Here is a 288,358-nt window from a genome sequence, read left to right as displayed (position 1 = left end):
GTAAACAATTTGTCAGTAGCCTGACTAGACCCCATAAAATATCTTAATTGTCAACATACTGTAAAGCCTAAATGGTTTTTGTGCAAAGGCCTCAGGTGTTGAAAGCCCTACACCAGATCAACGCAAGATGGCAGTCTCTTGGTCATGACATGACTAGCAAGGGTCGATATTAGTTACCACAGCCACAAAGTCTACAATTTATCTTCTTAAAATGAGATTTTAAACCTAACCCTAACCACACTGTTAACCTTATGCTTAACCCTGACCTTAAATGAAGACCAAAAAGCGAATTTTTGTTTTCCTGAATTTTTAAGATATCTTGACTTTGTGGCTGTGGTAACTAATGGAAACCCCTAGCAAGCTAACGTTAGCTAACTAGGCAGGCAAGTTGTCTCACTTTCATGTAATGTTAAGCGACTTATTTGTCAAAATATCAGTTTATTATATGACCATATTAATGACAGCCTGTTAATTCGTATTCTATTTCAAACTGGCGTGTAAAAAGATAACTCATGTAAGTAAAGTAATTTTTTGCCTACCTGTTTCGGTGGGGGCACTATAGCTAACTAGTCTCGAGCCTAGACGCCGATGATACCCGCTCTTCGCTCGAGGGAGATAGCAAATATTTGTATAAACCAAGATAGACCACAGCCTGTCGTTTCCAATGGGAACAAATGAGTCATAGTGGGCAGAACAAGAAAGGAGGTGGGCAGAGTCAGGTACGAGCTTGCGAGATCCTATTGGCGCGTTCTAGCGTTATTTCCGTTAGGGACGCCTCCTCTGGGAAGTGCGCGTGTGCAGTAATTCAATTCGCCTTTGCACTCCTTCTAAACAATACGATTTGTAAAAACTTTTGCAAAAGGTAAAGTCTACAAAACTTAGTCCACCCTGTTCATAACATATTCCAGTTTTGGAAACAGAAAACTGTATTGAGATCAAATGTTTCATCGATGAGAAAATGTGCAGAATGTCTGTCAAAATCCATCTTGTTCCAGCTTCTCCCACTGCCATATTTGGTATTGAGTGGAAACGCCAAGCGGATGATTCACATTTATACATCCGGTTAAATATCTGTCTCATTGTTCTATCTATGGAGATAGGTTAGCCAACTCAAAATGTTATTTTAATTTTTTCGTTTTAACACAAAAAATGTGATTATAATTAATGTATTGTAGGAATCAAGCTGCTCGATAGACCGTTCGTTTATGTATTTGACAACTAGCTAGATAGATAGATATCTAAACTATAGGCCAGCTGATTGATTGGTGTGCCGCGCGTTGTGGCTGCCTCTTGACACCAAAACGACTGGCAGGTTTCAAAACAACATGCATTGAGTGTTGGCAAACAAAGGTACATTAAGATTTTATGCGGTGTTTGAATATCCTATAAGACGATGAGAGGGGGGCGGGGTTTAGAATTAGTGGAAAAAATATTACAATGTTTTACAGGTAAGAGCTCACAACCGTAGCCTAGCTGACACGTTACTACACAGCGAGCATAAAGAGACTGGTGTTAGCAAGACAACTCCGAGCGCGACTCAGACACAACTGACTGTAACATTAAAGCCACATTCTGGGATTCGAAAAACAAAAAAAATGAGTCCGCCACTTGTCTTGGTAAACATACGAGGGATGTGGCTAGAGAAACGTAATCATTGTCAAATTCATAGACTGAGCTATGGATGCAAGGACCTTCCATTATCAAAATTATAATTGTAACAGTCCCACTGGGCACAAATCAATTCAACATCTATCCACGATTTCCAATTACTTGGAAATAACGTTGATTCAACCGGAGTGTGCCAAGTGGGATGTTTTGTATACATTATTTGTAAAACAAGCTTTTATTTTGGATTCTGGTGGGGTAAGACAGTTCAATCATGTCAAAAAATGGCTGTACCAATCGCAGACTGTAGCTTTAGTTACTTGAATGGCAAATATGACAGTCTGCTTGTTCCTCTTAAACATTGTAATCTTATGACTGTTGATGAGTAGCTATACATGTATCCCCAAGGTGTTCCCAAACCCAAATGTGATCCAGACAGAGCAAAATAGAAATATGAATCCATATATACATCGAATACCATCTAACATGTACATTTATTAGATGTTATTAAAATAACCATTTCAAACCGGCTGTCAGTAACATTACCGATATTAAACTTGGTAGATGATCATCAACTCGGGATTTTTCGTGCCGCCTATCTGGGACAAACCACTTTCACTTGCGGGGGAAGCTTATCACGATGAAAAAAAGTTGATGAAAGATCACGGAAGTATAATAAAATAATTACTTACATTGTGAATGTTATATTATATTCCTAGTTCTACACTGGAAAAATGTTGTGCAATTAAAAAGTGTATTCATTAATGCAGGTGTGTCGTTCTTGTATTCCCTCTCAAAAAAATGGTTTAACCTGCGTAGGCCAGGGAAAATGGCGACTGTGGAATGGATGGAAGACGAAAGTGAGCAATAATTCAATGCAACGATTAAAGTGCATATCGTTTGCATTTACACCGTTAAAAGGTAACGTTTCAAGTCTTCTCTAACAATATTGTCACCTCTCGGTATTGCTCAAACATGTCCGGCGTTTTTTGTGGAGGTTTTGCTATGGAACATTGTGGACTGGGTAGGCTATTACAAGCGTCCAACAACAGGAATATTTAAAGAGAAGTAAAGCTCCTTTGGATCTTCATGGGGCTCGAGGAAGACCACGATTAGCTTGCTATGTTTGTGCTCTTTAGAGTAAAGGTTGCGCTTTGTTTTGGCATATGTGGGCTACAGTTCTGCAACGCATAGCTAGAAAGTTTTTACTATAGAATACAGAACTATCTACTGCTCATCAACAACGTTACCCATCGGTCTTGAGTAAGGGGTGATCGATTAGCATTTTATTATAAGGTATATGTTGTATGTGACATGCATGCATTTATGGCTTGCTTGACAGTTGGGGTGGGGGGGGGGATGATATGGTGGATGGTTACCAGGGGTGTATAGAGCCTCACAGTGGAGGTGTCATAATACCCATAAAACCTAGCGGTCAAACAGGGAAATGGTTCTAATTGTTTTTCCACCATAAATGTTTCCCCATAGGGGATTTTAGGAACACTTAAAATAAGGGCTGTGTTTTGTGTAGGCTTACCCTGGCGTGACATTTTGATAACCATCTAAATCTCTCTCAGACATGGTGACTGTTATCAATATAGTCGGCTCTATTTACTCTCATATTCAAAATGCTAATTAGCAACAAAGTAGACATCTTACAAGACTACAAATCCCTGCAAGCTCCTTCACGCCATCTCTAGCTGAAACCTTTGCTAAACAGGTAGTGTCAATTTAAAACTTGCACAAGACAGTTCACAGAATCGTCCAAATTGTCCATTTAAAGGGATGTCAACCCCCCAAACCGAGGACCACCAAGGACACCGGAACACCACACCAACCAAAAAAGTAGAAATGTAAATATTCAAAAAAATTACATATAAACTCCAACAAAATACTGCCGTGGTTAACGCTACCCCACCTGCCCCAACCAACCTCGTCCTCAGCAACCTTTGCGCACAGGGAGCAACCTTTAAGAGGAAATAAAAAAAATGAGGACAGGAGGGAACAGATGACAGGAGCAACAGGACAACACAAACACAAAATAAACAGTAGCTGGTCACAAAAATAAACAGTAGCTGGTCACTCTCGCGCATGAGAAAACGTGTGTCCACCAATCAATAGGACCAGACGCATTCAGGAACAGGGCGCACGAGAGAGAGCGTCAGCAACAACATTATCAGAACCCCTGACGTGCCACACATCGAGATGGAATGCCTGTAAAAAACAAACACCATCTCATTACCCTCTGGTTAGGACGCATCATAGACCTCAAGCTGAGAGGGTTATGATCGGTGTAGACCACGATAGGTAATACACCTATTTTTCCACCACGGTGTAGTTCAACTGATAACGATTAAACGTATTGGAAAAGAAACTAACGGGCCTCTCAACACCGGACACATCTGCTTGCAGCATGACTGCATCTGCCCTCACGTGAGGTGCAGGCAGCACCGGAGTTGAGGTAAGCAGCCTCTTCGCATCATCAAAAGCCTGCTGACAGAGAGGAGACCAGACATAAACCGCCTTAGCTTTCAGAAGATCTGTCAGGGGAGCGACTACGGTAGATAGTACCTACAGAAACTACGATAATAACCAATCATTCCCATGTTATTTTTTAGTGGTTGGCGGTGAAAAAGCATCAATAGCTACCACTTCAGCCCGAACAGGACGCACCTCACCCTGCCCAACCACCTTACCAAGGTACATAACGGTCGCCTGAGCAAACTCACACTTTGCCAGGTTGATAGTGAGGCGACCCGCAGCCAGGCGGTCGAACAAGGCTTCAATACGGGACAGATGTGCCTCTCAAGTATCTGGATAAACCACTACATTGTCCAGACAAACAGCGCACCCAACCAGACCGGAGACAACCCTATTCAAAAGGCGCTGAAAAGTGGCAGGTGCGTTCCGCAGGCTGAAACCCATAACCAAATAAGAGTACAGACCGGAGGGGGTAATAAAGGCAGAGATTTCGCGTGCCCTACGGGTCAGTGCCACTTGCCAATAGCCCTTAAACAGGTCAAACTTGCTCACAAACTTCGCTGCTCCAACCTGATCAACGCAGTCCTCCATCCAAGGAAGAGGGAATGAATCTGGCTTAGTGTCACTGTTTACCTTACGGTAGTCCGTACAAAATCTGTTTGTCCCATCCGGTTTACTGACCAAGATACAGGGAGAAGCCTAGCTGGAGAAAGAAGGCTCTGCAATATCACTCTACTGCATGTACCTGATCTCAGCATCCAGACAACGCCGTTTCTCTGAAGAAACTCTATAGAACCGCTGATGGATGGGGTCAGCATCCCCAACGTCAATAACGTGATCTATCAAGTTTGTACGTGTAGGCGTATCAGAAAACAAAACTGGAAAACTCAGAATCAGACCGACAAACTCGTCTCGCCTATCAGCTGGTAGATGAGCGAGAAGGCTATCCAAAACATCCAGTGACTCTCTGAATTTTTCAATCTACCCTGCAGTACGCAATCGTCGGGACCAAGGATATCCTCCTCACCATGCACGGACATAGCATGACAAAAAGAAGAACCCAGCAATGTAACAGTACCGGCCAAAATAACAGGTTTAACGTCCTCTGCGACTCCCACTGTACGGCCCCAGAGGAACGTGCAAAATAGGGTTTTAGCAGATTTCCATGGCACAGTTGGTGCGCCTTCCTCCGTTCCGGAGTGGCAACTAGACAGTTTTGCTCAGTGCACTGGCGCACAACCATATATGGACCTTGAAACTTGGCTTGAAAAGGATAATCAACAATTGGCAGCAGAGCAAGAACCTGGTCACCTGGAATAAAGTGACGAGGCTCAGCTCGCCGATTTAAATATTCCTTTCATCCTCCCCTGTGAAGATGACAGCTTCTCTTTAGCCATCTCACCAGCGGTGTACAGGCGTCACCGGAAATCACACACATAATATAACAGGGATTGAGGTGGCTTGGGAGACTTCCAGTCATCTTGGAGAACTCCTAGAAGCCCACGCACACTATGTCAGAATACTAGATCATTTGGACTGAAACCTATGCTCTCCTGGGAAACCTCCCTGGCGGCTAGCAGTAACCATGGCAGCCCCTCCTCTCAATCCTTATCCATCTCCGTACAATAACCTCTCAAAGACCTACGGTTATTCAGAGTGACCAAGGTTCTAATTTCACCTCTAATCTGTTTGGTCAGATTCTCCAACAGCTCCATATTAAACACAATTTGGCTAGAGCCTCTCACGCGCAGAGTCAAGAAGCGCTGGAACATTTCCATCAAACACTTACAGTGGGGGAAAAAAGTATTTAGTCAGCCACCAATTGTGCAAGTTCTCCCACTTAAAAAGATGAGAGGCCTGTAATTTTCATCATAGGTACACGTCAACTATGACAGACAAAACGAGGGGAAAAAATCCAGAAAATCACATTGTAGGATTTTTAATGAATTTATTTGCAAATTATGGTGGAAAATAAGTATTTGGTCAATAACAAAAGTTTCTCAATACTTTGTTATATACCCTTTGTTGGCAATGACACAGGTCAAACGTTTTCTTCACAAGGTTTTCACACACTGTTGCTGGTATTTTGGCCCATACCTCCATGCAGATCTCCTCTAGAGCAGTGATGTTTTGGGGCTGTCGCTGGGCAACATAGACTTTCAACTCCCTCCAAAGATTTTCTATGGGGTTGAGATCTGGAGACTGGCTAGGCCACTCCAGGACCTTGAAATGCTTCTTACGACGCCACTCCTTCGTTGCCCGGGCGGTGTGTTTGGGATCATTGTCATGCTGAAAGACCCAGCCACGTTTCATCTTCAATGCCCTTGCTGATGGAAGGAGGTTTTCACTCAAAATCTCACGATACATGGCCCCATTCATTCTTTCCTTTACACGGATCAGTCGTCCTGGTCCCTTTGCAGAAATCCAGCCCCAAAGCATGATGTTTCCACCCCCATGCTTCACAGTAGGTATGGTGTTCTTTGGATGCAACTCAGCATTCTTTGTCCTCCAAACACGACGAGTTGAGTGTTTACCAAAAAGTTATATTTTGGTTTCATCTGACATTCTCCCAATTCTCTTCTGGATCATCCAAATGCACTCTAGCAAACTTCAGACGGGCCTGGACATGTACTGGCTTAAGCAGGGGGACACGTCTGGCACTGCAGGATTTGAGTCCCTGGCGGCGTAGTGTGTTACTGATGGTAGGCTTTGTTACTTTGGTCCCAGCTCTCTGCAGGTCATTCATTAGGTCCCCCCGTGTGGTTCTGGGATTTTTGCTCACCGTTCTTGTGATCATTTTGACCCCACGGGGTGAGATCTTGCGTGGAGCCCCAGATCGAGGGAGATTATCAGTGGTCTTGTATGTCTTCCATTTCCTAATAATTGCTCCCACAGTTGATTTCTTCAAACCAAGCTGCTTACCTATTGCAGATTCAGTCTTCCCAGCCTGGTGCAGGTCTACCATTTTGTTTCTGGTGTCCTTTGACAGCTCTTTGGTCTTGGCCATAGTGGAGTTTGGAGTGTGACTGTTTGAGGTTGTGGACAGGGGTCTTTTATACTGATAACAAGTTCAAACAGGTGCCATTAATACAGGTAACGAGTGGAGGACAGAGGAGCCTCTTAAAGAAGTTACAGGTCTGTGAGAGCCAGAAATCTTGCTTGTTTGTAGGTGACCAAATACTTATTTTCCACCATAATTTGCAAATAAATTCATTAAAAATCCTACAATGTGATTTTCTGGATTTTGTTTTCTCAATTTGTCTGTCATAGTTGACGTGTACCTATGATGAAAATTACAGGCCTCTCTCATCTTTTTAAGTGGGAGAACTTGCACAATTGGTGGCTGACTAAATACTTTTTTCCCCCACTGTAAGTGTTTGATGGAAATGTTCCAGCGCTCCTTGACTCGTGCGTGAGAGGCTCTAGCCAAATTGTGTTTAATACGGAGCTGTTGGAGAATCTGACCAAACAGATTAGAGGTGAAATTAGAACCTTGGTCACTCTGAATAACCTTAGGGATTCCAAACAGCAAGATAAACTGAGTCATTCCTTTAGCACGGACTTAGTCGTGATAGACCGGAGAGGATAGGCAGCAGGAAACCTAGTGGTCTGACACATCACAGTGAACAGGTAACTACTACCATTCTTAGAGCGAGGCAGAGAGCCAACACAGTCAACAATCAGATACTCAAAAGGCTGACTGACTACGGGAATAGGAAACAGCGGTACAGGCTTAATAGTTTGATTAGGTTTACCCGTTAATTGACAGGTCTGACAGGTTTTGATGAACGCAGAATCATCCCTCTTTAACCTAGGCCAAAATAAATGTCTCAGTATGCGATTGTAGGTTTTCCTCACGCACAGATGTCCAGCAACAACTTCGTGGGAAGTTTTCAACACCAACTCACAAAACTTAACTGGTACAACAACCTGACTAATAGCCTCCCCAACAAAACAACTACTATGAGGCACCCATTTTCTCATCAGGACATCATCCTGGAGAAAATAGCCCTGGGCAACATCTCCCAACTGTTCCACAGGCACAATTTGGTCACGCAACTCTTCTAATGTGGGGTAAACCCACTGCTCCTTGGTTAAATCGGAGCGGGGCACAGATAACGGGATAACAGGGAAAGTAGTGACAGATTTCTTCGTAACATTATCGTTAGCCGGCACAGTGACCAGGTCGCCATTGCTCATGGAACGAGTCACCGCGCACGCAGAGAACACCTCTGGGGAAACTCCACACACTCCAATCGGGAATCCCTACAAACGACAGCTTAGCGGAAACCACTAGAGATGGAGACACAACAATTATGAAAAACATAATTCCACTTTAACATCATGGGGTATTGTGTGTAGGCCAGTGACAAAAGTGCAATTAAATCCATTTAAAATTCAGGCTGTAACAACAAAATTTGGAAAAAGTGAAGGTTGTGAATACTTTCTGAAGGCACTGTAAATGAAATGTAATCCAACAAAATATAAACGCAACATGCAACAATTTCTAAGATTTTACTGAGATACAGTTCATATAAGGAAATCAGTCAATTTAAATAAATTCATTAGGCCCTAATCTATGGATTTCACATGACTGGGAATACAGATATGCATCTGTTGGTCAAAGATACCTTTTTTAAAAAGGTAGTGTCGTGGATCAGAAAACCAGTCAGTATCTGGCGTGACCACCATTTGCTTGTGCAGCGCGACACATCTCCTTCGCATAGAGTTGTTCAGGCTGTTGATTGTGGCCTGTGGAATGTTGTCCAACTCCTCTTCAATGGCTGTGCAAAGTTGCTGGATATTGGCGGGAGCTGGAACACGCTGTTGTACACGTCGATCCAAACATGCTCAATGGGTGACATGTCTGGTGAGTATATAGGCCATGGAAGAACTGGGACATTTTCAGCTTCCAGGAATTGTGTACAGATCCTTGCGACATGGGTTCATGCATTATCATGCTGAAACATGAGGCGGATGAATGGCACGACAATGGGCCTCAGGATCTTGCCATGATATCTCTGTGCATTCAAATTGCCATCGATAAAATGCAATTGTGTTCGTTGTCCTTAGCTTATGCCTGCCCACACCATAACCCCACCGCCACCATGGGGCACTCTCTTCACAACGTTGACATCAGCAAACAGCTCGCCTACACGACGCCATACACATGGTCTGCGGTTGTGAGGCCGGTTGTACGTACTGCCAAATTCTCTAAAACGACATTGGAGAGGCGGCTTATGGTAGAGAAATTAACATTCAATTCTCTGGCAACAGCTCTGGTGGACATTCCTGCAGTCAACATGCCAATTCCACGCTCCCTCAAAACTTGAGACATCTGTGGCATTGTGTTGTGTGACAAAACTGCACATTTTACAGTTACCTTTTATTGTCCCCAGCACAAGATGCACCTGTGTAATGATCATGCTGTTTAATCAGCTTCTTGATATGCCACACTTGTCAGGTGGATGGATTATCTTGGCAAAGGAGAATTGCTCACTAACAGGGATGTAAACAAATTTGTGCACAACATTTTAGAGAAAGAAGCTTTTTATGTGTATGGAAAATTTCTGGGATCTTTTATTTCAGCTTATGAAACATGGGACCAACACTTTAAATGTTACATTTATATTTTGGTTCAGTATACATAAATACAATTGAGATCATATTTTGCAGCAGCTCTCAGAAGTAATGTTGGACTGTGTTTTTTTGTTGCTGTGCACCAATAGCAGGCACCACTGGTGGTGGTAGAAAGTTCTTAAAGGAGAGGTACCGTATTTGGAAAGTGTAGCCAGCTAGATTATTGATGGGCAAAGTAAACAACTTTCTGATCAGTTTGTTTTCTTTCCTAGAGTTCAGCTGCAGAAATGTCTGATCTGACCGGTATTGATGAAGAGGAGAAAGATGCAGATCCTGTGATCGACCCCTTAGATCTCCTTCAAGATCTAATGAGAAATCAGATGCCCTTGTTTATAGAAACATTGGACAGACCTCAGACATCTCCTCTGAGAGAAAATAGCAGTGTCCTTGATGTTCTCTCAAACACAAATGTGTTGTCTGTGAATGGACCTTCTTCACACCAAGCCTTCGAATCAGATGAACTCAACAGCTTGTCAACAGAAAAGGGGGAGGAAAAGAGTATTACTCAGTTGAAGACTGTGCAGGACATTGACACTACAGGGATATGGGGTTTCGATGTGGAATCTTCAGAGAACTCAATGGATAATTATGAGGGTCCCCTGAGCTGGGACCCTCAGAGAGAATTCATGCAGTTTCTGTGGGACAACCACGATGATTCTCCCGTGGAGGAGCTACCAAAGGCAGATCCTCCCTCAAACAGCCAAAGGAGGAGGAAACGCAAAATGGACATGGTGGTCATGGTAGATCCCTCAGAGGATCTTTACTCTGATTTGAGCCTCAAGTCAACAAAGGATGTGTTTGATGAAGAGGATCAAGAAGACCCTCTTCCCATCAACAAGGTCCAATCCTTGAGAAAACGCAACAAACCTCAATCACCGACAACGAAAAAAGCACAGTATCCCAATGGAACTGTAGAGGCCATCAAGCAACTTATTTTCAATGCGCCTGCAAGAAATCCACATGAAAAAAGCGTGGCTCACAGGCTTAGACCGCTGAAAGGGAAACCTCTGACTGACTCTTGTTCAGAGGAGGAGCCATTGTTTTTTCCTTGCACAAAGTGCAACATCAATTTCAAGGAGAAGAACCATCTGCACCGGCACATGAGGACTCACACAGATCCGCCCAGTCTGATCAACATTCCAAAGCCTTTTATATGCAGAGAGTGTGGCCAGTCGTTCCGCTTTCGCAATTCCCTCCTTCGACATATGACCATTCACCAGGAGAGAAGAGAGAGACTCATGGAGGAGATCAAGGGCATGAATGAATTGAAGGATGAGGGCACAGATGCAAGGCTACAGTGCCCCCAGTGCACTTTTGGAACAAATTGTCCAAATACATTTGTTCAACATGCCAAGACTCATGAGAAGGACAAGCGGTACTACGACTGTAAGACTTGTAACTATATGGCTGTGACTGTGTTGGAACTTGAGAGACACGAGAACAAAGAACACAGTCTCTGTAAAAACCAGGACGAGCCAGATAAACCCAGAGTGTTTAGGTCAAAGGAAGATGATAAAACACCTCATTCCTACTCCTGTAACCATTGTTCTTATGGCACCTCAAGCAAAAACATCTTTAAAAATCATCTTGAGATTCGTCATAATCAGACATACAAGGAATATGAAGTTTTCCAGAGTAGAGAAAGAAATGAGTATGCACAACCACCTTCTGAGAAACACCTCCCCATTAGAAAACCCACAGTAGTAAATTCATTTTCTTCAGAGCTGACATCAAAATTATCTGTGAAAAAACTGGCTATCAGAAAAAGAACAGATTTTCCTTGTGATTCAAATGACATTTCTGATCTTTTCAAAAAGGATAAGATAGTTCACAGAGCGCAAAGGGGCTTCAAGTCTCAACCCACAGAGTCAAAACTTGACAAGTCAATAAATAATCTGTTGTCTCGACAAAGACGTGACAATCAGAGGAATAAAGACTTTGATGTCACCACAGGGTTTTCTTTTGTCGAGGACACAAATGGTGACATTGATCATGATTTTGGACGAATTTCAGAAAATCCCAATTCTTCTTCAAATGGCCACAAACGTTTATTGGCATCTAAGTTGGAGAATAATATCTTAAATTCTGGATGTGATTCCGGTTTAAGTGAAGGTATTAGTGCAGACCTCAACAGCAAGCATGTCTCTAAACTTGTCATAAAAATGCCAGTTATGAAAAAATTACCTTCCAAAAGAAAAATGTCCACCCCTTATCACAATACCGTTGACCAGGACTCTTGCTTAATTTTACCAAAACATTTGCAAAGTCCGGTGGAGGAGATGGAAGAGGAAGACAGTGATAATAAGGATATCTTCCAGTATAGTGATGACGCCACAGATGCCAACAACAAAATTCTCGATAAAAGTGAAATCAAGCAAGAGAAACCGTACATTGGTAATTCCTTTAGCAGAAGAATGTCTATGAAGGGAGTCCTTGGAACCTCTGAAGACCTGTTTGAGAAAGGTCAAGACAGGCATTCTCAGCAGAAGCCTGTTATCAAGGAAGAGTGCATAGAAACACAGGTTTTTGGAGAGAACCTTGCGCCCAACTCGGTGCCACTAAGTGAATCCTTTTTAGATGCTGATTCGGAAGGTGGTGGGGAACGGAAGACCTGTCCTTACTGTCCTGCAGAGTTCGAGTCAGGTGTGGGATTATCCAATCACGTGAGAGGACATCTGCATAGAGTTGGACTGAATTACAATGCACGCCATGTGGTATCACGAGAGCAGGTGGCTTCTCAAGACAGGAAACCTCGCATCCGTCGAAGGATGGGTGCAATACGACTGAAAAAAGGTACTATTTTCCTTTATCTTTCCATCTAATATTATTATATTATATTTTGTTGCATGCATGGTTATGTTCCTTCAATATAATGTTTAACAGTGCTGGTCACCATGTTGCTATACAGATGAACAAAAGCGGGCAACCATTCGGCTTCACAGAAACATCCTCTAAATAGAGATGCATATGGTTATGTTATTGTTAGCTCAATAAAGGAAACAAAATATTGTATTGTAAAGAAAAATGACACAGCTCATTTGATTGGAGAATTTTACATTATTCAACAGAGGCAAATGTATCAATAATTTGGTAATCATTTGTAGATTGTCAATGTCATTACAATGCATTGATGTCACAGTCATGCGTGAAATACCACACCTCAAAGTTATTACTGTAGCACCAGCATCACCATGGTGGGATTAAGTAAACTGCTAAATACTCAGTGTTTTCGATTAGCGCCGGCCATCGGCTAATCTGCTGGTTACAGACTAATTTTCAGCCGGCCACTTTTTCCACTTCATATTAATTATGCTACTTCTCATTTAAACGTTTTAATTCGCTAGTCCGTCGAGCCCTCTCCCGGTAGAATGAACGATATGCACCTTCTAGCGATCTATTGATAGGATAGGCTCCTGTCAGTCACAAAGCGTGCGATGACAGGGAAACGCAGTCTGCTGTCTGTCCCGCCTCCCGGTACAATTTGTGTGCGCTGTGGTTAGTTGCAGTCGATTTCCTTTACACGGAGGAGGGAGAGCATGATGCTCGTTAATTTTCACATCCCATGTAATATAAGTGGTAATGATGAGTCGAAATACACTTAGCCTAATTATTGATTTCTGGCCGTCATTGTAAATAAGAATTTGTTCTTAACTGACTTGCCTAGTTAAACAAAGGTAAAATAAAAATTAAAAATTAAATACCAGAGAAACTCATCATAACAATGTAAAAAAAAGGTTTGTTAGAAAATAGTCCTGATCATATAGGCCTAGACAATATAAAAACAACTAACAATACATAGGGTGTCCACCCACTCGAAAACTTGCTTTGGTGATGACATCACTTCCTTATGTTATAAAATACATTTTACCAAACAAATATGAATCATGTTCTGAATTGTTCAGTGGGGTCTTTCTCTAACATATCATTAACATTATATCCCAAAAGTTGGATTTCGTAACCTAATACATCCGATAATAAGCACCGAGCTCTGTCAAGCTGCTGTATCCCTGAAACTTTTGAGGATTTTACATTTTGTGGTCGTGTCTTCTAAGTTGTTTCCGCGGGTCGCAAATAGCAAAATTAGCATGACACGAGCTGAATTAAATGTAAAAGGCTTTGAAAATAAAAAGCTTGGGGTACACTCAGTGCGTTGTTGACATTTCACAGAGATACGCTTTTTTTTGTGAGAAGTCTTTGAAAAATAACAGGAACATCGCATTAATATGAACAGCGTATACTAAAATATGAAAATACTACGTCTTGTTTCAAAATCATCAATCTATCTTACCTTTATATATTGTTTTATGTCCTCCGGATTTGAGAAAAAAGATGACGAGTTAAATGGTAAGCCTGTCCAGTAGCCTTAATTCTCGCACAGCATCGAGTCTAGCTGACAAGATTTATGACCACTTTTTTTCTCTGGCCTCCATTGATTTAAGCACCCTAATTTTGACCATTCTATAAGGGTAAAAACTCCAATAACTTTTTAACGGATTATGATAAGAGACATGAGGTTTAGACCATTGGTTTTCTTAGAGGATTATCTACACAATTAACATGTTATTTTACCCATTGGTCAAAAGATGCGTTTTTGATTGGACACCCTACAAAACACTGAATTCATACATTTTCAGTAATTACATTTGGAAAGTCTCGTCTTTCTACACATTACCACAACACATTTTTCCAATATGAGAGGTAAACTCGATAAACTATTCAATAATTTCGCTGTGTATTTCAGATGGAATCAGGGCATGAGAATGTACCAGAGGCCACCAAAAATAGAGCTCCTTCGGCAAAAAATTTAACCCTGGGGGACAAGCCCCCCCGGACCCTCCCCGGCCCAGGGAACCTGGCTGGTTACTTATTCCATTTGGCTAGCTACTCTATGTACTTGTGGAAAACACTGCTCAATAATGAGTTTTTTTAGTCTTTAATTTTGAATGGGGATGGGAACTCATTTCCTTGGCCTACAAAGAATGTTTTGACCAATTATTTCTGCTGTGTTGCTATGTTTTCAGCACCCAAGTTTGGGTCTGAGGGCACTCCTGTCCAAGGGCACTCCTGTCCATTATGTGGGGACTCTTTTGATAATAAGACTGGGCTATCTAACCATGTTCGGGGCCATCTGAAACGGCTCGGGAAAACCATTGCCACTAAGTCCAAGTCCCCAATGTTGTTGCTCCGGGAGCTGATGCGTGACAAGAGAGAGTTCCAGAGAGCTCTGCAGATTCTGGGCAAGAAACGGATCCCCTCCCATTCCAGAATCCCCTCAAAGCAGGCCACCTCTAATCACCTGACATCCCCTAAACGGAATCTCATTCAGAACCTCTACAACAATGCCAAACCACTGGTGCCCATGTATTCTCTATCAGGGGAAACATTGGATAAGAAACAGGCAGAGACTAAGTTGGAGGTAAAGGGTTCACTCTCGAGTGCCTTGATAGGAATTCTGAAGAAGAGGAAGTGTCAGGAGGACTCAAAGTTGAGAACTTCATCTCAAACGGCAAGAAACGCCCTGTCAGTTTCCCCCACCAGCGAGCACAGTAGAGGAGCACAAGTCAACTCAACACTCTCAAACTCTACATCGGGTAAGACCAAGGGTAAATGTAAAGTTTGGGATAAAGGGATGTTAACCAAAGACAAAATGTTAGCATGAAAGATATGAATGCCAAATGGATTATATTTGCGTGCAAAACGATGGCTGATGTGGTCAAAAGTGTGACTGATTTTCATTCAATATTGTTTCACAGAGAAAGGTGAATTCAACAGGAAGGTGTGTGTCCATTGCAATGCAACCTTCCACAGCGGTGTTAGTCTGTCCAATCACTTGCGGGCATACGCAAAGCGAAAGAGGACTGCCTTGCTGGAGGGAACAAGTAAGTGCCTTCGCATCATCAGTGTTCACAAAGTAACATCACTACTGCACATTGCTTACAGCCTTGCTACTGTACAGTGAACACAATGATTTCCTTAAAATCACTGCCTCACACAGACCCCCTGCCTAAGTGCACACATGGTCACCAGTCAAGACTAAACTTACCTGAGCCTATTGCTCTTACCCGGTTCTTAATGTTTCAGCGTATGACTGTAAACAAAGGAGGCAGAGATCAAGGCCTGGTTCCAAGAAGAAGACGTCCCCCACTATGCCACACGCACCAGAGGAGATGTATAGACTAACCTGCAGGTACTCTATACCTCATCTTCTATACCTCATCTTATATGGTACTCTATACCTCATCTTATATGCCACAAAGTTTGACCACATACCATACTGTCTATGCCGTTGGTGTAAATTATTGTATTATTCATTGACATTTTTACTACTCAAGATTTTAAGTTGGGGTGAAGCTCTATTCAATGCATTATTTGTAGTAATGCTTTAAAAGTAATGTTGTTAAGTTGACCAAGAGTTGGTTGTAGCTTCTACTGTCTTTGAGGCCCACGTCTGAATGGGGGGTCTTACTGTGTTTGGATCCTCTGCAGATTCTGTGACCTAGTCTTCCAGGGTCCCTTGTCGGTCCAGGAGGACTGGATAAAGCATCTACAAAGGCACATTATGAACGCCAGTGTCCCCCACACAGGAGCAGGCATGAGGGAGGTCACCTCACTGCCCAGGGACCCCTCCTCCCCCACCTCTGACAGACAGACCCCATCACTGGCAACTCACACTGCCTCCTAAGCCAAGGTTTAAAAAATGATATATTTTGGTTCAGCTGAGTGTGTGTTTGTACATTGGATGTTCCTTCAGTTTTATACAGTCATAATTGCCACTCTTACAACACACAATTTCAGGAGTTTGACTACCTGATCTCTTAAAACACATTTTTATTTGTGGTATATTGTTACATTTTATCAGCATTTTAAATGTCCCATGTTAGGAATATGATTCCATGTGGGCTGACTGTTTTCTTGTGTTTATGCAGTAATGTAGTGTGGAACCCATTTAAAATAGAGACAACTCTTACCTCAGATTACTCAATTCTCTGTCCATTTGGTCCAGTTTGGGAGTACCCTTTCTCTGTATATTAATATATTTACATTTATGCTACACATGAAAACATAAAAATAGGACAAATACAATTATCTTCTGTATTTTAACATGTATTCAAATCATGATCATATTGCTACCATTTGTTTATGTGGGGAGGGGGTTCTGGTAAAAAAAAAAATATCACAGAAAATAAGGTTCAAAACATGGATGGCAGTTTTGGGGGGGGGAGTGTCACATACTGCAGTTATCTGCATATTAATTAAAACTCCTAAATGAATAGGGTTTATCAGCCACAGTTTGTGTTCAGTGATGCAGTCAAAGCGTGGATTGTTGCTGCCTTTCATAACTGTCACCTATATTTCATGTTTTTAAATAAAATTTGTTTAAATGTATATCATACCGATATGATCCTGAAACAATTTTTTGATGTTCTAAATAAAAACTATGGTTTAGTCATCTGGATTGACCTGTTGGTGTTTTCTTTAACAGTGGCCCACTATTGTACTGAACAAAAATATAAACGCAACATGCAAAGTGTTGGTCCCATGTTTCATGAGCGGAAATAAAAGATCTCAGAAATGTTCCATAAGCACAAAAGGCTTTTTTCTCTCCAATTATGCACACATTTGTTACATCCCTGTTAGTGAGCATTTTATCCTTTGTCAAGATAATCCATCCACCTGATAGGTGTGGCATATCAAGAAGCTATTTAAACATGATCATTACACAGGTGCACCTTGTGCTGGGGACAATAAAAGGCCACTGTGCAGTTTTGTAACAACACAATGCCACAGATGCCTCAGGTTTTGAGGGAGCATGCAATTGGCATGCTGACTGCAGGAATGTCCACCAGAGCTGTTGCCAGATAATTTAATGTTAATTTCTCTACCATAAGCCACCTCCAATGTCGTTTTAGAGGATTTGGCACTACGTCCAACCGGCCTCACAACCGAAGACCACGTGTAACCACGCCAGCCCAGGACCTCCACATCTGGCTTATTCACCTGCTGGATCGTCTGAGGGGGCAGGGGGTGCTGAGGACTATTTCTGTCTATAATAAAGCCCTTTGTTGGGGAAAAACTCATTCTGATTGGGTGGGCCTATGCCCTCCCAGGCTCACCCATGGCTGCGCCCCTGCCGTCATGTGAAATCCATAGATTAGGGCCTAATGAATTTATTTAAATTGACTGATTTCCTTATATGAACTGTAACTCAGCAAAATCTTTGAAATTGTTGCGTTTATATTTTGTTCGGTATAGTTTGTCAATGGCTGTGTTAAAGGTAGACTTGGCAATATGACAGATGCAGAAAGTAAACAGCATAGTGGCTCGATTTCTGCAACAGCTAAGAGCATTGAGGCTCAACTCTCAGCTGTTTTGGTCCCATGCACAGAAGTCTTGCATCTCGCTCATCTCAATATCTGCGATGCTACTCGTGGCAATGTCATTTCGCTGTCTACATTTAACACAGGCAGCCCTATTCTGATATTTTGCCCAATTATTGGCTATCTGATTGGTCAAAATAACAATTTGTGCAGCGTTTCCCAAAATTCAGTCCTCATGACCCCAAGGTGTGCATGTTTTGGTGTTAGCCCTAACACTACACAGCTGATTGAAATGATCAAAGTTTGATGATTATTTTAATCAGCTGTGTAGTGTTAGGGCAAAAACCAAAATGTGCTCCGGTTGGAGTCCCAAGGACCACGTTTGGGAAACCCTGAATTAGTGGCAAAAGGATAAGAATAAGGCTGCCTGTGTAAATCAGCGGGGAAAGAAGACCCTGTTGAGCTTGACTTTCCCCGCTGATTTACACAGGCAGCCTGCGCTACTCCGCATTGGCGGAGACTGCATTCACGGTAAATGCTGCATGTCGGCTAAATTGGAAATCACCTTTAAATGTAAATCGCTTTACAGCACTACTGATTGAATCGAGCTCCTAATTGTTAATAACGGGATATGAGAAGGGAGAGTCGGCCAATGATCGATTCAGACTAGGTGGTAAATTGTATGACAAGCGGCAGTTTATTCAGAGTAAAAATGTCTGGTACAAAACGTGCACGGTCTCGTTCTTTCAGCTCATAGGGAACCTCCAGAAAAAGCGCCAAAAAACAGTACACTGGTGTTTTATACTATTTGTAAAGTGGGTTGAGTCTAGCAGATCTGGTCTTCTGGTTGGTCCATGCTGCTCGGGCGTCGTCCTCTGTGATTGGGTCTAGGAGATCTACACACTGTAGCTCAGGGCCTTTGTTCCGAATGTTTCAGCAAAGTAGGAGATTTGGTGTGTGCGTTTAGTCATCTCTTATCTTGAGTGAGTCTGTGTGTGTGAGTGCATTTGTGGCAAGAGTGTGTGTGTGGTCAACACTTGTCTTGGAAAAAAGGAATTAGTTATAGCAATGTAATAGCAATAAGCTATTTATAAAAATAGCATTTCTTACAAATCCCCCCTCTACACGTCTCTAAAGACGTGTCATATAGGGAAAGGCGTGACATAAACTAAGTAAAAAACAAACAAAGGGAAACTTTCTCAGAGAGAAAGTTTTGAGTCCCCCTCTTCACGTCTCCCAGACGTGATCCATTATTTATGGTACATGAAGCATAGTTGAATCAGTCTTAAAAGAAAAACAATAATGTAGAAAAGAAAAACAACACATGATAACGCATAATGCAATTTGTAAATTTTTTTAACCATTCCCCCTCTAGCATACTATTTATATGGCCAGTTAATTAAACAATGTTAGTCCCCCTCTAGTGAGTGAACACAACAATCAGAGTTGGTCTTCGAAATTGCTAACCTCCAATTGTCGTTGTTCAGGTTTGTAATCATGACAGGCCCATCCACCTTTAATATTATATAAGGGAGGATAGTTACTTTCAAAATCGTCCAGTTCCAAATCATTAGTTCCCAAAAGCGGATACAAGGCAACATCCACAAAGAACAAGTATACCCATAGAAGCCATAACTTCACCCAGAATTGTCACAACAATAGTTTTCCATTTACCAAATATGTTATCAAACCAACCGTTTATGGAGCTATCAATACCAGAGTTCTTAACCAGTTCGTTCGCCAGCGTGGTGATGGTCACTCAAGCGCTTTTGTCACGGGCCCGTCCGGTGCTATATTGTTGGAGATGAAAATACAGCACATATATCCAAACAGAACACAAACCCCGTCCTGCTCAGCCAAAAGCATATCTAAAACTATTCTATTCTGCCATGCCATTAAGCTAGTTGCCGCTGTCTGCTCAGCTAATCCCTTTATTGGATCACGAGTGTGGGTTATAAATATTTTGCTGGTTATATTAAATACAATTTATCCAATCTAAATTTTTATTAATTGTTGACCACCAGAAAATACTTGATTCAAACCCAGCTGCGATCTGATTCCTAGCTTTGAATTGTTCTGGAACCTCTCGAGGTATTCCTACCCCATCAAAGGATCCTTTCATCAAAGGATCCCGGGAGGAGGTCCTACTTTCTACGTGACAACTCACCAGTCTCTGACACACTTGATTGTTTACATATGTAGTTGAGTTCACAATCAGTTATCACCACACAACCATCAGATGTCAGCACGGGCCTGGTTTTGGGTCCTACAATCCTCTGTCTGCAACAAAGAGGAGAGATTAGTCATGTTCTCTTTCAGTTGTGATATTCTCTGTGTAGGAGCAGAGCTAAGATGCCCTACTCTGTATCCTATCTTACTAGTCCTAGAAAAACGATTAGAATCCCCTGAGACTTCAAACGTAGGCAACCTAGGTCGGAATGAGTTTGTTATCGGGGATACTGATAGTTCAAGTTACTACAAGACTCTTTCACCAGTCTTTCAACAGTCCTCTTTAGACATAGTTCTTGCCGTATACTAAATCCATTCCAACCACCGGTCAAGATTCCTATACCCTGTCTCCACCTGTCCCCAAACTGTGTATGGAGATTTACATATCCCCCACGCTCTCGATATGAGCAACTACATAGTCCCAGGATGTACACGGCGACACACATATAGTGATGTCCTCCCCTAAAGTCCCTAATCTTCCCCTTTCCCTACGTCTAGCTGTCTCCTATGCCTTCATAGACTGTGCTCAGGTATTATTTTATCAACTTGTTTTAGGTTAACTACTACTTTTGGCTGAAACAGGAGGGTCCGTGTGTGTTAGGACTATGGCCCCCACAATCAGACAGCTACCTACCGTCGGGAGACCTGTGAATCCCCACCCTTGCCCTGAGAACATGTCAGATGCCAGAGGCCAACCCATTGCTTTACCTTCTATCGAACTCACACAGGGATGATCAGACAGGGTAAGGGAATCTTCGTTAAGGAGACAACCCCCGAACCCTAGTGGTGATCGGATCTTTCTCCTAACTCTGTGCTTGTTCGTCAGGTGTAGCTGGTTTTGCCTTTTTACAGTGTGTGACATGCACCCAGATGGATCTCTCAGCTATTCTGCTGGCAAAGGCAGTACTTGGTAGGGCCCTTCCCGCCAGGCCTGGTTCAGTCTCCTGGTTAGATAGAGTGGGTCACCTTCTCCTTTAATTCACCTGTGGGGCACAAAACCTCTGACATACAGGTGTGGTTAATAAACTATCATACATGTTTTTCTGTTTTGTTTTTTTAAAAGTATTTTGTCCTCTCCTTCGTATATTTAATATTTAATCCATCCATCCCCCTTTTTGACACATGATTTGGCCATGTGTCAATATTACCACCTACCTAAACAATCACTTTGGTAATATTGGTAATTCATTATCCAATTGCCATTCCTCCACTCTCTCTTCTGTTATTTTATGGTTCAAATCAAATATACTATTACCAAACTATAATCTTCTTCACAATTTGCACAGTATTACAAATTACCCTCAACTTAGTAAAATAAACTATCTTAAAGTCCCGTCTCATGCCTTTAGAATTTACTAGTGTGGATGATTAATTAACACCAGAATGTTAAAACAGAGTTCAGAGGCAATTGAAATCATTTAACGAACTGTTTAATCCCATAGTATACTAAACCTTACCATTATTCTAAATATTTCATAAATGTTAGTTATCCCAAGTGTTCATTAAGTCCTCATGACAGTCATTCTCATAAGAAATCATATATACCCTAAACTCAGCCAAAAGCTAAAAAACTCCATAAAATTCACTGTGTGCTCCTCTAAGACCTATCACCCTTGACCTGCTGAAAACCCTCCAAAATTGAAACAACAACCCTTTATAAACATCATACTAGGTGTGTTGTTCTTTATTTGAAAACCCCAATTAAAACCAACAACCAAACAGCCAGGTGATGATGACTCCTGATTTCTCTCTTCCCCTTCTGCCTACAGTTTCTTAACTGGTGCCCTTTCCTTGCACAGTAACTACACGGTTCCTCACATTCTCTAGCAAAATGTCCCGTTTTGTCACAATTGTAACACTTCCACTCACTCCTGTCTCCACTATTACTATTTCCTTCTTGTCTGTCTTTGCTACCGTAACCTCTCTTCTCTCCTAGGTATTGACTAATAGTCTCACTGTCTCTAATTCAACATAAAACCCCATCATCCAATCAATTTTCATACCCATTACTGTCAATGCCAAATTAAGTTTCTCTGTTCCTGTTGAAGTGCTAAATCAATAGTAGCCAATTCAAACACCTCACAATTTGGATCAAAGGGTTCCTTAGTCTTCCCCCCACTAGAGTCTACTATTTCTCCCTCAAGGACTTGCCACGCCTTATCTTCCTCTCTCTCACACTCAAAGCTGGGGGATGGACTTCTCTCTCTCTCTCCTCTCTCCTTTACACACCTTATGTATCTGTTTTAAGCATGGATTCGAGTTTATCTGCGTCCAGACGTCCCTCAAAACCATACCTCTCCCTCCACCTGGTTATATAATGGAGATTTCTTCTATCCCTGGATTCCATTTTAATTACATCAAGCATTTCTTGTCCCCAGTAAATTCTGGGACCTCTTGTGAGGATTTTCCCCCCCCATGGTTGGTACTGTTAAAAATCCCTTAGCCACCTCTTCTATATTACAAGTCAATTTAACAAGTAATTCAAAATAGCTTCACACAACAACACCTCATAAGAAGTGCCCAGCAGGAGTCCAATTCCTATCAGAAAACATACATACAAACATTCAGACACTCCCAATCTCTCCCAGGGGGAAAAAGTTATCCTTCTCCCTGAGTGAGATTGTTGTTCCCATAAGGGTTTCTTCATTTCGTTGTCAGGATTGGTTCTCGCTGCTCAAATCAGCTCTTACTTCAGACAATGGTCTGGAAGGAGTGGGGGCTGGTGTGCAGTGTGTTAGATGGTGCCAGGGTGCTCCTGATTTACCTCTGACCTGGACTGAGTGTGAAGTAACCTCCTTCACTTCGTACGGTCCAGTCCACCTGGGTTCCAGCCACTTTCTTTTGTGGACTTTCACCCTCACCCAGTCTCCCATTTTTACCTTCAGTGGTGGCGTGTTACCCGTCAGCTCCCCCTCTTGGGCCTTCTACACCTGAGAAGAGAGTGCTGCAGAAAATTCCGTCAATTTCATCACATAATCAGTCATTTCTATCTGTTGTACATCAAGGGCGGGCATATGACCTCCCTCCCTTGGTGGACCTTGCATTTCTCTCCCTTACATTATCTCATGAGGAGAGAGATGGGTCCCTGCCCCTGGTGATGCTCTCATAGCCATCAAAACCAGTGGCAGGGCTTCAACCCATGTCAATTTTGTCCCTGCACAAACCTTATTCAGTTTCATAAGTCTCACTATAACTTCCCATCCTCCATCACACGTTTAAGATATAACACAGACTCGTTAAAATATAAACACAGCAAAACAAAACTGCCAATCAGAATTCAATATCTTAAAAAATTTAGGTTACCAGAGCGTACTAAAACATAGTCTCAGTTCAACAGAAACAACTGGATCCCTTAGAGACTTTTGTCTTCAAGTTAACTGCACCTTTCACACAACCATTTAAATGGAACGTTTTAAATGTGAAATTACAGAGATAGCTGGCATCCCCGGGAATTCAGGAATTCCGTACCTCTGGTCAATTTCGGTGATTCTCCCCCCACCTAATGATGGGTCAAATCTCATCCACTCACACAGTTCCCCCCCGGTCTGACTCTCTGGATCCTTCTCTCGTGAATCCACTCTCCCAGCCGGCTTAAACTTAATACATATTATCACACATTCCCCGATCTGACTCTCTTGGTCCGTCTCTGTGAACCAACTCTCCCAGACGGTTTAATACATTTTATCACAAAGTCCCTCCCGGTCTAACTCTCTTGGTCCGTCTATAGTGGACCAACTCTCTTAGCCGACTCTCGACTTATTAATTAGTCACAGACATGTTTACTACACTGCCTTTCAGTTTGTCATCTATGCATAAATTTTATCAACAATTCATACTCACACTCGGTAATACTGATCAAAATTTGGATAGACTATTCGACAATATGCAAAGTTTGATTTAACAGGTTTTGCTTACCTTTTTTTTTTTTATAGTCGACTTTAGGATCAGTTTCCCGAGCTGAGTTGAATTGTTGTCCTCCCTCCGAATAATTACACCAGTCTTTCCGTGAATCGTCCCTTTACCAACTCGCCCCCTCACATCCACATTAACCACTCTGGACCGTGTATCTAGACAACCATCGACTGCTACCAAGTTTCTGTTAATAACGGGATATGAGAAGGGAGAGTCGGCCAATGATCGATTCAGACTAGGTGGTAAATTGTATGACAAGCGGCAGTTTATTCAGAGTAAAAATGTCTGGTACAAAACGTGCACGGTCTCGTTCTTTCAGCTCATAGGGAACCTCCAGAAAAAGCGCCAAAAAACAGTACACTGGTGTTTTATACTATTTGTAAAGTGGGTTGAGTCTAGCAGATCTGGTCTTCTGGTTGGTCCATGCTGCTCGGGCGTCGTCCTCTGTGATTGGGTCTAGGAGATCTACACACTGTAGCTCAGGGCCTTTGTTCCGAATGTTTCAGCAAAGTAGGAGATTTGGTGTGTGCGTTTAGTCATCTCTTATCTTGAGTGAGTCTGTGTGTGTGAGTGCATTTGTGGCAAGAGTGTGTGTGTGGTCAACACTTGTCTTGGAAAAAGGAATTAGTTATAGCAATGTAATAGCAATAAGCTATTTATAAAAATAGCATTTCTTACATAATCAAGGGCAAGATTCTACCAGATCTGCGCTAGCCAACATCCGCATAGCGGTTGTTTTGGCAGTGTCGTTGGTGGAACTGTTAGAGCTGTGCAAATCCACAAGCGGCTCTTTGCGTTACCTTTTCTTGGTCACTGCCAAACAACACAACCTGCCAATTCGGCTAACTTCAAATAGCATCCCAGCTAACATTACATGACTTCCCAAACAATATCAGTGACCATTGCTTTTTAATGCTACATCATGTGTTCCATTATTCACTGATGATCAGAGGGGTGATATCTGCTATAGCAGCAGAATGGCTACCTTACCATTTTGTTCCTCCAGTGGTCCTTGGATCTCAGGTAATCCTGCATTGACGATGGATGTACGGCGACGTAGACAATAGTCTACACTTTTTAATCACAGTTTTGAACTTCTAACGCGGTAGGGATAAGGAAGGGAGTGGTTGGTGACACACAAGAGTAGCCGGTCACTGATTTGTCCACTCATACCGCAGTTACACCCCCAACACAATCAAAACACAGCCAACGCAGGTTAACGCTCGAACTGATTGAATCGAGGCCCAAATCAAACCTGAAACCTTTAACTCGTTCAGTTGTTTTGTCATCTGGTGAAAACCTCTATCAACAGTGGGATACTGCAATAGTGCAAATGTGTGGGAGTCTAACAAATAACACCTTACTATATGATGAACTCTCAGCTAGTTATTCTGGACCACAGAGATTCTTCCATAAAGTTTCAACTGTCAATAATAGAGGAAACAGTATTTACAGGATATCAAAGGACTGTTATTCTATATAACCACAAAATATTTCCTTTCCAAAACTGCACAATTGAACCTTAAACGATAGTTGGCATCTAAAATGACTGGATGCATATAATTTAATGGCATCTATGTTGGCAGTACCAGATTTCACAACGGTGACAATGATATGAAACAGAGTCGACCATCTCTGCTGCTGTTTATAAAACGTTGTTTTATAACTCCTCTGAATATCAGTGTCAACCCAACAATTAATGGGTATTTTTTTCAAATAACTGTTTAAAAAATATTATTAATAATAACAATAATAATAATAATAATAATAATAATAATAATAATAATAGGGGAAAGCCTGTAAAGACCTTATTTCTCCAGGAAACAAAACATTACAGTATTTCAATCCTTAAATCTCAAAATGAATCAAAGCAGGTGTTCTATGGGCAAAAGATAATTGTGGAAGAAAAATATAAAAAAAGTGTGGAAAAGCATTGCAAGTGTCCTTCAATAATATCTATTGAAATTGAAACCATTTCCAACTGAAAAATAAAAAAGGTCCACAGTTAAAGATGGGTGTTCGTACATGAAATATTCCACAAAAAAACAAAATGACCACAAGTCCCCAACTACTTGATATCTAATGGATCTTTCACACTCAAGTAAAACATGTATTCTGTATTAGTTTAGTGTCAATTCCTGCACTAATCCTGGTGTCACAGATGTACGTAAGACTGCACACCAACACTCAGGTTACAGAGTTTGCCCATTTGGTCTTTGTCTAGAGTTGGTTTTGATGGGTGGTTGTTGGCTGTCCATAGTTAGCCTTAGTCGGTAGCTAGCAGTTGGTATCTACTGTTTGTATATTCTTCATGGGCCTCATGATGACTGTTCAAAAGGATACTTGCCCTGAAATACAACCAATTATTTGTCATTTCCATTTAAATTAAATATGTTTTTGTCTACAGTTGATAGAATTAACAGACTTGAAAAATAAATACAAAACTTTGGTATTCTACAGATTTTGGTAGAATTCCTCACATAGTATTAGTGTAATGTATAGCAAATGCCTGTTCAGATTGTTTACCTCACGGAAGCTTGCATACTCATTCTTCATTCGTTTCATGGTGGCCTTCGCGAAGTTCACACTTTCCTTCAACTGTTTCGTTCTCAATTCCTTCAGTGATAAACACAGTAAACTCATAAAACATGAAACAGTAAGTACACCCACATGTCTGTTGCACAGTGAAAATAACAACAGATTTCAAGAAGAATAATGCATCATGTATCGCTTTGATTTTTGCTTCTTTTAAGAATTGATAGACAAAATTCTAAATCAAAAAACAACCTGCCAATTTGGCTAACTTCAAGTAGCATCCCAGCTAACATTACGTGACCTCCAAAACAACATCAGTGACCATTGCTTTTTAACGCTACATCATGTGTTCCATTATTCACTGATGATCAGAGGTGTGATATCTGCTGTAGCAGGAGAATGGCTGCCTTACCATTTTGTTCCTCAGGTGGTCCTTGGAGCTCAGGTGATCCTGCAATGACGATGGATGTACAGAGACGTAGACTTGGCACGAAGCACAGTGGAAAATCTCAATTCTTGTCATGTAATCCTTGTCCAGCAATGCTGCGAATGACAGGGGTGAGATAGAGGTCAAATCACAAATCAAATCTTATTTGTCACATGCGCCGAATACAACTGGTGTAGACTTTACCGTGAAATGCTTGATTACGAGCCCTTCCCAACAATGCAGAGTTTAAAGATAAAAATGAAAGTCACACAAGAGTAATAAAATACACAAGAATGGAGCTATAAACAGGGACTACCAGTACCAGATCAATGTGCAGCGGTACGAGGTATTTGAGGTAGATACAGAGCATTCGTAAATTATTCAGCCCCATTTACTTTTTCCACATTTTGTTACGTTACAGCCTTATTCTAAAATTGATTTAAAAAAAATAATAATCCTCATCAATCTATACACAATACCCCATAATGACAAAGCAAAAACAGGTTTCTAGAAATTTTGCTAATTTATAAAAAATTGAAATATCACATTTACATTAACTATTCAGAACCTTTACTCAGTACTTTTGTACCGTTGGCAGCGATTACAGCCGAGTCTTCTTGGGTATGACGTTACAAGCTTGGCACACCTGTATTGGGGGAGTTTCTCCCATTCTTCTCTGCAGATCCTCTCAAACTCTGTCAGGTTGGATGGGGAGCGTTGCTGCACAGCTATTTTCAGGTCTCTCCAGAGATGTTCGATTGGGTTCAAGTCCGGGCTCTGGCTGGGCCACTCAAGGACATTCAGAGACTTGTCCTGAAGCCACTCCTGCGTTGTCTTGGCTGTGTGCTTAGGGTCGTTGTCCTGTTGGAAGGTGTACCTTCGCCCCAGTCTGAGGTCCTGAGCGCTCTGGAGCAGGTTTTCATCAAGGATCTCACTGTACTTTGCTCAGTTCATCTTTCCCTCGATCCTGACTAGTCTCCCAGTCCCTGCCGCTGAAAAACATCCCCACAGCATGATGCTGCCACCACCATGCTTCACCGTACGGATGGTGCCAGGTTTCCTCCAGACGTGACGCTTGGCATTCAGGCCAAAGAGTTCAATCTTGGTTTCATCAGACCAGAGAATCGTGTTTCTCATGGTCTTAGAGTCCTTTAGGTGCCTTTTGGCAAACTCCAAGCGGGCTGTCATGTGCCTTTTACTGAGGAGTGGCTTCCGTCTGACCACTCTACCATAAAGGCCTGATTGGTGGAGTGCTGCAGAGATGGTTGTCCTTCTGGAAGGTTCTCCCATCTCCACATAGGAACTCTAGAGCTCTGTTAAGAGTGAACTTCGGGTTCTTGGTCACCTCCCTGACCAAGGCCCTTCTCCCCTGATTGCTCAGTTTGGAAGAGTATAGGAAGAGTGTTGGTGGTTCCAAACTTCTTCCATTTAAGAATGATGGAGGCCACTGTGGTCTTGTGGACCTTCAATGCTGCAGAATGTTTTTGGTACCCTTCCCCAGATCTGTGCCTCGACACAATCCTATCTCGTCCTCATGGCTTGGTTTTTGCTCTGACATGCACTGTCAACTGTGGGACCTTATATAGACAGGTTTGTGCCTTTCCAAATCATGTCCAATCAATTGAATTTACCACAGGTGGACTCCAATCAAGTTGTAGAAACAGCTCAAGGATGATCAATGGAAACAGGATGCACCTGAGCTCAATTTCGAGTCTCATAGCAAATGGTCTGAATATTTATGTAAATAAGGTATTTCTGTTTTTTTTTTATGCATTTGCTCAAATGTCTAAAAACCTGTTTTTGCTTTGTCATTATGGGGTATTGTGTGAAGATTGATGAGGAAAAAAATAATTTAATCAATTTTAGAATAAGGCTGTAATGTAACTAAATGTGGAAAATGGTACGGGGTCTGAATACTTTCCGAATGTGCTGTATGTACATGAAGGCATGGTAAAGTGACTAGGCATCAGGATAGATAATAATAAGAGTAAAATAAAGAACAGAGTAGCAGCAGCAAATTAGTGTAAAAGTGTGTGTCTGCGTGTATGTGTTGTGTTGGTCTGCGTGTGTGTGCGTATGTAGTGTATGTGAATGTGTGTGGGTTTTGTGTGGGAGTGTCAATGTAGTGTGTGTGTGAGTGTGTATCAGTGGAGGCTCCTCAGAGGAGGAAGGGGAGGACCATCGTCAGTGAATTTCATAAAAATGTAAATAGTGAAACAAAAAAGTTAAACTAAATATATTCACGTCACCAAATAATTGATTAAAACACACTGTTTTGCAATGAAGGTCTACAGTAGCCTCCATAGCACCATGGTGTAACCGGAGGACAGCTAGTTTCCATCCTCCTCTGGGTACATTGACTTCAATCCAAAACCTAGGAGGCTAGTGGTTCTCACACCCTTCCATAGACTTCAGAGCACTTGCAGCATGAACTGACATGCTGTCCACCCAATCAAAGGATCAGAGAATGAATCTAGTACTGAAAGCATAAGATACAGCTAGCTAGCACTGCAGTCCATAAAATGTGGTGAGTATGTGACTCAAGAGAGAAAAACAATAGTTCAACAGTTTTGAACAAATTAATTCCTTAAAAGATGAAGGAGATGCAAGAGAGAGCTAGCTATTGTGTATTTTTTTTCACTTTCACTTACTAGCTAGCTAGTTAGCTACTTTAGCATACTCAAACACACAGCTCAAACAGAGAGGGATGCTATGTTAGCTAGCTGGCTATGGCCATCCAACACTGGAACTCTTCCATGTCAAGGTAAGCTTTTGGTTTTCTTAATGTATTGTCACCGGGGCCTGCCGGTATAACTGCTAAACTGCTTGCTAACTGTACACTCTATTGCTGATTGTGGCGGGTTTACTAAGGCGTTAGTTCTAGTAGCTATGTTGACAACGATGTAGGCTGCGGTTAGCAGTTATGATATGAGGGTTTGGCTTGGTAAGGTGTTTTCGCCTGATCACAGACAGCTGATGGTCATGCACTGAAGTCCACAAGCGAAGGGAAACGGTGAGACGAGAGCGAGTAGATGTGAGAAGTAATTATCCAACGATCAAAGGGATCATGCCGTTTATATGTGGCTGCTATAAAACTGTTTGCGTGTGATTAGGGGTGTATTTTTTTTATCCAGCTGATTCTGTTGAAAAACGTTTCTTAAAACGGAAGCAAACGGAACGGGGATAAACATACCTGAATTTGTCAAATAGAAAGTCTCGTTTGCAACTGTTGGACTAATGACTACACCCTAGATCAGCTAGATGCAGGCAAGAGTATGCAAGGTGGTATTGAATGTGTCAATGTCTGTCACATTGATTACTCAAATTACTCTCGACCTGTGCACCTACATTGTAAACTTTCATTCATAGGCTAGGTTGTTGCAACATCATGTATAGGGAAAATTTGAGTATCATGTAGTAGCCTAAACCTATCGATGTTACATTGAGCTGGGTGAATGGAATATGAATGACAGTCATCCAATATGCTGTAATAGAAATAAGGCCATGCTCATCCAAAAAATATATTGTCCTCCCTCATCTTAAACGGCACCAACCGTCACTGGTGTGTATATGGTTTGTATTTATAGTCTAGTGAGTGTGCATAGGGTCAGTACAAGATAGAGTCAGTGCAGGTAGTTTGGGTACCATTAAATTACCATTTAGCTGTCTGGCTATTTGGCAGTCCCAGTCTGGCTATTCAATAGTCAAGTGTAGGCTTAATGACACCAGAAAGCTAGCAGACACTAGGCAGTGATACGTTCATCAACTCATACAAGTGCATTTAGAATCGATAGGTTCAGTTCAGAGAAAAAAAACAACAACTAAATATTGGTGAGATATTACATTTTGCCACCTAAGAATATATATATATACCGTAATTTTCGGACTATAAGCCGCGCCTTTTTTCCAATTTTTCGACCCTGCGGCTTATATAACGGTGCGGCTAATCTATGGATTTTTACAGCTAACGGCCACTAGAAGACCTCCTAAATCTATGGATTTTACAGGTTACAGTCCACCAACTTGAACTCTATGGGCTCTATGACCGGTCCGCGCCCCCCACCTTTAAGCGGCGGGCTCCAGCAGGAAAAGCTGGAGGCCGGAAAAGAGTGAGACAGGTAGCGCGCAAAAGTAAAAGTGGAACCGAGAGTGGTACGAGAGACAGAACGAGAGCAAGACAGTTTGTCTCTTTCCCGACAATCCCCTCTGTGCACGAACCCTTACATATGGTAATTAAACATTAAAACACCTGCGGCTTATAGTCCAGTGCGGCTTATATATGTACACATCATTCAATATCATTCAATTTAGCTGCTGCGGCTTATACTCCGGTGCGCCTTATAGTGCGGAAAATACGGTATATACACACACACACACATACAGTGAGGGAAAAAAGTATTTGATCCCCTGCTGATTTTGTACGTTTGCCCACTGACAAAGAAATGATCAGTCTATCATTTTAATGGTAGGTTTATTTGAACAGTGAGAGACAGAATAACAACAAAAAAATCCAGAAAAACGCATTTCCAAAATGTTATAAATTGATTTGCATTTTAAATTAGGGAAATAAGTATTTGACCCCCTCTCAATCAGAAAGATTTCTGGCTCCCAGGTGTCTTTTATACAGGTAACGAGCTGAGATTATGAGCACACTCTTAAAGGGAGTGCTCCTAATCTCAGCTTGTTACCTGTATAAAAGACACCTGTCCACAGAAGCAATCAATCAATCAGATTCCAAACTCTCCACCATGGCCAAGACCAAAGAGCTCTCCAAGGATGTCAGGGACAAGATTGTAGACCTACACAAGGCTGGAATGGGCTACAAGACCATCGCCAAGCAGCTTGGTGAGAAGGTGACAACAGTTGGTGCGATTATTCGCAAATGGAAGAAACACAAAATAACTGTCAATCTCCCTCGGCCTGGGGCTCCATGCAAGATCTCACCTCGTGGAGTTGCAATGATCATGAGAACAGAGAGGAATCAGCCCAGAACTACACGGGAGAATCTTGTCAATGATCTCAAGGCAGCTGGGACCATAGTCACGAAGAAAACAATTGGTAACACACTATGCCGTGAAGGACTGAAATCCTGCAGCGCTCGCAAGGTCCCCCTGCTCAAGAAAGCACATATACAGGGCCGTCTGAAGTTTGCCAATGAACATCTGAATTATTCAGAGGAGAACTGGGTGAAAGTGTTGTTGTCAGATGAGACCAAAATGGAGCTCTTTGGCATCAACTCAACTCGGCGTGTTTGGAGGAGGAGGAATGCTGCCTATGACCCCAAGAACACCATCCACACCGCCAAACATGGAGGTGGAAACATTATGCTTTGGGGGTGTTTTTCTGCTAAGGGGACAGGACAACTTCACCGCATCAAAGGGACGATGGACGGGGCCATGTACCGTCAAATCTTGGGTGAGAACCTCCTTCCCTCAGCCAGGGCATTGAAAATGGGTCGTGGATGGGTATTCCAGCATGACAATGACCCAAAACACACGGCCAAGTCAACACAGGAATGGCTCAAGAAGAAGCACATTAAGGTCCTGGAGTGGCCTAGCCAGTCTCCAGACCTTAATCCCATAGAAAATCTGTGGAGGGAGCTGAAGGTTCGAGTTGCCAAACGTCAGCCTCGAAACCTTAATGACTTGGAGAAGATCTGCAAAGAGGAGTGGAACAAAATCCCTCCTGAGATGTGTGCAAACCTGGTGGCCAACTACAAGAAACATCTGACCTCTGTGATTGCCAACAAGGGTTTTGCCACCAAGTACTAAATCATGTTTTGCAGAGGGGTCAAATACTTATTTCCCTCATTAAAATGCAAATCAATTAATAACATTTTTGACATGCGTTTTTCTGGATTTTCTTGTTGTTATTCTGTCTCTCACTGTTCAAATAAACCTACCATCCAAATTATAGACTGATCATGTCTTTGTCAGTGGGCAAACGTACAAAATCAGCAGGGGATCAAATACTTTTTCCCTCACTGTATATACACACACACACACACACACACACACACACACACACACACACACACACACACACACACACAGTGCCTTCGGAAAGTATTCAGACCCCTTCCTTTTCCCCCACATTTTGTTACGTTAGTCTTATTCTAAAATGGATTAAATAAAAATGTCCTCAGCCATCTACAAACAATATCCCATAATGACAAAGTGAAAACAGGTTTTTAGGAATGTTTGCAAATGTACATAAGTATTCAGACCATTTGCTATGAGACTCGAAATTGAGCTCAGGTGCATCCTGTTTCCATTGATCATTCTTGAGATGTTTCTACAACTTGATTGGAGTCCACCTGTGGTAAATTCAATTGATTGGACATGATTTGGAAAGGCACACACCTGTCTATATAAGGCCCCACAGTTGACAGTGCATATCAGAGCAAAAACCAAGCCATGAAGTGAAAGGAATTTTCCGTAGAGCTATGAGACAGGATTGTGTCGAGGCACAGATCTGGGGAAGGGTACCAAAAAAAGGCTGCAGCATTGAAGGTCCACAAGAACACAGTGGCCTCCATCATTCTTAAATGGAAGAAGTTTGGAACCACCAACACTCTTCCTAGAGCTGGCCGCATGGCCAAACTGAGCAATCGGGGGAGAAGGGCATTGGTCAGGGAGGTGACCAAGAACCCAATGGTCACTCTGACAGAGCTCCAGAGTTCCTCTGTGGCGATGGGAGAACCTTCCAGAAGGACAACCATCTCTGCAGCACTCCACCAATCAGGTCTTTATGGTAGAGTGGCCAGACGGAAGCCACTCCTCTGTAAAAGGCACATGACAGCCCACTTGGAATTTGCCAAAAGGCACCTAAAGACTCTCAGACCATGAGAAACAAGATTCTTTGTTCTGATGAAACCAAGATTGAACTCTTTGTCACGTCTGGAGGAAACCTGGCACCATCCCTATGGTGAAGCATGGTAGTGGCAGCATCATGCTGTGGGGATGTTTTTCAGTGGCAGGGACTGGGAGACTAGTCAGGATCGAGGGAACGATGAACGGAGCAAAGTACAGAAAGATCCTTGATGAAAACCTGCTCCAGAGCGCTCAGGACCTCAGACTTGGGCAAAGGTTCACCTTCCAACAGGACAACGACCCTAAGCACACAGCCAAGACAGCACAGGAGTGGCTTCGGGACAAGTCTCTGAATGTCCTTGATTTGCCCAGCCAGAGCCCGGACTTGAACCCGATCTAACATCTCTGGAGAGACCTGAAAATAGCTGTGCAGCAACACTCCCCATCCAACCTGACAGAGCTTGAGAGGATCTACAGAGAAGAATGGAAGGAACTGCTCAAATACAGGTGTGCCAAGCTTGTAGCATCATACCCAAGAAGACTTGATGCTGTAATCGCTGCCAAAAGTGCTTCAACAAAGTACTGAGAAAAGGGTCTAAATACTTACGTAAATGTGATATTTCCAGTTTTTTTTTATTATAAATTAGCAGAAATTTCTAAAAACCTGTTTTTGCTTTGTCATTATGGAGTATTATGTGTAGATTGATGAGGGGAAAAAAACGATTTAATCAATTTTAGAATAAGGCTGTAACGTAACAAAATGTGGAAAAAGTCAAGGGGTCTGAATACTTTCCGAAGGCACTGTATATATAAAGAAATCACTTTATTTTCACAGAAACAGAGGGAGAGACAGGCAAATGGGAGAATAGTAGGAGGTTGGACGCTGGGATTGAACCCCGGTCTCTGGTCGGGAACAGTATATGTGACTAGTCAGTAGCGTTAACACAGGCGTTTGCAAATGTAGCTACCTCTAAGGCTTTGTCTGTTCATCTGTGGTCTATCACCTTGCTGGACTTTGATTAACATTGCCTCCTGAAATGTAAAGAAAAAGACATTCCCCTAAATCAATAAGAGCTTTTCATACAGATTGATAATCTGACATTTAATTCCATCTGAGAGAGAATGCATTTGCTTGACGTACATGTAAAAAGGCGATTGCCGTGTCGTTGTAGTTGTTTTGATTCTGGATGTGCTCCAGGGTCTCCCAGTGACTATTGCACTTCAGATGCATCCCAAGCATGCCCGCTTTTTGGAAATTCAAGTTGCACATTTCACAGGTGTAAAAATCCCTGAAAAGACAATAGAATGGGACTGTCAGATCTGTGTCAATATTATTGTGCATTGCAGTAAGGATGTCCTTGCAAAAAACATGATAAGTCAAATGATGGTTCCTCCAATCATGTTTGTTCTTTACCTGGATAAGTCCTCATTTGGGCTTCTACTTCTCTTCTTTGTTACCTCTGGGGGAGACTTGATTTGGTCCCCTACTAAAAGGGACATCTAACAATCACACACACACTCTATCCCTTCACAACTCGCTCAGACCATTATCAAAATAACAGTTGCTTGGCAATCCTACCTCTTCCACTAGAATCTGATTGGCGATGATTGGGGTTGGTAATCCAGTTGGACTGGGTAAACCCAGGTGGACTTCTTGTCTGCTGAGGACAGAAACATCAAAATGCTGCACAGACGCAAGCCTCAGCAACATCTTTTGACCCTTTTCCCCAAATAATAACCTGACTGCAGGGAACATCTGAACCTCTTACCTCTTTATCAGGTACTGTGGTTGTGGACAATTCTCTCCCATTTCCCCTCCGCCCCCCATATGCATTGCGGGGGAATAGTGGCGTTTCTGTCGTGGGCAACGGCCGGGCTGAGTGGTCATGGCTTGACTGGTCATGTCTGGAGCCATGGCTCGACTGCTCATGTCTGGTACCAGAACGAGAGTATGACAAGTCCCAGTTGAGGCCGTCATGATGCCCAGCTACTGAAGCGTAGCCTTGATATCCAGTACTCAGGCCGTAGCTCTGTCCAATGACTCTGTGTCTGTGATGGTCTTCCCTGCCTTTGGAAGGCTCCACTTCGGAGTCTGATGATGAGCCAGGATCATACGGGTCGTAGAGCACAGCCCTGGAGAAAACATCAAGAGTATTTCTGGATTTTCAGGTCTCCACATTTCTACAGTATATGGTACCACTTTTAAGGAGGCCTTACACTAGGACTAGGCCATGTCTTCAATAGCCATATAACATACCAAGCGATGTTCCAAACAAGTCTAAATCAAATTTTTGCAGGAAATCCTCTGCTTGATACATTTAGAATGGATACATCAAAAGCAAAACTGAATATCTTACTTTTCTGAGTTGATTGTTTGCTGAGAGTTGTAAGATGCTGGTCTTACAGTCGAGTGTCTTGTGTGGTGGGTATAACCATGGGTTGTTTCTGTGTGGAATAAAATATGCTTTGTTCATTGAAATTATAAACAAGAACAGAATGTAGCTAATCATTAAGCAATCGGGTTTCCTATCCATATCAGACAGGTATTGCCAATATTGGACCATAGCTAAGTAGACCTACCTCCACTTCTCTGGGTTGGTGTGATGCTGTAATAGAATAAATACATTATATTAGTCAAGTGAATACTCTAAAACACAACACATTATAGTTTACGTTAGCTAGCTGGCCATTCATAATAATAACTCGCTAGCTAGCTAAGCAGCTAACAGTTAACGTTATTGCATGAATTATTATTGCTGGCATATTTGCTTTTTCAACGGGAAAAAATAGAAAACTATCTGCATCTTTATCATCATCTAACGTTACATCGCTTTTAAATATTATTTGATTAACTAGCTAACGTTAACAACATATGTACCCAATATCCCTTCAACATCCTAGTTGCGGTCCGAAGCCAGTAAACAATGAGATTAGCAATGAATGACAATGTAGCTAGTTAGTTGGCCTACCTTCCATGACCAGCAGTGCATATATTCGGTGGTCCATTATCATAAAACGAGTCATTATTTCGTCGACTCATTCTCGTCCTCTGGTAATGCACTATTAATGCTTACGGACATTCATATTTCTATTCTATTACTGTCTCGTTTACGTGGCTGCAGCTGGCTAAAAGTCTACCAATCTTTCGTCATGCTACAAATAAACTACAGTACACAACACCACTTTCAATATCTCCCTGTAGGAGCACGGAGGCGGCAGTGTAGAGATAATTTTTCTTCTTCTGTGGATTTATTAAATGGCGGTTGGCAACCAACTTTAAGGTGCATTACCGCCACCAACTGGACTGGAGTGTGGACCTGAGTCAGGGAAGGTCTAAGCAGCATAGAGATAGATAGAGAATACAATTTTGAATCTGTGCCATTTATAACGTCTGTGAAAGGACTGGCAGCGCCATTCGCTTTATGCAGCTAGCGGCCATATTGAATGACGTCGACAACAAAAAACGAGGCTAGGGTGGGAAAATAAGGAAGCTTCTCATTCAAAACAATGGCTGGCAAATGGACAAGCAACCTGCAGATACTACCACCAATTACAGTCACATCGATCTACAAATGGGCTGATGAATACCTCAGAATTCTGAAACTGGTCCAGACTAAAGGATACAGCAATTGGATCGAGGATATATCCACAATGTTGAAGGTAATTATGCGATTGTGCAATGCTTGCCTAAAGTTAGAGGCATCCAGCACAGTCGGTCTGGTGGCATCAGCAATGTTGCTGGCTAATATGTTAGGTGTTATGAATGTAAGTGTTACTTATCCATCATTCAAACATTCTATCTTTAAATTGCAGCTCACATAATGGGTTGTTTAGCTTGAACTGTGCCCTTGTTTTGGTTGTTCTGTAACATTAACTAGCTATTGTAGGTATCACTAACAAGGTTAGATTACTCGCTAGCTAAGCTTGTCAAACGATTATTGATTCATGTCCATGTTGTCATGCTTTTTTGTAACGTAGCTAAGCTTGTCCAATGAATAACAATGCTTTATCATTCACAATTTAGTCTGGAGGATAGACACGGAAAGGTGTAGTGTGAGAGAATGAGACTCCTTGCGTGGTTCAGGTAGCCAGCTGATAATAGTGTAGGAATACTTAAGTGTTGCTCACATTCTTCTGAGCTTGTTCAGGGTTCAGGCTATTCTGGAAGACTACCATTCCATAACATAATGTTTATAAATGGTTTATACAGTGCCTTGCAAAGGTATTCATCCCCCTTGGCGTTTTTCCTATTTTGTTGCATTACAACCTAATTTAAATGTATTTTTGGATTTGATTTTTTAATGGACATACACAATAGTCCAAATTGGTGAAGTTAAAAAAATAACTTGTTTCAAACAATTCTAAAAAATAAATAACTGAAGTGGTGTGTGCATATGTATTCACCCCCTTTGCTATGAGGCCCCTAAATAAGATATGGTGCAACCAATTACCTTCAGAAGTAACATAATTAGTTAAATAAAGTCCACCTGTGTGCAATCTAAGTGTCACATGATTTGTCACATGATCTCAGTATATACACCTGTTCTGAAAGGCCCCAGAGTCTGCAACACCACTAAGCAAAATATCAGAAACGTTGAACATAACATTTAACATTTTAGTCATTTAGCAGACGCTCTTATCCAGAGCGACTTACAGTTAGTGAGAGCATACATTTTCATACTGGCCCCCCGTGGGAACATCCCACGGAGCACCATTAAATCCATTATTTAAAAAATTGAAAGAACATGGCACCACAACAAACCTGCCAAGAGAGGGCCGCCCACCAACTCACAGACCAGGCAAGGAGGGCTTTAATCAGAGAGGCAAAAAAGAGACCAAAGATAACCCTGAAGGACCTGCAAAGCTCCACAGCGGAGATTGGAGTATCTGTCCATAGGACCACTCCACAGTGTAAGGGTTGGTGTGAGGTGTGACCCAGGTACGGTTCAGGATAGACAGTAGGCAAGGATGGTGAAACAAGGATCTTTACTAGTGGTCCAAAAGCCAGGATACAAAACAACAGACTATACACAAAAACAAATGAGGAGCACATAGGTCTCCAAAAAACAGGCTGACAACAAAAAATACGAAATACTAACTCTGACTGGAAAAACACAATGACACAGGGAGAACACTTCTCGAGTACCTGTAACTCCGTCACGTGATCCAACACTGATACGTACTGCTTGACATCAAGGAACTAGCAGAGACAACTGAGCAAGGGAACACAGGGAAGTGAGGGCATAAATACACAGGTGAATCAGATAGCCACAGGTGACACCAATAGGCAGATAATTAGTCCCGACTGTGAGTGAAGAGGTGCCTATGGTTGTCTGAGGATGACACCTAGCGGGTCGCTCCGGAACTGCGACCCACTCCTGTAACACCCCAGAGCTGGGCTTTACGGAAGAGTGGCCAGAAAAAAGCCATTGCTTAAAGAAAAAAATAAGCAAACACGTTTGGTGTTCGCCAAAAGGCATGTGGGAGACTCCCCAAACATATGGAAGAAGGTACTCTGATCAGATGAGGCTAAAATTGAGCTTTTTGGCCATCAAGGAAAACGCTATGTCTGGCACAAACCCAACACCTCTCATCACTCCGAGAACACCATCCCCACAGTGAAGCATGGTGGTGGCAGCATCATGCTGTGGTGATGTTTTTCATCGGCAGGGACTGGGAAACTGGTCAGAATTGAATATAGGGACATTCTTGAGGGAAACCTGTTTCAGTCTCCAGAGGTTTGAGACTGGGACAGAGGTTCACCTTCCAGCAGGACAATGACCCTAAGCATATTGCTAAAGCAACACTCGAGTGGTTTAAGGGGAAACATTTAAATGTCTTGGAATGGCCTAGTCAAAGCCCAGACCTCAATCCAATTGAGAATCTGTGGTATGACTTAAAGATTGCTGTACACCAGCGGAACCCATCCAACTTGAAGGAGCTGGAGCAGTTTTGCCTTGAAGAATGGGCAAAAATCCCAGTGGCTAGATGTGCCAAGCTTATAGAGACATACCCCAAGAGACTTGCAGCTGTAATTGCTGCAAAAGGTGGCTCTACAAAGTATTGACTTTGGGGGGGTGAATAGTTATGCACGCTCAAGTTCTGTTTTTTTTTCTTATTTCTTGTTTGTTTCACCCCCAAAAATATTTTGCATCTTCAAAGTGGTAGGCATGTTGTGTAAATCAAATGATATAACCCCCCAAAAAATCCATTTTAATTCCAGGTTGTAAGGCAACAAAATAGGAAAAATGCCAAGGGGGGTGAATACTTTCGCAAGCCACTGTAAGTAGGTGTTTCAATCATTGCATACCATAAGGTGTTTTATTAACCCCACCAGGCTTTGTAAAGGTTTTCCTGAGATATATATGATTAGCAGCCTATGATGAGTCTATATTCAGGATGTCACTGTTCAATGGAATGGTTGTGCTCCAGCAATTAGAAAAACAACCCCTTATTCAGTTATTTCCTTTCATTTTCTTTCCTCTGCTCATGTTCAATTTTACATCCCCCCTTCCACTGCTGAGAAACAAAAAACCTCAAACAATGTGTCAAAAATGATTATCAATAGTGTTAAGTTGCGTCATTCGAATCTGGTATCAGAACAGAATTTAACACTAAGTCACTGAATATATTCTCAGCTTTTTTATTAATATAATTAGTCAAGCGAATAAATGGTAAATGCAATCTTCGTATATACGGGTTCACTGTAACACCTCACAGGGCTAACAGAGAACTAACTGTCCCAACCCAAAGTTATTCTTTTAATACTCTGACAGAGATAGTTCCCGTTCAAAGCGGGCCTGTCAGAGTAGAGGCTGAGCGTAGTTTAAACTTACTCAGCCTGTCGTTGGCGCACAGGCTGGTCCCAGCCCCTTGGCGCGTCACTGTTGCCGGGCATTAGTTGTTTTTGCAACCTGTCTTGAGAGTCAGCAACCTCAGACATAGTTTCCTCTTCTTCATTGTTGCAGTACACATGTCCTTGAGCGGTTTAACAAAGAGGCAGTGTGTGTGTGTGTGTGTGTGTGTGTGTGTGTGTGTGTGTGTGTGTGTGTGTGTGTGTGTGTGTGTGTGTGTGTGTGTGTGTGTGTGTGTGTGTGTGTGTGTGTGTGTCACAAGTCTATCTCAGCCTCCCCCCTAACGGTTCCTCACATTAGTCACAGCTTGTTATGTTAAACAATCTATATCAGTACAGCACAAACCTATTATGTTTCATCATTAATGTATTCTTTTTAAGCTAGGCATCACATCTAATTATAAGAAAATAGATCCCAACAATAGTACATTTTCCAATAGTGAGCTCCCATTTTAGATTGTGGGGATTGTTTTTTTTCGCACAGCAAGTTAGTTATGCTAGACACTATTACAGTGGATTTTCAAGCAGAGACTACAATAGCCTATATTTGGTCAATACTTATAAAAGTAGTGTGTGGAGATACACATCTACCCCAAATACATTTTTACATTGGTGTTTTATTACTGTCATCATTAACTCTCTTGAAAAATCCATAATATCTTTCAATTCCAACTGCGAAAATGTTGTTCTATGTCTACTTTGGCTCACCTGATGTGAGTATTACTTTTGTTGTTTGAAATGCCTTTTTGTTGCTATGCTTTCAGGTGGACCTTTCACCTGAGTCTCTTCATTGAAAAGTCAGTGCAACTGCAATGCTGGACAAGGACAGTATAATCACCTTATTGGTTTGCTGTACACTTCAGCACACTACATCAACATGGGATGCAAGACTGTCCCTCCCACAGAGAGCAAAACCTCTTTACCCCAGACCTGGCACGTCCCATCACGCGCCTTGGGTTTGAGATATAAACCCATCAATACTGTGGAGATCTCAAAGATACCCAGAAAGGACATGCCCCCTGTAAAGAAGGTGCGCTCAGGTGAGGGGATAGTAAGCAACCTCTACTGACCAGTACCACTCCCCCTGCACAAAGCCTTAAGAACAACCTCTCTGACATTGGAAACACGTCAACTCCTCACACTCATGAACTCCCCAGCACATCAGCCAAAGAGTGTACCCTCACAATATGGGGATCTGCCCTTTGGGTCTGTCTTGACTTATCAAAATCTCAATGTGCCAGAGCCCACCCCCACTGATGATAAACCCACCTTTCCACTGCCTCCACAGGCCAGTAGCTTTACACCTGTTCTGAATCAAGATGAGATGGACCTTTACGGTGGTATGGAGATAACAGTCTGACGCAGAACACCTTGAGAGGGAAACTAGAGAGCAAAGTAACAAAGTCTGGCATTGTGTGCGCTCTCAGTGCATTACCTCATCTAATTTCAAAAGGGTGTGCTCAAGGCAAGCAGGCATGGACAGCCTTGCTACAAATCTACAGAGGAGTAAAATAAATGGGCAGACCAAGGCAATGAAAAGGGGGCTTGAGCTAGAATCAGTGGCTGCAGCAATATACACAGAAATCTCTGGCAGAGACGTCTTACCACGTGGCTTTGTGATTAACCCCCATTGTCCCGATTTAGGTGCATCCCCAGACAGAGAGGTGGTTGACCAATCTGAGACTCCTCCTCATGGCCTCTTAGAAATGAAATGCCCAGATCAGAACAGCTACGAGGGTTGTCCATATCTCACTTCAAATGCAGATGGTACTTTCTTTTTAAAACAGAATCACTAGTACCACTATCAAATGATGGGACAAATGGGTATCACAGGAACCAAATGGTATGACTTCTTTGTGATGTGCAACGACAACTATCACTTGGAGAGAATATATACATTGAGAAGCCCAAAACTGGGTTGACGCAAGACAAACAATTTAATAATCAAAAATAAATATTTCCTGAATAACTGTAGTAGATAAGCTTTACACAAGGGGATGCTACCGTTGGCAGGCAAGCAGAGGCTTCTGAACGTAATCATGGTCAGGGTGTGGTACGCTTGCCTCCACCTCTTCGCCAGAACTGCAAGGTGAAAAGGAAGGCAAGAAAATTGTTTTTAACAAGCCCAACTACATGCTCTTAAAATGAATACTATCAGCTCTACATCTTCTATTCCAAATACAGGCCATGCAAATGAATACATCTTCCTTTTCTGTTAGTAGAACGCTTACAGAAAAATAACTCAAAATTAACTTGCATGGCCTATATGTAGAGTAGACTGGCAGAAACTAATGTATTCATTGTGAAAGATTGTAAATGGGAGCTAGTGACCGAGGTTAAACCAAATATTGTAAACTCACAAAAACACTAAAGTGACTGAAGTTCAGATAGCAAGTCTATACCTGACTATGATTTGGCAAGCCAGGTTCTCAGCTTGAGGGTCCTGATCCAGTGAGTCACTGCAGATACAAGGTTATGTTACATAAACCTGCTATGAACAATTGAAAATTACAGAAAAGATACACATGTAATAATAAACAACTACCTTAGCTCATCTGGCTCCTCAGCAGGTGCATCCTTTCCATGACGGGCAGCCTCACTGTAACACTGAAAAGTACAATACAGTTGATTAATGATTCTACCTGACAAGTTGTATAATAAACTAGTAGTTACCTAGTTTAGGGGTAAGCTAAGCTAGATAGGCCTACCTTGCAGCTTTTCTGATGATGGTCCTCCTGCCAGGCTTTGGGGTGGACATCCAGGTGAACACAGTCGGCACAACCTACTCCTTTAGCATCCATTTCCCACTTATGGTCTTTAAAAAGGAATCCACAACAAAGTGTTTTGAACACAATTTGGTGTTATCAGTTAACTGTGTAGGGAAATATTGATCCAGTTTAGTTATCAAGCATCATAACTTGCTATATTGGTTAGAGATGCAAAGATAGCTACTAAGTTAACCAATGTTAGCAGTTCTCAGCTAACTGGTGGCTGTGTTGTTAGCCTGGCTGGCCAGTGGTTAGCTAGCTAACTAGCAACATTAAATTCAACAATCTTAACTTACCTTAAAATGTGGCCTGACAACTCTCTTTATTTTCACCACTCATTGTCATCGGAGTGCGGGGTCTTTGGGGAAACAGTGAAAAATGTATTCTTTGCATGACTCCCTCCTTTTGTAGGAGTTACATCCAGGGACGCAGAAGTATGAAGTTTGACTATGTTGCCCTGGTTTCCGGTCTCTGTTTCCCACCCAGGGCCTCGTTTTCGTTCAGCCGGAAGTGACGTATCGCGTCGTGTGAATTAAGCGAATTGAGGCGATCTCCATTTTAAATTAGTCCATTTTCTTCTTCACGATTGGCTGATCCCTCCTGACATGATTCCAACAGGGTCTGACATGATTCCAACAGGGTCACCAGGAGGGATCAGCCAATGAAGTTGGAAGTCCCACCCAGCTGACTACATTAAAATGGTGGAAGCCCTCAATGGTGCTGCACATGCTAAAACTGCCTGATGACCACTAGAGGCCTCTATCATTCTCTATGGGTGAATGGGCGCAGCATTTTCCTACTCTGTGACAGAAGCTAGTCAACTAAGATACTGCAAAGAAGCTGCTTCTAGGCTCTAAACTATGAATGATTATTGCCACCTATCATGCTGGAGTATTTAGACTACTCTATTCCCCTTCCAAATTTCCAAACAACAGTTTTTTATTGATGATTCAACTTGTTAGTTGCAATGGCCCTGGGAAAAGGTATACTATGAATTATAGCTATAGTAAGGCTTAAAATGACAAGAGATCTCCATATGCCAAGCTATCTGTGGCTTGCTTGTAATGTCATTATTAGCTACAATAAAGTGTAACCAGGCGCAGCAGCAAGCAAATGTCCAACAAAGTGTTGGAATTTCTGCCATCATCCTTGAAGGGAGATAAAGAAAGTCACACACATAACTCAACTTGACTATATAATATTGAATTACCAAAGTACTGGCAAGATAGTGTTCTCTGCAAAGCCTGAATTGATCTCATCTGGCCTGATGTCAGAGTTACAGGCATTAACTTCCAGATTGTATTTCAAAAGTTGCAAATTATTATTATTTTATTGCCCTATTCAAATGTCCCTATTGTTTTGGCATTACATCCTCCCTAAAGATGTTGTGTATGTTGTACCTTTGCTTGATCAAGGAAATTCAGTTAATGTCATGCACATGTGATAACAAACCCTCAACAAATAATTTTGTACAGCTGCTAACCAATTATCTATTTCTTTATACAGATATAACTGCATTATGATAAGATGCCACAGGAGCACCTTTGTACATACTGTACATAATATATTTAAGGTTTATTTAGAATTTTACACATTTGTAGCTAAAAGCTGATTTACAGAATACGTAATTAAGTACAGTACCAGTCAAAAGTTTGGACACACCTACTCATTCACAGGTTTTCTACATTGTAGAAACTATGAAATAACACATATGGAATCATGAAGTAACCAAAAAAGTGTTAAACAAATCAAAATATATTGTATATTTTAGATTCTTCAAAGTAGCCACCACCCTTTACCTTGATGACAGCTTTGCACACTCTTGGCATTCTCTCAACCAGCTTAATGAGGAATGCTTTTCCAACAGTCTTGAAGGAGTTCTCACATATGCTGAGCACTTATTGGCTGCTTTTCCTTCACTCTGTGGTCCAACTCATCCCAAACCATCTCAAATGGGTTGAGGTCGGGTGATTGTGGAAGCCAGGTCATCTGATGCAGCACTCCATCACTCTCCTTCTTGGTCAAATAGCTCTTACACAGCCTGGAGGTGTGTTAGGTCATTGTCCTGTTGAAAAACAAATGATAGTCCAACTAAGCGCAAATCAGATGGGATGGCGTATCGCTGCAGAATGCTGTGGTAGCCTGTGGTGGATAAATCAGAATTAGCTAGGTAACATTGATAATTAAGATGTCTTATCTGCAGAATATGCTTATATGATTGAATTGTTGAACTCTTGTTATTAGAATGTCTCCTTTCGGACTCTGGTGGGGGCAGCTGCACTTCCTCCCTTATATGGGCCTCAGTCACCTGGGGCCCAGAGAAGGGAGAAGTTGGGCTTGTCTATCAAATGTCCTTGGTGCTATGCAGAATATCAGAAAGAGAATAGGGCAAAGGAGGTATGAAGGAAACATTGTTTCCATATGTGAATATGTGTCTTTACCCATTGCAAACCATTTGAAGGGATGGCATGAAGAATGGGAACAAATCACTTGTCTCCACAATGTCTGTGTGTCAGTCACCCCCTTCTTTGGCCTTGGGAGATAGTTCTCTCCCCTGGTTCCCTTTCTAGCAAGGTGAAAACTAAGTAACAACAAATGTCCTTCTAAATTCTTAGTACTGAACAAAACAATGAGTTATTTGTATTTGGGGCTAGGGTCTGGCACAGGATGTGTGGGGTTAATGTCTGGAACCATTGTATGTTATCTCTGAGGTTGCATCTATCCTGACCTATCCTGAGATAGTATATAACCCAGAGGCTCACTCCACTCAGTGGGCTCTCACTCTATTCACTTTGGTGTGGGTATTGTGACCAGCTCCCTTTTCGATACGTTTTTAATCAAGTTAATATTCTGATTGGTGATTGACCTTGTCTCTCCTCATTATTGATGAAAATATCCACCACAAGCCATGCTGGTTAAGTGTGCCTTGAATTCTAAATAAATCACAGACAGTGTCACCAGCAAAACACCATCACACCTCCTCCTCCATGCTTCACGGTGGGAACCACACATGCAGAGATAATCCATTCACCTACTCTGCGTCTCACAAAGACATGGCGGATGGAACCAAAAATCTCAAATTTGGACTCATCAGACCAAAGGACAGATTTCCACCGGTCTAATATCCATTGCTCGTGTTACTTGGCCCAAGCAAGTCTCTTCTTCTTATTGGTGTTCTTTAGTAGTGGTTTCTTTGCAGCAATTCAACCATGAAGGCCTGATTCACACAGTAAGATATAAAGAAAAACCCTGGACTGAGTAGGTGTGTCCAAACTTTTGACTGGTACTGTACATAAAATAATATACAGTTGAAGTCAGAAGTTTACATACACCTTAGCCAAATATATTTAAACTCAGTTTTTCACAATTCCTGACATTTAATCCTAGTAACAATTCCCTGTCTTAGGTCAGTTAGGATCACTACTTTATTTTTAGAATGTGAAATGTCAGAATATTAGTAGAGATAATTATTTATTTTAGCTTTTATTTCTTTCATCACATTCCCAGTGGGTCAGAAGTTTACATACACTCAATTAGTATTTGGTAGCATTGCCTTCAAATTGTTTAACTTGGGTCAAACGTTTCGGGTAGCCTTCCACAAGCTTCCCACAATAAGTTGGGTGAATTTTGGCCCATTCCTCCTGACAGAGCTGGTGTAACTGAATCAGGTTTGTAGGCCTCCTTGCTCGCACACGCTTTTTCAGTTCTGCCCACAAATGTTCTATAGGATTGAGGTCAGGGCTTTGTGATGGCCACTCCAATACCTTGACTTTGTTGTCCTTAAGCCATTTTGCCACAACTTTGGAAGTATGCTTGGGGTCATTGTCCATTTGGAAGACCCATTTGCGACCATGCTTTAACTTCCTGACTGATGTCTTGAGATGTTGCTTCAATATATCCACATAATTTTCCTTCCTCATGATGCCATCTATTTTGTGAAGTGCACCAGTCCCTCCTGCAGCAAAGTACCCCCAGAGCATGATGCTGCCACCCCCGTGCTTCACGGTTGGGATGGTGTTCTTCGACTTGCAAGCCCCCCTTTTTCCTCCAAACATAATGATCGTCATTATGGCCAAACAGTTATATTTTTGTTTCATCAGACCAGAGGACATTTCTCCAAAAAGTACGATATTTGTCCCCATGTGCAGTTGCAAACCGTAGTCTGGCTTTTTTATGGCGGTTTTGGAGCAGTGGCTTCTTCCTTGCTGAGCGGCCTTTCAGGTTATTCGATATAGAACTCTTTTTACTGTGGATATAGATACTTTTGTACCTGTTTCCTCCAGCATCTTCACAAGGTCCTTTGCTGTTGTTCTGGGATTGATTTGCACTTTTCGCACCAAAGTACGTTCATCTCTAGGAGACAGAACGCGTCTCCTTCCTGAGCGGTATGACGGCTGCGTGGTCCCATGGTGTTTATACTTGCGTACTATTGTTTGTACAGATGAACGTGGTACCTTCAGGCATTTGGAAATTGCTCCCAATGATGAACCAGATTTGTGGAGGTCTACAATTTTCTTTCTGAGGTCTTGGCTGATTTTCTTTTGATTTTCCCATGATGTCAAGCAAAGAGGCACTGCATTTGAAGGTAGGCCTTGAAATACATCCACAGGTACACCTCCAATTGACTCAAATGATATCAATGAGCCTATCAGAAGCTTCTAAAGCCATTACATCATTTTCTGGAATTTTCCAAGCTGTTTAAAGGCACAGTCAACTTAGTGTAGGTAAACTTCTGACCCACTGGAATTGGGATACAGTGAATTATAAGTAAAATAATCTGTCTGTAAACAATTGTTGGAAAGATTACTTGTGTCATGCACAAAGTAGATGTCCCAACCGACTTGCCAAAACTATAGTTTGTTAACAAGAAATTTGTGGAGTGGTTGAAAAACTAGTTTTAATGACTCCAACCTAAGTGTATGTAAAACTTCAACTGAACAACTCACCACTATAACTGTGCCTCTTGCCTCCCTGTTGTGCAGTCTGTCTCTGTATCTTCTCTGCTGTCACTCTGTCTGTCTTTGCATCTCCTTGTTCTCATATGTTGTCTGTCTGTCTGTCACGCCAAAGTGTTATTTGCTATTACATATAGAGTATGAAAAAATTAAAAATTAAAAAGGAAAATTTCAAAAAAGGAAAAAGAAAATATGTATGCACTCACTAACTGTAAGTCGCTCTGGATAAGAGCATCTGCTAAATGACTAAAATGTAAATATATAGCCAACATATTAAGGAACTGGCAGTACATATGTGCCTCTCTGTTTACTGAATAAATGCCTAATAAATTACAATTGGCTTAGAAATTTGTGGAGTGGTTGAAAAACAAGTTTTAATGACTCCAACCTAAGTGTATGTAAACTTTCGACTTCAACTATATATACACTACCGGTCAAAAGTTTTAGAACAGCTACTCGTGGGTTTTTATTAATTTTTACTATTTTCTACATTGTAGAATAATAGTGAAGACATCAAAACTATTAAATAACACATATGGAATCATGTAGTAGCCAAAAAGTGTTAAACAAATCAAAATATATTTTATATTTGAGATTCTTCAAAGTAGCCACCCTTTGCCTTGATGACAGCTTTGCACACTCTTGGCATTCTCTCAACCAGCTTCATGAGGTAGTCACCTGGAATGCATTTCAATTAACAGGTGTGCCTTCTTAAAAGTTAATTTGTGGAATTTCTTTCCTTCTTAATGCGTTTGAGCCAATCAGTTGTATTGTGACAAGGTAGGGGGGTGGTATACAGAAGATAGCCCTATTTGGTAAAAGTCCAAGTCCATATTATGGCAAGAACAGCTCAAATAAGCAAAGAGAAACGACAGTCCATCATTACTTTAAGACATGAAGGTCAGTCAATACGGACATTTTCATGAACTTTGCAAAGCTGTCATCAAGTGCAGTCGCAAAAACCATCAAGCGCTATGATGAAACTGCTTCTCATGAGGACCGCCACAGGAATGGAAGACCCAGAGTTACCTCTGCTGCAGAGGATAAGTTCATTAGAGTTACCAGCCTCAGAAATTGCAGCCCTAAGAAACCACTACTAAAGGACACCAATAAGAAGAAGAGACTTGCTTGGGCCAAGTAACACGAGCAATGGACATTAGACTGATGGAAATCTGTCCTTTGGTCTGGAGTCCAAATGGGAGATTTTTGGTTCCAACCGCCGTGTCTTTGTGAGATGCGGTGTGGGTGAGCAGATGATCTCCGCATGTGTATTTCCCACCGTAAAGCATGGAGGAGGAGGTGTTATGGTGGGGGTGCTTTGTTGGTGACACTGTCTGTGATTTATTTAGAATTCAAGCCACACTTAACCAGCATGGCTACCACAGCATTCTGCAGTGATACACCATCCCATCTGGTTTGGGCTTAGTGGGACTATCATTTGTTTTTCAACAGGACAATGATCCAACACACCTCCAGGCTGTGTAAGGGCTATTTTACCAAGAAGGAGAATGATGGAGTGCTGCATCAGATGACCTGGCCACCACAATCCACCGACCTCAACCAAATTGAGATGGTTTGGGATGAGTCTGACCGCAGAGTGAAAGAAAAGCAGCCAACAGGTGCTCAGCATATGTGGGAACTCCTTCAAGACTGTTGGAAAAGCATTCCAGGTGAAGCTGGTTGAGAGAATGCCAAGAATGTGCAAAGCTGTCATCAAGGCAAAGGGTGGCTATTTGAAGAATCTCAAATGTAAAATATATTTTGATTTGTTTAACACTTTTTTTGGTTGCTACATGATTCAATATGTGTTATTTCATAGTTTTGATGTCTTCACTATTATTCTACAATGTAGAAAATAGTCAAAATAAAGAAAAACCCTTCAATGAGTAGGTGTTCTAAAACGTTTGACTGGTAGTGTATATACAGTGGGGGAAAAAAGTATTTAGTCAGCCACCAATTGTGCAAATTCTCCCACTTAAAAAGATGAGAGAGGCCTGTAATTTTCATCATAGGTACACGTCAACTATGACAGACAAATTGAGAAGAAAAAAAAATCCAGAAAATCACATTGTAGGATTTTTAATGAATTTATTTGCAAATTATGGTGGAAAATAAGTATTTGGTCACCTACAAACAAGCTAGATTTCTGGCTCTCACAGACCTGTAACTTCTTATTTAAGAGGCTCCTCTGTCCTCCACTCGTTACCTGTATTAATGGCACCTGTTTGAACTTGTTATCAGTATAAAAGACACCTGTCCACAACCTCAAACAGTCACACTCCAAGCTCCACTATGGCCAAGACCAAAGAGCTGTCAAAGGACACCAGAAACAAAATTGTAGACCTGCACCAGGCTGGGAAGACTGAATCTGCAATAGGTAAGCAGCTTGGTTTGAAGAAATCAAATGTGGGAGCAATTATTAGGAAATGGAAGACATACAAGACCACTGATAATCTCCCTCGATCTGGGGCTCCACGCAAGATCTCACCCCGTGGGGTCAAAATGATCACAAGAACGGTGAGCAAAAATCCCAGAACCACACGGGGGGACCTAGTGAATGACCTGCAGAGAGCTGGGACCATAGTAACAAAGCCTACCATCGGTAACACACTACGCCGCCAGGGACTCAAATCCTGCAGTGCCAGACGTGTCCCCCTGCTTAAGCCAGTACATGTCCAGGCCCGTCTGAAGTTTGCTAGAGTGAATTTGGATGATCCAGAAGAGGATTGGGAGAATGTCATATGGTCAGATGAAACCAAAATATAACTTTTTGGTAAAAACTCAACTCGTCGTGTAAAGGAAAGAATGAATGGGGCCATGTATCGTGAGATTTTGAGTGAAAACCTCCTTCCATCAGCAAGGGCATTGAAGATGAAACGTGGCTGGGTCTTTCAGCATGACAATGATCCCAAACACACCGCCCGGGCAACGAAGGAGTGGCTTCGTAAGAAGCATTTCAAGGTCCTGGAGTGGCCTAGCCAGTCTCCAGATCTCAGCCCCATAGAAAATCTTTGAAGGGAGTTGAAAGTCCGTGTTGCCCAGCGACAGCCCCAAAACATCACTGCTCTAGAGATCTGCATGGAGGAATGGGCCAAAATACCAGCAACAGTGTGTGAAAACCTTTTGAAGACTTACAGAAAACGTTTGACCTGTGTCATTGCCAACAAAGGGTATATAACAAAGTATTGAGAAACTTTTGTTATTGACCAAATACTTATTTTCCACCATCATTTGCAAATAAATTCATTAAAAATCCTACAATGTGATTTTCTGGATTTTTTTCCTCATTTTGTCTGTCATAGTTGACGTCTACCTATGATGAAAATTACAGGCCTCTCTCATCTTTTTAAGTGGGAGAACTTGCACAATTGGTGGCTGACTAAATACCTTTTTCCCCCACTGTATATTAGATGTAGTGTACAATATTACAGTGAAGCAGCATTAAGCAGTCTCACAAAGTAAGGCATAGCGCTGTTGTAGTATCTGTCAGTCCGAGATGGGGGAAGGTTTAGTTTGTTACTGGATCGGGTAGATTTGCCACTGACATGGGATTTTGCAAGCTTCTGGGCAAAGGATCTGCAGAGGTGGGTGTGGCGGGACTCCAAGGACTGCAAGGCCAGGTTGCACATCGTTGGATCTTCTCAAGGTGGTTGTGTTGGTGGGCTGTGAGACCTGGGTGCCATAAATAATGTCCAATTACCATTGAGAAATGCATTGAACCAGAGAGTGACAAGAATTGGAAAAGTTTATCTAAAAATCTAGTTTTATTGTGCCATAAATTAATGGACTTTGAGCGTATTATCAATAATTTGGTATGGTGGCATTTGTGAACAGTTCATGTACAGTACAGAAATACATTGGAAAAAAGCAATAACAATCTTTGTCCCATTGTTGTCTCCCTTTTGTCAACCCTCATCCCTTTTCAATCACGCATCTTTAAAAAATAAATTAGGTTTATTATGGTCTGTGATAGGGGAGTGTAATCCAGAGAAAAATATTCAACAATCTATAAGCAAAGCAAACATTGATTGTGCAAAGTACTCCCAATTTCAAGCGTAATCCCCAAGAGGGGGTAAAAGTTCAGACCGTATCTTCTATTCCCCCAGTGAACTTAGTCTGATCATACAGGCCAGACTGTGACAAAGCAGATTTTTAAAAAGTTTTTTTTGTTTTTTTGTCATTTAGCAGATGCTCTTATCCAGAGTGACTTACAGGAGCAATTAGGGTTAATTGCCTTGCTCAAGGGCACAACGACAGATTTTTCACCTAGTCGGCTCGGGGATTAGAACCAGCGACCTTTCGGTTACTGGCACTATGCTCTTACCCACTAAGCTACCTGCCGCCCTAAACAGTTCCCAGTTGACTGAGGATCCCCTCTTATCAACACACAACAACTGTCACTCTGCTGACAGACCATGTCTTGGCTGCAGGATGTCATTGAAGAAAATTAAGGAAATGTTATTTAAATAAAAGTGAATTACTACTGAAAAGAGAGCATTTGTTCTTTCATTGAATGGTGATGTGAATAACGACAGTGAGTGTTTTGACAAACATGAGAGCTCTTCTGTTTTGGCCTTTCTTATGAAAGCCCTCACTGAGAAATAGCAATTAAGGCGAAAAGCTATTCCCCATGGTTAACATCATACCTGAGTAGCTAATACAATTTTTGTTAATAAGTCTAAAATTCTATTCCCATTAACAATATTATGCAATAATACCCTATGAAGCAACTGAAAGCGTTTTTTATCCTGAACATTCTTAAATATTTGAAAGAATACTACTTTGAAACGATAAATGCAATAAATCATGACTTGATTATAGTGCTACGCAGTCTGCGTTGAGGAGAAGCATTCTCTCTCACTTTATTAAGTTAAACGTGTCAAGGAACAAACCTTATAGTGCAATTTATAATCAATAAAACGTGGTTCAATACCCTGTGAAAGTAACCGCCCTTTCCGCTTTACTTCCGGGTCATGTCCCCATGTCTTTACAATGGGGTTGAAGTTATATAATCAAATTCGTGAAAACGGAGTCATTTAAGATATATATAAAATCATATTCATGTTGTGGATGAATTTACTTCTGCCAGATGCCTTTTATTAAGTATTTGGCTTGAAGACCATTGTGCCATGTTTTTGCCCATTGAAGACGATTCCAAAAGGCAAAAATAATTATACAACTACAAGGCTACTTCCTGGTGAATAACATCTCACTTTCATGGCGTATTGCTTCAGTGAGTAATAATATACATTTCAGTTAATCACTGTACCAATAGGGTTTAGGATATCAGAGATTTTAAGCTATAAGCCACTCGCAAAGGACACATTGGTCTCCCGACTGAGGCTTTCCTTTACATCTATGGGCAAAGTGTCAAAAAGGTGGTCCTCGACAATGAGGCAGTTTTTACGTAGAAGGCGGCAGTTCCCCAGTAGCGAGGGAAGGCGGTCCAGACAGTTTCCCCTCAGCTCCAGCTGAGCGAGCTGCACCAACTGACCCACCATCTCAGGCAGGGTGGTGAGGCCATTGTTGCTCAGACACAGGACCTTCAGCTTGGTGCACCTGAACAGCTGCTTGGGCAGCACCTCCACCTTGTTTGCATTAATGGCGAAGTGCTGGAGGTTCTGCAGGAGACCCACATCCGGCGGGATCACTGTGATGGAGTTGTGACTGACATCCAGGTGCCTCAGCTTGGGGAGGTGGAACAGCGCTGGCGGGAGCGTCTCCAGTTTGTTGTGCAAAAGGTGAAGTGACTCCAAACACTTGACCTGGCCTATGGAGGCTGGAATGGTGATGATTTTGTTGTGCCACAGTTTGAGGCAGGTCAACCTCTTGAGGTGCTGAAAGCTGATGATCTCCTCAATGGTGCGAATGTTGTTGGATTTGAGGTCTAGCTCTTGAAGGTTGGTTAAGCTGAAAATAGCATGGGGGATCCTCTCCAGCTCACAGTTGTGCAGCTCCAGATCGGCAAGGTTTGTCATCTTCTTGAGGCTGTTCAGTAGCAGTAGTTTAGTACCATCATTGTGCACCACCAGTTTGATCAGGTGTGGGGACAGCTCTGTGAGGCTTGAAGGCATCTTGGTGAGGTTGCTCTTCAGATACAATGTCTTTAGATGTTTCAAATCTCGCATGGACTCTAGTCCTATCATTTTGTTGTTTTCTGAGCTTAAATTGCCTACCAAGTTAAGCTCCCTCAAACTTCTCAACAAATAAACCCATGTGGGGATCTCAGCGACATCTGTGAACTTGACGTGAAGGCAGCGGAGGTGGTCACGGAGAAAGACAAAGGCTGTCTGCTCAACTTTGGCGGGGCAGTGGCAGAGGTGCAGCTCATGCAGACTGGTCATTTGGGAAACCTTTGCCGAAAACCTGACCTCAGGAATTAGTTCTAGTTTAAGTATTTCCAGGTCGGTGAGGTCAAACACTGCATTCGGGAGACCAGAGAGCATGAAGAGGTGGAGCTCCTGCTGGTCTTGGGCATTTCGGGTCACAAGCTGTCTGAGCTTCTCAAATGTCCACTCGTGGTTCAGACTGATCTCCCTCAGCTTGTTCTCGCTGACCTCTGAGAGGAAGACACCAAACCGTTTGGAATACAGCTGGTCGTACTGATCGACCATGTGCAGAAGGAACGCAAAGTCGTTCTTCACGTCAGGAATGTCACTGAAGCTACTCTCCTCTCTGACTTTCTCAAATGAGTACTCTTTAAGGGGGCGCCTGAAAAGCCAGTGGAGGGAATACAAGCACACCATCCCATAGATCAATATGAGGGCCATGTAGCTGAGGAGGAGCTTTCTCAGCATGAAAGCCATGTTGTGGGTACAAAAGAACTGCTTATATCCAGTTAAGTGTTTGATATCGGGCTCACATTTGTGGCGAAAGTCGATGGCAGCCATAAAAGTTGACGTATATGACAGAATCAAAATGAACTTGACCGTTTTGACCACGGTCTGAGCTACGTAGAGCTTGTAGATGAAATCGCTGTCCTCCACATGGGCACGGAATTTTCTCACCTTCTCAAAAAGAGCCTTGGCCTGCTCTCCATCTTTCTTGTCCAGGATAGTCATACTTGGGGCCTCAGCAACGGGCTTATCTGCTGAGAACTTGACTCCTGTATTGCCAAGCATAGGAGTAGATGTGTTGGCAGAATTTTCGTCTTTATTTTCCTGTGATACCTGTTTCGGTGCTGAAGTGGTGCCAGTCAGTCTCTGTTTGTTCTCCTCAGAATCCTCACAGGCTGTCTCGGACAAAGCCTTTGTAGTCCACGGAGACTCAAAGCATCGTCCGAGAATGGACACAAAGTGTTCAATCTTTGAGCTTGTCTTGGGGTATTTGAACCAGAAGTTACTACTGACCATAAGCACAAGGGTGTGAATGAGAGTAAGGTACGGGAAGTACTTTGAGTACCAGGGCAAGGCAACATGGTAACACATTTGGTTGACAAAGATGTACTGCTGATAATCTAAGTTGGTTCGGATCCCTGTGGGCTCGGGTTGCTGCATTTTGCTCTCTTGCTTCACAACAATGGGTTGGGTGTTATGGATATTGTGTACTGCACTGTCTGGTAGATATTTAGTGGCCATTGGTGTAGCATGCGCTGTCGTCATACTAACTGCTGATGAGGTGGTTTCTTGCTGACTTTGAGTTGTGCAAGAGTTTGGCCCTGCTGCCGCCTCCTCCGCTTCCTCCAGGCAGGGAAGGCACGCCACCTGGTCCTTTGTGATCTGCATCGTCATGGCAAAGATGGACAACATGAGCATGACCACCCCCAGGTAGTCCATGAAGACGTCCCACCATGGTTTTAGGATGCGGTAGGTCGGCTGGATGTCATTCAGCGATGCTAACTCAGTGATGGTAAACATTCCTGCAATGGAAGAGGACCGGGCATTTAGCTAGTATGGAAAGCACTTATTTCTCAAACAAGCTAATTAGAAATAAAAAAACAAGCATTTCAAATGTGTGTTTTTGTTTGGTAACAAATCGATTTTTGTTGGTAAATGTTTGTACTTGGTATGGTTATAAAGGTTAAAAAGGTAATAAAGGTTAATACCATTATTTGTTATAACTAAATTGAATGGCTCTCCATGTCAAAGTGGCCCATAAAAGATAAAACAGCATTAGTAATGACATCGGCTTATTACTCTCTTTCATGCATCTCTATAAAGAATTTAAAAACATCTGATGACAAAGCCAAGAGTCTACATCTGGTCTAGACTAGTTATGACATGTGGATACTGGAATGGCAAAGGTTACTTTGATGTTAGTCTACCAACTATTGTAAGTCATTGAGAAGTTTATCATCTTGGTGTGCCATTTTAAGAAGCAATGGTAATTGTGCCCAGCTTCAGCATGTGGGAGCACTTCCTGTATTTACCAGTGTTGTAACTCTCTCTGATCCTTTTCTCCCAGGGTAAAAATAATATGTTTAAAATTGTTTTATGACAGTGATGATACATTGCCCAAACTAGGTAGCCTACATAATGATAACTACTGTTAATAGTTAATAGGATTATTACTGTTTCTACACTATTAAGAGTGATTTTATGCCATACACTTTTCCTTACCAGTATTCTAACACAAATATTGTCACTTGATTTATCACTTGATGATCATTAACTTGATGATATTTAGTTTCATTCATAATTTCCTTTAATAGTTGAACTAAAGATTTACAGTAATATCAATACATATTTTGATATTATAGGCTATTAGCCTATAGGCTATATTTATAGCTATAGTATAATATTAATCTAAAATGATTTAAGGTGACATCCCAGTAAGCCATCATCAAAGACGTTTTGCATATAATCAAAGCGGAGGATCTGTAGAAGGTGAGACAGCGTGTAGACCGCAGACAGCACTGGTCTAAAAAAGAGACCGGGAGCAGAGAGGCCAGTTGTGGAATAAACCTAGGCTACTGATCGAAAATATTTACAGAATTTAACTTAGGAAATATAAACTATTAGACAAATGTTAAACTCTTGAGATTATTCTAGAGATCTTGCGCATTCATTTTTCTGTTGTTGTCTGACTCTGAGGTCAGGTGACTTGCTGTAACGTAGGGTAAACTTAAACTAACTCAACTACAGCATGTGCATAGAGTTAAACATTTACAGTGCGTTCGTTAACAATTTAAATTATCTTGCCACTTGCTATAGCCTAAATAAACTACCCTGGGATAACCGCACATTATGACAATCAACATCAAACAAATATAAATTATGTATTTACAGTTTTTAAAGCGTGGTAAATTCGAGAAAAAACTACCATACTTACTATCTTGGTGACGTTAATTCCACTTTTACGGTCCAGACAGTTCCTTCCGAAGATTCAGCTCAAATAATTAAACCATCATCTATGGAATAAAGATTAAGACCAAGAACATTATGTTCGTGACAGTGCAATTGTCAGGACCATTCTCAATACCAGCCGTTCTGCATAGGCTACCTGAGAAACACTAGCTACGTGAAGAATATGCGCAGAACGTCTTACTCCGTACGCATGTAATTCAAAGAAAAGGATGGTCGAACTAGAACATTAAACCGCTATTACCGGCTTTTCTTAATGGTGGATGCGACAGATCAACGTCCTAAAGACACAACGTGCTTATCTCAGATGCCACCAAATTCGAGAAAGGCCTAATTATGAAAACTAGTGCACCACCGCATACTTGATCGAATGTTTCTCCCGCGTGAACATTATGTTACAATATAACTCATTCGTAAGCTTTGAACTGTAACCATTTGTTCAGTAACTATCTAGCAATTACTACTTTTCAGTCTGTAAATGAATACATTGTATCCGGCACATCATAACTGCTGCACCTGTAGGCTACACAATGTAACAGTCCTTGCTAGCTCTCTCCCTCTCGTCCTGTCTGTCTGTAGCTAGGCTAGATAGCCAGCCTAATTGTGAAATATGAAGACGTTAGGAATCTAGAACCGTTGGTGAAACTCGCTATCGACTGAAGTCATGCTGGATTTCCAGCTATGTCTGGATTTGGTTGTTTGCTGCACCGGTGCATTGCACACTGTTGAGGAAGTGTCTCTTGAGTATGATACAGGTTCGAACCGGTCCAGGCTAGATCATGTAATAAGAGTGGGCTACCCTCCTCTCAACCCTTGTACTCACAGAGGAAGTGAATAAAAACAAGTCAATGGAGTGCCAGGCAGGGGCTGACTGGGACAACAATTCAGCCCTGGCATTTTTGCCACATCAGCCCACATCACAGCTCAACTTTTACTTTACCAGTCACTGGTGAAACATAGTCCTCCTCCTTTTTTAACCAGCTCATGTTTAAGACAAATACAACATGGAAAAACACCACTGGAGATACAGTTGAAGTCGGAGGTTTACATACACCTTAGCCAAATACATTTAAACTCAGTTTTTCACAATTCCTGACATTTAATCCTAGTAAAAATGCCCTGTCTTAGGTTAGTTAGGATCACCACTTTATTTTAAGAATGTGAAATGTCAGAATAATAGTAGAGAGAATGATATATTTCAGCTTTTATTTCTTTCATCACATTCCCAGTGGGTCAGAAGTTTACATACACTCAATTAGTATTTGGTAGCATTGCCTTTAAATTGTTTAACTTGGGTCAAACGCTTCGGGTAGCCTTCCACAAGCTTCCCACAATAAGTTGGGTGAATTTTGACCCATTCCTCCTGACAGAGCTGGTGTAACTGAGTCAGGTTTGTAGGCCTCCTTGTTCGCACACGCTTTTTCAGTTCTGCCCACAAATGTTCTATAGGATTGAGGTCAGGGCTTTGTGATGGCCACTCCAATACCTTGACTTTGTTGTCCTTAAGCCATTTTGCCACAACTTTGGAAGTATGCTTGGGGTCATTGTCCATTTGGAAGACCCATTTGCGACCAAGCTATAACTTCCTGACTGATGTCTTGAGATGTTGCTTCAATATATCCACATCATTTTCCTTCCTCATGAATTTATAAATGCCTTATAAATGGTTTATTATGGACCCTTAAACTACATTGTTACCCATCCGGTACTATTAGACGAGGAAGAAAATCACTGAATAAATGCCTACCCCATTGTCTTATATAACCTAACTACATATTTCAAATCCCCCCCTGCCCACTTCGCTAAGTGTTTAAATATTAAGCTACATATAATTCATTAGAAGAAAACTGAGAAAGAGAAGGAGAGAGCGAGACGGCCAGTTCCTTAATGTTTTGGATGTATAACACAGTCAATGGCTACATTAAGGAACTGTCTCTCTCTCGCTCTCTCCCCCTCTTTCTGTTTTCATCTATTGAATTCAATATAAAACCTTCTGTGTTTGTCATAGAACGATGCCGGGACTAGTTTATGTGGATGAGGCTAGATTTCCAGCATTGTGCTTCGTTTGACAATGTCCTAAAGTATGTGTATTTTGCTGCAGAGAAGTGACGGGCCTTTCAGCAAATGAAATAAGCGGGAAATAGGCAGGACTTTCCAGCCTCCAGTGGCGTTGGCTATGTTATGTAATCCGACACCAGGGTCAATCCTTACTACAGCTCATAAGACCCACTCGCTGGCTGAAGAGACTGAGATTCAGAAGCGAATAAACATTGATAAAACATTTAAAATACACAGACAGTCCCTGAATTGACCTTTAACAGAGATTATTTAGCAATTACTATGCATTAATTCAGTGTTTCATTGTAATACATAATGACTTGTATTTAATAAAAAGCAGTAGTACTGTATTTCATGTCTAATAGATGGCTATTGGCTTATGTGTTATAAAATCCAATCTAACAACTTTTTAGGCTATTTAGTGCCTGTCATATATATTTCCCTGAATCCCCCCTTCCCTAATTGGGCCTAAGTGTTAATTAGCCTACTATTTCATACGATATACAGCCACAATATTAACTGGCAGCAGTAGGCTAAATCTGTTTCAGTGTGTGTCTCTTTCTCTGTTTTCTCCCTACCTCGACTGCACTGTCTTCTGCAGCAGCAGCTGGTCTGTTGGTGCTAAACCTAGCATCATTTCTCAGCACAGACAAGGTCACAGCACTCGGACCAGCAGAACCAGAACAACAACAAAAAAAAGAGCAGCCATTGCCCAATGATCAGACATACTGAAATATATTATTATGACAGAGAAATTGCAAAAAAATAATTACAGAAAATTGTGGCCATTTTTTAAACTTGTATTTTTGACATTTTTTGTATTTTATTTGTTTATTGTTGTAGTTTACAGGGGCGCAACTTTGGTTTTAGAAGTGGGGGGGGGCATAATTTTTTTATTTATACTTTTTTTGTCGGATAAACACTCCAAACAGCCTACCCGAACGCTCGGAGGCGTCTGCATGGTCCTAAAGCACATCGTTGCCCCTTTTTGTATCACATTCCAATGATGAAACTTGGGGGGACAAAAATGCAATTTCAGAATGTGGGGTCATTCTGGGCAAGCTGCAGCGACAAGGGCAGTATCCTTCCTGTATGACTAGCAGGGTATTCAGGGCTGTGGGTGCAGGCACTCAACTTGCATGCCAACGAGACCCATTTACTAACTGGAATGTTATCTCAGCCTGAATTATGCAGGGGATACTCCAGTAGTGGAATGGTTGTGAAGGCGAGAGTGTGAAAGGGCTGTCACAAACAGACCTGCCCTTAGATCTTTCCAACACCTAATGGACCCGTGGTTGGAGTTTTTTATGTTACATACAGGCCCAGCAGGAGATAAGGAGAGTGACGTTTGACCATCCTAAGGGGCCTTTTGCTTGTCAATGACTGTCAGGTTGTGTTTGTTTATTGTAGTGAACACCTGCCTCATGCGCTTATATTCATGTGTAGTTGCATCCAGCCCATAGTAATGTCACTAAGTCAACAACTCCTGGACAGACAGCCAGGATTGTGTAAATGATTTGTAATTTTTTTTTCATGTGCCAGCTCAACCCAAACACAACAAGAGTGCACCGGAACACTGCAATGCGCATTACAAATGCAGTGAGCCAGCGGAAGGTCATGTTGAATTCAGGCAGCCGTATTGGACAAGCAATGAATCAAAGCTTAATTCTAAATAATGAGGTTACTTAAGAGCCAAATCCTGAAGGCACAAGTTATACCACAGTTTGTATACTGCAAGTTGCAGTACTAGGTAGAGTGTGTCCAGAGTTCTCTTTCCTTGATCCTCAAAGGCTCGTGACTTGGAATACTTGGTGTTACATTTACATTTACGTCATTTAGCAGACGCTCTTATCCAGAGCGACTTACAGGAGCAATTAGGGTTAAGTGCCTTGCTTAAGGGCACATCGACAGATTTTTCACCTAGGAGGCTCGGGGATTAGAACCAGCGACCTTTCGGTTACTGGCACAACGCGCTTACCCACTAAGCTACCTGCCGCCCCTTGTTGCCATGCCAAGCAGTCTGCTGCCTTTTCTACAGTATATCTACGGGGGGCCAGTATGAAAAAAAAAATATATATATATATATATATACACAGTGGGGAAAAAAAGTATTTAGTCAGCCACCAATTGTGCAAGTTCTCCCACTTAAAAATATGAGAGAGGCCTGTAATTTTCATCATAGGTACACGTCAACTATGACAGACAAATTGAGGGGAAAAAAATCCAGAAAATCACATTGTAGGATTTTTAATGAATTTATTTGCAAATTATGGTGGAAAATAAGTATTTGGTCACCTACAAACAAGCAAGATTTCTGGCTCTCACAGACCTGTAACTTCTTCTTTAAGAGGCTCCTCTGTCCTCCACTCGTTACCTGTATTTATGGCACCTGTTTGAACTTGTTATCAGTATAAAAGACACCTGTCCACAACCTCAAACAGTCACACTCCAAACTTCACTATGGCCAAGACCAAAGAGCTGTCAAAGGACACCAGAAAGAAAGTTGTAGACCTGCACCAGGCTGGGAAGACTGAATCTGCAATAGGTAAGCAGCTTGGTTTGAAGAAATCAACTGTGGGAGCAATTATTAGGAAATGGAAGACATACAAGACCACTGATCATCTCCCTCGATTTGGGGCTCCACGCAAGATCTCACCCCGTGGGGTCAAAATGATCACAAGAACGGTGAGCAAAAATCCCAGAACCACACGGGGGGACCTAGTGAATGACCTGCAGAGAGCTGGGACCAAAGTAACAAAGCCTACCATCAGTAACACACTACGCCGCCAGGGACTCAAATCCTGCAGTGCCAGACGTGTCCCCCTGCTTAAGCCAGTACATGTCCAGGCCCGTCTGAAGTTTGCTAGAGTGCATTTTGATGATCCAGAAGAGGATTGGGAGAATGTCATATGGTCAGATGAAACCAAAATATAACTTTTTGGTAAAAACTCAACTCGTCGTGTTTGGAGGACAAAGAATGCTGAGTTGCATCCAAAGAACACCATACCTACTGTGAAGCATGGGGGTGGAAACATCATGCTTTGGGGCTGTTTTTCTGCAAAGGGACCAGGACGACTGATCCGTGTAAAGGAAAGAATGAATGGGGCCATGTATCGTGATATTTTGAATGAAAACCTCCTTCCATCAGCAAGAGCATTGAAGATGAAACGTGGCTGGGTCTTTCAGCATGACAATGATCCCAAACACACCGCCCGGGCAACGAAGGAGTGGCTTCGTAAGAAGCATTTCAAGGTCCTGGAGAGGCCTAGCCAGTCTCCAGATCTCAACCCCATAGAAAATCTTTGGAGGGAGTTGAAAGTCCGTGTTGCCCAGCGACAGCCCCAAAACATCACTGCTCTAGAGGAGATCTGCATGGAGGAATGGGCCAAAATACCAGCAACAGTGTGTGAAAACCTTGTGAAGACTTACAGAAAACATTTGACCTGTGTCATTGCCAACAAAGGGTATATAACAAAGTATTGAGAAACTTTTGTTATTGACCAAATACTTATTTTCCACCATAATTTGCAAATATATTCATTAAAAATCCTACAATGTGATTTTCTGGAGAAAAAAAATCTCATTTTTGTCTGTCATAGTTGACGTGTACCTATGATGAAAATTACAGGCCTCTCTCATCTTTTTAAGTGGGAGAACTTGCACAATTGGTGGCTGACTAAATACTTTTTTCCCCCACTGTATATATATATATATATATATATATATATATATATATATATAATGTATGCACTCACTAACTGTAAGTCACTCTGGATAAGAGCGTCTGCTAAATGACTAAAATGTAAATATCTAGACAATGGTGTTTAAGTGTAATTATGGCAGGCCTATTGGATTCCTGACATAGATGAATTACACAAAAATAGTAAATCTAAAAGATGTTTCATTTAAATATACAGGTGATTAAACCATAATTTAATGTTATTATGGCAACTATATTGGATATGGCAATATCCAATTGGGGGGGGTAATGTAATTGCAAGAGGCTGAACATATACATTGAGGGAAAAAAGTATTTGATTCCCTGCTGATTTTGTACGTTTGCCCACTGACAAATAAATGATCTGTCTATCATTTTAATGGTAGGTTTATTTGAACAGTGAGAGACAGAATAACAACAACAAAAATCCAGAAAAACGCATGTCAAAAATGTAATAAATTGATTTGCATTTTAATGAGGGAAATAAGTATTGGACCCCTCTGCAAAACATGACTTAGTACTTGGTGGCAAAACCCTTGTTGGCAATCACAGAGGTCAGACGTTTCTTGTAGTTGGCCACCAGGTTTGCACACATCTCAGGAGGGATTTTGTCCCACTCCTCTTTGCAGATCTTCTCCAAGTCATTAAGGTTTCGAGGCTGACGTTTGGCAACTTGAACCTTCAGCTCCCTCCACAGATTTTCTATGGGATTAAGGTCTGGAGACTGGCTAGGCCACTCCAGGACCTTTAATGTGCTTCTTCTTGAGCCACGCCTTTGTTGCCTTGGCCGTGTGTTTTGGGTCATTGTCATGCTGGAATACCCACCCACGACCCATTTTCAATGCCCTGGCTGAGGGAAGGAGGTTCTCACCCAAGATTTGACGGTACATGGCCCCGTCCATCGTCCCTTTGATGCGGTGAAGTTGTCCTGTCCCCTTAACAGAAAAACACCCCCAAAGCATAATGTTTCGACCTCCATGTTTGACGGTGTGGATGGTGTTCTTGGGGTCATAGGCAGCATTCCTCCTCCTCCAAACACGGCGAGTTGAGTTGATGCCAAAGAGCTCCATTTTGGTCTCATCTGACCACAACACTTTCACCCAGTTCTCCTCTGAATCATTCAGATGTTCATTGGCAAACTTCAGACGGGCATGTATATGTGCTTTCTTGAGCAGGGGGACCTTGCGGGCGCTGCAGGATTTCAGTCCTTCACGGCGTAGTGTGTTACCAATTGTTTTCTTGGTGACTATGGTCCCAGCTGCCTTGAGATCATTGACAAGATCCTCCCGTGTAGTTCTGGGCTGATTCCTCACCGGTCTCATGATCATTGCAACTCCACGAGGTGAGATCTTGCATGGAGCCCCAGGCCGAGGGAGATTGACAGGTCTTTTGTGTTTCTTCCATTTGCGAATAATCGCACCAACTGTTGTCACCTTCTCACCAAGCTGCTTGGCGATGGTCTTGTAGCCCATTCCAGCCTTGTGTAGGTCTACAATCTTGTCCCTGACATCCTTGGAGAGCTCTTTGGTCTTGGCCATGGTGGAGAGTTTGGAATCTGATTGATTGATTGCTTCTGTGGACAGGTGTCTTTTGTACAGGTAACAAGCTGAGATTAGGAGCACTCCCTTTAAGAGTGTGCTCCTAATCTCAGCTCATTACCTGTATAAAAGACACCTGAGAGCCAGAAATCTTTCTGATTGAGAGGGGGTCAAATACTTTTTTCCCTCATTAAAATGCAAATCAATTTATAACATTTTTGACATGCGTTTTTCTGGATTTTTTTGTTGTTATTCTGTCTCTCACTGTTCAAATAAACCTACCATTAAAATGATAGACTGATAATTTCTTTGTCAGTGGGCAAACGTACAAAATCAGCAGGGGATCAAATACTTTTTCCCCTCACTGTAACACCTTTGACTGAAAAGACATGACAGCTTTGACTGTCTCAGCCCACTTGTGTAACTGTATTTGTCAGGCACAACCACACAACACTGAATGAGAGCTAATTTAGATTTTTAAAGGCTGTCTATTAATCAGATATCAAAAAGTAAACTTACATTCATCATAAATATTCATAGTTTATATTTCTGCCTATTGTATCTCTGTGTTTACAGGTCTATATTTCCAAGACGCGTTAAGATATCCTAATGCTGCTTACAGTATGTGTGTATTTAGTGCAGACAACTGACTACTTGTATTCCACATTTTAGCAATATTAGAACTTGCAATATGGGGTTACATGAGCTTATGTGGCCCTGAGTTTATGCAGCCCACCCCCCTCCAGCCAGGCATTATTCTGCATTTATTGAGTTTAGGGGGTGTTTTCTTTAGAGCCAATTACAATAGCTACAACAACATAAAAAACATGTGTAACTGTATGTATTTTTGTCAGGCAGGACCATACTGTCACATTGTATAATGATTAGAAGACAGGCGACGGAATACGTATTAGGGTTTTTTATTACTCCACCCAACACAAGGTACGTCATGAAAAAACGACGGGGACGAAGCCCAAAACAAACACGTATATATATATATATATATATATAACACTGGGATGTAACCCAAACAAAAGAGCGAGGAGTAACCCTAACCCGCACAATACACGGTACTCACGACACCAACGGACATGGGCCAATAATCGACAGTGGGGAACAGAGGGCACATATATACACATACTAATCAGGGGGAATGGGAACCAGGTGTGCGTAATGAGACAAGACATTCGGGGGTTGATGGTAATGAATCAGGTCAGTGACGCCTAGAAGGCCGGTGTGGTAGACCTCCGGAGCTGGTGAATGGAATGAGCAGCAGTACCGGGGGATCCGTGACACATACACCACTGAATGAGAGCACATTTGACTTGGAAAGTTGTCTATTAATCAGCTACCAAAAAGTAAAGCTTACATTCATCATATACAGTATATTCATAGTTTATATTTTCGCCTGTTGTATCTTTGTGTTTACAGGTCTATATTTCCAAGATGCATTAAGATATCCTAATTCTGTTTGTTTGTGTATGTAGGGCAGATAACTGACTACTTGTATTGCAATTTTTCTGCAGTATCAGAGCATGTAATATTGGGTTACATGAGCTTATGTGGCCCACCCCCCTCCAACCATGCATTATTCTGCACGTTTTGAGTTTAGGGGGTGTGTCACAATATCTATCAATTTAACCATATTTGCAGTAAAATATGTATTCACGATCATCCATTACAGAAATGGGAGACATTAGAGATGTGAAAAACATGGTTGTGTTTTGTTCTACCTAGGGTAGGGGTATCTCAAAAACGAAAGCCCTTTTTGAGGATTGGCCACTAGCCGAGAAGGGTGCAATTGCGGACCGCAATTCGGGGCGTTCCTGCATGTGGGCATTCCTGCATCTCCAGGAACCCCTCTTTATACTTCTATTGGTACATTTTCAAGCTAGGACTCCGGTACATATGGTAGGTGGCGGTAATGCACCATAACGTTGGATGCCAACCGCCGATAAAGAAGAGGCAGGGGCGATAACCGTATATATCTAGCTGGGACAACGGTAGGCAGTGTCCTTCGCCCCCGCCTGTCGGGCACCGTTTTCCCGCAGTTCGGTTAAAGATGGCAAGAGCAGCAGGTGTTCGGCAGGGGTTTAGCGAAGGACACTGTATGCTAGCTAGCTAGGACTCCAGTACACAGCAGGTAGCTAGCTAGGACCAACTCAGTGGCCTTGTGGTTAGAGTGTCCGCCCTGAGATTGGAAGGTTGTGAGTTCAGTCTCTGGCCGAGTCATACCAAAGACTGTAAAAATGGGAACTGATGCATCTCTGCTTGCTAATCAACATGAAGGAGATAGATTGGGGGTAAGGCCCTGTAATAGACTAGTGTCCTGTCCAGGGGGTGTACTTGTACTTTTACATCAAGCTGCCTCGCGCTACAGAAACAGGAGATAGGCTCCTGCCCTATGAGCCGTACCGGCTCGCACAAGCCAAGGCTCGTGCAAGGCTACTTACTAGCTAGCTAGGTCGCCTGTAGACATTGTCCTTCGGCACTGCTTTCCTGTAGTTCTGTTAACGAGGGCAGGTGTTTGGCAGGCGGGAGTGAAGGACACTGTGTGCTAGCTAGCTAGGAGGTACACAGCAGACGGGCGGGGGCAACACCGGTAGCTAGCTAGCTAGGACACTGGTAGACAGTGATAATACTTTTATTTCCCTTTTGACCCACATAGACAATCAGGGGAAATCCAGAATATCAAAAGTGTCACACAAGCATGAAGATGGCGCGCTCGAGGGGGGGCATTCATGCAGGAACCAATGGGATGCTCGAGGGGGAGCGTTCATGCAGGGTGCGAAATTTCATTTCGTAGGATAGCCGGAGGCAAAGTCATTATTTTCCATCGGGTGATTGGTTGAGCCTTCTTGGGTGCATGATATTCCTTCGAGCCCTTACCAAAACACAGAAAAAAACTGTAGTAACCACCAACTTCAATGACAGTTATCTTGAAATTAAAAGACATATACAGTATAATATTCCCGCACCCTAATAACATTGTCGCCGAGGAGGGCTTGTTAGCTAGCTACAGGGTTTGAGTCACCTCAGCTGTTAAATAATAATAACTAATAACAATAAGTGGACTCATTTTATGAATGATCGGACAGTGAAACAAAAATAAATTGGTAGCTAGCTGGTGAGGCTTTCATTTATTTCCCGATTGATTAAGCTGATGCTGGGTTTCCCAAATTGTTCAGTGCTCACTGCTCATGCCGGTGAGCAAGCTAAAGGTTGCGTTCCCCTGCTCAGATATTGCATGCATTAGCCAATGATTGCGTGCCACATCATTGACTCTGTCATCCACTGACAGATTGCTATAACATATGATGTGGTTTGCTAATACGTAAAATACCTATCCAGGCATTGTAAAATCTGGCATACGTCAGCAACACATGGGCAGAGGAACGCACCCAATCAGATGGCTCTGCAGTGCTTCTGTGTGACCGCAAACACCCAAGAAGGCTCAACCCATCACCCAACGTAACTCATGAATATTCATGACTTTGCCTCTGGCTATCCTACAAAAGGAAATTTTGCATACAGGGTTGTGGTCATGGTCACAGCAATGGGGACTGGGTGGAGCCGTCGTGTAATAAGGACCGGCCCCCAGGGGTGGCAACAGATGAACAGACGTACCCACCACATGTCCTTAGCAACCAGGTCATTGTGTTGACAAAGGGCTGAATACACAGTCAATTACTCAAAAGCTAGAGATCCCTCCTTCCCTTAACAAAGAAAATCCCATACAACAACACCCTACACCCATCATCCTTTCAGGAACACCTGAGGCAATCATAACAGTTCATGATTTTGATGTGCTGTCTAGTTAGTAGCCTAGTCCCTCCTGAATTTGCATGAACTTCCCAGATGCAAACACAATCTCAGACACACCTCTTTCCATGACAATGAATGACTAGTAAGCACAACATGTCCCCAATCCCAGTATAACATGTCTCTAATCCCAGTATACCAGATTGTAATATGATTAGTAATAACACTAAGTGACTACAGCTACAGCCCTGTATTCACGGTGACTGATATGTCTGTGCATATTCATGTTGTTCGAATGAGGCTGCCTCAGACAGTCTGAATCAGTAATCAAGGCTGATAAAGAATGTCAACAGCCTGGGGGGTGCTCAGGTGAGGAACAGTCAGTTGATGTAGGCTGATGTAAGAACCAGTGGAGGCTGCTGAGGGGAGGACGGCTCATAATAATGGCTGCAATGCAATATAATGGCTGGAATGGAGTGAGTGGAATTCTATCAAACACATGATGTGTTTGATATCATTCCATTTACTCCATTCTGGACATTATTATGAGTCGTCCTCCCCTCAGCAGCCTCCACTGGTTAGAACATGTACTGTCTACCTGTCACGATCGTCTAGTAGCGAAGTAGACCAAGGCGCAGCGTGTGAAAGAAACATGACTTTATTATATTAAAGTACTAACAAACCAAACAAAACACGACTCGTGAAGTCCAACGGTTAACACTGACCGTAAAGGAACAAAAACCCACAACACCCAAAGGAAAACATACAGATTAAATATGGCTCCCAATCAGAGACAACCAGCCGACAGCTGACACTCGTTGCCTCTGATTGGGAGTCATACAGGCAAACATAGAAACAGAACAACTAGAATACCCAACATAGAAAACGAACACATAGAATGCACACACCCTGGCTCAACATATAGAGTCCCCGAGCCAGGGTGTGACAGTACCCCCTAAAGGCGCGGACTGCGACCGCGTCTAAACACCCCAAACAGGGGAGGGCTGGGTGGGCATTCCTCCTCGGAGGCGGCTCCGGCTCCGGCTTTGACCACCACCCCTCCATACTACCCCCGTAGCGCCCCTGGTCCGGTCTGACCCCGCTGGCTGGATCTGGACTGGACATTGACGGAGCGGATTGCTTACGCTCCGTTGTGGAGCAGCTGACCGGTCTTACCAGGCTGACGACTCGCACCCCGGGCTTGGTGCGAGTAGCAGGAACGGGCTGAACCAGGCTGACGACTCGCACCCCTGGCTTGGTGCGAGTGGCAGGAACAGGCTGGACCAGGCTGGCGACTCGCACCCCTGGCTTGGTGCAGTGGCAGGAACAGACCGGGCCGGGCTGGCGACTCGCACCCCCTGGCTTGGTGCGAGTGACAGGAACAGGCCGGGCCGGGCTGGCGACGCGCACCGTAGGTTTGGTGCGAGTGGCAGGAACAGGCCGGGCCGGGCTGGCGACGCACACCGTAGGTTTGGTGCGTGGAGCAGGGACAGGCCGGGCTGGGCTGGCGACGCACCCCGTAGGCTTGGTGCGTGGAGCAGGGACAGGCCGGGCTGGGCTGGCGACGCACACCGTAGGTTTGGTGCGTGGAGCAGGGACAGGCCGGGCTGGGCTGGCGACGCACACCGTAGGTTTGGTGCGTGGAGCAGGAACAGGCCGGGCAGGGCTGGCGACGCACACCGTAGGTTGGGTGAGTGGAGCAGGAACAGGCCGGGCTGGGCTGGCGACGCACACCGTAGGTTTGGTGCGTGGAGCAGGAACAGGCCGGGCAGGGCTGGCGACGCACACCGTAGGTTTGGTGCGTGGAGCAGGGACAGGCCGGGCTGGGCTGACGACGCACCCCGTAGGCTTGGTGCGTGGAGCAGGGACAGGCCGGGCTGGGCTGTCGACGCACACCGTAGGCTTGGTGCGTGGAGCAGGGACAGGCCGGGCTGGGCTGTCGACGCACACCGTAGGCTTGGTACGTGGAGCAGGGACAGGCCGGACTGGGCTGGCGACGCACACCGTAAGCTTGGTGCGTGGAGCAGGGACAGGCCGGACTGGGCTGGCGACGCACACCGTAGGTTTGGTGCGTGGAGCAGGGACAGGCCGGGCTGGGCTGACGACGCACCCCGTAGGCTTGGTGCGTGGAGCAGGAACAGGCCGGACTGGGCTATGGAGACGGATAGGAGACCTGGAGTGAAGAGCTGCCACAACCCGTCCTGGCTGAATGCCTACCTTCACACACTCTGTGTGAGGCATCAGCACAGGACGTACAGGGCTGTGTACCCGTACTGGCATAACAGCACGTGACACTGGCGCAGGATATCCGAGACCGAGGAGAGGCACTGGAGGCCGCGAGCGCTGAGCCGGCACACTCCGTCCTGGCTGCATGCCCACCTTCGCACAACACGTGCGGGGTGCTCGCACAGGACGTACCGGACTATGCCGGACCACTCGCGGCACAGTGCGCATCTCCGCATACCGCGGAACCTGCCCAGTCTCATGCTGCCATGCCTGAGTACGGGGAGTTGGCTCTGCTCTCCATCCAGGCTCCGCCAACCTGCCTTCTGGCCCCCAAAAGCCGGTGGCCTCCTCTCTTAATCTCCCGATTCGCCCTGTGGCAGCCTCCTGCTGCCCAGTCGCCCATGCCGTGTGCCCCCCCCTAAAAAATTCTTGGGGGTGCCTCTCGCCTTTCCGACCACGGCCCGGTTGACGCCGCTTCTCCACTCCTGCCTGGGTCTCCCCCTTCATCGCCTTCCGGTACCGGACGGCCTCCTCCTCGGTAATCTGCCCCCAACCGAGGAGGACATCCACCAGCGTCACCTCCTGCGTGTGTTCCTGGACACGCTGCTTGGTCTTTGTATGGTGGGTTTTTGTTCCTTGTCAGTCATTGTCACTGTGGACTTCACAAATCGTTATTTGTTTTGTTGTTTCGTGTTTCGCTTTAATTAAATAAAGCATCATGTTCGTGCAACACGCTGCGCTTTGGTCTACTCCTTTCCAAGACGATCGTGACACTACCTGTAAACTACACATTGTTTTTATGGTGTTCTGTGTGACTCATTGAGATTGTTGTTTGTGTTTATCAGTGTAGATGAGATCATAACCGTTGTGCTGCTGTGGCTATGGGCAGAGGATCAAACAGAGGTCCCTCAGATGGGACTCAGGGACTCACACCACACAGTGCTGGCAGCATTAGCAACAGTTGGATGAGATTGCTCACCAGCATGACGCATCGTCACTAGTGTGACATCTTCACTAGTGTGTCACTAATGTGTACTAGTGTGTTGCATGCATCAACCAATGGTTGCGTGCCACGTCATTGACTGTGTCATCGACTGACAGATTGCTATAACAAATGCCGCGTTCACGTGCTAGTCGGAACTAGGAAACTCTGACATTTCCAACTTGTTCACTGGTTGATCGCGGCACTAGTTCCGACTAGCACATAAACAATAAGATGTGCTTAGCTGATATGTAAAATGCATAACCAGGAGTCCTGGCGTTGTAAGATCTGGCAGGTGTCAGCAACGCCTTTCCTTTGAGAATCTCAGAGGAATTAATCTTTACATAATTGATATAAATTAATGTTGTATGTTAATTCATCATGAGACTTTAGTACAATAATAATGTGATTTAGTATTTAGCATTTGAAAGCCTGAAAGAGCTTTTAGATAATGGCCGTATCTGACATTTTTGGATTTAGCTCCACCTGCTGTTGTCTTACAGGTAAAAGGAGAATAATTATATTCACTTCCTACTAGTCTTCAACGTCATTGGGCAATGTGCAATTGAATAAAATATCTGCTGCTGACAAGGCTTGTTTATTTATGGTAATGTGATCCATTAATCAATGTAATCCAAATAGCTCAAGGTGCATGCCACAGTCAATGTGATACAGTCATAAATGATTTGTGAAACATTTAATTTCTCTTTCAATTCTCTGTCAATGGATGTCTGGCCAATGACTCATTGTGTGGTGGTTGTCCAACCAGAGATTTTGAGGTCAATAGTACAGGGGGTGTGTTGGTGAGGGAGAATCAAGGCAATACAGTCACAGACTGGCACACAGAGACAATGCCATCTCTGACAGCTTCACAAACAGGCCTGTCTGCTACGGCTCTAACAAGTGAGCCTGCAGTATTGGCTGCTTAGAGTTGAGTCAGTTTGTTGAATGGGGTTAAGTAGGGTTATGCCACTACCATTGCTGCTTGAACATGTTTTCCAATTATGTTTTCCCATGTAGGCTACACGGTACACATAACCCACCATGTAAGTGCTTTTTTTCTTTAGTGGCTGGCAAGTGGAAATATTACCCTCTGATGGGAGCAGGGCTGGGGGATTTGTTCCAGCTGCCCAGCTTGCAGAGGTGTTGGCTAGTATTTATTGCAAAAATAAGCAAGCATGTAATAATAAGATTACTTTTTCTTTATAAAGTTTGAGAGACACAAACACACAAAAATCCACACGTTTGTTTAAATAGTTTTGCCTTTTGGTTACACTTGATTCTCTTTATTCACTTCAAGGATACGCTCAGTGACTAAAGGTGACACGGTTAGGACGTCATAGGATTTCATTTGATAATGATAATCATTTTCTCAATTTTGAAATGTCAAAAGCATTGTTCCGTAACAGTACAATACGCCTTTTTAGTAGCCTACATCCAGTCCTCATATTTGAATCGCTTTTTGAAGTTTGAGCCTTTTACCCTTCCGTCGTCATGTAAACACGTGAGCCGAAAAGGACATATATAGAGGTAGAATAAGCTATTGTTCGAAACATAAAGAAGTAGTTTGCAACATGGCGTCGACGAGCCGGTGTGTACAATATGTATTCCAAGCTATGTTTTCTGTGTTATTATGCTTTCATGTGGGAAAGTGAAAGTTATTGAACAATGAGTGGTGATTGCGATCAACACGGAGAGACCCTTGTTTCTAAGTGTTTTCCGTCATAGCCGCCGGAATGTCCATTACTGACTGTTAGCTAACCTTCGCTAGCCTAACAGAAAACACTATCAAATCACAGTTGGACACATTGTCTCGGTCGTATATCATGTCAATGATCATATTGTTTGTATGCATCCGATATAGGTAGCGCAACATTATATCTAACGTACAAATCATGACGCAGATGCGAGTGTCAATAAGCAATTTCATGTTTTGAAAGGAATGTGTGATGTCGCAAGGTGATGTCGTCGGGCCAGCTCAGCTGGCTAAATCCAATTAGGTAGCTACATTAATTAGTTTTTACAGTAGCCGAGTCTCAACGCACACCGTGACAGTGACTTAATCATGACAAATTATTCAGCCATTGTATTGATAATTGTCACAAGGACACGGCAAGTTGATTTGGTTGTTTTACCAGCAATTTATTCCACTGGCTAGCACAAAATAACTTGTTTACACTTGTCCAAACGAAGAGAAATTGACTGTTGACGCAGCACCAAGTCCGTTAGCTAACTAGTTAGCTAAATGGGTTATGTTTTGGTATTGTAGAATCGAATTGGTGTCGAGGATAACTTTGTGAAACGCTGGAAGCCCATTTTATGGGTCCCATTGTCGAAAGCTTTTTGGCCACAATGCCACTGAATCATAATCATCTACATTAAGTTGACACAGTCTTTGCAGTGGCTTTTCTGTACTAGGTTTGAAGTAGGCCTACTTCCCAGTCCATTTACCTTGGAATGCATATACATATTCGATCAATAAACAAGTAACATTGACTATGGTGTTGATGCTTGAGAGCAGTTACTGTTGTAAAACAAGCAACCAGAATTGCTTTTGCAACATGTAATTTTCAGAAGTGCCCTTTGTTTTTATATTATTAAAGGTAAATATATTTCTCAGATTTAGGGAAAGACAGTCTGACATGCTTAACAATTTATGTACAATTTTAATAAAGGCTATAAGATTTCCCTATTATCATAATTTGCCAATTCACTAAACAACATACTTGCTCACCTTGAGCAGTGTCAATCGGCTATAAGTGTATAGCGTTAAGTAAACCAATACCATATTCTTGGCTGTAAACCAGCTTTATGGAAATAAGTACAATCACACCCAGTGCTGGGTTAACTCTCACTAGGCAGGGTCAAAGGTAAGAGGTCACTGTTGGCTGACCTCTGGGATGTATTCTTTACTTGCAGTGGAGACGCCCTGGCCCTTCCCAAGGTGCAGTGCCCCAACCACCCAGACGCCATGCTGGTGGAAGACTACAGAGCAGGGGACATGATCTGCCCTGAGTGTGGCCTTGTAGTGGGTGAGTGATAGGCTGAAACACGCACACACACAGCATATGTTTTTGTGGGGTCCTAAAATGTATTTCCATTCAAAATCCTATGTTCCCTAAACCTAACTTTAACCCCTAAAACTAACCTTTATTGTAAGCCTAACCCCTAAGCTTAAAATAGCCTTGGTCGCTGTGGGAAACACACATTACGTTTGATTGGTCACATACACATATTTAGCAGATGTTATTGCAGGTGTAGCAAAATACTTGCAACAGACTGACACAAAGCCTTATCTGTAGGGAGGAGAAGTCTTTGCAGTAGGTATATAGCGTAACGTAACATACAGAGGCCTGATGTACAAGATGGCCCCATACTGGATGGCAGCCGTTCTGCAAGCTCCGACCCAACTTTGCTATTTTGTGGTTCTTTTGGTGTTTATTTTTACTTTATTTTCTCGAATCCGCTATCATTTCTTATAACCGACAATAACTTTTGAACATCTGATCAGCAGTTACATCTGCCCTGGGCTCGTTCTGTAAATCCGACCCAATTTTCGGGGTACCCAAGAAAAACCGCCAGAGGCTGGCTGCCTTGTCGCTGGAGATTTTAATTCTGCGTCATTAAGACGTGATGCCCAACTTCCATCAACATGTCTCCTTTGCCACTAGAGGCGATAGTCCTAGACCACTGTTACTCTACCCACAAGCAAGCATACAAGGCCCTCACTTGTTTGCCATTCGGCAAATCAGATCATGACTCCTGCTTCCTGTTTACAAGCAGAAGCTCAAACAGTACCCGTGACTCACTCCATTGAGAAATGGTAATCAGAATCAGAGATTATGCTACAGGATTGCTTTGCTAGCTCTGATTGGAATATGTTCAGATACTTTGCCTATAACATCGATGAGCTAACCACCTCTGTCACCGGCTTCATAAGGAAATGCTTCGTCGACGTTGTTCCCACAGTGAAGGTTTGCTGCTTCCCCAATCAAAATACCTTAATTAACACCGAGGTTGGCGCTAAACTAAAGGACAGGACTACCGCACACAGAGCTATCGCAGAGAACCCTGAGACTACGGCTGAGGACAGGAACAAGTACAAGAAGTCCCCTAGAACCTCCTTAGTCATCAAACGAGCAAAAGGACAATATAGGAATAAAGTGGAATCCGATTACAGAGGCTCCGCTGCATGTGGCAGGGGCTACAGTCCATTACGGATTACAAAGGAAGACCCAGCCGTGATCTGCCCAATGATGCCTCTCTACCAGACGAACTCAACGCATTTTATGCATGCTTCGACAATAACAACATCATGCCTGGTGTGAGGGCCACCACCGACCCAGAGGAATGGGTGACCTCGCTCTCCGAGGCCGAAGTAAGGTCTTTAATCAGGTCAACACTCGCAAGGCCGCGGGGCCGGACAGTATTCCAGGGCGCATTCTCAGAGCATGTGCAGATCAGCTGGCAGACATATTCACAGTCATTTTCAACCTCTTTGTCCCAGTCTGTAATCCCCACATGTTTTAAGATGACCACCACCATTCCTGTTCCCAAGAACTCTAAGGCTTCATGCTACAATGACTAACGCCCTGTAGCACTCACATCTGTAATCATGAATTGCTTTGAAAGGCTGGTTATGGCACACAATAACTCAATCATCCCAGACACCCTAGACCCTCTCCATTTTGCATACTGCCCCAACATATCCATTGACGACACAATCTCAATTGCACGCCACACTGCCCTCACCCACCTAGATAAGAGGAATACCTATGTGAGAATGCTGTTAATTGACTACAGCTCAGTGTTCAACACTATTGTCCCCTCCAAGCTCATCACCAAGCTTAGGACCCTGGGACTGAACACCTCCCTCTGCAACTGGATCCTGGACTTCCTGACGGGCCGACCTCAGATAGTGAGGGTAGGCAACATCACCTCCGCCACGCTGACCCTCAACACCCCCTGTTCACCCACGATTGCGTGGCCACGCACGGCTCCAATACCATCAAGTTTGCTGACGACACGACGGTGGTGGTAGGCCTGATCAGGAGGTCAGTGACCTGGCAGTGTGGTGCCGGGACAACAACCTCTCCCTCAAAGTCACCAAGGAGCTGATCGTGAACTACAGGAAACCGGGGGGCGAGCACGCCCCCATCCACATCGACAGGGCTGCAATGGAGCGGGTCGAAAGCTTCAAGTTCCTCTGCGTCCAAATCACTGAGGACTTAAAATGGTTCAAGCGCACAGTCGTGAAGACGGCGCGACAGTGGCTCTTCCCCCTCAGGAAGTTTGGCATGGGCCCTCAAATCCTTAAAGTTCTACAGCTGCACCATCGAGAGCATCTTGACTGGCTGCATCACTGCTTGGTATGGCAACAGCAAGTGTTACCGGTGCATCAGTGCAACACCAACAGGCTCCTGAACAGCTTCATTGCCAAGCCCTAAGACGGCTAAATAGCTAACCCTTGAGTTGACCCTTGTATGCATTTTTATTTCTTCAATTACGCTGCTGCTACTCTGTTTATCATACATCCTGATGCCTAGTCACCTTACCCCTATACAGATCTACCTCTTTTACTCCAGTATTCCTGCACATTGTAAATATGGTATTGGGATTGACCCTGTATAGAGTCTTACTTTCTCGTGTTCTTATTATATATATTTTTTTTTATTGTGTTTTCTTTTATGTAATTTTTTGTACTACATTGATATTGATCACTGCATTGTTGGGTTTAGAGCTCGCAAGGAAGGCATTTCACTGTACTTGTGCACGTGACATTAAAACTTGAAACTGCTGGGCCTACACTTCTATAGACACAGTCCTAACCTCTAGTTCAGGGGGAGTGATGTGTTTGTGCTGGTATTATGACATGGGACTTGAGCAGCAAGGCTCTTACAGATGTCCTCCAGCGATTTTTGCACTTCCTGTTGAAAAGGTTTATCCCAAGTATAAATACGGTAAAGTACACACACTAACGGGTTCAAAAATATATGTTTTGAGCAAAATAGTTTTTTTTTTTTTTTGACTACTGCAAACTTCGAGTAGGGCATTCAAGGAGTTGGTCTGATGGGGACTTTGTGATGTCATCAGCCTCCCACCTTGCTTGAGGAACAATAGAGAACAAAAGAGGGAAGGTCCCCCTCTTATGTCATGTCATGAGGATACCTGGACCACTTATTGAGATGTGCCTTTTGTTAAGTAATCAGGTGAAAAGGAGACTGGAGGAGGACTTTACACTAAAGACATGTCAGACCTGTCACATAGCTAGAGTGCATAATACCAGGAAATCATAGAATATAACATCCGCTCAAAGATACAATAGAATCAAATCTGTCCACGCCTTCCTTAGATGGCCTTGGAAAGCCACCCTAGTTAGAGCAACAGATAGCATTACAGGGCTCTATCTGAACGTAACATAGCAGGTCTCCCATTATGAGACCCATAGGAAACACGTGGCTAATTATATGGGGACATAGTGGGTAAGACGGACGATTCAGTAATGATGTAAAGCTAGATTGTATCCCATCGCTTTGCTGTGCTATAAGGAGATGAACGTCAATTTAGTGCTGGATATTAGCATGATTTATGTATGGAAAGGGCTCATTGGATTAAGGCAAAAAATCGAATCCCTGACCCTGCTAGTTTCCAGGGCCTAATTTATAAACGTTACGTACGCACAAAATAGGCCCCAAAACATGCAGGCGCTAGTTTTCATGCAAAAATTGGCATTTATAAAAACAGAACTTGCCCTGAGAATGTGCTTATCCTCCTGCAAACTTTAGATCATGCGTATGCGTAGTTTCTAGTGGTTGAATTATTGCATTTCAACAAGGCAAAAGTAGCCTTGTGCAGGAATATTTGATGACACTCTTATTCATAACAAAAAAAGGGTAGATAAATATAATAACAAGATGCAATCATTTGCCGTTAGTGAAAAGAGCGAAAATCCATCTAAAATCAGAAAGAATTTGCATTTTATTTACAGTGCATTCGGAAAGTATTCAGACCCCTTGAATATTTCCACGTTTTGTTACGTTACAGCCTTATTCTAAGATTGATTATATTGTTAATTTTCCGCATCAATCTACACACAATACCCCATAATGACAAAGCAAAGACAGGTTTTTAGAATTTTTTGCAAATGTATTAAAAATTTAAAACGTAAATATGACATTTACATAAGTATTCAGACACTTTACTCAGTACTTTGTTGAAGCACCTTTGGCAGCGATTACAGCCCTGAGTCTTCTTGGGTATGACACTACAAGCTTGGCGCATACCTGTATTTGGGGAGTTTCTCCCATTCTTCTCTGCAGATTCTCTCAAGCTTTGTCAAATAGCTGCACAGCTATTTTCAGGTCTCTCCAGAGATGTTAGACCGGGTTCAAGTCCGGGCTTTGGCTGGGCCACTCAATGACATTCAGAGACTTGTCCCGAATCCACTCCTGCGTTGTCTTTGCTGTGTGCTTAGGGTAATTGTCCTGTTGGAAGGTGTACCTTCGCCCCAGTGAGGTCCTGAGTGCTCTGGAGCAGGTTTTCATCAAGGATCTCTCTGTACTTTCCCGCTTTCATCTTTCCCTCGATCCTGACTAGTTTCCCAGTCCCTGCCGCTGAAAAACATCCCCCCAGCATTATGCTGCCACCACCATGCTTCACCATAGGGATGGTGCCAGGTTTCCTCCAGACGTGACACTTGGCATTCAGTCCAAATAGTTCAATATTGGTTTCATCAGAACAAAGAATCTTGTTTCTCATGGTCTGAGTCCTTTAGATGCATTTTGGCAAACTCCAAGTGGGCTGTCATGTGCCTTTTACTGAAGAGTGGCTTCTGTCTGGCCACTCTACCTAAATGCCTGATTGGTGGAGTGCTGCAGAGATGGTTGTCCTTCTGGAAGTTCTCCCATCTCCACAGAGGAACTCTGGAGCTCTGTCAGAGTGACCAATGGGTTCTTGGTCACCTCCCTGACCAAGGCCCTTGTCCCCCGATTGCTCAGTTTTGCCTGGCGGCCAGCTCTAGGAAGAGTGTTGGTGGTTCTAAACTTCTTCCATTTAAGAATGATGGAGGTCACTGTGTTTTTGGGCACCTTCAATGCTGCAGACATTTTTTGGTACCCTTTGCAAGATCTGTACCTCGACACAATCCTATCTCGGAGCTCTACGGACAATTCCTTCGACCTCATGGCTTGGTTTTTGCTCTGACATGCACGGTCAACTGTGGGACCTTTATATAAACGGGTGTGTGCCTTTCCAAATCATGTCCAATCAATTGAATTTACCACAGGTGGACTCCAATCAAGTTGTAGAAACATCTCAAGGATGATCATTGGAAACAGGATGCACCTGAGCTCAATTTCGAGTCTCATAGCAAACGGTCTGAATTCTTATTTCTGTTTACATTTTTTATAAATTAGCAAACATTTAGAAAAACCTGTTTTTGCATTGTCATTATGGGGTATTGTGTGTAGATGAGGACATTTTGATTTATTGAATCCATTTTAGAATAAGGCTGTAATGTAACAAAATGTGGAGAAGGGGTCTGAATACTTTCTTAATGCACTGTAGGTTCGGGATAAAGTAAATGCAAAACATTACTGAATTCAATCGATCTGTTTACACATCCGCAACAATTTGCAATTGTTTTTGTCTTTCAGAAACGGTCAGATAGGCTACAGAAAATGTTACTTCAAAAGAAAACATTCTGCCAACACCTCCAAAGACATTTGATCAAGTTCGCCATTGCTATTTCCTTTAGATGTTATCTCGTCCTAATTCCAAAGTATACAGCAAATAATGGCGTTATTGTCACCGTTTTTCGGGCAGAGTTATAACGCTCGTTCACGTGCGCACAGTTTTACGTCACTTTAATAATGTTTACATACTGTTTTACCCACTTCATATGTATATACTGTGTTCTAGTCGATCATCCTACTACTGTACACAACTTTTCTATTCATATACTGTCCATCATGTCTATACACACAATCATATACATATCTATTTATATTATGGACTCTGACATTGCTCGTTGTAATATTTCAATATTTCTTAAAGGGAAATTTCAACTTCATATTCATAATCTCCAGCACCACCCCAACATCGTGTTAAAATGGCACGTTTCTAAGATAGAGGAAGATAAGTGTTTCCAATGATATCTTTAACCATTTAGTAGACAATTAGTAGGTAATGCCTACTCATAATTGGTTCAAATCACACGATGCAAACCGATGTCATTGGAAACACTTATCTTATCTTTTTTACTATAAAACGTAGAAATTTGCAATTTTCACATATGTTGGGGTGGTGCTGGAGATTATGAAGTAGACATTTTTTGGAATATCCCTTTAATTCCTTTTTATTTTTTGGATTATGGTGTATTGTTAGGTATTACTGCACTGTTGGAGCTAGGAAAATAACCATTTCGCTACACCCGTCATAACATCTGCAAAATATGTGTACACGTCCAGTACAAATTGAATTGACAGGTTTGGTTTATAACGGGAAACGTGCGCCAAGTTTACAAATCTCAATATTTTTGTACATGCGTCATCTTTTCAGAAATGGCGCACGCAGATATTTAGTGTAAAATCTACGTAATGGTTATAAATGAGGCCCCAGAAAGAGGCGATAAACCAGAGTAAATATAAGGAAAGTGTCTATTTCTTGAGTGAGAATTAGACCATCTTGTGGGCTGGTCTGGGAAGTGCAGGGTGTATACAAATCTGTGACAGGAACAAAGGGAAGACGTTAGTGTAGATAAGCCACAACTGGCACATTTGGTCATTTTGTGTCGTGGTTGTATCATTACAATTAGTTACTATTCTTATTTACATAAACATTTATGAAGTGTTGGCCCTGGTCCCAGTGACACTGAATACTGCTTCCCTTTCTAATATTGAATTTCCTAATCTCTTCTTGTCACAAAAGGAAGGACTTACTTGGTGAAAGCATTATTCTATAATGGTGAAATCAATACAGTGGGTGCTTGATGTTTATCGCTTTTACCTCTATCTATTCATGTCAGTGCTCACTGTTCAAGGAGATAAAATAGGGTAAATGGGGAAAGAAAGCTGTTTGAACATATTTGAGCTTAGCCCCATGTAGTAATGTGTGTGGTTCCCCAGGTGACAGGGTGATTGACGTGGGCTCAGAGTGGAGGACCTTCACCAATGAGAAAGCCACCAAAGACCCGTCCAGAGTGGGCGACGCCCAGAACCCACTCCTCAATGGGGGAGACTTGACCACCATGATCAGCAAGGTAAGTACACACGTTGGCCATCTTACCTGACACCACAACTGGCACAGAGGCCCTGCCACCTGGCTAAAGTCACCACTTACAGGGAAATATGCTTAAACCTATGTTTATGTTTGTGGTCTGTGGGGCGCCAGACCACAAAATAATAAAATGTCTGCTCCCCTTTGTGTGTGACATGGTCTTCATCAGGTTCCACAGGTCTCTGATTTCCATAAGAGACGTCATTGTCATAAGATTGACCAGGTAGTAAGTCTATATCACTAATGGTTCCAACAATTCTGTTGTCACCATAGGGAACAGGCGCGGCTAGTTTTGACGAGTTCGGCAACTCCAAGTACCAGAACCGGCGGACCATGAGCAGTTCAGACCGCGCAATGCTAAACGCCTTCAAAGAGATTACCACCATGGCCGACCGGATCAACCTACCAAGGAACATCATAGCGAGTCCCATTCTCTCTTCTACTTCTATTTGTTTAGCTTTGTGGAACCTAGTAGCTAGCTAGCTAACTGATTAATCTATTTCCAAAACTCAAGTTATTTAGCAGGTTACTCTAAATATGAGGTTTTCTCTTAACAAAACTATATGAATGTTCACAGCAAACTGAGAGTTTGCGCTGAAGTAAATGTTGTATTTGACCCGCAGGACCGAACAAATAACTTATTTAAGCAAGTGTACGAGCAGAAGAGCCTGAAGGGGCGGGCCAACGACGCCATCGCATCAGCCTGCCTTTACATCGCCTGTAGACAAGAGGGCGTGCCTCGGACGTTTAAAGGTGAGCTCCTCTAACGAGGATGTTTAGAGCATGGAATTACATATCGAATCATCTGTATCATCTATGGTTTTAAGATCATATTAGCATGTTCCAAGCAACGTCTTAGTCAGTGCTGGTTGTCAAGACTTCACGGTTATGAAAGTTTCCTGGATCATGTTCATTAGGCACCAAAACGGAAGAAAACTGACTGAAACAGGGATTTTTATTTTCGTTTTTTTAAACGTTCTCCCTTGCATGTCTTATTAAAACGACCCTGAAGATGTGTCACTAATGACTCCCTTGTCATCCATCCCCCGCAGAGATCTGCGCCGTGTCCCGCATCTCCAAGAAGGAGATCGGCCGCTGCTTCAAGCTGATCCTCAAGGCCCTGGAGACCAGCGTGGACCTCATCACCACCGGAGACTTCATGTCCCGCTTCTGCTCCAACCTGGGCCTGCCCAAGCAGGTGCAGATGGCGGCCACCTACATCGCCCGGAAGGCCGTGGAGCTGGACCTGGTGCCCGGCAGGAGTCCCATCTCTGTGGCCGCCGCCGCCATCTACATGGCCTCCCAGGCCTCCGCTGAGAAAAAGACCCAGAAAGGTGAGGTTGTGGGTGGGAGGATGGTGGGGATAGTTGGTGGTAGGTTGTCTTTGTGTGGTGGTCTTCTTTATGGGCTGAATCTGAACTATTTGTGTTTGTCTATAAACTTTAAAACCTGATTCAGTAAATTTCAGGTACAAATAACAGTGTGACGTTTGTGGTCCACACTTGACTTGAGAGCTCAGCAAACCGTTTCTGAATGTTCAGGAACTCATATTTCTGATAGTTCTGAGAACACAAGTATATCACCAATGGTCTGAAGACTTAAGGCACCAGTAGTCATTTCTGCAAATCTCTCCCCTTGGACAGAGATTGGAGACATCGCCGGTGTGGCAGATGTCACAATCAGACAGTCGTACCGACTCATCTACCCCCGCGCCGCCGACCTCTTCCCCCCGGACTTCAAATTCGACACCCCTGTGGACAAACTACCCCAGCTGTAAAGACCCACTTGCCCGACGACACTTTAAGGGTTCTCTTTTTAGTTTTTATTCAATTTGCGATCTTTTCCCCTCTTTTTCCCTTGTTAATTAACTTAAGACTTTGGGCCATTGTGAAGGTACTTTTTGCAGGAATACAGACAAGTACAGGACACGCATTCCAATGCTTAAAAAATAAGATTGCAAACTGTACTTACAGTATTTAATTTGAGTGTGTATATATACTGTATATATGTCCCAAGTGAGAAAATTGCAATATTATGCTGGTTTCATACTATATACACTTTTTGTAGGAAATGCAGGTTCTATTTTATTAGCTTGTCTGCTTTGTATTGTCAAATAAATGCTTTGCTGAAAAGCATGTTGAACACCTCATGCATTGGTTAACATTAAACTTTGTTTACGGAATGAGTTTTCTGTGCGTTGACGCTAATACTGCTTATGTACCATTTGGAGTGTGAAGAAACTTTTCTGTATTATTAAGGTGAAGTTCCATTGAGTACATTGATCACTACCTCTCTGGCCTTTGAGGACAGCCATACACGTTTATCTAGTTTCAGCTAGTCTCATTCCCACTGCCTGGTGTACAGTTGTGGGCCTAGCATAGCAATTAAAGCAAGCGTTCAACACACCATTGCATCTTTAAAAAAAGTTAATTCTAAGGGAGTCAAAGGTCATCTGGCTTTCATTACATCACGTATTTGCAAAGTTGAACATAACTGAACGTTACACTGTAGCTTAATAAGGGGAACTAGCTTTCAATGCTTCTCCTAGATTAATGAAGGTAAATGAGTGCCAACTACTCTTCTGCCAGAGGTGTAGATCCTTATAAGACAGATCACATTTTAGTTATCCACTTACACTGAACAAAAATATAAACACATGTAAAGTCTTGGTCCCATGTTTCATGAGCTGAAATAAAAAAAATCCCAGAAATGTTCAAATATTTTTCTCAAATGTTGTGCACATTTGTTTATATCCCTGTTAGTGAGCATTTCTCCTTTTGCCAAGATAATCCATCCACTTGACAGGGGTGGTATATCAAGAAGCTGATTAAACAGCATTATCATTACACAGATGCACCTTGTGCTGGGGACAAAAGGCCACTTTAAAATGTGCAGTTTTCTCACAACACAATGCCACAGATGTCTCAAGTTTTGAGGGAGCATGCAATTGTCATGCTGGCTGCATGAATGTCCACCAGAGGTGTTGCCAGAGAATTGAATGTTCATTTCTCTTCCATAAGCTACCTCCAATGTCGTTTTAGAGAATTTGGCAGTACATCCAACCGGCCTCACAACCGCAGACCACATGTAACCACACCAACCCAGGACCTCCACATCCGGCTTCTTCACCTGCGGGATTGTCTGAGGGGGAGGGGGGCTGCTGAGGAGTATTTCTATCTAATAAAGCCCCTTTGTGGGAAAAAATTAATTCTGATTGGCTGGTCCTGGCTGCCAAGTGGGTGGGCCTATGCCCTCCCAGGCCCACCCATGGCTGCACCCCTGCCCAGCCGTGTGAAATCCATAGATTAGGGCCTAATTTATTTATTTAAATTGACTGATTTCCTTATATGAACTGTAAGTCAGTAAAATCCTTGAAATGTTTGATATTTTTTGTTCAGTATAATTCCATGCTATTTCTCAAAAGCCAGCTCCAGCTTGGTCTGAGTCGTAAGCCTCGTTTATACCTGGCATTAACATGCATCCTTTGTCCTGATTTTGTCCACATTCTGATTGTGCCCATATATTCAGAAATATGTCAACACATGGTGGGAGCCTATTAAAATGTGCCTCATATTCGTCCTCTGACGATTTCCTGGTTCATCCCTGTATGCAAATTATTTAACAGTTATTCTTTCAAAATATTTATTTTAAGCGATATTGACGCCATAAGTGTTGCCACCTGTCAATGATTTTAAAAGACAGAATAATGATGTAAAAGGTTTCACTGTCCAGAACAGTCTACACTTGTAAGATATCAAGGCACAATGCGTGCCTGACTACCTCCTGGGGTGGTCAGGAAGAGCACAATCTGATCAAAATGCGTCTTTTAATCACCTACACCTGTCTAAAAATGTGGGCACAATCAGAATGAGGACAAGATCAGGACAAAGGATGCATGTTAGAACCAGGTATAAAGGGGGCTATAGAGAATGAGAGGCCTCTAGTGGCCAAAAGGCTGTTTTAGCATGGGCAGCGCCATTTTAACGTAGTCACCTGCGTGGAGATTCCTATGGGTTGTAGCCTGAATGGCGCTGCCGTCTGCTGTCACAGACGCTATAATGGCACAGATATAAAGATGAGTCTCTCTATGGTCTGAATTCAGTAAGATATATATACTCTGGGTCATGGATGGACAGTGGACTGCCATAGTATGTTGATGGCCAGTTCTATTGGGGAGATTCTCAAAGCAAAGACAGCAATTTTGTAAGTGATGTGCTGACACCAATAGAATACAATATGCAAAGGAAGTAGCACCACTCTAACAATGTTTAATTTGTGCATTCATGATAGGCGACATACGACGACTGCAAAATGCTTCTTTACACCAGGTTCAACAGTCTTGTGTAACTTCAATGTCGTGTACCATAAAGAAAGCTTGTCTGTCTTTGTAACATGCTCAAACAGCCCCCCCAAAACTGTACAATCTATTTTCATAATTACGCTAAACATAGATCATTAAAAAATATATTGATAAAATTAGTGCTTTCAGTTTAATTGTGTGTACATATATATAATATACCCTGCCCTCCCCTGTAGTGATTAATTTACATATTGTCTGCACAAACTGGCACTGAGTTTAGTTTACGCTCCAGAGTAGTTTCCCCTAGGATTAGGTTACCCTTCCCCAATCCTAACTTTAACCTAGAGGCAACTTCTCCCTACACATAGGTTCACTCTGTCATTATGGTTTCCATAGTCCCACTGTCAGGACTGGAGGGATGGGTTTTGGTAATCAGCTGTACTGTATCAGTCACTTCAGATCCATCATTTGACCAAGTCTAATCTTTGCAGGCTGTGAAATCTTCTGGCTCTTGTATCTTCTTCAGTTAAGAGAATGATTGCAGTATCAAAGTTGGGATCAATTCCATTTCAACTCAGTCAATTTAGGGAGTGAATGGAAATTCAACAGAAATACTAAATTCATTTTCTGATTCGATTGGAACTGACCAACTCTTTTAGAAATGCTAGAGGAATTGATTCTACACACAAGAGTAAAACATTGCTAGCTGAATGAATTGTTATCCCTCAAGAATGAGATCTGGGGCCGTATATATATCAAGGGTCTCAGAGTAAGAGTACTGATCTAGGATCAGGTCCCCTTGTCCATGTAAAAATATGTATTTTGATCCAAAAGGCAAAACGGATCCTAAATCGTCACTTTACTCCGAGACGCTTGATACATATGGCCACTGCTTTTTGGTGCTAGGAATCCACCAGAAGGAGCCATGTCAGATAGGTCTCCGTAGTGTGTGCTCCTTCCAAATGACCACGTTTAAAACAGTGCAGTCTCCTTTGACGTGTGGTATGCTGTGTAGTCTAGAAATGTTCTACCGCTTCAATTATACTGTATTTCAACAACCATACAGCACTACAAAAAGAAACATTACCCTTAAACAATACAGTTAAAGCTCATATAAAACTGACATGGTCACAGTACATGAGGGATTTAGTTTCTGTAATACCATGAGGACTAACACTGGACGCACTGCTTTTGTGTAATGATCATATGTTCAAAAAGAAAGCTTTTCTGGGCTCTATTCGTAGACATAGCTCTAAGCTTTGGTAGCAGAAACAGGAAGATTTTAAGGCATCTTTTAAAAAAGTGTGGGGAGAAACTAAAAAGGAGACCTTCCTTGGGTTTCAAGTGAAGAGGCAGTAGTAGTCAAGATGTTTGTTGTCTTTTACCTTAAGTGACGGTTCAGTGATAAAATGCTCAAAGCACTCATCATTCGTAACACAACATGGCAGACATGTTAACCCTTACAGAGAGATAAGTCATTTAGTTATGGCAGAGGGCTTGCGAAATGACTTGTTAAAAATACAGAGGAATAATATTCTGTACATGATCAAAAAAACGAACCGTGACATTGATTGTTATGTTGCCGGCATTTCCTTTGACAGAGTTCACTTGACAACATTCTCAGTGGTCAGACAATCGACACGACATGCGCTGGAGGCCTCCTTCCTCCTCTTTTTCCCAAAGTTTCTAAAGAGAAGCAAAATGTTCCTAATTTAGTTAAAAAATAAACCAGGGGGGTTCAGTTGTGGAGTTGGGTGGTGGTCTTTAAATGGCAGAGTGCCGTTTGTGCCCCTGTCTTGCGACGTTGGTTTGGAAAAGAGGCGTTAAAAAAATTGTAGACAGCGCTGACTGACTGTAGCTCACAATTGTGTGTTTGTTCAACGCGTTTTTGAGGAGGGAGAAGGGGGGGGCTAACACCAGTCTGCGATGTAGTCAAAGTCAGAGAACATGTCCTGCTCGTCCCCGCTGAGCGCCCTAGGTTCTCTGGGCGGGGTCAGGATGGGCGCTTCTGAGGTAAATTCGTCATCGAAGTTGCTGACATCGTTGGAGTCCTGGATGATCGGGACGAACGGAGGCTTAACCTTCTTGGCCAGTAGTCCGTTCCAATCCATATTCTGGTGGGGAGAGAGAAAATGGGTGAGGAAATAGTGAATTTATGTCAACTCTCAGGACAGACTTGTCCTGTATCATCTACCTCATGAGAAAAACCGTTTGCGTCAATAACCGAGATTAGGCAAGTCTAATGAACAGGAGCCTACATACAGTGGGGAAAAAAAGTATTTAGTCAGCCACCAATTGTGCAAGTTCTCCCACTTAAAAAGATGAGAGAGGCCTGTAATTTTCATCATAGGTACACGTCAACTATGCCAGACAAATTGAGGAAAAAAAATCCAGAAAATCACATTGTAGGATTTTTAATGAATTTATTTGCAAATTATGGGGGAAAATAAGTATTTGGTCACCTACAAACAAGCAAGATTTTTGGTTCTCACAGACCTGTAACTTATTCTTTAAGAGCCTCCTCTGTCCTCCACTCGTTACCTGTATTAATGGCACCTGTTTGAACTTGTTATCAGTATAAAAGACACCTGTCCACAACCTCAAACAGTCACACTCCAAACTCCACTATGGCCAAGACCAAAGAGCTGTCAAAGGACACCAGAAACAAAATTGTAGACCTGCACCAGGCTGGGAAGACTGAATCTGCAATAGGTAAGCAGCTTGGTTTGAAGAAATCAACTGTGGGAGCAATTATTAGGAAATGGAAGACATACAAGACCACTGATAATCTCCCTCGATCTGGGGCTCCACGCAAGATCTCACCCCGTGGGGTCAAATGATGTCAAGAACGGTGAGCAAAAATCCCAGAACCACACGGGGGGACCTAGTGAATGACCTGCAGAGAGCTGGGATCAAAGTAACAAAACCTACCATCAGTAACACACTACGCCGCCAGGGACTCAAATCCTGCAGTGCAAGACGTGTCCACCTGCTTAAGCCAGTACATGTCCAGGCCCGTCTGAATTTTGCTAGAGTGCATTTGGATGAACCAGAAGAGGATTGGGAGAATGTCATATGGTCAGATGAAACCAAAATATAACTTTTTGGTAAAACCTCAACTCGTCGTGTTTGGAGGACAAAGAATGCTGAGTTGCATCCAAAGAACACCATACATACTGTGAAGCATGGGGGTGGAAACATCATGCTTTGGGGCTGTTTTTCTGCAAAGGGACCAGGACGACTGATCCGTGTAAAGGAAAGAATGAATGGGGCCATGTATCGTGAGATTTTGTGTGAAAACCTCCTTCCATCAGCAAGGGCATTGAAGATGAAACGTGGCTGGGTCTTTCAGCATGACAATGATCCCAAACACACCGCCCGGGCAACGAAGAAGTGGCTTCGTAAGAAGCATTTCAAGGTCCTGGAGTGGCCTAGCCAGTCTCCAGATCTCAAACCCATAGAAAATCTTTGGAGGGAGTTGAAAGTCTGTGTTGCCCAGCAACAGCCCCAAAACATCACTGCTCTAGAGGAGATCTGCATGGAGGAATGGGCCAAAATACCAGCAACAGTGTGTGAAAACCTTGTGAAGACTTACAGAAAACGTTTGACCCGTGTCATTGCCAACAGAGGGTATATAACAAAGTATTGAAAAACTTTTGTTATTGACCAAATACTTATTTTCCACCATAATTTGCAAATAAATTCATTAAAAATCCTACAATGTGATTTTCTGGATTTTTTTTCCTCATTTTGTCTGTCCTAGTTGACGTGTACCTATGATGAAAATGACAGGCCTCTCTCATCTTTTTAAGTGGGAGAACTTGCACAATTGGTGGCTGACTAAATACTTTTTTTCCCCACTGTATGTAATTTTGTGGTATCCACATTGCCTAAAATTGTGGCTGTGTTGTTTTTATTTTTTATTTTTATTTAACCTTTATTTAACCAGGTTCATTTATAAATGCGACCTGGCCAAGATAAAGCAAAGCAGTGCGATAAAAACAACAACAACACAGAGTTACACATGGGATAAACAAAACGTACAGTCAATAACACAATAGAAAATCTATATACAGTGTGTGTGTAAGTTATGGAGGTAAGGCAATAAATAGGCCATAGTGCAAAATAATTACAATTTAGTTTTAACACTGGAGTGATAGATGTGCAGAAGAAGATGTGCAAATAGAGATACTGGGGTGCAAATTAGCAAAATAAATAACAATATGGGGATGAGGTAGTTGGGTGGGCTAATTACAGATGGGCTGTGTACAGGTGCAGTGATCGGTAAGCTGCTCTGACAACTGATGCTTAAAGTTAGTGAGGGAGATAAGAGTCTCCAGCTTCAGAGATTTTTGCAGTTCGTTCCAGTCATTAGCAGCAGAGAACTGGAAGGAATGGTGGCCAAAGGAGGTGTTGGCTTTGGGGATGACCAGTGAGATATACCTGCTGGAGCGCATACTACAGGTGGGTGTTGCTATGGTGACCAATGAGCTAAGATAAGGCAGGGATTTGCCTAGCAGTGATTTATAGATGACCTGGAGCCAGTGGGTTTGGCGACGAATATGTAGTGAGGGCCAGCCAACGAGAGCGTACAGGTCACAATGGTGGGTAGTATATGGGGCTTTGGTGACAAAACGGATGGCACTGTGATAAACTACATCCAATTTCCTGAGTAGAGTGTTGGAGGCTATTTTGAAAATGACATCGCCGAAGTCAAGGATCGGTAGGATAGTCAGTTTTACGAGGGCATGTTTGGCAGCATGAGTGAAGGAGGCTTTGTTGCGAAATAGGAAGCCGATTCTAGATTTAACTTTGGATTGGAGATGCTTAATGTGAGTCTGGAAGGAGAGTTTACGGTCTAACCAGACACCTAGGTATTAAATATGAGAAAGTAGAACATTCTTTCCTTACTCTGAAGAACAGATGTTTTTTTACTTCTTCTGCGTCTCGCTCTCCTGCCCCCAGACGTCTTTCTGGACTCCTCCTCAAAAGCTACAAACAAAAAGAGCATAACAAAGCAGAATAAACATCCAAGCTGTAATTCAATGACGCAATTTGAGGTTAGTTTATTAAGGGATCCAGAACCCACCCTTCTCATGATGGAGATAGCCTCCGTTGAGAGGAACCTTGGGTAGCGGACTTCATCGTTGACGATGCTGTCAAACACCTCCTCTTCATCATCCCCAGGGAAGGGAGACTGTGGGGCGGGCCAAAAAGATTTTTTCACATACAATCAATGATATATAATAGTTTTTTACATGGAATGTACTGACCAGACCGTCTATGTATATAATGTTAGAAAGGTCATGACAAATATTATAATCTTGTCATTTCAATGCCAATATTCTAAAATATTCTGTTCTCAGAGCTGACAAAGTACTGACCAGTCATAACACTGAGTAGGTATCCATATGACAGGTGAGAAGTTGAGACCAACTAACCTCTCCAACAAGCATCTCAAAGATGAGGACCCCCAGACCCCACCAGTCCACGGCACGCGTGTACGACGTCTCCGTCAGAACCTCGGGGGCCAGGAACTCTGGCGTGCCACAGAACGTACTGGTGCGGTCCCTGAACCCCATTCCTGCCAGAATACACATAACCATATTTAGTACAGAAACTTTACACCCAGACATGTACATTATTATTATAATATATATTTTGGGGTACTTTTCTACCCCTTTTTCGTGATATCCAATTGGTAGTTACAGTCTTGTCCCATTGCTGTAACTCTCATACGGACTCAGGAGAGGCGAAGGTCGAGAGCCATGCATCCTCCGAAACACGACCCCGCCAAGCCGCACTGCTTCTTGCCACACTGCTCCCTTAACCCGGGAAGCCAGCCGCACCAATGTGTCAGAGGAAACACCATACAGCTGGCGACCGAAGTCAGCGTGCATGCGCTTGGCCGCCACAAGGAGTCGCTAGAGCGAGATGGGACAAGGACATCCCAGCCGGCCAAACCCTCCCCTAACCCGGACGACGCTGGGCCAATTGTGCGCCGCCTCATGGGTCTCCTGGTCGCGGCCTTTGACCGCTGTGCCACTCGGGAGGCACCAGGTATGTACATTTGACACCCACATAAGTTTCAGATCAGCAGAGACCTTAGATAGAGTTAAGGTTTTGACTGAGTCAGATTTAGGTTATTATACATTTATTTTACATTCAATGGTGTTGGAAAAGTGACATTAAGTTGAGGTTGTTTTGTCCCACTTACCCTCTTTGCAAAGGCCAAAGTCAGCGATTTTTACATAGCCCTCAGTGTCCAAGAGCAGATTGTCAAGCTTCAGATCTCTGAAAGTAAAACAAAATCAATCAATCAAATTGTATTTATAAAGCCCTTTTTACATCAGCAGATGTCACAAAGTACTATACAGAAACCCAGCCTAAAACCCCAAACAGCAAGTAATGCAGATGTAGAAGCACGAGTATCACCATCAATTTATGTTATATCTGAGCATATATTCATCCAGTGAATGGAATTATGCTTACCTGTACACAATCTTATGTTCATGTAAAAACTGTAATCCCAATACGACACAAGCGGCATAAAATCTACGAAAGAGAATAAAAAAAACAATAGCTGGATTAGTTGGAGGAGAGAATCCACTTTCTAATATGATGTAGGTTACAAGTGAATACAAGACACTGGATATGGAGGTGAGCACTTAAGACACTCAAAGCCAATTGCACCAGTATTATTGGTGAGGGGGCTCCTGAAAATAATCTATGCAGTAGCAAAAGCGTCAGTGCTCACAAAGCAAGTGAGCCTTTATACCACAAAAAAATAAAAGACTGCATTTTGTATTATTTTTTACAAATGCAAGTCATGATTTTATGGCTTGCTTTGCATAAAATGTGTATATTGAGTAGGGCATACAGTAGCAAAAACCTTTGCAAAAGGAAAACGAAAATCAGTGTTCTTATTGAACAAATCCAGGTAGTTCCTCCCTGTTTCGCACTGCATCAAAACGTTTTCTGCCTAATGAACAGGGCGGCAGGTAGCCAAGCGGTTAAGAGCGTCGGGCCAGTAACCAAAAGATTAAAGACCAACTAGGTGAAACATCTGACAATGTGCCCTTGAGCAAGGCACTGAACCCTAATTGCTCCTGTAAGTCGCTCTGAAAAAGAGCATCTGCTAAATTACTAAAATGTAAATGAAAAGGACCCTGGTGTCACTCACATGGCCCTGGGCTCGGAGAAGACGTCAGCGTGGATGTGCATCATCAGATCTCCTCCGGCTGCGTACTCCATGACGAAGCACACGTGCTCCTGCGTCTGGAAGCAGGCGAAGAGGTTGACCAGGAACGGATGGCGCACGCTGTTCACCGTCTCAAAGATACGTTTCTCACACATCAGACTAGTGGGGGAAGACAGAGAAACAAAGATGTAAGCCCCTGATACCCGAGCAAGGCTCTTCTTAGATTACAAAAGGAATTCAATGCTACTCAAATCCCACGTGTAAATCAATTCCTGAAATGAAAATATATAATACGCTTTTATCCAAAGCGACCTACAGTCATGTGTGCATACATTTGTTACGTTTAGGTGCACCCAGGAATCGAACCCACTATCCTGGCGTTGAAAGAGCCATGCTCTACCAACTGAGCTACAGAGGACCAGAAAAGAAATCAGCCCAAACTCGTAGTTAGAAAGCTAAGCTAATATCCCCAGGTGGAAAACAACAAACTGTTATAGGAGCAATATGTAGAAATCACTCTGCGACTACATGGTTGCTAAAATTCTAATATATTTGTGAGGACGCATTGAATTTCTGACATTCTTTGAAGGCTGTTAAAAAATACCTTAGGGTCCTGTATGTAGTAACACAAGGAAACATACTGTACATCCGACTATCCATAAAAAAAATCACGCAATGCCTTTATGAGCCTTCAACTTTACATTTATACCTACTCTTCGTGGACAGACAAAACTGTACTTTAACCCTATTGATTACTACTGATCATTATTGTAATGATGTCATGTCATAGTATTGTGAGGACAGAGGTAGAGTTACGAGATAAGTGGTTTGGGGTCATGAAGTCTACATTCCATTATGTCAAGGTAGATTAGTGATGTTTAGGATAGCATGAGTGATGGGCAGGATAGTGACTTGGGGTAAAGAGTGATGAACATCAAAGACAGGGAGTGCCCATGGAAACTTACCAGATGTATGCCAGGAAGAGGGGAATAGAAGGTATATAAGGTAGAGTGTTTCCTTTGTTCAAGTTAGTTCAACTGACGAAGGGCAAAGCCATGTCTGTTTGTTAGATGAACCCACGAGCTCGTGATCCAATAAATACTTGGTATAAAAACTCCACAGAATGTCTAAGTAAATTCTTGCATCTTGAACTTCTCAATACCAGAAACTCATCATAACAGATTGGCGTCTTCACGAACAGGATACAGTCTACAGCTCAACTAACAGGTAAGCAGACTTTCATTTTTTTGATTATGTCAAAATCTGCTTATCTGTGGTAAAGCTGAACTGTAATGAACGTTTAAAATTCAATATTTTTAAAGGGGGACGATGAGTTGTATTGAGTTATGTAATGAGATGTAAGGAGTTAATTAAATTTGACGATAATAGGGTGCTATTATTCTAAACAGAGTTTGGTCTGAGTAAAGGACCAAACACAAAACAGAAGTAGTAGAATGGGTTTTAACAACATTGGGTGTAGGCTCTTTTATTATGATAAGTTAGATTTGTGTCCTAAAGTAAGATAGATGGGTTATGTCAGTCCCGTGACGACAGGATAGACATCTTTAAGATGCGAGGTTCGAGTCCTCAGCGATAAACGTCTTTGGTAGACGAACGTAGAAAGATGCGAGGTTCGAGTCCTCAGAGAGATAAACGTCCTTGGTAGACGAACGTAGAAAGGTCAGAGGTTCAAGTCCTCAACATGACGAGATTATGCAGTGTACGACATTATAAAATAGAATCCTTGGTATAGGTTCGAGGCCTTTGATGTGAAAGAATCATCATAAAGTTCATAAAATAGGTTTAAGGCCTTTGATGTGAAAGAATCATCATAAAGTTTATAAAATACTTTGGTGCGAAAGAATCATCATACAGTGTTAGTCGGGAAGAGGTTCAAGGCCTCAACCGTGTTATACAAGCCCTGTGACAATAAGTCCTGTGGATGAATTACTCAAAATGGCCAGGAGATGGAGCCAATGTAATGTAACATATTGAATACTAGCACCAAAATGGCAGAAATAAGCAAATGACATTTTAATACAGATGGGGATTTTATGTAAAGTATTTAATTACTAATATTGCATGCAAGGTGTGGCATGGAGATTGACGTTATTTTAGAGAGCAATTTAGGCTATATTTTCTGGACAGGCAGAGCAGTGTCCGGGAAATTACAGTCTATTTTATTTTTATTTTTTGGTTCCGCTGGGGAAATGTTTGTAGAGATTTGGGTCGATTAAGAATGGTTAAAAACACTACGAAGGGCTTATTTGAGGTCAGTATCTAGAAGTTTCTAATGTTCTATAAGGAGTTATGACGATTTGGAAATGGTAATGACAAAATCATAATTAGAGTGCCATGTCTGTATTAAACTTGCTCACCCAAACGTAGACGTACGTAATGGGTGGGAAAGTCATTCATATGGGTTTTCTAAGTTTATACCGTTGTTGGATCATGTGATAGTGGAATAAACTGACAATAAGTAATGTTGTTTTAGACGTAATGTATAATATAGTACAAAGCCAATATAGGGTTCAATTGAACTAATTATCATGGTAGAGCTAACGTAGTAAAGTGATGGAACTTCATTTTGTATCAGAGGGTAAGATGAGAAATCATTGTAATGGCGCTATTTGTGGAATTTATTTATCATTTCAATGGCATGGAGTAACAATCTGCATTTCTGAGTGTAAATTTCACTGCTGATGTGTTGTTGATTGAATGGGTACGACAGAGTATTTGGTTTGGTGATGTTGAATGTATGATTTGAAGCGTGTGTGGTTTAAATAGCAGGACACTTGTAGCTCGGTTAGTGGAGAATGGTGCTTGCAACGCCAGGGTTGTGTGTTAGATTCCCAAGGGGGGCTAGTGTAAGTATAAAAAATGTATGAGCTCACTAATTGTGGGTCGCTCGGGATAGGAGTGTCTGCTAAATGACTAAAATGTAAAAATGTTAACGGGTATGGAGAGAAGAGTGCGTGGTAGTAATTTTTTGGGGCATTGAATAAGGTTTTGCTAGATTAAACGAGTGAGAATGGTGGAATATGTCTATAAATAAATTGGATCGTGATAAATAGATCATTTCAATATATGATGGTAAACTACAGCAGGTGTTTGGTGTTACTTGTAGCCTACTTAGAAAGGATAGTTGACTAGATCTCATTCATTCTGATAAAGGCGGAGTGATGGTTTCAGTGTGTGGCTATGATCTTAGTTGATTACAGGGAAATTTGAATGTAGTTTAGGACGCACAGAAAAGCGAATGTCTTATATTCATGGGAAGTGAAGCAAGGGAACTAAGACAATTATAGAAATATTTTTTTTTAAACTAGGGATAATGGAGCTTTGTTAGAAGTATTATGGACATACAGTGGGGGAAAAAAGTATTTAGTCAGCCACCAATTGTGCAAGTTCTCCCACTTAAAAAGATGAGAGAGGCCTGTAATTTTCATCATAGGTACACGTCAACTATGACAGACAAATTGGAAAATAAGTATTTGGTCACCTACAAACAAGCAAGATTTCTGGCTCTCACAGACCTGTAACAACTTATTTAAGAGGCTCCTCTGTCCTCCACTCGTTACCTGTATTAATGGCACCTGTTTGAACTTGTTATCAGTATAAAAGACACCTGTCCACAACCTCAAACAGTCACACTCCAAACTCCACTATGGCCAAGACCAAAGAGCTGTCAAAGGACACCAGAAAGAAAATTGTAGACCTGCACCAGGCTGGGAAGACTGAATCTGCAATAGGTAAGCAGCTTGGTTTGAAGAAATCAACTGTGGGAGCAATTATTAGGAAATGGAAGACATACAAGACCACAGATAATCTCCCTCGATCTGGGGCTCCACGCAAGATATCACCCCGTGGGGTCAAAATGATCACAAGAACGGTGAGCAAAAATCCCAGAACCACACAGGGGGACCTAGTGAATGACCTGCAGAGAGCTGGGACCAAAGTAACAAAGCCTACCATCAGTAACACACTACGCCGCCAGGGGACTCAAATCCTGCAGTGCCAGACGTGTCCCCCTGCTTAAGCCAGTACATGTCCAGGCCCGTCTGAAGTTTGCTAGAGCGCATTTGGATGATCCAGAAGAGGATTGGGAGAATGTCATATGGTCAGATGAAACCAAAATATAACTTTTTGGTAAAAACTCAACTCGTCGTGTTTGGAGGACAAAGAATGCTGAGTTGCATCCAAAGAACACCATACCTACTGTGAAGCATGGGGGTGGAAACATCATGCTTTGGGGCTGTTTTTCTGCAAAGGGACCAGGACGACTGATCCGTGTAAAGGAAAGAATGAATGGGGCCATGTATCGTGAGATTTTGAGTGAAAACCTCCTTCCATCAGCAAGGGCATTGAAGATGAAACGTGGCTGGGTCTTTCAGCATGACAATGATCCCAAACACACCGCCCGGGCAACGAAGGAGTGGCTTCGTAAGAAGCATTTTAAGGTCCTGGAGTGGCCTAGCCAGTCTCCAGATCTCAACCCCATAGAACATCTTTGGAGGGAGTTGAAAGTCTGTGTTGTCCAGCGACAGCCCCAAAACATCACTGCTCTAGAGGAGATCTGCATGGAGGAATGGGCCAAAATACCAGCAACAGTGTGTGAAAACCTTGTGAAGACTTACAGAAAACATTTGACCTGTGTCATTGCCAACAAAGGGTATATAGCAAAGTATTGAGATTTTTTGTTATTGACCAAATACTTATTTTCCACCATAATTTGCAAATAAATTCATTAAAAATCCTACAATGTGATTTTCTGGATTTTTTTTCCTCAATTTGTCTGTCATAGTTGACGTGTACCTATGATGAAAATTACAGGCCTCTCTCAACTTTTTAAGTGGGAGAACTTGCACAATTGGTGGCTGACTAAATACTTTTTTTCCCCACTGTACTATCGTAATAAATAAACTGAACATACATGACGTTACTAGAGCAATTTAGGATGGTTAATGTTGTTACGTTAGTTTTTAAACCCCATGAAAGAGGTTAATGTAGAACGCTGTTTGAGAGTGTGTTAATTTGTCTACTAGTAAAACATGGAAGAATGTCCATGTTTTTGTCTGCGGGTGTTAACCATTGGGGCTTGCTGAAACGTGAGAGCGCTGTAAGAGACATTATGGGTTACGTTAGGTGTACAAGGTCAATGGTTGCTGTGGAGAAGGAAATCATAGGGGGTTGAATGTTATCGGTGTGAAATGGCTAGCTAGTTAGCGGTGAGAGCTAGTGCGGTTTTCATTAGGTGACGTCACTTGCTCTATGAACTGGAAGTAGTTGCTTTGCAAGGATTTGTATGGTGTGTCGATGGTGAATGTTGTGGATATGTGTAGAGGGTACCTGGTTCAAACCCAGAGAGGGATAGAAAGCAAAACTTTTACATTGTGGATATTGACATAGATTAATAGGTGACTTGATAAACATTTTGTGAAAGGGATTGTCTTACCAACAAATAGTATAACATAGTAATTAAAGTTGCATAGCTTTGAATTGGATGTTTTATTTGTTTTGACTATAACTTCACAGTAATTTGTCATCTGTTGAGGTACCGTTATAAGGAAAATTAGCGGTAGAGTATGATAGATATTGTAGAGGGTTTAAAAAGTAAGTAAGTTAATTGGGTGATGAGACAGGTTGACTTGGTGTTGAATGGGATTGTTTAATAGAAGTAATTATTTATATTTAGGTGAATGAGAATATGTTATTAGGTAGTATTGCTTTGTGGAGACAGTTGAATAAGGAACAATATTTGATAATTGATCATTTTATTATGACATTATATAGTTTGTTTAAACAGCGGTGAGTTATGACGAAGGTTCATTACTTCTGATAACGATAATCTGTTTATAGTACGTTGAACGATGGGAGATAGTTGTTGCTGTTGGCCTGATGGATTAAGTGGACATCTTTTTGTGGGTTTTGGATTATGAAACAATAGGTTTATATTTAAAACATCAATGCAACAGTTAGCGATGATACAATTACTAGAAAGGGGTTATAGGTTTATAGTAGAAGGTGTAGTTAACTTAATAAACGTGGTATTATCCAGTGTTTTGTGAAGGGGCGTTTTTTATTTATTCCAGGATTGATGGAAGTCTCCTATAGTATTATGTTAAGGGTAAAGTAGGAGACAACGTATCAAACAATTTTTAAATCGATTCAGGGGATAAGATATATAGTCTTACTTAGGAGGAGTACGTGGTTGTATTGGATAATGTATGACATTTGACATTTAGAGGGAAGTTAGGAATAATAAAAGGGGAAACTGATATTTCCTAGGTTGCTGATAAAGTAAACGATAATGGATTAGTTGATATGGAATCAAAAGGAGCAGATGTAGGGGTTCAATAATCATGGTGAGATTTAAAGAGGATATGATCTGAAGGGTAATCAATTCAACATAATCATTGTAAACTCAGAGGAATTTTGAGTGGTAAATTTTTTTGTTGTTGAGGTTTTATATAATATTTTTATGGAGTAGTTATGAGGAGTTAGATTGATACAAATGATTATTGATGATAGAGGACTGTGGATATATGTAGCAGGTTTTGTGTGTAATTACTATCTTTGGATTGTTGATTATATGTTAACGACATGTATACTTTCTATTCCAGGAGAAAGGGGATTTATTTATCTCATTGGAATATTGCCCAGGGCTAGGGTGGACTAGTTAGTAAAATTAAGTACTCTTATTTTTAGGTTGTAATAGGGAGCTAACAAATTAAATAAGGCCTGGCCATGTTTGTTTTTTTTGTTTTCCAAATGGGTTTTTCAAATAAAAACAAAACACACCTAGTATGATGTTTATAAAGGGTTGTTATTTTGAGTGTTAGGAGTTTCAACAGGTCAAAGGTGATATGTCTTAAAGGAGCACACACAGTGAATTTTATGAAGTTTTTTAATTTTTTGACTGAGTTTTGGGTATACATGATTTCTTATGAGAATAAATGTCATGAGGATTTAATGTACACTTGGGGTACATAACATTTATGAAAGGTTTTGAATGTTGGTAATGTTTAGTATACTTATTGGATGGAACAATTCATTGAATGATTTCAATGACCTCTGCAATCTGTCCTGGCTTTATAGTGTGACTTGATCACCCGCACTGTAAATCCTTGAGGCATGCTGAATTGGGGGTTAGTTATGATAAGGATAATTGTGAAGAAGTTTATAATTTGGTAATAATATATATGAATCCTACCATAAAATAACTAAAAAGAGAGGGAGCTATCCTGAATGAGGGATATTTGTTGCTAGTTAAGTGTACTAATCTTGGATTACTTTACGGGATAGAAGTAAGTTGAGGTATTATCCAATGTTGTCATTTTAATTTAATTTTTATTAGGGTTTAATAAACAATGTTGGTGTTTTGTTTTTGAAAGCATGAATCACGTTGTGACTCATGTGTTCAAAAAAGGGGGTAGTACTGATGGTATGAGGATTTATTGGTATATTTGCATATTGTATTAAGAATACATGGTATTTTGAATGCTGTTGAAGTCTTTTCAATGTTTTTTTTTTAGTGGTAATTCAATAGGAACATAGATGGCAAGCATTCTAGGTCCTCTAGTGGCCATAGTAATTATTGTAGCAATAGTTATGGGGTGTTGTTTTCAAATTTTTCGGGGATGGATTTTAAGATCTGTACAAACGATTACTAACATGCATGTGATTACAGTTAGAGATGTATCAGTTAATGTTAATACAAGGAGGGAGAGGACTAATTCTTCTTCTTTGTCATCTTGTTCCAGTTTAGATTCCATTGATAATGTTGATTGAGGACAAGGAATGTTAAGGTGGAAATGTATAACATGGAATTTAAGGTTTACAGGATAGTAGATGTGGACAGATGAATATCTCAGTGGATCAGATAGAGCCCCTTGTGACCAGGGAAAAACTTGGGGTTCCTCTGACGGCGCAGAAATTATGAAGACGGACGATTTTTGTTATTTTTATATTCATGTGTATAGATTATAATATTCATGTGACTTAGTAATGGTTATGTATAATTGTTGATGTCATTATGTTAACAATTTATTTATATGTATGTTTTCTTGGTTGCATGGCTCAGAAAAAGGGGTCATTTTAAAAGGGGGGATGTCTATGTGGGATTTTTCCTTATATATAAACAATAAGGTTTTGACTACATAGATTATTAGCATGAATATATAGTAGTTAATTATGTGTTTATCTTTTACTCAGACTGAGTTTATAGAGGTTTGAGAGGTTTGATATCACATAAGATAGATGACTGAGAATTTATACATTTGTTGATTAAATAAATGGAGAATCAAGTTGGATTCAGGTATGAAAGGTTGAAGGGATCAATTCTCAGTTATCTAGCATAGTTTAGGATCTAGTCAGAGATATACGTACTACTGATTGGAGAATATTGTATTTTATATAAAGTTATATGTGAATTGTTGGGGTTAAGTCATGTCACTTACAACAAAATTAATAAAAGATGGATTGTAATGATGTCATGTCATAGTATTGTGAGGACAGAGGTAGAGTTACGAGATAAGTGGTTTGGGGTCATGAAGTCTACATTCCATTATGTCAAGGTAGATTAGTGATGTTTAGGATAGCATGAGTGATGGGCAGGATAGTGACTTGGGGTAAAGAGTGATGAACATCAAAGACAGGGAGTGCCCATGGAAACTTACCAGATGTATGCCAGGAAGAGGGGAATAGAAGGTATATAAGGTAGAGTGTTTCCTTTGTTCAAGTTAGTTCAACTGACAAAGGGCAAAGCCATGTCTGTTTGTTAGATGAACCCACGAGCTCGTGATCCAATAAATACTTGGTATAAAAACTCCACAGAATGTCTAAGTAAATTCTTGCATCTTGAACTTCTCAATACCAGAAACTCATCATAACAATTATATTACTACTAATCACACTATCTGTCTGAGAGCATGTAATGTCATATTTTCGGCTGTTTGAAGGTGATGTACAAAACCGAAAGCCGTAGTCAACTCTGAACTGAATAACACGCTCAGCAAACAAACAGTTAAAAAGACATCAGCATCAGGCCTAATTGGTTTAAGTGCACATGTTGAGCCCCTTACCTGTCCACCTCGTCACGAGCCACAATGTCTCCTTTCTTCAGGGCTTTGATGGCAAACATCTCTCCCGTGCTTTTATACTCGGCTAACAATACCTGTGTGGAGTGAGGGAAGAGAGGAGACATTTTAGGAAGGCTGGGTTGTGTTTTCCAGAAACAGCTAATTTCTCTAGAAGGGTTGTAAAAAGGATTGAGAAATGGGTTGGGTGTGTACTATGTACCTTTCCGAAATGACCACGACCAAGGACTGCAACACATTTGAAGTCTTTGAGACTAAACAGAAATTGTTCTTCTTCCCTGGAAATGGAGGTAGATATCATATTACATGGAAAAATACAAAGACAAGCTATTGCTTTCAATAAGCAAAAAAACAAACACGCACTTTCTCATGCAAGCTGGGCAAAATACACTGCCCCCAATACATTAATTGTAACCAATCAAACAAAAACAAAAATTGGTTAAAAGCAAGTCATGCATGCATCCGAGTTTCTCCACAAAATCTCCCCAAACAGTATTGGAGTCGCAGATATTCAGCCTATTTGAGAGGACCAGTTTAAGGGGCACAGAATCGCTGATCTTGATCACATACTGAGTAGTTATTTGGGATGCAAGGTGATTTGTAGATTAGTGATTCTGCGAAGTCCAACTGCAATGTAGTCAATCTCTCAAACATGCACTTTGTTAGTGAGCCCTACCTTATCTCTGTGTCATTCTGTATGGCTGTGAGCTCCAGGTCTGGAGGCTGGATCTCCTGCTCTACTACATTGTCTAGTCTATCTAGCTCAGACGACTTCACCGCTATGCTGTTCCTCTTGTTCAGGAAGTCAAACGATGCCAGTGCATCCTGCGAAGGGAGAACACTTCTTAGGAGGATGCTGCAGTGGGGTTGTGTTCAGTATGGCAAACTGTAGCAAAATGTTATGCAACGGAAAATATTCAGGTTCAGTACATCCTCATTTAAAAAATGGTATTTTATTTTACTGAACATGACTCAGGTTTCCATTGACAGTTGTTTAATGTTTTAATTCACTTGAACTGGGTTGACCATTACCATTATCATATATGACTATATGTCACTACTTCCTCTAATCGAGCATCTCCATGGTAACCCCATGTCTGTACCTGTACTTCCTCCTTGTCGGGCAGTTTGTTGTCCTGTGCCAGTGGTTCTCTGATGCCAGCGGGTACAGGGTAGTGCTTGGGTCCTGAGGTGGGCTCTTTGTCAAAGTCTAGCTTGGTCACCAATGGGTCACTAATGTCACTGGAAGGGAAGGTGCCACATCTTAATGACAGAGTAATACAGTGCCTTGCAAAAGTATTCAGACCCCTTGGATTTCTTCACATAGTGGGATTAAAATGTATTTGTCCTTTTTTATCAACAATCAACACAAAATGCTCTAAGGTTAAATTGGAAGAACATTTCAATTTTTTAGAAAAGATAAATAGAAATGTAATAACTCAAATATAGCCATTGCATAAGTTTTCAGCTCCCTGAGTCAATACATGTTAGAAACACCTTTGGCATCGATTACAGCTGTGAGTCTTCTTGGGTAAGTCAAGTCTATAAGAGCTTTGCACACCTGGATTGTGCAATATTTGCCCATTATTCTTATCAAAATAGATTTTCAAGCAGATGTAAATCAAAAACTGTAACTTGTCCACTCAGGAACATTCACGGTCTTCTTGGTAAGCAACTTCAGTGTAGATTTGGCCTTGTGTTGTAGGTTATTGTCCTGCTGAAAGGTGAATTCCTCCCCCAGTCTCTGGTATAAAGCAAACTGAATCTGGCTTTCCTCTAGGATTTTGCCTGTGCTTAGCTCCATCCTGTTTCTTTTAATCCTGAAAAAGTCCCCAGTATTTGCCGATGTCAAGCATACCCATACCATGATGCAGCCACCACTATGGTTGAAAATAGCAGTTACTCAGTGTTGTGTTGTATTTGCATTTAGACCAAAAAGTGTATTCCTTTGCAGTGTTTTATTTTTCAGTATTACTTTAGTGGCTTGTTGCATACAAGATGGATGTTTTGGAATATTTGTATTATTATTTTCACTCTGTCATTTAGGTCATTATTGTGGCGTCACTACAATGTTGTTGATCCAACATTTTCTTCCGTCACAGCCATTGAACTCTGTATCTGTTTTAAAATCACCAATGGCCTCATGGTAACATCCCTGAGCAGTGTCATTCCTGTCCTGCGGCTCAGTTCAGAAGGACGACTGTATCTTTGATGTTTCTGGGTGCTTTAATACATAATCCATAGCATAATTATTAACTTGACCATGCTTATAGAGATATTCAATGTCAGATTTGTTATTGTTACCCATCTACCAATTACTGCCCTTATTTATGAGGCTTTCGAAAAGCTCCCTGGTCTTTGTAGTTTAATCTTTGCTTGAAATTCAATACTTTTTACATTTTAGTCATTTAGCAGACGCGCTTATCCAGAGCGGCTTACAGTAGTGAGTTAATACATTTTCATACTGGTCCCCCGTGGGAATCGAACCCACAACCCTGGCGTTGCAAGTGCCATGCTCTACCAACTGAGCCACACGGGTCAACCCCTATTATTTCACACAGATATTATTTCACACAGAGTGAGTCCATGTATCTTACTATGTGAGTTGTTAAGCCAAATCTTACTCCTGAGCCAATTTAGGCCCCCTAAACAAAGGGGCTGAATACTTATGCAACAACTATATTTGAGTTATTAATTTTTTATTGATCTTAAATAAATATATTTTCCACTTTGACAGAATATTTTATGTAGCTTGTTGACAAAAAAGGACAATTAAATCAATTTTAATCCCACTTTGTAACATAATAAAATGTGAAGAAATCTAAGGGGTGTGAATACTTTTGCAAGGCACTGTATATGTATGTATTCCACACTGTGTGCATATGTGATAAAGACTTTAAGAAGGCATGTGACAGTGTGACCCAGGTTGTCAGGCCCAGTCTCATGGACCTGTGTGTGTGTGTGTGCGTTTATGCCTGTTCTATATATACCTGGTGGGTGTTGGAGATCCCGGAAGACTGCTGGGCCCGATCTCAGGCACCTGTGGGCTGTAGGAGTTAGTGCTGACTGTAGGTATGGCCCTCCTGACCAGGCGGCCCCAGGTGGCGATGTTGATGTTCATCTGTGGAGCACGCAGGAACGTCTTCCCTGAGGATGGACACAGGATAGGTAAGTGACACACTAACCTCAACACCGGTCACAAAGCCGGACGAGGAACACTAATCCTACAGGGCATGACCTTATGACCGGGGGTGACCATGGAGATCATCACCTCACCACTATTTGATTACCTATTTTTAGTGTAGAAGACCAAATTAAACCGTCCAAAGTGGACAACGAAAACTGAAGACAACTGTATGATGTCAGAATAACGTGAAATTAATGTATATTTTCCATAAGAACATGTAACGTTTCTCTCTGTGTGGGCCAAGATTATTATACTAAACTAAAACTAATCATGAAAAAAACTATTTAGTAAACTAATATAAAATAATTAACAAACCTGATTGAAAAACTAAAACTATACTGAAACTATTAGCTTTGACTCCAAAACGAACAAAAATAAAAACCATCATGAATTATGTTCAATTGTAGTTTTTTCCCCCCTCGGCTTTGGCAAGAAATCTAAAAGGGTTTTTTAAATGGGGGTTTCAAGCTCATGAATCTGGCAGGTAAATGCTGCCAGGAGATGGTGATGTTTCACTATCACTAACTAAAGTTAAAAGCCATTGGATTGGTGTAAACCCCTATACCTCATGGGCGAGAGAGAGCTTCCTTCCACCATATTTTTTGCACCAGTTTCTGTGTTATTCCTTTTAAATCCAAGTCACATTGAGATTGAATTTATAATTTAAACCTCACCTCACCTATGACCTGACCTTGGCTACGTTCAGATGCCAAACATTCTCGAACATTGCAGATTGAAATGCCATGAATAAATCTGATGTGATTCCTTATTCTACATGTCAGAGAGGCATGTTTGTTCTACATAGGCTATTTCTAATCGGAACGTTCCAAAACGTTGTGTCCTTATGTGTGACGTCATTTACCAGGAAGTAGCCTTGTAGTTTTAAAACTTTTGTAGGCTTTTTGAATGGTTTTCAAAAGGGCAAAAATGTAGCGGAATGGTCTTCAGCGCAAAAACTTAAAGGTCCAATGTAGCCATTTTAATCTCAATATCAAATCATTTCTGGGTAATTACCTTACATTGTTTTCTATTAAAATGGTCAAAAAGAAGAAAAAATATCATGTAAATCATGTTTTTGACTGCACTGGGCCGTTAATAAAAGGCATCTGGCAGAAGTAAAATAATCCACAAACATGAAAATAATTTGACATAAACAGTGCATTCGGAAAGTATTCAGACCCCTTGACTTTTTCCACTATGTTACGTTACAGCCTTATTCTAAAATTGATTAAATCGTTTTTTCCCCTCATCAATCTACACACAATACCCCATAATGACAAAGCAAAAACTGGTTATTAGAAATGTTTGCACATTTAAAAATGGAAATATCAAATTTACATAAGTATTCAGACCCTTTACTAAGTACTTTGTTGAAGCACCTTTGGCAGCGATTACAGCCTTGAGTCTTCTTGGGTATGACGCTACAAGCTTGGCACACCTGTATTTGGAGAGTTTCTCCTATTCTTCTCTGCAGATCTTCTCAAGCTCTGTCAGGTTGGATGGGGAGCGTTGCTGCACAGCTATTTTCAGGTCTCTCCAGAGATGTTCGATCGGGTTCAAGTCCGGGCTCTGGCTGGGCGACTCAAGGACATTCAGAGACTTGTCCTGAAGCCACTCCTGCGTTGTCTTGTCTGTGTGCTTAGGGTCGTTGTCCTGTTGGAAGGTGAACCTTCGCCCCAGTCTGAGGTCCTGAGTGCTCTAGAGCAGGTTTTCATCAAGGATATCTCTGTACTTTGCGCCGTTCATTTTTGACTCGATCCTGACTAGTCTCCGGTGAAAAACATCCCCACATCATGATGCTGCCACCATCATGTTTCACCGTAGGGATGGTGCCAGGTTTCCTCCAGACGTGACGCTTGGCATTCAGGCCAAAGAGCTCAATCTTGGTTTCATCAGACCAGAGAATCTTGTTTCTCATGGTCTGAGAGTCCTTTAGGTGCCTTTGGCAAACTCAAAGCGGGCTGTCATGTGCCTTTTACTGAAGAGTGGCTTCCGTCTGGCCACATTACCATAAAGGCCTGATTGGTTGAGTGCTGCAGAGATGGTTGTTCTTCTGGAAGGTTCTCCCATCTCCACATAGGAACTCTAGAGCTCTGTTAGAATGACCTTCGGGTTCTTGGTCACCTCCCTGACCAAGGCCCTTCTCCCCCGATTGCTCAGTTTGGCCGGGCAGCCAGCTCTAGGAAGAGTCTTGGTGGTTCCAAACTTCTTCCATTTAAGAATGATGGAGGCCACTGTGTTCTTGGGGACCTTCAATGTTGCAGAAATTTTTTGGTACCATTCCCCAGATCTGTGCCTCGACACAATCCAGTCTTGGAGCTCTACGGACAATTCCTTCGACCGCATGGCTTGGTTTTTGCTCTGACATGCACTGTCAACAGTGGGACCTTATATAGACATGTATGTGCCCTTCCAAATCATGTCCAATCAATTGAATTTACCACAGGTGGACTCCAATCAAGTTGTAGAACCACCTCAAGGATGCTCAAAGGAAACAGGATGCACCGGAGCTACATTTTGAGTCTCATTTCTCCCCAATTTCGTGATATCTAATTGGTAGTTGCGGTCTTGTCCCATCGCTGAAACTCCCGTACGGACTCGGGACAGGCGAAGGTCGAGAGCCATGCGTCCTCCAAATCACGACCCTGCCTAGCCGCACTGCTTCATGACACACTGCTTGCTTAATCCGGAAGCCAGCCGCACCAATGTGTCGGAGGAAACACCATACAACTGTCGACCGAAGTCAGCGTGCATGCGCCCGGCCCGCCACAAGGAGTCGCTAGAGCGCGATGGGACAAGGACATCCTGGCCGGCCAAACTCTCCCCTAACCCGGACGACGCTCGGCCAATTGTGCGCCGCCTCATGGGTTTCCGGTCACGGCCGGCTGCGACACAGCCTGGGATCTGGTGACGCCCCTAGCACTGCAATGCAGTGCCTTAGACCGCTGCGCCACTCGGGAAGCGAAAGGGTCTGAATACTTATGTAAATAAGGTATCTGTTTTTTATTTTGTATGAATTTGCAAACATTTCTAAAAACGTGTTTTCGCGTTGTCATTATGGGTATTGTGTGTAGATTGCTGAGGAAATTGTTTTATTTAATCCATTTTAGAATAAAGCTGTAACGTAACAAAATGTTGAAAAAGTCAAGGGGTCTGAATACTTTCCAAAGGCACTGTATATATTAAAATGACCACGTTTTCACGAATGATGATATAATCGTCAAGCTCATTCAAAAGATTAGGGGACAGGACCCGGAAGTATTGCACATTGTATTACTGCCCCTTAGTTGCAAGAAGTGACATCCCAAAAAACAAAACCACTTGACAACACAAATGGCTCCTAGCCTCCCAGGCTTTCTGTCCCTAAAACTAGCAAATCAGGTCTGAAAACTAACTGAATTTAAACAGAATTTAAAATAAAAAGATACAAAACGAATAGAAATAAAAACGAATATAAAAACAAAACTATAATAACCTTGGTGTGGACTTCCTGCTGAATATGAAACAAAATGTATTCTACATTGGGCCCTATTTAATTTTTTTCCCCTTCAGAAAACGATGAGTTACCTTGCTGCTTTGAGAATATTTTTTTTTGTCTCTGCAGTTTGGGCCGCCTCTCAATGACAGGGTTGAAAAATGTGACCTGAACAAAAAGCAGTAGTTAGGAATACCAAGCAAACAGCCTTCATCATAGGACATTTTAAACCGCTAGCACTGAAAACAAAGTTGAACATTTCTTATTGTACAGGTCCAGGTAGTCCCTCCCTGTTTCAGTCTGCTCATGAACACATCCCTGGTGTAGTGTCAAAGTGGGCTACCTCTGCAAACAGGGTTCCCTGGGGCTCCAGGTAGAGACACATGCCGTGACGCTGGTTGTCCAGGAAGTCCTCCAGTCGCAGGAACTTGACGGCACAAAGCGAGCGCCAGTCTCTCCAGTACACAGAGATCTCCAGCTCACGAGACTGCAGGTCAAACAATGCACACAAGGTTAAGCACACACAAATGCAAGCAAAGTTAAAACACAGGCAAAGTATACCTAGGGCGACATTTTCATGGTGCAAATAGATCTGTGCAGAAAAATACCATCAACCTCAATGACAGTGTGATTGAATTTAAAACTTTCTTCAACAATGTGCATTACTAGGAGGCGATTAGTTAACTAGTCTGGTGAACTGAGCAATGCATAAATAGTAGTCTCTGTAAAACACATCGTTGTAGAACATATCAACATTAAATCGTGCTGCCAGATGAGGTTTTGCGATATTTGTTGCACAGATCTATGGTCTTTTGCACCAAGACAATTTGCCCTTAGTAATTAGCAAGCACAATAAGTGAAAAAAACGCACAGTAGGGTATTTAAAAAAGGCAAAAGTATACCATCCTTCACTAATCAAAGAACAGAGAAAGTCTGTCTGTCTGTGTGTCATACTCTGTCTAGCTCCAGTGTAAACTTCTGATCCCAGGACTGGTTACTGACAGGTCTCCAGCTGGTCTGTCCCACCACTGTGTTGTCCAACTTCAGCACAGCACTGATCTCATCTGGAGAGGGACACAAAGATGAAATACCATTTCCTGTCAAAAATAGACATATTACAGTATTGTTTATACATACATTGTTCAAATGACATTACATTTTAATGAACATGGTGTTCTTTCTTTAGGATATACTACATAGAGTGCTGTGGTTTCTGTATATTTATAGTTTTGCTACAACCCATACTCTTAAGCTGAGGGGATGATGGCAGGGGAAATCAGTCACTGGACAGGTTTCAGGTATCTCTAATGTGTTCTTTGTCAAGTATGCATATGGCTGTGTCGGAAATGGGCCCTGGTCAGAAACAGTGCACTATATATGGAATAGGTTACCATTTCAGACGCAACTACACTGAACAAAAATATAAACGCAACATGCAACAATTTCAAATATTCTACTGAGTTACAGTTTATATAAGGAAGTCAGTCAATTCAAAAAAATTAATTAGGTCCTAATCTATGTATTTCACGACTGGGAATACAGATATGCAGCTGTTGGTCACAGATACCTTAAAAAAAAAAAAGTAGGGGTGTGGATCAGAAAACCAGTCAGTATCTGGTGTGACCACCATTTGCATCATGCAGCGCGACACATCTCCTTCGCATAGAGTTGATCAGGCTGTTGATTGTGGCCTGTGGAATGTTGTCCCACTCCTCTTCAATGGCTGTGCGAAGTTGCTGGATATTAGCGGGAACTGGAACACACTGTCGTACACGTCGATCCAGAGCGTCCCAAACATGCTCAATGGGTGACATGTCTGGTGAGTATGCAGGCCATGGAAGAACTGGGACATTTTCAGCTTCCAGGAATTGTGTATGCTGAAACATGAGATGAACGGCAAGACAACGGGCCTCAGGATCTCGTCACGGTATTTCTGTGCATTCAAATTGCCATAGATAAAATGCAATTGTGTTCATTGTGCGTAGCTTATGCCTGCCCATACCATAACCCCACCGCCACCATGGGGCACTCTGTTCACAACGTCGACATCAGTAAACTGCTCATCCACACGACGTCTGCCATCTGCCCGGTACAGTTAAAACCAGGATTCATCCATGAAGAGCACACTTCTCCAGGTGCCAGTGGCCATCGAAGGTGAGCATTTGCCCACTAAAGTAGGTTACGATGCCGAACTGCAGTCAGGTCAAGACCCTGGTGAGAACGACGAGCAAGCAAATGAGCTTCCCTGAGACGGTTTCGGATAGTTTGTGCAGAAATTCTTTGGTTGTGCCCAAACCCACTGTTTCATCAGTTGTCCCAGTGGCTGGTCTCAGACGATCCCACAGGTGAAGAAGCCAGATGTGGAGGTCCTGGGCTGGCATGGTTACACGTGGTCTGCGGCTATGAGGCCGGTTGGACATACTGCCAAATTCTCTAAAATGGCATTTGAGGCGGCTTATGGCAGAGAAATGAACATTCAATTATCTGGCAACAGCTCTGGTGGACATTCCTGCAGTCAGCATACCTAATGCACGCTCCCTCAACTTGAGGCATCTGTGGCATTGTGCTGTGACAAAACCGCACCTTTTAGAGAGTGGCCTTTTATTTTCCCCAGGACAATGTACACCTGTGTAATGATCATGCTGTTTACTCAGCTTCTTGATATGCCACACCCGTCAGGTGGATCGATTATCTTGGCAAAGGAGAAATGCTCACTAACAGGGATGTAAATAAATTTATGCACAACATTTTAGAGAAATACGCTTTTTGTGCGTATGGAACATTTCGGGGGGCTTTTATTTCAGCTCCTGAAACATGGGACCAACACTTGGCATTTTTGTTCAGTGTATGTATAAATATTGTACATTGTAAATCCCTGGATTTCTGATGGTGACAAAAAATATATCAATGGATTCACTTATTGGTCGAGGGCTGATAGTAGGAGAGACTGCTGGTGTCAGGAGACTCACTTGAGAGATCTTCACTCTTCGAGAGGTTCCGTGCACTGGCGCCTCGGTTGCGGTTCCCCCGGCTCATGAAGGAGGAGCGGGTCTCGCTGGGGCTCCAGCCAGGCAATGGCACGGAACCAGCTTTTGAACGACCTGGAACGTTCTCAAGCAGGTCCTGGCAGCCCATGAGCCTGACATCTAATGTGCCTGGGGAAGACAATATATTTTGAGAGGATGGGCAAAGCAGAGTACTACAGAATACTGTCTGAGACCTACCAACTTAGAATCATTTTTATGAGTACCACTTCAGCGCGGCAGCGGCACCCCCGGCCCCCATGATGGCGTGCGTGCGAAACCCACACTGCTCAAATCTTTTTTGGCCTAATAATGATGTTAGCAGAAGACTGCTTCAGTAAGAATGGTAGGCAATAGACTTATGGGTACTTGGTCATTGGCTGCTCTTCAGTAGCTACCTAGAAATACGTTTAAATGTACAATCAGGGCTCTGACTAGGATTTTCTAACAAGGTGGTGCTGATGTAGGGCTAAGGTTGGGTAGGGGAGAGGTCTGGAGGGGGTTAGTCAACGAAGTTGGCGCATTTAGCATTTCTGAAAAACCTGTAACTGCCATTTCTTGAAACCTAGAGTCTTAAATTATATCAAACAATTTAGCCAACACAGAAGTATTGTGTTTGAGCCTAAATTAAATTGAGGTGGTCTCAATGACACTTTCACATTTGTTTGGGTTACATTTCGGGGTAATGATTATTCTAATTAATAGGTGTCTTTATGTGGATAGTCTAGTGAAAATGTAAACTGGCTTCTTAATTGTTTGGGGAGAAAATTCTAAATATGTCAATTACTGGATGCAATGTAGTAGTCTATCTTACTGTAGGCTATTTGGAATATGAAACATTTACATTTAAGTCATTTAGCAGATGCTCTTATCCAGAGCGACTTACAGGAGCAATTAGGGTTAAGTGCCTTGCTCAAGGGCACATCGACAGATTTTTCACCTAGTCGGCTCGGGGATTAAAACCAGCGACCTTTCGGTTACTGGCACAACGCTCTTAACCACTAAACTACCCGCCTATCCAGAGCGACTTACAGTGAGGGAAAAAAGTATTTGATCCCCTGCTGATTTTGTACATTCGCCCACTGACAAAGAAATGATCAGTATATCATTTTAATGGTAGGTTTATTTGAACAGTGAGAGACAGAATAACAACAACAAAAATCCAGAAAAACGCATGTCAAAAATTTTATAAATTGATTTGCATTTTAATGAGGGAAATAAGTATTTGACCCCCTCTCAATCAGAACGATTTCTGGCTCCCAGGTGTCTTTTATACAGGTAACGAGCTGAGATTAGGAGCACACTCTTAAAGGGAGTGCTCCTAATCTCAGCTTGTTACCTGTATAAAAGACACCTGTCCACAGAAGCAATCAATCAATCAGATTCCAAACTCTCCACCATGGCCATGACCAAAGAGCTCTCCAAGGATGTCCGGGACAAGATTGTAGACCTACACAAGGCTGGAATGGGCAACAAGACCATCGCCAAGCAGCTTGGTGAGAAGGTGACAACAGTTGGTGCGATTATTCACAAATGGAAGAAACACAAAAGAACTGTCAATCTCCCTTGGCCTGGGGCTCCATGCAAGATCTCACCTCGTGGAGTTGCAATGATCATGAGAACGGTGAGGAATCAGCCCAGAACTACACAGGAGGATCTTGTTAATGATGTCAAGGCAGCTGGGACCATAGTCACCAAGAAAACAATTGGTAACACACTACGCCGTGAAGGACTGAAATCCTGCAGCGCCCGCAAGGTCCCCCTGCTCAAGCAAGCACCAGAGGTGGGACAAAGTAGGTCTTAAAGGGCCAAAGAAAGAAAGTATTTAAGTCCTCTTAGAAGCTTTGAAGTAAGTCCTGTAGAAGTCTGGAGTAGTGAGGCCTCTGCAAGCACATATACATGCCCGTCTGATGTTTGCCAATGAACATCTGAATGATTCAGAGGAGAACTGGGTGAAAGTGTTGTGGTCAGATGAGACCAAAATGGAGCTCTTTGGCATCAACTCAACTCGCCGTGTTTGGAGGAGGAGGAATGCTGCCTATGACCCCAAGAACACCATCCCCACCGTCAAACATGGAGGTGGAAACATTATGCTTTGGGGGTGTTTTTTCTGCTAAGGGGACAGGACAACTTCACTGCATCAAAGGGACGATGGACGGGGCCATGTACCGTCAAATCTTGGGTGAGAACCTCCTTCCCTCAGCCAGGGCATTGAAAATGGGTCGTGGATGGGTATTCTAGCATGACAATGACCCAAAACACACGGCCAAGGCAACAAAGGAGTGGCTCAAGAAGAAGCACATTAAGGTCCTGGAGTGGCCTAGCCAGTCTCCAGACCTTAATCCCATAGAAAATCTGTGGAGGGAGCTGAAGGTTCGAGTTGCCAAACGTCAGCCTCGAAACCTGAATGACTTGGAGAAGATCTGCAAAGAGGAGTGGGACAAAATCCCTCCTGAGATGTGTGCAAACCTGGTGGCCAACTACAAGAAACGTCTGACCTCTGTGATTGCCAACAAGGGTTTTGCCACCAAGTACTAAGTAATGTTTTGCAGAGGGGTCAAATACTTATTTCCCTCATTAAAATGCAAATCAATGAATAACGTTTTTGACATGCGTTTTTCTGTTTTTTGTTGTTGTTATTCTGTCTCTCACTGTTCAAATAAACTTACCATTAAATTATAGACTGATCATGTCTTTGTCAGTGGGCAAACGTACAAAATCAGCAGGGGATCAAATACTTTTTTCCCTGACTGTACAAATTGGTGCATTCAACTTAGGATGGCCAGTGGGACAACCACTCCTTTTTTTTAAATGGGGGGGTGGGGGGTAGAAGGATTACTGTTATACTATTCCAGGTATTCCTTAAAGAGGTAGGGTTTCAAGTGTCTCCGGAAGGTGGTCAGTGACTCTGCTGTCCTGGCGTCGTGGGGGAGCTTGTTCCACCATTGGGGTGCCAGAGCAGCGAAACAACTGAACTAGGCCTATATGAGCTTGTTTCAGATCTCCATCCTTGACGTAGTCCATCAAGTTAGGTCTGACTACTAGGCTACCATTCATTCAACATGCCTTGTCGTCATTGGTGAACTGACTATTATCACATCATTAGCAGCCTACTGTTGACATACAGCTATATCAAGAGGACGGATTAATTAACATAGGCCTACTAATTTTTTAAAGTCTAATATAACTTTCTGTGAAGGATGGTATTAGCGAAACAGCGCTCTCTGCCATGTCGGTTTCATCCATGCAGCGATGCGCACTGAACTACCGCATCACTGTGTGTTTCCTTACTCGTCAAGGCGCTTGCGCCTACTACTGTTGCGGAGATCAAAGCATGTGCGGGCAAGAAAGTGTTCTCGCTTAGTTGACTAAACAACGCTGTAGCTAACTATGAAATAATAGTGGTTATGTGCTTGACTAACGCATACAACTTTGGAAAGTGTATTTGGCAAACAGTTTGTTCTCCATTTTCCCTTTTCTTTTTCCTCACACATCAGTGGTATCAACGGATGAAATGGAGAGCTGCCATCCAGCTCAAGGGAGGAAAATAGTTCCAGAGACGGAAGAGGAAGCGAGACACCCAACTCGCTGTTTTTTCTGGTTCAATTGAAGTCATTGAACTAAGTAGACCAGACCCTGCTGCTACTGAATTAATGTCTATGGGAGAGCCACCCCCTTAAGTAAACAGGAACATAAATTTTTTCCAACAGTAAACGGCTTGAGTGAACTATCTTCATTTATCCACCATCTTTGATAGGACTACAACTACGGGGGGCAGTCCGGAGCGGAGAGCTAGAGATTTTTTCTCCTCACCCAAGTCAAGTCCTCTGATTGGCTCAGCTCCAACTTCAGACGGTTGAGTCAAAAATCACAATGTGCCAACTAGAAGCCTATTTTTGCAGATTTTAGGGTAGGTTTTCGTACCAGCGTGCTTTGACCACAAATTGCATGCATGGTACACAAAATGCGTGCAGGTTGGCAGGTCTGCTGTCTTGATATATTGGTAACTGCATACTTTTTTTAGACTGAAATCCAGATGCCAGTATGTAAAAAGCTAGAACTTGAGCTCTGTGTGAGCAACTCCAGTTTTTGCACAAATTTTCCATTGACATTATAATAATAATAATATAATATGCCATTTAGCAGACGCTTTTATCCAAAGCGACTTACAGTCATGCGTGCATACATTTTTTTTGTGAATGGGTGGTCCCGGGGATCGAACCCACTACCTTGGCGTTACAAGCGCCGTGCTCTACCAGCTGAGCTACAGAGGACCACACATTAATGCATGATTAACACTATTGTCAAATTAAGCATGCATATCTCAAGTTAACATTCAGCCCTAAATTCAGAGGTTTACAGCATGCAAATGGTGACCACTGCTGTGGGATATCGTCCCGTTACCTGTGAGCGCAGCGGGCTTGGCCACGGTACTGTACTGGTTCTGGGTGGAGATGATGCTGGAGCGCGGGCTGAGGGCGGGCGAGGCCATGAGGGACAGCTCCTCCACGATGCTGCTGCTGCGAGGGTGGTTTATGGGCAGCTCGCTCAGCCTCTCCTCCAGGGAGTACTTGAGCAGGTCCAACTTCTGACTGGACTCGTTGAAGCGGGCCTGGGCCTGGGGAGAACAGCAAGGTCAATTGTCAAAACAGGGACATCTTCAGTAGGCACGAAATGGGTGAAAGCTCTGAAACTGAGCAGGTACTCATTTTTGTTTTTGACAGCACATGGTCCAGGAAAAACACGTTTACAAACAGAAAAGGTATTTCTAATACTTAAGTTCGTCCCAGACGTTTTGAAAGCATTTGCTCCCATTTTGGGTATACGTTTGTTGAGCAGTGAGTTGTCTAACAGTTTAGCAATAGCTTTCAAATACTTTTTTTGGTCTAATTGTTCTTGAGGCCAGGGTAGGAGTGTTGACCTAGGATCAGTTTAGCCTTTAAGATCATAATTATATAGACGGGGGGGGCGGGATCTGATCCTAGATCAGCACTCCTACTCAAGTATGGCTTTGGTATGTACCTCTGAGTGTGCCCTCTTCTCCGTGACCTTGCCAGAGCCCAGAAGCTTCATGACGTTCTTGGCACCCTCGGCCACGGCTGACTCTATCCTGGCGTGGTGACACAGCTCCTCCACCCGTAGGTCCAACGGGCTGATGATGGGCTTGGCTGGAGAAAGAGGACCTTGTTAGAGACTATCAGCATGTTTAAGGTGATCAGTTTCAGCAGAATCGCTAATCTTGATCACATAATGAGTAGTTACTTAGGATGGAAGGTAATTTGTAGATCAGTAATTCTGCGTAGTTCGACTGCAATGTAGTCGTTCTCAAATACACAGTGTGTGTGTGTGTGTGTGTGCGTGTCCATATGCGTCAAAGGGGATAACACAGGAAAGGAGAGGCCACGGACACAATGAGTCACAGGCAGGTGTGTGTGTGTGTGTCTCACCCATGACGTCGTTGTTGTCGAAGCTCAACTCGCTGGCCTGGCTGCCTTTGAGGATCTGCATCCTGATGAACTCGATCTTCGTTTTGCTGTCCTGGAGCATCTGTTGAGCGGTCGCTAACAATTTCCGGTCCTGTTAGAAAAATAAAAACAAAACACACACTATCACTAATAGGTATACATATCTAGCATATAGGGTAACTGTACAGTGTGATGTTCATTACTGATCCAAACAGCTTCATGGGAATTCATGAATAAAAGAACAACACACCTGACCCAAATTCCACATCTACAAAAGTAGCCCATTTCTCTTCAAATCACAACCTTAAATTGGAGCAAAAGTTTTCAATGTTCGCATGGAAAAAGTTATTCACTGCAGAAAAATGTATGCACTCACTAACTGTAAGTCGCTCTGGATAAGAGCGTCTGCTAAATGACTAAAATTTAAATGTAAATGTAAGATTCAAGTAGAATGTCATTGTGTTGTTGTGTAATCAGTCACCCTCAAAGCATGCACACACTGGCCCGTGGAGTAAACTAGTCGACTCCACCCAGAATTCCTCTGGTGGTGGCGCGTGCTATGCTATGGCGGTGTAGCGGGCAGGAAAGGCTTGCGTCTGACAGGCATTTCCTGGCTGACATCAGGCACTAATATTTCCCACAGGATGGTGCCAATCTCTACAAGCGCTCCGGCAGGGGAGCACTGACCGGGGTCGCCAACATTCCACACCTTAATATTATACAGCGGTTAGCTCACACAGGGTCAGCTATGGCTGATTCTAGCACTGGGGTCGCCAAAATTCCAAACTTTAGCTTAGGGATGGCCAACTTTGATGGGGGTGAGGGCCACAAAAACAATTATACTCATCGTGAGGGGCCGCAGTGGCTCGCGGGTCTGCGTACCCACATAAACAGTCAGAGCCGGCCCTAGCCTTTTGGGGGCCCTAATTGAAAATGAAGTTTTAAAGCAAGTTTGCTGCAATTCTACACATCTTTCCATGTGGCGGAGAGAGTATTTTGCAATTGTATAACTAATTTCCTGCAATTATACACATTTTGCCATGGGGTGGAGAGAAATGTTAGCAGTTTAAAAAATAATATCGGAGTGACAAAAAAATACAAATAATCCCCGGTCTATAATTCGACCATGATTACTACAAGTTTAGATAGCTGGCTAGACTAACTTACCGATAAGTAAAAAACTGAGGTCCTAATAAAAAATACAAAATAAACTACATTTTTTTGGGGGAGGAAATGTATCCGCGGGCCTACAAATGGGGGGTGGACCCAGTGGCATCATTAGACCTGGGCTTCCGGGGCTTTATCCCTGGATGTTTTTGATCCAGCCCTGAACCTTTTCAGTCTGATATGAGTTTCCATAACCACACATCACTTGTGCTATGCAGTATATACAGTGGGGAGAACAAGTATTTGATACACTGCCGATTTTGCAGGTTTTCCTACTTACAAAGCATGTAGAGGTCTGTAATTTTTATCATAGGTACACTTCAACTGTGAGAGACGGAATCTAAAACAAAAATCCAGAAAATCACATTGTATGATTTTAAAGTAATTAAATAGCATTTTATTGCATGACGTAAGTATTTGATACATCAGAAAAGCAGAACTTAATATTTGGTACAGAAACCTTTGTTTGCAATTACAGAGATCATACGTTTCCTGTAGATGTTGACCAGGTTTGCACACACTGCAGCAGGGATTTTGGCCCACTCCTCCATACAGACCTTCTCCAGATCCTTCAGGTTTCGGGGCTGTCGCTTGGGCAATACGGACTTTCAGCTACCTCCAAAGATTTTCTATTGGGTTCAGGTCTGGAGACTGGCTAGGCCACTCCAGGACCTTGAGATGCGTCTTACGGAGCCACTCCTTAGTTGCCCTGGCTGTGTGTTTCGGGTCGTTGTCATGCTGGAAGACCCAGCCACGACCCATCTTCAATGCTCTTACTGAGGGAAGGAGGTTGTTGGCCAAGATCTCGCGATACATGGCCCCATCCATCCTCCCCTCAATACGGTGCAGTCATCCTGTCCCCTTTGCAGAAAAGCATCCCCAAAGAATGATGTTTCCACCTCCATGTTTCACGGTTGGGATGGTGTTCTTGGGGTTGTACTCATCCTTCTTCTTCCTCCAAACACGGCGAGTGGAGTTTAGACCAAAAAGCTATATTTTTGTCTCATCAGACCACCTTCTCCCATTCCTCCTCTGGATCATCCAGATGGTCATTGGCAAACTTCAGACGGGCCTGGACATGCGCTGGCTTGAGCAGGGGGACCTTGCGTGCGCTGCAGGACTTTAAATCATGATGGCGTAGTGTGTTACTAATGGTTTTCTTTGAGACTGTGGTCCCAGCTCTCTTCAGGTCATTGACCAGGTCCTGCCGTGTAGTTCTGGGCTGATCCCTCACCTTCCTCATGATCATTGATGCCCCACGAGGTGAGATCTTGCATGGAGCCCCAGACCGAGGGTGATTGACCGTCATCTTGAACTTCTTCCATTTTCTAATAATTGCGCCAACAGTTGTTGCCTTCTCACCAAGCTGCTTGCCTATTGTCCTGTAGCCCATCCCAGCCTTGCGCAGGTCTACAATTTTATCCCTGATGTCCTTACACAGCTCTCTGGTCTTGGCCATTGTGGAGAGGTTGGAGTCTGTTTCATTGAGTGTGTGGACAGGTGTCTTTTATACAGGTAACGAGTTCAAACAGGTGCAGTTAATACAGGTAATGAGTGGAGAACAGGAGGGCTTCTTAAAGAAAAACTAACAGGTCTGTGAGAGCCGGAATTCTTACTGGTTGGTAGGTGATCAAATACTTATGTCATGCAATAAAATGCAAATGAATTACTTAAAAATCATACAATGTAATTTTCAGGATTTTTGTTTTAGATTCAGTCTCTCACAGTTGAAGTGTACCTATGATACAAATTACAGACCTCTACATGCTTTGTAAGTAGGAAAACCTGCAAAATCGGCAGTGTATCAAATACTTGTTCTCCCCACTGTACATATTTTTTAAAAATACAATATACTGCGCTAAGCAGTAGGCACTGCAAGAAGCCCCTGGAGTGACGCAGTGTGTGCTGTGATTGGTTGAGATTTCCCAACACAGTGGACAGCTCACGTCCCTTGATCCCTCTCCCACCCCTACAGCACCGGTTAGATGTCAATGTCATCACTCAGCAAAACGCTTGTCACTCAGTCAGTCTGGATATTCTGAACTTCTTCCGACAGGGTGGCAAAAAAAGGTTGAGGCAGCAGTGAATGAGGTAGAGCGGGCAGAAAAACCAGAAAGTAAAAGTACAGCAGTAGAGTTAGCCACAGGTTTGTGCAAGGTTGGTGGTAACTAACTAGGTAGTCTCCCTCAGCATAAGGCCCATGGGGCGGCGCACAATTGGCCCAGCGTCGTCCAGGGTAGGGGAGGGAATGGCCTGCAGAGATGTAGCTCAGTTGGTAGAGCATGGCGTTTGCAACGCCATGGTTGTGGGTTCGATTCCCACGGGGGGCCAGTATGAAAAATAAAACAATTATGTATGCACTCATGTAAGTCGCTCTGGATAACAGCGTCTGCTAAATGACTAAAATGTAAAAAAAAAAGTAAAATAAGGGTTGGCTAAATAAATAAATATATGTGAGTGCGAGAGAGAATATAAAGCGTTATGTTTGGGGCAAATCCAACAACACATCACTGAGTACCACTCTTTATATTTTTAAGAATGTTGGTGGCTGCATCATGTTATGGGTATGCTTATCATCGGCAAGGACTAGATATTTTTTTTAGGTTAAAAAGAAACCGAATAGAGCTAAGCACAGTCAGTCTGCTTTCCAACAAACACTGGGAGACGAATTGCTTACCAAGACGACATTCCTGAGTGGCCTAGTTACAGTTTTGACTCAAATCGGCTTGGAAATATATGGCAAGATTTGAAAAAGGATGTCTAGCAATGACCAACAACCAACTTGACAGAGCTTTTTATTTTTAAAGAATAAATGGGCAAATATTGTACAATCAAGGTGTGCAAAGCTCTGAGAGTCTTTCCCAGGAAGACTCGCAGCTGTATTCGCTGCCAAAGGTGATTCTAATATATATCTAATCAAGATAGTGTTATATTTTCCATTAATCCAATAAATATATAATTTTTCTCCCACTTTGACAGAGTATTTTGTGTAGATCGTTGACAACAATTAAATCCCACTTTGTAACACAACAAAATGTGGAAAAAGTCAAGGGGTGTGAATACTTTCTGAAGGCACTGTATCTGGCATTACACTCTGAACTATGTTTGATATTCTATTTGTAGGACGCGTAGGGATGCATTCTGTGCCCAGTCATTAATTTCAAGAGAGGAAGTAGTGATCACACAGGCAAATCTGTTTGTGCCCTTTTTATAGCTCAATGGGTGATACACTCTTCGTCAGACCTCCCCACCCCAAAGTTTTTATTTACGGATCTACACAATGGCCTATTTTGAGATCAAAACGGCGAATATCGCAGAAAAGTGACGAGTTTGCTTCCTGCATATTTATAATGGTGGCAACTGAGCTCAACATTTTGAATAATGGCTTTTGTGGTCTCTTAAGCTTTGGAAAAACCCTACCTGATTATTTACAAGAAGGGTCAAGTGAACAAGAGACTGCAGGGAGGGACTACCTGGACTTCACCAATAAGACACACTAATTAAATGTTTCCTTTGCGTTGAGAGCCCTAATGAACATGTCCCCTGAGGTCACTACTGAAAATGGCTGTTTGTGAAAGTCAAAGGTTAAAAGGTCAGTGGGCGTACCTTGGAGGAGCCATTGGAGTACATCTGGATCATGTTCTCCGCCCCCTGCTTGACCTTTAGCTCAATGTCGTTCTGCTTCTTCAGGGCGGCCAGGCGGCTGCTGCTGGTGCACATCCTTACCTCGCTGGCCGGGGTGTCCGGGGTCAAAGGGCACTCTAAAAACAAGGTAGAAGATCGGAAGGGGAGATATGAAGCTGGGATATTAAAACATTAAAAAGAGTACTTTTGTATACTTGCTTGCCAGTAATTCTGAAAGTAGCGCGAAAGTAGCACTCACGAGCCAAAAGTGGTCCCCGGAAATGGCTTACAACGTCACATACTGTATGTGCAGAAACTATATGTGCACCACGTCATTGCTCTCTCTCGCTCTGCTGTGTGTGAAACTTGCTAGCTGTCACTCAAATGGCGAGGGGGTGAAGCTCATTGGCTGGAACTCGAATTGCTAGGGGGCTGGGCCCACGTGGGGAAAATGTAGGGAAAATAGCACCGCACAGCTTCCAGAACACAGTCGCTTTCAAACTAGGGATTTCGTGGCTAATTGAGGTAAGACAGTAATTCTGCATGTATGAACTACACTGACACATCCAGCCCAAAGCGGGAGGTAAAAAAATAAACGTACTAGTCGCCAAAGTTCCAGGGCATGTCTTTAAAGCTCTTACAATACAACAACCAAATTTGCATGTTAATTAGCTACAACATTTAAAGACTTGTATGGAAGGAGGGAGGTCTTTGAGTTGGCCACAATGTATTTCTCATCTTGTTCAATGCTGCCATATTCATCAGGTTCTTGTTTACTATCTACAAAAAAGCAATTTGTTTAAAAACAGAAGGCCTGTTGGTATGAAAACTATTGGAGGTGAATTCTTGTTTTTACACTTTCAGGGGAAGGGCCTGATTGGTGTCACTTTTGCCCCAGCTAACACACCTGACTCCAATAATCAACTAATCATGAATGCTATTTGTTTAATCAGCTGCGTTTGCTAAGGATGGGGGAAAAGTGTGACACCACTCCGGCCCCCAAGGACCGGAGTTGCCCATCCCTAATATGAGGACGCGACAAAATGCCCTAAAGCATTAGGATTTGTTTCAAACTGTACAGAAGTTAGGGGAACCCGCCGTGGCAGTCTCCGGAGTAAAACAAGCGTGAACTTGCTAAAAACGACATGTGACGGTACTCTACATGCAAATACGACATGCGTGTTTATGGTATGACTGACAGCCCTTGTTGCTCAATGCCCCCGATATTACCATGTCTCTCAGGGTGTTTCGCAACAGTTGTGAGAGCAGTTAAAGTCGGGGTCTTGTTCATTAGGCACAAAACAGAAGAAAATTGCTACGGAAAATGAAGCATTTAAACTTCAGGTAGTCCCTCCGTGTTTTTGTCAAAGTGTTTTGCTACGGTGAACCCAAATGAACACCACCCAGGAGCTCCATGCTCTCCTCCTGCCCAAGGGGCTGTTGGGTCTCCTGCTGTGTGTGCACCCAACTCACTCAAAAACAAAAGTGTATCATTTCAGTCAAGCTGCGGTGCTGAGGGATGAGCTCACTACTTTTCGTGCCTGGGCTCGAATGGCTGCTGAGCTGAACCCCTCCTCCCCATTACACCCCGAGAAGAGTGCCGAGTGAACGCTCGCTTCATCACACACAAGTGGGACCAAAACCTGCCTGACTGGCTTTTCCTGGCTCTTACTGTTTGCTCGGTGACAGTTTGAGGGCAAAATTTCATTTTCCTGTTAAATTAGATCAAATCAAAAGCTTAGAAAGTGGAATTGAATTGACTCCACAGCATCACATACCCACTGCAACGCTACATTGAAATGGCACCACAGCTAACCAACATAGTCTGCTGCTAACAAGCTCTAGGCCTATACCCAGTCAACAGCGCTAACCAGTTAGCATTCAATTATCTTCTCCACACACCACCTAAATGAGAAGCGTATCCTGTTAAACATAGGGGTCTTTAGTCCCCTGTAGCTCAGTTGGTAGAGCATGGCGCTTGCAACGCCAGGGTTGTGGGTTTGTTTCCCACGGGGGGCCAGTATGAAAAATGTATGCACTCACTAACTGTAAGTCGCTCTGGATAAGAGCATCTTCTAAAATGACTAAAATGTAAAAATGGGTCTCTGGAGACTCTTTAAAATGCCTCGGGGGTCGCAGATTCATTCAAACAAAGTCTAATGATTCATTTAATCATCCATTAACCTGGCAGAGAATCTCTGTGGTTGCTCTAAATAGGGGAGATGAAAGAGAGTACGTCAGGTTGCTCTAGGCAACACCAGTCATAAAGTCTGCCGCTAATGAGAATGATTACGGGTCCGCAAGGTTCCTCATACAATATGACTGAACTGTGTTCAAGATCAGATAGACAGAATGTCAGCAGATGCAAATATAGATGGTGGATACTCAGCCATGTTCTGTGTGTGTGTGTATAATGTATTGCAGTCACCATTGCAGTCCCAACTGACATTTGATCATCTGTGTGTGTATTGCAGACACTAAAGCAGTCCTAACTGACATTTGATCATCTGTGTGTGTATTGCAGACACTAAAGCAGTCCTAACTGACATTTGATCATCTGTGTGTGTATTGCAGACACTAAAGCAGTCCCAACTGACATTTGATCATCTGTGTGTGTATTGCAGACACTAAAGCAGTCCTAACTGACATTTGATCATCTGTGTGTGTATTGCAGACACTAAAGCAGTCCCAACTGACATTTGATCATCTGTGTGTGTATTGCAGACACTAAAGCAGTCCCAACTGACATTTGATCATCTGTGTGTGTATTGCAGACACTAAAGCAGTCCCAACTGACATTTGATCATCTGTGTGTGTATTGCAGACACTAAAGCAGTCCTAACTGACATTTGATCATCTGTGTGTGTATTGCAGACACTAAAGCAGTCCTAACTGACATTTGATCATCTGTGTGTGTATTGCAGACACTAAAGCAGTCCCAACTGACATTTGATCATCTGTGTGTGTATTGCAGACACTAAAGCAGTCCTAACTGACATTTGATCATCTGTGTGTGTATTGCAGACACTAAAGCAGTCCCAACTGACATTTGATCATCTGTGTGTGTATTGCAGACACTAAAGCAGTCCCAACTGACATTTGATCATCTGTGTGTGTATTGCAGACACTAAAGCAGTCCTAACTGACATTTGATCATCTGTGTGTGTATTGCAGACACTAAAGCAGTCCCAACTGACATTTGATCATCTGTGTGTGTATTGCAGACACTAAAGCAGTCCTAACTGACATTTGATCATCTGTGTGTGTATTGCAGACACTAAAGCAGTCCCAACTGACATTTGATCATCTGTTTGAGGAGAGGGGTTTGGTCGAGGGTCAGGACCAGTCAACCGCCTCCTCCTCTCCACTGCCCACGCTGGGCCAGCCGAAAAGTGCTGAGCCACGGAATAGCAAGCAGGGTGATGTCACTCCTGGAGCGCTGACTAGGGAACACTCCCCAAGCCGAACGCCTGATCCCAGGTCAGCCGCACATAGGGGAGCCCTCGACATACACTATATATACAAAAGTATGTGGACACCCCTTCAGATTAGTGGATTCGGCCATTTCAGCCACACCGGTTCAGCCACACCGGTTGCTGACAGGTGTGTAAAAATTGTCTGTCCTCGGTTACAACACTCACTACCAAGTTCCAAACACCCTCCGGAAGCAACGTCAGCACAAGAACTGTTAGTCGGGAGCTTCATGAAATGGGTTTCCATGGCAGAGCATAGCAAGCCTAAGATCACCATGCGCAATGCCAAGCGTCGGCTGGAGTGGTGTAAAGCTCGCCTCCATTGGACTCTGGAGCAGTGGAAACGCGTTCTCTGGAGTAATGAATCACGCTTCACCATCTGGCAGTCAGACGGACAAATCTGGGTTTGGCGGATTCCAGGAGAACGCTACCTGCCCCAATGCATAGTGCCAACTGTAAAGTTTGGTGGACGAGGAATAATGGTCTGGGGCTGTTTTTCTTGGTTCGGGCTAGGCCCCTTAGTTCATTCTAGATGATTCTGTGCTTCCAACTTTGTGGCAACAGCTTTGGGAAGGCCCTTTCCTGTTTCAGCATGACAATGCCCCCGTGCACAAAGCGAGGTCCATACAGAAATGGTTTGTCGAGATTGGTGTGGAAGAACTTGACTGACCTGCACAGAGCCCTGACCTCAACCTGATCGAACACCTTTGGGATGAATTGGAACGCTGACTGCGAGCCAGGCCTAATCACCCAACATCAGTGCCTGACCTCACTAATGCTCTTGTGGCTGAATGGAAGCAAGTCCCCGCAGCAATGTTCCAACATCTAGTGGAAAGCCTTCCCAGAAGAGTGGAGGCTGTTATAGAAGCAAAGGGGGGGACCAACTCCATATTAATGCCCATGATTTTGGAATGAGATGTTCGACGAGCAGGTGTCCACATACTTTTGGTAATGTAGTGTATACAGTGACATCTTACCATTTAACAACTGACCCAAGACCTGTTTAGTCATTCTGCTGGTGATGTTGGGAGTGAAGAAAGGGGGAGTTGATCTGACATCAGTTCTCAAGGGCAGAGGTTAACCAGAACCCCCCGTTGCTCTAGAACTTGGCTGCTGAGGAGATGACCTGAGGTCAGTTCCCAGTTCCAAGACGCCCTGTGACATTCCACTGGCCATGAGTCAGTTAACAAAAGCCCTTTCTCATCAGATAAGGGTTCAATGAGTCAGGCAAAATTTGTTCCCACTTAAGACTAATATTACATAGAGAAAGGTCCCCCACCATTTCCAATGTCTAGTAGAATATGCAATAGCAGCAGACAAACCCATTCCTTCTCTCCTTCTTACCCATTATCAATTTGATAAACTATTTCCTGCCCATGCACTGTAGCAACGCAATATTGAATTTCCCCAGTTCCAGTAACACGGTAAAAAACCCATTGTCGCGCACAAATTCACGGCAGCAGGTTCCAACAGCCTCGAAAATAACTAATGGAGGCTATTGTAACACAATAAGGAATGTGGAATGTATCAGTGTCAGCTCCTAGAAGATGAGTCACCAAAATAGAGTGCATTCATTGTGTGTAGGTCCTATTTGTGTATTCTGTGCATTTGTCAAGCATTGTGTGGACTTGTGTTGCTGCTGTCAAATGAGTAATTATGTGCTGTATCATATATTGTGTGTGCTTGTACCAAGAAATAACACAGCTGAAGTAGGGCTGGGCGATTTGACAAAATATCATATCACTATTTTTTTATTTGACGGTATGCCTGTATTTTATGTATTGCTAAATTTGCTTTATAAGTAGTGCATGGCCCTAGGGTGGCAACACATATACAGTGGGGAAAAAAAGTATTTAGTCAGCCACCAATTGTGCAAGTTCTCCCACTTAAAAAGATGAGAGAGGCCTGTAATTTTCATCATAGGTACACGTCAACTATGACAGACAAAATGAGAAAAGAAATTCCAGAAAATCACATTGTAGGATTTTTAATGAATTTATTTGCAAATTATGGTGGAAAATAAGTATTTGGTCAATAACAAAAGTTTCTCAATACTTTGTTATATACCCTTTGTTGGCAATGACACAGGTCAAACGTTTTCTGTAAGTCTTCACAAGGTTTTCACACACTGTTGCTGGTATTTTGGCCCATTCCTCCATGCAGATCTACTCTAGAGCAGTGATGTTTTGGGGCTGTCGCTGGGCAACACGGACTTTCAACTCCCTCCAAAGATTTTCTATGGGGTTGAGATCTGGAGACTGGCTAGGCCTATCCAGGACCTTGAAATGCTTCTTACGAAGCCACTCCTTCGTTGCCCGGGCGGTGTGTTTGGGATCATTGTCATGCTGAAAGACCCAGCCACGTTTCATCTTCAATGCCCTTGCTGATGGAAGGAGGTTTTCACTCAAAATCTCACGATACATGGCCCCATTCATTCTTTCCTGTACACGGATCAGTCGTCCTGGTCCCTTTGCAGAAAAACAGCCCCAAAGCATGATGTTTCCACCCCCATGTTTCACAGTAGGTATGGTGCTCTTTGCATGCAACTCAGCATTCTTTGTCCTCCAAACACGACGAGTTGAGTTTTTACCAAAAAGTTATATTTTGGTTTCATCTGACCATATGACATTCTCCCAATCCTCTTCTGGATCATCCAAATGCACTTCAGACGGGCCTGGACATGTACTGACTTAAGCAGGGGGACACGTCTCGCACTGCAGGATTTGAGTCCCTGGCGGCGTAGTGTGTTACTGATGGTAGGCTTTGTTACTTTGGTCCCAGCTTTCTGCAGGTCATTCACTAGGTCCCCCCGTGTGGTTCTGGGATTTTTGCTCACCGTTCTTGTGATCATTTTGACCCCACGGGGTGAGATCTTGCGTGGAGCCCCAGATCGAGGGAGATTATCAGTGGTCTTGTATGTCTTCCATTTCCTAATAATTGCTCCCACAGTTGATTTCTTCAAACCAAGCTGCTTACCTATTGCAGATTCAGTCTTCCCAACCTGGTGCAGGTCTACAATTTTGTTTCTGGTGTCCTTTGACAGCTCTTTGGTCTTGGCCATAGTGGAGTTTGGAGTGTGACTGTTTGAGGTTGTGGACAGGTGTCTTTTATACTGATAACAAGTTCAAACAGGTGCCATTAATACAGGTAACGAGTGGAGAACAGAGGAGCCTCTTAAAGAAAAAGTTACAGGTCTGTGAGAGCCAGAAATCTTGCTTGTTTGTAGGTGACCAAATACTTATTTTCCACCATAATTTGCAAATAAATTCATAAAAAATCCTACAATGTGATTTTCTGGAATTTCTTTTCTCATTTTGTCTGTCATAGTTGACGTGTACCTATGATGAAAATTACAGGCCTCTCTCATCTTTTTAAGTGGGAGAACTTGCACAATTGGTGGCTGACTAAATACTTTTTTTCCCCACTGTAGTACATTCTAAGTGTTTTCAAACGGGGCTTTCTCCATTCGGATTGTTTCCAATTTCTGCATTTCCTGCACTCATTTGAGATAATTTCCACACTGCCAGGTAGGGCTGCACGATACGGGCAAAAAAATTAAGGCCTTATTTTTAACCAAATATTGCAATTGCAATTTGACTTGCGATTTAAATCAAAACACTTGGGTGAACTGTTGGAATCATGGAAATAGAAATATTATAATTCTATAGTTAGAATATAGTAGTGGCCACTTTGAATACAGTGTTGTTTGACATGACAACAAATGAAAAAACCAGGGAGGAGTTATTTTGACCTTGTAAGAACCAGTGTTGGTCAGCGTTTCCTAGGGACCCTATAATCTTTGGCTACATGCAATGTTCTCTTAGCTACTTCATGTAGCTAACATATTCATGCTTCACCTATTCTTCTTTGATTTACAATATACTGTCACACAAACAGCATGCTGATCTAGGCCTACACCATCACTGGTATCAGGCTGTATTAACTAGCAGTGTTTCTCTGACTCAGTAAATGTATTAGCTAGCTAGCTAGCCCACTAACAAGAGATTAGCATTAGCGGCTAAAATGATTTATTTAACTTTTTTTTTATAGGGGGTAGATCAGCTTTAATATTGCATAGATTGTAGTTTCCCTCAATGTAACTGTCTGCATCATTTCCATATTGTTGCATGTGCTGCATTGACCATGCAGACTAGACTGAACAAGTGGTCTCCTGGTCGAGCAACAATAACTGAGCTCCTTGATTGATGGGGGCGGGGCTTGGTCTGTGTGGAAAGCCTCACGGAGAGAGAGCGAGAGGATATAAACGACTCAAGTAGCGGAGTAAACTATAAAAATGGACGCTACACACGGTGGAGTAGCGGATCACATTTAACAAACCAAACACTGAAATACCTCAATGCTGGTATATACTGTAGCAAAATACCCTGAGTTGAAGTGAATTTGGTACTGTTTTCCACTCAATTTCACCATACAGTCCTTAGCAGTTTGTTAGGGTCATTAACCACAATGTGAACTGAAATTGGAATGAGGAGATAAGAGGGGGGCATTGAGTTCAGTGCATACACCTCATATCAAAATAACAAGTTTCACATACATCCCCCAAAGTTCCCAGGTTTTTCTGAAATCTCTGTTGAAGGATTCCCGGAATCCAGAGGGAATAAGCAGGGAGGAAATCCTTTAACTAGGAATACTCTAACCGGGATTTCTAAAAAACCTGGGAAAGTTTCCAGGGTTTTGCAACCTTAATTCCTTCCATGCCCAGTGAACAAGAACCATACCTAGCAGTTCATCAGGGTCCTTGACCACGATGTGGGCATTGAGCTCCTGGAGCTCCTGGTGGAGCTCCTCCACCTTCTTATTGGACTTCTTCAGCATGTTGTCCACGTAGGCCAGGCTCTTCTTGTCCGTGGTGACCTTGCGCAGGTTCTCTGCGCCCTCCTTGATTTTCAGCTCCTTGCGAATCTCGCGGCGGATCTGCTCCTTGATCTCGTCCAGCTTCTGCTGCACCATGGTGTCCGACAGATCCAGATTGTGGCCCAGGCCCAGCCGCTCCGACACCAGCTGGCCCCTGGCATCACCCTAGGGGACAACGAAGAAGAGAGGTGGGGGGTTAGGATGGATGCTCTGGAAGGAGAATAGTATCATAGATGGAGTCAAGACCGGAGCCCTGGACTGAGACTGCATTTATGTAGTCTCTCAACTGGTCTCAAGATCAAGAGATCAAGACTACATTTCTGGTTAGTACCACCTGAAGCTGAACTTCATCTTGAAGTAGTGGTTAGGTTGTAAGCCCCTAACTACTGATAAGGGTCAGATATTTTTTCATCCCCCCTGGCCTTTTGGTAGGGTAAAGTGACACTAGATCTGTGGTTAGGGGCAATCTCACTCCCACCAAACAGATTTATTTTTGGTCAGCTGGGTCAATGGCTAGGATCTATCCTATTTTAACAATAACCAAAAGATGGAACACAGGTCAATGGGCCACTTTTGCCACTTAACCACATGTGGAGATATGAAAGGCCTGGATAGGATGATTACATTGCAATATTGTCATAGCTCTGTGACTTCTGACAGGCTAGGTGAAATGTTCACCATTGCTGGCCAGGAGTTTTTCTTGACCAAGTGATCCAACTATGGAAATGAGGCTATTGTGAGCCCAAATTAAAGGCTGTGGAAAAACTTCTGGCCCCATACCTATCCAATCCTTTCAGATCTACATAAGTGACTAGGGGATAGTAGCTTGGAGTTGCTTTGGAATTGGGCATTAGTACAGGCCTTGACCGGCATCTTTACTGCCAGTCTTAACTGGGGAAGTATTAGAGCTCTATGAGTCTTCTTGAATGGGTTTACATAGAAAGGTCAACCTACAGTGCATTTATAAAGTATTTAGACCCCTTTACTTTTTCCACATTTTGTTACGTTACAGCCTTATTCTAAAATGGATTAAATCATTTTTTTTCCTCATCAATCTACACAAAATACCCCATACTGAAAAAGCAAAAACAGGTTTTTAGAAATTGTGTGCAAATGTGTATATATATTTAAAAAATATATATATATCAAATTTACATAAGTATTCAGACTCTTTACTCAGTACTTTGTTGAAGCACCTTTGGCAGCGATTACAGCTTCGAGTCTTCTTGGGTATGACACTACAAGTTTGGCACACCTGTATTTGGGGACTTTCTCCCATTCTTCTCTGCAGATCCTCTCAAGCTCTGTCAGGTTTGATGGGGAGCGTCGCTGCACAGTTATTTTCAGGTCTCTCCAGAGATGTTCGATCGGGTTCAAGTCCGGTGGCTGGGCCACTCAAGGACATTCAGAGACTAGTCCCAAAGCCACTCCTGCGTTGTCTTGGCTTTGTGCTTAGGGTCGTTGTCCTGTTGGAAGGTGAACCTTTGCCCCAGTCTGAGGTCCTGAGCAGGTTTTCATCAAGGATCTCTTTGTACTTTGCTCTGTTCTTCTTTCCCTCGATCCTAACTAGTCTCCCAGTCCCTGCTGCCACCACCATACTTCACCGTAGGGATGGTGCCAGGTTTCCTCCATATGTGACACTTAGCATTCAGGACAAAGAGTTCAATCTTGGTTTCATCAGACCAGAGAATCTTGTTTCTCATGGTCAGAGTCCTTTAGGTGCCTTTTGGCAAATTCCAAGCGGGCTGTCAAGTGCCTTTTACTGAGGAGTGGCTTCCGTCTGGCCACTCTACCATAAAGGCCTGATTGGTGGAGTGCTGCAGAGATGGTTGTCCTTCTGGAAGGTTCTCCCATCTCCACAGAGGAACTCTGGAGCTCTGTCAGAGTGACCATCGGGTTCTTGGTCATCACCCTGACCATGGCCCCTCTCCCCCGATTGCTCAGTTTGGCTGGGCAGCCAGCTCTAGGAAGAGTCTTGGTGGTTCCAAACTTCTTCCATTTAAGAAGATGGAGGCCACTGTGTTTTTGGGGACCTTCAATGCTGCAGAATTGTTTTGGTACCCTTCCCCAGATCTGTGCCTCGACACAATCCTGTCTCGGAGCTCTACGGACAATTCCTTCCACCTCATGGCTTGGTTTTTGCTCTGACATGCACTGTCAACTGTGGGACCTTATATAGACAGGTGTGTGCCTTTCCAAATCATGTCCAATCAATTGAATTTACCACAGGTGGACACCAATCAAGTTCTAGAAACATCTCAAGGATGATCAATGGAAACAGGATGCACCTGAGCTCAATTTCGAGTCTCATAGCAAAGGGTCTGAATACTTATGTAAATAAGTTATTTCTGTTTTTTTATTTGTAATACATTTGCAAAGATGTCATAAAACCTGTTTTCGCTTTGTCATTATGGGGTATTGTGTGTAGACTGATGAGGAAAACACTTAATTTAATCAATTTTACATGTTGCGTTTATATTTTGGCCTATATGAATCATACCTTTTGAAGCACATCTCATGAGTGCCAATCAAATTAGCCTAAACCTACTGTCAAGTTACCAGGTTGTTAGCTAGCTAGGTAACATGACTGAACAACGTTGTTTGTTATCAAACTAATAATTAGCGACCCAGGATTACTTAAAAAACGGCCTGCGACTTTGTTTGTTAAATTATATAAAATGCGCGCGAATCCCGATTTTAAAAAATGGCATCTCCGGTAATATGGGTCATATTTTTTTCACCGTTTAGGCTAGAGACAAGACATTCTTTGCTGTAAAGCTGCAAGCATGCCTGTCACAAAGTGGTGCTCCATTTTCCCTCTCCGACACTGAGAGGCTGCATGACCATGGACTTGCAAAGTCTACTCAGACTGGTCTGTGCTCTTGGTTATAACAGGTGATGAAATTATACAATGTATCAACATTGCTCGCTTTGTGCACTGCTCCAATGTAACAAATGTCCAAATCTACTGAAGACTGTTCAGGGTCTGAGTCTGCATCCTCGTTCGCCATCACGGCTAAATTATATATTTTTTTAACTGACGGAGGAATAGACGCGCGTGAAAAGTGGACGGAGAGAAGCAGGTAAGGGCTGGTAGGGTATGCGGCTGGCTGATTACAGCTGCCACAAGTGATATGCGCATGAAAGTGAAGTTGATATTATTGGACCTGCGCATTCAAGAGAATAGTGGCTGTTGGTTAAATTCAACATAATCTATAAACAAAACTGACTTTATAAACATTTTATAACAAAAGCCAGCAGGTTCTTTAGGATTGGTAGGGCTGAAAAAGTTGGTAGTATCATATGAAACGGTACTACGGTATTCTAAAATGTTGGTATTATAAGTATCATGACGTTTTGTTACCATGATATTCCCGTGGTACTGGTATACCGTGCAACACTAGCAAAATGGAATTAAAATGACGGAATTAAGTTTGCTAAATCATATGAATGGAGTTTTAGCATTGCTACTTTAGCTAGCTAGTCGCAACAAAATGGTATATAACGTTGCAGTTCGGAATGACACAATTTCATGTGTACAATATCTAAAGACCTGCATCATTTTACTGAGTGCTTTACCGTTTCCAGAAGGATGTATTAGGGTGTTTTTGGAGCCTTTGATCATATTTTTTTCAGGGCCCCCGTACTACACAACGAGGATGAGGAAGTTGTTTGCCTTTTGGGGTAAGTTTCTCTAAAACGTGAAATCACAAAAAAGGTGTCTGGACCCTTCTATAACATGCCATTTACATTTTAAAAAATAAGATTTGGTTGTAAAAAAATATGTATTTCAACTATCCGGATATCCAAATAAATATGATATTATTCGAATACTGAAAACATTTCAAATGCCCATCCCCATATTTTACTATCCCTACACAAATCTAAGTTCCTCACCATCACATCATCAATTTCCATCAGCCTTGTCTCCATCACATCTGCTACAGAAGCCCGTCCATGCATGTTTTGAAGTTCTGCTTTGTTCTTTCTCTCATCACAATAACATAAGTAAAGTTCTCCCTTTTCTAAAACAGTTCTCCCTCTACAACAGCACCATGTCTGGGTGACTCAAAAGCAATAGTCAGTCAGACACATACTCTCTCTGTGCAACCCTTCCCACTCTCACAGACACACACACCCACTCTCACAGACACACACACCCACTCTCACAGACACACACACACAGCAGATAAACCGTCTGAGGAGGGACAGCAAAATCCTGCTTAGCCTCTCGCTCTGTGAGGTCACAGGAGACGAGAATGGGACCTAATCTCACTCTGGTGAGAGAGTTGAGTCTTAAAATAAACGTTGGTTAAAAAAACAAAAATGCCAGCGGTCCAATGGCCTCCCCCGTTGAGCGACGTGTGTGGGAGTAGGAGGTGGTTTAGCAGTTGTGTACAGCTACATGTAAATGGCTTCTTGTAAGGTTAAGATTGGGAGTTTGTAACATCATTTTTTGTTTTTTTGCCTAGTTCGTTTCCCAACGCCGTGTACAGCTTTTAAGTACTGTTAAATCTTCAGTATATGGATAATGAAAGAATCTAATCCACTACTTCAGTGATGCAAGCAAGCACCATGTTTCAACCAACAGCCAATGGAATAACATTACATTTTTACATTTTAGTCATTTAGCAGACACTCTTATCCAGAGCGACTAGGGTTAAGTGCCTTGCTCAAAGGCACATAGACAGATTTTTCACCTAGTCGGCCTCATGATTAGAACCAGCGACCTGTCGGTTACTGGCACAACGCTCTTAACCACTAAGCTACCTGCCGCCCCACATAGCTCTTGTATTTGTGTCAAAGTAGCCTACATTTATTTTGCCTAATTGATATGCTCTTATTGACCCAGTCAAAGTAAAACAACCAGGCTTAGTGTGTGTTTGAGATTAGAGTGCACAGTAGTTCCCTGTTTTGGCTGGCTAGTGGCTAAACCTTCTCTATCTTAAACTCCACCCTCTCCTCCTATAAAGGTGCTTTACAGAGGAAATATGCAAAACTAAAGCAGGAAGCACCAGTGACTCGGTCAATAAAGAAGTAGTCAGATGACACAGATGCTAAGCTACAGGACTGTTTTGCTAGCACAAACTGGAATATGTTTTCCGGGATTCTTCTGATGGTATTGAGGAGTACACCACATCAGTCTCTGGCTTCATCAATAACTGCATCGATGACGTCGTCCCCACAGTGACCGTACGTGCATACCCCAACCAGAAGCCATGGATTACAGGCAACATCCGCACTGAGCTAAAGGGTAGAGCTGCCGCTTTCAAGGAGCGGGACTCTAACCCGGACGCTTATAAGAAATCCCGCTATGCCCTCCGATGAACTATCAAACAGGCTAAGCATCAATACAGGACTAAGATTGAATCGTACTACACCGGCTCCGACGCTCGTCGGATGTGGCAGGGCTTGCAAACTATTATAGACTACAAAGGGAAGCACAGCCGTGAGTTGCCCAGTGACACGAGCGTACCAGATGAGCTAAATTACTTCTATGCTCGCTTTGAGGCAAGCAACACTAAAGCATGCATGAGAGCATCAGCTGTTCCGGACGACTGTGTGATCACGCTCTCTGTAGACGATGTGAGTAAGACCTTTAAACAGGTCAACATTCACAGACGGATTACCAGGACATGTACTCCGAGCATGCACTGACCAACTGGCAAGTGTCTTCACTGACATTTTCAACCTGTCCCTGACTGAGTCTGTAATACCAACATGTTTCAAGCAGACCACCATAGTCACTGTGCCCAAGAACACTAAGGTAACCTGCCTAAATGATTACCGACCCGTAGCACTCACGTCTGTAGCCATGAAGTGCTTTGAAAGGCTGGTCATGGCTCACATCAACACCATTATCCCAGAAACCCTAGACCCACTCCAATTTGCATACTGCCTCAACAGAGCCACAGATGATGTAATCTCTATTGCACTCCACACTGCCCTTTCCCACCTGGACAAAAGGAACACCTACGTGAGAATGCTATTCATTGACTACAGCTCAGCGTTCAACACCATAGTGCCCTCAAAGCTCATCACTAAGCTAAGGACCCTGAGACTAAACACCTCCCTCTGCAACTGTATCCTGGACTTCCTGACTGGCTGCCCCTAGGTGGTAAGGGTAGGTAACAACACATCTGCCACGCTGATCCTCAACATGGGGGCCCCTCAGGGGTGCATGCTCAGTCCCCTCCTGTACGCCCTGTTCACCCATGACTGCATGGCCAGGAACGACTACAACACCATCATTAAGTTTGCCAACAACACAACAGTGGTAGGCCTGATCACCGACAACGATGAGACAGCCTATATGGAGGAGGTCAGAGACCTGACCGTGTGGTGCCAGGATAACAACCTCTCCCTCAACGTGATCAAGACAAAGGAGATGATTGTGGACTACAGGAAAAAGAAGAGGACTGAGCACGCCCTCATTCTCATTGATGGGGCTGTAGTGGAGCAGGTTGAGAGATTCAAGTTCCTTGGTGTCCACATCACCAACAAACTATCATGGTCTAAACACACCAAGACAGTCGTGAAGAGGGCACGACAAAGCCTATTCCCCCTCAGGAGACTGAAAAGATTTGGCATGGGTCCTCAGATCCTCAAAATGTTCTACAGCTGCAACATCGAGAGCATCCTGACTAGTTGCATCACTGCCTGGTATGGCATCTGCTCGGCCTCCGACCGCAAGGCACTACAGAGGGTAGTGCGTACGGCCCAGTACATCACTGGGGCCAAGCTTCCTGCCATCCAGGACCTCTATACCAGGCGGTGTCAGAGGAAGGCCCTAAAAATGGTCAAAGACTCCTGCCACCCTAGTCATAGACTGTTCTCTCTGCTACCGCACGGCAAGCGGTACCGGAGCGCCAAGTCTACGTCTAAAAGGCTTCTTAACAGCTTCTACCCCCAAGCAATAAGACTCCTGAACAGCTAATCAAATGGCTACCCAAACTATTTGCATTGTGTCGTCGTCCCCCCCGCCGCTGCTACTCTCTGTTTATTATCTATGCATAGTCACTTTAACTCTACCTACATGTACATATTACCTCAATTACCTCGACTAACCTGTGCCCCCGCACATTGACTCTGTACCGGTATCCCCTGTATATAGCCTTGCTACTGTTATTTTACTGCTGCTCTTTAATTATTAGTTATTTTTAACGTATCTATTTTTTTTTTAACACTTATTTTTCTTAAAACTGCATTGTTGGTTAAGCTGTTAAGTAAACATTTCACTGTAAGGTCTACACCTGTTGTATTCGGCGCATGTGATAAATACATTTGATTTGATAAAAGCTTGTATCCTTAGTTTAGCCTATTTCTCATGCACCTACAATAATCTGTCACCTTAAAACTACATGGAAACCAAAGCAAACATTAGGGATTCACTTTCACTATAAGCAGGCTAAATAGTCTTAAGCTCAAACTCAAACAAAAGCTAAATTCAATTTGAGGGACAATGGAAAAGTCGAAACCAAGACTATTTAGGATCATGGTACCAGCTTTTTTTTTTTTAAGCCTGACTTTCACCTTAAACACCAATTCAACCTTTACACAACCTAAACACAAATTATTACCCTAAACCGTCTTCAATACATTTGGTTTGGTAGCTGCATTTATACCAGAAATGGCACATAGGCTACATCAGGTCAACAACCTTACCTCCAGGCCAGACTAAAGCATTTAAAAGACTGCAGTGCTTGTAAATTATGGTTCATCACAAATACATAGATGACAGGTGTAATTACAACCCTGGTCAGTTTAGAGAGATTTGTATATTACTTTTTAGCCAGCAGTTCTGAAAGTAGCCAAAAGTGGTCCCCGAAAATTGTGTATGTTGTCACATGTACAGTGGGGAGAACAAGTATTTGATACACTGCCGATTTTGCAGGCTTTCCTACTTACAAAGCATGTAGAGGTCTGTCATTTTTATCATAGGTACACTTTTGTTTTTGTTTTAGACGAAATCTAAAACAAAAATCCAGAAAATCACATTGTATGATTTTTAAGTAATTAATTTGCATTTTATTGCATGACATAAGTATTTGATCACCTACCAACCAGTAAGAATTCCGGCTCTCACAGACCTGTTAGTTTTTCTTTAAGAAGCCCTCCTGTTCTCCACTCATTACCTGTATTAACTGCACCTGTTTGAACTTGTTACATGTATATAAGACACCTGTCCACACACTCAATCAAACAGACTCCAACCTCTCCACAATGGCCAAGACCAGAGAGCTGTGTAAGGACATCAGGGATAAAATTGTTTGCTTGGTGAGAAGGCAACAACTGTTGGTGCAATTATTAGAAAATGGAAGAAGTTCAAGATGACGGTCAATCACCCTCGGTCTGGGGCTCCATGCAAGATCTCACCTCGTGGGGCATCAATGATCATGAGGAAGGTGAGGGATCAGCCCAGAACTACACGGCAGGACCTGGTCAATGACCTGAAGAGAGCTGGGACCACAGTCTCAAAGAAAACCATTAGTAACACATTACGCCGTCATGGATTAAAATCCTGCAGCGCACGCAAGGTCCCCCTGCTCAAGCCAGCGCATGTCCAGGCCCGTCTGAAGTTTGCCAATGACCATCTGGATGATCCAGAGGAGGAATGGGAGTAGGTCATGTGGTCTGATGAGACAAAAATAGAGCTTTTTGGTCTAAACTCCACTCGCTGTGTTTGGAGGAAGAAGAAGGATGAGTACAACCCCAAGAACACCATCCCAACCGTGAAGGTGGAAACATCATTCTTTGGGGATGCTATTCTGCAAAGGGGACAGGACGACTGCACCGTATTGAGGGGAGGATGGATGGGGCCATGTATCGCGAGATCTTGGCCAACAACCTCCTTCCCTCAGTAAGAGCATTGAAGATGGGTCGTGGCTGGGTCTTCCATTTTCATAAGTATTCAGACCCTTTACTCAATACTTTGTTGAAGAACCTTTGGCAGTGATTACAGTCTCGAATCTTCTTGGGTATGATGCTACAAGCTTGGCACACCTGTGTTTGGGGAGTTTCTCCCATACTTCTTGGCTGTGTGCTTAGGGTCGTTGTCCTGTTGGAAGGTGAACCTTCGCCCTAGTCTGAGGTCCTGAGCGCTCTGGAGCAGGTTTTCATCAAGGATCTCTCTGTACTTTGCTCCGTTCATCTTTCCCTCAAGCCTGACTAGCCTCCCAGTCCCTGCCGCTGAAAAACGTCCCCACAGCACGATGCTGCCACCACCATGCTTCACCGTAGGGATGGTGCCAGGTTTTCTCCAGATGTGACGCTTGGCATTCAGGCCAGAGAGCTCAATCTTGGTTTCATCAGACCAGAGAATCTTGTTTAGCATGGTCTGAGAGTCCTTTAGGTGCTTTTTGGCAAACTCCAAGTGGGCTCCCATGTGCCTTTTACTGAGGAGTGCCGTCCGTCTGGCTACTCTACCATAAAGGCCTGATTGGTGGAGTGCTGCAGAGATGGTTGTCCTTCTGAAGGTTCTCTCATCTCCACAGAGGAACTATGGAGCTCTGTCAGAGTGACCATTGGGTTCTTGGTCACCTACCTGACCAAGGCCATTCTCCCCTGATTGCTCAGTTTGGTTGTAGAAAGAGTATTGGTGGTTCCAAATTTCTTCCATTTAAGAATGATGGAGATCACTGTGTTCTTGGGGACCTTCAATGCAGCAGAATTGTTTTGGTACCCTTCCCCAGATATGTTCCTCAACACAATCTTGTCTCGGAGCTCTACAGACAATTCCGTCGACCTCATGGCTTGGTTTTTGCTCTGACATGCACTGTCAACTGTGGGACCTTATATAAACAAGTGTGTGCCTTTCCAAATCATGTCCAATCAATTGAATTTACCACAGGTTGACTCCAATTAGGTTGTAGAAACATCTCAAGGGTGATCACTGAGCTCAATTTCGAGTCGCATAGCAAAGCGTCTGAATATTTATGTAAATAAGTTATTTCTGTTTTTATTTTATTTTTTATAAATGTGCAAAAATGTCTAACAAACTGTTTTTGCTTTGTCATTATGGGGTATTTTGTGTAGATTGATGCGATTTTTATTTATTTTTAAAATCTATTTTAGAATAAGGCTGTAACGTAACAAAATGAATACTTTCCGAATGCACTGTATTTTGTTTATTGGCCGATAGCAGCATAATTAACTTGACAAATACAAGATAGCCTTCCACTCACTGTCCAAACAATGTCAGCCGTCACCTATCTAAGAATCACTGACAAACTGAAATGGTCCACCCACACCGACAGTGTGGCGAAGAAGCGCAACAGCGCCTCTTCAACCTCAGGAGGCTGACGAAATTTGTCTTGCCACCTAAAACCCTCACAAACTTTTACAGATGCACAATTGAGAGCATCCTGTCGGGCTGTATCACCGGCTGGTACAGCAACTGCACCGCCCGCAATCGCAGGGCTCTCCAGAGGGTGGTGCGGTCTGCCCAACGCATCACCGGGGGCAAACTACCTGCCCTCCAGGACACCTACAGCACCCGATGTTACAGGAAGGCCAAAAAGATCATCAACAACAACAACCACCCGAGCCACTGCCTGTTCACCCCGCTATCATCCAGAAGGCAAGGTCAGTACAGGTGCATCAAAGCTGGGACCGAGAGACTAAAAAACTGCTTCTATCTCAAGGCCATCAGACTGTTAAATAGCATTCACTAGCACATTAGAAATCACTGGCCACTTTAATAATGTTTACATATATTGCATTACTCATCTCATGTGTATATACTGTATATACTATTCTACTGTATCTTAGTCTATGCCGCTCTGACATTGCTCGTCCATATATTTATTTATATATTCTTAATTCTGTTGCTTTACTTAGATTTGTGTGTATATTTTGTGAAATGTTTAGATATACTGCACTGTCGGAGCTAGAAACACAAGCATTTCGCTACACCAGCAATAACATCTGCTAAACACGTGTATGTGACCAATAAAATCTGATTTGAATACGAGAACCTTGTGAAATCATGTCTGCCAACAAACTAGTCTGCATTCATGGGTGCTGCTGGGTGGGTAAAAATAAGGTTCCAAACAGTGTACTACCTTCAATCTAATTATGGAAACTGCAAACAAAGGCAATATTTTCACAGGTTAATGTCCTCAAATTCAAAAGTTTGAGAGAGAGTGTGGTTATGTTTGGTAGCATACTAAGTTACTAAATTGCATGGTCAGCTGTGTAGCGGTGAAGCATCATTATGCTTCAAGGCTACATTGTTGTTTGATGGACATGTTTTATTTATTTCGATACAAAGTGGCAGACTTGACAGCTGACGTCATCCCAGTGACAGCAGTGGTGACCACAACCTTTCTTCTGAGTCATTTATTACAGTTCAGAGGTGAAAAATAGATGGAAACATGCACATTTCTAACTTGTTTTCAGACAGCCACCTATGAAGTTTCTAAATGTTGCATTGTATGATTAGCTACAAATTCAAGCATGTTTAAGGGAATGCTTATACTTGGAACAACTACTTTAAGTCTTGGCTCCAACCAAGTAAAACATGTTTATTTTAATAGACACCTTTGGGCTTTACCACGCGCCCACTTGACTCAAGTGTATCACTGTTTACAAAGGAGTTTAAAATGGACATTACTTTGACCGTCTCGGTTTAAAATGGATTATGAAATGGAAAATGTTCTTCCAATTAATTCTAAACCATTTTGTTTACCAAAACTTTCAAAAACATATGTTACCATCATAGTCTATTTTACATTTATTTTAGGACATTTAAATAATATACAGCAGATTAATTTAGTAGTTCAGATGCTGCGTTCTCAAGTGCACAATAACGCAAAACTGGATATTTTTTGATAATTGTTTTCCAGGCCTCAATCCATAATTCCCAGTCCTTCGGGAAAGGGTGAAGAAATCCCTCAGAAATGTATAAAACTCAAGATTTGAACCCACTGCGAATGTTCGATAGAATAGTTATTTAGTCTACTAAATTGGAAAGCGCGCATTACAACTTTACGCACTTATTATAACAGTTGTCAACTTTTCCTACCTGCACGGAATCGGCGGCCATCTTGGCTTTCGACTTTTGAATCAAACTCTACGGAGGGAGGGGAGGTGGAACTCCAAAAACAGCCTTGTTTTGAGTTTCCCTCTCGTGCGACAAAAATAACTTATTCGGTGACCAAACCATCGGTCATCTTGGAAATACTTGACTTTCCATTGCTTTCTTTGAGTCCTTGTGTCTTTTTTCGCTTAGGCCAAGGCACGAAAAGTTGTTCTATAGTCCACATAAGTAAAGCAGCACCATAAATCCGTCCCCCTGCTTTGGGAGAGAGCGGCGCTGGTTAGTGTGGAAGCGCATCAGCGTCCGCCCATAGGAGCTATGCACTCACTCAACCCATAGCCCACTCTCGCCGCCAGATTATAGTCATACTCTCTCACGTGATCATACATTTCTCACACGCACGAGCCTCGCACACCCCTGTAAGAAATCATGTTTATGCAATAGTTTGACAATTCTAGGACTAGATTAAAACGATGAAGTTTATGAGCAGGAGGTTATCCTATGATATAGTATCTAAAAATAGTGCAGGAAACTTAAATGACATCATCATAATTTATTACAGGATGCCTAATATAAAAAGTGCCAGTAGCATAGTGCTAGCCTAATACAGGGGTTCCCAAACTTTTTCACTCAGGGCCCCCATATTTCAATGGGGACAAGCACTGTTCGTGACACAAACTGTTCACACCCCTCTTGTTATTTCCTGCAATTCTACACATTTAGTCATGGGGTGCAAAGAAAATTGAGCAGTTTTAAATCTAATTTTCTATGGGCTACAAAACCTAAATAAAAAAGTGTTAGCTGACATGGGCTAGTTGATCTGAACAATTCTGACAAGTTATAAATAGCTCTCTAAGGTATGCAATGACTAACATAACAAGAGGAACTGATGATGCTCTACCCAATTTCGAAATTGCACCTTGTGCATTCTACTATTACAACTTTGACGAGTAAGTTTAAAGCCGGACTGGAGTTCCTTTAAAAAAAGAGAGATCCCCTCCCAAAAAAATGTGGAGGGGGACCCGCGCACCCCACAGTTTGGGAACCACTGGCCTAATACACTGCAGTAGTACAGTAGTAGTAGTTGCAGAGAATAACTATCACGATTGTAACCAAATCTATCCAGTTGCTGACGCCAGTCTAAAATAGCTGTCAACTGACTGCACTTGATACCAATGGCACCACCCTGTCCATGTGCAGGCAGGCCTTCTACAGAAATGGCCCCAACAAGATAAAGAATCAAGTCATGTCCATTATACAATAGATGTGTATGTGTAAAGTTCTGGACATGTGCGCCCTGTTCAATAATATCCGCCATAATCTGTGTGAGACATTGGGATGTTGGTCTGGCCCCAGTGCATTATGTAAGGCTGTGCTGAACTCTACCTCATGTCATGCATAGACCTCTAAGGAAAGTGGGAGAGTGTTAGATAGTGTGTGTCCATTACCCAATATAAACTTTTCTGAATACAGCCCTAAGCTTCTGATAACCTGAAATGATGTGATCTTTTCAAACCAACAATACTACACTAGTTCATGGGTTTGATGTGGTAATATGTTGGTTTCCAGTGTTGGGTAGTAGTGAACTACATATATTTTGAGTAATTTAACTACATGTAGCGGTGTAGCTAACTACTGGAACTACCTATTAGGCCATTTATTTTGCAAAAGGAAAATAAAATATGGGTAAAGTAGGCAATAATTATAAAAAAAATTCAGCATCAGACCTCCGTAATTCTCACTTGAAACATTGTTTTGTGTTTAATAGGCTAAATTACACAGTTAACATTTGACCCCATAGTGATCTGTCTTGCAATTTGTAGTCTGTGACATTTCAGATTTAGATATCATTTTTCACAAAGTAGTTTGGATGTAGTGAACTATTTTTTCAAAGTAACTTTAGTTAAGTAAACTATATATTTCTTAAGGGTAGCAATTAGTGTAGCTTAACTTCTTCCAGTGTGACGTAATTGGTAGCTTGGTAAACTATATTTTAAGAGTAGCTTCCCCAACACTGTTGGTTTCCTGCTTCTGTGTCATCACCAGTACATAAGAAAGTTGTTACACATCAGACCTTGCTTATAGATTACACTATAGAGCCTTCATTACAGGTCCTGGATCAGTTTGGTCATTTTACAGATGAAGAGAGCACACACTATCCAATCTCATGAAGCAGGTCTCAGATCGGTCCAGGAGGGAGCACAAACTGCCTAATAGTGGCTTAGACAGAGGGCAGGGAAACCCTTTTTATTGGGTCACAGTGACACGTCCAGGAAGCTGTTGTAGGCTGGCTATCTAATGATGGGATTAATAGGAGATTGGTTCAGTAACAGATGACTAGCATGAGATTACCTGGGCCTGGCTTAGTGGGACACCAATTCAACAGTGTGCACCAGGCAGCCCTGGGACTGAGACTTACCCTTTCCTTCTATCAGAGAAGTTGATGTATACTTGTTGCCATTCTTTTCCCCAGTTTGGAAACCCCCATGTCATTTGGTCTCAATCTGCTTTTTCGGGAAGAGGTATCACCTAGCCTGATCCATGTATTTTCACTTACAGTAGCCAAGTGTTAATTTGCTGTTTCCATCACACACACCACATCACCATGGGCTGGATAATGTCCCGTGTGGCTCATTTGGTAGAACATGGCACTAGCAACACCAGGGTTGTGGGTTCGATTCCCATGGGGGACCAGTACGAACAAATATGAACATGTATGCACTCACTACTGTAAGTCGCTCTGGATAAGAGCGTCTGCTAAATGACTGAAATGTAATGTCTCCACTGCAGGCAGGGTGAAGACAAAAATTAGCCAATGAGCTCCCTCTATAGTACACAGAGAGAACAGCAGCCAACATTTTCAGTGTCTATCAATGTACTAACAAAGAATTACATAAAAAGCATGCAGTAATGGGCATTTCATTTTTTTATATGGCAATAAAAACATGGGAATGACAAAATTATAACAAAAACATGGTGAGGTTGACATTCCAGCAGATACTACTGCAACACAGAAAGAGAGAGAGCGCGCAAGCTTTTCTTTGCAGTGATTTTGGTTGGTTAGGGAGGAAGGTACAATATGCTGAGTAACCAAAACCACAGGAGTAGCCTCTCTTTATAACATAGACCTTAAAGGGGCACTTCACCAATTTAACCTCACATTCATTATACAGTATATATGCCATTTGGCAGATGCTTTTATCCAGAGTTCTCCATCACCATACCAGTGTCTGTGAAATCAGCATGTTTCTACAAAAAGATGACTAAGAAAATTACTCCTGATGATGTCACATGGTGAAGAGCCCCTTTAATAACATGAGAACACAAGCAATGTTTAGTTACTGCCTGCCTACCATCCCTTCCCAACATCACAATTTATCTCAGAGATTCAATCTCTCTTTTATAATCCACTGTGGGAGAAAATACATTCGCTTTGCTTTTTCGTACTTCTGCTGTCTCAAAGTCTGGGCTAGGGCTTGATAAATTGGGAATGTCACTGCTTCACAACACTTTTGTAGGCTGTTCTAGTGCTCCGGCTGAGTTACAGAGATGATCTGATCAGTGTCTGTATTAGTAGGCCTTCAATAGAAGAACAGGACTGGCATTAGCAGCACCAGCAGTTAGCGGTGCACGCATGGGTTAGGTTAGGTTAGGTTAGTCTTACATGATAACCATAGAAAAATAAATGAAAATGGATTGCAATTTATGATCCTAAGGGGAATATAAAGAAATGGAAATAATCAGGGATAAAAAAATCTGTCATAAATAACAACGGTCAACTTCACCCTTTGTTTGGAGAAATGCAACAAGTTCATGAGTTTACAGCAGCAAAACAATGGATTTGTGGGCACTTTGGGTTCAATAGTGGCCCAATGATAGCAAACATATGACAGATTGAAAATAAAAGCACTAAAATGAAATGGTCTCTCGCCAATCTAGAGAAAATAACAAAAGCTGAGAGAAAAATGTACAAATGGCTCATTAACTAAATGTGTTATACCAAAGCTGAAATCAAAGCAAGTCCTCTTGAAATAAAATAACCGTTTGATCCAGATGTATTGAAATTAGTAATATGTACAGCAGCTGAATTGTCTTCTTCCATAGTTTAATTACATCATGTGTAAACACTTCACATTCCACCTAGCAATAATCCAACTGGGTCAAATAGTCTGAAAACAACTAAATAAGTACAGTATAAAACACACAATAGTAGTACCACAGTTGTGAAAAGAGTGTATCTGTTTACCCAAGTTTATGGAGGCCACAGGATTTAGATTTTGTAAAAAAAACGTCTTCAGTTCATATAGGTAAACTCCAAGATAACATTGTAGTCAGCTTTTAAGTTTAGACGGTTACATAATTTGAACACATAAAAAGTGGGACGACAATGTTTCCCATAGACGATGATAGTAAAGTAGAATGAAAATACAAATAAAATGCAACCAAAAAGAACACTGCCAATAAAAACCTTCCCTCTGGACGGAAAATACAAATCATGTGACCAGAAGTAAAAGGACATGGCCAGATGCCAAGTAGACTCGTCTCCTGCCATGTGTCCGTCGAGCAAACCACTCCTGTGAACTTTCACCTGGAAAGAGAAAGGGAGTCCTGGAACTTGGATGCTGGTGGGAACTTGACCTATTGGCACTCTTGCATCAGGAAGAGGCAGCTTCCTGGTTCTGTCGGCTACTATGGAGACGGAGGAGTCGGAGTCAGTGAAGCAGGCGACATTCAGAAACTGCTGACTTACAACGTCCAACAGACACAGTTCCACAGATGATCTTAGTTTTCCTCCTCCTCTCCTCTGTCCTCTCCCCAGTGTGTGTGACTATGGCATGAAGCCTAGATGAATGGTCCATCTTTCATGTGTGCTAGTTAGTTTTGGGGTAGATCTTCTCATAGAAGAAGTTCTGAGCCAGCAGGTAGAGTTCCCCGTCCTTCTCCCGGACTGCGTGAGCCCGGACAAACTGGAACTGCTCCAGGGCAAACTCGTAGAACTCGTTCTCCATCTTCCAGATGGCCGACTGCTGCAGCTTGGCGCTGGATTCCTTGGTAGGCGGCTTCTTTTCGCTTGTCTTCCTCAGGTGGGATTTCTTCCCTGTTGGGAAAGGGGCATAGCACATCAGTACCAATCTAAGTCGCACTTGTATTAAGTCGCACTTGTATTTTTGTTTTTAGTTAAAGATGGTATGTAGAAATTGTCAAATATAATGAAGAGGTACGTGCACGTTGTTAGAGCTGTGAAAAAAGTGAGAATTGGTCTCTCAAAGAACAGTAACGTGAACATCTCCTGTGATAACGGTACATCTACTGTACATGCTTCAACACATTCAAAAATAGGTACATCATCATTCTACATACGATTGACTGAAAATACATTTTTTATCTATTTTGAGGCATGTGAGTAGGCTGACACTAAAATAAAAAAAAAGCTTTAAAAAGACAAATCAGTTTCACCTTGGAAGTAATAATCTAAAACGTAATCGCAGTAGGCATGGTAGCGTACCTGTTTTGTAGAGCTCAGTGGCGCCCCTGAAAAAGCGCGGAAGTGCCGCCTCCAGCATCATTACAAAGTCCTCCAGCTCCTCAGTCAACCCTACCAGCAGGTACTCATTGACCAGGTTATACTTGGCCTGCTCCAGGGCCCAGTGGCTGCCCACATTCCTATGGGGGAGAGATAAACATTCAATCAATCAAATGTATTTATAAAACCCTTTTTACATCAGCTGTACATCAGATGTTTAGATTTACAGTACCAGTCAAAAGTTTGGACACACCTACTCATTCAAGGGTTTTTCTTTATTTTTACTATTTTCTACATTGTAGAATAATAGTGAAGACATCAAAACTATGAAATAACACATATGGAATCATGTAAATTAGTAACCAAAAAAGTGTTAAACAAATCAAAATATATTTTCTATTTGAGATTCTTCAAATAGCCACCCTTTGCCTTGATGACAGCTTTGCACACTCTTGGCATTCTCTCAACCAGCTTCACCTGGAATGCTTTTCCAACAGTCTTGAAGGAGTTCCCACATATGCTGAGCACTTGTTGGCTGCTTTTCCTTCACTCTGCCATCCGACTCATCCCAAACCATCTCTATTGGGTTGAGGTCGGGGGATTGTGGAGGCCAGGTCATCTGATGCAGCACTCCATCACTCTCCTTCTTGGTCAAATAGCCCTTACACAGCCTGGAGGTGTGTTGGGTCATTGTCCTGTTGAAAAACAAATGATAGTCCCACTAATCCCAAACCAGATGGGATGGCGTATCGCTGCAGAATGCTGTGGTAGCCATGCTGGTTAAGTATGCCTTCATTTCTAAATAAATCACAGACAGTATCACCAGCAAAGCACCCCCACACCATAACACCTCCTCCTACATGCTTTACGGTGGGAAATCCACATGCGGAGATCATCCGTTCACCCACACCGCGTCTCACAAGGACTCCAGACCAAAAGGACACATTTCCACCGGTCTAATGTCCATTGCTCGTGTTTCTTGGCCCAAGCAGGTCTCTTCTTCTTATTGGTGTCCTTTAGAAGTGGTTTCTTTGCAGCAATTTGACCATGAAGGCCTGATTCACACAGTCCCCTCTGAACAGTTGATGTTGAGATGTGTCTGTGACTTGAACTCTGTGAAGCAATTATTTGGGCTGCAATTTCTGAGGCTGGTAACTCTAATGAACTTATCCTCTGCAGCAGAGGTAACTCTGGGTCTTCCATTCCTCTGGTGGTCCTCATGAGAGCCAGTTTCATCATAGCGCTTGATGGTTTTTGTGACTGCACTTGAAGAAACTTTAAAAGTTATTGACATTTTCCATATTGACTGACCTTCATGTCTTAAAGTAATGATGTACCGTCGTTTCTCTTTGCTTATTTGAGCTGTTCTTGTCATAATATGGACTTGGTCTTTTACCAAACAGGGCTATCTTCTGTATACCCCCCCCCTACCTTGTCACAACACAACCAATTGGCTCAAACACATTAAGAAGGAAATAAATTCCACAAATTAACTTTTAACAAGGCACACCTGTTAATTGAAATGCATTCCAGGTGACTACCTCATGAAGCTGGTTGAGAGAATGCCAAGAGTGTGCAAAGCTGTCATCAAGGCAAAGGGTGGCTATTTGAAGAATGTCAAAGATAAAATATATTTTGATTTGTTTAACACTTTTTTGGTTACTACATGATTCCATATGTGTTATTTCATAGTTTTGATGTCTTCACTATTATTCTACAATGTAAAAAATAGTAAAAATAAAGAAAAACCCTTGAATGAGTAGGTGTGTGCAAACCTTTGACTGGTAGTATATGTATAGAATGATTTCACGTTGGATACATTGGCAGCTCCGAGCTGAATTGCAGTATACAGTATAAGTACGGTAAACAATATACACATAAATAAACTGTGTTACAATCAAGCAAATAGGCTAGTCTCACATTCTCGTCAGTTGAGATAGGAGCAGAAAGAGAGGGTGGGGGGGATGATACAGATCACAAGAGAGAAAAAGCAAATCACGGCCTCTAGAAAAGAAAGGCATGCAATAGTATGTGTAATGGAGGTAAGTTAAATGGATGTTAAAGGGGTTCACGTTTTGTGTTCAACTGTCCATATACCAGCCCATTAAGAAATGTGTAATGGGGTTATAGGTTAAGAATTCAGGGTATTGATGTCACGTAAGGAGGGGTACATACCAGCATTCGGAGTAGTGACCACAGAAAAAGGGGATCTGCAGCCACAGCTTTTCTGGGGCGCAGTCTGAGCCTCCCGCCGACACACACTCATCAAAGGTCTGAAACACATCCACAAAAAATCTAAGATAGCATTACCTATGGAAGCATGTTTTACTGTTCAAATACATTGTATATATTACTGCTAATAAATAAAATATAATAATTCTGTCCTAAGTGGAACCTTAAAGATGGAATCTGCATTAGAGGAAACAGTGCCACTGTCCGCCCCAGCACCTTTGTTATTGTTTTTGTTTTGTGGACGAAACGGAAGTGAGGTGTATTGAGCAGTAAGTTTTAAAAAATGGCAGTACATATTCTGCTGTTCTATCGCGCATGCAATGATGTCCAAGGGGGAAAAACAGTCTTCGTTGTTTGCAGTAACTTCTTTGTTGTTGTAATATCCCAAACAGACATGGAAGTTTCACCATTAAGGATTCCAGATATAAAGTTACAATCTAGGATCTGGGAATCTGCATTAGTTTGCTGGGGGAAAAAAGAATCCCAGATTGTAGCTTTAGTGTAGGCAGCAATGCCCTTTTTATTTACAAATCAACAATATTTCATAGTGTTAGCTAATCACTAATACACTAGTTGGTACAAAACAATGCAGAGGATTGTGGGACTGACCTTCTTATCCCCCTGTTTCCGGCGTCGCAGTCCGGGCCGGTAGTCATCCCCAAAACGCAGGAAGTAGTAGTAGGACACCAGGCGCTCGATGGGATCTCGGATAACATTGATATAGATGGGCTTCTTCTTTACTCCAAACCTGGGTCAAAACAGAGAGATAGTGTTAGAATAAATTGTATAATGGATGTCCTACCCGACCCGTATATTACACAGATATTATCTAAGATGACCTAGAAATACACAATACGTTAAATCAGAGGCATGTTCAATAGGAGAGAGATAGTGTTAGAATGTATTGTATAAGGACTTACATATATCATAGAGATGCTATAATGACAATATCTAAGATGACCTATGAATACACATCACAAGTTGTAAATCTAGGCCCTGTTCAATAGGACAGTGTTGCTTCAACTTGCCATGATGACACCCCTTTTCCCATGATTTAAAGTCATATCCCTTCTATAGAATTGCAATCGATCTGTGACGTTCTGAATTTGTATTGGTGTAGTATTCTATAAGACCACAAGGGGGAGACAGCAACAAAAGTCTATCTGGTAGGATGTGTGCAGTAGTGAGGGGTTCTCACTTTGTAAAGTCCAGGAAGGAGACGTGTCCGTGGTAGAACGCCGGCTTCATCTCCCTCCACTCTGTCACATTCTTCACAAACCGCACCTGAGCAGGTAGACAATGACAATTAATACATGACATGTGCCTCTGCAATCCACTCTTCAATCTCACCCTCCCACTTGCCATCTCCAATTCCCTCGCTTCCACCGATTTAAAGTGACACCAACTGCCACTCATCGCCCACTGTTTACATGCTGCCAGAATTTTAATTTAGCAATGTTTTTACCTTTGTGGAAGAGGGAGAGAGACAGAGTGACTCTCTCTATATGTCTCTCGCCCTCTTCCACAGAGGTCAAAACATTGCTAAATTATAATTCTGGCAGAATAGAATGAATCATGGAAGAAACCATGTGTGCGGTGCCTTTATATTCATTCCATTCCAGCCATTACAAAGAGCTAATCCTCTGATCTCTCCCTCCATCAGCATCCACTGTGTGCAATATTTTCTATAATCAGCTAAATATGGAGGGACGTTAACCCTTGACCTCTGGCCTCACTCTCTCACCTGGTCCTGCATGGACATGACTGGGTTGTTCTTGGTGGTGTTGATGTGCAGCACGTGGTAGTGGTTCTTGCCACACAGGTCGTAGGCGATGTTGGTGAAGGAGGTGCTGGCTGTCTTGGGCACCCGGTTGTAGATGACCACCACGTCCTCACTGTCGGCCGCCGAGGGGGCCTCCCGCTCCCGCAGGCCGTCCTGCGTGTGCCTCTCCTCGATCTCATGCACCTCGTGCCTGGCGATGGCCCGCTCTGCCCAGAAGAAGAGGAAGAGTTAAAAGAGTTAGTTCACCATATTATAGCATATATTTTGTTAGCAAGAATACGATTTTTCCCTTAAAATGTATGCCAAACAAAAACCATTGATTTCAAAGTTTTACTGGAAGAACTGTGCAGATGCACATTTTGGTAACAGAATTTTGGTAAAATCTCCCTCAGTTTATGTGACCACGTTTGGGTATTATTATACACACTGGCTATTTTAATGAGCTCCGCCACCAAACAAGACCAAATTTGGTTGGTCCGAATTGGACCAAATCTGAACCAATTTTTTTAATTAATTTTTTTGTCATTTAGTAGACGCTCTTATCCAGAGCGACTTACAGGAGCAATTAGAGTTAAGTGCCTTGCTGAAGGGCACATCAACCGAGCCTTGTCGGCTCTGGGATTGAAACCAGCAACCTTTCAGTTACTGGCCCAACGCTCTAACCGCTAGGCTAACTGCCGCCCAATCATAGACGTCTATGTTTCACAAGTTTGGACATCAAAGTAGAGCACAGTAGAGTACAGTATAGCACAGAACTGTAGAGTTCAGTACAGTATAGTCAAGTAGAGTATAGTTAGTACATTATACTGTACTCAACTCTAGTGTGCTCTGTGTACTGTACTCTACTTTTTTTTTGTCTACTGTACTGTGCTGTCCAAATCTGAACCAATCATGGACGTCTATGTTTAGGTCAAATGAAGGCCGGTCCAGACATCTGTGGACGTTGAAATCAAAGCCAGGGCGGAATGACAAAATGTCAACGTCCATGGACGTCTTGTGCTCAGTGAGTGAGGAGACCACCAGATGACAGAAAGAGACAGAAAACAGTTATGAGGTGAACATAACAGTCTGCCAGCGGAAGGGAAGACAGTAGCAGGTGACCCAACTGTGGTTTGTGACTATAATTTCCCCTTGTAGCCAATTGAATTACAGAAATTCCGTTACCAATTTTTCTGAAATTCTGTTACCGATTTGGTAACAGAAGTTGGAGTTGTAATCACTTAATAATTCATAAACAAAATTAATATTAGTAAAAACACTAACTAATTGGTAGGTCTACCTTTACTTGTTACTTCTGTGAACTTTCATTATCCTCCCTCATGAGGGAGAGAAATTAGAAAATATCTAAAAGATGTGGGTTTTAAGTGTTGATATTAGTTGGCAGGGGTCTTCATCTCAACATTATTGTGTTTTGACGTATTTCTAAAACCTTTTAAGACTTTTTCTGGTAGATGTTTTCTAATCTTTTTATTTTATTTATTTTTTTTATAATATGAATATTGACTCTTAAATTTCATTTGACACCCAATTTGACATAGTCCTATTAACTTCACGTTGATGCTCATGGGTCCTTTTACATGGAAATGACAGACAGCTACAAAATAAAAATACTTATCTTAGGTCGCTTACTCTACGGGTCATTAGGACATTTTCTATTCATAAAATGGGTTACATTTGTAACTACTCTCCCGAGTGGCGCAGTGGTCTAAGGCACTGTGCCACTAGAGATCCTGGTTCGAATCCAGGCTCTGTCATAGCCAGCCGCGACCGGGAGACCCATGGGGCGGCGCACAATTGGCCCAGGGTAGGGGAGGGAATGGCCAGCAGGGATATAGCTCAGTTGGTAGAGCATGGCGTTTGCAATGCCAGGGTTGTGGGTTCGATTCCCATGGGGGGCCAGTATGAAAAAAAAAAAAAAAAATGTATGCACTCACTAAATGTAAGTCGCTCTGGATAAGAGTGTCTGCTAAATGACTAAAATGTAATTTAGGTAAACTATCGCTTTAAAGGGCCTTCAGTGCCTACTATAAAAAATTGTGTGACTAAAACAAATAGGCTTCTGTGTCAAATCAGTCTCAGATTGACTGGTGGTGACAATGGCTCAGATCTGTGCTGGAACACAACAACACTCCAGCACCTAATACTTGTGGGACCACAGAGCCAAGTCAGCCCAGGCCATACCTATATCCATGTAGGCACCCTGGTAGCTGGTAGAGGGGAAATTAAGATGTAATCTGTGATCACTCTGCCATTCCCACATACACACCCCCTCCCTTACGCCCTCACAAGCATCTGCTATTGTCCCACTGATCAAAGCTAGCGCTAACCAACCGTGCTAACAACTGGTGCTAGCTGTGACAGGTGGCCGTCTGTCGTCATGACCATAGATAAATATGGTCATGAGTAACACCCAGAATAGCTAAGTGAAACATCCATCCATCCACACACAAAACCTAAAGCACATAGCCATAAAAGAGCTGTTATCGGACCATTACAATTTCATAATCAGGGCCGGTATCCACAGTAGGAGCACTGATCTAAGATCAGTTTAGCCTTTTAGATCAAAATTAATGTGATTATATGGACAGGGGGGACCTGATCCTAGATCAGCACTCTCACTCTGAGATGCTATGTACAGTTGAAGTCGGAAGTTTACATACACTTAGGTTGGAGTCATTAAAACTCGTTTTTCAACCACTCCACAAATGTATTGTTAACAAACTATAGTTTTGGCAAGTCGGTTAGGACATCTACTTTGTGCATGACACAAGTAATTTTTCCAACAATTGTTTACAGACAGATTATTTCACTTATAATTCACTGTATCACAATTCCAGTGGGTCAGAAGTTTACATACACTAAGTTGACTGTGCCTTTAAACAGCTTGGAATATTCCAGAAAATTATGTAATGGCTTTAGAAGCTTCTGATAGGCTAATTTACATAATTTGAGTCAATTGGAGGTGTACCTGTGGATGTATTTCAAGGCCTACCTTCAAATTCAGTGCCTCTTTGCTTGACATCATGGGAAAATCAAAATAAATCAGCCAAGTCTGGTTCATCCTTGGGAGCAATTTCCAAACGCCTGAAGGTACCACATTCATCTGTACAAACAATAGTACGCAAGTATAAACACCATGGGACCATGCAGCCGTCATACCGCTCAGGAAGGAGACGCGTTCTGTCTCCTAGAGATGAGCGTACTTTGGTGCGAAAAGTGCAAATCAATCCCAGAACAACAGCAAAGGACCTTGTGAAGATGCTGGAGGAAACAGGTACAAAAGTATCTATATCCACAATAAAACGAGTCCTATATCGACATAACCTGAAAGGCCGCTCAGCAAGGAAGAAGCCACTGCTCCAAAACCGCCATAAAAAAGCCAGACTACGGTTTGCAACTGCACATGGGGACAAAGATGGTACTTTGTGGAGAAATGTCCTCTGGTCTGATGAAACAAAAATAGAACTGTTTGGCCATAATGACCATCGTTATGTTTGGAGGAAAAAGGGGGTGGCTTGCAAGCCGAAGAACACCATCCCAACCGTGAAGCATGGGGGTGGCAGCATCATGCTGTGGGGGTACTTGGCTGCAGGAGGGATTGGTGCACTTCACAAAATAGATGGCATCATGAGGAAGGAAAATTATGTGGATATATTGAAGCAATATCTCAAGACATCAGTCTGGAAGTTAAAGCTTGGTCGCAAATGGGTCTTCCAAATGGACAATGACCCCAAGCATACTTCCAAAGTTGTGGCAAAATGGCAAAAGTCAAGGTATTGGAGTGGCCATCACAAAGCCCTGACCTCAATCCTATAGAACATTTGTGGGCAGAACTGAAAAAGCGTGTGCGAGCAAGGAGGCCTACAAACCTGACTCAGTTACACCAGCTCTGTCAGGAGGAATGGGCCAAAATTCACTCAACTTATTGTGGGAAGCTTGTGGAAGGCTACCCGAACCGTTTGACCCAAGTTAAATTGTTTAAAGGCAACGCTACCAAATACTAATTGAGTGTATGTAAACTTCTGACCCACTGGGAATGTGATGAAAGAAATAAAAGCTTAAATAAATCACTATAATTTATTCTGACATTTCACATTCTTAAAATAAAGTTGTGATCCTAACTGACCTAAGACAGGGAATTTTTACTAGGATTAAATGTCAGGAATTGTGAAAAACTGAGTTTAAATGTATTTGGCTAAGGTGTATGTAAACTTCCTACTTCAACTGTATGTGGATTCGAGCCCAGATCTCTAGGCCTAGACCAGGGGTCGACAACAGGCGGCCCGTGGGCCAAAACAGTCTTGAGAGTAAATTTATTTGGCCCTCCAAAGTTTAGTCTATTTATTTATTTGATAATTTTTGGGGGTAAAATACTAATATCATCAGGAATTCAGCCAAAAATGAGTTTAATTTAGGAAATCTGTTCCCAAGTATTCCCACACACAAAAAAGAGACATACAGTGACTTCAGAAAGTATTCATACCCCTTGACTTATTCCACATTGTGCTACAGCCTAAATTCAGAATTGATTTTATTTTCTAACCCACCTACACACAATACCCCATAATGACAAAGTGCAAACATGTTTTTTGACATTTTTGCAATTTTATTGAAAAAGCAGAAATATATAATTTCCATAAGTATTCAAACCCCTGAGTCAATACATGTTAGAATCATCCTTGGCAGTGATTACAGCTGTGAGTCTTTCTGGGTAACTCTAGGAGCTTTGCACACGTGGATTGTACAATATTTGCACATTATTATTATTTTAAATTCTTTAAGCTCTGTCAAGTTGGTTGTTGATCATGCTAGACAGCCATTTTCAAGCCTTGTCATAGATTTTCAAGCAGATTTAAGTCAAAACTGTAACTAGGTCACTCAGGAACATTCAACGTCGTCTTGGTAAGCAACTACAGTTCATATTTGGCCTTGTGTTTTAGGACATTAATCTCCCAGTGTCTGGTGGAAAGCAGACAACCAGGTTTTTCTCTAGAATTTTGCCTGTGCTTAGCTCTATTCCGTTTCTTTTTATCCTAAAAAGTCCCTAGTCCTTGCCAATGACAAGCATACCCATAACATGATGCAGCCACCACCGTGCTTGAAAATATGAAGTGCGGTACTCAGTGATGTGTTGAATTTGCCCCAAACAATTTTAGCATTATTACTTTAGTGCCTTATTGTAAACAGGATGCATGTTTTGGAATATTTTATTCTGTACAGGCTTCCTTCTTTTTGCTCTGTCAACTATGTTTGTTTTGTGGAGTAAGTACAATGTTGTTGATCTAACTGTTTTAAAGTCACCATTGGCCTCATGGTGAAATCCCTGAGCGGTTTGCTTCCTATCTGGCAATGGAGTTAAGAAGGACGCCTGTATCTTTGTAGTGACTGGGTGTATTGATACACCATCCAAAGTGTAATTAATAACTTCACCATGCTCAAAGGGATATTCAATGTCAGATTTTTTAAAAACCCATCTACCAATAGGTGCCCTTCTTTGTGAGGCATTGGAAAAACTCCCTGGTCTTTGTGGTTGAATCTGTTTGAAATTCACTGCTCGACTGAGGGACCTTACAGGTAATTGTATGTGTGGGGTACAGAGATGAGGTTGTCGTTCAAAAATCATGTTAAACACTATTATTGTCCATACAACTTGTGACTTGTTAAGCTAATTTTTTATTTAGGCATGCCGTAACAAAGGGGTTGAATACTTATTGACTCAAGACATTTCATAAATGCAACAATTTCAATGATTTTACTGAGTTACAGTTCACAAAGGAAATCAATCAATTGAAATAAATAAATTAGGCCCTAATCTATGGATTTCACATGACTGGGCAAGGGCGCAGCCATTGGTGGGCCTGGGAGAGCATAGGCCCACCCATTGGGGAGCCAGGCCCAGCCAATCAGAATGAGTTTTTCCAAACAAAAGGGATTTATTACAGACAGAAATACTCCTCAGTTTCATCAGCTGTCTGGGGGGCTGGTCTCAGATGATCCCGCAGGTGAAGAAGCCGGATGTGAAGGTCCTGGGCTGGCGTGGTTACACGTGGTCTGCAGTTGTGAGGCCAGTTGGACGTACTGCCAAATGTTCTAAAACGACGGAGGCAGTTTATTGTAGAGGAATTAACATTAAATATTCTGGCAACAACTCTGGTGGACATCCCATGCCAATTGCACGCTCCATCAAAATGTGAGACATCTGTGGCATTGTGTTGTGTGACAAAACTGCACACTTTAGAGTGGCCTTTTGTTGTCCTCAGCACAAGGTGCACCTGTGTAATGACCATGCTGTTTTATCAGCTTATTGATATGCCACACCTGTCAGGTGGATGGATTATCTTGGCAAAGGAGAAATGCTCACTAACAGGGATATAAACAAATTTGTGCACAACATTTGAGAGAAATAAGCTTTTTGTGCGTATGGTACATTTCTGGGATCTTTAATTTCAGCTCATGAAACATGGGACCAACACTTTACATGTTGCGTTGATATTTATGTTCAGTATAATTTTTATTTATTTTTAAATCTAAAAACATAATTCCACTTTGACATTATGGGGTATTGTGCGTAAGCCAGTGCAACAAAATCTCTATTTAATCATGCTGTAACACAACAAAAAGTTAAAAAAAAAGCCAAGGGGTGTGAATACTTTCTGAAGGCACTGTATGTGATCGTGTCTCAATGTAATCAAGGCATGAAATTAATGTTATTTTCAAATACAATTTCTTTTTGGGCTTAGTTGTGGTCAATTTGCAGTGCACAAATTATTCTAATTATGTTCAGCCCCCTGACCATCCGCTCCAAATAAAAAATGGTCCACGGCTGAATCTAGTCGCCTACAGTGGCTTGCAAAAGTATTCACCCTCCTATTTTGTTGCCTTACAAACTGGAATTAAAATTGATTTTTGGTGGGTTTGTATCATTTCATTTACACAACATGCCTACCACTTTGAAGATGCAAAATATTTTTTATTGTGAAACAAACAAGAAATAAGACAAAATAACAGAAAACTTGAGTGTGCATAACTATTCACCCCCACAAAGTCAATACTTTGTAGAGCCACCTTTTGAAGCAATTACAGCTGCAAGTCTCTCGGGGTATGTCGCTATAAGCTTGGCACATCTGGCCACTTGGATTTTTTCCCATTCTTCAAGGCAAAACTGCTCCAGCTCCTTCAAGTTGGATGGGTTCCGCTGGTGTACAGCAATCTTTAAGTCATACCACAGATTCTCAATTGGATTGAGGTCTGGGCTTTGACTAGGCCATTCAAAGACATTTAAATGTTTCCCCTTAAACCACTCGAGTGTTGCTTTAGCAGTATGCTTAGGGTCATTGTCCTGCTGGAAGGGGAACCTCCGTCCCAGTCTCAAATCTCTGGAAGACTGAAACAGGTTTCCCTCAAGAATTTCCCTGTATTTAGCGCCATCCCATCATTCCTTCAATTCTGACCAGTTTCCCAGTCCCTGCCAATGAAAAACATCCCCACAGCATGATGCTGCCACCACCATGCTTCACTGTGGGGATGGTGTACTCGGGGTGATGTGAGGTGTTGGGTTTGCGCCAGACATAGCGTTGTCCTTGATGGCCAAAAAGCTCAATTTTAGTCTCATCTGATCAGAGTACCTTCTTCCATATGTTTGGGGAGTCTCCCACATGCCTTTTGCCGAACACCAAATGTGTTTGCTTATTTCTTTCTTTAAGCAATGGCTTTTTTCTGGCCACTCTTCCGTAAAGCCCAGCTCTGGCTTAAAGTGGTCCTATGGACAGATACTCCAATCTCCGCTGTGGAGCTTTGCAGCTCCTTCAGGGTTATCTTTGGTCTCTTTGTTGCCTCTCTGATTAATGCCCTCCTTGCCTGGTCCGTGAGTTTTGGTGGGCGGCCCGCTCTTGGCAGGTTTGTTGTGGTGCCATATTATTTTTTAAATAATGGATTTACTGGTGCTCCGTGGGATGTTCAAAGTTTTGGATATTTTTTATATAACCCAACCCTGATCTGTACTTCTCCACAACTTTGTCCCTGACCTGTTTGGAGAGCTCCTTCGTCTTAATGGTGCCGCTTGCTTGGTCGTGGCCCTTGCTTAGTGGTGTTGCAGACTCTGGGGCCTTTCAGAACAGGTGTATATATACTGAGATCATGTGACACTTAAATAAAGTCCACCTGTGTGCAATCTAACTAATTATGTGACTTCTGAAGGTAATTGGTTGCACCAGATCTTATTTAGGGGCTTCATAGCAAAGGGGGTGAATACATATGCACGCACCACACAAGTTTTTTTTCTTCATTTCACTTCACCAATTTGGACTATTTTGTGTATGCCCATTACATGAAATCCAAATAAAAATCCATTTAAGTTACAAGTTGTAATGCAACAAAATAGGAAAAACGCTAAGGGGGATGAATACTTTTGCAAGGCACTGTACCCCTGGCCTTAGCCTACTCCCATGGCATATCCTAATATTGGAGACTAGTCAGTCTGTGTCTGTAACAACTGAATCAGGATCAGATCTCCCTAGCCCTAAAGCATAATGTGCTGAACTTATTATTATTATTTTTTTTTTTTTGGGGGGGATGGATCAGCTTAATATTGCAGATAGATTGTATCTTCTATCAATGTAATTGTCTGCATCACTTCCAATCCCCCATGTTTTTTTAAATTTTTTATATATATATTCCCCTTTATTACTTTTCAACCCCACCATCCTTTCCCTACTTGGAGTAAATTAGTGAACAACAACGCCCAGGCCTCTACTTCCGGTCTATACTTACTATCTACACCTTATGGACAGAGTTAATTTTACAATAATTCTATATATATATTTATTTATTTTTTTGCTCCTGAACTTCTTCTACTCTCAACCTCTCCGATCATTTTCATGATGTCCATCCAGTTTGCTTCTAAATGCCATATCTTTCTATCTGTGCTCTTTCCCAAAAGCTCCCAACATACAACCTATATACTTATTATGGACACAGTATGCTTACATTATTAGCTATCTTTGTTATTATTTGTTGTTATTTGTTATTAGTCCCATCCTTCAACTCTATTCAATACCTCCCATCTATCTCTTAACACCATCCATATAGGATTTCTATTTGCCATATATATTTCAACCGTACTGTGATGTTTTACAAAAGTTCTGAACCTTTCTATTCTCATTGCTTCTACAGATTGTGAATTAAAAATAAACATTTTTGCTAAAAGTATTATTATATTATTGATTGACTGACTATGACTTTTCAGATCACCCAGTAATGCTATCTGCAAGGTTAGTTCCAGGTAAATATTGCAATCCTTTAGCCATTCCTGGACCTGTGTCCAAAAACAAGCTACAAATGGACAGAACCAAAACAAATGATCTAATGATTCTATCTCTTCACAGCAAAATCTGCAGAGCTGGGAAGATTGTATCCCCCATATAAATAACATTCTATTGGTAGCAAGAATTTTATATAATAATTTAAATTGAAAGATTCTAATTTTTGAATCCGGTGTCGTTTTGCGTGTCAGTTCATAAACACTATGCCATGGGATCGATGCGTCAAAGATCTCTTCCCAACTATTTTGCAATCTATATGGGACGGCTGTCAATCCTTTGGTCCTTAAGTGAAACTGATATACTTTTTTATTTATCACAGTTTTCCTTAACCAATTATGTTCTTTAATGCAAGGCCGACAGACAAGTTCCTTACTTTCTCCCCCTTCAACTTTCCTCTTCCACTTTTGCGGTAAGGCTGCAATTATTTGGTTGTAATTTTGGGTAGAGCAGACATTTCCATATGTTTTTGTTAGCTGCATGTGCGACATAACTCCACCAGTCCTACCGATGATATCATTTACGAAGATTATACCTTTTTTAAACATTCTGTCAAAAAATAAAGGTTTTTTGTCAATTAGTATATTTGAATTTAACCACAATATTTGTTGCATTATTTGTTCTGTCGTTTCTGGAGGATTAAATTGAAATTGCAACCAACTTTCTATGGCTTGTTTTAGAAATAGTGACATTTGGGAGATTATTTCCTTTTCAAATAACTGAAAGTGAGAGGTTGTAATCTGAATAAAGGGAAAAAGGCCTTTCTTGAACAGTGGGTGAGACAATCTTACTAATTTGCTTGAGAACCAGTTCGGATTTAAGTATAACTTTTGGATGACTGAAGATTTTAGTGATAGGTCTAATGCTTTAATATTTAATAATTTCTGTCCTCCGAATTCATATTCATTATATAAATATGCTCTTTTAATTTTGTCTGGCTTGCCGTTCCAAATAAAATTGAATATTTTTTTCTCATATAATTTAAAAAACTGTTTGCTAGGCGTAGGCAAGACCATAAGCAAATAGGTAAACTGGGATAATACTAAAGAGTTAATCAGGGTGATTTTTCCACAAATGTGCTGAACTTAATCAGACCCCAAACCACAAGGGCATGGTGTTCAGTACCAACAACAAAGCATGAGGTACAGCTTTGTTGTAGTCCATGGTGTTGAACAAGCTTAGTTAGAAACCCACTGTATCCGAGCAGAGGGTGCCAGACACTTTAGCTAATGGTCGACTCTGAGGTAATTTAATTACTGGACAAAAGGCCCGCTCTTGAATGATGAATCACTCTGGCCACACAGTGTGCTTCCATTCAGTCCCCATTTCCGTTGGTTCCCCCTTGCCTCCATGTATTTCCAGCTAATTATGACCTATGGCGGCAACACAGTCTTTAACACTATAACAACTAAGCCGATGCCTATTATTCTGAACATTCTAAAACACCGGCCGAGATAGGCTATTGCTATTTACTATAATTTCACGCTTGATTCGAATGTCCATTTCCAATCATATTCAGATGAAAATCTTATGAATATGACAGTTTGTCGTATATTATGGCCACCTCATAAAATCTGATGGAATAATAAAAACAGCGGAGATTATCCTCTCTCCAGGCAGCTCATACATCCATCATACTCTGCAGCTATTCATCCCTGTTAGGCCCCCGAGCCCAAGCCTAAGCTAAGGGGTAATAGAGATTGGCTATCGCCAGCCTGAGACGTAGATGCCTTGTATGGTTCTGCTTCGATAGCGCTGGATTGCAAAATCAATGGCGTATGACAGGGAGGAGATCTAGGTTGCTGCTGTTGTTTTTCCTTTTTTAAGGGCTGTTTCTTCCCCTCCATAAGCTTCGATGTGGCCTGCGCTGTGCCCTGTGGTGTGTTTCCTGGTGGATAATTAGGAGTGTGACAATTCTCTCTCACGGCGCACCTGCATTATTTGTTTACCGTAGTGCATATACAGCCAGGAGTGAATAGAAGTGTGTGATTAGTTGAGGAGAAAGATGAGATGCTCCGTTTCTATTGGAGACCTGCATAGCCATTATTCATGAAATTTCAAGCATATTGTATGAGGGACCCATGGGCTAGCAATGACTGTACAGAACTACTGTTTCAAACAAATGCATGACAAACAGACAGACAAAACGTAAGAATCTTGCAGCGTTTGTGAAGAAATGACAGAGGTGCATGAGTTACAACTTAATTCCTTTAAGTGCTCTTTTTAGGCTTGGAGACACAACTGCAGCTTTGATGGCCCATGAAAGCTCTCATTCACGTCTAGCCTGGCAGCTGAGGTCTAGACAGCTGAGAGAGACAAGGCAGTAAATGAGAAACGACAAATCGGCTGGCTTGTACAGCCTAGCCCGAGCAAGTGCAGATATTTCTCTGGCATCAACAGAGTTGCAGTGGCAACCGTGTAACCAAGCGCTCAGATGCCCCATTTCCACATGCCAATACAAATCTGGTATGTGGAAGTAGCCTATTTCTTGGTGGCAAGGTATCTTGTTAAGTGAACTATTTTCCTCATGGGAGTTTACAGAAGCCTCTATTGTCAGTGAAGCGAGACAAAACAAAAAATCTGTTGTCAGCAGACAAAACATGCCCTTTTCAGTTAGAGAAGGGCAGATGGCAACCCCTTTGCAGTTAGTTTTGAGGGAGGTTGTTGTTTGGGGAAAAGGTCTTATGATGGTCTGATTCTACACTTTTAACTAGTGACGGGGTAAAAAAGATTAGTTACAGTTACATATCGGGATATTATTTGACAATATATTGCAATATTATTTTTGGGCGAGTCGACTGTACCTGCGCCAAAACTCCAGTATTTTTCCTTCTATAGTTTGCTCTCCATCTTCTTTTTAAAATGATGAGACAATCTGTTTTCAGCACTTACTTCGATGAATGCTCATTTTTTCATGGCTCTCTCCTGTCCCTCTGCTGCAGACATATAGTGAGCAATATGTATATAACATCGAATCGCAATAACATCACAGTATCAACATGCCTTCATATAAAATCGTGATACCTATAGAATCGCAATACATATTGTATCGCCACCTAAGTATCGTGATAATATCGTATTGTGAGGTCCCTGGCAATTCCCAGCCTACTTATTACAGTATCATTATGAGTTTTCACAATGGAGAGCATTCAACCTAGCTGGCCTTGAAAATCTGTTAGAAAGGATGGAGACCATGGGCTCTTAAGATGAGTATCACTAGCCTGGTGGTCCAGTATGTACTTTAGCCAACTCCTCTTTGTGTTAGAAGACTTAGGCCTATCTAGTTCAGTGTTTCTCAACCTCCGGTCCATGGGATGCTGCTGACCAGATCCCTGAGATGGTTCTGCTAATTTAGTCAGCTCTAGTCTACATACAGTAAGCGGCCCACCAAGGAGGAAAAACCATAGCTTGCCGCCGGCACTTGACTCAAGAGGGACCATAGCTTGCCAGTCCCTAGTACAAAAAAGGTTGAGAATGAGAAACAAGTTCATTGTGCTTCTTAACCACTGGTCAGCCCTTGGACCAAAACGGGTCTCTAGGATACTAGTCCTTCAGATGGTTAGCTTAGCTGACAAGGATTTAGTCAGTCCTTAAGTGCTAGTTTTAATTTAAGCGGTCCTCCAAAGAGGAAGTACCATAGCATGCCAGTATGTCTAGTGTCTACAGTACATAAAGTAAGGTACCAGGCTATTGTATCACTGCAAGCTTAACACAGACACTTATACGCCAATGCTAACGTAAGGTACAAATCATAGTTAACGTAACCCTGCCATTTCTCTCAGCAATCAAAGCTCATAACTGACAAGGTGAGCTCATACTGTCTAGAAAAAGACCGCTTCCGTCACGTCCATCCGAAACTGTCAGTTACACAAGAATATAGAGCAATTTACACAGATGGCAGGCCATAGAGACTAATAATTCTATGCCTTGTTAATGGCTGCTCTGTGGGGTGGCAATTGATTTGACCGGATCTCTTGGCAGGACTTGTCATTGACTAAGCAGGGGAATTACTGCTGGAAATAGGGGGGAAAAATATAATCTTCTCAATAACAGCAGAGATTTTCTCATGTCCACCACCGCTTAAGAAATGCTAAGGCAAACTGATCATGTGGGAAACCACATTATTGTCCGCTATTCAAATGCAACCCCCCCCCAGAAACAAACCGTTTATATAACAATGATGTACAGTGCTGTGGAAAAACATTTTTTTCTATTTTTGCATATTTATTTACACTGAATGTTATCAGATCTTAAACCAAAACTTAACATTAGATAAATGGAACCTGAGTGAACATAACATAAAATGTTGATACTTATTTCATTTATTTAATAAATGAAGTCATGCAACACCCAATACCCCTGTGCTATAAGTAATTGCCCCTTACACTCAATAACTGGTTGTAATAATATAATAATAATAATTATAATAATAATTTATAATATGCCATTTAGCAGACGCTTTTATCCAAAGCGACTTACAGTCATGCGTACATACATGTTTGTGTATGGGTGGTCCCGGGTATCGAACCCACTACCTTGGCGTTACAAGCGCCGTGCTCTACCAGCTGAGCTACAGAGGACCACAGTTGTGACACCTTTAGCTGCAATGTCTGCAACCAAACACTTCCTGTAGTTGTTGATGAGACAGTCTACAGGGAGGTCAGTGACCTGGCAGTGTGGTGCCGGGACAACAACTTCTCCCTTATCATCAGTAAGACCAAGGAGCTGATCGTGTACTACAGGAAAGGGGGGGAGCACGCCCCCATCCACATCGATGGGGCTGCAGTGGAGCTGGTCGAGTTGTGTGTCATTAAGGACTTAAAATGGTCCACTCACACGCTCACAGTCGTGAAGAAGGCGCGACAGCACCTCTTCCACCTCAGGAAGTTGAAAAGGTTTGGCATGGGCCCTCAAATCCATAAAAAGTTATACAGTTCCACCATTGAGAGCATCTTGAATGGCTGCTTGGTATGGTAACAGTACTGTCCTCAATCGCATGGCGCTACAGAGGGTGGTGCGGCGAGCCCAGTACATCACTGGGGCCAAGCTCCCTGCCATCCAGGACCTCCGGTTGTGAAAGGAAGGCCCAGAAAAGCCATAGACTGTTCTCTCGGCTTCCGTACGGCAAGCGGTACCAGGCTCCTGAACAGCTTCTATCCCTAAGCCATTTTACCACATTCTTGCCGGGATAAGCCTTTTAGATCTCCCGTGCTCATGGCGGCAAGTTTAGGAGTGGCAGTACGTGGAGCGATGTGGGTGGACGTCTATTTTAACAAATCCATTGAATATACACCATCACAATGAAATCCATTATTACATTTGTTTTAGGCAGGTCCTAAGAAAGATAAGACTAATAAAATGTAATTTCAAAAGAATAGAATGGCATATTGAGATTAATTATGTTACTGGTCTGTGCAGCCTATAGGGTACATGGCTGTGACATGCACATGAAATCAATAGTTATTTTGTTCATTAAAACAGACAAGACACATTTAGGCTACCATGATCACATTCAACACACACTGTATATTTTCTAGTAGGCTATATAATGAAATAACAGAATAAAATACAAAGAAGAATTCCCACACAACTTGCGTCAAGGCAACGTGTGGAACCTCTGTCATATAAATGTGATATTTTTTAAACAGAGCCCAAGGCAAGCCCATTCTTTTTTGATCCACGTTTCATGTTTGTCTTAGCCTCACTCCGCCTTGTTAGGGAGCATGTGTAGGGTCTTACATTGAGAGTATCTTCATAATCTTCATTCATACTGATAGAAAAAAATAGCAATCAATATTTTCAAAAGAATGCAAGTCCCGTGTTCATATTACACAACCTCTGCAGGTTTTTGGCGTTTCCAATATGCCACACGTGTCAAACACATTCCAAGGAGGGCTGAGTGTCTGCAGGTTCACACTCCTCCCTCGTACTTACATTTGACATTTTAGTCATTTAGCAGACGCTCTTATCCAGAGCGACTTACAGGAGCAATTAGGGTTAAGTGCCTTGCTTAAGGGCACATCAACAGATTTTTCACCTAGTCGGCTCGGGGATTAGAACCAGCGACCTTTCGGTTACTGGCACAATGCTCTTACTCACTAAGCTACCTGCCGCCCATAAGCCATTTAGCAGACGCTTTTATCCAAAGCGACATACAGTCATGTGCGCATACATTTTTACGTCCCGGGGATCGAACCCACTACCCTGGCGTTACAAGCGCCATGCTCTACCAATTGAGCTACAGAGGACCACAACTTGATGAATTAAAGTCACTAATTAGTAAGGAACTCCCCACACCTGGTTGTCTAGGGCTTAACTGAAAGGAAAAACCAAACACCTGCAGACACTAGGCCCTCCATGGAATTAATTTGACACCCCTGCTATACACGATCGAGCAAAATAATAGGCCTACTTGATTTAGGCTACATTATAGCATGCTAAATATTTATAATCAGTGATAGATGAGCAAACAAATATGACATATACAACCTCCACTTATTTGCCCAGACAGAGAATTAACCAGATATACAGACAGAGATTCAGTGAAACACAATCACATTGATTGATTAAGACAAGTCACAGGCTTTTGGTCGGGAGTAGTGGATTATTTTGCTCTTTACTTGCAGTCGTTTAGTAGGCCCAGCCTAGACCTACTATCAGAACATTTTGCCAGCATGTTATGTAGTTTAACAATTTTATGCTACATAACATGCTGACAAAATGTTCTGATTATTGCTAACAAATGAGCCAACTAGACAAGATGATCATGAGCAGCACTCACCTCAACTTAGCGAACATTTCCACAGCCTAATTGTAGCCTAACCAGTATCCAAACGGAGATTCAGTGAAAAGAAAAATCTGACATTGATTTATCTAGACGAATTGCCAGGGACCTAACCTTGGACAGTAGTAACGAGCGCTGCCTAGCAACCATCAAGAGTTTAAGAGCGTAGTGCGCATTGATATAGAGCAATGTTCTATATCTATGGTAGTGCGTGCCAATGCCACCTCAGCATTACGGCTACATTTCATACTAAGCCGTAGACAGAACTTTACCGCAATCATGACTAGGTCGGTTGCCCGAAATAAAAGTAGAGGCTTTGTTGCCGGCAATAAATGTCATATATAAAAGAAAAGTCTGCAAAAAGTTGGCGGAAAAACTTATTGGTTTGAAAGGTGTACGTTTATCATATTCCTGATGCCTAGTCAACCTTACGCCGATACATACAGTGCATTCGGAAAGTATTCAGACCCCTTTACTTTTTCCACATTTTTGTTACAGCCTTATTCTAAAATGGATTTAAAAATATATACAAAATCCTCAATCTACACACAATACCCCATATTGACAAAGCAAAAATAGGTTTTTAGAAATGTTTGCACGTTGTGTAAAGGTTGAATTGGTGTTTAAGGTGAAAGTCAGGCTTAAAAAAAAAAAAGCTGCTACCATAATCCTAAATAGGCTTGGCGTTTGAGTTTAAGACTATTTAGCCTGCTTATAGTGAAAGTGAATCCATAATGTTTGCTTTGGTTTCCATGCAGTTTTAAGGTGACAGATTATTGTAGGTGCACGAGAAATAGGCTAAACTAAGGACACAAGCTTTTATCAAATCAAATGTATTTATCACATGTGCCGAATACAACAGGTGTAGACCTTACAGTGAAATGCTTACTTACAAGCCCTTAACACTGCATTGTTGGTTAAGTTATTAATCAAAATAACAAATAATTAAAGAGCAGCAGTAAAATAACAGTAGCGAGGCTATATACAGGGGGTACCAGTACAGAGTCAATGTGCGGGGGCACAGGTTAGTCAAGGTAACTGAGGTAGTATGTACATGTAGCTAGAGTTAAAAAAGTGACTATGCATAGATAAACAGAGAGTAGCAGCAGTGTAAAAGAGGGGGGGACGACACAATGCAAATAGTCCAGGTAGCCATTTGATTAGCTTCAGGAGTCTTATGGCTTGGGGGACCTATACTTGGCGCTTCGGTACCGCTTGTTGTGCGGTAGCAGAGAGAACAGTCTATGACTAGGGTGGCTGGAGTCTTTGACCATTTTAGGGCCTTCCTCTGACACTGCCTGGTGTAGAGGTCCTGGATGGCAGGAAGCTTGGCCCCAGTGATGTACTGGGCCGTATGCACTACCCTCTGTGGTGCCTTGCAATTGGAGGCCGAGCAGTTGCCATACCAGGCAGGGATGCAACCAGTCAGGATGCTCTCGATGGTGTAGCTGTAGAACTTTTTGAGGATCTGAGGACCTATGCCAAATCTTTTCAGTCTCCTGAGGGGGAATAGGCTTTGTCATGCAGTCTTCATGACTGTCTTGGTGTGTTTGGACCATGATAGTTTGTTGGTGATGTGGACACCAAGGAACTTGAATCTCTCAAGCTGTTCCACTACAGCCCCGTCGATAAAAATGGGGGCATGCTCGGTCCTCCTTTTCCTGGAGGGGAAAGAGCATGCACCCCTGAGGGGCCCCCGTGTTGAGGATCAGCGTGGCAGATGTGTTGTTACCTACCCGTACCACCTGGGTGCGGCCCATCAGGAAGTCCAGGATCCAGTTGCAGAGGGAGGTGTTTAGTCCCAGGGTCCTTAGCTTAGTGATGAGTTTTGAGGGCACTATGGATTTGAACGCTGAGCTGTAGTCAATGAATAGCATTCTCACGTAGGTGTTCCTTTTGTCCAGGTGGGAAAGGGCAATGTGGAGTGCAATAGAGATTGCATCATCTGTGGATCTGTTGGGGCGGTATACAAATTGGATTGGGTCTAGGGTTTCTGGGATAATGGTGTTGATGTGAGCCATGACCAGCCTTTCAAAGCACTTCATGGCTACAGATGTGAGTGTTACGGGTTGGTAGTCATTTAGGCAGGTTACCTTAATGTTCTTGGGCACAGGGAATTTGGTGGTCTGCTTGAAACATGTTGGTATTACAGACTCAGTCAGGGACAGGTTGAAAATGTCAGTGAAGGCACTTGCCAGTTGGTCAGCGCATGCTTGGAGTACACGTCCTGGTAATCCATCTGGCACTGCGGCCTTGTGAATGTTGAGCTGTTTAAAAGGTCTTACTCACATCGGCTACGGAGAGCGTGATCACACAGTCGTCCGGAACAGCTGATGCTCTCATGCATTCTTCAGTGTTACTTGCCTCAAAGCGAGCATAGAAGTAATTTAGCTTGTCTGGTATGCTCGTGTCACTGGGCAGCTTGCGGCTGTGCTTCCCTTTGTAGTCTAATAGTTTGCAAGCCCTGCCACATCCGACGAGCGTCTGAGCCGGTGTAATACGATTCAATCTTAGTCCTGTATTGATGCTTTGCCTGTTTGATGATTCGTTGGAGGGCGTAGCGGGATTTCTTATAAGCATCCGGGTTAGAGTCCCGCTCCTTGAAAGTGGCAGCTCTACCCTTTAGCTCAGTGCGGATGTTGCCTGTAATCCATGGCTTCTGGTTGGGGTATGTACGGTCACTGTGGGGACGACGTCATCAATGCACTTATTGATGAAGCCAGTGACTGATGTGGTGTACTCCTCAATGCCATCGGAAGAATCCCGGAACATATTCCAGTCTGTGCTAGCAAAACAGTCCTGTAGCTTAGCATCTGCGTCATCTGACCACTTCTTTATTGACTGAGTTACTGGTGCTTTCTGCTTTCGTTTTTGCTTGTAAGCAGGAATCAGGAGGATAGAGTTATGGTCAGATTTGCCAAATGGAGGGCGAGGGAGAGCTTTGTTTGCGTCTCTGTGTGTGGAGTAAAGGTGGTCTAGAGTTTTTTTCCCTCTGGTTGCACATTTAACATGCTGGTAGAAATTAGGTTAAATGGATTTAAGTTTCCCTGCATTAAAGTCCCCGGCCACTAGGAGCTCCGCCTCTGGATGAGTGTTTTCATGTTTGCTTATGACCTTATACAGCTCATTTAGTGCGGCCTTAGTGCCAGCATCGGTTTGTGGTGGTAAATAGACAGCCCACGAAAGATATCGATGAAAACTCTTGGTAGATAGTGTGGTCTACAGCTTATCATGAGATGCTCTACCTCAGGCGAGCAAAACCTCAAGACTTCCTTAATATTAGATTCCGTGCACCAGCTGTTGTTTACAAATATATCTTGCAGATGCAGCGTATATCCCGCCAGCTGTATGTTATTCATGTCGTCGTTCTGCCACGAAATCTAATATTGAAACATAAGATAATACAGTTTATGTTCCGTTGGTAGGATATCCGTGATCATAGTTAGTCTATTTTGTTATCCAATGATTGTATGTTGGCTAATAGGACTGACGGTAGAGGCAGATTACCCACTCGCCGTCGGATCCTTACAAGGCACCCAGACCTATATCCCCGATATCTCTAATGCGAATGAAGGGGATTTGGGCCTTGTCGGGTGTCTGAAGAAAATCCTTCGCGTCCGACTCGTTAAAGTAAAAATCTTTGTCCAGTACGAGGTGAGTAATCGCTGTCCTGATATCCAGAATCTCTTTTCGGTCATAAGAGACGGTGGCAGAAACATTATGTACAAAATAAGTTACAAATAACTAAAAAGAACACACACACACACAATAGGTTAGGAGTCCGTAAAACGGCAGCCATCTCCTCATGCGCCATTCTTGCTTTCCCGTAGGGATGGTGCCAGGTTTCCTCCAGATGTGACGCTTGGCATTCAGGCCAAAGAGTTCAATCTTGGTTTCATCAGACCAGAGAATCTTGTTTCTCATGGTTTGAGAGTCCTTTAGGTGCCTTTTGGCAAACTCCAAGCGGGCTGTCATGTGCCTTTTACTGAGGAGTAGCTTCCGTCTGGCCACACTACCATAAAGACCTGATTGTTGGAGTGCTGCAGAGATGGTTGTCCTTCTGGAAGGTTCTCCCATCTCCACAGAGGAACTCTGGAGCTCTGTCAGAGTGACCATCGGGTTCTTTGTCTCCTCCCTGACCAAAGCCCTTCTCCCCCGATTGCTCAGTTTGGCCGGGCGGCCAGCTCTAGGAAGAGACTTGGTGGTTCCATACTTCTTCCATTTAAGAATGATGGAGGCAACTGTGTTCTTGGAGACCTTCAATGCTGCAGAATTGTTTTGGTACCCTTCCCCAGATCTGTGCATTGACACAATCCTGTCTCGGAGCTCTACGGACAGTTCCTTCAGCCCACTGTGCCATGCAGAAATGCTTTAACTCATCGACATCTGGATTTTCAAGCATGAACTGCTTGTTTCAGGTCTTGCCACAGCATCTCCAATCGGGTTTAGGTCTGGACTTTGACTAGGCCATTCCAAAGCTTAAAATGGGTTGCTTTTCTGATTCTGATGTAAATTTGCTTGTGTGTTTTGGATCATTGTCTTGCTGCATGACTCAGCTGAGCTTCAGCTTCAGCTCATGGACAGATGACCTGACATTCATTAGAATGATCTGATACAGAGCAGAATTCAGGGTTCCTTCAATGATGGCAAGTCATCCAGATCCTGAGGCAGCAAAGTATCCTAAAACCATCACACTACCACCTAGGGATGGTCATGAGTAAATAGAGTACTTAAGTACTCGAACGGACGTCAAAACTTGATAATTAAGTTGCTTAATCATCAGTTGCTACATAAATGTTTTGTCTTATAAATTAAAGATATGTACCCATAGATTCTTGAAGAACATAACTTTAAATGCCTCATGAGCTTAGTTCAACTGTCGTACCCCAACAGAACCCAAAATATAAGCTTGGTTTTACTCCAATGTTTGCAAACAAAGAAAATGTAAACAAACACTTAATAGCCTCAAAACATGGTTAAAATGATTATTTTTATATAATGGATGGTCAGTCAGGTGGTTTGCACAACCGAAGAATTTCTGCACAAACTGTCAGAAACCGTCTCAGGGAAGCTCATCTGTGTGCTCGTCGTCCTCACCAGGGTCTTGACCTGACTGCAGTTCGGCGTCGTAACCGACTTCAGTGGGCAAATGTTCACCTTCGATCGCCACTGGCACGCTGGAGAAGTGTGCTCTTCACGGATGAATCCCAGTTTCAACTGTACCGGGCAGATGGCAGACGGCGAGCTGTTTGCTGATGTCAATGTTGTGTACAGAGTGCCCCATGGTGGCGGGGGGGTTATGGTATGGGCAGGCATAAGCTACGGACAACGAACGCAATTGCATTTTATCGATGGCAATTTGAATGCACAGAGATACCGTGACGAGATCCTGAGGCCCATTGTCGTGCCATTCAACCGCCGCCATCACCTCACGTTTCAACATGATAATTCAAGGCCCCACGTAGCAAGGATCTGTACACAATTCCTGGAAGCTGAAAATGTCCCAGTTCTTCCATGGCCTGCTCACCAGACATGTCACCAGACATGTCACCCATTGAGCATGTTTGGGATGCTCTGGATCAACGTATACGCCAGCGTGTTCCAGTTCCCGCCAATATCCAGCAACTTCGCACAGCCATTGAAGAGGAGTGGAACAACATTCCATAGGCCACTATCAATAGCCTGATCAACTCTATACGAAGGAGATGTGTCGTGCTGCATGAGGCAAATGGTGGTCATAGCAGATACTGACTGGTTTTCTGATCCATGCCCCTACTTTTTTTAAGGTATCAGTGACCAACAGATGCATATCTGTATTCCCAGTCATGTGAAATCCATAGATTAGGGCATTAGGAATTTATTAAAATTGTCTGATTTCCTTATATGAACTGTAACTCAGTAAAGTCTTTGAAATTGTTGCATGTTGCGTTTATATAGTTTTGTTCAGTGTAGATAAATGCACAAATGTTTTCCAGTGCAGGCCTCGTGTTCTAAAAATATATATTTTTTACTCCCAATCGAGCACTCGCAAAAAGATCATGCGAGTACTTGAACAGTCAAAAAATGTCAAATGCCCACCCTTATTACTGCCACAATGCTTAACCGTCGTTCTTACTGTGGAATGCAGTGTTTGGTTTTTCACCAGACATAACGGGATCCATGTTGTCCAAAAAGTCGACTCGAGTTTGCCAAAAATTGCCTAAAGGCACCTTGAATATCGTAAAAAGACTCCTGGAAGAATGTTCTATGGCCAGATCAGTCAAAGATGGAACTTTTGGATGACATGGGTCTCGTTATGTCTGGCAAAAAAACAAACACTGCATTCCACAGTAAGAACCTCATACCAACGGTCAAGCATGGTGGTGGTTTTTATTTTTATTTGATTTATTAGGATCCCCATTAGCGACAGCTAGTTTTACTGGGGTCCGACACAACGAAAGACATTACAGACAAACATTTAAAAATATTAACATGTAGTGTGTGTGTGTGTGTGTGTGTGTCTGTGCATCTATCAGTTACACATACATGTCCGTACATCCACACAACCAGTAGGTCACATGGGGAGAGGCTTTGTGCTGTGAGGTGTTGCTTTATTTGTTTTTTGAAACCAGGTTTGCTGTTCACTTGGACTATATAAGATGGAAGGGAGTTCCATGCACTCAAGGCTCTGTATAATACTGTACGTTTGCTTGAATTTGTTCTGGACCTGGGGACTGTGAAAAGACCCCTGGTGGCATATCTGGTGGGGTAAGTGTGTGTCTCAGTGCTGTGTGTAAGTTGACCATGCAAAGAAATTGGAATTTCCTATGTTTCTTCTAAAAACAAGAAGTGACGCAGTCAGTCTGTCCTTAACGCTCAGCCAAGAGAGACTGGCATGCACAGTATTAACATTAGCCCTCTGATTACAATGAAGAGCAAGACTTGCCGCTCTGTTCTGGGCCAGCTGCAGCTTAACTAGGTCTTTCTTTGCAGCACTTGACCATATGACTGGACAATATTTGAGATAAGATACAACTAGAGCCTGCAGGACTTGCTTTGTGGAGTCTGGTGTCAAAAAAGCAGAGCATCTCTTTATTACGGGCAGACCTCTCCCCATCTTTACAACCATTTAAATCTAAACTCAGCAAATAAAGAAACATCCGCTCACTGTCAACTGCGTTTATTTTCAGCAATCTTAACATGTGTAAATATTTGTATGAACATAACAAGATTCAACAACTGAGACATAAACTGAACAAGTTCCACAGACATGTGACTAACAGAAATGGTATAATGTGTCCCTGAACAAAGGGGGGTCAAAATCAAAAGTAACAGTCAGTATCTGGTGTGGCCACCAGCTGCATTAAGTACTGCAGTGCATCTCCTCCTCATGGACTGCACCAGATTTGCCAGTTCTTGCTGTGAGATGTTACCCCACTCATCCACCAAGGCACCTGCAAGTTCCTAGACATTTCTGGGGGGAATGGCCCTAGCCCTCACCCTCCGATCCAACAGGTCCCAGACGTGCTCAATGGGATTGAGATCCGGGCTCTTTGCTGGCCATGGCAGAACACTGACATTCCTGTCTTGCAGGAAATCATGCACAGAACGAGCAGTATGGCTGGTGGCATTGTCACGCTGGAGGGTCATGTCAGGATGAGCCTGCAGGAAGGGTACCACATGAGGGAGGAGGATGTCTTCCCTGTAACGCACAGCGTTGAGATTGCCTGCAATGATAACAAGCTCAGTCCGATGATGCTGTGACACACTGCCCCAGATCATGACGGACCCTCCACCTCCAAATCGATCCCGCTCCAGAGTACAGGCCTCGGTATAACGCTCATTCCTTTTACAATAAACTTAAATCCGACAATCACCCCTGGTGAGACAAAACTGCGATTCGTCAGTGAAGAGCACTTTTTGCCAGTCCTGTCTGGTCCAGCCCAGCGACGGTGGGTTTATGCCCATAGGCGATGTTGTTGCCGGTGATGTCTCTCAGCCTATTGCAGACAGTCTGAGCACTGATGGAGGGATTGTGCGTTCCTGGTTTAACTCGGGCAGTTGTTGTTGCCATCCTGTAGCTGTCCCGCAGGTGTGATGTTCAGATGTACCAATCCTGTGCAGGTGTTGTTATACGTGGTCTGCCACCACGAGGACGATCAGCTGTCCGTCCTGTCTCCCTGTAGCGCTGTCTTAGGCGTCTCACAGTACGGGCATTGCAATTTATTGCCCTGGCCACATCTGCAGTCCTCATGCCTCCTTGCAGCATGCCTAAGGCACGTTCACGCAGATGAGCAGGGACCCTGGGCATCTTTCTTTTGGTGTTTTTCTTTGTCAGTAGAAAGGCCTCTTTAGTGTCCTACGTTTCCATAACTGTGACCTTAAATTGCCTTCCACAGCTGCATGTTCATTAATTGTTTATGGTTCATTGAATAAACATGGGAAACAGTTTTTAAACCCTTTACAATTAAGGGTATTTTTACGAATTATATTTGAATGACAGGGTCCTGATTTGGTTAAATCAGACTGAACACTATTGTGAAGTGAAACAATGAAAAGCGATCCATTCAGTCTGGTTTAACCAGGCTACATGAACTACGGCAGCAGCTAATGAATTGATTAAGATCATTAATGAACAAGAACATCTTGAGTGTTCCAACTGGCCTTTCTATGACACAACACTTCTGTGGTAAGAGGCTGTCCCTAGGCAGTCTCGGCACACAGTGTACCAGACTGCCAGCACTCACAGTGCACTGCAATGCTGAGGAGAAAGTCTGCCAGAGCAGCAGAGAAACTCAGTTCCCCCTAGAGCTGATAGTAGGATTCAGTTGCTGTATAGAAGGTGGAAGTTAAATGCAAGGCAGGAGGAGAGAAGTGGAACAGTTCTGCCAGACTGCCTTATCCCTCTATTCCGTGATGAAATTGGTTGTAAAACGCTGCAGGCATGTCTCTCTCCCCTCCTTTTGTTGAGGCTTATGATGGGAGCTACCAGGGGTTTTAAAAAATGTTGTGTTGAAAATGTAATACACCCCCTCCCAATTTCAGACTTCTATCTAAAGGCTGTTTGGCCACAGGGGATTATCATCTTGCACTGCAGTAGCATCCCAGACTCCAGATAAAAGAGGCTGTTTATGGTTTTTGCCTAGCAAAGGAAGGACTCCGCTGAAAAGTAATACGATTATCCGTTATGATGACAGTGCCAGTCTATAGAAGCTCTGTTTCAGCTGTGTCTCTCATAGGGATGTTGACCAGTGTTATAAAGTGATAGTTACCCGCCTCAAATAAACGACACCTGCTTTCACGCATGCTTAACCACACCGACCGCATCATTCGTCAAACCCCTTGGAAACCGACAAGGGAAAAACGTGTGCTCGAGGAGAGCGGTCTCAATTACACTCCGGGTTGCGAAACAGTTCATAACACCGTGATTAGCCTGTCAGTCATCTGGTCGCAACTGTGCACAAAAATATAGCACAGAACTTCACGGGAACACATTCTTTAAAGTGCAAGCCAATGGCCATAAATACACCAAATCAGGGCCCTAACTGCTCGAAATTAGGGCCATTAGCACTCTGCCCACACCAAATCCATTCCTGACACCTGCGTTTCCACAGTGGGATCCAAACCATTAGGCACTCAAATATGCATGTTGCAGATACTTAGAGATGTACGTACAGTAGCCACTCTGTAGTGAATGCCAGCCAACAGACATGACTCAGGCTTTTTTATAACCCCGGGAGGCTAAAAATATCTCCATGGTGTCAAAAGGAGTTCAAAGGGAATCTGAGTGCTCCGGATATTGGCCGATAAAGAGAGAGCTAGCGAAAAAAAGAGAGTTAGATCAGAGGGAGTCAAGTTGGCCACTCCTCAATAACCTACTAACGAGGCTAAATGAATGATACAACCAGGCCTCGACCAGAGCCTACATTTATATACACAGCTCTGGCCTAGACTACACAAAAAGGCTGTATTTTCTGACTCTTGATACCTGTGTGTAATTGACTGTTGACACCAATGAAAGAGTTGGTGTTAGAGTAACAATTTGTGTTATGCAACCTCACTTCAGTTAGGATGTTTCACTCAGGTACAATGTGAGAAAAACTATTAAATCAAGCTCTGGCCAACCAATCACACTCATTGGCTATAACATTACTTGGTGACTAACTTAGCTCATTGCTCCTCAGGGAACATATGGGGACCATAGTGGAGACTGGTGTGGGGGTTAAACTTAGATACATAGCCTAGTTAGATACATGGGCCATGAGGTGACAGGTTTATAAACAGTGCTTCTATTTACGAGGCTGTTAGCAAGCGTAGCATGACTCCCCCTCTAGAGTTACGGCCAATGGGGAAAGCACCCAGTCAGCCCCCCCCCACGTGCTAATGCTATAGCATCTTACATTTCTACAAAATATCTGTGCCATCCTTACCTGGCATAAGAGGACACTAAGAATGTGTCACCAGATAACAGATCATGCTAGCTACAGGATACACAGATCTTTAAAGTCATGGGATGATTGCAATCTAGGCAGAGTTACCAAACCACTAACAATTTGCCTGGAAGCAAATCACAACGGCTTCTCTGCGGAGACTTCTAATAGGAAAAGTGATTCAACCTCTGAGTAAAGTAACAAGATATGAATGACACAGGGAGCAAAAAGCAGATAAGAAAATAAGTTGTGAATGGGCAATATTGGAGTGTGCAATAAAATGGGCCATATAAATATACAACTTGCTTTCTCAATGTAGATGGGAGAAATGCATCAGAACCTGGTTAGACAGCCAGGGGTGTCCACCATGTTGCCCTGCCTTATACCTCAGAACTGTTTGACTATGCAGCACATAATTCACGGCTCCAGTGTATAGAGACCTTTGTTCCGTCCATGGATCAATCAGACGTATTGCCAAGTTATTGGAGTACGCTGTAAGGGGACAGCTCCCTTTAAGTCTTGTTTCAGCATCTTGTGTTTTTGCACACCAGATGTTGATATCCATTTTCTGTGTTGTTTCAGCTATTTATTTAGCTGTCCACCCAGAACATTCAGATATCCTCCCAATATTTGTTATGGGACCACCATGATCCTTCATTACAATCACAGTTCGTTGAAATTAGTGGGTTGTTTAGAAGACATTCTTTTTTAACTTATGTTTTATATGCAAAAACAGGTTTCTGTGGCACGACACACACAGCAAGGCCATTTCTTTAAATGATTCTTCCATTTTTATTCCACCATGCAAATGGAGGTTGCCAATAATAGGCTAATGCCTACACATGAGAATGCACATTGAATGGGCTGATAGCGATTTGTTCTAATCCCAATGGTCCCACACAGTGCATGCCAACACTTGAAATGAAATGGCCATCATTCAAATCTTTAGTCTTTCTCCATACTTGTATTACATCGTGCTCTGTAAAAAGGTCTGGATGTTTATGAAATACAGTGCATTCGGAAAGCATTCAAACCCCTTCACTTTTTCCACATTTTGTTACGCTATAGCCTTATTCGAAAATTGATTAAATAGTTTTTTTCCCTCATCAATCTACACACAATACCCCATAATGAAAAAGCAAAAACTGTTTCCTTTTTTTGTTGTTGAAAGTTTTGAAATTTTAAGATTAATAATATATATCACATTTACATAAGTATTCAGACCCTTTACTCAGTACTTGGTTGAAGCACCTTTGGCAGCGATTACAGCCTTGAGTGTTCTTGGGTATGAAGCTACAAGCTTGGCACACCTGTATTTGGGGAGTGTCTCCCATTCTTCTCTGCAGATCCTCTCAAGCTCTGTCAGGTTGGATGGGGAGCGTCGCTGCACAGCTTATTTCAGGTCTCTCCAGATATGTTTGATCGGGTTCAAGTCCGGGCTCTGGCTGGGCAAATCAAGGACATTCGGAGACTTGTCCCGAAGCCACTCCTGCGTTGTCTTGGCTGTGTGCTTAGGGTCGTTGTCCTGTTGGAAGGTGAACCTTCGCCCCAGTTTGAGGTCGATCCTGACTAGTCCTCCAGTACCTGCCGCTAAAAAACATCACCACAGCATGATGCTGCCACCACCATGCATCACCCTAGGGATGGTGCCAGGTTTCCTCCAGACGTGAAGCTTGGTATTCAGGCCAAAGAGTTCAATCTTGGTTTCATCAGACCAGAGAATCTTGTTTCTCATGGTCAGAGAGTCCTTTAGATTCCTTTTGGCAAACTCCAAGCGGGCTGTCATATGCCCTTTTACTGAGGAGTGGCTTCCGTCTGGCCACTCTACCATAAAGTCCTGATTGGTGGCGTGCTGCAGAGATGGTTGTAATAATAATAATAATAATAATATGCCATTTAGCAGACGCTTTTATCCAAAGCGACTTACAGTCATGCGTGCATACATTTTTTGTGTATGGGTGGTCCCGGGGATCGAACCCACTACCTTGGCGTTACAAGCGCCGTGCTCTACCAAGTTGAGCTACAGAGGACCACCGTCCTTCTGGAAGGTTCTCCCATCTCCACAGAGGAACTCGGGAGCTCTGTCAGAGTGACCATTGGGTTCTTGGTCACCTCCCTGACCAAGGCCCTTCTCCCCCGATTGCTAAGGTTGGCCGGGCAGCCAGCTCTAGGAAGAGTCTTGGTGGTTCCAAACTTCTTCCATTTCAGAACGATGGAAACCACTGTTCCTGGGGACCTTCAATGCTGCAGACATTTTTTGGTACCCTTCCCCAGATCTGTTCCTCAACACAATCCTGTCTCGGAGCTCTACGGATAATTCCTTCGACCTCATAGCTTGGTTTTTGCTCTGACATGCACTGTCAACTGTGGGACCTTATTTAGACAGGTGTGTGCCTTTCCAAATCATGTACAATCAATTGAATTTACAACAGGTGGACTCCAATCAAGTTGTAGAAACATCTCAAGGATGATCAACGGAAACAGGATGCACCTGAGCTCAATTTCGAGTCTCATAGCAAAGGGTCTGAATACTTATTTACATAAGGTATCTTTTTTTTAAATAAATTAGCAAACATTTCTAAAAACCTGTTTTCGCTTTGTCATTATGGGGTAGTGTGTAGATTGAGTATTTTTTATTTATTTAATCAATTTTAGAATAAGGCTGTAATGTAACAAAATGTGGAAAAAGTCAAGGGGTCTGAATACTTTTCGAATGCACTGTGACAACATTGTGACATTTTAGTTTATTTTGGACTTCGGCAAGGGTTTATTCGGCTGTTTGGGTACACACCATTTTTTCTCGAGGTAAGCCCAAGTCGGTAGCCGAAGTCTATGCCCCCTCGTCGGCGATTGGTCAACAGTAGGGTTTAATCAATGAAGTGCCTGTTGTCATTCAACGAGAGACGACTCGTCCTCGTGCTAATTCTTTCACTTGAGAAATACTGCACCAAACATCCTAGTCAGATGCAAAATTGCGCGACTAAGATCTCCTCGGCACAAATGTCAAAATAAATTACAGATTTCCTGAGTTATCCTAAATTAATTCTGACTATTTTGAGGAAGTGTATACTGACTACGGCGTCTCAAAATGGACAAACAGTACTATTGCCACTTTTTTTCCTCGTTTTTTCAAGCGACGGTATTTTAAGAGAGTATGCGAGCACAATCGTTCGGTTAGCCGAGCTCGGCTAGGCGCCAGCCGAACTGAAGCATGCCGACTCCTTTACACACGTTTGGAGCACGCTAGATAGCTAATTAATAATAATTTGGTGGGTGCTTATATTTGTCCCATTTCACACAGGTGGCCTATGTCTTCCGTAAAAAAACTATGTAACGTGGAGATATGGCCATGTGGGAACACTAACCCTTACCTTATAAAAGTTGTGTAGTAATTCAACTATGAATTATTCATTTTTTTTAATGATTTTGTACTGATATGAAATATGTTCCTTATCAGTTTCCAAAACCGCTTAAAATATTCAGAACGAGCGTCGGGGATGTTAACAAACTTTTTGTTAAATTTATCAACAAAAATAAGAATAGCCACAATACATTTGTTGCCCATAGCTCAGATTTGATCAGATGGAATGTTATTTTGCTACACTCGATTTATACCCACTCCTTTGCTGCGACATTCTAACTAGCTTGAACAGCATGACGTGGCTTATCAAACTCGCACTGGTTTACGACAAAGTTTGTCAAGTTGATTCGTTAACCAGCTAACTACAAATGGTAAAACGGATATTCCATTGCAAGAAATCTCAAACGTACATATTGCACTTTAACGCAAACATTTATGCAACTGCGTGCGCTCTACCTGATTAACGAGAGTCCTGATTGATGATAAAGACCGAAGTGACAGGTGACAAAGCAAAAAGCCAATCATGGCAAGACATGGAAAAAAATAGAAATGCACTTACAAATAAGTGACAACCAATCCAATGTCTCTCCATTATCTCCTGCTCAGCATATGGAGCTGACCTGTCCTCAGAGTTATGCAGGGAGCTGGGGTTTTCCAGCAACCTCCTGTGCAGCTCCTGTGACCTGCTGGGGGAGTTCAGCCTGAGCTCGATCCAGCCGGTCTGCAGACAGTGCTGCCATGATTTTGATGCGATATTAAAAGTAAAGGGTTTTATGTTTCTAGAACCGTACAGCAATTGAGAATTGATTCACGTTTAGATGGAGTATTTGGCTGTTTTGGCTTCCAGAGCCAATTCGCCCTTTAAACAGACTATGTAAGGTCCTTGGACTAAGGAGCAACCTTAGGCACCTTTAGTCCAATTTTGGGCTATATGTAACCATGACTGCGTTCCGACCTCAGTGCAGCTTAGTGTAAACAAGCAAAAACACAACTTGACTGTAAATTGGGTCAGTATATATATGCTCCTGGGTTTGCCCTGAAAATGCCAGTTTGTCACTTCACACGGAGACAGAATGTTGTTGTCTCAAGATAACCCCAAATTGGCAACCATGCTGACAAGATGCTTAGCAATGATTCAACCCCTATTGGATGAAAGACTCATTTTCCTTGTTTTATTACCTGCTGCGAGCAGCATGATGAATATGGACAGTTAGAATGCAGTCTTACCTAGCTTCCCCCGAGACTCCTCCAGCTTCTGGATTTGGTTCTCCAAGAAGAACATGGCCACTGCGAATGCCAATAGCGCCAGAAGCTGAAACTTGGGCGGCATCATGGTCCTTAGTAGCCCCATCAAACAATCCAGTGAGAACAGGTCATTCCTTGTTTAGAAAATACAACATAGAAGGCAGTGGAACGTTGTCAATTATAGAGCGAATTTGTGTGCATTTGAATTGTTATTGTCCAGTGTTTACATACCTGATTGTTCAGTAGGGAACACACTCAGCTCCAAATTATTTGTTTCATAGGATAATGTACTCTCATAAAAGAGAACTGCATGAAACCACAATGCCGTCTTGACGTTGAGATATTCCCCCCTCACAAGGGTGTCAACAGAAGCGGCCTTACGTTCCTCGGTGCCTGCGATTCTTCCTCTCTAGAACTGTGTCGCGTTCAGTTTACTCCGCACGCCTATCTTCGTCGGATGACTTAATTAGTTACAAAACCCCTATTGGTGGGACCAACAGTCCACTAAACTGAATAGGCTTTTCATTCGTCAACAGTCAAATCTGTTGAAACGGGATTGGACACATTTTAAACAGTTCTTGAATTTGGCAACAGGGGGCGGTGTCCACGTGCGAATGGAATATAACTGTGACCGATCAAAGAAGAACAGAAGGTGCCTTTCTCTTAGCCATGTGAAAAGAGGAAGAAAAATGACCAATTACAACTTTTAGACGAATAAGGATAAACAATCAGAGATTATTCTTGCAAATATATAATTATAGTGTGTTGAATATAAAGAGAAACCAAAAAACGTGTATATTGCAATTTACAGGACATCAGGCAGTTGGCAATACTACTTCCTACTTTTAAGGGGTCCTCAATATATTTTTCCTAACAAAGCAATCTCCAAAAATGTCTGGGGAGGTGTATCTCCTGTGGCTTCTTTCTCTCATACAAACGGTAGGTTTATCAACAAAAATAAGAATAGCCACAAGTATACATTTTTGTCGCCGATAGCTCAGCGTTCATCGGATGGCAGGTTTTCTTTTGCTACACTCGATTTATACCCACTCCTTTGCTGCGACAGTCTAGCTAGCTTGAAACGAATGACGTGGCTTTTCAAAATCGCACCGGTTTACGACAGTTGATTCGTTAACCAGCTAGCTACAAATGGTCAAACTAATATTCCATTGCAAGACATATCAAACGTTAACACATACATACTGCACTTTAACGCAAACAAACTGTGCAACTGCTCAGTGACCCGATTTAACGCGAGTTCTGATAGATGAAAGACTGAAGTGACAAAGGAAAGAGCCAATCACGGCGAAACAGCAGCTGAGATTCTGCAAACATTCTAGCTAGCTAACCTGATTGTTGTATTTCGACGTAAGTGTGTGAAGATGAACGCGAGTATTAAAACGGGTTACATGCCCACGACCCAATGATGTGTATATAAATTAATGTTTATATAAATAATTTCTACCACCCCACTTTAATGTGAGATTCTTCCACATTACTGATTGGAATGCTATCCTATACTCAACCTGTGAAACGGTTGTGGCTAAATCAAATCAAATTGTATTTGCCACATGCGCCGAATACAACAGGTGTAGACATTACAGTGAAATGCTTACTTACAAGCCCTTAACCAACAATGCAGTTTTTTAAAGAAAAATGTAAAATAAAATTAAGTGTTAATTAAATATAAATATAAAATAAAAGCAAATAACTAAAGAGTAGCAGTAAAATAAAATAACAGTAGGGAGGCTATATACAGGAGGGTACCGGCTAGTCGAGGTAATTGAGGTCATATGTACATGTGGGTACAGTTAGTGACTATGCATAAATAATAAACAGAGTAGCAGCAGCATAAAAGAGGGGGATGGGGTGGGGTGGGGTGGGGTCCGGGTAACCTCCCGAGTGGCACAGTGGTCTAAGGCACTGCATCGCAGTGCTAGCTGTGCCACTAGAGATACTGGTTCGAATCCAGGCTCTGTCGTAGCCGGCCGCGACCGGGAGACCCATGGGGCGGCGCACAATTGGCCCAGCGTCGTCCAAGGTAGGGGAGGGAATGGCCGGCAGGGAAGTAGCTCAGTTGGTAGAGCATGGCATTTGCAACGCCAGGGTTGTGGGTTCGATTCCCAAGGGGGGCCAGTATGAAAAGTAAAAAAATAATGTATGCACTCACTAAATGTAAGTCGCTCTGGATAAGAGTGTCTGCTAAATGACTTAAATGTAATGTAAATGTAGCCATGATTAGCTGTTCAGAAGTCTTATGGCTTGGGGGTAGAAGCTGTTGAGAATCCTTTTGGACCTAGACTTGGCGCTCCGGTACCGCTTGCTGTGCGGTACAAGAGAGAACAGTCTATGACAATTTTTAGGGCCTTCCTCTGACACCGCCTGGTATAGAGGTCCTGGATGGCAGGAAGCTTGGCCCCAGTGACGTACTGGGCCGTACGCACTACCCTCTGTAGTGCCTTGCGGTCGGAGGCCTAGCAGTTGCCATACCAGGCGGTGATGCAACCAGTCAGGATGCTCTCGATGGTGCAGCTGTATAACGTTTTGAGGATCTTGAGGACCCATGCCAAATCTTTTCAGTCTCCTGAGGGGGAATAGGTTTTGTCATGCCCTCTTCACGACTGTCTTGGTGTGTTTGGACCATGATAGTTTGTTGGTGATGTGGACACCAAGGAACTTGAATCTCTCAACCTGTTCCACTACAGCCCCGTCGAAGAGAATGGGGGCGTGCTCAGTCCTCTTTTTTTTCCTGTAGTCCACAATCATCTCCTTTGTCTTGATCACCTTGAGGGAGAGGTTGTTATCCTGGCACCACACGGCCAGGTCTCTGACCTCCCTATAGGCTGTCTCAGAACCACTGTTGTGTCGTCGGCAAACTTAATGATGGTGTTGGAGTCGTGCCTGGCCATGCAGTCATGGGTGAACAGGGAGTACAGGAGGGGACTGAGCACGCACCCCTGAGGGGCCCCCGTGTTGAGGATCAGCGTGGCAGACGTGTTGTTACCTACCCTTAACACCTGGGGGCGGCCCGTCAGGAAGTCCAGGATCCAGTTGCAGAGGGAGGTGTTTAGTCCCAGGATCCTTAGCTTAGTGATGAGCTTTGAGGGCACTATGGTGTTGAACGCTGAGCTGTAGTCAATTAATAGCATTCTCACGTAGGTGTTCCTCTTGTCCAGGTGGGAAAGGACAGTGTGGAGTGCAATAGAGATTGCATCATCTGTGGCTCTGTTGGGGCGGTATGCAAATTGGAGTGCGTCTAGGGTTTCTGGGATAATGGTGTTGATGTGAGCCTGGGCAGTTCGTGGCTGTGCTTCCCTTTGTAGTCTGTAATAGTTTTCAAGCCCTGCCACATCCGACGAGTGTCAGAGCCGGTGTAGTACGAATCAATCTTAGTCCTGTATTGACTGTTTGATGGTTCGTCGGAGGGCATAGCGGGATTTCTTATAAGCTTCCGGGTTAGAGTCCCGCTCCTTGAAAGTGGCAGCTCTACCCTTTAGCTCAGTGCGGATGTTGCCTGTAATCCATTGCTTCTGGTTGGGGTATGTATGTACGATCACTGTGGGGATTACATCATCAATGCACTTATTGATGAAGCCAGTAACAAATGTGGTGTACTCCTCAATGCTATCTGAAGAATCCCGGAACATATTCCGGTCTGTGCTAGCAAAACAGTCCTGTAGCTTAGCATCTCATCTGACCACTTTTTTTAATTAACCGAGTCACTGGTGCTTCCTGCTTTAGTTTTAGCTTATAAGCAGGAATCAGGAGGATAGAGTTATGGTCAGATTTGCCAAATGGAGGGCGAAGGAGAGCTTTGTATGTGTCTCTGTGTGTGGAGTAAAGGTGGTCTAGAGTTTTTTTTTTCCTCTGGTTGCACATTTAACATGCTGGTAGAAATTAGGTAAAACGGATTTAAGTTTCCCTGCATTAAAGTCCCTGGCCACTAGGAGCGCTGCCTCTGGATGAGCATTCTCCTGTTTACTTATGGCCTTATACAGCTCATTGAGTGCAATCTTAGTTCCAGCATCTGTTTGTGGTGGTAGATAGACAGCTACGAAAAATATAGATAAACTCTCTTGGAAAATAGTGTGGTCTACAACTTATCATGAGTTACTCTACCTCCAGCGAGCAAAACCTTGAGACTTCCTTAGTGTTAGATTTTATGCACCAGCTGTTGTTTACAAATATACACAGACCGCCACCCCTTGTCTTACCGGAGTCAGCCGTTCTATCCTGCCGATGTAGCGTATATCACGCCAGCTGTATGTTATCAATGTCATCGTTCAGCCACGACTCGGTGAAACATAAGATATTACAGGAAATGGAAATGCACATAAGAATAAGTGACAACCAATCCAATGTCTCTCCAATTCTCCTGCACAGCTGTCGGCATATGGAGCCGACCTGTCCTCAGAGTCATGCAGGGAGATGGGCTTTTCCAGCAACCTCCTGTGCAGCTCCTGTGACCTGCTGGGGGAGTTCAGCCTGAGTTCGATCCAGCCTGTCTGCAGACAGTGCTGCCAGCAGGAGGCCCATATGGAGTCCAGGAAGGTAAGACATTAGGCTGCATTTAGACTATCTATGGGTGTATCAATTGTCCTCGTTGTCTCTGTCCATTCATCTGCACTTATTGGAAAATACTTTTCAGGTGAAAATAATGTGCTGGAAGCTCATCAATAGGCTGAGTTTCACCCGGTCAGTCCTACTCGGACCAGTGCCAATGAGAGGCGAGGAGAGGATGTAGTGAGCTGTATAAGCAAGGATCGACTCATGGGATCAGCTACAGTGCCTTCAGAAAGTATTCAAACCCCTTGACTTTTTCCACATTTAGTTGTGTTGCAAAGTGGGATTAAAATAGATTTAGTTGTCATTTTTTGGTCAACGATCTACACAAAATACTCTGTCAAAGTGAAAAATGTGATAAAAAAAACAAACAAAAAACGAATATCTTGATTACATTCAACCCCCTGAGTCAATACATGTTCGAATCACTTTTGGCAGTGATTACAGCTTTGAGTAAGTGGGTACGTCTATAAGAGCTTTCCACACCTGGATTGTGCAACATTTGCCCATTATTATTTTCACATTTTTCAAGCTCTGTCAAATTGGTTGTTGATCATTGCTAAACAACCATTTTCAAGTCTTGCCATAGATTTTCAAGCAGATTTAAGTAAAAACTGTAACTCGGAACGTTCACTGTCTTCTTGGTAAGCAACTCCAGTGTAGATTTGGCCTTGTGTTTTAGGTTATTGTCCTGCTGAAAGGTGAATTCATCTCCCAGTGTCTGATGGAAAGCAGACTGAAGCAGGTTTTCCTCTAGGATTTTGCCTGTGCTTAGCTGAATTCAGTTTATTTTTTATCCTGAAGAACTCCCCAGTCCTTAACGATTGCAACATACCCATAACATGATGCAGCCACCACTATGCTTGAAAATATGGCGAGTGGTACTCAGTAATGTATTGGATTTGCCCCAAACATAACACAGTGAATGTATTCAGGACAAAAAGCGGATTGCTTTGCCACATTTCTTTGCGGTATTACTTTAGTGCCTTGTTCTAAACAGGATGCATGTTTTGGAATATTTTTATTCTGTACAGGCTTCCTTCTTTTCACTCTGTGAATTAGGTTTGTATTGTGGAGTAACTACAATGTTGATCCATCCTCAGTTTTCTCCTATCACAGCCATTAAACTCTGTAACTGTTTTAAAGTCACCATTGGCCTCATGGTGAAATACCTGAGTGGTTTCCTTCCTCTCCGGCAACTGGGTTAGGAAGGACGCCTGTATCTTTGTAGTGACTGGGTGTATTGGTACACCATCCAAAGTCTAATAACTTCACCATGCTCAAAGGGATATTCAATGTCTGCTTTTTTATTTTTACCCATCTACCAATAGTTGCCCTTCTTTGCGAGACATTGGAAAACCTCCCTGGTCTTTGTGGTTGAATCTGTGTTTGATATTTACTGCTCGACTGAGGGACCTTACAGATAATTGTACGTGTGGGGTACAGAGATTATGTAGTCATTCAAAAATCTTTTTAAACACTATTATTGCACACAGAGTGAGTCCATGCAACGTATTATGTGAATTGTTAAGCAAATATTTACTGCAGAACTGTAGGCTTGCCATAACAAAGGGGTTGAATACTTATTGACTCAAGACATTTCAGCTTTTCTTTTTTAAAATTAATTTGTAAAAATTTAGAAAAATACGATTTTATTTTAACATTATGGGGTATTGAGTATGTGTGACCAAACACCTCAATTTAATTCATTTTAAATTCAGGCTGTAACACAACAAAATGTGGAAAAAGTCAAGGGGTGTGAATACTTTCTGAAAGCACTGTATATCAGCACATACCCGGCTCCACGAGGGGGCAAAAGGGGGCTTAGTTGAAACTTGTGCCCCCTCAGTTTTAATTTTATGTCCCTGTATAAAAATAGCAAAAAAGTTGAAATGATTGAGTGACAGCTTGGCGCAAAATCTGTATCCTATGCTCTGTCAGCACAATAGACAGAGCGCGCCACAATGTGTGTAGGGGGGCTATGGAAAGCCACTCAGGCACAGAGTTTCCGTTAGCCGGTAATTGCCAGCTTTTGGCCAATAAATTGTAGCCGGCCAAATTGTCCGGGGCTGCCCTGCTGCTGAGGAGCGTGAGAGAGGAGCCTTGGCCTAGGCTACTGTTGATTGCAAAGATGGAGGCCTTTTTCATTGAAGTAAAACAAATGTTAGTATGCCTAAAGTGAAAAGCCTACAAGGCAGGGCTCCAGACTGCAACCATTTAGTCCCATTTTGCAACCTTTTGACACCTGCCTGTGGGAGTAAAAATTTTTATTGGTTGCATCTGTGTGGGCTGTACATTCATTCACCTCACTAAAAATGGCCTATTTTGTTTTTTTAGGAGACTACAACCATGATTTAGTCGAATAGTAAAGTACTTTATCCTTATGATTCCTGTAATGAAAGTGTCTGCTTGCCATGTACCTGTTTCGCCGGCGCCTACTGCTGTGTCGAGCGAGTCACACTCTCTCCTTTCCCAGGGGGAAAAAATGCTCCGGAAGAAAGAAAAGGGTTATGATTGTATAACATTTTAAAATCCAATTGCTGGGAAACACAGCTATCCTGTTGTCACAGCTGGAGAGGATGCTCTCAGCTTTCTGTAGGTTTACTTTCTGTTTCTCAACTCTGTTATGAGCTCAATAGCAAATGTACTGTTCGATTAATACATTGCTACTATGTGTGGGTATTATCTTTAGTTAGTGATCTACAGTGCATTTGGAAAGTATAGTACCACCTGAGATTCAGTTATATGGATTTTTGTCCATATTGCTCAGCCCTTGTTATTATTATTAGATCGCTGTAGAGTCTGATTGCTGGGAAGATGATAATCTTTGGGTCTCTTCACCATTATCAGCTGTCCAATGGAGGTTCCTCAGAGGAGGAAGGGAAGAGCCATCCACTGAATTTCATAAAAATAGTGAAACATTAAAGTTATCCTTTTTAGATAAAACTATACTAAATATATTCACTACACCAAATAATTGATTTAAACACACTGTTTTGCATTAAAGTTCTACAGTAGCCTCCGTAGCACTCTGTAGGGTATCACCATGGTGTAGCCGGAGGACAGCTAGCTTCTGTCCTCCTTTGGGTACATTGACTCTAATACAAAACCTAGGAGGCTCATGGTTCTCACCCCCTTCCTTAGACTTACACAATAATTATGACAACTTCCGGAGGACGTTCTCCAACCTCAGAGCTCTTGCAGCATGAACTGACATGTTGTCCACCCAATCAAAGGATCAGATAAGGAATCTAGTATTGAAAGCATAAGCTACAGCTAGCTAGCACTGCATAAAATGTGTTGAGTAGTTGACTCAGAGAGAGAGACAATAGTTGAAAAGTTTTGAACAAATTAATAGAGATTTTTTTTACTTTCGCTAGTGAATGCAGCTAGCTAGTTTAGCCTACTCAATCACCCAGATCAGACAGAGAGGAATGCTAGCTGGCTATGGCCATCCAACACTGGAACTCTTCCAAGTCATGGTAAGCTTTTGGTTGTATTAATTTATTGCCACCGTTGCCTGCCGGTTTAACATGCTGACCACACCGGCCGCGTTATTCAACGAGCATCTGTGTAGCCAGGCGGTAAAATAGAACTTGGTTCTATTTTAGAAGCTTGACGCGCTGAAAGTCCTACCTCTCCCATCTCATTCGTTTTTAGGAGCATATACCCACGTGGGTGATTGAAAGATGAACGAGGTCCACACTCTAGCTAGCTAAATGACCATGCCCGGTGTAGTCAGCACCTAAGTGCTAAACAGCTTTCTGACTGTACACTGTACTGCATGATTGTAGTTGGTTTACTAACGCGTTAGTTCTAGTATGTTGACTATGACATGACAACGATGTAGGCTGTGTGTAGCAGTTAGCGGTCATGATATAAAGGTTTGGCTTGGAAAGTAGTTTTTGCCTGGTATCTCATTAACAATTTGACAAGCACTTAATAATGCCTCAAATTTCACAACGGCATCCCCTTTGTGTGGCTGTAAATCCATGCCTTTTGCGGCCAGTGGCCGTTGTGCCCTTGTGCTGAATATAATAATTATAATTCCCTTCTCCCGGCTGCGTGCTCCGAAGCACCTCTCACTCACATGGCTCTCTCAGATATCTCAATTCTTATTAGCCAATGCCCGTCACGGGCTACAAGTGAAGACGGACACATCGGAGACGCAACTGCGCGCGTCCATATCGAATTTCGAGGCGCATATTGAAGATGTTGGAAGAACTGTCCACATTTACTATTTGTTGTGACTTGACTTTCATTAATATGATGACTGTTATTTATCGAATCAACTATGTTTAATTATTACTCCATTTTAAATGAATCATGTAACAATTAACTCATTAGGATTTGGGGCACCACGGAATAAGTTGTTTATAGAGTTACCATCTCCCGAAATAAACTCTAAAAGGTCTTTACCTATCACTGTGTATAAAACAGTCAACGTATCAATCATTACCTCTTATCAGTCTCATTCTGAACGGTCGTAGACTTCTTGGATCTGCACGAACCCCAGCTTTACTTAGGATTCAGTACTACCCAAATTGATTCAATTATTTATTTACTAGCTAACTAAATAATAACACAGAATACATACGCTTAATACATGAGGAAAAAGTCCCTAGCGGACTAACAGCATGACTGCTTGGAGACAAAGACAAAGAGTCAACTTATCGTTGATACATTTGGAAGCTACCCTCAAAGTAATCATAATACTTTGCTCACGAACCACCGCCCGTTCGGAGTAAGAAACCATTTAATGTATTTACGTGTTTGCCGCTCGTCTATCTCTGTTGACCCAAGCCCTCTTGGAAAGGTTTTGGTTGGGTCTTCGCTCAGATCACTTGTAAGGCTCTGGGAAAACACCATTATCACAAGTGACCACAAATGCGATTTATGCATGTAATGCTTTTATTATAAAGGTGCATTTCTTTGTGTGAAAATGATCTTCCCCAAACTTGAAACTGACGCGCTGCGTATATGCCAGTTAGGCTCTACACCCGTTGTAAAGCGGCTTAATGTGCTTAATTTTAAGAAGGTATTTGGCCACTTTAGTTGTGATACAAACCTTACCAAAACATATAGGCTACATGAGATGTGTGACTATGATTTGAAAAAGTCAGGGGGAAAAAAGGCATGCACTGTTTCTTGCCTTACTGCACAAAAGCTGGGCATCATATCAAGTGATAATATATCATTCACAAGTGATAGGCTAATATTGTCACCCTTCAGACTATTCTTGATTTAATATTGTCTTTACATATACTAAATAATATATACAGTACCAGTCAAAAGTTTGGACACACCTACTCATTCAAGGGTTTTTCTTTATTTTTACTATTTTCTACATTGTAGAATATAAGTGAAGACATCAAAACGATGAAATAACACATGGAATCATGTAGTAACCAAAAAAAGTGTTAAACAAATCAAAATATATTTTATATTTGAGGTTCTTCAAATAGCCACCCTTTGCCTTGACAGCTTTGCACTTGTTGGCTGCTTTTCCTTCACTCTGCCGTCCGACTCATCCCAAACCATCTCAATTTGGTTGAGGTCGGGGGATTGTGGAGGCCAGGTCATCTGATGCAGCACTCCATCACTCTCCTTCTTGGTCAAATAGCCCTTACACAGCCTGGAGGTGTGTTGGGTCATTGTCCTGTTGAAAAATAAATGATGGTCCCACTAAGCCCAAACCAGATGGGATGGCGTATCGCTGCAGAATGCTGTGGTAGCCATGCTGGTTAAGTGTGCCTTGAATTCTAAATCAATCACAGTGTCACCAGCAAAGCACCCCCACACCATAACACCTCCAACTCCATGCTTTATGGTGGGAACTACACATGCCTAAATCATCCGTTCACCCACACCACGTCTCACAAAGACACGGCGGTTGGAACCAAACATATCCAATTTGGTCTCCAGACCAAAGGACAAATTTCCACCGGTCTAATGTCCATTGCTCGTGTTTCTTGGCCCAAGCATGTCTCTTCTTATTATTGGTGTCCTTTAGTAGTGGTTTCTTTGCAGCAATTCGACCATGAAGGCCTGATTCACACAGTCCCCTCTGAACAGCTGATGTTGAGATGTCTGTTACTTGAACTCTGTGAAGCATTTATTTGGGCTGCAATTTCTGAGGCTGGTAACTCTAATAAACATATCCTCTGCAGCAGAGGTAACTCTGGGTTTTCCATTCCTGTGGTGGTCCTTATGACAGCCAGTTTCATCATAGCGCTTGATGGTTTTTGCGACTGCACTTGAAGAAACTTTCAAAGTTCTTAATGTTCCGTATTGACTGACCTTCATGTCTTAAAGTAATGATGGACTGTCATTTCTTTTTGCTTATTTGAGCTGTTCTTGCCATAATATGGACTTGGTCTTTTACCAAATAGGGCTATCTTCTGTATACCTTGTCACAACTCAACTGATTGGCTCAAACGCATTAAGAAGGAAAGAAATTCCACAAATTAACTTTTAAGAAGGCACACCTGTTAATTGAAATGCATTCCAGGTGACTACCTCATGAAGCTGGTTGAGAGAATGCCAAGCGAATGCAAAGCTGTCATCAAGGCAAAGGGTGGCTATTTGAAGATTCTCTAATATAAAATATATTTTGATTTAACATGTTTTTGGTTACTACATGATTCCATATGTGTTATTTCATAGTTTTGATGTCTTCACTATTATTCTAAAATGTAAAAATAAAGAAAAACCCTTGAATTAGGTGTGTCCAAACTTTTGACTGGTAGCATCTGTAGAAACCTACAACTTTTTTTGTATAATTTTTGCTTTTTATAATTAACGTATTTTACAGGGTTAAATATTCGTTTCTAGGGCACATGTGATTCAAAAGTAGCTAGAAATGTATATAGGCCCTATATAGGCTATATCTCAATCAATTTAAAATCATATTTTCTGGTGCTCCTACATTTTATGTTGTGCTTCTAACTTTTATAAGTTGGGAGCACCAGTTCTACCAATGGAAAATGTTAATTTAGAGCCCTGTCTGTATCCAAGCCTTTGTCGATGTGCACCCATAATCAACAAAACTGTGACTTCCTTCCATGCAGTGTGTTGTAAGAAAATGTGCTGTCCTGGCTTAGGGGAAAGGAAGCTTGCTGGTGTAATTTAATTTGTGTTCCCAGTAACAGCGTGCCTGTGAAATACTGCTGTGACACTCCAATTTCCGCTAAGTTATTGTGTATTGGTGTGGAGCTTTGATTACCAACGGGCCACAAAGCTGCCATCCGTCAGAACCCTTCCATATGCGGAGGCTCACAGTTTAATGACCCTGAAGAACAGCCTGTCTACCACGTTTATGAATCAGACTGCCCAGAATCACATTATGCCAACTCACCGCCAGGAGCTTCTCTGTGGGTGGGCATCAGTGTGTAAAAATTAATAGTCAGGAAGGATGTTGGCTTGTTCTGAATTATTTGTTGGCCAAAGGATTGTGAAGATAAGTCTCAGTATTGGTTTAGAACAAAGGTGCACAACTCCAATTCTCGAGGGCCGTAGTCCTGCTGTTTTTCATTTCTCCCTGGGAATTAATGAATGTCATTTAAACATACTTGATTATGGCGTGGTAACTAGCAATCACCAGTCAGTCAAAGGCAGGAGGAGAACCAGCTTGTGGCCCTTGAGGTCTGGAGTTGTTTTGCTGGTTTTAGTGATGAGCCGATGTATTAGTCAATTATAATTTATTGATGTGGGCATCAGTGAGCTGAGCTCCCAGGGCTTAGGCTACCCCCAGTAGAACAATGTGGACATCCTGAGCCGCATCCTGACAATCTGCTTTTACAGTACACTGCAGGACTTAACGCAGTACTTTCCCCTCCACAGCTCTACCCTGGGGCCATCCTGGAAGTGTGTGGATGAAAATTGGGGAGGTTCCCTCAAGTCCAAGGTGAGTTGTCAATATGTTGTTGTTGGACCACCCATCTTGTAAAGCTCATTGGTGTCAGTTTGCTATGAAGGGGCTGTTATTGTATCCTGCCTCTGTGTGGGGTTGAGCCTCAGCCCTGTGCCTTATGGCACTGTTTGTGTTTGGGACAGCTGTACGCTGGCATTCACAACTGTGGTCCGTTTAACTTGATTACCGAAAATGTTTTCCAACGGTTTCTGTTTACAAGCTTTGTTAAAAATTTTTAACTATCCATCAATTGATTAATTCATTAGACCTTCGATATTGAGTTGACATTGTTTTGTGTCCACAGCTTTTGTCAGGTCTGACAAGCCGAAGATGTTCAAGGGTCTTCAAATTAAGGTACAAATGAATTGTAGATGCTCTTGCCTGTTGCGTACAATGAATTAGTTTAGTTAAATACTATAAAGAAGTGGTTGTTTCTCTGACAGCTTTTATACAACTTTGGAATGAAAATAACCACATTCTTGAACATAATCTCCTGTCATTATGGAAAAGCAGGAATCCTATGCCACGCCATAAAGTTTCAATATTACACTGTATAATCTTATAGGCTATGTTGAATTGGTAAACCTTGCTTGGCTGTAGTCCTGATAGTCCCCTCTCTCTGTGTGCTTGGTTTCAGTATGTGAGAGGCGCAGACCCTATACTAAAGCTGCTGGACGATAACGGGAACATTGCTGAAGAACTCAGCATCCTCAAGTGGAACACGGATAGTGTGGAAGAATTCCTGAGCGAGAAGTTGGAAGTATATAATACCGATTTGTAGTACTCATCATCACGTTCATTTTTGGGGGGCTACAAATTTGTGCACTGTTTGGATTTTATTGTTTAAAGGGACTGCACTGTTTATGACTCATTTTTTTGTACCTGAAAATCATGCCCACCTCCGAAATGACATTTTGTGCCAGGATGTAAAACGGCTGTTTTATATATTTGTAAAGATAGTGAAGTACCTGAACTTACCTGCAAAATACCTGGCGTTAACATCCAAAATTATTGGAGCAAATTATCCAAAGAGACTGTAAAGATGTTCACTGCTTGTAACTTTTTTTTTGTTTATTTGTTCTCCTCCCGTCTGTCAGTTGTCTCTATAGTTTAAAATAAAATATTGCTTATGGTGTCAGCGGTGGGATCTTTGGGTGGGGGGGATCCAAGTGGTCGCTTCATGCAGCTGTTTGGGGAGGAACACATTAGTGAAGGCCTCACAGTAAACCACATTTTGGGATGTGAGACCCGATGTCCTTGTGTGTCACTCTGGGCATCTTGCAGTGGAGCGAGATTGGATTCCCCCAGTGTGTGAATTAGAATGGGGAGGAGGGAAAACGCTACAATTAATAAAATGTCTCATGGTATTTTTTTATGGTATGTGTCTTCTGTTCCAGCATACACTGCATTTAATCAATTGTGCTGTGTTGCATACTTCTGGTAGTCTGACACTCACGAAAACCAAAAAGGAAAGGCGTGTCTGACATGGAGGGTAGCTTTGATTTGCAAAAGGGTGTAACAATCACGCCATCTAGTGGGAGAAAAGTATCATGTTGATAATTTCCAGGTACAGTAGGAGTACAGTATACTACTCTGACTCAATGTTATGGTAGGCCTTTTGATACAAAGGGGTTTTAAAGATTTACACTACCAGTCAAAAGTTATAACACCCCGATTTTTCCAGTTTTTATTTAAATTTAAGCAGTCCAATGAATAACCTGAAATGGTACAAAGGTAAGCGGTAAACTGCCAGAGGTTTAAAGAAAAAAAAGGTTTAGGTTACCAAAATCTGAAAAATGATGACCATTTCAGTGTTATAAAAAAAAAAGCCTTTTTCAGGGAACAAGTAATGGGTTAACAACTTACAGCAATGGAAGTAAATTAAACCTTGAAAGCTGATGCTAACAATTCCTACAGGTGTCCCAACTTTTGTTGATTACTTATAAACCCTCTGTCTGTATAAAAGCAGTGTTGGAACAGACTGTGTTACTACACCCTCTTAAGCATTATTTGGAGAGTATTGTACTGCAGGAAGTAGTATATTCCTATCATAATGGTGAGGAAAAAGGCAATTAAAGGAAGACACAGACCATAACCCTTAAGTGTAGGTTTTCCTTTAGAGAAATTGCAAAGAAGGCCAATGTGTCAGTGAGTACAGTTTCCTACACCATCAAAAGGCACTTGGAAACTGGAGGAAACTCTGACAGGAAGAGGTCTGGCAGCCCAAAGCCATAACAGAATCAGAATACAAGTTTGAGCGTCAACAACTTGCGTGATAGGCGGCTCACAGGACAACAGCTTCAAGCACAGCTTAACACTGGTCGAAGTAAGCAAGTCTCAGTTTCAACTGTGAAGAGAAGACTTCGAGCTGCAGGTTTGACAGGTCGAGTGGCAGTAAGAAAGCCATTGCTAAGATGGCAAAACAAGAAAAAGAGGCTTGCCTGGGCCATGAAGCACCGCCAGTGGACTACTGTTCATCACGCAGGGTTTTGTACGCCGTCGAGTAGGCGAAAGGATGGTTCCTCAGTATGTGACACCAACTGTCAAACATGGAGGAGGAAGCGTGATGGTCTGGGCCTCTTTTGCTGGATCCAGAGTGGCACCCTGAACCAAAACGTCTACCACAGCATTTTGCAGCTCCATGCAATACCCTCTGTTGTACGCCTAGTTGGTCAGGGGTTCATCCTACAGCAAGATAATGACCCAAAACATACCTCCAGGCAGTCAGAAAATAACAAGACGGTAGGCTTTAAATCATGGAATGGCCAGCACAGTCTCCAAACTTAAACCCCATCGAGCTGGTTTAGGATGAACTGGGCGGAAGGGTGAAAGCAAAGCAACCTACAGGTGCAACACATTTGTGGGGACTTCTGCAACAGTGTTGAGAAGAACTTTCCGAACAATATTTGGTTTCCATTGTAGAAAGAATGCCGAGAGTGTGTTCGGCTGTTATGTCTGCAAAAGGTGGCTACTTTGATGAGTCAGAAATGTAGATTACATTTTGTTAAACAAAACTAATCATGGAAATGTTTTGTTTAACAAAATGTAATGTACATTTCTGACTCATCAAATTTTGCAGACATAACAACCGAACACACTCTCTGCATTCTTTCTCCAATTGTTTAGTTGTTCTATGCTTTGATTTCAGAGTACATTAAGACAAACTGTAAATTTCAATAAAAACTGAAAAAATGGAGGTGTTCTAAAACTTTTGACTGGTAGTGTATTTGGTTCATTACATTGTACAAATGAAAGCTGTGTCAATAAACCAAAGCTTTAATGGTTTATTGACAAAAGGGCAATAACACATTACCCAAGATCACATGAAACAAATGGTTATTGGCAGTATAAAATTCTATAAAAATGGAGCCCACTATCAACCACAACAGAACACACTTAAATAACATGCAGTAAAATGTATGAAAACTCTTTAAATGAATCTAGCACTATATTCTGAGAAACATTTAAAGACCTAACTCTATCCTTAATGCAGAATCAAATGTATTAATACAGAAAAAACAAGCTTCACAAAATGAATATTTTTACATACTGAAAACCTAGAAAATTATGTACGATTTAGAACTAACGTTGCCTTGTCTGGTTGCAGTCCCCTGAAGGCCACACACTTCAGAATCCCGCCCAATCACAGCAAATCTGTGCCTATCCAGGCAACAAAGAGGGCGGGCCGAATGTGTACCTGGCACAGAGAAAAAGCACAGTCAGGAATAGACTCACCTGTCTATAGCGATACCCTGACCAAATATGGAAATACAAATACATGACATCCACTCTAACCTCGGCATCATATTCCCTCCTCCTCCCATACCTCCCATCCCTTCTCCATAGTTGGGGTTGTAGGAGGTCATCATGAAACTGTCCACTATCTGGCAATGGCACAAATGCCTGAGAGAGGAAGAGAGGAGAATTAATCCACTCAGTGGCAATAAGAGTGTTTGACAAAGGCAAGCTGCCGAAACTGGAATTGTACATTTATTTTAATAATTGATTGCTTGAGGACTTGGTTGGTTACACATAGAAATAACTAATTTAATTACCGTTCTCCAAGCAACATGCATTGATAAATAAACCTTTTTGTCACCATACCTGCAATGATGAACATGACCCCTGCACTAAGGGTCATCTTGGCTTTGGAGGAATCCTCCATGCTGCCCATTTTAAGAACAGGGCTATCATCGCCCCAATAACACCCAGGACTGAGCAAAACGGGCTGTGAAAAAAATGTCTTTCCTGTTTATACTCTTGGTCTTTCATTCAAATATTCACAAAGATCGAGCCTTTAATTGATTGTAACATGATTGAAAAAAATCAAATATGAAAAAAATATTTTTCTCCAAGAAATGTCTCCACAATTATTGGCACGCCTAGAAATTCTTATGAGTAAAATCTAACTGAAGTATATTCCCATTCATATTTTACGTTTTACTTAAGTGGTAAATATGAGGTGACACACAGGCCAAGTTCCCATAGTCATTCATCACTATGGGAAAGACCTGAGAATACAGTAATGATGTGCGACAAAAGGTTGTTGAGCTGCACAAATCAGGAAATGGCTATAAGAAAATAGCTCAACAGTTGAAAATACCAATTTCCACTATCAGGGCAATAATTAAGACGTTTAAAGCAACTGGAGATGTTAACAATCCGCCTGGAAGTGTGTCTATATTGACCCCACGCACAGTGAGAAGGATGGTTCGAGTGGCCAAAAAATCTCCAAAGATCACAGATGGAGAATTGCAGACGTTAGCAGGTAGCTTAGTGGGTAAGAGCGTGGTGCCAGTAACCGAAAGGTCGCTGGTTCTAATCCCCGAGCCGACTAGGTGAAAAATCTGTCCATGTGCCCTTAAGCAAGGCACTTAACCCTAATTGCTTGTGTAAGTCGCTCTGGATAAGAGCATCTGCTAAATGACTAAAATGTACATGTAAAATGTTAGTTGGGTCTTGGGGTCAGAAAGTCTCAGAAACTACAATCAGATGCCACCTACATAACCACAAGTTGTTTGGGAGTGTAGCCATAAAAAAGCCTTTGCTGTCATCAAACTCAAACGCATACAGTTTGCCACATGTTACTGGAACTTTCAATGGGACCGGGTTCTATGGTCAGATAAGACCAAATAGAGCTTTTTGGAAACAAACACCAGAGGTGGGTTTGGCGTAGACAGAAAGATAGCCATGCAGAAAAGTACCTCATCCCCAGTGTGAAGTATGGTGGTGGATCTTTGATGTTGTGGGGCTGTTTTTCTTCCAAAGGCCCTGAACAACTTGTTAGGATACATGGTATCATGGACTCCATCAAGTACCAGCAGATATTAAATAAAAACCTGACTGCCTCTGCTAGGAAGCTTAAACTGGGCCGTGGTTGGATCTTCCAGCAGGACAATGATCCAAAGCACACTTCAAAATCAACACAAAAATGGTTCACTGACCACAGAATCAAGGTTTTGCCATGGCCATCCCAGTCCCCTGACCTAAACCCCATAGAAAACCTGTGGGATGAGCTGAAGAGGAGAGTCCACAAGCGTGGACCTCGGAATCTGAAGGATCTGGAGAGATTCTGTGTGGAGGAATGGTCTCAGATCCCTTGCCATGTGTTCTGCAACCTCATCACGCATTATAGGAGAAGACTCAGAGCTGTTTCTTGGCAAAGGGCGGTTGCACAAAGTATTGAATGAAGGGGTGCCAATAATTTGAGAAAAATATTTGTTTTATGATAAGAATGTATTTTTTCTTTGAATTACTTTAAAGGTTAGATTTTTGTGAATATTTTGAATGAAAGACCAAGAGGATAAACAATAAAGACATTTTTTTCACAGCCCGTTTTGCTCATATTTACCAGGGTTGCCAATATTAGTAGAGGGCACTGTATGAGCCACATACTGTATGAGTACCATGAGTTTACCAGTCAAATTGCCAGGGATCGAGGTTCTGTTGGTATTTTAATGTTGAATCTGATTATTTGTTACAGTGCATTCGGAAAGTATTCAGACCCCTTGAATTGTTCCACATTTTGTTACGTTACAGCCTTATTCTAAAATTGAATAAAGTATTTATTTCCCTCCCCAACCTACACAGAATACCCCATAATGACAAAGTGAAAACAAGTTTTTAGAAATGTTAGCAAATGTACCTTATTTACATAAGTATTCAGACCCTTTGCTATGATACCTGAAATTGAGCTCAGGTGCATCCTGTTTCCATTGATCATCCTTGAGATGTTTCTACAACTTGATTGGTGTCCACCTGTGGTAAATTAAATTGATTGGACATAATTTGGAAAGGCACATAAAGTGAGGGGAAAAAAGTATTTGATCCACTGCTGATTTTTTATACGTTTGCCCACTGACAAAGAAATGATCAGTCTATAATTTTAATGGTAGGTTTATTTGAACAGTGAGAGACAGAATAACAACAACAAAATCCAGAAAAACTCATGTCAAAAATGTTATAAATTGATTTGCATTTTAATGAGGGAAATATTATTATTATTATTTAAAAGTCAGAAATATAAATTGTAAAGTAAAGTACAGATACTCCAAAAAACGACTTAAGTAGTACAGAAAGTATTTTTACTTAAGTATTTTACATCACCGCCTACGGTGATGCATGGTGGTGGCAGCATCATGATGTGGGGATGTTTTTTAGCGGCAGGGACTGGAGGACTAGTCAGGATCGACCTCAGACTGGGGCGAAAGTTCACCTTCCAACAGGACAACGACCCTAAGCACACAGCCAAGACAACGCAGGAGTGGCTTCGAGACAAGTCTGAATGTCCTTGAGTGGCCCAGCCAGAGCCCGGATTTGAACCTGATCGAACATCTCTGGAGAGACCTGAAAATAGCTGTGCAGCAACGCTCCCCATCCAACCTGACAGATCTTGAGAGGATCTGCATAGAATAATGGGAGAAACTCCCCAAATACAGGTGTGCCAAACTTGTAGTGTCATACCCAAGAAGACTCGAGGCTGTAATCGCAAGGGGTTGAGGTCAGGGCTCTATGCAGGCCACTCAAGTTCTTCCACAACGATCTCAACAAACAGGGACATTGTCATGGTTAAACAGGAAAGGGCCTTCCCCAAACTGTTGCCACGAAGTTGGAAGCACAGAATCGTCTAGAATGCCATTGTATGCTGTAGTGTTAAGATTTCCCGTCACTGGAAGGGGCCTGAACCATGAAAAAACAGCTCCAGACCATTATTCCTCCTCCACCAAACGTTACAGTTGGCACTATGCATTGGGGCAGGTAGCATTCTCCTGGCATCCACCAAACCCAGATTTGTCCGTCAGACTGCCAGATGGTGAAGTGTACGGACTTATCGGAATGTGACTATGCATGTGTGAAGCAACACAAGCAGATTGTGAATAGAAGCAATATTAACTTTAGTGTAAAGTAGGTTGCACCTCCGTGCAAATAGCTAGCAATGCTAAAGTTGGATAGCTAAAATCCAGTGTTCTCCACTCAATCTAAGATAGCTAGCTAGCTAACGCTATACTGCATCTGATGACACAAAATAATGACAAAAAGGTTTTCCTACAATTTAATTTGCGTCCTTTAGAAATATAATTGTATTTCCAAGCTGCTGCAATGCAATTTTGATTAAATGTTCATCAGCACCATTTGGCAATGCATTATTGTGACGAAACGTGAAACCCACAAATAGCTTTTTTTGCTAGCTAGTAGGGTTGACATGACCTATAGCTGCAGGCTACCATTTCGTCTTGGCATGAACGTGCAGAGGAGTATGAATAGCTCAAGACTAATGGAAATTCAGTTTGCATGATTCATCTTTTGCATGGGACCAGTTTGGGCCTTTCATAATATTGATTTGAATTGCAGAAATTAAAAGCATTTCTCAGTGCATCCCTGTTACTGGCAGGACATATTTCAGTTGGCCAGGGTGCTCATTTGGACTCATGCTGCTATGTTAGTGATTCACCTAAACCATTGGGGGATCAAAGAGCTGTTGATGAATCTACTAGGACTATCGCCACTGCTTGCCTAGCTTATTTTTAGTACAGATGCTCAGAGATTAATTTGGCCCTAGGCATGAATCAGTGGAGACTGTTTGCACTACTCCAAACATGCACCTTAACTACAAGAATAACTATTATCTAAAAAGTCTTCATTTTTTTCAAGAATTGATGCTCCAAACTGTGTTGAGGCAAAAATATCACATACTGCAATTGCTAGAGTGAGCTCCCCTCAACCTTGACTTCTTGGAGTTCATATGCTCCCAGGAGTATGAACTGTTAAGTTCCGTCGCAAGCCAAATTGAGATCCCCCTGGAAGTGTTCGATGCCCTTAGTGAGTTACATCGTTTGGTCACCAATTTCAGTCAAGCTGCAGAAGGACACACTGTTGTAGAAGTTGAGGAGGAGATGACTTGACGTCCAAGGATAAGCATTTATGAAGACTATGTATCCCGACTCCTTTGCTTGTCCTTGCCTGTCCCATGTATTGCAAAGCTGTTGGGGGTAACCATCAGAACAGTACACAGGCGCATGACAGAATTGGGACTCTCGTGAGGGCATTGTATAGCCCAGATGTTCCCAAACTAGGGGCCGCGGCCCCATGTGGGGTCGCCTGATATGAAAATATAAATTGTATCTCAAAATCATTGTAATGTGGTTAACCTTAAAAATCGAAATGAAAATTATTCAAATCTAAAAGATAAAATTCAATCAGAGAGCACCCTTAGATCATGGGAAAAGGCTGCACTAGACCATTGCACTTGAATCATACCCACTGTGAATGGCTAGGCCCGCTACGCTATGAAAGAAACCACACACACACACTATTGCAGATGAATATGGTGAAAACATTGTGTGGGGAGGCAGACACACAGAAATTCACATCAATACCTTTGTCAGATAACACTGTTAAACAAATAATTGATGCTATTGCTAGCAATCAAGAATGACTCAAAAACTCCCCAGCTTATGCTCTCCAAATGGAAGTTAGCTGCATGGGCCGAGATGCAATCTAGTCACAGAGCATTTCGTATTATTCTGTACGTAAATCCGAGACACTCCATTTAGTATGATATGTTACGTTTAGCATGGTACGTAGTAGTTTGTGGATGTCCATCACCCATTTCGTATCATATGTTTTACGAATTTGTAAAATTCAGCCCGAGCCGCCTGCACGTCCAACCCCCACCAGTTTAGTCAATAACTAAACTCTCCCCAAAACGTCCTTCCCATCTTTTTTTTTCCTCAAGGGAAAGGTTTAAAAACCAAAAGTTTAATAAAAACACACATACACCTACACATTAACACACAGAAACAGTAAATTCTCCATATAATTCATATCATAGGCCTAATAGCACTGTAGAGCACTTTTTGTAGAGCTCTTTTTGCACACAATATAGCTGGGTCACCCTGTCCTCTGCCCCTAGGGGTCCACGGCCTAGGCAGCGTCCCAACCCAACCCCCCGATGAGACCCCTGTCACCATCTGATCCTGTGTAGATGAGGCATGACAAAGAATTACCTTGGTGTACATTTATACATTATATTATCCAATAATTTAATCAATGTTTCAATAATAGAAATTCTCATTATTCCCAGATCCCAGACTGTAGCCTACCCATCAACTCAAGATGGAACTTTGTATCCATTCACTGACTGTTATAATTACAATATACTGCAAAATTCACCTGAGCTCCGTAGACTGGCCTTCCCTGGCTGTCTGACCCTGCAGAGACACCTGATCCTGCTAAGACATGATGAGCATAGTGTTGTGTCCTGAGTGTGCACCATGACAGTGAAGCCTGTAGAACTGTTAATACCATGTCAGTGTGACAAATAGGGAATTAGCTGGTGTCCGTGTGTGGTCCTAAATCCTGTTGTCTACAAACTCTTGACAAACTTTTTACACTTCTTGCATTGCATGAATGCTCTTACGGCGTATCTGATATATACCAGCTTTATATAGGGTGGTAGATACTCTTCATTATACATCAATAATACACTAACTTTGTTCCTTTTCCCCCATAGTTAATGCGTGCATTAACTAATCCTAGCATTTTTTGCCTAAGATATTGATTATCAATGTCTAACGGGATGCCAGAGATAACACCTTTTACCAGTGCCCTGCTCCGAAAATCAAAGCTGTCCATTTCATGGGTCGATAATTTCGCGAGCGACAACGCTTGCTCCATTTGCTCTTTAGATACACATGATATCAACACCATACTACTCCTGTTTACTTTGACTACATCCACTTTTCCCAACGCCGCCTTCACCATCCTCGTGACTTCAAAATTGTTTCCCAAATGAACATCCTTATCCAAAAAACGTAATCCATCCAGCAACGATTCATCAGACTCATTTTCCACAACAAATGTAGCCGTTTTTGTTCCATTCTTGGACTTCACTGTTGTCCACTCATCTTTCTCACTAACTGTACTCGAGGCGCTTTCATCTTCAAACAACACTTCTGCTTTCGCCTTCTCAACTTCCACCTGTCAAGAGCACCATACCGCTTCACCAGACCCTTTCGTTTCCAATGGTACCAAGCGAGTCATAGTGGGCAGAGCCAAGCTTCGGCTAGTGAGATCCTATTGGCGCGTTCTAACATTTATTTGCATATTCCCGTTTGGGAACGCCTTCTATGTGAAGCGTCCGTGTGCAGTAACTTAATTCGCCCTTGCACTCCTAAACAACGCCATTTTCTGAAACTTTGGCAAAGGGTAAAGTCTACAAAACGCAGTCCACTGTGTGTTACAGATTCTAGTTTTGGAAACAGAAAACTGTATGGAGATTAAATGTTCTTGACACAAACCGGTAAACCAGTCACCTGTTACTAAACCCTGTTCAAAGGCACTTCAATCTTTTGTTTTGACCACACCCACTGAATGGCATAAACACAATCAATGTCTCAATTATCTCAAGGATTAGAAATCCTCCTTCTTTAACCTGTTTCCTCGCATTCATCTACACTGATTGAAATGGATTTAACAAGTGACATCAACAGAGGATCATAGCTTTCACCTGGATTCTCCTGGTCAGTCTAGATCATGGAAAGGACAGGTGTTCATAATGTTCTGTACACTCAGTGTATAAAAGGCACAATTTTTCATTTGTCGTGTTTAATTCAACCTGAGCATTAAAAGAACACAAAGGGGTTCATTTCACAACTAAACAGAAGCTACAGTTTGTAAGAGTGAGAATGTTTACAGAATTATACACAGTGTATTTACCCTTGTTCCACATACGGTCATCATAACAATAATAATGCATTTCATTTGAAGCAGCAATAAGACAGACACTAAACTGATCAAAAACTATCAATGAACAGAACATAGTAATTCCGCGTTCACATGCTAGTCGGAACTAGGAAACTCACAAATGTCCAACTTTCTAACTGATGATTGTAGTTATACACGTGCCACATTCAATGAATTAGCAAATCGGAAATGTGAGTTCCCTAGTTCCGACTAGCATGTTGTAACGGTTTTGACTTGAGGTTATTGTTTGTTAGGGGTGCCATGTAGGTTGTGCCTACCAGAGAAAATATAGATTTATCCTTTTTGTTTGTGGGGGAATGAGTCCCGTCCGGTCCATCAAGTCTACACCAATACAAAGGATTCATGTAAAAGTCAGTATGGAAATACACTTTTAATAAACCTTTAAAACATTGGAAATAACACAAAACAAAAACGTATTTTGCGTTTGTTGTACATTTTACATTTACATTTTAGTCATTTAGCAGACGCTCTTATCCAGAGCGACTTACAGGAGCAATTAGGGTTAAGTGCCTTGCTTAAGGGCACATCGACAGATTTTTCACCTAGTCGTTGTATTATCACAATAATCACACAATCAATATAAAAGTCACAAAACAATAACCTTGGTTCACTGGTAAATGTCCCGTACCTCGAGCATAAAACAGAAAGCCCGGTAAATTAGTCCAGTCAACCCAAGTGACCCCAGTCCATAATGTGATGCTGAAACTCGGTCTCATTCACACAGATTGTAATAAACTCCGGTTCCACACACAAAGCGTATCAGATATCTCAGTAGTCTTCAACTACAACTGAACACAAACCAACACAGTATAAAATCACACTAAAAACAAATGAAATACCATATGCAAAAAAAGTTGTGGTCAGTCAGTCAGACAATCCAATCCGCCAACAGATCTCCAGCGGAGAAAGGCCACAGAGAACAGCGGAGACCAACGTAGATCCGTAGTCCAACAATAGACATAAGTAGATCAGATACTGGTTGATCTTGCGACACGGCTACAGTATACACTTTTAAATACAACAAAACAAACTGGGTACGACGAGCTTCCAAGCTGAGGGTTGAACACCTCAGTCCTCTGTAGCTCAGCTGGTAGAGCACGGCGTTTGGGAGGGGTTCGATCCGGGACACCATACACAAAAATGTATGCACGCACGGCTGTAAGTCGCTTTGGATAAAAGCGTCTGCTAAATGGTATATTATTATTATTAACACTTCCTCTCTCGCGCCACTGTCACAACCACTTTTGCGTAGCTGATGCTGGCTATTTATTAGGGAATTAAAGGGGAAGCGCCGCTTCGGCAGGAGAAGCACCGAGGCGGTTCAGACAAATTCAGGACGGTCACAATGTTAACACGGCATATGTGCAGTAAGCTTGATAACAAATGTGCCTTTGGTTGAACCCCAGCCTTAGGGCTCAATTCAATCCATATTGCTATTGAAATTTAAAGGGAATGTTCCTGCGTTTACGGAGACTGCGTTCACGGCTGTATGTCGGCTAAAATAGGCGAAACAGATTGAATCGAGCCCTTAGTGACATAATCTGCCTTAATGTCTTTTAGACTCTAGTTGGTGGTATTCTTGCAGCTAATAGCCAATAGCATACCTTGGCAGTAGGCCTTCCATTTCTGGGGACTGTTGGTTGTGAAAAAAACGTAAAAAAATTTCAAAGACATCACGTAACCATGTTAAGAAGCGCTTAATCATTGACACGACCCATCTTAGACCTGCATGAATCTCATGCCTTAAATTGTTTGCAATTATGAACAGCTCAGAGCTGTAACATTGGCCATTGTTTTCTGCTACCATCTCATCTATTCTCTCCAGTAGATTTCTGACCTGCTGTTTGTTGGTCGCATCTTCGTTGTTAAAGACACAGTACCTGCCACCACACATCTCAACTATTTGTTTTAGATCCTTGTTTGCCTGTATTTTGTCTTCGATTTGTTGGTTTTTGAGTTTATCACCATGAGTGAAAAGAACCATTGCATATTTCAAAGCATCATCTTTACATAGCTTTTTAAGTAGACTAAGCATCTCACTGTCATTGTGTGTTATCCTCCCAATCTCAAACACAAAGACAAAGGCATGTGGCCCTGCTGCAGAGAGTACGAACCCCTTCAACATTTCATCAAATACATGCTCAGCAGAGTTTCCCTCATCAGAAAGACCAACTGTATCTATCACAGTAACTTCCCTTCCTGCCACCTGTGCTGTTTTGGCTTCACTATGTGTGGTTACGGAGCCAAAGCCACAGTCAGACTTAAACTGTTCAGACCCGAGAATGGTGTTCCCTGATGCACTCTTCCCAACTCCACTTCTACCCAGCAACACGATTCTTCTGTCTTCTGTGTTTTCTGGGACACCTGTTGGATAACCATAGACAGTCATGAAAAAGACCCTTACTATAGATATAAGACTGTCAGCTTACTATTTGGTATGCACCCATGGATCTAGGTGTTGATAAACATGGAACTTGCTCTGGAAAATATGTAGCCTACATTTAATATCTTAATTTTGTGGTTCTAATTGCCTAGTGGTTTCTCATATCAATCACTATTTTTTTATTTAACTTACTTAAAAGGTCCCGAACAGTCAAAATCATGTTTTTCGTGAAATGTGAGGATATTTGTATGAAACCAGGTCAAAGGAGGACTACCAAAGTAGGAAAAAATGACTGTTGCTTCTAAATTGATCAAGTTTGATCATAAAGTTAGTGGTCCCCTCCCCAATGTCAAACAGTTGGATGTAAAGTTTCAACTGAAATTGTCCCAACATTAACTAGCTAGCTAGCTTGATAAACAGTGCTGACAATTCCATTATACAGACAACATTTTGTCTATATTGATGCTGTTACAATAACCAAACAGTTGGATAAACAAATCATTTGTGAAACCATGATGTGATGTATGACAGGATTGGATGTTGCATGCAATTTCAATGTTGTTTGAGTTGGTTTGTGTATCAATAAATGTGCTTGAGATAATCTTACTGCAACACTTCTCACTGCGTCCATGTTGCTTGACATAGGCGTTTTCATAGAACCGCCAATCAAGGTGAGCTCCCGCCCACTCAGCCTACTAGCTCCCCACCCACTCAGTCTGTTTTTCAGACTTCCTGGTAGTTTGACGTCAAAGAAAAAGCACTTTTTCTCATTTTTTTTGCATTTTTATCTGGAAAAAATATTATGAGTGATGTTTTAGTCACTCAAAAGGCTATTTTACATGGGAATCAGAATGACTGTTCGGAACCTTTTACCAAGAAAGACCCTTGAGTCTATAAACCTCTTTTGCAAAGACGACCTGCCAAATAATAAGATACTTACTCGATGTCAGGTGTCCCGATTTAGTCAGAAGCTCCTCAACCTGATCTTGACTTCCAGTGTCATTGTTGAACACATGGTATTTCACACCAAATCTCCGAACAACTTTTGGGAGCACACCCTCTTCATCTTCAAAGATGAAATCCTCTATTTTTATGCCTTTGAGAGCATCACCATGTGTGAACAGAATGTAACTCTTGTCTATTCCTATATCCCCCAAAATCTTCTCAATTTCCTTCACTATTTTCTGATCCTCCTGAGTGAACCTGTCTACCTTGAGTAGTACCAGAAACAGACAGGGAATGGGTGATTTAAGGGCATGTTGACACACTTCTTTAATTTGCTCTTCTACTTCTTCAGTACTGAGAATTCCTGGTGTGTCGACCACCGAGATTTGTCTTCCAGAGACCACACCAGTCTGCTCTGCACATGTTTTTGTCACAGACTTGAAGCTTAATCTTGATTCAAAAGCTTGCCTTCCCAGGATGGTGTTTCCTGATGAACTTTTCCCAGATCCTGACTTGCCCAACAGGACAATCCTGAGGGGTGATGTGTCCATCCTGGTTTACTATTAAGTCACTGGGAAAATGGAAGGACAGTTATTGCAGCATAGGTAATTGGTTTGACAATAACCTTGCTGTGTAATTGTAAGCAATATCACTAAGGCGAGTGGAGGTTAAAACACAAACAATTGGAGTATGTTAATCTATTGCATTTTTTAATGTAATATTTAGGGTAATTACACAAACCAACAGGAATCAAAGTTGACTATATACTAGTCTACCTACACTGTAAATCCACATAACTGAAATGTAGCATTCAAATATATATAGAATGACATGAGACATTAAATTCATAGCTCTAGATACAAGAGACGTTTTAACTCCTTCTTGCTAATTGTTATCTTTCGCTCATTCCTGAACTTAATCAAGATTGTACTATGCAAAAGAGTCTGTGTTCTGGTCATTTCAATAAATTATATAACAAATCGTTTTTTAACTTCCTGCTTTATAAATTGAAAAATGACCTTATACCGCTCCAAAAAGGTGGTGTAGATTGGCTATATTTAGGCCTACTTGCTCTAGTATCATTAAATTAATGACATTGAACAACAGTAGCCTGAACATTGCAGATTGTAAGAATTGTGCATTCAAATTGAATTTGTGATAGTCCGATTGAATAACTGCGTACTCGATCTCAAGCAAAAACAACGCAATGCTCACCAGAAAAGTTAACCGATCATTACCACAAGTAACACATTAATGTATTTTATTTTGATTTCGGCTAGGCCTCCAGAACAGTACAACCATTTCACTTGGCTTTACTTTCACTTGATATCGAAACTTAACAAAAGTGGATCGAATTTGTACTCAAATATTGATTAATGTTTTAAACAGTCCGTGTAGCCTAATAAATCGGAATTAGTTGAATTGTGTAAAAGAAAACAGTAATTTGTCTGTCATTTTACCACTGTAGACTAGGCCTATATTTATATTCGTCAACAAAATGGTTACACAACAGGGAGGGATACATTGTGCATTGTTGGTTCGATCTATACTCACCATCTGTTGATTGAGATGATTCCACTGATCCGTGATTTTACCATTCCATCACGGACCCCCTGAACATGGCTTAATTCTCTGGTTGAAATTAAATTATCTCAAGTTTTCTTAAGCGTGCCTAACATCGTCACCAGGCTATTGCGCATGATATCCAGCGGAAGTCTGGGTTGTATTCGTCAGTGTAGCCGACGCCTTATTAAAACGTAGAAAGACGTTCTGCAACGAAAATGAAAAACGTTTCTTATTTAATAAGAGTTCACGTAGTCCCTCACTGTTTAAATCGGTTTTCTTCAATTTGGTAACTCTTTGGGTGCCTATCGAATACAGCCCGTAGAGCATAAGAGACTTCAGTAGCTTCCAGAGTATAGTAAAACAGATATTGAAGAGTTATACAAACAATATCACAAAGGACAAATAGATAGATGTTTGATTATCCAAATGACTGATGAAATAACTTAACACTATAGGCACATCAAATAGGTTTTAATGTTGACAAAAAATAGACAATACTTGGATTAGAAAAATAAATACAAATTCATCAACAAGGCAACAATTGTATTTTCTTATACTTTGGTTACAGAATTAGAATGACCATTTCCTGTAGAAAAATGAGAAACAGGCCTACCAAATATACACATATCATTTGTGATTCTGTTATTATTTAAAGATCATTCAAATGTACAGTAGGGCCTATCATCACATGTTGTGATACAAAGTAGTTTACCATCACATCAATTGTGTGCATTCACTGCAAATGACCACTACTAAGCCTATACAGTAGTTAGTTCCATTTTAAGGACAGGGTCTCTGGGTATCGCCCAACAATGTCATCAAAGTCCTCAGTGTCTGGGACCTGCTCTACAACATATCGCGTTCTCTTCTTTAAACCATCATAAAATCTCTTTGTCTCTTGAATGCGATTGTCCCATCTCTTCTGAGTTCTCTCACTCTCTCTGTTTCTGCCCTCCCTTTCAGCCTCTTTTAGAGTCAGGTTTTCCTCCAGCAGTGCGCACATAGCTTCTTCATATTTTGATTTAAGCGCCTTGACTTCTTCTCGTAGTTTCTTCTCATATACCTCCTTGAGCTTTGACTCTCTCTCCTCCAGCATTTTGGACACTTTTTGGTATGTGTAGTTAGAGTAGAAGTCCCCATTGTTGTCAGCAACCATGTCATCAATCTTTTCAAACAGCTCACAGACTTGGGTACGGTCGTTTGTTTTCATGTTATTGAAGATGTGGTACCTATTCCCGAATGTCTTCAAAATCAGCTTGAGGTCTTCACCAGCTTGCTCCACACATTTTTCGATGCCCCCTTTAACTTTGTCTCCATGGGTGAAAAGGATCATGGTGTATTTTTTGGCATCTTTCCCAAATATCTCCTCAACCTTTTTCACTGCACTTCTCTCCTCCTCTGTGAAGGTAGCTACTTTAATCACAACTATGATGGCGTGGGGACCTGGTGCTGACATGTTGACACATTTAGCTATCTCTCTCTTCACTGTCTCCTCAGAGAGAGAAGTATCAAACAGGCCAGGTGTGTCCACTATGGTGACCTCCCTGCCCCCCACCTCCCCTGTCTCTTTAGAACACTCTCTGGTGACAGAGTACCCACTGACAGCTGATCTGAAGGCATCTCGCCCCAGGATTGTATTGGCTGATGAACTTTTTCCAGCACCAGTCTTCCCCACCAGCGCAATTCTGGACATGGACACTGAAAGAAAGTAAATGCAACCTTTCAGTACTGTGATTTGGAATTGTTTGAAATTGTAGTTTTCGGATTGTTGGATATTGTAGCGACCTTAACCCAACACCTAGCAACCTCATCAAGAGCTCTTGGTATAATGGTTAAGGTGTTGGCTTGATGGTCACTGGACCCGGGTGTGAGTCCCGGTTGGGGCTACCCTCTCAAATATCAGTCAGTTCATTCATAATATGATTTTGTGAGCTAAATAAAACAAGGGCTATTATGAAATAGCAACAAATAATAGTAAACAAATAAATACAATTATTTATATAATTATAACTTTGTCATTGAAAGTTAATGGTTCTAGGCTACTACTGACAGCTTTTATAAATATTGCAGTATTTCCTGTAGGCTATAGATAAAGTCATTCTTACTATTGGGACGTCTACCATCAACGCTGGACCTTCTCTGCACTGCTTTCAGCGGATAATCTTCTGCAGAAGAGAAACAGGAAATAATTGTTTTTGATAACAAAAGGTTTGATAGAGGTGGCCTTTTAATTGCATAGTCTTGACCAAGTTTAAACATGTGCAGTCAATGACTGATCCAAATATGACATAGCTGATACTGAGAAGCGATGAGTGAATAGAGAAGTGAACGAGAAATAGGCTACTCAACCTCACGCAAAAATACGCAATGGGTAGGCCTAGCTATTAAGTAAAACAGCACGATCGTTTTTACTTAGGCTTTACTTTTACTTTCACTTCATATGGAATCGAAATGTAACAACAATCTAGCGAATTTGTAGTCAAAAGATCAGTTTGAACCAGACTGTTGAGTCTAATAAACCTAATGAGGAATTGTTTGAGATAAAACAAAGACTATCACTGACATAACAATAATGTGTCATGGGTCTCCAACCCTGTTACTGGAGAGCTACTGCCCTGTAGGTTTTCGCTCCAATCCCAGTTGTAACTAACCTGATTCAGTTTATCAACCAGCTAATTATAACAATTAGGTGCGCTAGATTAGGGTTGGAGTGAAAATGTACACGATGGTAACTCTCCAAGAACAAGGCTGGACAGGCTATAGCCAGCCTGCGCGAACGAAATGTTCAAATAACCAGAAACATGAACACGCGAGTTTAAACAAGAGATAGTCACATTGTGCATTGTCTGATACTCACCATCTGTCGATTTAGAAGATGCCATTGATAATTTAAATAACAAATATCTGTGATTTTACCATCCCATCGGATACTCTGAGATTGAGGTGATAAAATGCTAAATTACGCGGTGTACCGCCCCAGTGCTGTTTGGCGCGTACCCAGATAGGAAGCCAAGGTACAGTAAGTGGGCCATGAAGTGACGTCTGTAGCCATGAAGTGCTTTGAAAGGCTGGTCATGGCTCACATCAACAGCATGTACCCGGAGAAACCCTAGACCACTCAGCATTTGCATACCGCCCGCAACAGATCCACAGATTGATGCAATCTCTATTGCACTCCACACTGCCCTTTCCCACCTGGACAAGAGGAACACCTACGTGAGAATGCTATTCATTGACTACAGCTCAGCATTCAACACCATAGTGCCCTCTGGTTAATAAAGATTAAAGATTCCAAAAAATGAAATAATGCGTGGTAAAAAATATATATTCAAAAAAAAACATACAAACTATCTAATGACATTTTAACTAAACTAAATCAGCCTGCTTTTCTGTTCTAATCAGGTCGCTACACAGGCTCAGAAGGATCCTGTGAGGGTGGGACATTTTCTGGCAACAGCAGTCCTTGGAGGCCCAAAAACTTCTCAGCTGCAGGTATAACGATGTAAAGCTTCCTTGAATTCTTGGACACTTGTGCAGTACAATTAATAACGGTCGCTTTAAATCCACCCTTCTTCACCGTAAGAGTATCCAGATCCAGGGGCGTAACTTTGGTTTTAGGAGTTGGTCTGTTAAAAAATAGTTTTTTTCATTTTTGGGGCATCTAAAGCTCATTTCCTGCATTTCTACAAGATCTAAATATGACCCATGGCCTTTCTAGCAGTCTCTATTTAGAGCAAAAAGTAAGCAAAAATGCCCCCAGTCATCAAGCTAGGTAAGAGATCATTATTAAATATGTTTAAGTGATTGATAAGACTGAGCTAGATCAATGATAATTTAATCATCAATATTGTGTTACATCTTTAACCAATAGCCTAACAAATGAACAACTCTTACAAATAAATCACTTTTTATTTTCTTTATTAAGACATCCTCTATTTCAAATTTTAGCCAGACCGCCCAGCCAGCCCGAGCCGCCTGCACGCCTGACCCCCACCAGTCTAGTCAATAACTCAACTCTCTCCCCAATAACTTCCTTCCAATCTTTTTATTGATTTAAAAACCAAAAGTGTAATACAAACACACATACACCTACACATTAACACACAGAAACAGTAACTTCTCCATATAATTCATATCATAGGCCTAATAGCACTGTAGAGCACTTTTTGTAGAGCACTTTTTGCACACAATATAGCTGGGTCACCCTGTCCTGCCCCTAGGGGTCCACGGCCCTGCAGCGTCCCAACCCAACACACACCCCACTCAGTTTTAGGATCAATGATGAATGTTGCACTAAGGTTTCAGGTGTTAGGCCAAGGCCAGAGTAACAACCAACAGTACGGCAGACCCCCAGGGCCAGGACTGAGCAGCCCAGCAGCTAGGGATTTCCTAAATAGGTATCTCCCCTGATGTGGGCATGTTTTCAATACAGATTCCTTTTGTCGTACAGTATTCCACATAAGGCATCCAAACCTTATGAAAGTTGCACAGTATACCCTTAATCTTGTAATAAATAAAATCTAGTGATACATACCTTGACATTTCTGCTCTCCATTGTGGGAGGATAACCAACCTTCCAATTACTGGCAATGCATTTCTTAGCAGCTATAAATGCTAAGTTACACAGTTTCTTCTGATAACAGTCTCCAGTATCAACATTTCCAAGCAAACAAAAACAGGGAGAAGGGAGAATCTGTAGACATGCTGAGATAAAAGAACATACTCTTTGCCAGAATTCAGCCAGCCTTCACGAGACCATAACATATGCAAATATGTCCCCTTTTGAGTTTTACACCTCCAGCAGAAGAATTACATTTCTGAGTGCATGATATTCAGTTTCACTGGCATACAGTACGTTATATGGATGGTCTTAAACTGCAGTAATTTATGTCTGAGATGATATGATTGGGCATTCTAACATATCTGTATCCATTCATCATCAATAGCATCTCCCAGGTCTTCCTCACATTTTTGTTAGACGTGTCATCAGGAAAAGGCTCTATCAACCCTTGATACAGTTTGGAAATCAACTTTAGAGGTTTGTCTGACTGCCTTAAAATATTTAAAATCTTTGAAGCTTCTCGCTTGTCCAGTGTTTGTATCTGCAAATGTTCCCTGGCTGCCAGAACCTGATGGGACCCCTGTCACCATCTGATCCTGCTCAGATGAGGCATGACAAATAATTACCTTGTGTACATTTATACAATATATTATCCAATAATTTAATCAATGGATCAATAATTGAAATGACCTTTATGCCCAGATCCCAGACTGTAGCCTACCAATAAACTCAATATAGAACTTTGTATCCATTCACTGACTTATAATATACAGCAACATTTACCTGAGCTCCGTAAACTGGTCTTCCCTGGCTGTCTGACCCTGCAGAGACACCTGCCACCATCTGATCCTGCTAAGACATGATGAGCATAGTGCACCATGACAGTGAAGCCTGTAGAGCTGTTTATATCATGTCAGTGTGAAAAGTAGGGTATTAACTAGGGAAACTGACAGATCAACAACGTTACATTGCAATACTGACTAATAAAAACGGATATTGCGCTGCAAAAATGCTGGCTAAATCGTTTAATTCAGGTCTAGTGTGATTGAGGCAAAAATAATAGCTAAAGTCAATGAGTTAGCTAGCTAGCTAGCTAAAGTTTGCCAACTTTTGGCTAGCTCTAGCTAATGGTACAATGGTATATCATGAAATTTACTTCTGTTGAAACGGGACAAAACAAAGGTTACAAAACATTTCCATACACACAAGAGCTGTTAGATTCTGCTTCCTGACAGACAGCTAGAGGCTAGCTAGAGCTGAACTGGCTGTGGTAGCTACCAGCTAGCTAACTAAACTTGCTGCTAGTAGTTCATTCACATTTATTTATTTATTTAACTGGGCAAGTCAGTTAAGAACAAATTATTATGGGGCGGCAGGTAGCTTAGTGGTTAAGAGCGTTATGCCAGTAACCGAAAGGCCGCTGGTTCTAATCCCCGAGCCGACTAGGTGAAAAATCTGTTGATGTGCCCTTGAGCAAGGCACTTAACCCTAAATGCTTGTGTAAGTCGCTCTGGATAAAAACATATTTACAATGATGGCCTACCCCGGCCAAACCCTCCCCTAACCCGAACGATGCTGGGCCAATTGTGCGCTGTCCTATCACGTCCGGTTGTGATACAGCCTGGGATCAAACCCGGGTCTGTAGTGACGCCTTAGACTGCTGCACGCTCAATTTGCTCTTTAGATACCCATGATATCAACACCATACCACTCCTGGTTACTTTGACTGCATCCACTTTTCCCAACGCCTTCTTCACCATCCTTATGACTTCAAAAGAGTTTCCCAAATGAACATCCTTATCCAAAAAATGTACTCATCAAGCAACAATTCATCAGACTAATTTTCCACCATTTTTTTGCCGTTTTTGATTCATTCTTGGACTTCATTGTTGTCCACTCATCATTCTCACTAATTGTACTTGACACACTTTCATCTTCAAACAACACTTCTGCTTTCGCCTTCTCAACTTCCTCCTGTCAAGCGCACACTACCGCTCCACCAGAGCCTATCTTCTTCTTCTTCGATGAGGTTTAACGGTGTTTGGCATCCAATTTGTTGCATTACCGCCACTTCTAGACTGGTTTACAACTCCCTTATATTTTGCTTGAAAAATAAAATAAAATAAAAGACACTACACTCACAAATTCAAAATTATTATTAATAATTAACACCACCCCACTCCACTATTTAAATATATTCACTCCTACCTCATGCCCTCAACCTGAGATGATGGAACATCACCACTTAACACTCCCTTTAATTCTTCTGATGTCAAGTCTCGCACACCCAAATACCTCTCTGCAGCTGCCACCACAACCTCAATTTTCTTAGACTTACGTTCCATCCCTGCAGTACAATTAATAACCATTGCTATAAATGCTAAAAATCCAATCTTACTGAAACATACATCACTTGTTGGCCTATCCCTCTGTACTGGGACAGATCTACTACTCTCACCACTCCTCCCCCTTGACCCCTCTTCCTCTACTTTCTTCACTGCCTCAGCATATGACAACTTCTTCACTACTCTTACCCTGGAAACCTCAACCTGCCTCTCTCGCACAGAGCATTTCTGATCCCCAGCCCCATGGGCACCCCTACAATTAGCACATACCACTGCTTTCCCCAATGCTACACATTCCTTTGTCTCATGCCCTTCTGCACACTTCATCAGAGCCTATCGTTTCTAATGGGAGAAAATAAATCATAGTGGGCAGAACAAGCAAGGAGGTGGGCAGAGCCAAGCACGAGCTAGTGAGATCCTATTGGCGCGTTCTAGCATTTATTTGCATAGAACGCCTACTCTGTGAAGTGCGCGTGTGCAATAACTCAATTCGACCCTTGCACTCCTAAACAACGCATTTTTTTGAAACTTTGGGAAAGGGTAAAGTCAACAAAACGCAGTCCACTGTGTGTTACAGATTCTAGTTTTGGAAACAGAAAACTGTATGGAGATCAAATGTTTAATCGATGAGAAAATGTACAGAATGTCGGCCAAAATCTATCTTGCTCTATCTTCTCCCACTGCCTGCCACTGGGCTTCCTCTCATCACCATATTTGGTAGTGAGTGTAAACACCAACCGGATCCTTCACATTTATACATCCAGTGAAATATCTGGCTCATTGTTCTATTTGTGGCAGAGCTGTTGTGAAGGAAGTTCTCTTCTTGTTCTTGTTCTTGTTCTTGTTCTTGTTCTTGTTCTTGTTCTTGTTCTTGTTCTTGTTCTTGTTCTTGTTCTTCTGTATCATGGCAATTTTGTTTGTGCATGCCGCCATCTACTGTGCGGTAGTGTGTGGTTAATCACTTTACATTTTCTGATCCAAAAATAAAATGAGAGAGGGAAAGGAAAAAAATTGCACCACCAACTAACCCCACACCTATATAGCACTATTTTTAAAATAAAATAAATAAAATAACAAATCACCACCCCATTCCACTACTTTGACCCTAACTGATCCTATATCAGGCTGACGGCCTGGGAGAACGGGACTATGAAGGAAGTTGTCAAGGAACTGAGTTTGTGTTTCTACATTACATACCTACCGCCAACCAATTATGTCAATGCGGAGGGCTCCCTATAGCTCCGATACAAAAAGCAGATTTATGCTTGATCCGGCATTGCGGTCCAGAACAGCCTCAATTTGTCGTGGCATGGACTCTACAAGGTGTCAAAAGCATTCCACAGGGATGCTGGTCAATGTTGACTACAATGTTTCCCACAGTTGTGTCAAGTTGGCTGGATGTCCTATGGGTGGTGGACCATTCTTGACACACATCGAAAACTGTTGAGCATGAAAAACCCAGCAGCGTTGCAGTTCTTGACACAAACCGGTGCGCCTGGCAACTGCTACCAAACCCTGTTCAAAGGCACTTAAATATTTTGTCTTGCCCACACCCACTGAATGGCACATACACAATCCATGTCTCAATTGTCTCAAGGCTTAAAAATCCTTCTTTAACCTGTCTCCTCCCCTTCATCTACACTGATTGAAGTGGATTTAACAAGTGACATCAATAAGGGATAATAGCTTTCACATGGATTCTCCTGGTCAGTCTATGTCATGGAAAGAGTTCATAATGTTTTGTACACTCAGTGTATAAAGGCAACTTTTTTCATTTGTTGTGTTTAATTGAATCTGAGCATCAAAATAACACAAAAGCGGTTCATTTCAAACTAAACAGTTTTTTTTTTTTTTTTGGGGGGATGGATCAGCTTAATATTGCAGATAGATTGTATCTTCTATCAATGTAATTGTCTGCATCACTTCCAATCCCCCATGTTTTTATTTTATTTTTTATATATATTCCCCTTTGTTACTTTTCAACCCCACCATCCTTTCCCTACTTGGAGTAAATTAGTGAACAACAACGCCCAGGCCTCTACTTCCGGTCTATACTTACTATCTACACCTTATGGACAGAGTTTTACAATAATTCTATATCATATATATATATATATATATATATATATATATATATTTATTTATTTATTTTTTTGCTCCTGAACTTCTTCTACTCTCAACCTCTCCGATCATTTTCATGATGTCCATCCGGTTTGCTTCTAAATGCCATATCTTTCTAACTGTGCTCTTTCCCAAAAGCTCCCAACATACAACCTATATACTTATTATGGACACAGTATGCTTACATTATTAGCTATCTTTGTTATTATTTGTTGTTATTTGTTATTAGTCCCATCCTTCAACTCTATTCAATACCTCCCATCTATCTCTTAACACCATCCATATAGGATTTCTATTTGCCATATATATTTCAACCGTACTGTGATGTTTTACAAAAGTTCTGAACCTTTCTATTCTCATTGCTTCTACAGATTGTGAATTAAAAATAAACATTTTTGCTAAAAGTATTATTATATTATTGATTGATTGACTATGACTTTTCAGATCACCCAGTAATGCTATCTGCAAGGTTAGTTCCAGGTAAATATTGCAATCCTTTAGCCATTCCTGGACCTGTGTCCAAAAAACAAGCTACAAAATGGACAGAACCAAAACAAATGATCTAATGATTCTATCTCTTCACAGCAAAATCCGCAGAGCTGGGAAGATTGTATCCCCCATATAAATAACATTCTATTGGTAGCAAGAATTTTATATAATAATTTAAATTGAAAGATTCTAATTTTTGAATCCGTGTCGTTTTGCGTGTCAGTTCATAAACACTATGCCATGGGATCGTACGTCAAAGATCTCTTCCCAACTATTTTGCAATCTATATGGGACGGCTGTCAATCCTTTGGTCCTTAAGTGAAACTGATATACTTTTTTATTTATCACAGTTTTCCTTAACCAATTATGTTCTTTAATGCAAGGCCGACAGACAAGTTCCTTACTTTCTCCCCCCTTCAACTTTCCTCTTCCACTTTTGGTGTAAGGCTGCAATTATTTGGTTGTAATTTTGGGTAGAGCAGACATTTCCATATGTTTTTGTTAGCTGCATGTGCGACATAACTCCACCAGTCCTACCGATGATATCATTTACGAAGATTATACCTTTTTTAAACATTCTGTCAAAAAATAAAGGTTTTTTGTCAATCAAACTAAACAGTTAACAGAAGTTACAGTATGTAATAGAGTGAGAATAATGTTTACATACAGTTACATACAGTGTTTTTTCCCCCTTGTTACACATACTGTCATCATAACAATAATAATGCATTTCATTTGAAGCAGGAATAATACACATTGAAAATCCCACTAAACTGATCAAAAACTACCAATGAACAGTACTCCATAATAATTCCGTGTTCACATGCTAGTCGGAACTAGGAAACTCAGACATTTCCGACTTGCTAACTGGTTTTAGTTATACATGTGCCGCATTCAATGAATTAGCACGTCGGAATTCCCTAGTTCCCTAGTTCCAACTAGCATGTGAACACAGCATATGTGCAGTAAGCTTGATAACAAATATGCCTTTGATTAAACTGCAGCCTTAGGGCTCAATTCAAACCGTATTGCCAAATATCAGCACTATAAAGATTGAAATTGAAATGCAATCCTCCCAGCTTCGGAGGCTGTGTTCACGGTAACGCTGTATGTTGGTGCAAATCGGCGATACGGATTTAATCGAGCCCTTAGTGACATAATCTGCCTTAATGTCTTTCTAGACTCTAGTGGTGGTATTCTTGGAACTAATAGCTCATACCATGCCTTGGCAGTAGGCCTTCCATTTCTGGTGACTGTTGTTGTTTTTAGTTTCCGAATTGCATTAATCTCTTGCTTTAAATTGTTGGCCGTTACGAACAGCTCAGAGGGTAACATTGGCCATTGTTTTCTGCTACCATCTCATCTAATTCTCTCCAGTAGATTTCTGACCTGCTGTTTGTTGGTCGCATCTTCGCTGTTAAAGACACAGTACCTGCCACCACACATCTCAAATATTTGTTTTAGATCCTTGTTTGCCTGTATTTTTTCTTTGATTTGTTGGTTTTTGAGTTTATTACCATGAGTGAAAATAACCATTGCATATTTCAAAGCATCATCTTTACATAGCTTTTTAAGTAGACAAAGCATCTCACTGTCATTGCGTGTTACCCTCCCAATCTCAAACACAAAGACAAAGGCATGTGGCCCTGGTGCAGAGAGCACGAACCCCTTCAACATTTCATCAAATACATGCTCAGCAGAGTTTCCCTCATCAGAAAGACCAACTGTATCTATCACAGTAACTTCCCTTCCTGCCACCTGTGCTGTTTTGGATTCACTATGTATGGTTACGGAGCCAAAGCCACAGTCAGACTTAAACTGTTCAGACCCTCTCAGATCGAGAATGGTGTTCCCTGATGCACTCTTCCCAACTCCACTTCTACCCAGCAACACGATTCTTCTGTCTTCTGTGTTTTCTGGGACACCTGTTGGATAACCATAGACAGTCATGAAAAAGACCCTTACTATAGATATAAGACTGTCAGCTTTCTATTTGGTATGCACCCATGGATCTAGGTGTTGATAAACATGGAACTTGCTCTGGAAAATATGTAGCCTACATTTAATATCTTAATTTTGTGGTTCTAATTGCCTAGTGGTTTCTCATATCAATCACTATTTTTTATTCAACTTACTTAAAAGGTCCTGAACGGTCAAAATCATGTTTTTTCATGAAATATGATAATATTTGTAATGAAACCAGGTCAAAGGAGGACTACCAAAATAGGAAAAATGACTGTTGCTTCTACATTTATTAAGTTTGATCATAAAGTTAGTGGTCCCCTCCCCAATGTCAAACACTTGGATTTAATTAAATGTACCCAGACCTTACCCTGTAAAGTTTCAACTGAAATTGTCCAAGGTTAACTAGCTAGCTAGCTTGATAAACAGTGCTGACAATTCCATTATACAGACAACATTTTATCTATATCGATGCTGTTACAATAACCAAACAGTTGGATAAACAAATCATTTGTGAATCCATAATGTGATGTATGACAGGATTGGATGTTGCATGCAATTTCAATGTTGTTTGAGTTGGTTTGTGTATCAATAAATGTGCTTGAGATAATCTCACTGCAACACTTCTCACTGCGTCCATGTTACTTGACATAGGCGTTTTCATAGAACCACCAGTCAAGGCCCACTCAGCCTACTAGCTCCCCACCCACTCAGTCTGTCTTTTCAGACTTCCTGGTAGTTTGACATCAAAGAAAAAGCAAATTTTCTCATTTTTTTGTGCATTTTTATCAGGAAAAATATTATGAGTGATGTTTTAGTCACTCAAAAGGCTATTTTACATGGAAATCAGAATGACTGTTCGGAACCTTTAACTAAGAAAGACCCTTGAGTCTATAAACCTCTTTTGCAAAGACTGACTTGTTAAGATACTTACTTAATGTCAGGCGTCCTGATTTAGTCAGAAGCTCCTCAACCTGATCTTGACTTCCGGAGTGCTCATTGTTGAACACATGGTATTTCACACCAAATCTCCGAACAACTTTTGGGAGCACACCCTCTTCATCTTCAAAGATGAAATCGTCTATTTTCATGCCTTTGAGAGCATCACCATGTGTGAACAGAATGTAACTCTTGTCTATTCCTGTATCCCCCAAAAATCTTCTCAATTTCCTTCACTATTTTCTGATCCTCCTCAGTGAACCTGTCTACCTTGAGTAGTACCAGAAACAGACAGGGAATGGGTGATTTAAGGGCATGTTGACACACTTCTTTAATTTGCTCTTCCACTTCTTCAGTACTGAGAATTCCTGGTGTGTCGACCACTGAGATTTGTCTTCCAGAGACCACACCAGTCTGCTCTGCACATGTTTTTGTCACAGACATGAAGTTTAAACTTGATTCAAAAGCTGGCCTTCCCAGGATGGTGTTTCCTGATGAACTTTTCCCAGCTCCTGACTTGCCCAACAGGACAATCCTGAGGGGTGATGTGTCCATCCTGGTTTACTATTACGTCACTGGGAAAATGGAAGGAAAGTTATTGCAGCATAGGTAACTGGTTTGAAAATAGCTTTGCTGTGTAATTGTAAACACAAACAATTGGAGTGTGTTAATCTAATGCGTTTTTAAAAATGTAATATTTAGGGTAATTACACAAACCAACAGGAATCAAAGTAGTCTACCTACACTGTAAATCCACATTGTCACGGTTTCGGCCGAGGCTGCTCCTCCTCCTGGTTCGGGCAGGCTTCGGCGGTCGTCGTCCCCGGAGTACTAGCTGCCACCGATCTATGTTTCATGTTCGTTTGGTTTTGTCTGGATGTTGTACACCTGTGTCTTGTTAGTCCTCGTTAGTGTCCTATTTAGTTCTCGTTGTGTGTGCTCGTCGTTGTGTGTGATTGCGCTTCTGTTTCGTGTTTGGAGCTACTTTTTCCCTCCAGTGTTTTGGAGAGGTTATGTTGCACATGTTTGTGCGCCGTTTGTTTTGTCGCCTGTGTGCGCCGTGTATTCGCCTTCGGGCTTATTGTGCTTCCGTCTTGGATATATATTGCACTAAAGCCTTTGGACTGAGCCTCTGCGTCCTGCGCATGATTCATACACCACACCCACCTTCAGCACGCCTTGACACACATAACTGAAAGGTAACATTCAAATATATATATATATAGAATGACATGAGACATCAAATTCATAGCTCTAGATGCAAGAGACACTTTAACTCCTCCTTGATTCATCTTTCGCTCATTCCTGAACTTAATCAAGATTGCACTATGCAAAAGAGTCTGTAATATTTACAAGTGTTATATAACAATTGGTTTTTCAACTTCCTGCTGTGTAAGTTAAAAAACGAATTTTGTTCTAATTATCATGGACCTTATACAGCTCCAAAAAGGTGGTGTAGATTGGCTATATTTAGGCCTACCTGCTCTAGTATCATTAAATGAAATTAACGACATTGAACAGCAATAGCCTAAACATTTCAGATTGTAAGGAATGTGCATTCAAAATGATTTGGGATAGTCCGGTTGAATAACTGAGTACTCGATCTCAAGCAAAACAACGCAATGCTCACCATAAAAGTTTCCTGATCATTACCACAAAGTAACACATTAAGTTTCACTTTGTAACGAGTGCACTGCGTGGTGTTTTGGGAAATGGGTGTGACATCTTCGGCCGTTATTTTTTACAATGCAACGTTTAAAACTCGTAAACCTAAGTTCCATCGCTATCAGAAAACAAGGCCCTGATCAGTTAAAACATTTATTTTAGTTGACAATAGACACATCCAGATTTTTCAAGGCATATTGACAATTAAGAGTTAAGTTTGGTAACAACCTTTTGTGAAATGCTACATAGCCTAAATCAATTCCCCAAAATATAACGTTATCATCGTATCATCATAGAGCTAAGAAAGTACACACAACTTAAAATACAGAACAAAAACCGCATATAAATAAGGAAAACCATTCAAAAATCTAATTCATATTCATATAGACCTATCTACAGCAAATAAAAAGTAGCCTTTTTCACAGTTATGATGTGAACATTTATGTGTTTTATTCACATGCTTTTTAGTTTAGTTTATGTGGTCACACACTTGAATGTGGTGAGGAGGAGTACGGGTCTATCGAAGTCTTGTTCAGACCTGGAAAAAGAATGTATGCAACCTGAGGCTGTAAACTCGTCGCCGACCACGCGCCACAGTTACAGGGCACGACGTACCCCGGGTTCGTTGGTGAGGGGTGAGTGTGCTGGATGGGGCATAATCCCAAACTTCCAAATGGGCCAGTCTGGTATCCCAAAGATTGCGCGTAATACAAACCGTTGGCAGCCAGCACGTTGGGCATTTCTGATATCCTCTTGACAGCACCTGTGCTGAATTTACCAGGGTCAAGAAGCCAGTATGACCACGACGTCGGCGGCAAAATGGCTCTAGCTTTCTCTGCGGAAGCCAAAAGGGACTCCGTCGAAAATCCTTTCAAATGTTCTGCGTCCCCGAGTAAGGGCAAACGGTCCTTTTTGAGCAAACTCTTGGGTTTGCGCCGGGGTCTGTACTTGTAGTTGGGGTGTTCTTATGTGTTACGCGTGCAATCTCTTGGCTTCATCAATGTATGGTTGCTTCTCTGATTCGGAAAGCAACTTCCAATCCACGCCAAGTCTTTTGCTGATTTCAGAGTTGTGCATTTTGGGATTCTCCAGTGACATATTTCGCCTCTGACCGCGAGACCACGCCATGAAAGCGTTCATTGGTCTCTTGATATGATCCAAAGGTTTTGCCATTTCAAGAGCACACGGTGAAATGCGCATTAACATCAAATAAAGTTATAAAGATCTATAGATGTAGATATAAAGGTGTAGGTATTTACCTCATCAACTGCTCATACTCCTTTGGTGTGATGGTGGGAGATGTGGTTCAGGAGAGAAAACGTAGGCTATCCAAATTGGCTATAGGCTAATTAACATAGTTAAAAGAGAAGGTAAATACAAATGCCTTTGCGAGTTGAATCACTTGTGTATTTGTCAAGAAAAATAAAGTTGTCTGCAATGCAAGCTCAATAATGTGGAGAGAATGGGAGCCAAACATAGCCAAGTTGAAAGGCATAGATGATGCTGGGCAGGTCCCGCGCGCAACCTGATATCGTAGGACTGTCACACTCAGGCAAGCCAATCAGAGTGTAAAAAAAGCAATGTAATCCCTTTCCCAAACGTTGAATCTATATGTAAAAAAAAATAGGGAAAGGAAAGTGCTCTCTTTTTTGTACCTATTTTGCCAACCCTAGCGAGGTTTCCATCCAATTGGGGAAAGATTTTCATGCGAATATTCAAAAATCTGCATAAATACAATATGTGCGTGTTCCCACCAGAGATGGGTTTCCATCAAATTGACTTGTTGCAGATAAAAGTCTGTGCTTGATGGAGTAGTGAACATAAAAATTACTTTTGGAGTTAAATTCCCATGTACTGAATAAAAACACAAGTTAAATGGGTTTGCATCTCATTTTCAACTCTACTGATGGTTGTGTCACACATTTTTTTGCCATATATAGGGCAGGGTTATTCCTTAAATAGAGCGGCATGTTATATGGCAGTCACTTGTGTGTGTGTGTGTGTATATGTGGTGAGTGTGGTGAAACGAATCAGGCGCAGGAGGGTAATCACCGAATAGAATACAGAGTTTATTCCTTCGTTGACACACAAATGCGCTCCAATAGTGATCAACGAAACAGGCACAGGGGAAACAAACATCCCTGGCAATTACACTGTAACGGAATCCAATAATACATAGACACAGGGGGAAAATCTCCCCTGGCAACACAATGTTATGAGTAGCACCACTCGCTACATACTCTCACAATTAACAATCACGCCAGAGGGAACATATACATAGACTAATTAGGGGATTAGAACCAGGTGTGTGTGATTGACAAGACAATTGTGATGATGATGATTGGGGCAGCAGTGGTTAGTACTCCGGTGACGACGAGCGCGAAGCCTGCCCCAACAAGGAGGGGAGGTAGCCTCGGCGAAGTCGTGACAATATATATACACTACCAGTCAAAAGTTTGGACACACCTACTCATTCAAGGGTTTTTCTATATTTGTACTATTTTTTACATTGTAGACAAATGATAGTCCCACTAAGCCCAAACCAGATGGGATGGCGTGTCGCTGCAGAATGCAACTGATTGTCTCAAATGCATTAAGGAAAGAAATTCACAAATTAACTTTTAAGAAGACACACCTGTTAAGTGAAATTAATTCCAAGTGACTACCTCATGACGCTGGTTGAGAGAATGCCAAGAGTGTGCAAAGCTGTCATCAAGGCAAAGGGTGGCTATTTGAAGAATCTCAAATATAAAATATATTTAGATTTGTTTTACACTTTTTTGGTTACTATATGGTTCCATATGTGTTATTTCATAGTTTTGTTGTCTTCACTATTATTCTACAATGTAAAAAATAGTTTAAAAAAATAAAAATCCTTGAATGAGTAGGTGTGTCCAAACTTTTGACTGGTAGCGTATATATACTGATCAAAAATATAAATGCAACATGAAACAATTTCAAAGATTTTACTGAGTTACAGTTCATTTAAGGAAATCAGTCAATTTACATAAATTAGGCCCCTAATCTATGGATTTCACATGACTGGGAATACAGATATGCATCTGTCGGTCACAGATACCTTTTAAAAAAAAGATAGGGGCGTGGATCAGAAAACCAGTCAGTATCTGGTGTGACCACCATTGCCTCTCCTTTACATAGAGTTAATCAGGGTGTTGATTGTGGCCCGTGGAATGTTGTCCAGTCCTCTTCAATGGCTGTGAGAAGTTGCTGGATATTGTCGGGAACTGGAACACGCTGTCGTACACGTAGATCCAGACCATTTCAAACATGCTCAATGGTTGACTTGTCTGGTGAGTATGCAGGCATGGAGAACTGGGATATTTTTAGCTTCCAAGAATTGGGTACAGATCCTTGCGACATGGGGCCTTGCATTGTAATGCTGAAACATGAGGTGATGGCAGCAGATGTATGGCACGACAATTGGCCTCAGGATCTCAGTATAGTAAAGAGGCATTTTAAATGCCTCTTTATATACTGAACAAAAATATAAACGCAACATGTAGTGTTGGTCCCATGTTTTTGGGCTGAAATAAAAGATCCCAGAAAATGTTCCATACACACAAAAAAGCTTATTTCTCTCAAATGTTGTGCACAAATTTGTTTACATCCCTGTTAGTGAGCATTTCTCCTTTGTCAAGGTAATCCATCCACCTGACAGGTGTGGCATATCAAGAAGCTGATTAAACATCATAATCATTACACAGGTGCACCTTTAGCTGGGGACAAAGGCCACTCTAAAATGTGCAGTTTTGTCACACAACACCACAGATAACTCAGGTCATGTCTTTTCAGGTAGCCTATCACACCTAAACAATCATTACTTATGCCCACACTTACACAGTTCTCAAACTGCCCTTAAAAGTTGACGGGTTCATAGAAATGCTTGCTTATGTGACGAGTACTAAGGATACGAAGAGGCAGGATGCAGAAATCAACAATGTAAAAGTTTACTTAACACTGAGCAAGAGAACAACAACGCGCAGTACACAACAAGACACTAACAATCACACATAACACTGAACAGTCCAGGGCTATATAGGGGTGATGATGAGGTGCAGGTGCGCTGGAGGTGATTAGGGTGAGTTGGGTTTCCATTCCGGTGTTGCCGAGGTGGTGCGCTCAGACCGGTGGCTCAGTAGACCCGCGAATCAGAGCGCTGGAGGGGAGCAATGGGAGGAGACATGACAGCTTAACTGCACCCTCACTTGACTTAATATGTGTACAGTGAGGGAAAAAAGTATTTGATCCCCTGCTGATTTTGTATGTTTGCCCACTGACAAAGAAATGATCAGTCTATAATTTTAATGGTAGGTTTATTTGAACAGTGAGAGACAGAATAACAACAAAAAAATCCAGAAAAACGCATGTCAAAAATGTTATAAATTGATTTGCATTTTAATGAGGGAAATAAGAATTTGACCCCCTCTCAATCAGAAAGATTTCTGGCTCCCAGGTGTCTTTTATACAGGTAACGAGCTGAGATTAGGAGCACACTCTAAAAGGGAGTGCTCCTAATCTCAGTTTGTTACCTGTATAAAAGACACCTGTCCACAGAAGCAATCAATCAATCAGATTCCAAACTCTCCACCATGGCCAAGACCAAAGAGCTCTCCAAGGATGTCAAGGACAAGATTGTAGACCTACACAAGGCTGGAATGGGCTACAAGACCATTGCCAAGCAGCTTGGTGAGAAGGTGATAACAGTTGGTGTGATTTTTCGCAAATTGAAGAAACACAAAATAACTGTCAATCTCCTTCGGCCTGGAGCTCCATGCAAGATCTCACCTCGTGGAGTTGCAATGATTATGAGAACGGTGAGGAATCAGCCCAGCACTACATGGGAGGATCTTGTCAATGATCTCAAGGCAGCTGGGACCATAGTCACCAAGAAAACAATTGGTAACACACTACGCCGTGAAGGACTGAAATCCTGCAGCGCCCGCAAGGTCCCCCCTGCTCAAGAAAGCACATATACATGTCCGTCTGAAGTTTGCCAATGAACATCTGAATGATTCAGAGGAGAACTCGGTGAAAGTGTTGTGGTCAGATGAGACCAAAATCAAGCTCTTTGGCGTCAACTCAACTTCGCCGTGTTTGGAGGAGGAGGAATGCTACCTATGACCCCAAGAACACCATCCCCACCGTCCAAAATAGAGGTGGAAACATTATGCTTTGGGGGTGTTTTTCTGCTAAGGGGACAGGACAACTTCACCGCATCAAAGGGACGATGGACGGGGCTATGTACCGTCAAATCTTGGTTGAGAACCTCCTTCCCTCAGCCAGGGCATTGAAAATGGATCGTGAATAGGTATTCCAGCATGACAATGACAAAAAACCCACGGCCAAGGCAACAAAGGAGTGGCTCAAGAAGAAGCACATTAAGGTCCTGGAGTGGCCTAGCCAGTCTCCAGACCTTAATCCCATAGAAAATCTGTGGAGGGGGAGCTGAATGTTCGAGTTGCCAAACGTCAGGCTCGAAACCTTAATGACTTGGAGAAGATCTGCAAAGAGGAGTGGGACAAAATCCCTCCTGAGATGTGTGCAAACCTGGTGGCCAACTACAAGAAAACGTCTGACCTCTGTGATTGCCAACAAGGGTTTTGCCACCAAGTACTAAGTCATGTTTTGCAGAGGGTCAAATACTTATTTCCCTTATTAAAATGCAAATCCATTTATAACATTTTTGACATGCTTTTTCTGGATTTTTTGTTGTTATTCTGTCTCTCACTGTTCAAATAAACCTACCATTAAAATTATAGACTGATCATGTTTTTGTCTGTGGGCAAACGTACAAAATCAGCAGGGGATCCAATACTTTTTTCCCTCACTGGAAGTGTGTCTCACCTGACCCAGCCACCATTCTTATCCCAGTGTAATCAATAATAATCACATAAATAATTCAATAGTCCTTGATGATTCCATTGATTTTGAGCTGCTGTCACGCTCGTTGAAGGACGGGTCGGACCAAGGCGCAGCGTGATATGCATACATGTTTATTATAACGAATAAACACAATAACAAACTAAACGAAACGTGAAGTCCAAGGTAGACACAAACAACATACCTTACACGGAACAAGATCCCACAACTAACGAGTGCCAATAGGCTGCCTAAGTATGATCCCCAATCAGAGACAACGAGTGACAGCTGCCTCTGATTGGGAACCACACCGGCCATCATAGAACTACACATACTAGAACATAAACATAGATCTACACCACATAGAAAATCACACCCTGACTCAACAAATAAGAGTCCCCTGAGTCAGGGCGTGACAGGTACCCCCAAAGGTGCGGACTCCGACCGCACAACCTTTACCTAACAGGGTAGGGGCCGGGTGGGCATTCCGCCTCGGAGGCGGATCCGGCTCCGGGCGTGACGACCACCTATTCTCCGCCTCCCTGTTGCGCCCCTGGTCTGGTCTGGACCTCGGCGCGCTGCTTCCCCCCTCTCCTTCCTCCCACTATACTCCAAGCCCTGTCTGGACCCTGGTGTGGGAGACCCCGAACCAGGTGAGGGGGCTGACGTCTGGGTCTGGACTGGAGCCGCTGACCGAGCTGGACCCGGGCACCGGTGGAGCGGACTACTCAGGCTCCGGACTGGAGCCGCTGACCAGAGCCGGACTGGGCACCGGTGGAGCGGACTTCTCTGGCTCCGGAGTGGAGCAGCTGACCCGGATCTGGACTGGACCTCGGCGGAGCGGGACTGCTCTGGCTCGGAGTGGAGCCGCTGACCGGAGCTGGATCAGGCACCGGTGGAGCGGACTGCTCTGGCTCCGGACTGGAGCAGCTGACCGAGCTGGATCAGGCACCGGTGGAGGCGGACTGCTCTGGCTCGGACTGGAGCTGCTGACTGGTGCCGGACCAGGCACTGGTGGAACGGCACGGCCGTGCCGGACTGGACACACGCACCACTGGTCTGGTGCGAGAGCAGGCACGGGCCGAACCGGACTAGGAACACGCACTACTGGCTTGGTGCGAGGAGCAGGAACGGGCCGGGCCGGACTGGCGACGCGCACCACTGGCTTGGTGCGAGGAGCAGGAACAGGCCGGGCCGGGCTGGCGACGTGCACCACTGGCATGGTGCGAGGAGCAGGAACAGGCCGGGCCGGGCTGGGAACACGCACCACTGGTTTGGTGCGAGGAGCAGGAACAGGCCGGGCCAGGCTGGGAACACGCACCACTGGTTTGGTGCGGGGAGCAGGCACGGGCCGTACCAGACTGTGGAGGCGGACTGGAGGTCTGAAGCGGAGAGCTGGCCCAACCCGTCCTGGCTGGATGCCTACTTCCGCACAGTATGTGTGAGGCATTAGCACAGGGCGCACAGGGCTGTGCACGCGCACTGGCGATACAGTACGTAGAACCGGCGCAGGATATGCGGGACCGAGGAGGCGTACTGGAGACCAGGAGCGTTGAGCCGGCATACCCCGTCCTGGCTGGATGCCCATCTTCGCACGGCACGTGCGTGGTGCTAGCACAGGACGTACAGGACTGTGCCGGCACACTGGCGACACAGTACGTAGCTCCGCATAACACGGAGCCTGCCCAGTCACACGTGAGTACGGGGAGTTGGCTCTGCTCTAACACTAGGCTCCGCCAACCACCCTTTTAGCCCCCCCAAATGTTTTTATTGGGGCTGTCTCTCGGGCTTCTTCCTCGGCCGGCGCCTTCTGCGTTGCCGCTGCTCCTCTCTATACCGGGCCTCCACTGTCTCCTCCCAAGGACGGCGATCCATCCCGGCCTGAATCTCCTCCCATGTCCAGGATCCCTTTCCTTCCAGGATCTCCTCCCATGTCCAGGCTGTCTTCTCCTGGACACGCTGCTTGGTCCGTGTTTGGTGGGATCTTCTGTCACGTTCATTCAATGAGGGGTCGGACCAAGGCGCAGCGTGATATGCATACATGTTTATTATAACGAATAAACACAACGACAAAACAACAAACTAAACGAAACGTGAAGTTCAAGGTAGACACAAACAACATACCTTACACGGAACAAGATCCCACAACTAACGAGTGCCAATAGGCTGCCTAAGTATGATCCCCAATCAGAGACAACGAGTGACAGCTGCCTCTGATTGGGAACCACACCGGCCATCATAGAACTACACATACTAGAACATAAACATAGATCTACACCACATAGAAAATCACACCCTGACTCAACAAATAAGAGTCCCCTGAGTCAGGGCGTGACAGCTGCTGGTAATTACTAGCCCTTATCTGATCAAATATATATTTACACTATTTTCCTTGATATCGAAATTACATTGATAAGACAGGGCATTTGTTTTTAATGTATTTTATTCCACCTTTATTTAACCAGGTAAGCCAGTTGAGAACAAGTTCTCATTTACAACTGCGACCTGGCCAAGATAAAGCAAAGCAGTGCGATAAAAACAACAACAACACAGAGTTACACATGGGATAAACAAAACGTACAGTCAATAACACAATAGAAAATCTATATACAGTGTGTGAAAATGTAGTAAATTATGGCGGTAAGGCAATAAATAGGCCATAATAAAAATAATTACAATTTAGTATTAACACTGGAGTGATAGATGTGCAGAAGATGATGTGCAAATAGAGATACTGGGGTGCAAATTATCAAAATAAATAACAATATTGGGATGAGGTAGTTGGGTGGGCTAATTACAGATGGGCTGTGTACAGGTGCAGTGATCGGTAAGCTGCTCTGACAACTGATGCTTAAAGTTAGTGAGGGAGATAAGAGTCTCCAGCTTCAGAGATTTTTGCAGTTCGTTACAGTCATTGGCAGCAGAGAACTGGAAGGAATGGCGGCCAAAGGAGATTGGCTTTGGGGATGACCAGTGAGATATACCTGCTGGAGCGCAGACTACGGGTGGGTGTTGCTATGGTGACCAATGAGCTAAGATAAGGCAGGGATTTGCCTAGCAGTGATTTATAGATTACCTGAATGTCCTTGCCAGAATACTTAAAACTGTAAAAAGTGTTTTCTTAAATTTGTTCCCCCTTCATGTTCTTCATTCAATTAGTAAAATATCAAAAATCAATATTTTTAGCAAAATGTGTCATGATCATATAGAGATTTATATAATAAAGATTTTGTTTATTTTTGTCTTGAAGTTTCCTCCAAAAGAATGAAGAGGGGAGCAGATTTGTACACAACACAGGAACATTTTTATTAGGATTAAACTTTCTGAAAATCTGGTCCCATGGGGGGGATACTTTTTGGGGGGCATAAGGGAAATACACCTTTCTTTGTGGGTAAAGGAAATACACCCCTCTTTGGGGGTGCCTCAATAGAAGTGGATGCCCCTAGGCCATCCGACAAACCCTGAAAAGTCAGAAGGGGCTTGAACCAAACAGATTATCACCATGACAGAAATATGTGTTTTTTAGTTTTTTACCCTGATAGACTTGGTACCAGTGGATCAGAGTTGGGAGTGGAGGGTATAAGGACATAGGACCAGAGTGGAGGCCTTCTATATTTCAATCCAGTGCCAACCTAACAGGGTTAAGTCAACTCTGTACATCAGTGGCACTGCAGGGCCACTTTAAAGGCAGAAAATGGACACAAGGGGATCCAATGATGCACGTTGATACAGAGGCAGAGGTTATAAAGATGTTTAACCACCAAACTGGGCTTCTCCCGAGGGCTGTGTGGATAAACTGCCTGGCAGCAGGGGTCATGGGGATCCACAGTAACACCACAGCCATGTTATCTATCTGCTGTGGTGGGTTTAGGTCAGAGCTTCAGACACAGGAGGCGTTGACCATGCAGCGAGGCTGATTACTTCTACAGAACAGGGTATAAATCCTGTTTATTTCTGCTCTAGGAAGGCAGCAGTTTGAAGGAATCAGTGAATGGGTTAAAATAACAAAGTGTGTAAACCCAAATTCAGGTACTCCCCTAGTAAGAGTGTGTAGATAATAACAACACTCCTGCCACTCTTTCCAATAATGCTGTCATCCGAAATGATTTCCGCTGTATGAGGAAAGCTCTGAGAAATGTAACTACATGATGGCAGTGTTATGTGTAGTTTTCCATATAGTCTGTTTGTGTAAGTAAGTATTTGGAGTGACTATGTTCTGTGAAGATGGCATTTTCTCTCTACAATTTGACAAAACCTTGGGTAATGAGAAAAACTGCCAGCAGCACAAAATGGCAGACATAATCCGGCTATCCTCCGGGTGCTGAAGATACTGGTGTAGCGGGTGATGTTGGACGGAGTCAGATGCAAGAGAGTATATCACGTAATAAATGGTAAACAGAGGTACGCAGCAATGCACACAAGTGTGGACAAACAGCACACTGGGGAAAATAAGGCACACGGGTGAAATAACCCAGAGATACACAATATAATCGAGCTCCACGGGCTATAATCTCCTCTTCAATAAACAATCACACACAAAGACAAGGGGGCAGAGGGAACACTTATACGGGTACTGATGAGGGGATATGAACCAGGTGTGTGTAATAAACAAGACAAAACAAATGGAATGATGAGATGAGGAGCGGCAGTGGCTAGAAGGCCGGTGACGACGAACGCCGAAGCCTGCCCGAACAAGGAGAGGTGGCAGCTTAGGAGGAAGTCGTGACAACTGGTCCTCGGGACTCTATCTTTTTCTTATTGTGTCAAAACTGTCCACCCCTCACTCAGGTGGATTAAGAAGTCACGCTGTAGAGAGAAATTGACAGGTACAAAAGACCTGGGGGAAGAAAGTGAATGAAAGAGGAGAATGAAGAAGTGGGGATAGTTGTACCTCAGGGCACCAATAACTTTCTGTTCGATAAAAGGGAAAAAACAGGTAACCACAGAGTTCAAAAAGTAAACAAGCCCTGCTAATTTTGCGTTGAATACTTGCTGCTCTACTCTGTTGACATTAACTACTGACATGTATCCCACTGGGCACACACTGGTTGAGTCAACATTGTTTCAACCTAATTTGTCAACGTATTGTGATGTGGAATCAATGTGGAAAATACATTGGATTTGGAAAAAAGTCATCAACCAGTAGACTGCTGTTTTCATCTCATTTCAACCGGCGTTGTAAACATTGAAATTAGGGTAAAACCTCAACTTAAATACATTGTCACATCAATCTAATTTCAACTTAATCATCTGAACTACGTATACGTTGAAATTGTGTTGAAAATTCCACATAGAAACGTAAAGAATAGCTTTCACCTGGATTCACCTGGTCTGTCTATGCCATGGAAAGAACAGGTGTTTATAATGTTTTGTACCCTCAGTGTATATTGGGTGGATGAAATGATGTTACATATTTGATTAAATATACAGTGGGGAAAAAAAGTATTTAGTCAGCCACCAATTGTGCAAGTTCTCCCACTTAAAAAGATGAGAGAGGCCTGTAATTTTCATCATAGGTACACGTCAACTATGACAGACAAAATGAGAAAAATAAATCCAGAAAATCACATTGTAGGATTTTTAATGAATTTATTGGCATATGATGGTGGAAAATAAGTATTTGGTCAATAACAAAAAGTTTCTCAATACTTTGTTATATACCCTTTGTTGGCAATGACACAGGTCAAACGTTTTCTGTAAGTCTTCACAAGGTTTTTCACACACTGTTGCTGGTATTTTGGCCCATTCCTCCATGCAGATCTCCTCTAGAGCAGTGATGTTTTGGGGCTGTCGCTGGGCAACACAGACTTTCAACTCCCTCCAAAGATTTTCTATGGGGTTGAGATCTGAGACTGGCTAGGCCACTCCAGGACCTTGAAATGCTTCTTACGAAGCCACTCCTTCGTTGCCCGGGCGGTGTGTTTGGGATCATTGTCATGCTGAAAGACCCAGCCACATTTCATCTTCAATGCCCTTGCTGATGGAAGGAGGGTTTCACTCAAAAATCTCACGATACATGGCCCCATTCATTCTTTCCTTTACACGGATCAGTCGTCCTGGTCCCTTTGCAGAAAAAACAGCCCCAAAGCATGATGTTTCCAACCCCATGCTTCACAGTAGGTATGGTGTTCTTTGGATGCAACTCAGCATTCTTTGTCCTCCAAACATGACGAGTTGAGTTTTTACCAAAAAGTTATATTTTGGTTTCATCTGACCATATGACATTCTCCCAATCCTCTTCTGGATCATCCAAATGCACTTCAGACGGGCCTGGACATGTACTGGCTTAAGCAGGGGGACACGTCTTGCACTGCAGGATTTGAGTCCCTGGCGGCGTAGTGTTACTGATGGTAGGCTTTGTTACTTTGGTCCCAGCTGTCTGCAGGTCATTCACTAGGTCCCCGTGTGGTTCTGGGATTTTTGCTCACCGTTCTTGTGATCATTTTGACCCCACGGGGTGAGATCTTGCGTGGAGCCCCAGATCGAGGGAGATTATCAGTGGTCTTGTATGTCTTCCATTTCCTAATAATTGCTCCCACAGTTGATTTCTTCAAACCAAGCTGCTTACCTATTGCAGATTCAGTCTTCCCAGCCTGGTGCAGGTCTACAATTTTGTTTTTTGGTGTCCTTTGACAACTCTTTGGTCTTGGCCATTGTGGAGTTTGAGTGTGACTGTTTGAGGTTGTGGACAGGTGTCTTTTATACTGATAACAAGTTCAAACAGGTGCCATTAATACAGGTAACGAGTGGAGGACAGAGGAGCCTCTTAAAGAAGAAGTTACAGGTCTGTGAGAGCCAGAAATCTTGCTTGTTTGTAGGTGACCAAATACTTATTTTCCACCATCATTTGCAAATAAATTCATTAAAAATCCTACAATGGGATTTTCTGGATTTTTTTTCTCAATTTGTCTGTCATAGTTGACGTGTACCTATGATGAAAATTACAGGCCTCTCTCATCTTTTTAAGTGGGAGAACTTGCACAATTGGTGGCTGACTAAATAATTCTTTTCCCCACTGTATTTCATCAGCTTCCATACTCATTTGTGTAGACTACCTAAATAAACGTTGAATAGTTGAAAGTAACAAACTTTTCTTACACAAGCTGTATGTGAAAGTAAATTCGGAGTGAGGTTTCAACGTGTAGCAAGGTATGCTATCATTCTTCAATGGTTGATTGGATCTTAGGAAGTTTAGAAGTAGTTAACATTAGCCCTATAAATAGGATTCCAAATTCATGATATTAATAATAAACTTTTAACTTTGGATATTGTATTTTATACACTACCGGTCAAAAGTTTTAGAACACCTACTCATTCAAGGGTTTTTCTTTATTTTTACTATTTTCTACATTGTAGAATAATAGTGAAGACGTCAAAACTATGAAATAGCACATATGTAATCATGTAGTAACAAAAAAAGTGTTAAACAAATCAAAATATATTTTATATTTGAGATTCTTCAAATAGCCACCCTTTGCCTTGATGACAGCTTTGCACACTCTTGGCAGTCTCTCAACCAGCTTCACGAGGTAGTCACCTGGAATGCATTTCAATTAACAGGTGTGTCCTGTAGTCCCCTGTAGCTCAGTTGGTAGAGCATGGCGCTTGCAACGCCAGGGTTGTAGGTTCGTTTCCCACGGGGGGCCAGTATGAAAATGTATGTACTAGCTGTAAGTCGCTCTGGATAAGAGCGTCTGCTAAATGACTAAAATGTAAAAATGTGTGTCTTCTTAAAAGTTAATTTGTGGAATTTCTTAATGCGTTTGAGCCAATCAGTTGTGTTGTGACAAGGTAGGGGGGGCATACAGAAGATAGCACTATTTGGTAAATGACCAAGTCCGTATTATGGCAAGAACTGCTCAAATAATCAAAGAGAAACGACAGTCCATCATTACTTTAAGACATGAAGGTCAGTCAATACAGAACATTTCAAGAACTTTGAAAGTTTCTTCAAGGGCAGTCGCAAAAACCATCAAGCGCTATGATGAAACTGGCTCTCATGAGGACCGCCACAGGAATGGAAGACCCAGAGTTACCTCTGCTGCAGAGGATAAGTTCATTAGAGTTACCAGCCTCAGAAATTGCAGCCCAAATAAATGCTTCACAGAGTTAAAGTAAAAGACACATCTCAACATCAACTGTTCAGTGGAGACTGTGTGAATCAGGCCTTCATGGTCAAATTGCTGCAAAGAAACCACTACTAAAGGACACCAATAAGAAGAAGAGAATTGCTTTGGCTAAGAAACACGAGCAATGGACATTAGACCGGTGGAAATGTGTTCTTTGGTCTGGAGTCCAAATTTGAGATTTTTGGTTCCAACCGCCGTGTCTTTGTGAGACGCGGTGTGGGTGAATGGATGATCTCCGCATGTGTATTTCCCACCGTAAAGCATGGAGGAGGAGGTGTTATTGTGTGGAAGTGCTTTGCTGGTGACACTGTCTGTGATTTATTTAGAATTCAAGGCACACTTAACCAGCATGGCTACTACAGCATTCTGCAGCGATACGCCATCCCATCTGGTTTGGGCTTAGTGGGACTATCATTTGTTTTTCAACAGGACAATGACCCAACACAACTCCAGGCTGTGTAAGGGCTATTTTACCAAGAAAGAGAGTGATGGAGTGCTGCATCAGATGACCTGGCCTCCACAATCCCCCGACCTCAACCAAATTGAGATGGTTTGGGATGAGTCGGACTGCAGAGTGAAGGAAAAGCAGCCAACAAGTGCTCAGCATATGTGGGAACTCCTTCAAGACTGTTGAAAAAGCATTCCAGGTGAAGCTGGTTGAGAGAATGCCAGGAGTGTGCAAAGCTGTCACCAAGGCAAAGGGTGGCTATTTGAAGAATCTCAAATATAAAATAAATTTTGATTTGTTTAACACATTTTTGGTTACTACATGATTCCATGTGTGTTATTTCATAGTTTTGTTGTCTTCACTATTATTCTACAATGTAGAAAATTGTAAAAATAAAGAAAAACCCTTGAATGAGTAGGTGTTCTAAAACTTTTGACCGGTAGTGTATATGTTATTCATAATATTCAGTATACACTCAGTGTACAAAACATTAGGAACACCTGCAAATTAATGATTGATATGTTGGATTCAACTCTGCATCTCAACCAAAAAATGTAAGTTAGGGTAAGCACTTTAAATGCACTTCAAATAAAGTTTTAATTGATTTAGTCCTTTTCTTCGACTTAGATTTTTGGTTGAGATGGAGACGTGAATCCAACATATTAATAACGTGTAGATTAAATTTGAAATCAACCAATCATCCTTCATTTACAAGACAATATCCAAAGCTATTTTTAATATCTGAATTTGGCATGCTATTTATAGGGCTAATGGTAACTACTTCTAAACTTCCAACGGTCCAATCAACCATGGATGAATGATAGTATACCTAGCTATATGATGGTGTCCTTTGTTGGGCAAATCAGATGTCAATGTAGCCTACATAAACCTAACCTCACTCCAAATTTACTTTCACATACAACTTGTTTAAGATAAGTTAGAGGAGTTACTTTCAACTATTCAATGTTATTTAGGTAGTCTACAGAAATTAGTATTTGAGCTGGTCAATGCCTAAATATGTTGACATAGTAGCTCAGCTGAATCGAACACAGCTTGTTTCGAAAGCTAAGCAGGGTACATAAGAGTTAGGCATCTGGAAGGGAGACTTGTTCTCACTGAAGTGCATTACCCCTCATATACCAGTAGGAGTCACTGTTCAGGCTGGACTGTGGCTTCACATTTTATTTCAATATACCTCTTTATTTAGGTTGATAGCATGACATTGAAACAATGACGTTGATTCAAACATACCATTTTACTATCAACATTGAAACAAGGTCAAATAAAATATCTAAAATTCAATATAATTTCAGCAGAGCTTTCTTTTCAGCACCATGGTGTGAATCCTTACCACCGCTACACCTGGCTGTCAGCGGTGCCTTGTCTGGCAGCGAAACAGTTCATTCAGCCTCATTTACTGCCTTTTTAAAAAGCATAGCTGATATGGCTGACTTGCTTAATCAAATGTGGTTTCTACTGACAATTGAGATGTACAAACTATGGCATAAGGGAATGATGAGTGCATAAGAGGCAATCCGTAATTTCGATTAAGACATTATGAGATTAATATATATATTATTTGTTCAGCACTTTTGAAAATGTACAGCGACAGAATTCAGAACACGGGCCGTTCTTACAGTATTCTCCCTGTACACCAAGTCAGAACTGTAGGATAAATAAAGGAGGCATATAAGCAGACAATGAAAGCTCTTACAATATTCAATGATGACATTTCTCTAAAACAAGCTACATGTGCACCACCAAGTCAGAACATTAGGCTATGTTATGAGGGGGAGAGGGACAAAATTATTAGGGTGAGGCACATGGGCTACTAACAGCTTACTACACAACATACACTTAGGCTGCATTCCTAACACTTAAAAGACACACCCGCTCCCCTCAGCCCTCAAATTAAGTGGACACTTCTGATGACGTATCATGACGTCTGACGAGTTGACACTTGCAGGACAAGGGGCAAGGGAAGAATTAATGGATGTTATATGGACCGCTCTTGCAGTGTATTCGATCTGCGCATGTGCATGAGCGAGTATCCATCTTAGAAATAGTTTTAACATATACACTTTATATGTCCAAATTCAGAATCAAATAGTCTTCGCAAAAACAACACGATCACTGTAGTAGAACGTTTATTTTGATTGCCGATATTCAGCATTTATCAAAAGTGCCATCAGTAGCCTGATTTCAGATGTGTCCATGTAAACAGGCTTATTAGGGAAATCATTCTTCTGTGCAAAGCATGTAAACATTTTAAATGAACTATTATATTAATCTGACTATCCACAATAATCATATCATTATTATTATGTGCATGTAGCTGTGCTCATTGGCTGTGACCCTGGATAATCCAGCAGTACCAACCTGGGATAAAGAGAGTGGGATGCCTGCTGCAGACACCAGAAAATGGCAACTCTAAAATGCAGGGGGATAGAGACAGACACTGAATAATCGAATTGAGCCAGACAGGAGTAGCCATGGCGCCCACCGTTTCACTCTTGTTAAGCAAATGGGATCATACCTTGCAGGTTTCTTAAAGCTTTGGCTCATAGCTCGAGTGTTGAGCGCTATTAGGGTACGTAACCGGATTCCATATGTGTGTCAAGAAAGGAGATCAAAATGTGTCACAGGAGCTGGACAAAAAAAGTAGCAGCCAACCTTTTTATGTGAGTAAAGTATACGTCTGCAAAAAAAATTCACGTCAGGCCTGATGGAAATACCAAATTTGGCGGTAAAATTTCCAAATGACGACAACACTAAATACGCTAGACAAGGTGGGATCTTTTTGTGTCTGCAAAATGTATTATGCGAGAAATGGCGGTGGAAATGCTTTTATGCGCAAATATTGATATAATAACCATCGTCGAAGTACACTTGGAGTCATGCTATAACATGTTGTGTGGTCTTCCCACTATGACTCGGAAAGCATTATTATTTGGCTACAGATTAAATATGTTAAAATGAACTTCACAGGGTGGTGAAAGTGCAAGGTGATGAGCTTGATGGTCCTTTCCAATAAATATTGAGTCTTATTCTGGTGACATGATGATATATACTTTGCTGCCTTTTTGACAAATAAAAATGATCTTGCTCTTTTGTCCATAATAATCTCATCATGTAGCCTATAGCCTACCCGCACTGTATCTGTGAGCTGTTGGCTAGAGTATTTTTATTAGATACACGTGATTTTAACTGCAAAATCTATTTTGATGTGCACTACGTGATCCCTTACGAAAAACCACATGAATTTCACATGTGAACACGTAATCTCGTGTGAGCTCATGTGATCACATGTCATTTAATATAAAGTTAATGTGATAATATATGACAACATGTGAAGCAATATGTGAAGCAACATGTGATAACAAAACTACACGTGACAACATGTGAAAACACGATGTCATGAGAAATAAATTTGAAAAAAAATGGACAACTTGAGGATGCAACATTTTTACATGTGATCCCATGACACTACACAGAACATTTGAGCACATGTGAAAATCCAGGGGTGAAATGTCATTTGGAATATTTTACTTTGAAAGGCATAATTGACATTCATTCAATTTAAACAGTCATGGTCCCCTGCAGGTTTTGTCTAGTTCCCAGTTTGTTAAACTAGTTACTGTATTTTTACAGCTAAATTCAGGTGTTAATGGACATTTATGCTGCTGTATGCCAATTACTTGGGGCTCAACCTCACAACTTCTTGGTTGCTAGCAGCCTGAAGGTCCTCCTACATCACCAGTTCTGTGGACATAATGGAGATTGGCAAGAATACATTTCTGCTCTTTGCCTAAAGTTGCAGTAAAAATAAAGTAAATATATACAACAACTTGAAGGTGTTATTTCTATAAAATAACAGTACGCTGCTGTATTTTGATTTAAATAACTGTAAAATATTGTGCTGTGACCTCAATGGAGACTCAGCCTCAAATGGTATTTGAACTCATAACCTCTTGGTCGCTACCAGACTGTAATGTCCTGCAACTGTGCAGCTACACAATCAGATATGTAAGCATGAAAGAGATATGGCCACAGACTTATTGGCAAGAATGCATTTCTGCACTTTGATAAAAGCTGCCCAGAATCAAGTTAATAATTGTCCATTTATCGCCACCAACGTAAAACTATCAGTTCTCAAGGACAGTTAACCTAGTGCATACGTTATTCCTTTGGGGATTTAAACTTGCAAGCTCTTGGTTTGGAATGCATCAATGTTTCTGTAGTGCCACCAAGTTCATACGAACTGCATTGAACATTTAACACACACTCTCAAAAAATAAGGGTATGGGTAGGGTGCACTACAGTGTAACCTGGGACACAAAAAGGTCAAAGGTACACTTCACAAGTACATGTGAACTCACATGGTACTGTTTGGTACCTTGTAGTTATAATGGGACATTTTTCTACGCAATATTTTGAATATAAGGTGTGATCATCACTGTGCTTTGATAGGTGGGGGCAATGTACTGGCTCATTAGCATATTTAGCGGCGTGGTCAAATATATGTGCATTTGTGCCAACCGTCAATGGAAGTGTTGTAACAGTTTAAGTGTTTGACGGCTATGCCGAAGATTGTACAGCACCTCCTTTGACAATATTTGTTCTGCAAGCTTTGCAGAGCTTATTCTGCATTTACCAGTAAGTCGCTGTATATTTGTTGTTTTTTAATTCTAAACTACTTGTCAGTATGTTATTGTAAAAGACAAGTCTTACTGACAAAATGTTGCCAGTAACCTACAGGACACTGACTCTTCTGTTGACAAGCTGCACGTCACTTGCCGATTGGCAGCCTATCAGAAGATTGCAGGCGTGGCTTATTCGAGGTGTGGCTTTCAGCTAGCTCTTTTTGGTCTCCCATAAGAGGGAATGTCCTCACAGTTCATCTGGTCTGTTCATTAATGTTACGTTTACATACTGCGTACATACTGTGTGTGTGGGATTGCTGGAGGCCAGACTCACTTGGCTATGGAGCACTCACAAATACTTAGTGGGTGTGTTCAGTGCAAGTTCTCTGTATGTATCTTGTGCCGTCTATAGATGGATTCCCTAGTGGAGAGGCAACCATGAACAGCTATCTGAGTAAAGTCCTTCTGTTCAGGGTCATGATGATGGGTTATTGGGATAATTTCATTGCAGATTTGGATGAGGGCCTCTAACGGGTCATTTGTGCTGTTGGCTGTTCACAGGTCTTGACATGCCTCCCCACTGACTGCCTGGTGGACTACAAGTTCTAACTAAGGTTATTTCAAAATTCATCACATGTTAATATTTCAAATGAAATTTAGTTAAACTTCAAAATAATAAACAATTCAAACAATAAATAATGAATTTAATTTAAGTTAATCAAATGAAGAAAAAAAATTACCCCTTGCATTCAATCAAATAACATTTAACAATCATCAGTCTGTCAGTCATGGTTGGTCTGGTGGAGGATGGTGTCTTTGTGTTGGGAGAGGATTGCAGAATTGACAACATTTCCACTGACGGTTGGCACAAATAAACACACTTTAAACCATTGCCCCCACTTACATTTCAAAGTGCAGTAATGATTGTACCTAATGCTACGTTTGTAATCAAGTGGGAAGTGGAAATTGGCCACATAGAACTGGGAAAAATCCACTTGAACGGGCCTCCAACTGGTAATTACTAGTGGGAAACACGTCTATCATCCCTGAGCTTCGACTTTTCCCACATTCTGACCTCTGATGTCACCTACTAAGGAAATTACCTCGATAACAGCATTTTCTGCAGTGAAATGTAACAACAAAACATTATTTATGAAACACTATGCATTAAGATGGTTTTTGAACTCTATAATTTATTTACAAGCATGATAGCTATACTTTTAGTTTATAGTTTATGGCTTGTTGGCCATTAGCAATTGGCGTTTCGCAACAATTTCAAAGCATGTGAATACATCCAACTGGTATTTACAACTTCACAACTGATAAATTCTCAAGGTTGCGAACACAGCTTTATGTTTAATATATTGGGTAGAACATTTTACCATTATACTATATTATCCGCACATGTACCCTAAAAGGTACCGACCAGTAGCATGTGAGTTCCTTTGTGTACCTTTGACCTTTTTGTACACCAGGGAATAACACTGTACCATAACTGTACTCTTATTGAATCTATGCCTTACTGTCAAGTGTCTCTGAGCACTACTTTTTAGTTGGTGTTGTCAGATAATTGCAAAATTATTGACATGATTCCTGGCAACTTTTAGAAAAGTGCAGAAATGTCTTCTTGACAATAAATCTGTACACAGAAGTGGTGGCGAAGCAGGAACTTCAGATTGCTGTCATTTAAGAGATTGAGAGTTCAAATCCCAGGTGTGGTTGTGTCCCAAGTGCGGAAACCAATGTTGAGGTCAATTCCATTTAAGTTCCAGTCTATTCAGAAAGTAAACCCAGTTCCTACTCTTAATTGAATTTGAATTTTTGTGTACTACCTGAATACAGCTCGTTGTTGTATATTTACTGACAAATTACAGTTCAGCTGTAGAAGTACATTAAAAGTTGTTTCCACTATTTTCACCGCAACTCAGTAGCCGGTAACTTACTATAAAACTACAGGAAGATTTCTGACGTCACCTACTAAGGAAATTACCTCGATAACAGCATTTTCTGCAGTTAAATGTAACAAAAACATTATTTAAAAAAGCAATCTCCCAAAAGGGTTTTTAAACTCTATAATTTGTTTACATGCATGATAGCTGTACTTTTAGTTTATAGTTGACACAGCTTGTTGGCCATTAGCCAATTTGCATTTCCCAACAATTTCCCAAAATGTTTTGTGCACTTCCTGAATACAGTTCGTTATTGTATATTTACTGACAAAATACAGTTCAGCTGTAGAAATACATTAAAAGTTGTTTCCACTATTTTAACCGCAACTCAGCCGGTAACTTACTATACATTTACAGGAAGATTTTTTTAACAGTTTGTGCCATAAGCACATCTAAAGTATCCTATTAGTTTAAATGCAATTGCAAGTGAGGCATGCCAAGTTAATTTGCAAGAAGGGCCAAAAAGTAGCCAAGTGCTTTGCGAATTACATTAAATATATAGCAAAACATGAATACAGTATCCCATTACAGTAGAAATGTACCATATAATGACAGTAAAATTAGTAAGTCGCTCTGGATAAGAGCGTCTGCTAAATGACTAAAATGTAAATGTAAAATTGACCACAAAATTAACAACAATGGCTAACAGTGTAGTTTCATAAATCCATCAAGAATTTCTGACACTTCTGAGGAGTACATTAGGATACATTTCAGGGGGAAAATCACCCAGATTTCCAGAGACTCCGGAGGGGATTTCACTAAATCTTGTGCTTATTCTCATGATACTTAGGAAAGAAAGTAAAACAGTATTAATATCTTTCCCCCTGACGCATTGATTGTGGAATATGCTTGGGGTCTCTTGCAGACAGCTCCAATCCTGAGGGGGGGTTGAGAGATCTCCCCCTGCATGCTGTTATGGCCTGCCTGACTAAATTAATACACTTAATACACTTCACCATCTCAGGATAAACCTGAAGGCCAAATTATAGTGGGGCCTATCTGCAAGCTTGTAATAGCGGAGTCAGCAGTGAGAGACATTTGTCAGTTACTCAGCGTCATGCAGGCTAGAGATTTAAAATGTCCTGCAGTAAATTAAATGCTGCTTGAAAGTGAAAGGTGTCGGCTAAGCAGGACGATACTTTCCTCTTAAATGGCAGAGTGGTTAAGGGCGTGAGAGTGCTCCGCAGGTGAAGTAGCTTCAAGTTCAGTCCAGTTAATTTTGTATCCTCCTTGGTGAGCGTTCGGTAGGGTCACCTGACATCTGAGCGAACGAAAGAGTCACAAGTCTTGACCTTGATTCACAACCTTCAAACTAGCACATCTGATATCAATGTTATACTAACCTATAGTTGCTTTTATATCCACCTCAACTTGCTTGAACCCCGCTATCAGTTTTGTGATAGGTCATCCTTGACCAACTCCATCATTTATGAACTACTGTATTTGAAACAGGGACCTACCAAGGGATAGACACATACAGAGTGATTTTCCCTCTTTTGTTGGATTAATTACACGCTGAAACATGATGACAGATGTTTAGAAATACGCCAGGACCAGAAAAAGAAATTCCAACATGCAAGATGATCACTAAAGGATCAACAGTTAAGATGCTCCCTGAAGAAACAAGTTTTTACTGTATGCAAATTAGCAGTAAGACATTATCAGCAGCCAGGAGAGTTTAGCAGGGGAGTAGTGTGTTTTCAGCTGAAACGCTGCTTGATGTTGCATGATTTTTTTCCAGAAGATACAAGTGAAGATGAAAGTGTTTGTTTAAGGCATAATTCCAGAGGATTGGAAGAAGGTCCTTGAAAGCAACAGAAGCATTGCTCTAATCAGTGTGTGTGTGTGAGTGTGTGTGAGTGTGTGTGAGTGTGTGTGTGTGTGTGTGTTTGAGAGAGAGAGAGAGCGAGAGAGAGAGAGAGAGAGACATTCAAGGTGAGGGATGTGGAGGAGTACCCCCAACTGACCTTGTTTGTCTGTTACTTCCAGACAGACATTTATCTACCATCTTCCACTTCCTTTAGCGCACACAGGGGAGAACAGAAACAATCTGCCCTCCAGGGTACCAGCCTAAGCCTGGCAGCTTTACCCCTCTCCTCCAAGTGGCCTGGCTCAACCTTTAGAGGTGAGACTCCTCTTTGAGGTAAAGGATTACATATAAGTGGCCAGTTAAAATGACTGGAATTATTAGCTTTTTCATATTCCGAGTTTAACAGGAATTTGTGTTGCCATATACTGTATGAGGAGAGCCACTTCAAATACAGACGATATCCATAGGGTTCATAATATGGCCCCCGCAGCTATGATATACCAGCTGTGACAATAAGGAGAGATTTGTATTTACTGAGATTGCCTGTACTCGTGTTAAACACCATCCTGAGCCAGAAGGGAGGGAGTAGGGAGACACTGTGACAACAGTGTGCTTAGATACGTTCCTACCGGGAGAGGACAGATAGACAGGCATAAAGTGGAGGTTTTTAAGTCTCTTTGGGATGCTCCTGCTCAACCAATGGGATTGCAGTGAGTGTACTGTAGGTAGGTGGATTTGGTTCCATGACTGATTATCTGTGGGCACTCCAGAGCTGTTGTGAATCAGGACATGACAGAGCCATTGTGCCCGTTTCTGAGGTGGGCTGGGTAGAGCTCAGCAATACACAACACAGGAAAAAGATATAGGACTGGAAAATCTTGGTAATCCTCCTCTTTATCAAAATGTTCCTTATGAATGTGCCTCATTATTGTTGTGTTTCTCTGAAGCAAATGTCTTGCATTTCCCCCTGATTCACCAGTAAACACTGAGCAATGATGAACAACAAGACAGGAGACATGATCAAAAATGTTAAGACACGACTGAAAGCCAATCTGAAAACAAACCCCAATACCATGGGTGGAGAAGCTACTAGATTTAGAGCAAGTTGGAGAAGCACACCAAGTAAAATCAATGCACACACTGAGGTTAGTGCTGGCAATAACATGACATGTAAGGTGTAAAGGGCCAGCAACAGCAGGCATTAGGCCTACAGTGTATTGGTTTAACTGCACACGATTGTAGTACTGAAGAAGGGCCAGAAGAGATCAGTATAACAACAGTCATTCATTGGGCTATAATACAGCAAGTAGCCTGTACATTTTTATCAACATTTTTTTATCAACATTTGGAAATAGGTAAACGTGAGGTTAGATCCATCTCTGTGTTATTTCTGAGACTAGACATTTTCAAGTGTGATTAGGCCTACTTTCAGTCTTTGAGGTGAGGGCTGGCAACAGATAACATCATTAGTAAAGCAACCTATAAAAATACATTCCAGACCAAGATGAATTCATGGATAGAAGATGTGCACCTGAATGTTAGAGGGTAGAAAAGTTAATGATGAATGGCCTTGTCACAACATACCGAAAATGTTGAATAAGAAAAAAAATGGGCTCGTCCGGGATTTGAACCCGGGACCTCTCGCACCCAAAGCGAGAATCATACCCCTAGACCAACGAGCCGCTTACGTGATATGCAGATATCAATGTATAACTACATACCAACCGTGACGACAACAACGACACGAAATCCTTGCTGTCTGGCCATAGTTTTCGTCAAAACAGCTGTTGGCGCCAAATTAATAACTTGGGAAATACAGACTGTCCCTTTTTATTATGAAGAAAACCCTGGCTTTACGTACCTCAATTTCACCCAACTTGCCTTAATATCTTGTTTAAAATGTTTGGCGCACAAATCCTACCACCCAAGTTTCACGAGCACTGATTAATTTCCTCATTACATTGTAACGCTGGTTACAGATGATGAGATACGTAAGGACACATGCTCTTTCCATGACATAGACAGACCAGGTGAATCCAGGTGAAAGCTATGATCCCTTATTGATGTCACTTGTTAAATCTAATTCAATCAGTGTAGATGAAGGGGAGGAGACAGGTTAAATAATGTGTGCCATTCAGAGGGTGAAGTGCCTTTGAACAGGGTATGGTAGTAGGTGCCAGGCGTACCGGTTTGTGTCAAGAACTGCAACATTGCTGGGTTTTTCACGCTCAACAGTTTCCCGTGTGTATCAAGAATGGTCCACCACCCAAAGGACATCCAGCCAACTTGACACAACTGTGAGAAGCATTGGGGTCAACATGGGCCAGCATCCCTGTGGAACGCTTTTGACACCTTGTAGTAGGAGTCCATGCCTCGACGAATCAAGGCTGTTCTGAGGGCAAAAGGGGGTGCAACCCAATATTAGCAAGGTGTTCCTAATGTTTTTGTACACTCCGTGTATAATGTAGAGAATCATTGTACCATCTAGACCACTGTGAAGTATATTTTATTTAACCCAAACTATTGTATTTGCAGCTGTTTGAATCTGGTCTACAAAACCGAAAGTAAATCTAAATTTAAGCATGGGAAGCATAGAATAGCACACATAGAACATATATACCGCTTTTTAAACTTGCTTTCATTGATAATGACAGATCTGTAAATCATATTTCTATGTGAATTTGGTTGGGGTCCCCAAAAAAGTTACATATTGCAGCTTTAAAGGGGGAATTTGCGATTGCTACATACATTTTTGGACTTTTAAATTAATGATATGTACCCATTGATTCTTGAAGAATATGTAAGGGATAATCAACTCGGGCTCTATGTGTTCTATGGAAAATAGTGAACGACGTGGAAGGTGAGTTCCATGACACACTAGCGGAGTGGAACTAACCTTCCACAGAGTTGCACTATTTTCCAGAGAACGCATAGAGCCCGAGTTGATTATTCATTTTATACCATGGCTAGAAATGTGTTCATTTGCAGGTAAAAATGTGTTCAACATCCACTGAAGTTGCTAGCAAGTTTACTAGATGGCTACAGTAGTTGCAGTGGTAACCGAACAAACAGACTTGCTAGTTTAGCTAACCAAACTATCAGTCCTAGCTTGCCATTATGAAAATCAAACTAGCAATGCCAATAATGTTTTCAATTCGAATTTTGCTTTCAAAAGCAGCTCAAACATAGAACATGTAAGAATGAACTAAAGCCATTGAATTCTACCATGCTGATGTGGTTATAGGGAATAATGCACACTCTAGAATGCACTTCAAGCCAATCAGAAACAAGTATTCAACAATGCCATGGTATAAACACATGCCATGGCATAAACACAGATAGAACAATGAGACATTTATTTCACCTGATGTATAAATGTGAAGCATCCGGGTGGCGTTTTCAATCACTACCAAATATGGTGGTGAGAGGAAGCCCAGTGGCTGGCAATGGGAGAAGATGGAGCGAGATGGATTTTGGCCAACATTCTGCAAATGTTCTCATCGATTAAACATTTGATCTCAATACAGTTTTCTATTTCCCAAACTAGAATCTGTTACAAACAGAGTGGACTAAGTTTAGTAGACTATACCCTTTTGCGTTGTTTAGAAGGAGTACAAGGGTGAATTTAGTTATTCCACACCCGCACTTCACAGAGTAGGCATTCCCCTAACGGAAATATGCAAATACAAGCTAGCTCATGCTTGGCTCTGCCCACCTCCTTGCTTGTTCTGCCCACTATGATTAATTTGCTCCCATTGGAAACGACAGGCTGTGGTCTATCTTGGGTTAGTTACAAAAATCTTTGGTATAAATGTATATTATAACGTTGCTACATAGTAGCTCACTAGCGAGTTCACATTGTAGCCTATTGACCCGTAATACGTAGGCCTATGTTGTTATTTTGTAGCCTATCTAATTACACGTGTATGAGCCCTAGGCCCACCTTCCACAGACTAGCCTGAGCCTAGTGATGGCTATAATGTCAACGTTATTATCCTATAGGCCTAATGTTAATAACTGATCAAATGTAATAGGCCTACCTGATGATGATGTGGCACTGTAGGTGGCTTAGTTCAGTTAGAGTATGCATTTATAGTAAGCTAGGCCTAGTTGTTGGGCAGTTTAATTACATTTTTTGTTACCCATTTTAAAGTCTCATGCCTATCTTCATAAATAATGGGCTAGTTTTATTATTAGTAGGCCCATAATCAATCATCGTAGCCAACTCTACAGATTTATTCAAACTTTAGGTAAATTGCTTCTACCTCAGAGATGGGAAACTGACGGTCCACACCCCCCTTTGAAGGCCCAATTTTGTATAATTTTTTAGGAACTCAGTCGGGGTCTCAACTTACTGTTGCGAGTTAGAATAGTAGAATACACAAGGTGCAATTTCGAAATTTGGTTGTGCATCATCAGTTTTTTTTGTTATGTCAGTCACTGATAGTCAATTAGCCCATGTCAGCAATTTTGTTTTTAGATTGTTTAATTAGTTTAGCGGCCAGCTATCTAAACTTGTTATCATGGTTAAATTACCGTGTGGGGGGCCCCCATTGATTTTTTTATTCAGTCTCACTCAGTATATTAAAAACTGCTAACATTTCTTACCACCCTATGGCAAAATGTGTAGAATTGCAGGAAATTAGCTGTAACACAGCAAATATTCCTTTCTGCCCCAACCTGGTCTCAGAGCATTTCGTATTATTCTGTAGGTAAATCTGAAACACTCCATTTAGTACGATATGTTACGTATTACATTTACATTTTGCAGACACTCTTATCCAGAGCAACTTACAGGCGCAATTAGGGTTAAGTGCCTAGGGCACATCGACAGATTTCTCACCTAGTCAGCCTGGGGATTAGAACCAGCAACCTTTCGGTTACTGGCACAACGCTCTTAACTACTAAACTACCTGCCACCCCTATGATGTATTAATTTGTGGATGTCCAGCGTCCATTCCGTATGATATGTTATGATTTGCAATTCGTTCAATATGTTATGAATTGCAATTTCCTACGTTGTTACGAATTATAAAAAAATAAATATATATATAATTTTGCAAAATGTATGATATGGTACGAATTCGAATTAGTTGTTGCTAAAGTTAGCTAGGTGGCTAGGTGGCTAACTCTAACATTAGCTAGCTGTTTAATGTTAACAAGGCTAGATGTTAGGGTTACGGTTAGGGTTAAGGTTAGGAGTTAGGTTAAAGGGTTAAGGTTAGGGTTAGCTAAAAGGGTTAAGGTTAGGGGAAGGGTTAGCTAACATGATAAGTATTTGCAAAGTTGCTAATTAGCTAAAATGCTAATGTTGTCCGTGATGAGATTTGAACATGCAACCTTTGGGTTGCTAGACATTCGTGTTACACACTCACCCTCCCATCTTCCTTTCGTTTTTCCTTCAGTAACCTCCTGTCTTATGTAACTACACCAAAATTAACATGCATATTCATTTGAGTGTCCTGGTGTGTATTATTATGAGTGTCCTGGATTGACTTTACTATGTTACGTCTAGTGTATGAGACCAGGCTGCATGGCAAAATGAGTAGAATTGCATGAAATTAGTTATAAAATTGCAAAATCTTCGTTCCATCCCATGGCAAAATGTATAGAATTGCAGCAAACATGTTTTAAAACTGCAACATTTTCCCTACACTGCATGGCAAAACGTGTAGAATTGCACGAAATTAACTCTCAAAGATAAAACATTTTTCTCTCTGCTGTCAAGAGGAGGGCGGGCCACTAAAAGGTGTTGCTAGCAATGTGGTGGGGATGGATGTGGGCCCCTCATGATGAGTTCAGATTTTTTGTGGCCCCCACCCCAATCAAAGTTGCCCATCCCTGTTAATTATGAATTAAGGTTGAAGGACTTTGGATCAGACTGACCACTGCTTTGTCAATTTTTGTTTATGATTTGAAGTACTGTATGATGATAGTTGGTGATGAGGATAATGACGATGATGATGATGATGATGATGAATAACAGTTGTATTACAAATTGTAAAGAAAATCGTTGGTAGTAGATTTACGTGTCCGATTTTATTGCGAAGAAAAAGCAATGCATTATTTGATGACCAATTTGAGGACAGTAAACGCCCAATGCATTCTGGTCCCTGTGCTGAAGAAGCTCAGGAATTTGAGGTGTTGTTCGCCAGTCCAGCCTCCAAACCAATGACTGTATATATGCTCCAAACCCACAAGGTTTTCTTTCACTGACAATCGAAACGGTAAATATTGTATCTATTAGCCAGTTATTAGGCGTATTCATGTCACATTTAACTGTCTCGTCGAATTAGATACCTCGTTTTAACTTCCTGCCGCATCCCAAATAGCTTGTTAGTATTAAGCTAGCCTTTAGCAAAGTAGCTAGCTACTTGATAATTAGATGGCTGGCTAACGTACGTTTTCAAAGCTTGCTTTTAGACACTTCGCCGGTTTAATAGTCAGTGTTAGCTAGCTAACGTTACCATTTGAAACCATGAGATGAATAATCAATTTACAGTTTGTCTACACAGCCCGGTTTGAAATACTTGTTTGCTAGCTAGCTTGAAGGTGTTAAATCATGTTTTGTGATATTATTAGCGTAAACTTAACTAGATAGGCATATTTGAGGTAACTGCAATATCATTTAGTTGTATTTCAGATATTGGGACAGCGCTTTCAAAACCCAGTTAAAATATTTTCAGACTTCCACTGCTCGGCGTTGAAAAAATAAAAGTCCAGAGAGCAGTTAGCTACTGTTAGCTCTGAAAGAAAGATGCCCATGTCAATTTCTCTCTGGCCTCCTCAGAAGGGCCCGTCTGTTGTCAGTTGAATTGTGATGAAATTATTTCTTCCCCCCGCTAGCTAACTGTATGAAGTTTTGATATCACTTCCAGCTTCAATTTATTTTTGGTATACTGTAATAGAAAAGTCACTAGCTAGCTAAATAAAAGTACAGAATGGAAAGTTGAATTCAAGTTAAAACCAACTTGAGTACATGCATCTGTGAAGTGAAAGTGCTAAAGAAAGTTTTTGGAAGGGAAGGCTGTTAGTTTTTTGTTGTTAGACATTCTTTCGAAAAGTCATTGAGCAGAGAGCAGACTTCCTGTCTCTCACAGTCCTCTAAATCATGTAGGTAGGCTATCCTCCATTTTGTTAGTGTACACAGTCGTCATTCTCTTCAAGTAAAAGCTAGTCCTATTGATATAGTATTTACATGCTCTGCAAAAAAAAACTGAAGTACTTTACATTTGACATGTTTACTGTAAGGTTCTCTGTTCTCTGGCAGGTTGAAAGAGCTCAAAATGTCTCAGGCTGAAAAAATTAAGGTAAGTTCCCGACTGAGTATGATAAGAGGATGCTTGCTTCCTCTCAGTAAGCTTGCTTCCTCTCAGTAAGTAATGCTGTCAGGCGGTCCAATAATGACTTCAGAAGGAGCTTATTTTGACTAGGCCTATATAAACAGGATGTGAATCTGCTTTGGCAAATCAGGATTTATTAGAATTAAACCATTGCAGCCATTGGAAAAAATAATATATGTATTTGATCCCCTGCTGATTTTGTACGTTTGCCCACTGACAAAGACATGATCAGTCTATAATTTTAATGGTAGGTTTATTTGAACAGTGAGAGACAGAATAACAACAACAAAATCCAGAAAAAAGCATGTCAAAAATGTTATAAATTGATTTGCATTTTAAATTGATCTGCAAAACATGACTTAGTACTTGGTGGCAAAACCCTTGTTGGCAATCACAGAGGTCAGACGTTTCTTGTAGTTGGCCACCAGGTTTGCACACATCTCAGGAGGGATTTTGTCCCACTCCTCTTTGCAGATCTTCTCCAAGTCATTAAGGTTTCGAGGCTGACGTTTGGCAACTCGAACCTTCAGCTCCCTCCACAGATTTTCTATAGGATTAAGGTCTAGAGACTGGCTAGGCCACTCCAGGACCTTAATGTGCTTCTTCTTGAGCCACTCCTTTGTTGCCTTGGCCGTGTGTTTTGGGTCATTGTCATGCTGGAATACCCATTTACGACCCATTTTCAATGCCCTGGCTGAGGGAAGGAGGTTCTCACCCAAGATTTGACGGTACATGGCCCTGTCCATCGTTCCTTTGATGCGGTGAAGTTGGCCTGTCCCCTTAGCAGAAAAACACCCCCAAAGCATAATGTTTCCACCTCCATGTTTGACGGTGGGGATGGTGTTCTTGGGGTCATAGGCATTCCTCCTGCTCCAAACACGGCGAGTTGAGTTGATGCCAAAGAGCTCCATTTTGGTCTCATCTGACCACAACACTTTCACCCAGTTCTTCTCTGAATCATTCAGATGTTCATTGGCAAACTTCAGATGGGCCTGTATATGTGCTTTCTTGAGCAGGGGGAGCTTGCGGGTGCTGCAGGATTTCAGTCCTTCACAGCGTAGTGTGTTACCAATTGTTTTCTTGGTGACTATGGTCCCAGCTGCCTTGAGATCATTGACAAGATCCTCCCGTGTAGTTCTGGGCTGATTCCTCACCGTTCTCATGATCATTGCAACTCCACAAGGTGAGATCTTGCATGGAGCCCCAGGCCGAGGGAGATTGACAGTGCTTTTGTGTTTCTTCCATTTGCGAATAATCGCACCAACTGTTGTCACCTTCTCACCAAGCTGCTTGGCGATGGTCTTTTAGGCCATTCCAGCCTTGTGTAGGTCTACAATCTTATCCCTGACATCCTTGGAGAGCTCTTTGGTCTTGGCCATGGTGGAGAGTTTGGAATCTGATTGATTGATTGCTTCTGTGGACAGGTGTCTTTTTATACAGGTAACAAACTGAGATTAGAGCACTCCCTTTAAGAGTGTGCTCCTAATCTCAGCTCGTTACCTGTATAAAGACACCTGGAGCCAGAAATCTTTCTGATTGAGAGGGGTTCAAATACTTATTTCCCTCATTAAAATGCAAATAATTTTATAACATTTTTGACATGTTTTTCTGGATTTTTTTGTTGTTATTCTGTCTCTCACTGTTCAAATAAACCTACCATTAAAATTATAGACTGATCATGTCTTTGTCAGTGGGCAAACGTACAAAATCAGCAGGGGATCAAATACTTTTTTCCCTCACTGTATGTGTGAGGGGTATACAGAGATGACCAGTTCCTTACATCTGTTTATAAGCTGAACAGATGGGCTTAGGCCTAACTTTGAAACCCTTTGGTTGGACTGCACATTCTCCCTGGTTACGTAGAGGCCTGTTAGGGCCATAAACACTGGAATTCTGAAAATAATGATTTTCACAAAGAGATGGCAGAGACAAAGTCACCTCACCCAAAGGTCATTCGTGGACAGCTGTTTCTTTTGAGTAGCGGCCTAATTGCCGGTTTTAATCTTTGCTGCTGTGATTTACACTGCCCATGCCAAAGTAAAAATGATGGTATTCTTGGGTCGAATGACTCAGATGCTCATGTTGTTGTCTCTTATGTTTTACAGCAGGGTCAGTTCACCAACCCAGAGACGCCAGGGTATGTGGGCTTTGCCAACCTGCCCAACCAGGTGCACCGCAAGTCGGTCAAAAAGGGCTTTGAGTTCACCCTTATGGTAGTCGGTGAGTGTCACAATATTTGTCTGGTGTTTTTGTATTGAGAGTGTTGTAACGTTCGTATGCAGTATCTAGCCGTAGTTCCCCTAGTTGGATATCAGACAGAACGTTTCACCAGTTGTTTGAGCTTTGCACAAAACCACTTTGTGTCTTTGCTTGTCGGTGAGTGTCAGCCATTTTCTTGCTGCAGTTCTTTACTCACTTCAGTAGAGATGATGAGTTTTGACCTTCAAAGGGGAATGTGTGGCAAAATGATAATGTTCACACAGCTTTGTCAGATCATAAGCATCTTAGGAATGTGACAGCAACAGTAAGCAATGCATATTAATAGGGTTGTCACGATACCAGTATTACAATACTATGATACCAGATTTTCCATGGCAAAAAAATAAAAACAGGAATTAGACTAACCTCTATGGTCCTATAAAAACCCACTTGATGTAAAATTGTGAGTGATATAGCTAGCAAAATAAACAAATGTGACTCTAGGTGGCAACATAATGCTGTTTGTTTCTAATATTGGGACTGTTTTCCTCAAGAAATTAATGTTCCACTTCATGTTTTGTTTCCTTGCCACGATACTTCGGAATATCGCGAAACTGGTATCATGACAACCCAGTATGCATTTCCTTTTTCCTCGATGCATTTTGAGTGGGAGGATAGCTTTTTTTCTTTGCTAAACATACAATATATTTTTAACAGAAATTTAACAAACTGGTATTATGCCTAGTTTGTGCTAAGCATTTAGGCTATCACTTCATGCTGTCGACAGAATGGAATGTGACTTCTTTGACCATAAGTCCGGACAGTTGTTATCTAGTTGACAAATGCAGACGTTTCATTTCCCATAGCCTCTCCTCACCATTCACATTTTCCACCCTCCCCACAAATCCGCCAGTAACCACTGTTGCAAATCGCTTCACTTCCTTTTAGAGTTTTTATGTGACTGTATGTATGTCCGGCATACGTGTGTGCCAGAGTGTTTGTGTCTGAGAGAGTGGGATATGTGTAGGATCATGTCAGAGGCCCGGTTTAGGTCACTGTTGTGAGTCCAGCTTCAGACAGTCTCTATGTAAACGGATGGAGGCTGGGCGTATCTGCGTCCTCTGGTTTAGCTGTGTGAAATGGTTGTCCTTTCTCTCTTCTTCCTCCATGTCTGTGTGGGGAGGAGGGGGGCCCTATTGTATACTCATCCCTCTGCCTTAAAATAAACCAGAGTGGAATGTGTGCCTCGAGGGGCAGCTCAGCACTGGACAGGCCTCTGCTCTTGCTGCTAAATAGAATAAGTATGAATAAAAACCACACAAGAACTACGATGAGAGTTAAATAAACACTAGAATGCAAGTATATACAGTACCAATCAAAAGAGTTTGGACACACCTACTCATTCAATGGTTTTTCTTTATTTTTACTATTTTCTACATTGTAGAATAATAGTGAAGACAATAAAACTATGAAATAACACATATGGAATCATGTAGTAACCAATAAAAGTGTTAAACAAATCAAAATATATTTTATATTTGAGATTCTTCAAATAGCCACCCTTTGCCTTGATGACAGCTTTGCACACTCTTGGCATTCTCTCAACCAGCTTCACGAGGAATGCTTTTCCAACTGTCTTGAAGGAGTTCCCACATATGCTGAGCACTTATTGGCTGGTTTTCCTTCACTCTGTGGTCCAACTCATCCCAAACCATCTCAATTGGGTTGAGGTCGGGGGATTGTGGAGGGCAGGTCATCTGATGCAGCACTCCATTACTATCCTTCTTGGTCAAATAGCCCTTACGCAGCCTGGAGGAGTGTTGGGTCATTTACCTGTTGAAAACCAATGATTGTCCCACTAAGCCCAAACCAGATGGGATGGCGTAACGCTGCAGAATGCTGTGGTAGCCATGCTGGTTAAGTGTGCCTTGAATTCTAAATAAATCACAGACGGTGTCACCAGCAAAGCACCATCACACCTCCTCCTCCATGCTTCACGGTGGGAACCACACATGCAGAGATCATCCGTTCACCTACACTGTGTCTCACAAAGACACAGCGGGTGGAGCCAAAAATCTCCAATTTGGACTCCAGACCAAAGGACAGATTTCCACCGGTCTAATGTCCATTGCTCGTGTTTCTTGGCCCAAGCAAGTATTTTCTTCTTATTGGTGTCCTTTAGTAGTGGTTTCTTTGCAGCAATTCGACCATGAAGGCCTGATTCACGCAGTCTCCTCTGAGCAGTTGATGTTGAGATGTGTCTGTTACTTGAACTCTGTGAAGCACTTATTTGGGCTGCAATTTCTGAGGCTGGTAACTCTAATGAACTTATCCTCTGCAGCAGAGGCAACTCTGGGTCTTCCTTTCCTGTGGCGGTTCTTATGAGAGGCACTTTCATCATAGCGCTTGATGGTTTTTGCGACTGCACTTGAAGAAAGTTCTTGAAATGTTCCGCATTGACTGACCTTCTGTCTTAAAGTAATGATGGACTGTCATTTCTATTTGCTTATTTGAGCTGTTCTTGCCATAATATGGACTTGGTCTTTTACCAAATAGGGCTATCTTCTGTATATCACCCCTACCTTGTCACAACACAACTGACTGGCTCAAACGCATTAAGAAGGAAATAAATTCCACAAATTAACTTTTAAGAAGGCACACCCGTTAATTGAAATGTATTCCAGGTGACTACCTCATGAATCTGGTTGAGAGAATTCCAATAGTGTGCAAAGCTGTCGTCAAGGCAAAGGGTGGCTACTTTGAAGAATCTCAAATATGAAAAACATTTTGATTTGTTTAACACTACTTTGGTTACTACATGATTCCATATGTGTTATTTCATAGTTTTGATGTCTTCACTATTATTCTACAATGTCCTTTTTCTTTTTAAATAAAGAAAAACCCTGGAATGAGTTGGTGTGTCCAAACTGCTGACTGGTACTGTACATTGCAGTGCCAGAACCTTATTCAATGTGTAGGAGTACTGGAGTGGTTGAGGAATATATACATATGTATGGTAATATAATAATGGTAATATACAGTGCGTTCTGAAAGTATTCAGACCCCTTGACTTTTTCCACATTTTGTTACGTTACAGCCTTATTTAAAATTTTATTAAATTGTTCTTAGGGACCCTCAATGCTGCAGAGTTTTTTTGGTACCCTTCCCCAGATCTGTGCCTCGACACAATCCTGTCTCGGAGCTCTACAATTCCTTCGACCTCATGGCTTGGTTTATGCTCTGACATGCACTGTCAACTGTGGGACCTTATATAGACAGGTGTGTGCCTTTCCAAATCATGTCCAATCAATTGAATTTACCACAGGTGCTCCAATCAAGTTGTAGAAACATCTCAAGGATGATCGATGGAAACAGAATGCCCCTGAGCTCAAATTCGAGTCTCATATTAAAGAGTCTGAATACTTATGTAAATAAGGTATTTCTGTTTTTTATTTAAAAATGTGCAAAACAAAAGTCTCAAACAATCTCTCTAGCCCTTCATCATGACTCTCAGTTCCACTACATTTCACATAAAAGTCATTGGGCGATGGCGTATTGTGTAGGAAGGAGTTTTGTTACATTAACACGCAATGCTTGCGGTACGGTTTTGCATAAGAACCTTATCTTTTAATATAGGCGAGAAATGATTGTCTATAAACAAAATGTTAAATTGCTACACACCTTTTTATAGGGTTAGGGTTCCCACACGGCCATGTTACAGCACTAGTTTATGTAAAACAGATGGAAGACCGAGTGGACTACCTGTGCTAATTAGCTATCTGTGTAAACAGAAGACAGACTCCAGTTGTCACTGAAAAATACTGTCAGCTACAACTGTCTTAACTGGTTAAAACAGTGAACTGAAAGTGTGTATTTTGCGTTGAAATTAATTTGATGTGATATGAAAGTAAAGGGATTTAAGTTTCTAGAACCGTACCGCAATTGAGAATCGATTCACGTTTAGATGGAGTATTTGGCTGTTTTGGCTTCCAGAGCCAATTCACCCCCTTTAAACAGAATAGTATGGTCTTTGGACTAAGGAGTAACGTTAGGTTCCTTTAGTCCAATATTTTGACTACAATCTCTCAAGCACAAGCCCACCTGCTAGTGAGTAGCCAGCTAATCTTTATATTTAAAAGGCTAGCCAATTTGCTTGCTAACAAGCTAGAGCAGTTTAACTGTTATGGATACACCCTCCTGTCTGTCTCTAACTGTTTAAACCACATAGCCTGTTCGCATTGTGTCAGTGTTCAAATCAAGTGGCCAAACTTGGTAAGAAGATGCTTTTTTCTCAGAATGAGAACGAGTTGCCAATTCCTTGTGTAAATATGTCTTTTTATGCTCATTGCACATTCATCAAACACAGACTAGACAGCTAGCACATAAGTGTGGCTAAAATGCTGATAGCGGTACCGCAATGCCGTGCATGACAAACTGAGCATTCATTTTCCACAATCATGTTCATTGTTACTCCCATCTTAGTAGGGTCTGCTGTGTTTTACATGTTGGGAGTTGAGACATAAAAAGGGTATCGTTATAATATAAAGGTCAAGTTCTCCTCTATTACAGTAAAATAATGTTTCTGTGTCCATATGACTGATTTTGTTTGACCAAACCTGAAATGCAAATAGCGAGTTGAAACTGCTTGTTGTCAGAGATGAAGACAATGCACTTTCGTCGTTGTTGTGAGTTGCAGGGAGAGGGGCTTGGTGTCTGTGTGCGAGTGGTAAGGTGCACAGAAATAGCGAATGAGATGAGACCAAAAAAGTCAAACACTCATCATAAATTCAACCCTAGATTCTTGCGATACAGGCATTTGTAACATCGCGCTAAAACATACATTCAAATTTATTTGATATATCGCCCAGCTCTATGTAAACAGGAGTAAAAGTGACCAGTAGCAGGATAAATACTAAAGGTAATGCCAATCAATAATCAGTGGACGGTAGCGTAATGGAGTAATACATCTAATCAATAATAATCTTCGCAGCAGCGTAGGTTTTCTGAGAGGGTAGAGACCGGTGGATGGGCGTAGAGTCAGTGTGGATAGTCTGTGGGAGAGGGAGATCAGTAGTTGTTAGCGCTTTAACAGTCTTATGGCCAGGGGATAGAAGCCGTTTAGAGTCTGTTTGTCTGAGCCTTGATTCACCAGTACTGCCTGCCGGACGGGAGCATAGAGAACAGTCCATGTCTCAGGTGGCTGGAATCTTTGGACATTTTTTCAGACCTTTCTCAGATACCGCCTGGCATGTACGTCCTGAATGGCTAGGAGCTCACCCACAGTGATGTGCTGTGTCTGCACCGCCCTCTGTTAGGCCTTCCTGTTGCGGGCGGTGCAGTTGCCATGCCATCTGAGGGGCCATGCCAAATCGTTTCAGCCTCCTGAGGTAGAAGAGGTGTTGCTTTGCCTTCCCGACTGTTCTGGTGTGAGAGGACCATGTTAAGTCCTTAGTGACGTGGACACAGGAACTTGAAGCAGTTAACCCTCTCCACTGCGGCCCGTCGATGTGGATGGGGTGTGTGCACCCCCCTGTTTTCTGTAGTTCATGATCCTGTTGCCCTGGCACCACACTGCCAGTTCTCTGACACCCTCCCTCCAGTTGCAGGTGGAGGTGTTCAGTCTAAGGGTCCCGACATTGGTGACGAGCTTGGAGGGCACTATGTTGTTGCACGCTAAGCTGTAGTCGATGAACAGCATTCTCACGTAGTTATTCCTCTTGTCTAGGTGGGAGAGCGCAGTGTGGAGTGCAATTGAGATTGCTTCATCTAGATCTGTTGGGGTGGTATGCAAATTGAGTGGGTCTGGGATGATGGAGGTGATGTGTGCCATGACCAACCTTTTTTCTAAGATCATGATTACAGATGTTAGTGCTACAGGGCGGTAGTCATTGTGGCAGGTAGCCTTAAGAGTTCTTGGGAACAGGAATGATGGTGGTCAGCTTGAGATAAGTGGGGATTTCAGACTGGGACAAGGAGAGGTTGAAGATGCCTGCCAGCTGGACTGCGAATGCTCTGAGAACGTGCCCTGGAATACCATCTGGCCCCATGGCTTTGGGAGTGTTAAAAACCTCAGTCATGTCGGCCTCGGCAAGCGAGATCACCTTGTGCACGTTTCGGTGGTGTTTTTTGTCAAAGCGTGCATAAAATGCATTGAGTTCGTCTGGTAGAGGGGCATCGTTGGATAGATCACGGCTAGGTCTTCCTTTGTAATCCGAAATGGACTGTAGCCCTGCCACATGCATCGCAGTGTCGGAACCGGTGTAGTAGGTTTACACCTTGTTCCTATATTGTTCACCTTGTTCCTATATTGACCTTTTGTGTGGGTAGCTCTGACTTTAGTTTAGTGCGCACCTCTGTGTTAATCCAGGGCTTTTGATTGGGGAAGCAGCGAACTGTCACTTGAGCTTGTTGCATTTAGGACTAAGGACTGTGTGTGTGTGTGTGTCTGGTTTTACTGCGAGGTTAATGCATTTCCCAGGCTATGAGAGGCCTAATGTGTAGGAAGATGCTTGGCTAGCATACAGAGTCCAGGCTAGTTGTGCCCGTTGCCCAACTAGCAGGCAATATTGTGTATTTTGTGGAAAAAGGAACACCCTGCACACATCTAATTGTAGATTCTTGTAGTATTTGTGGTTCGTAGACAAAAAAGTAATCCGTTATGAACAGATATATATTGCCATATATTCTATATTTTGCCATACAGGCGCAATAGTCTGTTCTATTCGGTTTTAATCGTGTCTTTGGTTGTGATAGGATGATAGGGTTTTTATATTGATGATTCTGTGTGTTCTTTTTAGGGGAATCTGGTCTGGGGAAGTCCACCCTCATCAATAGCCTGTTCCTTACGGACCTCTACCCAGAGAGAGTGATCCCTGGAGCAGCAGGTAATGGGTATACACACACACACCAAGGCCAAACTTTCCGCTATCATCAAAACCTAATTTCTTCCTGCATAACCTAATGGGAGTCATTTAAAACAAATTACGCCAAATCCCCTCTCATTTAGTCAGTGGCCTCGAGTATCTCGAAAAGCACAACCTTTTCGCTCCTCTCCCCCTGGTTTTAATTTTGACCCACAGAGAAGATTGAGCGCACGGTTCAGATCGAGGCGTCTACGGTTGAGATCGAGGAGAGAGGGGTGAAGCTCCGCCTCACCGTGGTGGACACACCCGGATACGGCGACGCCATCAACAGCCAGGACTGGTACGCCACTGTCCACAACCTCTTTTGTCCAACATGGAAATTGTTGGAATATAGTTGAAGTAAAATTTTTGGGAAATCTTTATAGTTTTAAAAACAAATTTTCTAACATTTAAAGGGATAGTTTGCTTTTTAAAAGTTTTTTAGCTTTGCATGAGTTTCTGGACTTGGCAGACGACACCCCTGTAACTAAAATGTCAGTTCCCATTGCTCTACCCATGTCATACAGTGTTATATGGCTTTTCTAATGGCCACTGCTTCTTGTTTCTCCTCCAGTTTCAGCACCATCATCGCCTACATCGATGACCAGTTTGAGCGCTACCTCCACGACGAGAGCGGTCTGAACCGACGGCACATCGTGGACAACCGTGTTCACTGCTGCTTCTACTTCATCTCCCCGCTGGGCCATGGGTATACACACATTTTCAACATGCACTTTTAATTAACCTTGACTTAATGACTTTAAATGAGTACCCCCCCTGTGGACTTTCCAGTTATTTTACTCGCTCTCGCTCTCCCTTTCTCTCTCAGGCTGAAGCCTCTGGATGTACAGTTCATGAAGGCCATCCACAACAAAGTCAACGTGGTTCCTGTCATCGCCAAGGCCGACACACTCACCCTGAGAGAGAGGGAGAGGCTCAAGCGCAGGGTAGGAGACATTATAGCTCAACCTGACTCTCAAAAGTATACAATAGGAGAACATTTTAAGTAATCTACACAAGGGATGTAAATGTTGTGGTCTTCCTTTCATATGAGATACAACCGCACCAATGGACTGCACGCGTTTGTATTGTTAAAAAAGAATCCCTCTGTGGATTAATAAAGTACTGTATATTCAATTCAATAGTTAAAGCGCAGCTAAAGTAAATAGCCAAAATGATGTGTACATCCTCCATATTCCTGTGTGTGGCTGTAGATTCTGGATGAGATTGACGAAAGCACGGCATCAAGATCTACCACCTCCCCGACGCAGAGTCTGACGAGGACGAAGACTTCAAGGAGCAGACAAGGATTCTCAAAGTAATCCCCACCTCCTTTCTAGAATGGTCCTGCCTACCTAAGGATTCTGAACCCCAATTGTCATTTCCACATATAGTGGGGTCTGAAATTATTGGCACCCTTGATAAAAATTAGCCATAATAACTGTATAAAATAAATAATTTAAATACTGAGCTATATTGTAGTATTGATTTTCTCTGAAATTATATTATTTTATACTAATACAATTGTCAGAGAAAGAGGTTTTGTTTAATAAGTAATACTTATTTCTCTCAAAAAGGTATCAAAATTATTGACACACCTAAAAATTCCTGATAAATAAAGTAGTCAAAAGTGTATTATTTGGTCCCATATTCCTAGCATGACTACATCAAGCTTGTGACTCTTTTGCAGTTCGTTTTGGTTGTGTTTCAGATTATTTTGTGCCAAATAGAAATGAATGATAAGTAATCTATTGTGTAATTTTGTGGTCACTTTTATTGTAAATAAGAATAGAATGTTTCTGAACACTTCTACATTAATGTGGATGCTACTATGATTACGGATAATCCTGAATGAATGGTGAATAATTATGAATGAGAAAGTTAGAGGGTCAAAGATCATACCCGAGGACATGCTAATCTCCCTGTCATCTTTAACAAGGGTGTCAATCATTTCGACCCCACGAGCATACATTATCTTGGCGATCGGAATTGACATCGAGATGGTTTCTTTTGAGACTTTTACTACTGTTCCTGAAAGTTACTAGCATTGGAAGTTCCAACTAAAAAAACACACAACTTTACAAATAAGCTCAGAATGGTATGCAATCACCAAAATCACAAACATGCTATCTGTTTTGACCATCAATGTCTCCTCTCTCCTCCCTCTAGGCCAGTATTCCCTTTGGCTGGTGGTGGGCTCCAACCAGCAGATTGAGGCCAAGGGGAAGAAGGTGCGGGGTCGCCTGTATCCCTGGGGCGTGGTGGAGGTGGAGAACCCCCGAGCACAACGAGACTTCCTCAGCTGCGCACCATGCTCAGTGCTGAGTGGGTGGGAGAGAGAGGGCCTGCAGGGCCATATCCTCAGAGGGCTGCTCTGGTTTCTTCATATATTCGACTTGAATAGCAGCATAGAATAGTAGCTTCAGAATCCCGAACGGAAATAGTGGCTAATGCGATTTAATTGAGTGTTTATGGTTGATTTGGATTACCGTATTTTCCGCACTATAAGGCGCACCGAGTATAAGCCGAGCAGCTAAATTGAATGATATTGAATGATGTGTACATATATAGCCGCACTGGACTATAAGCGCAGGTGTTTTAATGTTTAATTACCATATGTAAGGGTTCGTGCACAGAGGGGATTGTCGGGAAAGAGATGGCTGCTTGAGGAAGCTCCCATTTATTAACATTTCAACAAACAAGTTGCATATTTGCATAACGTATTCCAGCAAAAATTAGTTAATAGCGTCACAATCATTTAACCACTTAACTTTTGGTTATTTTTGAAAAATCTTGAAAAAGTGTGCTCATCTTTGAATATGTATCTACATTATAGCCTACAGTAGTACCATAACAAAAAACTAAGCTTACAGCGTTGACGAGGCAATATCAATGGCTAAATTAAATGTGTTTTTTAAAGTGCAAAATAAAGTGCCTGTAAACGACAGTAAGCGCTAGAACCTAAAGTTGCAGCAACACGGCTGCTTAAAAATATACGGTAATCAGCCTACCAGAAAAGTCATTAATCCTCGTCTTCATCTTTTAGGCTAAGGTGCAGTACACGGCTGCAACCAGAAAAGTCAAGTCGATTAATCCTCATCTCCGTCTTCCTGCGTACTAAAAACCACCAAAGTCCTCATCTTCAGTGTCGGAAACGAACAGGCTCAGGGGTGGCTTCGTCAGCCACTCCCTCCTCTCTCCTTCGTTGACGCTCTCAAAACCAACGAACTCCTCTTCGTCACTGTCGGAATCGAACAGACTCTGAAGGGCCTCAGCGATGGCGCGTCCTCCTCTTCATCACGCAGCAGTCCAGCCTTTCGAACCCGTTAATGATCGTGGATGTTTTGACACTCCTCGACGCTATCAGGATCCACTGCGCAAAACTTGAGCGAAAGTTGCTTTTCGCATGCGACCAGTTTTGGTGAATGATTTATCGCCGCTAGTCATCCACGCTCCCACTGAACGCGTAGTGCCACTTTGAACGCATCGATTGACACTGATGTCGAGTTGCTGCAGATGTTCAAAGTTGGCCCCCAGGAATCACAGCTGGAATCGAGTTTGTGCTCTTGATGGCTGCTTTCGCATAATCCGTTATATGGGCCCTCATGCTGTCCAAAACGAGCAAAGCTTTTTTTTGGCGGAAAGAATCCTCAGGGCGCTTGATCGTAGCACTCATTCAGCCACCATTCATTACGCTTTCCATCATCCACCCTTTCTTGTTGACTTTAAAGGAGATGCCGTTCAGGATCTTTTCTTTTGGCATTGTAATCCGCTTTTAAAAATCACCATTGGCGGAAGCTTTAATCCAGATGCTGTGCAGCCAAGAACACAAGTGAAATTCGCTTCTCGTGGCCAGTGGTTCTCAACGTGATGGACGATTCACCTTTCTTGTTAACAGTCCTAGTGAGAGGCAGGTCAAACGTCAAAGGCACTTCATCCATATTTATGATCTGGTCCGGTCCGATGGAATATTCCTCTATCATTCTTTGTGTGAATTCGTTGAAGTTTGTTATTTTTCCTGGTAGTCGGGAGGAAGTTGCTGACACAGCAGTCGTCCGCGCCCTGATGGAGAGTCCCTTTCGTCTCTAAATCTGAAACACCAGGATGGTCCACCTCTAAAATTTTCAATTTTCATTTCGGTGGCGACTGTTTCAGCTTTCAGTCGGATCTGCACGGTGGAAACACCTCGGCCGTCTGCTCTCTGTGTGTTCACCAATCTTCAAGAAAGTCTTCAAGTTCGGGCCATCTGCTTTTATTATCTGAAAGCTTTTTTGAATTTTTGCATTGAGACAGTCTCTGGGCTCCAACGCCTCACCATTGACTCATTGATGCCAAGGCAGGCAGCAGCTCTATTTCCTTCTTTAAGCCAGATTGATGTAACTTAAAAAGCAATATATGCATTTACGTTCCATAATGAGGGTTTGAGATGAAAACTTCCTTTGCACAAACGTCGCCTCGTAATGTTGTGTTTGCTCCGCCTGCTGTACCACTCTCGGTTACTTTTAATTTTGCGCGCTTACCTGTCTCACTCTTTTCCGGCCTCCAGCTTTTCCTGCTGGAGCCAGGTTTAAAGGTGAGGGGGGGAGGTATAGAGCCCATAGAGTTAAAGTTGGTGGACTGTAACCTGTAAAATCATAGATTTAGGAGGTAGTGGCGTTAGCGTAAAAATATAGATTAGCCACAAATAAGCCGAGGGGGAAAAATTGGGAAAAAGGGATATATGAAAAATAGAATAATAACATGTGAATGCTTGTTCTACAAAGGGTAGTGTATAATGTATATGTTGTTAATATTAAATGTCAGTGAGTGAGCAGTGACTGTCGCTCACATACTGCTTGGTGTTTGCTTATGACTATTTGAGTTGAGCGACTGGTTTAGTGCTGATTGATTGACGGATACCTATCCTTTACAGCACCCACAGCAGGACCTGCAGGAGGTGACCGAGGACTGCACTACGAGAACTTCTAGAGGTCAAACGAGGGGCAGGTGTTCCATGGTTAGCTCTGCTCTGTCTCCGAACCGTGTCTGCCTGATTTCTATACCCTACCTCCCCCCAAAACTTCCATACGCAGTAATATAATATAAACCAAAGACTCAGACAAACTTAATGCCACGTAGACAGTGAATGTAAGAGAGCATGTTGATACAATGTTGAGACATTTGTAACACAAGACTTGTGTGGCTTAACCTCCTTAGAATTGAATGACTAAGACAATTGGTTGGTAACTAATACAGTGTTCAGTCAGCCAGTTCCACTTATCTTGGGTTAATGTTGTCAAGAAGTGATTAGGTGGTAGATTGAAAGTAAATCTCCATTGTGTTCATTAATATTACATTGTTGGAAAAAAGTTTAAATAAGTTGAAAAACTATATTTTGGATGTACATTCTACAACAATTTGACCTAGTAGTGGGTTTGAGTTAGGCATGTATAGTGGGGGATTTTTTACTTGGTTATTTATTTATTTTTGTAGTGGGTATGGGTTTTAAACCAGTATATAGTTTGGTTATAGGTTGTATTGTAGTAGTATGGGTGTATATGACTCTAGGAGTGTGGACCCTTGGATTTTTGAGACTTCCTCTATAGCCAATCCAGGAGAAGGGAGAGATTTTATGCCTTATTGGCTCACCATCAGCCCAATGATGGTGGTTGGTGGTAATCTCTGAGTGGACTGCTGGAGGTACTGTTTTAATGGGGAGACAACTATCCCCCCCGGTGCCCCAACTTGCTGCCCTCTTCTTGCTTCTGCAGCTTGCCCTCTTTACTTTAGCACCAGCTTTTAATTTCCAATCTGTTTTTTCCACTAATTTTCTCCGGCCCTTCTTTCGACTTTCTAAGTGTTGTTTTGGCCACGCCCGCTTAAATACAGAAACTAGAAACTGCACCCCACACACACACACACACACACACACACACACACACACACAACCACCAGACTTGGGGATCTACCAAAACTCTCCAGAGACCCCGTATGCACATGAGTTTTACTCCTCCACCTTTCAGCTGATTCTATGAATGACAATGATATGCTTTTGAATACTGTATTTTTTCTGAATGCAACAAACTATATAATAACTTGAAATGTATGAGATTTCCAGTGTTATTATGTGGATATTTATGCCAAGTCTCCCCAATGATTGAGCCTTTAGCTAAAGAGTAATCAAAAACGTGTGTGTAAGGAAGGGGACGGAGCGAGGAAATGGATAAGGAATGATCCTGCAGGAGAAGGAGGCTGAGGTGGGATAGAAATCATTAATATCCCCCCCCACTACTACAACTCACACTACCCTATACTGTATACTTCCATTCAAATATCGGATTTATGGGAGTATCAAAATCTTGAATACCCCACTCACCGGACCCCTTATACCAAACTCTTATTGGATGCAATAAGTTTATTCCATGTGATACAGGTGGTTGTTTTGAGGAGGGGAGGGGTTTAGTCAAGTAGTGGTGTTAAAGATTTGGTAGTAATGTTATGTTTATTTTGTTCTGTGAGTGAGGAGAATGCAGGAGATGATTACCAAGATGCAGGCCCAGATGCAGATTAAGCTGATGGAGCGAGATGGCAGCAGGTGAAACCCACCACAAGAACAACACGTCAACAACACATTTTGACACTAAACACAGCAAACCTACGCTATGAAAAACTAAAATGTACACTGGCATATTGTGGACCTACAGTGGGGGAAAAAGTATTTAGTAGCTACCACTCAGGCAAGTTTCCACTTAAAAGATGAGAGAGGCCTGTAATATCATAGGTAACGCCAACTATGACAATAAAATGAGAATTTTTTTCCAGAAAATCACATTGTAGGAATTTTATGAATTTATTTGCAAATTATGGTGGAAAATAAGTATTTGGTCAATAAATAAAAAGTTTCTCAATACTTTGTTGCGTACCCTTTTTTGGCAATGCCACAGGTAAACGCTTTCTGTAAGTTTCACAAGGTTTTCACACACTGTTGCTGGTATTTTGGCCCATTCCTCCATGCAGATCTCCTCTAGAGCAGTGATGTTTTGGGGCTGTCAGCTGGGCAACACGATTTCAACTTCCTCCAAAGATTTTCTATGGGGTTGAGATCTGGAGACTGGCTAGGCCACTCCAGGACCTTGGAAATGCTTATAAGAAGCTACCTCATAGTGGGGGTGTGTTTGGGATAATTGTATGCTGGAAAGACTCCAGCCACGTTTCATCTTCAATGCCCTTGCTGATGGAAGGAGGTTTTTACACATAATCTCACGCCACATGGCCCCATTCATTCTTTCCTTTACACGGATCTGCCGCCCCGGTCCCTTTGCAGCAGTGTACAGCCCCAAAGCATGATGTTTGGCCCCATGCTTCACAGTAGGGGCGGCGGTTTGGATGCAACTCAGCATTCGAGTCTCAAACACGACTTAGTAGAATTTTATCAAAAAATTTATTTTGGTTTATCTTGACCATATGACATTCTCCCAATCCCCTTCTGGATCATCCAAATGCACTCTAGCAAACTTCAGACGGGCCTGGCTTAAGCAAGGGGGACACGCCTTGCACTGCAAGATTTGAGTTTGGGGTGTAGTGTGTTACTGATGGTAGGTTTTGCTATGTAGCTCTCTGCAGGTATTACTAGGGTCGGTTGGGATTTTGCACCTGGATTTTGATCCACGGGAGATTTAGGACTCAGATAGTAGATTATAGTGGTTTGTATGTTTCATTTCCTAATAATTGCTCCCACAGTTGGGATTTTTTCAAACCAAGCTGCTTACCTATTGCAGATTCAGTCTTCCCCAGCCTGGTGCAGGTTAAATTTTGTTTTGGTAGTTCTTGAAGCTCTTGGTTTGGAGCATAGTGTGGAGTTTGGGAGTGTGAATGTTTGAGGTGTGAACAGGTGTTTATATGATAACAAGTTCAAACAGGTGCCATTAATACAGGTAACGAGTGGAGGACAGAGGGAGCTCAGAAAGGTGGAGAGCCAGAAATCTTGCTTGTAGGTAGTGACAAATAATAATAATTTTTGAAATAAATTATTAAAAATCTACAAGGATTTTCTGGATTTTTTTTTCAATTGTTGTTATGGAAAAGGATGACGGGACTTATGATGAAAAATTACAGGCCTTGAAACATATTAATTGGGAGAATTTGTGGAAGGTGGCTGACTAAATATTTTTTTTTCCCACTGTATATGGCTCAGTTGGTAAGAGTGTGCAATGCCAAGGTGGGTTCAACACATGTAGTAATCAAAATACACATACAAATATATTTGAACTCGCTCTACGGTAAGTCTCTTTGGATAAAAGTGTATGCTAGGTGGTATATATTTTTTATTACTATACTGAACAAAAATATAAACGCAACATGCAACAATTTCAAAGATTTTACTGAGTTACAGTACATATAAGGAAATAATTTAAATCAATTAATTAGGCCCTAATCTATGGATTTCACATGATTGGGAATACAGATATGTAACTGTTGGTCACAGATACCCAAACATGCTCAATTGGTGACATGTCTGGTGAGTATGCAGGCCATGGAAGAATTGGGACATTTTCAGCTTCCAGGAATTGTGTACAGATCCTTGCGACATGGGGCTGTGCATTATGCTGAAACATGAGGTGATGGGGGCGGATGAATGGCACGACAATGGGCCTCAGGATCTCGTCACAGTATCTCTGTGCATTCAAATTGCCATCGATAAAATGCAATTGTGTTCGTAGTCCATAGCTTATGCCTGCCCATACTGTAACCCCATTGCCACCATGGGGCACTCTGTTCACAACGTTGACATCCAGAAAACCGCCGCCCACAATGCCATACACGTGGTGTGCGGTTGTGAGGCCGGTTGGACATACTGCCAAATTCTCTAAAACGACATTGGAAGCAGGTTATGGTAGAGCAATGAACATTACATTCTCTGGCAACAGCTCTGGTGGACATTCTTGCAGTCAGCATGCCAATTGCATGCTCCTCAAAACTTGAGACATCTGTGGCATCGTGAAATTGTCACAAAACTGCACAGATTGCAGTTTATTGGGGGGTGGGCTGGGGTGGTCCAAAGTAGGGGAGGGTTAACAAACATTATTTTTTCTTTGGGGAGGGTTGTGTTATTAATTTTTGGGCAGATGAGAGGGTATTTGTTTTTTTCTGGTTAACATTCGCTCTTGCGTGTTTTACTAGACTGAACAAAAATATAAACGCAACATGCATCAATTTCAAAGATTTTACTGAGTTACTGTTCATAGAAGGAAATCAGTCAATTGAAATAAATTAATTAGGTCCTAATCTATGGATTTCACATGACTGGGCAGGGGCGTAGCATGGGTGGGCCTAGGAGGGCATAGGCCCACCCACTTGGTAGCCAGGCCCACCCACTGGGGAGCCAGGCCCAGCCAATCAGAATTGGTTTTCCCCACAAAAATACACTGCTCAAAAAAAATAAAGGGAACACTTAAACAACACAATGTAACTCCAAGTCAATCACACTTCTGTGAAATCAAACTGTCCACTTAGGAAGCAACACTGATTGACAATACATTTCACATGCTGTTGTGCAAATGGAATAGACAACAGGTGGAAATTATAGGCAATTAGCAAGACACCCCCAATAAAGGACTGGTTTTGCAGGTGGTGACCACAGACCACTTCTCAGTTCCTATGCTTCCTGGCTGATGTTTTGGTCACTTTTGAATGCTGGCGGTGCTTTCACTCTAGTGGTAACATGAGACGGAGTCTACAACCCACACAAGTGGCTCAGGTAGTGCAGCTCATCCAGGATGGCACATCAATGCGAGCTGTGGCAAGAAGGTTTGCTGTGTCTGTCAGTGTAGTGTCCAGAGCATGGAGGCGCTACCAGGAGACAGGCCAGTACATCAGGAGACGTGGAGGAGTCCGTAGGAGGGCAACAACCCAGCAACAGGACTGCTACCTCCGCCTTTGTGCAAGGAGGAGCAGGAGGAGCACTGCCAGAGCCCTGCATAATGACCTCCAGCAGGCCACAAATGTGCATGTGTCTGCTCAAACAGTCAGAAACAGACTCCATGAGGGTGGTATGAGGGCCCGACGTCCACAGGTGGGGGTTGTGCTTACAGCTCAACACCGTGCAGGACGTTTGGCATTTGCCAGAGAACACCAAGATTGGCAAATTCGCCACTGGCGCCCTGTGCTCTTCACAGATGAAAGCAGGTTCACGCTGAGCACATGTGACAGACGTGACAGAGTCTGGAGACGCCGTGGAGAACGTTCTGCTGCCTGCAACATCCTCCAGCATGACCGGTTTGGCGGTGGGTCAGTCATGGTGTGGGGTGGCATTTCTTTGGGGGGCTGCACAGCCCTCCATGTGCTCGCCAGAGGTAGCCTGACTGCCATTAGGTACCCGAGATGAGATCCTCAGACCCCTTGTGAGACCATATGCTGGTGCGGTTGGCCTGGATTCCTCCTAATGCAAGACAATGCTAGACCTCATGTGGCTGGAGTGTGTCAGCAGTTCCTGCTGGAGTGTGTCAGCAGTTCCTGCAAGAGGAAGGCATTGATGCTATGGACTGGCCCGCCCGCTTCCCAGACCTGAATCCAATTGAGCACATCTGGGACATCATGTCTCGCTCCATCCACCAACGCCACGTTGCACCACAGACTGTCCAGGAGTTGGAGGATGCTTTAGTCCAGGTCTGGGAGGAGATCCCTCAGGAGACCATCCGCCACCTCATCAGGAGCATGCCCAGGCGTTGTAGGGAGGTCATACAGGCACGTGGAGGCCAACACACACTACTGAGCCTCATTTTGACTTGTTTTAAGGACATTACATCAAAGTTGGATCAGTCTGTAGTGTGGTTTTCCACTTTAATTTTGAGGGTGACTCCAAATCCAGACCTCCATGGGTTGATAAATTTGATTTCCATTGATAATTTTTGTGTGATTTTGTTGTCAGCACATTCAACTATGTAAAGAAAAAAGTATTTAATAAGATTATTTCATTCATTCAGATCTAGGATGTGTTATTTTAGTGTTCCCTTTATTTTTTTGAGCAGTGTACCTTTATTACCGATAGAAATGCTCCTCAGAAGATCACGCAGGTGACGGAAGCCAGATGTGGAGGTCCTGGGCTGGCATGATTACACGTGGTCTGCGGTTGTGAGGCGGTTGGACATACTGCAAATTCTCTAAAACGACATTAGAGAAATTAACATTAAATTATCTGGCAACAGCTCTATTGGACATTCCCTGCAGTCAACATGCCAATTGCACTCTCCCTCAACTTGAGGTGTCAGGTGGATGGATTATCTTGGCAAAGGAGAAATGCTCACTAACAAGGATTTAAACAAATTTGTGCACATAATTTAAGAGAAATGTGCATATGGAAAATGTCTGGGATCTTTTATTTCAGCTCTTGAAACATGGGACCAACACTGTTTAGTATATATCAGATGTACTCAATCAGAATTATTGGTCCCTTTTAGTCTTTGAGTGTTCATATAAACCAACATTAGGAAGTACAAGTCCTTATGTATCACTTTTGTATTTCCCTACAGGTTTTCAAGCTGTTATTTGAGCTTGACCAGAGATGGATGGAGGGGGATTGCAGGAGAGAAGGGTGCGAAAACAAGAGAAAGATAACTGGTCCTCATACTGCTTGCCACTATATTTAGTTTATTTCACTCCTACTTGGGATGATTTTGAGTTTTCTTTTATTTTTTCTTTATTTTTATATAAGCAGTATTACATTTTTATATTTACACACATTTTCTTTCTAATATTCCATATTGCTCATTATTCATTTGTTCCATTCTATTGGAATGGACCATGCCAGTTAGTCACCAAATGAAGAAGAACTCCTTTAACCAGGGGAATGCTTTTATTATAGAGACATAGTTTTTTTTTTTTTGCTGTTGAGAAAGCCAAAAGCTGCTGCTTTTCAGTACTGTCATAGCCAAGGCTTTCCACTCGGCCTCTGCTAAAATCGCATTAACGGTCGATCATGTTAGTTACTGTGGCTCCGCGTTACGAGTGGGAAAGACCAACTTATTGTGAAAGTTAGCAGCTCTCTTCTGTCTTTCGTGGAGCCATACAGTTAAAACTGTATTTTTTTTTTCTCTAATGGTTGTCATGCCAATGTTGGAGGATTCTTTAAAGATTGTGTATTGTTTAAAGATATTGTTTAAACAGTCTTTGAAAAGCAGCAAAAATATGTTTCCTTATATTGCTAGGATTCATTGACTGTGTTCTTTCTCCTACTCCCTTGCACACAGCTCTTTCCCCTGTCTGAAGTGGTGTTGTGTTGAAACGACTGGTTATGACTGAAATACATGACACTGTGACCTTCCCAGTCATCCTGTAGCCCTGAACCAATGAAGGAGACATACCTTGGTGTTTTTACTGTATGTGCCTATATGAATACTGGACCTGTAAAGTGTCTCAGAGTAGGAGCACTGATCTAAGATCAGTTTAGCCTTTTAGATCATAATGAATGTGGTTATATAGACTGGGGACCTGATCCTAGATCACCACTCCTACTCTGAGACACTTTATGTCCCCAGGTTTTAACATATTGCAAAGTGAATTGATGTTTGAGGTGAAAGTCCTAGCGAACTAAAAGTCAATTGAATTACTGTGCTGTTCGGACTTATGCTTTTCCTCGTGGTCCCCCGTGATATTGATGATTTGTTGAATGAAGTGCATCCAGTCTGATGTGGAGGTCGTGCTGTAAAGCCCATGCTGTACTTGGTGTAATATGATATCCATAGCCTTCTATTCTTTATGGCTGAGTGTCAATGGATTAAGACTGAAAAGTGACTGATGTTGGACAGGTCTAGTTACAGTTGCTGTGACCGCTGGCCTTGTCACTATCCTACGCAAGCCAAGTCAGAGTTAACATTCCAATTTCTGCTGTTTTATCCCATAACTATCAAATAAAACCCTTGACGTATGCTATCTTGTAATAAAGTTTTTATTAAAGCTAGATTCTAGTTTGCCTCATTTGTCATTTTACAAAAACAAAAATCCAGATCCAAGTGTTTGGCAATGTTCCTATATGTATCGTAATATATCTATAAGTGGCTCATGTCTAGCCATGCGATAAATCCGTCATTATCGAATCTTCAATCCAGATTGTTTTTACAGATTCCAATATCTTCAGTCTGGTAAAATATTTTGTATTTATTATGGATCCCCATTAGCAGCTGCCAAGGCAGCAGCTACTCTTCCTTGGGTCCAGCAAAATTAAGGCAGTTATACAATTTTTAAAACATTACAATTCATTCACAACACATTGTGTGCCCTCAGGCCCCTACTATACTACCACATATCTACAACACAAAATCCATGTGTACGTGTGTATAGTGCGTATGTTATTGTGTGTTTTGTATGCATGTGTCTGTGCCTATATTTGTGTTGCTTCACAGTCCCCGCTGTTCCACTGCTTGGATGAGTTACTTGATGTGGAATAGAGTTCCATGTAGTCAAGGCTCTATGTAGTACTGTGCGCTCCCATAGTCTATTCTGGACTTGGGGACTGTGAAGAGACCTCTGGTGGCATGTCTTGTGGGGTATGCATGGGTGTCCGAGCTGTGTGCCAGTAGTTCAAACAGACAGCTTGGTGCATTAAACATGTCAATACCTCTCACAAATAAGTAGTGATGAAGTCAATCTCTCCTCCACTTTGAGCCAGGAGAGTGACATGCATATTATTGTTAGCTCTCTGTGTACATCTAAGGGCCAGCCGTGCTGCCCTGTCCTGAGCCAATTGTAATTGTCCTAAATCCCTCTTTGTGGCACCTGACCACACGACTGAACAGTAGTCCAGGTGCGACAAAACTAGTGCCTATAGGACCTGCCTTATTGATAGTGCTGTTAAGAAGGCAGGGCTGCGCTTTATTATGGACAGACTTCTCCCCATCTTGGCTACTGTTGTATCAATATGTTTTGACCAAAACAGTTTACAATCCAGGATTACTCCAAGCAGTTTAGTCACCTCAACTTGCTCAATTTCCACATTATTCATTACGAGATTTAGTTGAGTTTTAGGGTTTAGTGAATGATTTGTCCCAAATACAATGCTTTTAGTTTTTGAAATATTTAGGACAAACGTATTCCTTGCCACCCCATTCTGAAACTAACTGCAGCTCTTTGTTAAGTATTTCAGTCGCTGTAGTAGCTGACTTGTATAGTGTTGAGTCTTCCGCATACATAGACACACTGGCTTTACGCATGTCGTTAGTAAAGATTGAAAAAAGTAAGGGGCCTAGACAGCTTCCCTGGGGAATTCCTGATTCTACCTGGATTATGTTGGATAGGCTTCCATTAAAGAACACCCTCTGTGTTCTGTTACTCTTTATCCACAACACATACGTTTTTCCAGCAGCAGACTATGATTGATAATGTCAAAAGCCGCACTGAAGTCTAATAAAACAGCCTCCACAATCTTTTTATCATCAATTTCTCTCAGCCAATCATCAGTCATTTGTGTAAGTGCTGTGCTTGTTGAATGTCCTTCCCTATAAGCGTGTTGAAAGTCTTGTCAATTAGTTTACTGTAAAATAGCATTGTATCTGGTCAAACAATAGTTTCCAAAAGTTTACGAAGGGTTGGTAACAGGCTGATTGGTCGGGTTATTTGAGCCAGTAAAGGGGGCTTTACTATTTTTAGGTAGGGGAATGACTTTTGCTTCCTCCAGGCCTGAGGGCACACACTTTCTAGTAGGCTTAAATTGAAGATATGGCAAATAGGGAGTGGCAATATCGTCCGCTATTATTCTCAGTAATTTTCAATCCAAGTTGTCAGACCCCGGTGGCTTGTCATTGTTGATAGACAATCATTTTTTACACCTCTTCCACACTTACTTTACGGAATTCAAATTACAACGCTTGTCTTTCATAATTTGGTCAGATATACTTGGATGTGTAGTGTCAGCTTTTGTTGCTGGCATGTCATGCCTAAATTTGCTAATCTTGCCAATGAAAAAATCCTTAAAGTAGTTGGCAATATCAGTGGGTTTTGTGATGAATGAGCCATCTGATTCAATGAATGATGGAGCAGTTTGCCTTTTTGCCCAACATTTAATTTAAGGTGCTCCAAAACTTTTTACTGGTATTCTTTGTCATTTATCTTTGTTTCATAGTGTAGTTTCTTCTCCTTTTTATTCAGTTTAGTCACATGGTTTCTCAAAGTGCTCCCAGTGGCTTCTGACTCAAGATATAGAGCACGTGTCAAACTAATTCCACGGAGGGACGAGTTTCGCGGATTTTCACTCCTCCCTTGTACTTGATTGATGAATTAAGGTCACTAATTAGTAAGGAAATAGTACAAAGCAGATTATTCTGTTGCTATTGTTCCTATAGGTCCTATACTATGGCGACATCATTTAAATGAATGCAGTTACCACTTCATTAAAGCCGTTAGATGCTGTTTATCATAGCGCACTGCGCTTTTATTACGTGTGACAGTTTTAGTACTCATCACTGCATTCTCTACCAGAAAGTTGGTTTGCCCTCTTTGATGTCACGTAGGTTGATACATTACTATGTTTTTATTTATAAAACTCTTTAACAAAAAGTCCCACTGTACCTAAAATCTTTACTGAACTTTAGACATACAAGTTAACACACCTGGTCTCAGGGATGGTTAACTCTGGAAATGTATTTGGTCTCTACTGAGTTACGTAAATCAGCTTTTAGTTTTCTTGCACCTTATCTGTGGAACAATCTTGAAAATGTTCTTAAATGTGATGTTTTGATCCCCTCTAGGGCAATTTAGAAGGCTGATTGAGGACCTTATTACTGATTAATGTGTTCTTTTTTTATGACCATGTTGTTCTCTCTGCTTGCATTTGGTATTTATATTGATTAGTGTACTTTCTGTAATTTATTTAATTCAGGGCTCATCTGTAAAAGAGACCTTGGTCTCAGTATAACTCCTTGATAAAATAAAGGTTAAATAAAAAATTGTAACATCGCTGAGTACCACTCTTTTATTTCAAGCATGGTGGTGGCTGCATCATGTTATGGGAATGCTTGTCATTTTCAAGGACTAGGGAGGTTTTTTTTAGGATAAAAAAGTACGGAAGAGAGCTAAGCACTGGCAAAATCGTAGAGGAAACCTGGTTCAGTCTGCTTTCCAACAGACACTGGGAGACAAATTCCCCTTTCAGCAGGACAATGACCTAAAACACAAGGCCAAATATACACTGGAGTTGCTTGCCAAGACGACATTGAATGTTCCTGTTTGGCCTAGTTAGGTTTTGACTTAAATCGTCTTGAAAATCTATGGCAAGACTTGAAAATGGCTGTTTAGCAATGATCAACAACCAACTTGACGGAGTTTGAATAATATTTTTAAGAATAATGTGCTAATATTTTACAATCCAGGTGTGCAAAGCTCTTCGAGACTTACCTAGAAAGACTCAGCTGTAATCGCTGCCAAAGGTGATTCTAACATGTATTGACTCAGGGGCGTGAACACTTATGTAAATGAGATATTTCTGTATTTCATTTACAATGCATTTTCAAATATTTCTAAAAAACATGTTTTCACTATCATTATGGGGTATTGTGTGTAGATGGGTGAGAAAAAAATCGATTGCATAAATTTTTAATTCAGGCTGTAACACAACAAAATGTGGAATAATTCAAGGGGTATGAATACTTTCTGAAGGCACTGTAGGCTTTCTCTGGTGCCAGGGCTTAGCTTTAGTCAATTAATTTTTTATTTAACTAGGCAAGTCAGTTAAGAACAAATTCTTATTTACAATGACGGCCTACACCGGCCAAACCCGGACGATCCTGGCCAATTGTGCGCCGCCCTATTAGACTCCCAATCACGGCCGGTTGTGATACAGCCTGGAATCAAACCAGGGGGTCTGTAGTGACGCCTCAAGCACTGAGATGCAGTGCCTTAGACCGCTGCGCCACTCGGGAGCCTCTAATGGATCAATGTTTATTAGTAGGCTTATTTGGTTGTCATTTTCTCATGTTAAGCCTAACATTTCACAAAGCTATACACGGTGTAGCAATGCTGCCATTTTTAGACTGCTGGCTGGGGGCAATAATGTAATTACTTGTTCAGTAATTAAAGTTGGAAATTCAAACATTGCAGATTGTAAAATAAATGTTTGATGCAACAGCATACTAATCAGCTACCAATTAATGTTTTTATATATATACACAACTGTCCTGTACAGGCTACCTGAACCTGCATGACATGAGCCGTCCTCACGCTCTCTCTCATCTTGAATAGAAAGTTGTCTGTAAAAACAGTCTATTAATGCCAAATAATACAGTCAGTCCACCCTCAAAACACTAGCTTACTAGGGAGTGTTTCATTATATAGTGTACTTTCTATAGCTACAGTGCATTCGGAAAGTATTCAGACCCCTTCACTTTTTCCACATTTTGTTACGTTACAGCCTGATTCTAAAATGGATAAAATAGTTTTTTCCATTCCTACACACAATACCCCCATAATGACAAAGCAAAAACAGGTTTTAGACATTTTTGCAAATGTATAAAAAAACAACAACTGAAATATCATATTTATATACAGTACCAGTCAAAAGTTTTGACACACCTACTCATTCAAGGGTTTTTCTTTATTTTTACTATTTTCTACATTGTAGAATAATAGTGAAGACATCAAAACTATGAAATAACACATATGGAATCAGTAGTAACCAAAAAGTGTTACACAAATCAAAATATATTTTATATTTGAGATTCTTCAAAGTTGCCACCCTTTGCCTTGATGACAGCTTTTCACACTCTTGGCATTCTCCCAACCAGCTTCACCTGGAATGCTTTTCCAACAGTCTTGAAGGAGTTCTCACATATGCTGAGCACTTGTTGGCTGTATTTCCTCCACTCTGCAGTCCAATTCATCCCAAACAATCCAATTGGGTTGGAGGTCGGGTGATTGTGGAGGCCAGGTCATCTGATGCAGCACTCCATCACTCTCCTTCTTGGTCAAATAGCCCTTGCACAGCCTGGAGGTGTGTTGAGTCATTGTCCTGTTGAAAAACAAATTATAGTCCCACTAAGCACAAACCAGATGGGATGGCGTATACGCAGCAGAATGCTGTGGTAGCCATGCTGGTTAAGTGTGCCTTGAATTCTAAATAAATCACTGACAGTGTCAACAGCAAAGCACCCCCCACACCATCACACCACCTCCTCCATGCTTCACGTGGGAACCACACATGCAGAGATCATCCGTTCACCTCCTCTGTGTCTCACAAAGACACGGCAGTTGGAACCAAAAATCTCAAATTTGGACTCATCAGAACAAAGGACAGATTTCCACCGGTCTAACGTCCATTGTTCATGTTTCTTGGCCCAAGCAAGTTTCTTCTTATTATTGGTGTCCTTTAGTAGTGTTTTCTTTGCAGCAATTCGACCATGAAGGCCTGATTCACACAGTCTCCTCCGAACAGTTGATGTTGGGATGTGTCTGTTACTTGAACTCTGAAGCCTTTATTTGGGCTGGTAATTCTAATGAACTTATCCTCTACAGCAGAGGTAACTCTGGGTCTTCCTTTCCTGTGCCGGTCCTCATGAGAGCCAGTTTCATCATAGCGCTTGATGGCTGTTGCGACTGCACTTGAAGAAACTTTCAAAGTTCTAGAAATGTTCCGGATTGACCGATCTTCATGTCTTAAAGTAATAATGGGCTGTCGTTTCTCTTTTGCTTATTTGAGCTGTTCTTGCCATAATATGGACTTGGTCTTTTACCAAATAGGGCTATCTTCTGTATACCATCCCTACCTTGTCACAACACAACTGATTGGCTAAAACGCATTAAGAAGGAAAGAAATTCCACAAATTAACTTTTAAGAAGGCACACCTGTTAATTGAAATGCATTCCAGGTGACTACCTCATGAATCTGGTTGAGAGAATGCCAAGAATGTGCAAAGCAGTTATCAAGGAAAAGGGTGGCTGTTTGAAGAATCTCAAATATAAAATGTATTTGATTTGTTTAACACTTTTTTGGTTACTACATGATTCCATATGTGTTATTTCATAGTTTTGATGTCTTCACTATTATTCTACAATGTAGAAAATAGTCAAAAATAAAGAAAAACCCTGGAATGAGTAGGTGTGTCCAAACTTTTGACTGGTACTGTAAGTATTCAGACCCTTTACTCAATACTTTGTTGAAGCACCTTTGACAGTGATTACAGCCTTGAGTCTTCTTGGGTATGACACTACAAGCTTGGCACACCTGTATTTCCGGGAGTTTCTCCCATTCTTCTCTGCAGATCCTCTCAAGCTTTGTCAGATTGGATGGGGAGCCGTCGCTGCACAGCTATTTTCAGGTCTCTCCAGAGATGTTTGATTGGGCTCTCGCTGGGCCACTCAAGGACATTCAGAGACTCTGTCCCGAAGCCACTCTTGCGTTATCTTGGCTGTGGGCTTAGGGTCGTTGTCCTGTTGGAAGGTGAACCTTCGCCCCAGTTTGAGGTCTGAGTGCTCTGGAGCAGGTTTTCATCAAGGATCTCTCTGCACTTTGCTCTGTTCATCTTTCCCTCGATCCTGACTAGTCTCCCAGTCTCTGCTGCTGAAAAACATCCCCATAGCATGATGTTGCCACCACCATGCTTCATAGGGATGGTGCCAGGTTTCCTCTAGACGTGACACTTGGCATTTAGGCCAAAGAGTTCAATCTTGGTTTCATCAGACAAGAGAATCTTGTTTCTCATGGTCTGAGAGTCTTTTTAGTTGCCTTTTGGCAACCTCCATGTGGGCTGTCATGTGCCTTTACTGAGGAGTGGCTTCTGTCTGGCCTCTCTACCATAAAGGCCTGATTGGTGGAGGTGCTGCAGAGATGGTTGTCCTTCTGGAAAGTTCTCCCATCTCCACAGAGGAACTCTGGGAGCTCTGTCAGAGTGACCATCGGGTTCTTGGTCACCACCCTGACCAAGGCCCTTCTCCACCGATTACTCAGTTTTGTACCCTTTCCCAGATCTGTCCCTCGACACAATCCTGTCTTGGAGCTTTATGGACAATTCTTCGACCCATGGCTTGGTTTTTGCTCTGACATGCACTGTCAACTGTGGGACCTTATATAGACAGGTGTGTGCCTTTCTAAATCATGTCCAATCAATTGAATTTACCACAGGTGGACTCCAATCAAGTTGTAGAAACATCAATGATGATTAATGGAAACAGGATGCACCTGAGCTCAATTTGGAGTCTCATAGCAAAGGGCCTGTATAGTTACGTAAATAAAGTATTTCAGTTTCGTAGTTTTTTAAAATATATTTGCAAAAATGTTGAAAAACCAGTGTGATGGAACATTTTATAATGTGAAGAGAGCCTTAAAAATGTTAATCTTGTCTTTTGTGTCATAAATAATGCTTGGTTCCTGCCCGTGCTTGGTAAAGAATGAAGAGGGGGGCAACATGACCCCCTCCTTAGGACCATCTGGCAGAACGCCCAGAATATGTTCTATAAGTTAAGATAGGAGACGGTGCCAGACACATGCTGGAACCAACCCTATGAACTATGCCTATGTAACATGTCTGTAAGCAATATAAGAGATCTAACGGGACTGCCCCGAGGGAGCTCACTTCAGACCGGTACTTTATGCATCTAAGTTTGACTGTGACCTCTCCAGCTTGCTGTTAATAAACAATGAGATTCATTTAAGATTGACTTCGAGTGTCCCTGTGTAGAATTTCCATGATAATTTGGCATCACGGATGATTGATTCTGCCTACGGAGCGTTCCAGTAGGGGACTAGGACCCGACCAGACCAGACCCTTACTGTGAGCTGCCCAGGAGGAGACACATCACCCATCGAACAATTGAGGGACATGTCTAATGAATTTCAGTAAGTCATTTTAAATGAATCTCTATAAAATACAAATGATAAAAACCAATCAAATGAATGTGAGTAACGCATAAAAACGCACCCATAGTCTTATTGGAGAAGGCTATTCACTAGTCTTATGGAGAAGACTAGAACTAGGGTGTAACGGGTACCATGGAAAGCCCCGCTGACAGCTGTCTGTAGGCATTTATAAGAGAAGTGTCTACATGGTCTGCAGCAACTACTAATAGCACGTGGTGTTATTATATATGTATGTGAAAGATACATACAGTATGGTGCATAGGAAGTAACGACAGAGAATCATTGAAGATGCACATGGGGTAATAAGGGAGATTACCGAGTGTGTTTGGGAATAGTACTAAGTGAATGTGGATGTGAGAGTTGTGTAACTGTGGAAAGGAGGATTGTAATTTGTATATTAAGCTGATTGATATTTGGATAATAAGCTGATTGAAATTTGGATAATACATTTTGCTATTAAGTACTGAGTGAATGAGAGCTGTCAGGGGACTAGCTCCGGTGTGAAAGAGGTCGGAATGAATACCCCAACCAGTTCTGTGTGAGCTGAGTTTTCCAGTTCTGGGTGAGCTGTGTTTTTCGATCTATAACGTTATCTTCGGTTCTGTTATCTAGGGGTTCGTCCATCACCGCCATCGTAGTCTGGGACCACTAGCATGAGGTGTTATTATAGTGGCAAGAGAACCGTTGAAGATAGACGGTGTGCATAGGATGTAACAATAGAAAAGTCTAGGTGGTCTGAACCGCTGATAATAGCACGAGGTGTTATTGTAGGCATTTAGGTATAGTTGAAGACACACATGGGGTGGTGTAGTAACATATGAAGAGTATAATGGGTTACTAGAGATTGGATGAAGTAACAATAGAAAAAAATATATATATATATACAACTTGCACACCGACACATAGACGTACGTAAGTGGTGTAAAAAGTATTAAGAGAAATTAATAGTATAATGGGTTACTAAATTTGATAAAGTAACAATGTATGAATGTATAATGGGTTACTAGAGTTGAACTTGCAGGTAGAGACTTAGTATGGACAGAGCACGCCATCTATATGGGACTGATAGAGAGTGCCAGCCCAGTTATAGTGAAAGTTGATCCCAGAAAGAGACTCTAGTCTCGAGAGCTACCTTAAAAAAAAAAAAGCCCTCCAAAGTTTATCTCTTCCCTTCTGAATTGGCAGATGTATTTTATAAATTCAGCGCATTACATGTTCATCTTAAAATAATAGACATTTAATAAGTGTGAAGCAGAAAGTGAATATCCAACAGAAATTAGTAATACATATTAAGAGGTAACATTGTTAGGCTAGACTCAAATTAAAACAATGCCTTCCAATACGGAGAAAGTTATCATGTTTGTTTTGTTTTGTTTTTAAACCTTGCAATAGGGGGAAAAGCAGAACATTGTTTGAGAGTGATCCGAGTCTATTAGCAGTAGAGATTGAGAAGGTCTTCCTATTGGGAAGAAGGGAGTCCTAGTTGAGGGAAACAGATATGGAGACTAGTGAAAGTAACAAAGTGAATGGTAATATTAGTGGCTT

At 42.1% G+C, this 288,358-nt stretch overlaps 11 protein-coding genes, 1 long non-coding RNA gene, 1 other non-coding gene and 1 pseudogene across 27 annotated transcripts in view; 5 read left to right on the top strand and 9 right to left on the bottom strand.

Annotated features, from left to right (window-relative positions):
• The window catches only part of LOC121535027 (probable ATP-dependent DNA helicase HFM1), a 39,480-nt gene extending 38,865 nt beyond the window's left edge, over window positions 1-615 (bottom strand). For 6 of the 7 annotated variants that reach the window (XM_041841695.1, XM_041841694.1, XM_041841697.1 and 3 more), the window contains exon 1: window positions 540-615. The gene's annotated coding sequence lies outside the window, so the exon portion shown is untranslated. The remainder of the gene's footprint in view (window positions 1-539) is intronic. The other variant, XM_041841696.1, reaches the window with a different exon arrangement.
• Window positions 616-1,186: 571 nt separating this feature from the next.
• LOC121535025 (zinc finger protein 644-like) lies at window positions 1,187-17,182 on the top strand. Its single transcript, XM_041841693.2, has 7 exons — window positions 1,187-1,350; window positions 2,425-2,526; window positions 9,939-12,519; window positions 14,748-15,317; window positions 15,480-15,605; window positions 15,808-15,913; window positions 16,213-17,182. The coding sequence occupies exons 3-7, from the start codon at window positions 9,954-9,956 to the stop codon at window positions 16,406-16,408; spliced, it is 3,564 nt and encodes a 1,187-aa protein (XP_041697627.2). The 5' UTR covers window positions 1,187-1,350; window positions 2,425-2,526; window positions 9,939-9,953; the 3' UTR covers window positions 16,409-17,182.
• A 731-nt stretch (window positions 17,183-17,913) lies between these two features.
• Window positions 17,914-37,187, bottom strand: LOC121535024 (DBIRD complex subunit ZNF326). 5 transcript variants are annotated; one of them, XR_005994711.2, is made up of 12 exons: window positions 36,929-37,187; window positions 36,540-36,565; window positions 36,317-36,404; window positions 35,729-36,092; window positions 35,539-35,620; window positions 35,374-35,446; window positions 35,101-35,248; window positions 34,928-34,991; window positions 27,133-27,263; window positions 26,712-26,801; window positions 24,864-26,533; window positions 17,914-18,655 (listed from the first exon to the last, which is right to left on the bottom strand). XR_005994711.2 is itself a non-coding variant. In XM_041841692.2 (11 exons), the coding sequence occupies exons 1-10, from the start codon at window positions 36,997-36,999 to the stop codon at window positions 26,731-26,733; spliced, it is 1,140 nt and encodes a 379-aa protein (XP_041697626.1). In that variant the 5' UTR covers window positions 37,000-37,187; the 3' UTR covers window positions 24,429-26,533; window positions 26,712-26,730. The 5 variants fall into 5 exon arrangements, 4 of the variants coding, with proteins under 4 accessions (XP_041697626.1, XP_041697623.1, XP_041697625.1 ...); XM_041841692.2 differs by lacking the exon at window positions 17,914-18,655 and having other exon boundaries at window positions 24,429-26,533; window positions 26,712-26,823; XM_041841689.2 differs by lacking the exon at window positions 17,914-18,655 and having other exon boundaries at window positions 24,429-26,533.
• Window positions 37,188-37,338: 151 nt separating this feature from the next.
• LOC121535023 lies at window positions 37,339-43,366 on the top strand. The gene is made up of 2 exons (XR_005994709.1): window positions 37,339-37,619; window positions 41,577-43,366. It is a non-coding gene; the product is annotated as an uncharacterized LOC121535023 (long non-coding RNA).
• Window positions 43,367-52,810: 9,444 nt separating this feature from the next.
• Window positions 52,811-58,597, bottom strand: LOC121535021 (volume-regulated anion channel subunit LRRC8D-like). 3 transcript variants are annotated; one of them, XM_041841685.2, is made up of 3 exons: window positions 57,977-58,597; window positions 57,806-57,884; window positions 52,811-56,393 (listed from the first exon to the last, which is right to left on the bottom strand). In XM_041841685.2, exon 3 carries the CDS (start codon window positions 56,389-56,391, stop codon window positions 53,836-53,838), a length of 2,556 nt encoding a protein of 851 aa, XP_041697619.1. In that variant the 5' UTR covers window positions 56,392-56,393; window positions 57,806-57,884; window positions 57,977-58,597; the 3' UTR covers window positions 52,811-53,835. The 3 variants fall into 3 exon arrangements, with proteins under 3 accessions (XP_041697619.1, XP_041697620.1, XP_041697621.1); XM_041841686.1 differs by having other exon boundaries at window positions 58,082-58,597; XM_041841687.1 differs by having other exon boundaries at window positions 58,354-58,597.
• Window positions 58,598-73,629: 15,032 nt separating this feature from the next.
• On the top strand, window positions 73,630-84,578 carry LOC121535020 (transcription initiation factor IIB). Of its 2 annotated transcripts, none has more exons than XM_041841683.1 (7): window positions 73,630-73,651; window positions 75,041-75,153; window positions 82,246-82,379; window positions 82,670-82,816; window positions 83,020-83,149; window positions 83,449-83,730; window positions 84,040-84,578. In XM_041841683.1, exons 2-7 carry the CDS (start codon window positions 75,093-75,095, stop codon window positions 84,171-84,173), a joined length of 888 nt encoding a protein of 295 aa, XP_041697617.1. In that variant the 5' UTR covers window positions 73,630-73,651; window positions 75,041-75,092; the 3' UTR covers window positions 84,174-84,578. The 2 variants fall into 2 exon arrangements, with proteins under 2 accessions (XP_041697617.1, XP_041697616.1); XM_041841682.1 differs by having other exon boundaries at window positions 73,631-73,712.
• A 2,066-nt stretch (window positions 84,579-86,644) lies between these two features.
• LOC121535019 (serine/threonine-protein kinase N2-like) lies at window positions 86,645-143,648 on the bottom strand. Its single transcript, XM_041841681.2, has 22 exons — window positions 143,310-143,648; window positions 131,149-131,449; window positions 122,919-123,073; window positions 118,128-118,257; window positions 117,703-117,848; window positions 117,085-117,298; window positions 112,627-112,812; window positions 110,612-110,721; window positions 110,001-110,144; window positions 109,750-109,825; window positions 105,986-106,142; window positions 104,099-104,237; window positions 103,672-103,820; window positions 103,198-103,273; window positions 102,981-103,072; window positions 93,880-94,056; window positions 93,189-93,251; window positions 92,914-92,990; window positions 92,138-92,280; window positions 91,786-91,893; window positions 91,608-91,688; window positions 86,645-88,810 (listed from the first exon to the last, which is right to left on the bottom strand). The coding sequence occupies exons 1-22, from the start codon at window positions 143,328-143,330 to the stop codon at window positions 88,607-88,609; spliced, it is 2,949 nt and encodes a 982-aa protein (XP_041697615.2). The 5' UTR covers window positions 143,331-143,648; the 3' UTR covers window positions 86,645-88,606.
• A 2,584-nt stretch (window positions 143,649-146,232) lies between these two features.
• On the bottom strand, window positions 146,233-184,435 carry LOC121535017 (heparan sulfate 2-O-sulfotransferase 1). Its single transcript, XM_041841678.2, has 8 exons — window positions 184,211-184,435; window positions 183,962-184,113; window positions 152,825-153,069; window positions 152,279-152,364; window positions 151,690-151,828; window positions 151,024-151,121; window positions 148,831-148,988; window positions 146,233-148,422 (listed from the first exon to the last, which is right to left on the bottom strand). Exons 2-8 carry the CDS (start codon window positions 184,083-184,085, stop codon window positions 148,196-148,198), a joined length of 1,077 nt encoding a protein of 358 aa, XP_041697612.1. The 5' UTR covers window positions 184,086-184,113; window positions 184,211-184,435; the 3' UTR covers window positions 146,233-148,195.
• A 377-nt stretch (window positions 184,436-184,812) lies between these two features.
• On the top strand, window positions 184,813-197,821 carry LOC121535018 (selenoprotein F-like). Its single transcript, XM_041841680.1, has 5 exons — window positions 184,813-184,918; window positions 188,363-188,530; window positions 196,385-196,448; window positions 196,759-196,808; window positions 197,092-197,821. Exons 1-5 carry the CDS (start codon window positions 184,871-184,873, stop codon window positions 197,233-197,235), a joined length of 474 nt encoding a protein of 157 aa, XP_041697614.1. The 5' UTR covers window positions 184,813-184,870; the 3' UTR covers window positions 197,236-197,821.
• Window positions 197,822-208,193: 10,372 nt separating this feature from the next.
• Window positions 208,194-212,760, bottom strand: LOC121535016 (GTPase IMAP family member 8-like). Of its 2 annotated transcripts, XR_006657212.1 has the most exons (4): window positions 212,602-212,760; window positions 211,043-211,618; window positions 208,933-210,083; window positions 208,194-208,786 (listed from the first exon to the last, which is right to left on the bottom strand). XR_006657212.1 is itself a non-coding variant. In XM_045206235.1 (3 exons), exons 2-3 carry the CDS (start codon window positions 211,596-211,598, stop codon window positions 209,305-209,307), a joined length of 1,335 nt encoding a protein of 444 aa, XP_045062170.1. In that variant the 5' UTR covers window positions 211,599-211,618; window positions 212,602-212,760; the 3' UTR covers window positions 208,861-209,304. The 2 variants fall into 2 exon arrangements, 1 of the variants encoding a protein (XP_045062170.1); XM_045206235.1 differs by lacking the exon at window positions 208,194-208,786 and having other exon boundaries at window positions 208,861-210,083.
• A 308-nt stretch (window positions 212,761-213,068) lies between these two features.
• On the bottom strand, window positions 213,069-215,671 carry LOC121535015 (GTPase IMAP family member 7). Its single transcript, XM_041841677.2, has 3 exons — window positions 215,471-215,671; window positions 214,719-214,778; window positions 213,069-214,311 (listed from the first exon to the last, which is right to left on the bottom strand). The coding sequence occupies exons 1-3, from the start codon at window positions 215,493-215,495 to the stop codon at window positions 213,383-213,385; spliced, it is 1,014 nt and encodes a 337-aa protein (XP_041697611.2). The 5' UTR covers window positions 215,496-215,671; the 3' UTR covers window positions 213,069-213,382.
• An 11,506-nt stretch (window positions 215,672-227,177) lies between these two features.
• LOC121535014 (transcription factor Sox-14-like) lies at window positions 227,178-227,868 on the bottom strand. The gene is given in 2 exon segments (XM_045206234.1): window positions 227,178-227,661; window positions 227,663-227,868. Coding segments are annotated over 2 exon segments (690 nt in total).
• Window positions 227,869-251,164: 23,296 nt separating this feature from the next.
• Window positions 251,165-251,236, bottom strand: trnap-ugg. Its single transcript has one exon. It is a non-coding gene; the product is annotated as a tRNA-Pro (tRNA).
• Window positions 251,237-255,666: 4,430 nt separating this feature from the next.
• On the top strand, window positions 255,667-270,966 carry LOC123481574 (annotated as a pseudogene).
• Window positions 270,967-288,358: the final 17,392 nt, after the last annotated feature.

Source organism: Coregonus clupeaformis, chromosome 21, assembly GCF_020615455.1.
Source record: "Coregonus clupeaformis isolate EN_2021a chromosome 21, ASM2061545v1, whole genome shotgun sequence".
NCBI classification, from domain to species: Eukaryota; Metazoa; Chordata; class Actinopteri; order Salmoniformes; family Salmonidae; genus Coregonus; species Coregonus clupeaformis.
The sequence above is the reverse complement of the archived record's forward strand: the minus strand, read 5'-3'. Positions and strand labels throughout refer to the sequence as shown.

What these genes read in the sequence shown, in the direction of transcription:
- LOC121535025 (XM_041841693.2), top strand. Translation starts at nt 9,954, where the DNA reads ATGTCTGATCTGACCGGTATTGATGAAGAGGAGAAAGATGCAGATCCT. An exon ending in TGCCTTGCTGGAGGGAACAA is followed by an intron (nt 15,606 to 15,807) that starts GTAAGTGCCTTC and finishes TTAATGTTTCAG; the next exon opens with CGTATGACTGTAAACAAAGG. An exon ending in ATGTATAGACTAACCTGCAG is followed by an intron (nt 15,914 to 16,212) that starts GTACTCTATACC and finishes GATCCTCTGCAG; the next exon opens with ATTCTGTGACCTAGTCTTCC.
- LOC121535024 (XM_041841689.2), bottom strand. Translation starts at nt 36,999, where the DNA reads ATGAGTCGACGAAATAATGACTCGTTTTATGATAATGGACCACCGAAT. An exon ending in ATCAGATTCTAGTGGAAGAG is followed by an intron (nt 35,447 to 35,538) that starts GTAGGATTGCCA and finishes TGTCCCTTTTAG; the next exon opens with TAGGGGACCAAATCAAGTCT. An exon ending in ACCACCTGAGGAACAAAATG is followed by an intron (nt 26,802 to 27,132) that starts GTAAGGCAGCCA and finishes TTATCACTGAAG; the next exon opens with GAATTGAGAACGAAACAGTT.
- LOC121535021 (XM_041841685.2), bottom strand. Translation starts at nt 56,391, where the DNA reads ATGTTTACCATCACTGAGTTAGCATCGCTGAATGACATCCAGCCGACC.
- LOC121535020 (XM_041841682.1), top strand. An exon ending in TGAGTGTGGCCTTGTAGTGG is followed by an intron (nt 75,154 to 82,245) that starts GTGAGTGATAGG and finishes GTGGTTCCCCAG; the next exon opens with GTGACAGGGTGATTGACGTG. An exon ending in ACCTACCAAGGAACATCATA is followed by an intron (nt 82,817 to 83,019) that starts GCGAGTCCCATT and finishes TTTGACCCGCAG; the next exon opens with GACCGAACAAATAACTTATT.
- LOC121535019 (XM_041841681.2), bottom strand. Translation starts at nt 143,330, where the DNA reads ATGGCCGCCGATTCCGTGCAG. An exon ending in AATATTCTCAAAGCAGCAAG is followed by an intron (nt 106,143 to 109,749) that starts GTAACTCATCGT and finishes GTCCATCCTCAG; the next exon opens with GGAAGACGTTCCTGCGTGCT. An exon ending in GCTCGTGACGAGGTGGACAG is followed by an intron (nt 94,057 to 102,980) that starts GTAAGGGGCTCA and finishes TTCCCCCACTAG; the next exon opens with TCTGATGTGTGAGAAACGTA.
- LOC121535017 (XM_041841678.2), bottom strand. Translation starts at nt 184,085, where the DNA reads ATGGGGCTACTAAGGACCATGATGCCGCCCAAGTTTCAGCTTCTGGCG. An exon ending in GGAAACAGGGGGATAAGAAG is followed by an intron (nt 151,122 to 151,689) that starts GTCAGTCCCACA and finishes GATGTGTTTCAG; the next exon opens with ACCTTTGATGAGTGTGTGTC. An exon ending in CACTGAGCTCTACAAAACAG is followed by an intron (nt 148,423 to 148,830) that starts GTACGCTACCAT and finishes CTTTCCCAACAG; the next exon opens with GGAAGAAATCCCACCTGAGG.
- LOC121535016 (XM_045206235.1), bottom strand. Translation starts at nt 211,598, where the DNA reads ATGGACACATCACCCCTCAGGATTGTCCTGTTGGGCAAGTCAGGATCT. An exon ending in ATCGGGACACCTGACATCGA is followed by an intron (nt 210,084 to 211,042) that starts GTAAGTATCTTA and finishes GTTATCCAACAG; the next exon opens with GTGTCCCAGAAAACACAGAA.
- LOC121535015 (XM_041841677.2), bottom strand. Translation starts at nt 215,495, where the DNA reads ATGGCATCTTCTAAATCGACAGATG. An exon ending in ATCTTCTAAATCGACAGATG is followed by an intron (nt 214,779 to 215,470) that starts GTGAGTATCAGA and finishes TCTCTTCTGCAG; the next exon opens with AAGATTATCCGCTGAAAGCA. An exon ending in TGATGGTAGACGTCCCAATA is followed by an intron (nt 214,312 to 214,718) that starts GTAAGAATGACT and finishes ACTTTCTTTCAG; the next exon opens with TGTCCATGTCCAGAATTGCG.